Source organism: Barbus barbus (genome assembly GCF_936440315.1).
Source record: "Barbus barbus genome assembly, chromosome: 26".
Classification (NCBI taxonomy): domain Eukaryota; kingdom Metazoa; phylum Chordata; class Actinopteri; order Cypriniformes; family Cyprinidae; genus Barbus; species Barbus barbus.
The window spans coordinates 22,406,893-22,650,685 of record NC_136754.1 but is presented as its reverse complement, the minus strand read 5'-3'; the positions used below and the strand labels follow the sequence as shown (position 1 = coordinate 22,650,685).

The following is a 243,793-nucleotide window of genomic DNA, read 5'->3' as shown; positions in this document are numbered from 1 at the left end:
GTGAGAAATGGCATCGTCCGTGGATCTGTTTGGGCGATAGGCAAACTGAAGAGGGTCCAGAGTATCAGGGATGGAGGAGCAAATGTGGCTCTTTACAAGTCTCTCAAAAACCTTCATGACTATAGATGTGAGGGCAACTGGGCGATAGTCATTCAGGTAAGAGGGTTTATTGTTCTTTGGCACAGGGATAATAATGGATTTTTTGAATGAAGTGGGAACCACGGAGGTAGCAAGGGACTCATTAAAGATAGACGTGAACAAACCAGCGAGCTGATCGGCGCAGGACCTCAGAACACGGCCGGTTATCCCATCAGGTCTGGCTGCTTTCCTGACGTTCACTCTCTTTAGCGCCCTCCGAACCTCATCCTCCGACACGGTGATTACAGGATCATCGCTGCTCTGCCCGCTGCTTCCTGACGCGCTGGTCGGCAGATACGCGCCGCCGCCGTTGCCATCGAAGCGGCCATAGAAGATGTTTAACTCGTCGGCCAGCAACGGATCTGCTCTCACCTCCGCGGAGGATTTGTTTCCGAAGTCACAGATGGTCCTCAGTCCCTGCCACATCCGTCGAGAGTCGTTGAGCTGGAAATGAGACTCAATTCTCTCTCTGTTTCTGTGTTTAGCGGCTCTTACTGCACGACGGAGAGCATAGCACGATGCTTTGTACTCGCTCGTATTCCCAGACAGAAGAGCCTCATTGTAAGCAGCAGTGCGTGTGTTAACCGCGGCACGGATTGTTCTATCAACAATTTAATTCTTGATGTAAACAATTTAATTATTGATATCAACAATTTATTTCTTGATATCAACAATTTAATTGTCAATATTAATTTTTGATATCAAGAATTAAATTGCTGATATCAAGAATTCAATTTCTGCAAGTGATGGCGTCATTGTTGATATCAAGAATTAACATTGTTACTTGTGGAAATGTAATTGTTGATATCAAAAATTAACATTTTAACTAGTAAAAACTGAATTGTTCATATCAAGAATTAATATCCTGAAAATGAATTAAAAGTCAAAACGGCTTGCCATAAGAGAACTATAATTCCCATGATGCAACGACAGCGTATGATTTATAAGACCCGGAAGCAATTGGTGGTGTCATTGTTGATATCAAGAATTAACATTGTTACTTGTGGAAATGTAATTGTTGATATCAAAAATTAACATTTTAACTAGTAAAAACTGAATTGTTCATATCAAGAATTAATATCCTGAAAATGAATTAAAAGTCAAAACGGCTTGCCATAAGAGAACTATAATTCCCATGATGCAACGACAGCGTATCATTTATAAGACCCGGAAGCAATTGTTGGTGTTGTTCGGAGGTGTCGTGCGAAATTTTGCAACAGATATTCACTCTGAAAAGCAGCTATAGATGGGTGAGTTGTTATTTATGTTTATAATTGTGTTTATGCTTATTAATATAGCTTTCCATTGGTATACAGATTAATTTTATTGAAAGGTACTGCGTGTACCAGGATGAAGCTGTTAAGCTCGTTGTAAACAATTAGGCTACGTTCACACTGCGAGTCTTCGTGATCAATTCCGATTTTTTTGTCAGATCTGTTTTTTTTTTTTTTGTATAGCTGTTTACATTGTTGTTTTAAATGTGGCCAACATCAGATTTACAGTGTGAAAAACAACCCGCGGCAACAGTGGAAAAAGTAACGTTAGCGGAAGTAAACACGGAGGATATAAAGTAAGCGATTATGCGTTTATTTATGGTGTGATCTGCTGCAGAAGCCAGCTAATTTATGTGCAGGCAATGTGAAAAAATAAAGACAAGGATGTGACAAAAGACAGCAGAGTTTTTACGTTTTTATGATACCAGCCCTCATGTTTTGCTTGTGGAGTTGAGATCACTTTACTTCCACTGATTACTTTTCGCTACTATCTTGATAACTTTGGTTATGTAAAATCTTTTAAGTGTCTCTCGTCAGCGCGGAATTATGACGAATGTCGATCTAGAGAGTGACGTAAAAGCCGCATGAAATCCGACATGACCGTTCACATTGCAGGTCGCATTGCTAAACATCTGACCTGGATCGGATTTAGTACCACATGTGGAAGTGGCACAAATCGGAATAGAAAAATATCAGATTCCATGGGGTTTGTGCTATTCAGTCTGTCATGACAAAAACAGATCTGAGTCACGTGTGAGCAAAAAAAAAATCTGATTTGGCCACATTTGCTTCCAGTGTGAATGTAGCCTTAGATTGCCTCACACATTAGTAAATCCCTTCATTGATAAACCATGGATTAAACTAAACTCTAAACATGAGAAATGGGAGTTATGTAAAGGTGTTTCTTCGACTGCAAGCACTTATGTCCTAGGGTTGAATTTCACTTAAACTTTTGCATGTTTATCTATATTTTTAAACGTGATGATCTAAACCAGAGGTTAAGACCTTGGTACCCACACTGCTCTGCACATTTTGTATGTTTCTCTTATCTGACACACACAGTTCAGTTCATGGATCTCTCTCTCCTAACGAGCTTGATGATCTGAATCAGGTGCGTTAAATAAGGGACCCATACAAAATGTGCAAAGCCCGAGGACTGGAGCTGTGAACCACTGATCTAAATAAACAGTGAAATAATCAAACAATTTCAATATTATATAAATGGTTTTTTTTTTTGTCAGTTTTTACACAATATATGACTGCCTCAGAAAGTTCTGACCCCATTTCTACATCAGTCTATAATTTTACTCTTTAAGTTTTTATTATTATAGCCTATACAATTTTTTTTGTTGTTGTTTCAGCAAGTTAGTGTACTTTTTAATCAATTTCTATAGAAAAAGAAACATGCAACACTCCCTCTACATTACAAACAGACTTGATTTTCTTAATAAATAATAGCCTAATGTTTTGGCCAACTTTAAAGTCTTCATAAGGCACATCCCAAGTTGTCTCCATTTAAGATTTCAAGATTCAAGATTTTGGATTTATTCGTCACATATACAATTATACAGAGTATAACCAGCAGTGAAATGTAAGTCAAGAGAGTAAGTCATTTAAGAGCACTTTTATAAAGCAATTTATGTAAATTGCATCACAATGTTATCATTAACAAAAAATAGGTTCCAACAATGACAGATTTTCCCTGAATTAAGTGAATAAGTGTAAAAGTCCACATGGGCTAAAAAGTGTCTGTAGTTGAATAAACCCTTATAAACAGTATTTCCCTTTTTTCTAAAACATTATTTCAGTCATTAAAGATTTTTTTTTAAGACATAGTATGTCAAGATTTGATTATATGATAATTGTTGATATTCAAAACAAAAGCTGCTCTGTTCCATTAACCAGTTGTGACCACCGACATGTTAATTCTTTGCAGAGATTATGGCATCTTCCCCTAAAGTAAAGAGAACTACTAAACCTGGAGATGGTGCACACAATCTCCTCAGATCCCAGAAGGACGCCTATGCGAGACTTCTGAATCAGCATCAGAATGGCAAGTTTCGTTCTTACTTGCAAGAGTTAGCGAAGCAGCAGGTGGAGGAGAGCATGAGTACATCAGTTAGCAGGTCTGTGAATGTTGTGAGCAGGAGAAAAAAGGGCAATTCAGAGTCATCTTATTCTGTTGATAGCTTATCCTCTCAACAGAGTAGGCAGAATGCTGATGCCTCTATCTGTTTGCACACGGACAAAACCAGCTATCAGGTGACATGCACTGAAGACCAGAGCATGAAGCCTGGCATGCTGGAAAAGCATGCCAGAATGGAGCTCCATAAGGCTACTGCACCCAAAACGGTACCCTCAAAACAGCAACACAAGAGAAATGAAAAAGACATCAAAGTTAGCTCAAATCTGGTGGGATCTGAGGAATCTGACTGTCAACAGTTGAGCTGTTCGTGTGGTGAGGAACAAGCAAAGAACAAATCGAAGAAGAGATTAAAAGGAAATTTAGTGAAAAAAGACAAGGGGGCATGTGGTCCTGAAGTTGACCTTATTGCTGGGAAATCACCAAATAAAAACATCAAAGCTCCTCATACTCAAGGTACTTACTGAAATGAAGAGCCAGTGTCTCAAAACCAAGCCTTATTTATTTCATATATATATATATATATATATATATGCATGCATGCATACATGCACACATACACACACACACACACACACACACATATTTAGGCAACATCTACATTAATCCGGATACATTTGAAAATGGTGTTCTTGTTTTAAAACGCTCTCCATCCAAATTAGTATTTTCAAGTGTTTTCCCAAATTTCTCATCCACACTGTAATGTCAGAAAATGTTAAATTCTCTTTACTGCGCATGCGTAAAGCCTAAAAAAAAAAAGCTCACTGGGAATAGCTCACTGCTATTCTTCTGGCTGGAAGCGTCCAGGTCGTTCTCACTCACGATTGTATGTCTGATCTAAAACACAAATGCCCTCATGTATTGCCGCAAACAGTGTACACTCTTAATATCACGGTCCTGTAAAGATGACAAAGTAACACATCTTGCAATATAGTGTGAAAGTGAATAGCACATAACGGGTACAATACCAGTATAAACATATGCAAGGCTTAAAGTTCTCCAGCACCGTGCTGGATCTCTGGCGTCCAGCATTTGGCTGTGGAAAAAAAAATAATCCTACATTTAAAAAAACTTGTTGATATCACTGTCGAGTCCATGAGTTTGCCTACCAACGGTATGAGAGGAGCACAGGTTTCACTCACAACCAAACTAACATTACTAGCCAATCAGAATTTTTTGCTCTTATAAACACAAGATGCGCATAATAGTATCCAATTACAGAGTCGCAGCCCTGATGAATGGAGAAGCACAACAAAAAGCTGTGAGGCGCAACGGTCAAAGATGCCCATCTAGCACATATTTACATCGAAAAACTAATTAAAAAGCAGCTGAGCTTTGTAAACGGCTCAGAGTAATCATGGCATCTCCATAATAACAATATGATTGCCAGGACAAATTTACCGGGCTTTTTGAAAAGGTCTTGTTTACACATGATTTCTTAATGGTAACTTAGCGACGAGAGTTGTTTTCGTATGCAAAGAAAATAAAAATAACATTTATTCAATTAGCGTAGCGCCATTTTGGAGAGCATCCAATGGACGCAAAGTGCATACGCTATTCTCTGTCATTAGTAACGCATGGATACGCTGTTTCTGTTCAAATCAAAGCGTAAATAAACATACAATACGTATCCATGCGTTACTGATGACAAATGATTGACAATTTGCATTTTGGGGTGGAGTATCCCTTTAACCTGTTAACCTTCGCCCCCCATTTTGGGCCTCACAGTTGAAAATAACCTACCTAAATTAAAAAGGTAACAGTTCCTGACAAAGTGTGCTATAGTGTTGTCAAAAATATCGATATTTTGATAAATATCGATACTGAAATATCTGAACGGTACCAATATTAATTTCCCGAAGTATCGATACACCGATACTAGCCGAGCTGTCACTTTCACTTCTCTCCAAAGGCGCGTGGACAAGCACCACACGTGACCGCACTCGTCTCCTTCGCTCTGGTTAAATAGCAAAAGTGAAGTGAATAGAAAGATGACTGCTCTGGTTGTTAAAGAACACAGCAGGAGCGCTATCTGTAGGGATCTATGATCTCCGCGATGCAGAGAACGCATGGAATCCAGTCATAAACACGGAATTGACAGTTTAACGCGGAATGTCACAGAATTTGTCAAAGTTTGGATGAATTAATAAAAGTAGGTCATTACACTTCAATCAAATCGCGATATGGACTAGTATCTGTAAATATTAAGCTGCAAAAGTGGATTTAAATATGAAACCTGCATGTTCTGCGCGTCTCTGTGTGAATGTGCTGCACGTGCGGTTGTGTTTACTAATGTGGCGCTCGCGGTGATTTCAGCGTCTGCCGTCTCAATGAGGACATAAATACATCAACAATATCTCCAGAACTGATCTGAAAGGCACTTTACGAGCATTTTACCATTTAATTTGAGTAAAACTAGCGTCATATCATACACACACAGAACTTTAAAGGTGCCATAGAATGCATTGATACAGTATTTTAAATTGTTCTCTGATATCTACACAGAAGGTATGTGGCTTAAGTAAGGGCAAAAAATCTCCAGAAACGATTTTACATGTCCATTTACAACCCTAGGATTTCTCCCTAGAATGAAACGGTCTGTTATTGGCTTATTTGGCAGGGTCATGAATAATAAGGAGCTCTACTCTGATTGGCTGTTTCACAGTACGGCTCATCAGCAAGAAGGAAGCACAGGGAGGAAAATATATATTTAAATACTTTCTCTCGCAGTTATATCGTCGGGTAATTATACTGTATATAAAACGCGGGCATCAGGGAGCCGTTATTAATATGCGAGGCATTGAAACTGCTTTTGAACGATCCATCGATCGCGTTATAGTTTCAGTTTCAAGAGACGCGATCACACAAACTATGTTTACATTATGGAGCAACAGTAGCCTACTTACCACACATTTCACAAGATCAGATGCTTGTCAGTGGTGCTCAGGATCTGTAAGTCATTCGCCATCATCCTCATCTCTCCTTACTGAGAGTGAAATCTTATGTACTGTAACAGGCTACCGCTAGCAAGGAGCTAACCATGTCCCTTTAGTGGCTCGCGTTATTTGCTTTCTGTGCCTTTCTGAATACAGACACCAACCCATCCCTGCACTTCACACCCCCTGCACGGCCTGGAACATGAAATTTATTTTGTTATTTTCGCTGTTGTCCGTGCTTGTTTATTTACAATACCTGCAGAGCTTCTGATGGTTCGGCCGGCTTAGAACAAGGGCGGGATTATGCAAATGTTGGGGGCGTAGTGATCCCGACTGTTGCGTCACAGTCGGTGTTATGTTCTGATTCGCCTGTTTTTCAGTGGTCTTTTTTAATCACGAGATTTACATATGAAGGAGAAAACTATGGTGTTTGAGGCTCACTGTATGTCATTTCCATGTACAGAACTGTTATTATTTAAATATGCCAGGGTAAAGACAGTTTTTCATTCTATGGCACCTTTAAAAGTATTCACGGCAACCCGTCAAAATAAAAGTTCGGTTTAACTTAGCCTATTAAAGACCGTGTGCCAGAAATAGGCTATATTAATATTATTTAGTAGAATGTACATAATTTAACAGTAGTAGTAAGTAGTAGTATTTTTTTTAAAGAAATAATCACAAAATATTTTAATTTTAATAGTAAATCCCCTTCATTTGCCAAAAATGTAAATGTTTAATTTTCATTAATTCAAATATAAATGAATTAAAATTGTTTTATGCCTTCATCTGATATCCAGTAAAATTTAAATACACAACACACAATTTCTGAGGGGGAAAACACATTTCATAAGGCTACTGTAAGAATAAATAAAAATTGTTTGTATGCATTCAAATAATAGACATGCTAAAACACAGAATTTGGTAACAATAAAACATAAGGTGAGAAAAAAATAAAACATTTAATACGGCCCTAAACGTGTCATTTTTGTTACACTTTTAATAAATTAAATGTTAAATTGTATAATTTTCATGATTTTAATTAATTAGACATGCTTTTAGATTAATAGCATTTAATTTGACCATTAAAAAAAAAAAAAGAGTCCAGAACAATTCAAACAGAAAAAAACGGAATCCAGAAAAATTAAAATGGGAAAAATTTAATGTAGAAAAAAATAAAACGGAATTTGGGGAAAAATAAAACGGATTTCATAGGGCCCTATATCTGGAAATATTTTGGTTATGAAGCGAATGAGAATATCAACAAATAGAACTTTGGATTTTAATTAGTACATGTATTAGTAAACGTCAGTTTCAATTAACATTTAACTAAAATTAATAAAAGATTAATAAATAAATCAACAAATGCAGTACCTCAAGACATTTTTTGTTAATGTAAAATATACCGCATGTTCTCGACTTGTTACATTTATCTTTAAATTAAAAAAATTACCCCCTTAACATTGTGGCAGTTTTTTTCTCCGTGATATCGAAAATGGTATCGAATATCGATGTTTTTCAAGGTATCGTATCGAAGTTAGAAATTCCAGTATCGTGACAACACTAGTGTGCTACACAAACAAATTGGGTATCTTTGGAAAGAAGACACTCTAGGCTTTACTATTCATCATCCAGAGTTGATAATGCTCAAAAAGATAAAAAGTTATAGACACTGACGTGCCTTGAAAAATGTTTTTCCACACTGAGTGTTTTTTTATTTCATATACAAATACATGAAATAAGTCCTGGAGCAATCCAGAAAAGTAATGGGTTGAAAGCCACGTGTCTCATGAGTTTATATTTCAATACACACACACACACACACACACACACAAAAAATGTAGAAGAAAAAAACAAACAGTTTTTTATGTAAAAAGCAGATCGCTAATTTACGCCCCGCTCAGATGACAGCTGCGTCACAGCGTGCATCACGCTTTCAGGAGAGAGCGCCAAATTCAAATAAACTATATTCCGCTTATCTGAGACTTTTTTTTTTTTTTCCGTGAACGGTCTCATTCTGTTTGTAAAACTGTATGTTACAGCACCGTGTTGTTTTTTTACCACCAAGATTCTGTTTTTGAGTGTAATTTATTCCACGCGAACAATAACTCTCCCGAAGAAATGAAATGTAAACAAAGGAATATTCGTCCTTAATACAACGTTATTGTTTCGTTGGACTAAAAGTGCTCGCTGGGATGTTGTTCTGTGGACCCTTACCTGTCTAACTAAACTAGGATTTCAGCAGTGGACGCGTTTGTGACTCGTTATTACAATGAATCTGGTACGTACTGCTTTTTTTATTCTGCCTGTTTTGATGTGTACTGCTTACACATATGTAGCAAATACGTTCCTTATAAGCTTTCCATCGGAAAACAGCGATCTGTCGTTGATGCTTGAGGCTTAGACCTTCAGAATGATATATAGTTTGTCAAGATTAATGATATTCTTTCACGTTAAATTCATTCATAAACATTAAACTAGTGGGGGAAAAAACCGCTGTCGCTCTGGCAAACGTTAACAGGTTAATGTGTATCGGTAACTCCTCTCTCTGCTAATGTCTCCACTGCTAAAAGGGACAAACTATTATAAAATTAACCATTTGTCCAACTCTTGCATGCTCTTTAAAACATTTTACTCCCTACTTTGTCGTCGTCCTCCCCCTCTTTCATCAAGACTAACAGCTGACGATTTTGCCACATTCTTCATTAATAAAATGAAAACCATCAGTGCATAATTTTCCACACCACAAACTGTAAAACACATCGTACCAGCAAACATACACTCATTCACATCCTGCTCACTCTCTGAGGCAGAAGTCTTCAAACTCATCCTTTCTAATCATCCTACTACTTGTTTGCTTGATCCTATTTCATTTCATCTCCTTCAAGCCATTTCTCCTGCAGTTGTACCTGCACTCACTCACATCATTAACACATCCCTTCACACTGGTGTTTTTCTCTCAACATTTAGACAGGCTCGTATAACCCCACTACTTAAGAAACCCACCCTTAACCCTTCTTCCTTTCATTGCAAAACACTTGAACGAGCTGTTCTTGAACCAAGTCTCTGCCTTTCTCACACAGAACAACCTCCTTGACAGCAACCAGTCTGGTGTCAGAAGTGGACACTCAACCGAGACTGCCTTGCTCTCAGTTGTTGAAGCCCTATGACTGGCAAGAGCGGAATCCAAATCTTCAATACTTAGCTTGTTGGATCTATCCGCTGCTTTTGACACTGTTAACCACCAGATCCTCCTGTCAACCCTATTGGCAAAGGGCATCTCAGGAAACACATTCCAGTGGTTTGAGTCTTATCTCTCAGATAGGTCCTTCAAGGTGTACTGGAAAGTCGAGGTGTCCAAGTCGCAACATATAACTAGTGGGGCGCCTCAGGGCTCAGTACTTGGACCCACTTCTCTTCTCTGTCTGCATGGCATCACTAGGTTCTGTCATTGAGAAAAATGGCTTTTTATATCACTCCTATGCTGACACTCAACTCAACAAACATTTTTTGCTGGATGAAAGACCATCACCTTCAACTCTACCTTGTCAAGACCAAACTGCTTGTGGTTCCATCAAACTCGTCGTTTCATCACAATTTCACCATCCAGTTAGGCACACCAACCATAACGCCTTCAAAAACAGCCAGAAACCTTGGAGTTGTGACTGATAATCAGCTGACTTTCTCAGACCACATTGCTAAAACTGCCCAGTCCTGCATATTTGCTTTATTTAACATGCCCTTTCTTTCGGAACATGCTTCACAACTCCTTGTTCAAGCTCTTGTTCTGTCCAGGCTGGACTATTGCAATGCTCTCTTGGCAGGTCTTCCAGCCAGTTCTATCAAACCTTTACAATTAATCCAGAATGCGGCAACAAGATTTGTTTTTAATGAGCCGAAAAGAATGCACGTCACAATCTGTCAATGTTTATCAATTTGCACTGGCTACCAGTAGCTGCTCGCATACAATTCAAGGCATTAATGTTTGCCTACAAAACCACCTCTGGCTCTGCACCAGTGTTAATTGTGGCAGGCATTTTTGATTTAGTCTTAGTCTTTATCTTGAGACGAAAATGCTTAATAGTCTTAGTCACATTTTAGTCATTTGAGTCTATCATAGTTTTAGTCGACGAAAAGTCATTGCATTTTTGTCAACTTTTAGTCATTACTTTTAGTCAAACTGCAGTTACCAACATTTATTTTGGTAGCTATTTTATATGTAGTATTCTAAAAAAAATAGTCATCAATTCTTCTCTCTTTAGACCAAATCAATTAAGCTTAGTTATGAGAAATTTGAATCAAGGATTGAATTTGGAAAAACTGGAATAAATTCTTTTTTTTGGTAGAAATATAAATTAAAAAAAATTTTCAGATACAGTAGGTTTACTTAAGTATACATTTAACATCTTTTGTTGGTTAACATTTGACACAGATAATTAGGAATGCTGTCCATTTAAGACGGAAGGTATGCATGTAATAGCCTACTGACATACATTCAGTTTTCACCCACCTGTTTAAGCTCACTTAAACCATAACGGACTGTATTTCCGTGAGATACTCTACATGAGAGACATTTGGACTGCTGTGTGTGTATTTGAGCACTGAGAACTGATCGCGCGCTGTATGAGAACTGAAGAAGTGGAGCGTGCGAGAGAGAGCACTTCTGTCAGCGCGATTCTGCCTATCGCACCTTCACTAACTTTAAGTTAATCGATAATGAATTGTGACTCCCGGGAAAAACGGGATGTCTGGTCACCCACTCCCTAACCCTTCGGGTGCTGAGGCCATTGTTTCAGATCGCTAGTTTGCGTTTTGGTAGCCTATCCGTCCACTGCGGCTGCCATGCAAACGCCCCTTATCCAATGACAGAGACGCACATTTTGAAAGACAAGACAGTTAACTTAGCCTATAGGATGTATTTTGAATGTCAGGTAGTCCTCAAATAACATTTTAGTCCCGTCTTGTTAACGAAGACACGCATAAATGTCGTCATAGTTTTTATCATCAGATATTAGTTTTAGCTCGTCAACGTCTCGTTTTAGTCACAGAAAAAAGGTTAGTCGACGAATATTTTTCGTCTTCGTCAACGAAATGAACACTGCTCTGCACCCCTTTACCTAAATTCATTACTTCATACTTATGTGCCCTCTAGAAGCTTGCATTCTGCAAGTGAACGTCGCTTTATTGTGCCATCCCAAAGAGGCACAAAATCACTTTCACTGACTTTTATGGCACTTTTCCACTGCATGGTACGGCACGGGATGGTTCAGTACAGCTCACTTTTGGGGGGTTTTCCACTGTGTACAGTACCTGGTACTTAAAAAAAAAAAAAAATTTAGTACCACCTCGGCCGAGGTTCTGAGCAAACCGTACAGTTACAAAAACGTGATGTAAACTCTGCTCATCACTGATTGGCCAGAGAAAATCGTCACTGCCTGCGTCTTTGAACTTGCGGCATGAGACGCAACAGATTTAAATCAGCACAGCCAGCAACGGATCGAACGCAACTGTTTTGAATGAGCGCACATTTCTTTTAACAACCAAAAAATGGCTGTTTCGTTGTCTGTTGCGGAAATAATAATACAAATTATAATAATTTTTATTTATATAGCACCTTTCCAGAGCTCAAGGACACTTTACAATAAACATCAGAAATGTGAGTAACATCAAACAGTAATACAGAAAATAATTTGAATATCAGACACAGAGTAATATATAGATTATACAACATAATAAACGGAATAAACAGAAATCAACTTATGAAAGGTAGCATTCTGAAAACAAGTGAGTTTTAAGCAGCGATTTAAATTCAGACAGGTTATTGACAAGATGGCGTGATCTGGGAAGAGAATTCCATAATTTAGGGGCAACAACACTGAATGATCTGCCCCAACACAACACTGAAAGTACGAACTGTCCTCTCGTTGATAGCCGAGGAGCGGATCCAGCGAGAGCGTGATGGAGCGACGCGGAATTAAAAAGTTTTTCAGAAGTCACGGCAGTAGAGGTGGCGCAGCTATAACGACACGTGAATAATCCCGCCCACTCTAAAGTGGTACTAAACTGCAGTGGAAATGCAAACCGAGCCGAACTGAGCCATGCTGTTCTGCACTGTGCCAAGCTGAGTCGTACCACGTGGTGGAAAAGTGCCATTACATTTAAATGTTCTCTCCTTAATTTCTAGTGATTTATCGTCAATTTGATTTCGCAGATGCTATTTAAACTAAACTGAGCTAGACAATGACATCTCTGAATTCAATAATGAAATACCTTAACTGAAAATTGAGTGTTTAATCTTATTTTTATACATTACTGACACACAGTCCTCCAATTTGATACTGTTAAGTGCTTTGACACTTGTTAAACACGCTATATAAATAAAGGTGACTTGACTTGACTCCTTAGCCATCTTCAAGAATAAAACTAAAAACGCATCTAAAAACTAAAAACATCTCTTCCATCTTTATTTGACACTCTAGAACTCCCTATTCGAATTCTTTTTCTTTAAATAAAAAAAACTGTATCGGTTTACTTATTTATTGTATAATTTAAAAAAAAACAACCTTGCTACATGTACTGCGTTAAGCTAACTGAGACTTGTTATAGCACTTGCATATCATTGCTCTTATTAAATTTGATTGCTTCCATTGTCCTCATTTGTAAGTTGCTTTGGATAAAAGCGTCTGCTAAATTACTAAATGTAATGATAATGTAAATGTATTAGCGTGGACAAGACCTCAATGTATTTGATTTACTTTGCCAATGCTGTTTCACATTGACTTAATGATTTGTTCAAAATCAAATAATTATTTTTGTTTAGATTTAAAGCAATATTTCACCCCAAAATAAAAATGGTCAGCTACTCACCCTCATGTTGTTCCAAAACTGTATTTTGAAAAATTATTTTTCCTCTGTGAAACATTTAAAAGGTTGGTATTTTTGCCAGTATTCCTGAAACAAAGAGACTGTAATTTTTAAATGCGTGTTTTACATGTGCTAAAAGTTAGGAAAACAAATCTAATGCATAGATGGCTTCAAAGCTACTATACGTGACACAACCTTGGAAAAAAAAATATATATGATGAGTAGGGTTGGGTATCGTTCAAAAAATTTTCGATACCGATACCTTGAGTTCGATACCGGTTCCTGAACGATACTTTTTTCGATATCAGTTTTAATAAGATTACATGATCTCAAAAAACTTTTTTTTTATTTTAGCTTGTTGATATTTATACAGACTCAAAGCCTCATCTCCTGAGCCACTGCACAAAGGAACAAAATATATCCAACACAATAAATAAATAAAGAATTTTAATAAAGTTCAAATAGTTTTCAGTTTACACATGTTAGGCTACGTTTACAGTAGTGTGTGTTCATTTTAAAACACAAAACTCAGACAGAATCATCATTTCTAGGTTGTTAAAGACTTCAAGAAATTAAATCTTCATCCACTTTCAAAAGTGGGTGTTTTATTTTCTTTCACCATATGTTTTATTGTTATTAAATTCTGGTGTAGTATGTCTAATTATTTGAATGCATAAAAACAACTTAGTTTATTTAAATTTATTCTTAAAATAGCCTTATGAAATGTTTTATTTTTCCTCAGAAATTCTGTGTTCTGTATCTAGTTTTCAAATGAAGACATAAAACATTAATTTAATTTCTCTTTAAATGATTGAAAATCAAAGTTTATTTATTTTGGCAAACAAAGGGGGGTTACTATTAAAATTAAAACATGGAATAACTGTTGTGTGATCATTAAAAAAAAAAAAAAGTTTTAATAATTTTAATAGTAGCCTAGTATTAACAGTGCTGTCTGCTGAACAATATTAATATATTTCTGCCGCAGTGTCTTCCAAGTTAAACCGAACTTTTATTTTGACGGGTTGTCTGTAATACCTTTACAGTTCTGTGTGTATATGATATGATGCTAGTTTTACTCGAATCAAACGGTAAAATGCTCAAGAAGTGACTCTCAGAGCAGGTCTGGAGATGTTGTTCATGCGTTTATGTCCTCATTTAGTGAGGCGGCAGATGCTGAAATGACCACGAGCGTCACGCGAGCTCCAGTTTATGTATAATAAACAAACCGTGCGACTTAAAGAGCGGACTGCTCCGTGCGCTTTCGAAACGCTTTTGCGGATGTCAAACACTGATCAATCAGCGCCGCGCCGCTTCTAGTCAAACACACCTAGTGCTGCAGGCTTATTGGCTCACTGACGGTGATGAGATTTAACCCCTTAGGTATCGAAATTTGGTACCGAACGACAATACGTTTTTCGATACTCGGTGGTATCGAGGCAATTCGGTCGGTGCATAAAAAGTATCGAACTCGATACCCAGCCCTAATGATGAGATATACATGAACGGATGTAGTTTTATTCCAAATCTAAATGAACCCTTTTTTTTTCTCCATGTGAGGTGCAGTTTTTTTGTTTGTTTTTTAACTTTGTTTTACTTGTCTTTTCACAGCATCAAAAGAAAGCTTACCACAAAACAAAGATAAAGGCACTAAAGATAGTAGAGGGTCCCGGAAGCAACTGTTTGAGCAGTACATGTGCACAGAGGACGTTTCTGCAGCCCTGAAGAGAGGAGAACTCATAAAGGTGATATAGTACATGTAAACCTATACTTCTGGCTGGTTAACTTTACAAGTCAAGCAATTACCATGTTCTGCAGTGTGACATGCTTAGCATCTGAGCATCTAAAATGGTTTTAAACTTTTTAAAAACTTTATGTATGTATCAATTCATGATATAAAAAAACAATGCAAATTTTTTTTCTTTTTTTATATATATCTCAAGAATAATCATAACTGATCATGCCTGGAATATTTGTACTCTTTAAAATGAATTGGTCACGCCACAGGAGAGTTTACATTTTTTTTTAAGTAAAAAGTTGAAACCAATTGTGACTAGTGACTAACACCTAAAATATACAATTTACCTGAATTTTAACCCTGGGTACGGCACAGAACCCAGTTTTATTATTATTATTTTTTTTTTTTAAACTTTCCTTGGAAATCAGATGGTTAAACTTGGCTTTACAGTATACAATCAAACTTAACAAATTAATAAAATGGTCTACATGTTAAAACCCATCTCAAATTGGATTTTAACATTTGGGACAAGCACATTGGTTTGGGAAAAGCACTTTTTTTTTTTTTTTTTTTTTTTTTATTATAATTGCACAGACAGTTTCATTATCAATTATATATCTCGTACAGTCAGGTCCATAAATATTGGGACATCGACACAATTCTAACATTTTTGGCTCTATACACCACCACAATGGATTTCAAATTAAACGAACAAGATGTGCTTTAACTGCATACTGTCAGCTTTAATTTGAGGGTATTTACATCCTAATCAGGTGAACTGAGTCATTTGGGTCATTGAATATATTTAGTATATTTGTGTTACTTCTCAAACAACATTGTTTTTGTGTAACATGCTACGTTTTATCCTTTTTTTTTTTTAAATAAAAATAACAAGTGGACTTAAATTGTACATGGGCTTATTATGGTCACTTATTCTGTAGAGTAAAATCTCAAAATGGACAACTATTTAAATAGTTGGCATATTTCAAATATTTAAATGTCATTCTCTTTTTAAGGGAGTAGTGAGAATAAACCCTAAGAAGTACATGGAAGCTTTTGTCCCTTCTCCTGTGAGTATTTTTTCACCTTTGCACATACTATTGAACATATACAGTGTACCCTTAAGTTAAACATGCTATCGAACTTTGAGTTGTGAATTTTGTCAGAATTATTACTCAAACAATTCTCCTCATGCATTTTCTCTGTCCCCTGTAATTCAACCTCTTTCACCTTTTTTTTATTAAATGGCAGCTCAAAAGTGTAAACGATGCTGATTTTACTTTCACAGCCGCCTTTGCTTATGTGTACCAAGGGGGGCAAATAGTTCTGACCACAACACACATGGTTGCTAGCATTATCATGATTCTCATTCAAAAGTAACTGACCGACTCTTTTTGTTTAGCAGTGGGTGTTGCTTTGTCATTGTCCTAATTTTGATTAAGTGTAACTCTCATTTGATGCTAATTTTAATTGTGAATTGTATGTAATTGATTTTTTGGTGCAGGATGGGTCAACTGACATCTTTCTGGATGGGATTGCAGCTCGTAACAGGGCTCTCAATGGAGATATCGTTGTGGTGAAAGTCCTCCCCCCTGAACAGTGGAAGGTACTTTATCAAAATGTACTTAAATTTTGTTTTATTAAGTAATTGTGAACTTACTTGATAATTCTTTAGTGTTCTGTACCGATCTATTCATGACTTCCTGACATGGATTATAACTTCTGGAGCAGAAAAACAGGTCCCACTTTATATCAGGTGGCCTTAACTACTATGTATTGCATTAATTTAAATCTTTTGATACAATGCACTTATTGTGTACATGTTTTTACATTTGTACTTATATTTTTAAAAATACCTAAATGTAGTTACATCTGTAATTAATTTCTGTAATTACATTTATAATTACTCCCTTAACCCACCCTTAAACCTACCCATACCACCAAACCTGTCCCTAACCTTACCCATATCCCACCTCAATAGCAGCAAAAGTGTTTTGTAATACAATAAGTGCATTATACTTATTTTTTGATGCAAGTACATGGTAATTAAGGCCACTTAATATAAAGTGACCAAAAAACATACTACCTCACATAACTCATGGCTAATTGTTACCTATCAGTGATTATTTCCAGAGAAATATCAGTATGATATTTCAGTGCATGGCTTTGTAAAAGCCAGTATAGTGAAAAACTGTTTGTTTTTTTTCTTCTACATTTTTTTATATGTGTGTGTGTGGGGAATGTGGCCGTATCTGCATGATTATAATCTGTATGGACGGACATCAGCGTGTTTATTACCGACTCTATGACGGCTATCATTGTGATTCATTGATCAGCTATTATTGATTATATGGCCCATCTGTTTGATTATCATCTGAATGGAAGCACATCAGCGTGTGATTACTGACTCTATGACCATGTCTGGCAATATCACTTAATGTCTGGCAATCAGAATACTTCAGTATACATACTATATACAAAGCATTTTTTTTCTATTTTTTTTTCCTTTTTTATTACTCAAATAATTATTTTTGTATTTTTTTTTTTGTGCTCAAATAAATCTGTCTATTATTTTATAATTGAAAAACTATGCAGGAATATGTATAATGACTAAAATAGTTTGTATAATTCTGAAATCCATTTGGTGGATTTCAGTGCCTATAACTTTTTATCTTTTTGAGCATTATCAACTCTGGATGATAGATAGTAAAGCCCAGAGTCTCTTCTTTCCAAAGATACCTAATTTGTTTGTGTAAGCACACTTTGTCACAAACTGTTACCATTTTAATTTAGGTAGGTTATTTTCACCTGCGAGGCCCCAAATGGGGGTGAAGGTTAACAGGTTAATCGTCAGATTCAGTGGTACAGATGGTAAAGCATGTGCCACTCTCATTTTGACACGATTGACCGGGGTTCGAATCTGGATTTTTGGCAGACTTTTATTTCCTTAATAAAAATTAAGGAAATAATCAAAAAGTAACAAGGTGTAACAAAAAAGTAATAAGGTGGCATCCATTTAATGATTTTAACTGAAATTTAAAAATGTATTATAATTTAATTATTGCATATGGTTTTATAATAACTTAGTGTAAATAGCATATCACTAAAAATACTGCCATTTTCACTTAGTGTAAATAGCATCTATAGCAACCACCCCACCCCTGTGTATAGCACCCCAACCTAAAATATCTTACTGCGCCACTGCTCACCATTGTAAATGAAACCGTGAAAACGTTTCAGCTTTTATTTTCAGGTTTGAGTTCAGGTTTGTATAATTTTATTGTCCACCTAAGTGGAAAATTGTCTGTGGCTCACCAGCACAACAAAAATTAATAACAACAAACATAAGATTAAAAACACAATCATTGATCACATTACATGTATTACATAAAAGATTATAGAAAAATACAGTTCATGCCTTGCATACTGTTTGATTAAAGACCTCTTAAACACATTTTTATTTACTAATGGAACTCTATAACATCTACCTGACTTCAAGAGCTCAAACTGTCTGAAAAGAGGATGAGAATTATCTGCAAGGATAACTCTCTCCTCCTCCTTTGTCCTTTCAACGTAGTTGTTTTAATTGGTTCTGAGGCCTGCCAATTATTTTTTTTGCCATGGATACAATTCTGGAAAGCTTATTCTTAAGTCTACAATTTAGATGCTCATACCAGGCAGAAAGATGAAAGGTTAAAACGCTTTCAACAATAGATTTATACACCAGTTCCAAGATGTGCTTACTAACAAGAAGATTACTAAACTGTCTGAGAAGTCACTGAGAGCATCTTTTAAAAATATACTCTGCATTATCAGCAAAACTCAGCTGAGAATCCAGAATTGAATCAAGATACTTAAAATTTTCCACAATTTCAACTTGTTGACCCTCAAGTGAAATCGGCTCACATTTCACATCTCGTTTTATACACACAATTCATTCTTTAGTCTTGGCAACATTAATTTCTAACGGGCTAGAACAACACCAAGTTTCAAGGGCTGTAATATGAGTCAGGCCCGATTTTGCAAATTAACTCTTCATTTGTAACTATATGGTTGTGTAATATTTTGTGTGTGTGTGTTTGTGTGTATATATTAGTGTTAATCTCAGTGTTGGGGAAGCTACTCTGAAACTGTAGCTTGACCAGCTACAAGCTACTCGTAAATTAAAGTAGTTAAGCTACATTAAAGCTACCCTTCTGAAAAAGTAGCTAGCTACACAAGTTACTATCAAAAAGTAGCTAGCTACATTGCAGTGTTAATTTCGTTGACGACGATGACGACGAAAAATATTCATCAACGAACCTTTTTTCTGTGACTAAGACGAGACGTTGACGAGCTAAAACTAATATCTGATGATAAAAACTATGACGAAATTTATGCCACATCTTCGTTAACAAGACGAGATGGGACTAAAATGTTATTTGAGGACTACCGGACATTCAAAATGCATCCTATAGGCTAAGTTAACTGTCTTGTCTTTCAAAATGTGCGTCTCTGTCATTGGATAAGGTGCGTTTGCATGGCAGCCGCAGTGGACGGATAGGCTACCAAAACGCAAACTAGTGATCTGAAACAATGGCCTCAGCACCCGAAGGGTTAGGGAGTGGGTGACCAGACGTCCCGTTTTTCCCGGGAGTCACAATTCATTGTCGATTAACTTAAAGTCAGTGAAGGTGCGATAGGCAGAATCGCGCTGACAGAAGTGCTCTCTCTCGCACGCTCCACTTCTTCAGTTCTCATACAGCGCGCGATCAGTTCTCAGTGCTCAAATACACACACAGCAGTCCAAATGTCTCTCATGTAGAGTATCTCACGGAAATACAGTCCTTTATGGTTTAAGTGAGCTTAAACAGGTGGGTGAAAACTGAATGAATGTCAGTAGGCTATTACTTGCATACCTTCCGTCTTAAATGGACAGCATTCCTAATTATCTGTCATAAATGTTAACCAACAAAAGATGTTAAATAAATGTATACTTAAGTAAACCTACTGTATCTGAAAAATACCAGTTTTTCCAAATTCAATCCTTGATTCAAATTTCTCATAACTAAGCTTAATTGATTTGGTCTAAAGAGATTTGGTCTAAAAGTATTGATGACTATTTTAGTTTGAATAGCCTACTACATATAAAATAGCTACCAAAATAAATGTTGGTAACTGCAGTTTGACTAAAAGTAATGACTAAAAGTTGACAAAAATGCAATGACTTTTCGTCGACTAAAACTATGAAAGACTCAAATGACTAAAATGTGACTAAGACTATTAAGCTTTTTCGTCTCAAGATAAAGACTAAGACTAAATCAAAAATGCCTGCCAAAATTAACACTGCTACATTGAAACTTCTTTCAGTTTTAAATTAATATATATATTTTTTTACATTTAACTTCTATAATTCTTCATCAACAATTCAGTTATTTGTAATGAAGTTATAAGTAAAATATAATGAAGTTATAAGTAAGATATTTAATTAAAGCCACATATTGTAATGCAAACATGATTTCAAAGAGTAGGGTGAATTTCGGTTGATTGAGAGACTTTTTTTTTTCCATGTCATTTCAATGATTTTTGTAAACTATCTGATACACACAATAATAAAATATATAGTTACATAAAATCAAGCCTACTGACAAAGTGCAAAATTGCTACAAATGTAACGCCAATGCAAGAACAAAATGTATGCAACTTAAACTAGATATGGAGGAGTCGTAAAATAAGCAGGTTAAACTCACAGCACATGCAGTATTTACTGACTGTGAATGGAGCCGCTCTGAAGACGTCAATCATCAGCTGCGCGTGTGAACACTGCACTTAGTGGAATCCCGCCGCAACCATCCTTTGCCAAATGATAAGCACACTACTATTTTGCGTTTTTTTTTTTTTTTTTTTTTTTTTTTTTTTTTTTATTATTTTCTGTTTGATTATTAGTGTTCATTACAAAACTGTGGCGGGGTCACATTATGATAGATCATCATTGTAAAATAGACATTTGAGAGAGTGCAATAAAGTAGGAAAATTATTCAGTTTAAAAAGGCTATCATTCACCTCCTTTATGTGCTTTAGGTCTTTTACGTAGATCGCATTTTAATCTTTGTTTTGCATAAATTACAGTTGATTTATGTGAAATATCCACTCCTGTACATCCTTTGCAAAATCTCTTGTTGGTAGACAGACTGTAATGCTGCGAGATGCGTGATATCACCACAGATGGCGGTAATGAACAAATTTAATTTTGTGATCTAGTCATTAGAAGATGCTGCACTGCTTCAATGCATTACAGGCTCATGACTCGTCAGAACGCAAAAGCGAATGTAGCATTTGGTCCTGCTACACCGCTACTTGCTGGAAAAAGTAGTTAGCTACTGGAAAAGCTACACTGAAAAATGTAGTTCCATTTGTAGCATCGCTACGTTTTGCTAGCTACTCCCCAACACTGGTTAGTCTTATAAAATAATAAATACATGTAAAAAAAAAGATTACACATTTTCAGTGTAGTCTCAATATGAGGTAAATAGCTGAATGCGTAATTATGAAAGTAATTTGTTTAAAATTGTATTAGAAGATGTGTAGCATGTCAGCTTCTCTGTGCATGTTATTAATAGAGTGCTGTGAAAATGTATTTGCCCCAACCGGATTACTTCTGTTTTTGTGTGCGTTTCATACTAAGTAGTTTTAGATCTTCAGATGAGCATCTGTCATCCATGTGGAAAAACTAATTGACTTCTTAAATTTAAAATCTGCGTGTGCCCCTTTTAGCAGCAATAACTTCCCATCTCCTATAACTGGAGATCAGTCTTTCACAGTGCTGTGATGGAACTTCGGCCCACTCTTCTTTGCAGAACTACTTTAGTTCAGCCACACTGGAGGGTTTTCATGCTTAAACTGCCCGTTGCCACTTTATCTAAATTGTGATTAAGTCAGAAGTTTTACTAGGCCACTTCAAATATGTAATTTTCCTTTTTTTGAGCCATTTAGGGTGTTTTCACACTTGGTCTTTCAGGGGTCTGAGCGTGGTTCGTGCGATTTTTGGCCCATATGTGAGCGAACCGAACCGAGACCATCTCGGGATGTGGTCTGAGTACGGTTCGCTTTCGGTTTGCTAAAAATGTGTATTGTGAACACACATTGGCCTGGGCTCACTTGATTTTTTCCATTTGCGAATTGCAATGTAGTTTGTCCATCAGATGTCTCTGTATGAATCTGCTGGTCATAATTGCTGCATCTTCTGGCAGAGCTCTACAAATTATTCGCTCACAATGTACACATTTATTTTAAACCGCTTCCAAACTCTGTTAGAGAGACGTGGCTGTACGCCTGGCCAGTGGAAACTGATATACGAGCACGCACATCCCAGTGGGTGCTAAACTACAGTAGTCAACATTTGAAGTGGATCAAAAAAGTTAATCAAAGTTGTCCTAAGGCAAGAACGCATTTTGGCTTTAGAACAGCGTTGATGAAAGGTTTTGATCCACTTCAAATGTTGACTACTGTACACTCTCTTGAGCGTTTGTTTCAGCGGTCAAAAACACCCATGGTTCACATAAACGCAGTTGGTTTTGTCTCAATTGAATGTAAACATCTGGGAAAGAAATCACATGTGTCTTAATAAACTCATCTGTGCGTTATTGTAGTTCTCGTACAGCAGCCAAATATGAGAATCAGTAGAATCTATATTATTCATACGATTAATATGCATTCAAAAATTTTTTTCATTTGATTAGTACATTTCTTATTTAAATGCTGCATTTAAGGATACCTGTACTGTACCTGAAAAAATTAAAGCAGTTTATCATATTTCATTTAATTTTATTTGTCCAATTTAATTTTTTTCACATCTTAATGTCATCAATGCCTTGGGGCCAAGTGATTAATGACAAAATTTGCATTTTGGGGTGGAGTATCCCTTTAAATTTAATTTAATCAAATTTAAGGCCGTAAAAAGTACAATCAAGTCAAAGTCAAGTTAAAGTTTATTTCTATAGCACGTTTAAAAGCAACAGAGTTGCACCAAAGTGCTGTACAACAAATACAAATACAGCAAAAAAGCAGGCATTATTCAAAAGCCAGGGAGAACAAATAAGATTTAAGAGCAGACTTAAAACTAGTGAAGGAGCGAGTCTCACATTTACAGGCAGACTATTCCAAAGTTTCGGGGCTGCAGCTGAAAAAGCCCGGCCACCCTTGGTTTTACAGCGACAACAATGGGGATGGAAAGACAATTGCCATATCTTAAGGCACAATGTAACTTTTTGCAACTAGAGGGTACATATTCAAAACAAACGATGGTGTAGATCAATGAAGCCGGGATTGAGTGTGGAAACATGGGGGTTGTTGTTTTCATCCCCACAGCCGATGCAATCATGTCCATGGATGAGCTAATGTTTTAAAGACTTAAGGTCACTGTAGTATGAAGCAGGGTGGGACTGAAAGTCGTGGAAGTGAAACGAGGGCGCTGGAGCAATTGCTAATGAAGGACGAGGGTGAGCTTATGCCACAGTCGTCTGCTCCTGCTGCTTCTGGTCATGCGTATGTGAGGTAAAACAGTGCTGTTTTATCATACTAGATATATTTGAGTGTGTTGAAAGTTCTGTTATAATACTAATCTGTGCGTTCGTCACCTGTCTAATAAAATGCATAACATTAAGTATGGCAAGCTGTTTTAGCATTTAAAAGTTTGGTTTGACTATCCATAAAATATATTTCAGATAGTTACAATTGTAATTTGGCTAGTCATAATTATAATTTGACTAGTCAGAATGATAATTAGAGATATCTGCAATTATAATTGCACCAGTAAGAAATCTGATTGCGATATCTCTAAATACTTTGACGAGTCATGTCCATTTAAGATATCTGTAATTACGTCATAGATATCTTCAATAGACATGTCACATATACGCAAAGGTAATTAGAGATATCTCTTATTCATTTTTTCGACTAGTCACAATTATATTTTAAGATATCTGAATTGCACCGGCTCCTAGTCGAATCTGCTGTTGTGTGATGTGAGAATAAATTTACTCAGCTCCTCACTGCCTAATGCTTAGTGCTAACTGCCAACAACGTGTATAAGTTTGCTTTTGTTGTCACGGAGAGAAAAGCTACTAGATGAAGTGCTTCAGGGATTATTAAATAATATCTGAATGCAGCCATGTGTGGTAAAAGGTCTCCAGCGTGTATGTGTCTATAGCGCTGTGCATTTGGTCTGTTTTGCAACTTGATTCAATTAAAATCAGTATAATGTTCAATAAAGGCAGAAAACCGCAAACTGCGTGTCTGAATGTATTTATTATTGAGACATAATGAAGAACAATCGAATTATACAACCAAAACATGAAAAATAGTACAAATAAATGCTTGACGGACAAGAACCATGCTTAATCAGATGTAGTCTAAAAAAGGTGAAGGCTGATTTTAAAAAGATTACAATTTAAGAAAAGTTTAGCATTGACATTTATTAGGTGTATGGATTCAGGTTTACTTGTCGTTATGGCAGCATGTTCCACCATGGAATAAAAAAATAAAGGTATTTTGCAGCTTTTTGTCTTACCGTCCTGACTTTTTTTTTTTTTTTTTTTTTTTTTTTTTTTTTTAATTGCGAATTATAAATGTGGCAACAGCTAACATGAGGCTTATATATATTCATTTGTAAATAAAGGCTAACAATTTAATTCATAGCACACATGTCTCAACATTACAAGATAAAACGGGACAAACGCCTATCGGAGTCCTCTCTGTATAGCCTACCACTTTTATACATGCTCCAGCTACATTTTTATTTCCATACTTTTGTATTACTACTTTATAAACAGTTTAAAATGACCCAAAGATACAGGACCTTTATTATACAACTCTTAGACAAAATGGTGGATGATAACAATTTCCAAGCTAGGATTGGTTAATGAAATGTTAAAGATGGGGCTTAACAAAGGTGTCTTTGCATGCACATTCTTGTGTGTGTGTATATGTATGTATATATATATATATATATGTATGTATGTATATGTGTATATATATGTATATATGGAATTTTGACTAGTCAAATTGTTAATTCCCGATATCTACATTGCAGTTGACGTATCGGTAAGCCCCTCCCCTCGAACGCAGATCAACCAATGGCAGTCGAGTATTAGTTGCACAGGGAGCGGAACTCTGACCTCTTTAGGTTTCAGCGCCATAGAGAAACCTTGGAAGATCCGAAGCTCTAAGAGGATAGGCAATTTAATTTATTTGTTACATTTCCTGAATCCAAACAAAACTGAGCAAAATGTCCCTAAGCATTCAAACCCCTATCCAAATGAAGACAAAAACGATCATTTTCTGGTTGTCATGCACTCATTAAATAACAATTTTCGTCTGTTCAAGCATAACGTTAATGTTATGTTGTGGCAGCAAGATATCTCTGGCTAAACTAGCTAACGTTAAAGTTAGTGAGTCCATACTAATGTACAAACCTAAATTGTGGATTGTTCTCACGTCTTGTACAGTGTTGGTCAAAAACACATAAACAAAGGTCTACATTTCACTGTCTCTCCATATTAAACTGGTTAAATGTACATTAATTTAATCGTACCCTGCGATACATGAACAATGTTGATCCTGCATGTTGTCATCCGCGATCGTAATGACCGACCGTAATATGAGACTTCTCCCGCTTGCATTGAGATCTGTAAACCCTCGCTTCGAGTTACCCACCATATTTATTTTTTAAATATTTAAAAAAATCCCTCCATGGAATATTTAATTCCCATTTGGTGGCCTTCTGTGTCCAGAATTATGCAAAAACATCGTGGAAGAAGGTTTTCACACTGCAGCTGTCATTGTAAGACCGTGAGCAACTGTTTGTTTGTCCGAGGGAGCAACAGTAACTAAGGGGCGGCGGGGCTTACCGATAGGTCAGTTATGCCCAGTCACAAAGCTAAATGCAGATATCTCCAAATATAGATCTTCCTAGTCAAAAATCTGATTGAGAGATCCATAATTAAATTGCAGATATCTTTAAATGAGTTTTGACTAGGAGGAATTACAATTCAAGAAATCTACAACTGTAATTTTACTAGTAATAAATTAATTCCAGATATCAACAAATGTATTTTGGATGTCTTTTAAAAATGATGAATTTAAAAATATCTTAAATTTGATTGACTAGTCAAAAACCAGTTCGAGAGATCTATCGAGAATTATAATTCATACTAGTGACAATTCAGTTAGAGATCTTGAATTTAATTTTAGCTAGTAAAATTGTAATTTGAGATGTCTCTAATTAGAATTACGCCTAGTACAAAATCAATTAGAGATATCCACTAGTTAAAACCCATTTGAAGATATCTGAAAATATTTTCCAATGGAAGACATTGTAGATATCTTTAATGCATATTATGACTTCTTGTGCACATACATCTTCTGATGCCGCTGGACACATCATCAGTGACGTTCCTGGAATAATCGGGTGTTTCGGGTCTTTAAACATCATACACCCTCCTGTTCAGACCCCAGCTTGTGTCCAGCTGGCTGGCTACTTTGTACTCCATGGATCTCCTCTTTTTAACCACAGCCACCTTGAAATCTCTCTCTCTCTCTCGCTCTCTCTCAGACACACTCGCTCTCTCTCAGACACACTCGCTCTCTCTCCTCATGTTCACTTCACTTTTGTCTAGCCCGGCGCCTCATAATTGCACAATCCCTGCGTCCCAATGTGCATACTATCCACCCTGTCTGCCCTAAATATTATTGAAAATGACTAATATCACATAGAATTTAGGATGGATAGTGTGCACATTGGGACGCAGGTAATGATAGATTACTTTCCTCGCTGCAATGACGCCAAGAATTTGGGGTCAAACCTTATGAAACGATTAATATGCGTTAAAAATATTAACACATTAAAATTGTTAGAGTAATCGCATGCGTTAACGTTGACAGCCCTAATGTATATTTATATTAGTGAGAACTTGTATCTGAACTGTATATCATGCTTTTTACAGTTATTTTACAGTTTAATATGTTACCATAGACATTGCCCCACCCTACGCAGATGGCATTAATTTTATCTGTGCAGGTCTTATAAACCGTCTTAAATTTGAGGTTAATTTGAGCTTAATTGTTATTTACTAACAATGTGCAAATTAAAGAACACGGACGCAACATCTCATTTACATATCGATCAACGCAATATACCAAGCGCAGCACAAAATAGAGCAGTAGCAAATAAAGTAGCCACAGTAAAAGAAAAGAAGCGAAGGCTAAAAAATGAAGGGGTGCAAGAAGTTTTGATAGACCTGGTATTACGTAACTCCTAGTTGAGGGTTCACAGTCGTTTTTTTTATTTCCTGAAGCAAATTATGTTCGGATAATGTGTTCTTTCCAAATAAATTTAATATGTGGGTAAAAATCCTTTCCCTTCTACCACGTGCTCTGTTCTCTGTGATGCCTCCTCCTAGCAACAAATTGCATCCATTTCAAGCACAAAATGGTTTAAGACATGCTTTTTTGGGTGTTAAATAATGGCACAAGTGCCAGTAATTTGACAAGTGCAAACGTTAGTAAAACGTATTGCTTGATTCATTTGAATACTCTCCTCCCATAAATGTTTCATCTGAAAGGGAAACTCCTAGAAATGCATAGTCAATAAGATCAAGTGCAAAAATAACTGTCCACGCCTTTTCAGCACTAATTCGTCACTGCGCGTCTTTAGTAAAACCTGCCAGTACTATTTTAACACCAAAAGACGGTTTGCGCTGGCGCAAGGCTGCAAGCTTTTAGTAAAACTGGCCCTAAAAATCCTGCAGAAACCCTGTGTGCTATAAAATAAACATGATTACATAAACAAGGAAAACAATTCAATATGAATATTACAAAGGTTTATGAAACATACATTTTTGTGCAAAAGATAAAAATATTAGTTTTGGAGGCCATAATGTCAGCCATCAGACACTGAACTGGACTAGGTCCAAAAAGCAACAGTCTGAACACAAAGAAGTCTGAGACTCAATTACTGCTTAAGTGGACCCAAAAAGGATCTGAGACCTTCTTTCAGAACCTGGGATAGTGCGAACATAAAGACAACTGGGTCCTTTTTCACTTGGTCCACCTAAAGGGGTCTGGGTTCGGTTCTTTTAAAGAAGACTCAAGACACCCTTAGAGATGGACTTACCCCTGTGCTTTGAATCATTGTCTTCCCACTAGGCTTGCTGCGATAGACTGTGTTGGCGGTGATACCGTTGTTAAGCCGCAACACCGGTTATGTCATTTGTGTCAGTTCCCCACTGTAGTTTTTATTTTTTATTTTTTTTGTAATTAAAAATAATTTAGTTCAGTTAGAGAACAGACACTACAATGAAAAACTGAACGCGGCTGCTCAATGTAGCGTGCCGAACGACAGTCGCATCACAGATCAGATTTCATCTATCATGTGAGGAGTCAGTCGAGCTGACTGATAAGAAGAGTGAGGTGAGACAGACAAGACGATAGCGGATGATTTAGTTTCAAAATGAAATTGCCTGTTTGGCAATATTTTGGATTTTGTAAAACCTGTTCACGTTTGCCATTCATCTAAGGTGATATTGGAAGTTTTTTAAAAATATTAATTTCTTATTAAATTGGTTCTACAGTGTTTGCTGATTTTTACATTATTTAAACTTTGTAATTTTATTTTATTTGACAACAAGGTGTATGCTATGACTCCAAGCTTTCTTGTTCGTTTTGATAATAAACGTTTTTATTCATTTTGTTAATAAAAGTTCTATGAATTATATATAGGCTAAGTGAGTTTGACAACGTATTTTGTTGTTGATGCTGAATTGCCGCTAATTCGAAAGTGAAATGCACACGGCGCTTTTAAGCTATTTTAAGTGAGGAAAAGAGGGGAAACGCCCTCCGGTATTATGTTTTATGATTACCGGTATTATGTGACGCATCGATTAACCGGTGGGAAAATTTCCTCACCGTCACAACCCTACTTCCCTCATAATCCAGTTTTGCTTGAGCTTCAACTTACAAACTGAAGACTGAACATTCTCCTTAATGATTTTCTGGTAGAGCTCAGAATTTATGTTCCCCTTAATTATTGCCAGTTGCCCAGGCTCTGAAGCAGCAAAGTGTCCCTGCACCAGTACAATGCCACCACCATACTTGACCATAAATATGATGTTATTTTTGTGGAATTTGGCATTATTTAACAGGACCACTGTCATCCAAACAGTTCTACTCATCAAACATTCTCCCAACTTTCTCCCAAAAGATTTGCGGATCATAATTTTAACGAAACGCAATATGTGACGGTCGGTATTGATTTTATTTATTTTTTTTGGTCGGTGTTGAATCTGTGGCGGTCGGAATTTAATCTGTGGCGCACCGCCACACATTCGTCTATGTGTGGGAAACACTGGGTTTTTGCTTCACCACTTTTCCATGGATGACATTTTTGGCCAATGTCTTTCGGACAGTGGAGTATCTATGAAAATGCTTTCATAATGGGGCCCAGACTAAATGGGGCCAGCCATGTTCAACTGGGGGTTAGTAACTGTAGGGACAAATACATTTTCACACAGGCCCAGTTGGTATTAGATAACTTATTATTATTTTTTTTTTTTTTACTTTGCTTTTATAAGTAGCACTATTTAAAATCTGTTGTTTAATCTGTTTGCCTTTTGTTTTATGTTTATTTTTTGTTCATATCTGAAACCATTTTGTATGATATACACAAAAACAGGACGATATATATATATATACTCAGACATCCAGTGCTGTGAAAAAATTGTTACTAAGACTTCACTGTTTTTCCATACAGCAGAGCAAGTAGATTAATTTTTTTTTTTTAATTTTTTTTTTTTTTTTTTGTTATATAAACATTCTGTATATCAAAATTGGCAACAACATTGGAGCTTTAATAAGGGATGTTGTGTGCATGTGTGGGCTGTTGTGTGTCAGGAAATCTAAACTACTGCCAAGCAAGTTAAGTCAAGGTGAAAATAATCATCTTTGTGAATAATCTACAGCATAGGCCTGACTTCATACTGGCTTTTCATAGTGTTGGGAGAGAATGAATCAATAGAGGAAAAATAACAAGATCTCATTGCTTCATAATGGCTTATATTTAACATCCCTAATTTAAGGAATCAGTGTTTCTTTCTCTAAGCCTTACAGAGCTGTTTGTCCTGTATTTTAACTTTTCACCAGAAAACATTAACATTATTTTCAGTGGAGGGAAGGTGTAGCTACTAGGATTTCCACTTTTTAAATGAAAATAATTACAGAAATAGAAAAGAAAGAAAGAAAGAAAATGAGACCAAACCACTGATCTATAATAGAGAACTGGATTGCCCATGACATCATAAGTGAAGCCACCATGCCTCCATATTGGTATTCCCATATATTCTATTGAATTAATAGGAAATTGTTTGATTTTTAAGGTGAAAACTTAAACATTTTTATCCCTGTATATTTGTACAACACAAATGTCCTAAAATTGTAAATGGTTATTTGTTTAATGTTGGGAATTTCTCCTGCGTATTTAAGTTACATTCATATACATTACAGTAGCGTACATCAGATGAACATGATAAACATCAGATTACATATGTATCACAAATGAAAAAGTACTCATGTTGAAATCTGAATAAAGATTAATTGCTCCGTGTACTAGAGGTCGTCTGAAAGTGGATTTTGCCGATACCAATAACTAGGTTGGACCACAACTGACTGTTACAGATTAAGCAACCAATAGTTTTAAAAATGGATACTGAATGAAAACTAAAATAATGCTTTACTTAAAAAAAAAAAAAAAAAAAAAAAAAAAAAAAAAAAAAAAAAACTGAACCATACTTTGTGAATGAATAAAAATATTAACATTTAGTTGATAAACTATGAACCAACTTATATAATGTTAACAGAAAAACATTAACACTCTAAAAAGGAACAATACAGCTTGCATTAATCTTAATGTTACAAATGGGCTCTTATTGTAAAGTATTACCATTTCATTTGTCATGCTTAAAGATTTCCATCTTGAATATCTACACAGAGGCCATAGCATTGAAATTACATACATTATGGATATTGTATGTATCCTCTCTCACTTTATTTGCTTCTATTTTAGAACGTGATGATTATCTACTCAGAATAACAAAATAGGTTAGTCACAGACTGGGCAAGAGTGCAGTGCTGCATTTACATTAACAGTGATTTGGGACAAATATAAATGTAATTTAATTGAAAACTGTGTGAATCACGCTCTGTGGTGTGGCAGGATTTTCTGTCGGCTGCCTTTAAATCCGCATCTGAAGTTTCCCATTGTGCATCGCACAGCCTCACGTGTCAACATAAACAGCACAAGGTGTCAGTGATTTCTGCCTCCAGAAGCAGCTCTCGCAAACTTCTCAGCAGCTCTAGCAACGGATGCAATCTGGAAAGTTATCGCCATTGATTTTTGCTGTTAAACGGTAGTTCCAGCAATCAGCTATTGGTTCTGATCAATCGGTCGACATCTACTGTATATACAAATACATTAATTTGCCTTGTACATTCACCATTTATGCAATTTTGTTAGTTTTTATTTGTATGCTAGGTAAATGTTTCAATGATTTCGTTAACAGCATTTTGTAGCAGGTAATGATTTAAACGTTGATTAAATTAATAATTAATTCAACATATACAGTATAGATAACATTTTACTCCTATGGAAATGGTAATGCTAGTTAAACGCCATAGAATTTGTGTGATCTTAAAGTCTGAAATAGATGTTGCTCAATCATGACATTAAAATATACACACCTCTTATTCAGCTTTATTTCCAAGATGATGCATGGTAATCTTTGAATTTCTATACTGCACAGAGCAATATAGTAACGAAGGTTTGTATTGTATTATTAATTGTATAATCAAATTAATTTCACATACCAATAGCAGATATGTTTGTTTAATATTTTCTGCATAATTATGTACATAAAGAAATGTATTTTGTGTTGCATCAGTACCTGTGTTGGCAAGTATGCAGCAGACACACCCACCTTAACGATTTCAGCATATCACTTATCCTGCCAAAAATACCATAAACATGGTAGATAACATCTAAAGTAAAAATTAATTTACATACATCTTAAACTAATCCTGTGTGACCGGTATGCTTCAAATTGGGTGATATTAGATCTTAGATTTAGCAAGGTTTTTGCTGGTAGTCAATGATGCTTTCTTGCCGGTAGGGAATAGTAAGATGTATAATTGTTGTCACTACAGCTGCTTGGCAGAAATGGCAGACAGCGTACAACTGACTGAGGGTGGAAATATGCTAATACAGGATGGTCAGTGGTCGTGGGTAGGGCCTGAGAAGTATGATGTCATACTGCGCAGAAAATCAAAACGGCTTAATAATTGAGACTGTTTTTTTGGGGGGGGGGTTAAAAAAAAAAAAAAAAAAATTTGCATTGCAGGGTGGTTGTGTCCACACACTGCTAATACACATTTATATGCAAACACAATATAAAAGTGAATTTTGCATCCAATGTCTTTTTGAGAATTTTAGTCAAGCTGAGATGCTGATATGACACGCATGGGGCAAAGAACACAAGAATGTTCACTATTGTCCTCTGCTGCATTTAGCAGCCCTACCTGCATGAATTCTGAACTTGCAGAAATCCTTCACAGATATCTGCAGAATGAGGATGACCATTGTTCATAAAATTCTATAGCTCCCCTGCTCATTTTCTTCATTTGTTTCTTATTTTGGCAAATTGGCTAATGCTTTGTCTCTAGTCGTTTAGTACTCTCAATTTCATATATTTTAGGATATTTAAATCCAATCCAGCACAGATTTCTCACCATGATTAGCACAACAAAATGTGGAAAATAGTGCAGAATCTGCACTGTTTTCATACTAAGATGTATAAATGCATGCATGTTTACATGTGCTTCTAGTAGTTGTAAAGCATGTGGTTGTGTTATAATGAAAGTGATTATAAAATTATAATATCAATCTAAGACATAAATGCATCATCAACAAACTCGTATAATGAGAGTGTTTATAAAATGACAGATGATATCAATCTATGACATAAATGCATATTGACGAAACTGTATCATGTTGTGAACTATGTACACAGGCAGTCAATGGAGATCTAAACAAGAGAACTTTAGCCAATCAGATGGTGCCAAAGGCTCCTGATGTCATAGTGGAGGCCCATTACAATGAAGATGACGAGGTGATCGGTAAAATGAAGAATGTCAGTCTCCATGATAAAGGTAATGAGCTTTTACTGCAGGCATGTTACAGATAATTCTGTTCGCCCTTTACCCAAGGTTTTGCTGATAAACATACATTTTTTTTCATTTTATTTATTTATTTGTATTCTCTTTAGGTTGAATTGATAAATCATTTACTATTTATTCAATATTTTCTTAAGTGACATTTTGTAATATACTTTGGACAAGTTTGTCTCTTTATAATAAAATTTTGCGTTTTATTTTGTTAGCATTTCATTGGTTTGGTCAGTGCTGTGCCAATTTCCTTTTATTTGTTTGTGCAATTTACACACCACAGTTTAGACATTACCCCAGAAATAATTTCTTCTGTAAATATAAACGATTCTTTGATACAGGGGAGCTTTAACATGACAACTTTACCTGCCACCCTAAAAAGCATTGCCACCCCAGATTTAGGCCTATCCAATTATAAAATATAAATGCAAGTAGTGTTTTGCAAGGATATTATATTTTTTGAATTTTAAAATTTTTATTTTAATATCGTTTTAATATCGTAGTATCAAAGTTCAGTGTTGCATGGGGTAAAAGAGGGGAGGGGGGGCAAGGACGGGTGGGAGTTCAGCTTCCTGACAGCCTGATGTATGAAGCTGTCCTTCAGTCTGCTGGTCCTCACCTGGTGGTCCTCACCTGGAGACTCTGCAGTCTCCTCCCTGATGGCAGCAGACTGAAGAAGCTGTGTGTCGGGTGGGTGGGATCACCTGCTATGCGGAGGGCTTTGCGGGTGAGACGGGTGCTGTAAATGTCCTGGAGGGAGGGATATTAAAGATGTAATCTTGTTTAATATGCCGATAGTTTACAAACAACAAGCTAATCAAGGTTTTCAGAGTTACTAGACCATATCAGGCAGTTGAGTTTTTAATCAGGGTTGGAGTTAAATTCTGCAGGACAATGGCCCTCCAGTGTTGGATTTGAGGAAACATGCCCTGCGTCCCAATGTGCATACTATTCACCCTATCTACACTAAATAGTAGGCCTATTAAAAATAACTAATATCACATAGAATTTAGCATGGACAGTGTGCACATTGGGACGCAGACGTTCTTTGCAATCGTCATTGAAACTCTGTAAACTTTGTCCATCTGTGTTTTCAGTGCATTAATTTGTTGGATCTGTTGCACAGAGAGCCACTGGTGCACACTACTGTATGTCCTGTCTCTCCCTCTATGAACGTACACAATAAGAAGAAACAATCTAAAATGCTTTGAAACCTCATACTACTCAAAACTAAATGCGGTAAGGTGATTTAAATTGTTTTCACTTTACTTTGATGAGCCGCTCCAGCGCGCACGTGCTTCAGATGAACAACGTAATCAATCCCCGTTCTAAAGCCCCTTTTACACAACACGGCAAGTGGTGAAAGCACAGCGCTTTCTCTCATTTTGGATGCGTTTTGTACAGTCAAAGCGGTGCTCGTGTCATGGACTCGAGGCAGACGTTACCATAGTAATCGCAAAGCGTGACAAATGTCAGCTCATCAAAAAATGTTCATTTGTGTCTGTTAACTCACTCTCTCATGTTGTTCTCCCACGTCAAGCACACTTTTAAACGTTTGTGCGCTGTAAGGTGTGCATTATTATTTCCCATTTCATATTTTATAGTTATTTCCCATTTCATAGCCAGCGTCTTGTTTTTTAAATGCAAAAACGCATTCTCTGTGAATAGCCGCTTAGGACGCAGCTCACGTGCATGAAGCGCCATCTATTTCCCTAAACAACCACAGAATCGATTTTCTGGCACAGAATGAGAGCTTATTAAATCACGAACATGATTATTTATTTTTGCTAATTATTTTATTTTAGTTCGTTTTTCAGTTTCTGTCGTTAGTTTCGTTTAGTTTTAGTTTTTCATTTATTTAGAAATTATAATTTTATTTCAGTTTACGAAAGTGTTTTTTGACCAATAGTTTTAGTCTTAGTTTCAGTTTTCGTTTACGAAAATAACCTTGGTGTTTTGTACCACATTTTTGTGGTTAAAAACCCTAGTATTAACTAGATTGACTGGCTTTTTTCTTTTCTTTTTTCTTTCAAGAAAAAGTTTATGATGGCTTGACAAGGTCTTTTCTTAAAATAGATAAAATAGCTACACAAACAGTAGGGCTGTGTATCACCAGCAAAGTCATGATACGATACGTATCACGATACAGAGGCCACAATACGATACGTATCACGATACAGGACTGCACTGAATTTCACCTCAGAACAATTTAGTAAAACAGCGGTTTATTAAACACTGCATACTATAGTTCCATTGTTAACTATAGGCAGTTGACCTCTGCATTATGAAGGGCCTCCATAACTCTACGACAGTACAGTATAGGTAATGGCATATATATTTCATGTTTACTTTGTGCGCACTCCATCAGGTACAATATTCAGATTGTTTGCATTTTGTTTTTAAGCCCATAAATAATAATGTACTTGTTCTAATAAATTTATATTGTAATGAACTCATTCTAATATATTAAAATCATCTTAACATTGCTGGTAGGTTATCATTGCACAACTTAACACACTCTACATTTAAAAAATAAAAATTAGGAGTTCTACACTAATGTGCTGTCTTCACTGTGCCTCACGCACACATTTAGTCACACAGATCACGCTGCGTGCGCACAGACATGCTTTTTAGTGCTCCGACAAAGTTAGCGCTGTCCCGCAAGTTTATCAATAAAATAGCTTATTCGCTGAAGAGCTACATCTTTCTCCACAAGGAGGTGGTAACATCATTGTTTATAAAGCAATTAAAACCACAGCTTCACTGTTAATAGAGAAACATGGCAAAACGTAATTATATATTACACAGTAATTCATACATACACAGCCCCTCTCTCTCTCTCATAAATGAACACTTGATAAATTACACTTTTCTAAGATTAAAATATCGAAGTGGAGTTCGCTAAACTTCTAGTTTACCAGTGTTTTCAGAAATCCAGCGCTTTTATCCACATTGGAGAGAGGGCGCGTGCACATGGTTGCCAGGTTGACAAACTTGGCGGATATTTCCGTATTGCTCAAGTGGGAAGCTGTTTCGGGGATTACATCTCTTTATATCAGACAACCCTGGTTGTGTTCCTCTGCAGCCAGATTAACCTTGTTAGCCTCGTGTAGCCTATATATATTATGCTCTATTCTATTCTATTTTTTTTTTTTTTTTTGAAACCTTGCACATTTCTACTCCGTTTAAAATGGTCTTCTTGTATTCAAATTAAGTGCAGTCCACTGCAGCGCACGTGCTGTGATATCGATACAAGGCCAGCTGTATCAATACTCGTATCGACAAATCTCTGTGACGATACATCGTCGTATCGAACACCGCACTAACAAACAGATAGTTGTGTGTTCTGAGTTGTTGCTCAAGTGTTGCTAGGTGGTTGCTATGTGGTCGCTTGGGTGTTCTGAGTGATCTTCCATAATGCCCACATACAAACCTTTGTACAACATACTTCTGTTAAGAAGTCTTAAATCTCAGTGTTTTGATAGTTTAGTGGTTCTTTGTAGCAAATTTGAGAGTTTTTGCTGCTTTTAAACTTAATGCATTAAACTTGTGACTCTTGTGATCATCCAAGTAGTTTACATAAACTCTTCTTTATGTGTATGGTAGACTTCTCTAACAGGTATAGAGACATTTAGAATGTATTGAATGTTTAATTGATGTTTTGTGATTAGACGTCCAAGCACAATACATGAAATGGATCTCTAATGAATGAATGATGCTAAGCCTCTTTTTCTATCATTTGACATTTCTTTGAATGGAAATAAATGCACATTTAGTTCATTTGAATAATTATGGTGTTCTGACAGTATCGTTTTATATAAAGTGTACATCGAAATCAGTTCTTCTAAATTCAAATGTTGAAGAAAGGTCCATGCTCAAATATTAGAATCACATGCCTTATGACAGTAAACATTTTTAGAAGGGTAATTTTGACTTCTCGTTTAAACAGTAAGATTGATTTATATTGATTTCTTTTGAAAGTCATTCAGGGCTCCAAACTGCGACTAAAATTGCTGAGGTCGCCACTGGCGACTACATATAATTTGCATGAAAGGACTTTTTTCCCGATTGTTTTGCGCTCACATCTTTTGTTATGTTCACCTATTAAACTTACATAAGACGATGCGCATCAAAGTTTTACTGGAAAAGAGTTTCAAACAGTCCTCGTCTCTGCCGCACACAGTCTGCTGAACGCAGTGAGAGAGACCTGAAAGGGCCTGTTTACACCTGGTCACTTCATGCATTTTCTCTGATCGGATATCTATATGATTTGTTAAAACGTTTCCCCATTTACACTTGGCCACATAAATGTGTCTTCGCAAAACGGATATAAATCCGTTCTTCAATTCCCGCTTCATATGCAAATATAACGTTCACGTCAATGAAAGCAATGGATAATTATAATTATCATATTATTGATTAATTATCAGCTAATTTCAATATCAGAGACCGCAAGAGAGCGCGCGGCATCAGCACTGGATAGATAGGCTAGTCTCGCTACTTTTAATGAAGAAGATTGTGTGTTGAGCGTCTGCGACTTACTTTCAGGTTCATTCAGTTTGCGCGTCGCTTGCTGAAGAAATACTCCGCTACTCATCCGCGGTGATGCTTGTTGCATTGCGCTGTCATATCTGACTATAACATGCCATATAGCCTATAAAACGCTCTCACACGTCTATTATTTTAATATTATGGGAGGAGTAAAATTACCATATGTGGTTTCAACAACCAGTTGCATTTACACTTGTCCGGTTTCGCCCAGACCACCTCCTGAATTGGTTCGAGCGATTGGATTTATATCCATGCGTTTCGGACGGCATTTACACCTGGCCTTTTCAGGATCAGATAGCTATCCGATCAGGAAAAAATGCATGAAGTGACCAAGTGTAAACAGCCCCAAAGTGCAAGTGCAGAAAAGCCGTGTCTATTTCGTGCACAACTTGAACAAACTTCAACAGGTAAAGCTGTCAGCTCTGTGGATACTGGCAATATCGTCAACAATTCTCATTTATAATCATTACTAATATGGCTTTCTTATCGAGATCTTAGTCTATATGCTGTGTTCTGTTAATGCATGGACTTCCTGTTATTTGAAGCGCACTTGCCATCCAGTAATCGCAAAAAGCTTTGTGCTGTCTTACTTTTTAATAAACAAAGTATCAGCTTTAAAATGCTCCGAAATTCAAATGATGCGGTTTGGGTGCTCTTTAATGTGGACCACAAGCGCACACTTTTGGTAATATAAACACCAGTACCCCGCGTCCACACGGTCCGTGTATGCGTCCGGATCGCGCGAGCGGAGAGTATCGCACTTAATGCTCAGGCGCGATCTCTTTAGCACCTCAGTTAAAGCAGCAAGTGAACCCATTATATATTTCGATTTACTACTATAGTATGAAATGAACATGATCAAAAGGTAGGCAATAAGAAAGCCTATAGTACAACTTACTGAAATGTTTTATGTAAAAGCTCATTCAGTGTTTCAAACTGAGGAAATGTATAAAGCTTGTAAACATTGCATTGTAATACATTTACCTCAGAATAACCACTCAGTGTCCATAAACTCATCAGTCAGCTAGAAAAATAACTATAAAGCGGAGTGTTTTGCTATATTTATGCGCTGTTGCATATTAATATTTTTACTTATTCTGTTGTACATGATTCAACTCCTCCTATAAAATTGCATTTTACTAATGAAGAAAAACAGACTGAATGTGTGAAAGACGTGACAACATTTATAGGATGCACTGCACTCAGTTGCCAAGTGATGCTTATGGTCCATGATATTGGTACAGATTCTGTGTAACGAACAATTCTTTGTGACTGTATATTTCAAGTTGTAAAAGACATTTAATTCACACTTTAAGTGAACCTTAGTCCCCCGGTCGACCTGATCATCTACAAGATGGATTAAAATTAGGGATGCACGATATTATCGGACTGATATCGAAATCGGCCGATAATGACTTTAAATGTAAATATCGGCATCGGCCTGACATGCAAAATTATGCCGATATGTCTTGCCGATAAGGGGAAGGGGTTAACTCGCATGTGCTCAGGGTGTGCTAGCGATTAGATCACGTCAGCAATGTGGCTCATTCTTGAAGCAAAGTTTTGTCTGAATGATGAATAGATTGACTGTTTTGGATCGCTGCATTTAATGTGTGAAGGCATGTACAGAATGACGCGTTCGGTGTGGGATAGAGTAAACAGTTATAGCACAAGCAGGGGCAGCAGTGACAGCCTCCCCCAGGTCCTAATGCCCGTTCGGTAAGTAGTTTTAATAGTAGGGGTGCTGTTGGCCTACTTCTAATTAAATTAAAAGTAAAATAGCCTACACAAATAACATTTAGACTGTTTCTGATTAAATAAAGTAGTAATTGATGTAATAAAATAAGTATGTTTTGATTTAATGGTCAGAAGCTATAGCTTACATGGGAAAAAAAAAATCACAAACATGACACTTGTAAATTAAATAATTTTATATATACTGATTTATTCATTAATGTGTAACGTTTTATTTTTTATACAAATCATGAGCTCTAAAAGATTTTCTGAATTTTTACAACTCTTTTGTTTTAGACCATCTATAAATGTTAAATCTTAGAATAAAATATTAGGGTTAACACTGCATCTTTCTGGGGGAAAAAATGCAGCGATTGATATAGTTGATTTATATTTATTTTCAAAGCTTCAATGTACTGTTAAAAAACCTTTATTATATTTTATTTAATTCTAATAAATAAGTTCTTGTTAAAAACTAACCAAAATGAATAATATTTTGCTTATAATTTCTTCACAGGAGAGACTTGGTGTTGTTTCCAAACAAAAGGAAATATATCGGTATCGGCATCGGTATCGGCCAAAATGAGTTGAAAAATATCGGCATATCGAATATCGGCAGAATTCCAATATCGTGCATCCCTAATTAAAATGCTGATAAAGCCTAGAAAAGATAAGACATAAACACATGACAAAATGATTTAAATGTTAAAATAGGGGGGAAAAATAAAATGATAATAATAAAATAAACCACTTTTATTCTGTGGCGCCTAAGTTTTTCTTTTATAGGAGCCAATGGCTCCTTACTCGATTTTTTTTGTCTGGAGCCCTGTCATTTTTAAAAGACGCTTTTTTGTTGCTTTAACCAGTTTCATCAAACCCTAACTTGCAGTTTAGATTTAAATGGGTCTTTCCTGTAAAGACCTGTAACGTAATAAAAACTTAATATTAATATGTAATTTAAAGAAATAGTTTAATTTAGCTCAAAGGGAATCATTTATGATTTTATAAGGATTTGAACAGAATCACTGTTACTGCGATTCACTGAACGAGCCGTATAACAACCTCTGCACTGGATATTAAAATCCAAAATATAGTGAAAACACTATTTAATAGCACAGTAACAAGATCGGCAAATTAAGACATTAACTTGTGAGCACAAAACACAAGATACTTCTCTTTTCAATATGAATAAGATTTTATTTATATAAACCTAAGACATAAACTAATCTAACACATGAACACAAGCATTCACACATTCACACATTGCAGAAAGAGAGAAAGTGAGGAAAGGATGAGTTTAAGAGAATGGAAATGTGAAATCCCAAGTTTACAGCAATATGTTCAATTGCATAGACCTGAACAACCATCAATCACTTATTTAACCCTCGCTTTGAGTTTCTCAATGAGACAAAAATTTATATTAACTGCACTGATTCAGTTAGAACCTGGAGGTGTTGCTTGCTTTGCTAAGGGAATCCCTTTTGTCGTCGTCCTTGCAGGAAAGGGAGTTCCCCGAAGTGTCTGATTGGTTGAGAGTTCAGTTGTCTTTGAAGTGACGTCTTGGGCGTTGGCTGAGGATGCAGAGTTGGTCTGGTTGAAGTTTGAAGCGAGTGCAGTCGGAGCTGGACTTTGCAGCAAACTTACATTAGAACACGCAACTCCACGGAAAGAAAAGAAACTAAAGTAAAAGAATAAAAATAAAAGGATGTAACGAGACTACATGTTTACATGTGACGTCCATCTCTTTGACCATCAGTCTTGATTACTTGCCCCAAATTTGTCTCTTTCATGAATTGGAATTATCAATAAGTGTTCTTTTGTCTCAATGTTGCAAACTGTTTTGTGAAAGAGGCTTGCTGGTTAGGCTTGCTTCAGACTAGTTGGAGCCAGGAATCCGATTTATGACGTTGTCCTGTTACAGCTTTGAGGCCCCTCTTTCTGGAATCTCAGCTTCTCAGGTTTCAATGTTCTGATGCATCTTAAATTTTTCTGATTCAGTCTCTTATATCCTACAAACCATATCACGAGAGTAATTGGTTCTAGTCACATGGGCCATTGGTGTTTGGACCCCAATGATCGCTGTTTGCCATCTTTAATTATAGTATAGATGTTGTACATGTGATATACTATAGATTAAGTATAGATGATTGAATGCTTGTTTGCTTTCGTGTTGCCACCCCTCACAGTCCTCATGCTACCTCCTTGACACCATAAAAATAATTTTCTAGATCCACGCCTGAACTGTTGGATTTTGTTTACAATTGCTGTTAGTTTATGAATTTTGTCAGGGGCGTGGAAAGTAGTGTTTTCACAGGATTGTAAATTCAACTCTCATTTCAGTTCATTTATGTTTGATTTTTAGAATTCAGTCATTTATTTGTAATAACTTTAAATGTAAATTGTAGGGGTGTCCCCGACTAAGGATTTACATAGTCGAATAGGAATTTTCCAATCTTGCTGATAGTCGAATCAAATGTTTGGGGGCGGGTGCAAAATACATTACCAAGAGTCAAGACAGTCAAAATTACTGATGTGTAACGGAGGCCTTGCAGATACAAAAAAATGTTTTGTTTTGATTAAAAGATGGTTAACATTAAATGTCAGCGAAACCCTAAGAATTCACAACATTTTTTACAATAGTGCTCTCTTTATAACGTTATGTACTTGACAGTACTTATTAATGTTCTGGATTTCTGTTTTGAGCTGCAAGCGCTAAAGATGACCAGTAGAATGAAGCATTTGATAGCAGGTTTTTAATCAATCGGATTTAACTCATAATTTATCTCATATAGATACGCTTTGTTATTTAAACAACATAACGTTAATAGTACGACCTGCGTGGTTCTGAATGTGTAACTCCTGTTGACACGTTCTTCACGCAAAAATGTGCAGAAACACGGCAACTAAACTCTAAAAATTCACAGCGTTTTTTAGGTAAGTGTTCTCATTATAATGTTATGTATATGACAGTCCCAGTCATAGTTAATATTCTGCATTGTTGTTTGTTCTGTTCGTGCTGCGAACAGAGATAATCACCGTAGTACTACAATGAAGCGCTTTACTGCAGCGCAACTCAACCAAATGTGTCTTATACAAGATAAATAATATTACACAATATTTATAAACCGGTTGAAATGTTTTGAAATCACTTGTACCCTACCTGATTGAAAAAATCCAGTCTTTCACTCTGCCTATGTCAATTTAAATCTTGCTAAAGATTTAAATCCCTGCCGCCAATATGCTCCTCTGTCGGTCACGGATTATGGAAAGTGAAATTTAAATCTATAAGGGTGGTTGGATTTATTCACGCACATTTAAATATTTATTTAAAGCTTCTTTCTTTTCAGATTCTTTTTGACAGCATTATCTTAGTAGGCTGTAAATTAATGCTCTGTGACGCTTCTTTTCTCTCCGTGGTCCAGCCAAACAACTACGATCGGATTGTGACACCAAATTTATTGGTGCATGTAAAATTCTTCACAGTGTGCAGGAGTTCTTAAAAGACCAGAAGTGCACTTGGATCTTTAATCCCCCCCACTCTTCACACATGATTGGAGTGTGGGAGCGGATGATTGGAGTACCACGTCACATTTTGGACCGTATGTTGTTACAAGCTGGTAGAGCACGACTTACAAAGTGTTACCTACTCTCTTAGCTGAGGTCACAGCCATAATGAATGCACATCCTTTGATACCTGTCTCCTCTGACCCTGAGAACCCTTACATTCGAACGCCGTCTATGCTGTTAACCCAGAAAGCAGGCACACATTCCTCTCCTCTCAGTAACATCAATGCAGGAGATATGTTGAAATGCCAGTGGAAACGTGTTCAAGTGCTGGCTGATGAGTTCTGGTATAGATGGCGCAGAGAGTATCTGAGTACTCTGCAATGTCATAAAAAGAGCTGATGATCAGCATTTGATTAGCAATGCCTGACTGCTATTTACCCTCTTAGGTAAATAGCGGAGGTTCCACTTCAGGATGGAACATCCACAAAGGATGTTCCACTTATTCTCCCAAATTCTTCAAAATATTCTTCCACTACTTCTATGTGTGAACCGATCTTGTGCATAAACATGTAAACAGAACTGACCATCTCTTACTGCTTGCATGACCCCCCGACACCTCCCATGGCCCGAACATATCCATTCCAACATATGAGAAAGGAGGGTTTCCTATAAATCTCCTATAACACAGATTAAGGACTTTACTGATGAGTCTCTTTCCTCCCACTATCCATAGACCAGCTCTCACTGCTCCCTCTATAAAATGCCCTCCTTAATGTTGGATCATTTCATGGTAATGTCTTATAAGGAGAGTTTTTATATATATATATATATATATATATATATATATATATATTATATATATATGATCCCCTCTATAAATGATGACCGGGTTTGTCCCTTTCATTTTAAAACCTGCATGGCGAATCAGTCCACCAACTCTGAGTAGACCCTCACTGTCAATAATGGGATTCAGCTCAATGACTGAGCTTTGTTTGGAAATGTTGCGGTTTGCTTGGATGCACTTAAATTCCTCAAAATATACTTTCTGCTGCACACTTGTAATACTTTCCCTTTCTGCTCTTTCCAGAGAATTCACAGAAATACTGCTTTTGCAGATGTGCCAACAAGCACATTCTCCAAACTCTGTTGGGTGGGTGAAATGGTAAACAATGTGACTGAGACGAGCTACAGCCTTGACCGCAGACTTCCATATGGAAAATCATTCCCATCGTTTTGAGCTCAGGTTATTTCCAGAAACACTTGTGGACAAAGTGTTCTCCTCAGGTCGAATTTCTTTGTCATCATCTGGATGAACTAGCTCAAAACTGATTTGCTCTTCTGGTGCCCGAGACAGTTCACAATGAAGGAAAGGAGGTCCTATCAACCATGTGGTAGTGAGGAGCTTTGAAGCTGGAATAGAGCGTGAACCATGATAAACTGGGTTTTCATCTGATGGCACATAATGCCACTGCTCAGGTTTTGTGAACTGCTTAATTCGGTAACACTTTATTTTAGGGTCTCTTAACTAGTTGCTTATTAGCATGCATATTACTAGAATATTAGCCATTTATTAGTAGTAATTAAGCACATATTAATGCCTTATTCTACATGACCTTATTCTACATCTGTAATCCTACCCAATACCTAAATTTAACAACTACCTCACTAACTATTAATAAGCAGCAAATTAGGAATTTGAGGGAAATGTCATAGTTAATAGTGAATAAGTGTTCCCACGAATGTCACTGAGATTATTCAGAGAATTTTGCCAGTCCATCCATCTTCCTTTGAAACTCTCAGGGAGGTTTGAATCCCAATTAGAGGTCTGCATTCCTGCAGGAACCGTGGAACCCGACTAGATTTCTTGTGAAGCAGGATTAAATTGACGAATAAAACGCGGTAGCGGTCAGTAACTCTGGTGTAATTTTTATTGACCACCAGTACAGCCAGGACTCAGGACTGTTTTCACGCGCTGCATGCATGAACCAGTGCTAAATTTTATTTGCGGGATCTGTGCGTGTGCATAACGATGCTCAGAGCAGGCTGTACCAGTGATCAATATAGGCTACGGCACTCAGACAGAACAGGCAGGTTGTTGATGAGTGACTGAGCAGAATAAGGATGGAGCAAAGTGTGGATGCACTGTCCTTGAAGAACGTTCAACTCAGTTTTGTTTACATTTTGCTTGGCCTATAATTTTAAATGACAGATGTCATATTTATTTTATTTTTCTCTGCATGTTAAATGAATTTAGTATTCTGACAAGACAAATAAAATAGCTAAAAGGCTATTTTTGTACAACCTACCTTTTTTTGTTTTTTCTCTGACACTTTTTCCTATTGTGTTGTAAATGTTAACTTCTTTAACCTTTATTGCATTTCGTTTATTGCTCTTCTTTATTGCATTTCGTTGCCTTGTACCTACATGTGCAATGACAATAAATTGAATCCAAAATGTTAACCCTCTGGGGTCTAAGGTCCAAAACATTTTATGTTTTGGGGGCCTGGAGAAGTTTTGACATGCCCTGACATTTGTGCTTTTTTCAGTTGCTTATAAACCTATAAATGGTTAAAGTCTAATAACACTGTAAGCACAAACTGGGCTACAATAATATGTTTGTAGCATTTATGTACATGATTGTGTTTTTGAGAAAGGAAATTTTATGCGTGGTTAGTGAAACACTAAAATTTTGAAGTCACTGAAATAAGGCCATAAAAACATTTTATGTTTAAATTTTTGCTTTAAAATAATATGAAAATATGGTTTACTTGCTCACAGAAAACAATATATTGATTTATCAGTCACTTTTTGCGTAAAATGGGTCTATGCTAGAAGGCGTCAACCTTCACATTCACACCCGAGAAGACAAAGGCCTGCATAATGAGCTTCATAATGAGCCATTCAGCTAGGTTTGTGACTGAAAGGGAAGAGTTACAAGAAATAAATTTATATATTTTTTGTTTGTAGTTTTAGAATATATTTAGCTATCACACAAAATAACTGGAGATTCACTTGCAAGTGCAGTTAAACATTTTATTAGGAACAGTCAAAGCTGACTTTTTAGAATCATTACTCCAGTCACATGATCCTTCAGAAATCATTCTAATATTCTGATTTGCTGCTCAAAAAAAACATTTATTATTATGTTGAAAAGAGCTAAGAATATATATATTTTTTTATTTGTTTTATGAATAGTAAGAACAGCATCATTTGTAACATAAATGTCTTTATCATCAGTTGTGTGCTAAATAAAAGTTTTAATTCCTATATACAGTGGGTACGGAAAGTATTCAGACCCCCTTAAATTTTTCACTCTTTGTTATATTGCAGCCATTTGCTAAAATCATTTAAGTTCATTTTTTTCCTCAATGTACACACAGCACCCCATATTGACAGAATAACACAGAATTTGTTGACATTTTTGGAGATTTATTAAAAAAGAAAAACTGAAATATCACATGGTCCTAAGTATTCAGACCCTTTGCTCAGTATTTAGTAGAAGCACCCTTTTGATCTAATACAGCCATGAGTCTTTTTGGGAAAGAAAGTTTTTCACACCTGGATTTGGGGATCCTCTGCCATTCCTCCTTGCAGATCCTCTCCAGGTTGGATGGTAAACATTGGTGGACAGCCATTTTTAGGTCTCTCCGGAGATGCTCAATTGGGTTTAAGTCAGGGCTCTGGCTGGGCCATTCAAGAACAGTCACGGAGTTGTTGTGAAGCCACTCCTTCGTTATTTTAGCTGTGTGCTTAGGGTCATTGTCTTGTTGGTCCTGAGCACTCTGGAGAAAGTTTGCGTCCAGGATATCCCTGTACTTGGCCGCATTCATCTTTCCTTCGATTGCAACCAGTCGTCCTGTCCCTGCAGTTGAAAAACACCCCCACAGCATGATGCTGCCACCACCATGCTTCACTGTTGGGACTGTATTGGACAGGTGATGAGCAGTGCCTGGTTTTCTCCACACATACCGCTTAGAATTAAGGCCAAAAAGTTCTATCTTGGTCTCATCAGACCAGAGAATCTTATTTCTCACCATCTTGTGGTCCTTCAGGTGTTTTTTTGTGTCTTGCACTGAGGAGAGGCTTCCGTCGGGCCACTCTGCCATAAAGCCCCAACTGGTGGAGGGCTGCAGTGATGGTTGACTTTCTACAACTTTCTCCCATCTCCCGACTGCATCTCTGGAGGTCAGCCACAGTGATCTTTGGGTTCTTCTTTACCTCTCTCACCAAGGCTCTTCTCCCCCAATAGCTCAGTTTGGCCGGACGGCCAGCTCTAAGAAGGGTTCTGGTCGTCCCAAACGTCATCCATTTAAGGATTATGGAGGCCACTGCCACTGTGCTCTTAGGAACCTTAAGTACAGCAGAATTTTTTTTTGTAACCTTGGCCAGATCTGTGCCTTGCCACAATTCTGTCTCTGAGCTCTTCAGGCAGTTTCTTTTGACCTTATGATTCTCATTTGCTCTGACATGCACTGTGAGCTGTAAGGTCTTACATAGACAGGTGTGTGGCTTTCCTAATCAAGTCCAGTCAGTATAATCAAACACAACTGGACTCAAATGAAGGTGTAGAACCATCTCAAGAATGATCCGAAGAAATGGACAGCACCTGAGTTAAATGAGTGTCACAGCAAAGGGTCTGAATACTTAGGACCATGTGATATTTCAGTTTTTCTTTTTTAATAAATCTTCAAAAATGTCAACAATTCTGTTTTTCTGTCAATATGGGGTGCTGTGTGTACATTGAGGAAAAAAAATGAACTTAAATGATTTTAGCAAATGGCTGCAATATAACAAAGAGTGAAAAATTTAAGGGGGTCTGAATACTTTCCGTACCCACTGTATATACTCCAAGCTTTTGAACCTGGCATTTTGAAATTTTGGGTTATTTCTCTCAGCAGACCTTCTTCCAGAAATAAAAGTATCCGGGATGAACTTGTTTGTTTACGCGGAGGCAATGTGGGTGTTTACATTCATGTGCGCCTCAAGTGGATGTTTGAATGTGAACAGTGCGTGGGCGTGACTGCATTAGATATGAGTTGAGACGGGAAAACTGTTTTTGATAAAACCTGCTTAGTTTAAAGGTAGACATGTCAAGCTTTCTATAGATGTCTCTGAGTATTTGCGGAGTTTCAGTTCCAGTTAATTTTAATGATGCGTTTCTAAATGAAGATCATGCAGACCAACGCAGCAGACAGCGCAACCTGTTTATTTGATTTATTTTATAAAATCACAAAGTTTTGTTGTTGTAATGTGTGCATACAAATAAAAGTAGACCCTTTACAGATTTGATTGATTTATTGCTCTTATCTGTATGATCAAAGCTGAAAGTGTAATTAAGTTATTTTCGGCATTATTAGGAGGAGATGCTACAAAACGTGTATATGTTTGTTGACCACAGGGGTTAATCGCGATTAATCGCATCCAAAATAAAAGTTTTTGTTTACATTTTAATATAGAGGGTCAAATAAAGATGGAAGAGATGTTGTTGTTTTTTTTTGCCAGTTCTTGAAGATGACCAAGTACTCAGCTGCTCGGATTGAGTTGGGCAGGTCATTCCACTAGGAGGGAACATTTCATTTAAAAGTCAGTCAAAGTGATTTTGTGCCTCTTTGGGATGGCACAAAGCGACGTTCACTTGCAGAAAGCAAGCTTCTAGAGGGCACATAATCTGAAGTAATGAATTTAGGTAAAGGGGTGCAGAGCCAGTGGTGGTTTTGTAGGCAAACATTAATGCCTTAAATTTTATGCGAGCAGCTATTGGTAGCCAGTGCAAATTAATAAACAAGAGGTGAGACATGCATTCTTTTTGGCTCATTAAAAATTAATCCTGCTGTCATGTTCTGGATTAATTGTAAAGGTTTGCTAGAACTGGCTGGAAGACCTGCCAAGAGAGCATTGCAGTAGTCCAGCCTGGACAGAACAAGAGCTTGAACAAGGAGTTGTGAAGCATGTTCCAGAAAGAAAGGGCCTGATCTTCTTGATGTTGAATAAAGCAAATCTGCATGACTGGGCAGTTTTAGCAATGTGGTTTGAGAAAGTCAGCTGATCATCAATCATAACTCCAAGGTTTCTGGCTGTTTTTGAAGGTGTTATGGTTGATGTGCCGCACATGGCAGCTGCCGTGCTTAGCTCTTCAGTGTTTGTACTGTTTGTTTTTTTGGGGGGGTGGGGGGTTCCCTGTTTTTTTGTTTCTCAAACAAGATCAACTTTACCAGGGATAAACTGCTGAACATTTGGCAGAATACACCACAAAATATTTTACCGGATTTCGATTATTCAAACATTTTGCTGGACTTTGTAGTTGGCAGAGCAGCGGTGGTGTTCAGACGCTTCAGGACACGCAGGCGGGGGAAGCGAGCTGGCACGCTCGTGAAGTTTCGGCTTTGCCTAGCATCCATCTGGCGAATCTCCGCTCTCTACCCAACAAAACGGACAAACAACTTCTGCTCTCCCGGACAAATAAGGATTTTTCAAACTCTGCTGCTCTGTGTTTCACAGAAACCTGGCTGAATGACGCCATTCCAGACAGCGCGTTACATCTGCTGGGCTTTCAGCTGTTTAGAGCGGATCGCGACGCAGAATCAACAGGGAAATTGCGCAGCGGCGGGACGTGCTTTTACATCAACGAAAGGTAGTGTACAGATGTAACGCTGTTAAAGAAGATGTGCTGTTCCTATCTAGAAACGCTCTTCATTAACTGTAAACCTTTCTACTCGCCGGGGGAGATTTGCTCATTCATTCTCGTGAGTGTCTACATTCCACCGCAAGAGAATGTGAGCTTAGCTTTACAGAAACTAGCTGATCAAATCACACACACAGAACGACAACACCCGGACTCTGTTTTAATCATTCTCTGAGACTTTAATAAAGCAAATCTCTCCCGTGAACTGCCAAAATACAGATCATGTCCCACCAGAGACAATAATACATTGGATCACTGTTACACAGCAATAAAAGATGCATATCACTCTGTCCCACAGGCAGCATTAGGACTCCCTGATCACTGTTTGGTTCATCTTATTCCGACCTACAAGCAGAAACTGAAATCAGCTAAACCTGTTTTAAGAACTGTTAAAAAATGGATTAATGAAACCGAACAGGTTTCACAAGCCTTTTTCGACCTTACTGATTGGAGTGTTTTTGAGGCTGCTGCAAACGATCTGGATGAGCTCACAGAGACTGTAACATCTTATATCAGTTTCTGTGAGGATATGTGCATTCCTACCAGGACTCATCTAATTTACAACAACGATAAACCGTGGTTCACTGCAAAACTCAGACAGCTCCGTCAGGCCAAAGAAGATGCTTACAGGAAGGGGGACAAAGTCTTGTACAAACAGGTTTAATGAGGTTTAAAAAATCGTTAAAGAAATATTTAATGGTACAGTACTAAGTAAATTGTTGATCTTGATGTTATGAATGAATTTTGGGTTTGTATGTTCTATTGTATTGGTTTTTATTGTTATGGATTAATGTAATTTTAGCTTTTTTACTTGTTGGACCCCAGGAAGAATAGCCACTACCTTGTTAGTGGCTAATGGGGATCCAAATAAATAAATAAACAGGCCAAATACATACTGGAAAGGGAGATCAGAGTGGCAAAGAGGAATTATTATGGAAGGCTAAGTAACAAATTGTCTTCCAGTGATTCTGCTTCAGTGTGGAAAGGTCTGAAAGACATCACCAATTACAAGACACCATCCCTCAGCACTGTGGAGAATCAACAACTGTCAGACGATCTGAATGAGTTCTACTGCAGGTTTGAAAAACACCATTCACACCTCCTGCATCCCCCCTCTCCCCCACACCTACACTAAGTGAAGATGATGTGTGCCAGGTCTTCTGAAAAAAACAAGAGAAGGAAGGCACCAGGCCCAGACGGTGTGAAACCAGTCTGTCTGAAATCCTGTGCTGACCAGCTGCCCCTGATCTTCACACGGATCTTCAACAGATCACTGGAGCTATGCAAAGTCCCCTCATGCTTCAAACGCTCCACCATCATCCCTATCCCAAAGAAACCCAAAATTACTGGACTTAATGACTACAGATCTGTGGCTCTAACGTCTGTGGCCATGAAATCATTTGAAAGACTGGTTTTGGCTTATCTGAAGGACACCACTGGACCCTTACTGGACCCCCTGCAGTTTGCCTACAGAGCAAACAGGTCTGTGGATGATGCAGTCAACATGGGACTGCAGCATCTGGACAGACCAGGGACTTATGTGAGGATCCTGTTTGTAGACTTCAGCTCTGCGTTTAACACCATCAAACGCGGATCACCAGCTTCCTGACCGACAGGCACTGATCACCTACAACATAGAAACGCTTTTGGACATTGGAAACCGCTACACCAACCTGTTTCAGGACACTTTATCCAGGAATCCTTTATGGCCTCTGGAGATTCTTCGGAACGCGGAGACGAACAATATCCCCCCGAGGCGCCGGATCAAGAAACACCGCGGGAAACACGCTGGAATTCGAGAGACTCAGGAAAAGGGCTCACAGTCCTCCTCTCCCGAGCATTCTGCTAGCAAATGTCCAATCCTTGGAAAATAAGATGGACAATCTTAGAGCCAGGATTAGTTTCCAACGGGACATAAGGGACTGCAACATCCTTTGTTTGTCAGAAACGTGGCTTTCGTCCATGATCCCGGACACTGCTGTAACGCCCAGTGAGACCTTCTCTGTTTTTCGGATGGACAGAACAGCAGAGGCCGGTAAATCCAGGGGTGGAGGTGTGTTTCATGATTAACAAGAAATGGTGTGATCCCAGGAATATCTCCATTCTGTCGCATTCCTGCTCGCCTCATCTGGAACATCTTTCTATTATTTGCCACCCATTTTATCTGCCCCGGGAGTTTTCATTGATCATTGTTACTGCTGTGTACATTCCACCACAGGCGGACACCGGCTTGGCTTTGTCTAAACTTCATGATGTGCTCAGTGGCTACATTAACAAACATCCTGACGCTGCCTTCATCATCGCGGGGGACTTTAACAAAGCCAACCTCAAGCAGGTCATGCCGAACTTTCATCAACGCGTATCCTGTCCAACTAGAGGACCAAACACACTGGATCATTGCTACACTCAGTTCAAGAATGCCTACAAAGCCCGCTCACTACCGGCTTTTGGCAAATCGGACCATGCCGCCATTTTTCTAACACCGGGATACAAACAAAGGCTCGTTCAGGAACCTCCGGTGCAGAGAGTAGTGACGCGCTGGTCCTCCCACTCAGAGGCTATGCTGCAGGCGGCTCTTGATGATGTTGACTGGGACATGTTCCGGGCGAGTTCATCTGACGCCGGCGAGTTCACGGATGTAGCATTAAGCTTTGTAATCACGCTAACCGAGCAAGCTACAGAAACAATAACAATTAGGTCATTCTCCAATCAGAAACCGTGGGTGGACAGATCATAGTGTCAGAGTTCAGTGTTGTATGGGGTAAAAAGAGGGGAGCGGGGGCAGGGACGGGAGGGAGTTCAGCTTCCTGACAGCCTGATGTATGAAGCTGTCCTTCAGTCTGCTGGTCCTCGCCTGGAGACTCCGCAGTCTCCTCCCTGATGGCAGCAGACTGAAGAAGCTGTGTGTCGGGTGGGTGGGATCACCTGCAATGCGGAGGGCTTTGCGGGTGAGACGGGTGCTGTAGATGTCTTGGAGGGAGGGGAGAGAGACACCAATGATCTTCTCAGCTGCTCTCACTATTCGCTGAAGTGACTTGCGGCAGGATGCGTTGCAAGCGCCATACCACACAGTGATGCAGCTGGTTAGGATGCTCTCGATGGTGCCTCTGTAGAAGGTGCGCATGATGGGGGTCGGGGCTCTGGCTCTTCTGAGTTTGCGGAGGAAGTAGAGACGCTGCTGTGCTTTCTTGGCCAGTGCTACAGTGTTGTTAGTCCAGGAGAGGTCCTCTGTGATGTGCACACCCAGGAACTTGGTGCTGCTCACTCTCTCCACAGTCGCACCGTTGATGGTCAGAGGGGCATGCTGAGTGTGTACTCTCCTGAAGTCAACAACAATCTCCTTCGTCTTCTCCACATTCAGAGAGAGATTGTTGTCACTGCACCACCCGGCCAGGTGGCTCACCTCGCTCCTGTAGTTTGTCTCATCTCTGTTGCTGATGAGACCCACTACAGTTGTGTCATCCACAAACTAAATGATCAGGTTAGAGTTGTGTGACGGTGTGCAGTCGTGGGTCAGCAGAGTGAAGAGGAGGGGGCTCAGCACACATCCTTGGGGGGCCCCAGTGTTCAGTGTGATGGTGCTGGATGTGTTACTGCCAACCCGTACTGCTTGAGGTCTCCCGGTCAGGAAGTCCAACAGCCAGTTGCACAGAGAGGTGTTGAGCCCCAGCTGGACCAGTTTGTGTGTGAGCTGTTGAGGGATGATTGTGTTGAATGCTGAACTGAAGTCTATGAACAGCATCCTGACACATGAGTCTTTTTTGTCCAGATGTGTGAGGGCTGGGTGGAGGGCAGTGGCGATGGCATCATTGGTCGAGCGGTTGGACCTATATGCAAACTGGAAGGGGTCAAGTGAGGGGGGGAGGACAGACTTGATGTGGTGCATGACTAGCCGTTCAAAGCACTTCATGAGAATAGGAGTGAGTGCTATTGGACGGTAGTCATTGAAACAGGATGGAGATGACTTCTTCGGGACTGGAATGATGGTGGTAGCTTTGAAGCATGTGGGGACAACGGCCTGATTTAGCGAGATGTTGAAGATGTCTGTGAAGACATCAGTGAGTTCCACTGCACAGTCTCTCAGTACACGCCCAGGAATGTTGTCAGGACCCGGAGCTTTGCGTGCATTGATCCTGCTGAGGATCCTCCTCACGCTGTCCGGGGACAGCGTCATCACCTGGTCGCCGGGAGGAGGTGGAGTCTTCTGTGCAGTGGTGCTGTTTTGTGCCTCAAAGCGAGCAAAGAAGGCATTCAGCTCGTTCAGCAGGGGGATGGTGCTGTCACAGGTCTGTGGTGGGGGCTTGTAAACCGTAATGGTCTGTATCCCCTGCCACAGGCTCCGCGTGTCTCTGCTGTCGCTAAAACGATGGGCTATCCTCCTGGAGTACTGTCTCTTGGCCTCTCTGATGCCGCGGGATAGGTTGGCCCTAGCTGTCTTCAGGCCCTCCTCATCTCCAGCTCTAAAGGCAGCGTTCCGTGCCTTCAGCAGTCTGTAGACTTCCCCTGTCATTCACGGCTTCTGGTTGGCCCGGACAGTGATGGACTTTGTGACCTGTTACATCATCAATGCACTTGGAGATGTAGGCAGTGACCGTCTCCGAGTACTCTTGGAGGTCTGTAGTGTTGTTGTATGTGGCAGCCTGTTTAAACGTATTCCAGTCAGTGGTGTCAAAACAGTCCTGAAGTGCCTCTGACGACCCTTCTGGTCACACTTGAATCTGTTTGTGTATTGGTTTGATGACTTTGAGCGGTCTGTATGCAGGCATTAGCATGACAGTGATGTGGTCTGAGGCTCCGAGGTGGGGGAGGGGGAGGGCCTTGTAAGCTCCTCTCTGGGTGGTGTAAACAAAGTCCAGGGTATTTTTTCCCCTTGTTGGAAAGTCTATGTGTTGATGTATTTTTGGGAACACACTCTTTAAGTCTGCGTGGTTGAAATCCCCGGCCAAGATGAGAAAAGCATCTGGGTGGGCTGTCTACTGCTCACTGGTGTGCTGGTACAGTTCATTTAGCGCCTCACTCCTGATGTTGTTGTTGGAGCTGGGAGGGATGTATACAGCAACTAGCAGTATGGCTGAATATTCCCTCGGTAGATAGAACGGCCGGCACTTAATAATCATAAACTCCACCAGGGGTGAGCAGTGTTTGCAGACCACAACAGCGTCGCGACACTATGCATCATTGATGTAAACACAAAGCCCGCCGCCGCGGATCTTACCTCCCTCGACGAGAGCTCTGTCAGCTCGATAGCATGTTAGCTGGTCGAGCTGTATGGCGCAGTCCGGTACGCTGTTGTTAAGCCATGTTTCCGTAAACACAAAAACACAACAGTCTCTTACAGTCCTCTGAGTGGAGCGGAGTAGTCGGATGTAGTCCAGTTTATTGTCCAAAGAGCGTACGTTCGCCAGTACGATGGTGGGGATAGCTGGCTTGTGTGGGTTGGCCGCTAGCCTAGCTCGGATACCTCCGCGCTTACCCCTCTTCTGCTTCCTCTCACGCCGCTTGTAGCGCCTCCGCTGTGGGCGAGATGCAGTAGTGGGGGTCGGTGATGGAGTAGGCTTCCGGAACAGACCGAGGTCCCGCAGCTCTTCGGCGTGTGCGGAGTTTAACTCAAAAAATGTGATTCTGCCGACATCGAGCAGAAACTCACGACTGTATGCGCGCTTACAGACAGGTAGACGAGACGAAGATGTGCAAAAACATTGCGACTTACAAGACAAAAAACACGAAAACACCGTTCTGTCGGGAGAGAGAAGCCGCTGCGATTGTGTGCGCCGCCATTTTTGTATAAGACCCTGTATGATCCTGTAATCCTCCATAAGATGATCCTGTAATCACCATGTCGGAGGATCAGGTTCGGAGAGCGCTAAAGAAAGTGAACGTCAGGAAAGCAGCCGGGCCTGATGGGATAACAGGCCGTGTTCTGAGATCCTGCGCTGATCAGCTCGCTGGTTTGTTCACGTCTATCTTTAATGAGTCCCTTGCTACCTCCGTGGTTCCCACCTCATTCAAAAAAATCTGTCATTATCCCTGTGCCAAAGAACAATAGACACTCTTGCCTGAATGACTATCGCCCAGTTGCCCTCAATCAATAGTCATGAAGGTTTTTGAGAGACTTGTAAAGAGCCACATCTGCTCCTCCATACCTGATACTTTGGACCCTCTTCAGTTTGCCTATCGCTCAAACAGATCCACTGACGATGCCATCTCTCACATCCTCCACTCTTCCCTCACACACTTGGACAGCAACAATGGGAATTATGTAAGGCTGCTATTCATTGACTATAGCTCAGCTTTCAACACTATAGTCCCCATCAAGCTGGCTTCTAAACTCACAGACCTCAGCCTAAACTCCTCACTCTGTGACTGGATTCAAGACTTCCTCACCGGCAGACCTCAAGTGGTGAAAGTTGGCCAGTTCACCTCAAACTCCATCACTCTGAACGTAGGAGCTCCACAGGGCTGTGTCCTGAGTCCCCTGCTCTACTCTTTCTACACGCATGACTGCGTGTCCTCTCACAGCTCCACATCTATTATCAAATTCACTGATGATACTGTGGTTCTGGGCCTCATCTCCAACAACGATGAGACCGCTTACTTGGACGAGATAGAGAGACTCACATCATGGTGCCAGGACAACTGTCTCTCACTGAATGTGAGCAAAACTAAAGAGCTGATCATGGACTTTAGGAAGAGACCGCAGCAGCCCTACACTCCTCTTATGATCAGTGGGACCCCTGTGGAGAGGGTGAGTAGCTTCAAGTACCTCGGTGTAAACATCTCCGAGAACCTGACTTGGACTACACACATCCAAACACAGGTTAAGAAAGCCAGGCAAAGACTGTACCATCTGCGACAGCTGAGGAAATTCAGGGTCTCACCAGCAATCCTGAAAACTTTCTATTCAGGGACCATAGAAAGTGTATTGACTCAGTGGATCTCAGTGTGGTATGGAAACAACTCAAATCAGGACTGCAAAGCACTACAGAGAGTTGTGCGCTTAGCTGAGCGCATCTCAGGGTCTGCTCTCCCCTCTCTGCAGGACATCTACCTCAAACGCTGCAAAAGTAAAGCTGTCAAAATATTCAAGGACTCAAATCACCCTGGTAACCATCTATTCACTTTGCTTCCATCTGGTAAGCGCTTCCGTAGCCTGATGGCAAAAACTGAGAGACTTAGGAGGAGCTTCTTCCCCCAGGCCATCAGGCTCCTAAACTCTAACTCCGTGTCATAACATCACATGAATCCATATAAATATCACCATATCAATAAAATATTCATAATTACTTTAATAATAACTTTTTGCACATTCCTCTTATTACTATTTAAGTCAACAACATACTGACCTACACATTCATATTTATATTTTTTATTTTATTTTATTCTCTTATTTTTTCTACTTTTCTTTTCCTTAATATTTGTATACTTTATAATTGCACTGTCCTTGGAGCGGACCTGACCTACATTTCACTGCTGGTTATACTCTGTATAATTGTGTATGTGACAAGTAAAAATCTTGAAATCTTTTTATGTTGTAATTAAAGTCCGGGTGAACCGGAAGTTGCTGCTGACTTTATTTCAGTGTAGTGATGTATTTCCAGCAGAAACGGAATATTGAATAGAGGGCAGGGTTTTATTTTAGTGCTCCTCTCTATCTCTCACTCATAGAAACCTAACGGTCGGAGCGGTGTGTTTACGGATGTTCTGCCCAAGCCGTCAAACTGACGTCATCAAAAAAGGAAATCCATTCCAGAGCAGAAGTAAATGTTCAGGTTTTGATTAAAGATTACAAAGACAAACTATTTTTTTCAGCAGATTAACTTGCACGGATTAATTGTTAACCTTCGCCCCCATTGTGGGCCTCACAGGTGAAAATAACCTACCTAAATTAAAATGGTAACAGTTCGTGACAAAGTGTGCTACACAAACAAATTAGGTATCTTTGGAAAGAAGACACTCTAGGCTTTACTATCTATCATCCAGAGTTGATAATGTTCAAAAAGATAAAAAGTTATAGACACTGACGTGCCTTGAAAAATATTTTTCCACACTGAATGTCTTTTTATTTCATATACAAATACATGAAATAAGTCCTGGAGCAATCCAGAAAAGTAATGGATTGAAAGCCACATGTCTCATGAGTTCATATTTCAAATTTGAAGAAGATACCATGAAAAATGAGATTCCTGCAATATTTTTTTCTGAAACCATTTATAGTCCCCCCACCCCCGTTTGAGGAAAAATAACCACCAAATGGATTGCAGAATTATACAAGCTATTTTAGTCATTATACATGTTCCTGCATAGTTTTTCAATTATAAAATAATAGACAGATTTATTTGAGCACTAAAAAATACAAAAATAATTAGAGTAATAAAAAAGGAAAAAAAAAGAAAAAAATGCTTTGTATATAGTATGTATACTGAAGTATTCTGATTGCCAGACATGAAGTGATATTGGCAGACATGGTCATAGAGTCAGTAATCACACGCTGATGTACTTCCATTCAGATGATAATCATACAGATGGGCCATATAATCAATAATAGCTGATCATTGAATCACAATGATAGCCGTCATAGAGTCTGTAATAAACACGCTGATGTCCGTCCATACATATTATAATCATGCAGATAATTAGTGCATATAATCATGCCACATTCCCCACACAATACACACACGCATATATAAAAAATGTAGAAGAAAAAAAAACATTTTTTTATGGATAAAGCAGATCGCTCAGATGACAGCTGCGTCATAGCCTGCGTCACGGCTGGCAGGAGGGAGCGCCAAATTCAAACAAACTATATTCCGTTTTTCTGAGACTTTTTTTTTTTCCGTGGACGGTCTCATTCTGTTTGTAAAACTGTATGCTACAGTACAGTGTTGTTTTTTTTACCACCAAGACGCTGTTTTTGAGCGTAATTTATTCCATAACGGACGCGAACTATAACTCTCCCGAAGAAATGAAACGTAAACAGAGGAATATTCATCCTTATTACAACGTTATTGTTTCGCTGGACTAAAAGTGCTCGCTGGGATGTTGTTCTGTGGACCCTTACCTCTCTAACTAAACTGGGATTTCAGCAGTGGGTGCGTTTGTGGCTCGTTATTACAATGAATCTGGTACGTACAGCTTTTTTATTCTGCCTGTTTTGATGTGTACTGCTTACACAAATGTAGCAAATACATTCCTTATAAGCTTTCCATCGGAAAACAGCGATCTGTCGTCAATGCTTGAGGCTTAGACCTTCAGAATGATATATAGTTTGTCAAGATTAATGATATTCTTTCACGTTAAATTCATTCATAAACATTAAACTAGTGGGGAAAAAAACGCTTCAGTGCGCTGTCGCTCTGGTAAACGTTAACAGGTTAACATCAAGACTAGCAATGTGCGACAGTAAACTAAAAGTCCATTTTGATTTCATGCTGGCTTTAACATAATTATGAACCCAATTACATCAAATAATTTTTGTCCCTAAAATTAACAGAAAAGGAAAAGGCCTAAGGGATTTCTTAAGCTGTAAGGCAGGCAAAATCGCACGGACATAAATTAATAGACCTTTAAATCATGAAGAGTTTAAATAGTCTCTCTCTCTCTCTCTCTCTCTCTCTCACTCTCACTCTCTCTCACTCTCTCTCACTCTCTCTCACTCTCTCTCACTCTCTCTCACTCTCTCTCACTCTCTCTCACTCTCACTCTCACTCTCTCTCTCTCTCTCTCTCTCTCTCTCTCTCTCTCTCTCTCTCTCTCTCTCTCACTCTCACTCTCTCTCTCAATTAATTAAAATATTGCCAAAGCTTGAAATATAATAACAATGAAAATATTAAAATAACAGAATAAAAACATTATAACAATATAAACTTAAATAAACATTTTAACAAATAAGAACTTGTGTGAACATTTCATACCACAGTGTGAGATCAGATGCCTGATAGTTTTTTATATTTAATTTTTTTTCTGTTATCAGAGCATTGTGAATCCACAAAACTAATCATGTTTCCTCAGAATGACTTGTTCTCCATAAGTAAAACATTTTGAAGAGTTTGGATAATGCACTTTAAAGATATGTAAGTTACTAATATCTTTTTTTACTATTATTTTAATCAGTTGCAATGGCAACATCGTTCAGGATATCCAAAATCTGTTTACAATTTAGCATCTTCAGTATCTTGGTATCATGTTGACAAAGTTTGGTGTGAACCTATGTGTTTCTGCTTGGAGTATGAATTAATTTACAGCCTGATTTTTCAAAAAATCCACATTCAAATAAAAATTGCTGACATCCTGTTGGTCATAGCTAATGACTGTTAATTAGAAAGTTTTCCGGCTTTAAGAGAACAAAATATGTACTGAGTTTGGTGACTGCAGGAACAACTAACCCCCCCAAACACACAACACACACTTTTGACAAAAGGTGGCGCTATAGAGAGCCTGCAGCCATGGCAACAGTATTTAAGATATCAATAATCCTCTCCCAGTTTTGCATCTGCCGTGTTTTGAAATTATTCTGATGAAGTTTGAAGCAAATAGAGTTAAAGTAAGATGTTGAATTCAAAGCATTTTGAAAATGACACACTTCCCTGCTGCCAGTTATAACTTTCAGTCATAATAGTCTGACATGCAGTGCGAAAGTTGCTCGGCTCAATGTGTACAGAGTTTCATATGTATATGTGCAAGTATGTACAGTCATGGCCAAAAATATCGGCACCCTTGGTAAATATGATCAAAGAAGGCTGTGAAAATTCATCTTAATTGTAAATCCTTTTGATCTTTTATTTAAAACATTCACAAAAATCTAACCTTTCATTGGCTAATAAGAATTTAAAATGGGAGGAAATATCATTATGAAATAAATGTTTTTCTCTAATACACATTGGCTACAATTAACTGCACCCTTTTATTCAGTACTTTTTTAAACCTCCATTTGCCAGTTTAACAGCTCTAAATTTTCTCCTATGATGACTGATGAGGTTAGAGAACACCTGACAAGAGATCAGACCATTCCTTCATCCAGAATCACTCCAGACCCTTTAAATTGCCAGCTCCATGTTGGTGCTGCTCAGTGACCCATTTTTGTGTTGTTTTTGAGGTTTGTGTTTGGATTATTGTATGGTTGGAAGATCCAAACATGGCCATTATAAGATTTCTAACAAGTGTAACGTAATAGAAATGTAATATTAATATGTAATTTGAAGAAATAGTTTAATTTAGCTCAAAGGGAATCATTTATGATTTTATAGGGAATTTAGAACAGACTCACTGTTACGGCGATTCACTGAACGAGCCTAGCCGTATAACAAACCCTGCACTGGATATTAAAATCCGAAATATAGTGAAAACACTATTAAATAGCACAGTAACAAGATCGACAGATTAAGACATTAACTTGTGAGCACAAAACACAAGATACTTCTCTTTTCAATATAAATAAGATTTTATTGATATAAACCTAAGACATAAACTAATCTAACACATGAACACAAGCATTCACACATTGCAGGAGAGAAAGTAAGGAAAGGATGAGTTTCAGAGAATGAAAATGTGAAATCCCAAGTTTACAGCAATATGGTCAATTGCATAGACCTGAACAACCATCAATCACTTATTTAACCCTCGCTTTGAGTTTCTCAATGAGGCTAAAATTTATATTAAATAAACCAATTCAGTTAGAACCTGGAGGTGTTACTTGCTTGCATTGCCTGTGTTAAGGGGTTTCCTCTGTGTCCTAGTCGTTGCAGACGGGGTTCCCCGAAGTTGCTGATTGGCTGGAAGTTCAATAGTCTTTGAAGTGAGGTCTTGGGCATTGGCTTAAAATGTTGGTCTGGATGAAGTTTGAAGCGAGTGCAGTCGGAGCTGAACTTTGCAGCAAACTTACATTAGAACTATAAAGTAAAAGAATAAGAATAAAAGGAGGTAATGAGACTAGGTGGTTTTCTTCTCATTTTGGTAGCAGCTGGCACGTGGGCCAGAGCATGCTCAAAGAGCAGCGTCAAAACGCGGTGGCAAAAGAGAAGCAAAAAGGAGAGAGAGGAGAGAGGACCAAGAGAGAGTTTGTTGGTGTCCTGAGTTTTTAAACTCTGCTTCTGGACACATCCCCTCTGGTGTCTTGACCAATTAGATATTGGCTATTATCTTAGCTAGGGGTGTTCCTTCCATCATAAATCAGCATGTTATCAGTCACATGGTCCGAATTTTACACACTCTTGCAAAGTATAATTTTGGATGTGATTTTTATAACCAGAATGATACATTTGACAAAGAATTGATTGGAAGAAACATTTAAAGCATGATTTTTAACACTCATACATACCAAACATGCATCTGAATCCTTCAGCTATTCAATAGAGATGAAAAAAATCATGCATAAAATTTGATTAAAACATGATAATCTAATGTGTGGGTTACAAACATAATATAAAGTTGGGCAAAAAAGTATTTAGTCAGCCACCAATTGTGCAAGTTCTCCCACTTAAAAAGATGAGAGAGGCCTGTAATTTTCATCATAGGTACACTTCAACTATGAGAGATAGGACGGGGGGAAAGAATCCAGGAAATCACATTGTAGGATTTTTAATGAATTAATTGGTAAATTCCTCTGTAAAATAAGTATTTGGTCACCTACAAACAAGCAAGATTTCTGGCTCTCACAGACCTGTAACTTCTTCTTTAAGAGGCTCTTCTGTCCTCCACTCGTTATCCACCTGTATTAATGGCACCTGTTTGAACTCGTTATCAGTATAAAATAGAAAAAATCTCTCGTTTGGCTCTCAGCGAAGGCGGACACATTTTCTCTCCCTCCCTGCCCTAGCCTTCCCTGCTTTTGCTTCTTCGTCTCGTCTCACTGAGAGACTCTTTCTGCAATGCTCACCAAACTGAAAAATCATGGATTTGATCAACTGGTCTCTCAACAAAATTGACACCATCTTCTCGACGAGAAGCTCCGACATCTACCTATTCGGAACCACGATAACGGGTTTACTGCTGATTGGATTAGGCTTTGCTCTGTATTATCAAAGAATTAAGGAGACGGAAACAGCTGTCCATAGCCTCACAAGGCTGCCCGTCATGATTGAAGCAGTGGGCAGAGCGGTCAGCTCTGTCTGAGACTATTAACCGCAATATGGATACCATCACGGAGAAGCTCTCACGGCTTTTGCAAAGGAAAATTTGATTTCGAGACCAGTAATGGATAAAGAGAGAAGCCGTCAAATTGGAAAAAACAAAATTGTAGACCTGCACCTGGCTGGGAAGACTGAATCTGCAATAGGCAAGCAGCTTGGTGTGAAGAAATCAACTGTGGGAGTAATTATTAGAAAATGGAAGACATACAAGACCACTGATAATCTCCCTCGATCTGGGGCTCCACGCAAGATCTCACCCCGTGGGGTCAAAATGATCACAAGAACGGTGAGCAAAAATCCCAGAACCACACGGGGGGACCTAGTGAATGACCTGCAGAGAGCTGGGACCAAAGTAACAAAGGCTACCATCAGTAACACACTACGCCGCCAGAGACTCAAATCCTGCAGTGCCAGACGTGTCCCCCTGCTTAAGCCAGTACATGTCCGGGCCCTTCTGAAGTTTGCTAGAGAGCATTTGGATGATCCAGCAGAGGATTGGGAGAATGTCATATGGTCAGATGAAACCAAAATAGAACTTTTTGGTGAAAACTCATCGTGTTTGGAGGAGAAAGATTGCTGAGTTGCATCCAAAGAACACCATACCTACTGTGAAGCATGGGGGTGGAAACATCATGCTTTGGGGCTGTTTTTCTGCAAAGGGAACAGGACGACTGATCCGTGTAAAGGAAAGAATGAATAGGGCCATGTATCGTGAGATTTTGAGTGAAAACCTCCTTCCATCAGCAAGGGCATTGAAGATGAAACGTGGCTGGGTCTTTCAGCATGACAATGATCCCAAACACACTGCCCGGGCAACGAAGGAGTGGCTTCGTAATAAGCATTTCAAGGTCCTGGAGTGGCCTAGCCAGTCTCCAGATCTCAACCCCATAGAAAATCTTTGGAGGCAGTTGAAAGTCCGTGTTGCCCAGCGACAGCCCCAAAACATCACTGCTCTAGAGGAGATCTGCATGGAGGAATGGGCCAAAATACTTGTGAAGACTTACAGAAAACGTTTGACCTCTGTCGTTGCCAACAAAGGGTATATCAACAAAGTATTGAGATGAACTTTTGTTATTGACCAAATACTTATTTTCCACCATAATTTGCTAATAAATTCTTTAAAAATCAGACAATGTGATTTCCTGGATTCTTTCCCCCCATTCTGTCTCTCATAGTTGAAGTGTACCTATGATGAAAATTACAGGCCTCTCTCATCTTTTTAAGTGGGAGGACTTGCACAATTGGTGGGTGTCTAAATACTTTTTTGCCCAACTGTAGGTTATTTCTATGCAGAGAAATAACTCATAGGTCCTTTTAAGATGATTTTTAGTGCATATGAACATTGTTTCTAGTGTTTAGTTCTATGGAGAATAAGAGGCATGTTCTGTGACGACCAGAGAGAGGTTAAAAGGTCTCCTAAGGAATTCAAGTCTTTGTCTTGTATGGGGGAAGACCTGCCCAAGAGAGTCTGTAGCTCGTGATTTTCTATCACAGGTTTACATGTGACCATCAGTCTTGATTACTTGCAACAAATTTGACAGTCTCCTGCCTGAATTGGAATTATCAACAAGTGTTCTTTTGTCTCAAGGTTGTAAGCTGTTCTGTGAAAGAGGCTTGCTGGTTAGTTTGCTTGCTTCAGACTAGTTGGAGCTAGGAATCTGATTTACGACGTTGTCCTGTTTTTTTGGGCCTCTATGAAATTCTAGCTCCTCATGTTTCAATGTTCTGATCGCATCTTAAATTTGTCTGATTCAGTCTCTGATATTCTACACAAGTCAGTCACTTAGTGATTTTATCTGTTGGTATTTGATAGAATCCACAATTCCATCTATCACAGGCATCGAGGTAAACAAGATGTCCAGGATGTCCAGCAGAAATATAGGCCCACTACATCAAAAATACAGCAGTATATTTCATTGTACACATGGGGAACTTTTTATCCCCGTGTTCACCAAACCCATCTCGAGTGTTTGCTGTTAAAAAGCTAATTTTTTTAGTTTCATCTGACCATGTTTGACCTTTTTTTTTTTTTTTAAGGTTTTCTGACCCCAAGACTCAACTATTTTCTGCAGTTCTCCATCTGTGGTCCTTGGAGAGTCTTTAGCCACTCAAACTCTCTCACTGTGCATTAGGACGATATAGACACACGTCCTCTTCCAGGCAGTTTCGTAACATTTTATGTTGGTTAGCAATTCTTAATTATTGCCCTGATGGTGGAAATGGGAATTTTCACTGCTCTAGCTCTTTTTTTTTTAAAGCCACTTCACTAATTTGTGAAGCTCAATTTTCTTTTGCTTCATCAGAAATATATTCTTTGGTATTTGAATATACCAAATAAGGGAATTTGGGCTTTGTTTTCCCTCCTATTTATATTTCTGTGAAACAGGAAGCCATGGCTGGATAATTTCATGTCCATAATCACCCTGTAGTGCTCAAAATTGTGAATATGAATGGGAATATACTTCAGAGATATTTTACTCATAAGAATTTCTAGGGGTGCCAATAATTGTGTCCGTGTATTTGAGAAAAACATTTATTTCATGATGATCTTTTCCCCCTATTTACCAAATGTGCCGATATTTTTGGCCATGACTGTATAAGATATCCAGCAAGTCTTCATGCCCGGTTCCCAGCCTCTGTGGCGTCCTAATGGCCGCAGATTCCAACATGTGTGCCAATTTTCAAGAGTTTGAGCATGTTAAGGCCCCCCAAAATCCCCTGATAGTCGGGGGAAAAAATATCACTAGGGATCAATATGGCCCTGCGCCTTAGTGGTTGGGCCTAATAATAATAATAATAATAATAATAATCCTTAGAAGAACAATAGGGCCCTGTGTCTTAGTGGCTTGGGCCCTAATAATAATCCTAAACTAAACAGTTTATTAACTCTTAGCTACAAAAAAAAACAGAGCTAACAAACTAGTAAAATATTATAATGGCAGTGCATCAAAATTCTGTGTCATCAATTTGCCAGAAAGATCACAAACATTTTACGCACCATTTACACGTGATAGGCAGCAGGTGTAAATTTCTTTCTTACAACTAACATTTTGAAAATACAAATTTTTCATGAATTCCAAAGTTTACATCAGAACGGCTTTACAAATGATTTACACGTTCGTTCTGCTTGTGTTTCATGAATGAGGCCCAATCTCACACACACAGATTCACAAAATTAACAACAATGAATGACATGCGTCTTGGAACGTAACAGTTAATTTAATTCTGACGCCGAACGTTGTTAAACACTATGCACTCAATAAGAAATTCAAACTGGTCAAATAAATGAGGCTGCAACATCCAGCCATGTTACGATTGCATTGTCTGATGTTTTTCATCAGCCTGCACATACCTTTTTAATGTAATTTTGCCTCACATGCACTTCAGTTGAAACGCCAGTGAAAACAGCAAATGCTCTGTTCTCTAAATTAAAAATTTAGCTGACTGCAAATAAGATTGAGGCAGTAGCAAACTTTAGCATGCATCCGTGTCTTGTTGTTCATCACTTTTCATCAGTAGATCGTGTTAAACAGCCACACGCCCGAAACAAAATAAACTACAAATAAAAAAAATAAACTGCTATTAAACTGACTACTATTAAAAAAATGCAACTACATCGGAATCAGGAACTTTACGTCCCACTAAAATTAAGATAACATGTTAATGCGATATTATATTGCTTCTACATTAAATGAAATTAATATAAAAGGGTATACACCTTATTTTAAGGTCTATTAACTAGTTCCTTATTATATTACTAGAATATTAGCCATTTATTAGTAGTAATTAAGCACATATTAATGCCTTATTCATGACCATTTTCTACATCTGTAATCCTACCTAATACCTAAAATTAATCTTACTAACTATTAATAAGCAGCAAAATAGGAATTTACAGAGGGAAGGTAACACTTTATAATAACGTTCAGTTATAAGTCATTTATAAGTGGTTAGTTAATGATGAACTAATCATTTACAAAATATGAATTAAGTGATATGTTAATATTTTTATCTATGTTTTGTAGATTAAGTTATAAGGATCTGTTTGATTATTTCATGATGCTATTTTTTAAAGATAATTTATGGCAGATTTGTAAATCGTTAGCATATTACTTAATCATTTGTCATGTTTTGTAAATGATTAGTTCATCATAAACGAATTACTTGTAAATGAATTAACAAAACATACACAAATTATTAGCATATCACTTATTAATCGTTTATGAATGTTTAGTAAATGATTAGTTCATCATTAACTAATCACTTAAAAATTACTTGCAACTGAACGTTATTATAAAGTGTTACCAAAAGGTCTCTAACACTAGTTTGCTCTACAAACCCAATTCCAAAAAAGTTGGGACACTGTACAAATTGTGAATAAAAACAGAATGCAATGATGTGGAAGTTTCAAATTTCAATATTTTATTCAGAATACAACATAGATGACATATCAAATGTTTAAACTGAGAAAATTTATAATTTTAAGGGAAAAATAAGTTTATTTTAAATTTCATGGCATCAACACATCTAAAAAAAGTTGGGACAAGGCCATGTTTACCACTGTGTGGCATCCCCTCTTATTTTTATAACAGTCTGCAAACGTGTGGGGACTGAGGAGACAAGTTGCTCAAGTTTAGGGATAGGAATGTTGTCCCATTCTTGTCTAATACAGGCTTCTAGTTACTCAACTGTCTTAGGTCTTCTTTGTCGCATCTTCCTCTTTATGATGCGCCAAATGTTTTCTATGGGTGAAAGATCTGGACTGCAGGCTGGCCATTTCAGTACCCGGATCCTCCTTCTACGCAGCCATGATGTTGTAATTGATGCAGTATGTGGTCTGGCATTGTCATGTTGGAAAATGCAAGGTCTTCCCTGAAAGAGACAACGTCTGGATGGGAGCATATGTTGTTCTAGAACTTGGATATACCTTTCAGCATTGATGGTGCCTTTCCAGATGTGTAAGCTGCCCATGCCACACGCACTCACGCAACCCCATACCATCAGAGATGCAGGCTTCTGAACTGAGCGCTGATAACAACTTGGGTTGTCCTTGTCCTCTTTAGTCCGGATGACATGGCGTCCCAATTTTCCAAAAAGAACTTCAAATTTTGATTCGTCTGACCACAGAACAGTTTTCCACTTTGCCACAGTCCATTTTAAATAAGCCTTGGCCCAGAGAAAACGCCTGCGCTTCTGGATCATGTTTAGATATGGCTTCTTTTTTGACCTATAGAGTTTTAGCCGGCAACGGCGAATGGCACGGTGGATTGTGTTCACCGACAATGTTTTCTGGAAGTATTCCTGAGCCCATGTTGTGATTTCCATTACAGTAGCATTCCTGTATGTGATGCAGTGCCGTCTAAGGGCCCGAAGATCACGGGCATCCAGTATGGTTTTCCGGCCTTGACCCTTACGCACAGAGATTGTTCTAGATTTTCTGAATCTTTGGATGATATTATGCACTATAGATGATGATTACTTCAAACTCTTTGCAATTTTTCTCTGAGAAAATCCTTTCTGATATTGCTCCACTATTTTTCGCCGCAGCGTTGGGGGAATTGGTGATGCTCTTGCCATCTTGACTTCTGAGAGACATTGCCACTCTGAGAGGCTCTTTTTATACCCAATCATGTTGCCAATTGACCTAATAAGTTGCAAATTGGTCCTCCAGCTGGTCCTTATATGTACATTTAACTTTTCCGGCCTCTTATTGCTACCTGTCCCAACTTTTTTGGAATGTGTAGCTCTCATGAAATCCAAAATGAGCCAATATTTGTCATGACATTTCAAAATGTCTCACTTTCAACATTTGATATGTTATCTATATTCTATTGTGAATAAAATATAAATTTATGAGATTTGTAAATTATTGCATTCCTTTTTCATTCGTAATTTGTACAGTGTCCCAACTTTTTTGGAATCGGGTTTGTATTTTTCTATTCTATCTGTTTTCATTTATTATATAATTTATATATAAAAAAAAAAAGCCTTGTACTGCGTTAAGCTATCTGGGACTTGTCATTGCACTTGCATTGCATTGCTCTTTTAAGTCGCATTGGATAAAAGTGTCTGCTGAATGACTAAATGTAAATGTAATCTTCAATCACTGTCGTGCTAGTCAACTGGATTTTAAACTTGAAGCCTGATTTAAAAAAAAAAAAAAAAAAAAAAGGCAGATAAATGCTATAATGTAATGTGGTATGATGTCACTTTTACATTAATTGAAACAAATATAAAAGGTTATTCTAACATAAAATTAAATGAACCAACAATTATGAATGTCTTCATTTTTCAATCGTGCTACTCCACATTTCAAAGTTGAATGAAGCTCACACAATCCCATGCCCATCAACAGTAAGTTATTATAAAAAGGCATGAGCTACAGTAACAATACCTCCTTTTTGCAAGTAGTTCTATGGGCTGCCATAGACTCACAACCAGAAGAAGAAAAGTTTCTTTATCAACAAATCAACATTAGAATGATTTCTAAAGGATTATGCAACACTTTAAAACAGCTTTGCCATTACATGAATAAATTCCTTTTTAAAATATATTCAAATTAAAAAGTTGCTAATTGTATTAATGTTTCACAAGATTTCAGTTTGTATTGTATTTTGAGCATAAGAGACTTCTTTTAAAAACATTTGAAAATTATTCCATGCTTTTGAACATTCAACTAAAGGACGTGACAGAATATAAAATGGAAAATAGCTGTTAGCAATCACATTTATATGGCTGTAATTATTATTTTTTTTCCCTTAGCCCTTGTCACAACACAATCTGTCAAACATGGAAGTGCATTCAACACTTCTGGATCAAGTTCAGAGAGAGCTATGCAAAGGACTGGAAAGGTAAGTCATTTGTTTGAAAGGATATACAATAGGCTCACTTAAGACAATAAAATCAATGGTTCTTATTCATGACAGTTTCATTACAGTAAATGAAAATACTTCCACATTAATTTTACTTTTAAAGGGGTCCTATTATGCTTTTATGCTTTTTGCATTTTAGTCTACAACGTTAGAAACCCACTCCAAAGCGAGATATTTCATTTTAAAATAAATTCTTTTCAAGAACAAAGTTCTACAAACAACTACAAAGTTGTTTTCCTGTATTTGTGATGTCACAAAAAATCACGCCTACGGAAATTCGAATGGTTGGCAGGTGGGGAGAACGCTTAGTTGAGCACTGCACGTTTCAAAATTGAAACCCGGTGCGACTTTAATAGTGAGTAAACGCATCTACTCTAATAAGCTTGCGCTGTGCTGCTATTAGAATTTTGAGCCGAGTGGATAAACGGTCCACGCGGTGTGGTTCAATTGAGGCACACGGTTTCATTCCGCTTTTGCCACATAAACATTGTTGAACATTCTTCGATCCCTTATAATTTTATCAAGGAAAAATATATCACGAATAACTATCATTATCAAATTTTCATCCAGCTCTATCTATCTTTATAATTTTTTTCTTCTTGGTCTTTGAAAAAATTTGCATCACTGATGAATCATGCACAATATCATCAAGAACATGTATTATAAAAGTAAATGGGGTGAATATTAACTTCATGATTTTGATAATACATCTCACTTTGGAGAAAAATAAAATTATAGCATGACTTTATTTTGATGTGTATAATTGTACATGCATGTTGTGATTTCAGGTTGTATTCATTTTTGAGCAAAAGCACTCCAGGGCAGCATCAGGCTTCCTTAAATGTCTCCCCAACAAGAATTTTGCAATGTTCTCTCCTGTGGACCATCGGATTCCGAGAGTTAATGTGCCTCTAGCAGACTGTCCTGCAGACTTTGTCTCCAGACCTGGAGACTATGAAAACACACTCTTTATCTGCCGAATAACACATTGGCCAGCAGACAACAACTTTGCTGAAGGGTGAGATCTGGGGTACCAGTATATATAGGGTATACATTAGCAATCATCCTTCATAAAAGCATTTATCAAAGTTGTTTTCTCTGGTTCTAGGCGGCTTGCAAAAACGTTAGGGCAAGCAGGTGAAATAGAGCCAGAAACTGAAGGCATCATGACTGAATATGATGTTGACTTCTCAGAGTTTTCAGAGGAGGTCTTGAATTGTCTTCCCAAAGATCTGCCCTGGAGCATCCCTGCTCATGAGCTCTCTAGAAGAAGAGATCTCCGGTAACCTACTACCCTGTCCCAACTCTTCAGCACTCCATATTATAACTATAAATTTTTTTGTGCTTCATGACTCAGTTGAATTTTTATATATAGGTGCATCTAAAACAATTAGAATATGGTGAGTTTTTTTTTTATTATTATTTTGAGGATGAGAGCTTGAAGCTCATGAAAGTCAAAAATCTAGTATCTCAAAATATTAGAATATTCACATTTGAGTTTCATTAAATGACCATCCCTACAGTATAAATTCCGGATATCTCTTATTCTTTGAAACCACAATAATGGGGAAGACTGCTGACTTGGCAGTGGTCCAGAAGACAATCAATGACACCCTCACAAAGAGGGCAAGTCACAGAAGGTCATTACTGAAAGGGGTGGCTGTTCACAGAGTGCTGTATCAAAGCATAAGAAATTGGGTAGGATAAGGTGCACAAGCAACAGGGAAGACTGCTTGAGAATACTGTCAAGCAAAGCTGATTCAAACACTTGAGCTTCACAAGGAGTGGACTGAAGTAGGAGTCAGTGCATCAAGAGTCACCACGCTCCGAAATCTTCAGGAAAAGGGCTACCAAGCCACTTCTGAAACGGAAACAACATCAGAAGCATCTTACCTAGGCTAAGGAGAAAAATAATTGGACTGTTGCTCAGTGGTCCAAAGTCCTCTTTTCAGATAAAAGTAAATTTTACATTTCATTTGGAAATAAAGCTCTGGAGTCTGGAGGAAGACTGGAGAGGCACAGAATCCAAGCTGCTTGAAGTCCAGTGTGACGTTTCCGAAGCCATTGATGATTTGGGGTGCCATGATGTCTGCTGGTGCTGGTCCATTGTGTTTTATCAAGTCCAAAGTCAATGAAGCCGTCTACCAGGAGATTTTGGGGCACTTTATGCTTCCATCTGCTGACAAGCTTTATGGAGATGATTTCCTTTTCCAGCTGGACTTGCACCGGCCCACAGTGGCAAAACCACTTCCAAGTGGTTTGCTGACCATGAAATTAATGTGCTTGATTGGCCAGCCAACATGCCTGACCTAAACCTCATATGGAATCTATGGGATATTTTCTAGAGAAAGATGAGAAACAGGTTGATCCTGCAATACAGACGAGCTGAAGGCTCAATAGTGCCTCAGCAGTACCACAGGCTGATTGCTTCCATGCCACACCCAACTGATGCTGTAATTGGTGCTGAAGGAGCCCTGACCAAGCATTGAGTGCATAAATGAACATACTTTAAAGAACTTGAATTATTCTGTTGTGCAAATCCTTTTTTTGATTGATTTTAGGAAATATTCTAATATTTTGAGATACTGGATTCTTGACTTTCATGAGCTGTAAGCTCTAATCATCTAAATAAAAAGAATAAAAAAAAAACCTTTTGAAATCTTTTACATGTATGAATCTATAATATATGAAAGTTTCACTTTTTGAAATAAGTTACAAAAAAAAAAAAAATCATAATATTCAAATTTTTGGAGATATACCTGTATATATGAAACTTCTTTCCTGGTTTAATTTTCATTTATTTTTAAGAAAAGAATGTGTATTTACCATCGACCCAGCTACAGCCAGAGATCTGGATGATGCATTATCCTGCAAACAGCTCTCAGATGGTATGTGTGGTTCCTTTTGACATTGAAGCTCATTAAAAATTGCATTACACTTACAAAAATTCAGCTCTTTATGATACAATAAACTCTTTATTTTTTTTTTATTTATTTTTTTTTCTCTCATGTAGGCAATTTTGAAGTTGGTGTTCATATAGCTGATGTGAGTTACTTTGTGGAGGAGGGAAATGTCTTGGATCAAATCGCTGGTAAAAGAGCCACAAGTGTTTATCTGGTTCAGAAGGTACAAATCCAAGTTTGATTTTCACTTTTGCTTTTTGCACTATAAAAAATTTACCAAACAATTCCAAGTCCCTTAAAGGGCATATTCCAGGTTAGAGACTCCAGTGAGTCGATGTATAGAAAAATAATGTAGGAACTAGATTTTCTTTAAAATATACTTTAAAATACACTTAAGGCTTCTGGAGTCTTTTTTGTGAGAGAATTTTACTTCCACATCTAAAAACCGGAAGTGACGTAACGAGAGGGAGAGCGGTCCATTTTAACCATAGGAAAACAATGGATCGCAATGACAGTTCGGATGCTGAGGAAATTGTAAATGTTTATTTACACTCGTATGACGGACCACAGATAAAATTATGAGCCTGCTCTATGCAGCAAAGAGAGCAGGGACAGGCCAGAATTAGACAGAGCAACGGTCAAAGGAGACAAATTGAGTTGATGTGTGAGGAAAACAGGATAGGTGTCTTGGTGAGAGACCAGTGTTAGCTTAGAGATGTACACACGTTAGCTAATGTACTCAAGCAATAGCAAAGCTAGTATTGGTCATCTATGAGTATTGATACTTACCAGTATCAGAAACGAATAAGCTTTGATCAGGCGTGTCACACTCATTAATATCCGACACGTGATATAACTGCTTCTCATCACCGCAGGAGAGAGAGAGATAAACACGTTTTTGTTTCATTAAGTGTTTGTGTGGTAAATGCGAGGCCATGGTCACAGCTGAGGAAAGTCAGTGCTACAGGGAGTTGGATGCATACTGGGCCTTAGTGGAGAATGTGATCCCCACACTTGATGTGCAGTGTCTGACTTTGCACCCAGGGGCTTGCTGTCTGAACCCATATGTGCTACAGCTAGCCTATATGCACTTCAGACAGGAGCATAGACCTCTCCAGGCCAGCGGATTTGAGTGTGTTTAGGGCAGAGATCATTTATTACTCTGAACTAAATAGTTGTATGTATAAATACATATAGTATATTAAAGATTTGAAAACCATTTTAAAACCAGTAATTTTGTTTTTATAAGTTGCCTATATTTAGGTAGGTCACAACTACCTGTAAGTCACACTTTTTGATGCCATTGGTATAAGCCAATCAATATCGACAGCATACAGACAAGTTGTCCGCTGGGCCTATGGTGATCTGAGCAGCCCATACCTGCATGTGTTGTATCAGCCATTAGAAGACAGTGTACAGAGGAAGGAGGACTTTATAAAGGTTTTGAATGGCCCCATTTTGATTCAAAAGTTTTGCAACAGTAAAGACAAAATTGCTCTGTTGGCTGTGGAGTCAAAACATTTACAAATCTGATTAAAAGATGAATATGAGACAAAACTACAGAATGTCACATTTTACTATTGGGTGATTCAACACATAGATGTTTTACCAGCTAAAAAGTTCAGCACTTTAAGAGTTTCATCCCCCTATCTGATGTGAGCATAAGTATTGGAACAGTTGCCTCACAGGTCTTTCTAAGTGATCAGCTGTGTCCTGTTGCATTAATTCTTCAGATATTAAAAGCAGGGAATGTGTCGTATCAGTTATATCCATTACTTCTGCATTCTGAATCTTGCATTCGATGATGACACACAAACCAGGATGAAGATGAGGGAGCTGACTTTGAGAGAAAAGCAAGCAATTTGCATGCTAAAAGAAAAGAGTAAGTCAATTAGAGCTATAGCAAAAAAGAAATCAAGAGTTTGTAAACCACCAGCGACACCAGCAACTACCTGATCGGCTGAGAAAACAACAGTAGTTGATGACAGACAAATCATAATAGCTGTGAAAATGAACCATAAAAGACGTGTCTGTAAAATCACCAACAACTTCCAGAAAGCTGGGGTGATGCTCTGACAATCTACTGTCCTCAGGAGACTTTGACACAGAATTACAGATGCTACACAGCAAGATACAAACCTCTGACCAGCACCAAAAATAGAAAGGCAAGATTAGAGTTTGCGAAAAAGTACAAAGGTGAGCCAGAAGAGTTTTGGAACTGTGTTTATGGACCGATGAGACAGATGAACCTTTTATATCTAAGTGATGGGAAAGCAAAAATGTGGAGAAAAAAGGGAACTGCAAATGATCCCAAGCATACAGCCTCATCTGTAAAGCATGGTGTAGGTGGTGTCATGGCATGGGCATGCATGGCTGCCTCTAGAACAGGCCCTCTCAACTTTATTGATGACTTAATGTATGATGACAGTAGCAGAATGGATTTGGAAGGGTACAAAACCATCTTGCCTATCAATATTCAAGAAAATGCCACCAGATTCATTGGGAAGTGCTTCATATTGCATCAGGACAATGACCCAAAACACCCTGCCAGTTCAGTCAAGGAATTTATAAGGGAAATGGAAAGTCTTAGATTGCCAATCTCCAGATTTAAATCCGATTGAACATGAATTTCACCAGCTGAAGAGGAGAGTAAAGGCAGAAACTCCCCAAAACAAGCAACAATTGGAATTGGCTGCATTAAAGGCTGGGAAAAGTATTTCAAAGGATGAGACCAAGAGTCTGGTGATGTCTATGGCTCACAGACTCACTGCTGTGATTTGTGCGCAAGGGATCTGCAACTAAATAATAGCTTTTAATCTTTTATATCTGCCTTATGTTCAACTGTACCAATACTTATGCTCACATCAATGAGTGGGATGAACTCTAAAAGTGCTGTTATTTTTATTTGGTAAAACATGTATGTGTTGAAACGGCTAATAATAAAATGTGACATTCTGTAGTTTTCTCATATTCATCTTTAATGATGCGATACTGTGGCTGACAGCTGCATGGTTACAATTTTATCTCTAATAGTTTCGATTCTCATGATGTCATTTGAGTTTTACCATATTTAATTAACTCTATATGCATTTATCAGTGTTTATAAATAAATTAAACCTGTTCATCATATAAAGACATTGTGTCTCCTCTGATGGCTTTGCTTAAACAACCGTATTCATGAGGGCGAGTACAGGGTGACAGAATTTGTGTGTGTGAGTGAATTATTATTATTATTGTGAATTATATTAAGTAACTTAATTACTCCACCATAATAGTTCCAAATGAAACCAAAGCAGGATCAATTGTTCCTTATCCAAGCAATACACAGTACTGGAGTTTAATTTATCCATGTTTTTGAATGTATCAGTTCAGTGAATGATTTTTATACCTTTTATAATTATTGCATTTATTATTGTTATTGTTATTTATTTGTTTATTAAACTAAATTTTTTAATGTGCATGTCATTTTACATTGATAAAATAGTAGTACATTTGTATCTTTTTCTTTTTTTTTTGCTGCAGGTAATTCCCATGTTGCCTCGACTTCTGTGTGAGGAGCTATGCAGCTTGAATCCTCTGACTGATCGACTGACATTCTCTGTTATTTGGAAACTTTCTCCAGAGGGAAAGGTGTGCCAGATTACAGATTAGGGCCCTGTGCATTTCTGTGGGCGCCCACACTCCTTTCTTACTTTGAAAAAAGCAATAAGTAAATTTTTTTTATTTTTTTATTTTTTTGCAAGTAAAATTTAAGTATGGAATCTACTTAACTAAGTTAAGTAAAATTAGCAAAGGAAATAAGTAAATTTAACATGGCCAGTTAGAGTTTGATGAGTAATTTCTACTTAATTATTTTACGTTTACTCTGCAGTACTCAAATACATTTTACTCAATCACGGTTTGTAAAATTTACTCAAACTATGTAGCACTTAAAAAAAAAATCATGCTGTTAAAGCATGTGGTTCACTTACAAACATGTAAGCAAGCAAGTAGGCAGCTTGTTATACTTTTTAAGATAATATCTCTACTCAGTGTAGTTATTACCCACATTAACACAAAGGCCTCAATACTTGGTAAGGCAAGTTTATTTATATAGCACATTTCATACACAGTGGTAATTCAAAGTGCTTTACATAAAAGGAAGTAAAATAGTCATTAAAAAAAAAAAAATAACAACAATAAAAATAAGGGTGATAATAATAAAAACAAGGAATTTAAAAACAAATATTCTTCACCCCCTACTTACTTTGACCATCATATCTGACCTATTCGCTAAAACTCGGGGCGTGCCTCTGTCTGTAATGGTAGGAATTTAGAGTTGGTAGAGCGATTTATGACCAGAACTTCCCTTCTAGCGTCTCGCATTTTCTCTGTATTTCCTATACCTTCAAATGCACTGTTTGCCTCTACAGCTCTTAGTGCCTTAGAGAATGCATTTTGTCCCCACCCGGAGTGTGCTCATTTCTCAATCTATAGATGTGCACTCGTACACCTTTACACTTACAGGTATACCTTAATTATGACACCAGTTTTCTTCTGCTGGTTTCTTCTGCTGGTACACATAACACAATACACAGTGACAGTAAAACAGTGACACAATACACAGTAACGGTAATGAGTCATTTTGAGCAGAAAATGAACTCCAAATGTCACAAAAACAGCAAGTTACTAAAGCTCACAACATCAATTCAGAAAAGTTCAAAAAGATTTAAAGTGCATCGGATACAAGTTGGCATTTGTATCACAATGCATCGTTTCTAACAAATTTACATCAGTAAAAAAACTATTTGTGTATATAATTATTAGTAGATGGTATTATTAGTAGGTGCTATACTACTATTTAGAAAGTGACCAATAATTTGTGACCAAAGTTTCATGTAGATTGATTTCTCCTCTCTAAACTGTTTCTCAAGCGTGTTCTCTCATTACCACTGATGTGCTATGTGAATATGACGTATCACAACATTATGGAGACTGAGGCGTGTCCTGAGAGTCACATAGAAGATTAACATGGCTGTCTGTCTGAACCAAAGAAATAAAAGTGAATTGTCTGTAAAATATTGAATTGCATAGCATCATATTTTTGTGTTGAATTGAATCGAAATCGGATCACACTGCATTGCAATAGGGGTGAATCATATTGCATCGTATCGGTAGCTGCTTCGTATATATCTTTAATGTATAGTTTCGTTGGCTATGCATCGAGATTCGTATCGCATCAGCCTCAGTTATGGAGATGCACATCCCTAGTAAATACATCTCGAAAACAGTGAAAAAAATTAGCCTTATTAATTATTCATGCCCAAGTGCAAAATGAGAACAACAGGATCATAACTCTATTTAGTTAAAGGATCTTTGTAAACAAACAATTCCAAATAATGAAAAAAATGCTATATATACTTAAGTTCAAGCTTTAAATTCTACATGCTTAAATTGAGTACTAATATAGAATTTCCTTTTTTTCCCTTTTTTTAAATTCTTGCCTGAATTTAATTATTTAATGTAGAAATTAAATTTTTTTTTCTGAAGTATTTACTTTAGCACAAAATCATTTTTATTAGTGTAGAGGGCACACTACTTCTGTTCTCACAGAGCCTAGCAATATTACCATTTGTCCATCTGTGATGACAGCCCTGTCTCAGAATAATCAACCCCCCAGTTTTCTTTTTACTTATAGTATTTTTTTCTCTGTACTCTCCAGATCCTGAGGGAGTGGTTTGGCCGAACTGTTATCTGTTCCTGCATTAAGATGAGTTATGATCATGCTCAGAGTATGATTGAAGGTCCTGACAAGCACTTCAGTGCTGAAGAGCTGCCACCCTGCTCCCCGAACCACAGCATCCATGAGATACAAGAAGCTATTCTCAACTTGCACAACATTGCCAAACAACTTCGAGCCCAGCGCTTTGAGGGCGGAGCTTTACAGCTTAACCAGGTCAGACAGACCAGATTTCAGTCTGGACATTTACTGTACCATCAACGGGTTTCATTTTACTGAAATACATAATCTCATCTCTGTGGTTACACTTTGTTCTCTCATCATACTAAAATTATGCTTTGACATTAGTTCCAAAAATTTAGCTTAGCTTTTTTTTTTTTTTTTTATTATACAAGTCAGGTTTAAGTATATGTATTTTATGTTTTTATTTGCAAATAGATGTATTTTTCTTTTATTAATTTTTTTGATGGTGGATATAAAAGTTTACAGTAATGTGAGGGTGATTTCACTACTGTGGTTCAGTCTGTAGAATTGCTGAAAGACTAAATATATGAAGAGTTTATTTGCAAAAAGTGCTAAACTTAGCTTTAAAAAAATGAGCTGATTGCTGTGCATTATTCTCCACCTACAGCGCGATCTGAACACGTTTTTTTCAAAAAAGCCGGTATTTTCCACTTCCAAGGCATCGCGTGTTCACGCTTTACTGCCGAAGCTGACAAGCACCCTTGTTTTTTCTGATCAGAAGCTGATAAGTCCATTTTAGCAAATCGGCGCGCTGTATTCAAGTCAGGTGACAAAGCTACTTTCACTTTGAAAAGACGTGCTAGCTTAGAGGAGTTTTGTCAAAGCTGACTAAAAGTGATCGAGGATGGATAATTTTGACGAACTTGATGAACCTGTGATATTTTAAAAAAAAAAAGCTGAAACGTTTTCACGGAACCTTGCAAAAGCAGCGCGTTACAATGGTGAGGGAAAAGCTTGTAATCACATCCATACGGTCTATGATGTTGCTATGCGGTTACTAGGGCACTCGGGGTGGTTGCTAGGTTGGTTTGGACAGTTGCTAGACTGTTGCTATGAAGTTAGAAATAGATGACAGACAGTTTGAATGAGTTTGAATGGGTTAGAAATGGTGCATAGAAGGGAAGCTTGATTGAGCCTCAAGGGATTCTGGGAGTTTAAGTTTGAATTTTGACAGTTGGAGTTTGAATAGTCTTGGCTCATTTGAACATTCCGTCAATGTAAATCTATGGGATTTTTATAATTTTTAATCTTAATTTTTATGAAGACCGTAAGTCTGATCAGTTAGAAAAGATATAGCACACTCAGTCAGATCAGTCTGAAGATCTGGGCTGAGTTTGGAGTTAAAGCTCTTGGAGGAGTTAGACTTGATAATTTTAGTCTCAGAATAAAAATAATATGCAGTTGCTAGGGTACTCGGTGTGGTTACTAAGGTGTTGCTAGGGTACTCTGGGTGGTTGCTAGGTTAGTTTGGATGGTTGCTAGAGTGTTGCTATGAAGACAGACAGATAGATGGATAGATAGATAGTCAGATAGATAGATTACAAATATTAGATGGATGAGTTTGAATGGGTTAGAAATGGTACATAGAAGGGAAGCTTGATCAAATGCCTTGCATTTTTCCCCACTCAAAACTGTACGAGTGACACGTCTTGGGTATTCTATAGTCTTTGGCTTGATTGAGCCTCAAGGGATTCTGGGAGTTTAAGTTTGAATTTTGACAATTGGAGTTTGAATAGTCTTGGCTCATCTGAACATTCAGTGTAAGTCTATGGGATTTTTGGTGGTTTTGAAAGGCTGGTTTTCAAAAACCGTAAGCCGGATCAGTCTGAAAAGATATAACACACAGAGTCAGACCAGTCTGAAGGTCTGGACCGAGTTTGGTGGTTCTAGCTTTCAAGCTCTAGGAGGAGATAGGTGTCGAAATTTGGCTCAGAAAGAAGAACAACTATATTGTAAAGTTTGGATACAAACTTTAATTTGTCTTGATAAAGCCTAGCCAGAAAGTTTGTAAAAGTTTTAAAAGCTTGAAGTTTGAAGGTTTTCAGTTTGAAATACGTTAAATAGTTTTAAAGATTAAAGTTTGAATGTTTTAAAGGCAATACAGTCTATCAGAAGAACAGACACAGAAAAACAGATCGCTGGGGTACCTGGGGTGGCTTCTAGGGTGGTTGCTAGGGTGTTGCTATGCGGTTGCTAGGGTCCTTGGGGTGGTTGCTAAGGAGTTGCTATGCGGTTGCTAGGGTGTTACTATGCGGTTGCTAAGGTACACAGGGTGGTTGCTAAGCAGTTGCTAGGGTACTTGGGGTGGTTGCTAAGCAGTTGCTAGGGTACTTGGGGTGGTTGCTAGGGTGTTGCCATGCAGTTGCTAGGGTACACAGGGTTGTTGCTAAGGTGTTGCTATGCGTTTGCTAAGGCACCCGGGGTGGTTGCTATGGTGTTGCTAGGCGGTTGCTATGGTACTCAGGGTGGTTGCTATGGTGTTGCTATGTTACCCAAGGTGGTTTCTAAGGAGTTGCTAGGTGGTTGCTAAGGTATCCGGGGTGGTTGCTAAGGTGTTGCTATGCAGTTGCTAGGGTACTATGGTTGGTTGCTATGCGGTTGCTAAGGTAATATTAGTGTGTTGTTAGGTTGTTGCTATGGTACCCAGGTAGGTTGCTAAGATTTTACTAGCATGATTAGCAAAGTTACCAGCATGTCTTTAACACGTTACTAACATGTTGTTAGCATGATTAAGAAGTCACTAGCATGATTCTAACTTGATTAGCATGTTACTAGCATGATGCTAGCATGATTAGGAAGTTGCTAGCATGTTTCTAGCATGATTTGCATGTTACTAGCATGTTCTTAGCATGATTAGCAAGTTACCAGCAGGTCTTTAGCATGATTGGCATTTTGTTAGCATGATTAGCAAGTTACTAGCATGATGTTAGCATGATTAGCAAGTTACTAGCATGTTGTTAGCATGATGTTAACATGTTTCAAGCATGATTAGCATGTTGCTAGCATGATTAGCCAGTTTACTAGCATGTTGTAAGCATTGTTAGCTAGTTACTAGCATGTTGCTAGCATGATTAGTGTTTCTCAAATATGTGTGTGTGTGTGTGTGTGTGTGTGTGTGTGTGTGTGTGTGTGTGTGTGTGTGTGTATGTATGGTGTTTCTAGCATGATTAGTGTAGCAATTTATATAGCACAAAAGGGAATTGTATATAAATAATTGCAATTAATTATTATTAATTACAGTTATTTATATCGACTGACAGTAATAACTGTAGCATAATTAAATTGCCATCAACTGATCTGTCTGTCCGTCCTGCGAACATTCAGTGCAAGTTCATATCAACTCTAAGAAAGGATATTTTCTTGGCCACAGAAAACACTTTAAGTATTAATACATTAGAGCATGTAGTAAGGGTCAAAATCGTAAAGGGACATTAATTTGCAAGGCAGAACCAGAAACTCCTGTAATTTGTGCACACAACTTTTATTAACTAAACACTAACGCAAACTAGTCTAACAAACAAACATACATACGTACAATCACTCATACATGGGGAAAGGGCAAATGAGAGTTGATGGATGAAACCATCAGGAAAACCAGAGAATGCAATTATGGAAAAAGTCGTTTAACCACCTGAGTAAAACCATCAGCGCCGTTTATAACGGGGTCTATAACTTGTACTAATAACCTCTGTTTTGTTTAGTTAAATTGTACAATACTTGCACTGCATTTGGTCGTGACGAGTGTCTGGAATGCAGTCTCAGATGAAAGTCTTAATGGTTTCAAGGTTTTGGATTCCTGATCATGTATTTCCAGGTTGAAGAGTGATGAACTCCAAAGATGTTCTGAGATAGAAATGTTCTTTCCAGGTAGAGAGTGGAAAAGAGCTAAGAAAAGAGATCTGCTGAGGTCCTTTGTTGAATGGAAAGTGAAGTCCCCAAGGCCTGGCACAAAAACTTAGAGGGTCCAGAAAAAGTTCTAGCTCACATCCTCTTAGGATCTAACAAAACCACAGACTGCCAGGGCATCACTTACGTGAGAGCTTTATCTGCTATAAAGGTCACACCTCTGGGAGTTAAAGGGCCTATGGTGACTTGAACTTTTGGAGGGAAAGTTTACAACTCTGTCTCCATGCATGGTAATTTGCATATGAACCGGATTGGACGTTGATATACAAACTATTAAAGATTCTTAGAACACTTTTATGTTGCATAGGTATCGACATATAATATACACTCTCAATTAGATCATCCGAAGATGAATTGATATAGTTAATATTACCTCATGATATACATGAGGTAATATTAACTCGTGTTCTATCATAATCATGCATAAAACAGGATAAAATATGCAAAAACATATACAAGAACAGTAATAATATACACAATGACTTGAAGATATGTGTGTTCATTCAAAGAAAGGTTTTTCTATGAATTAATTAGAGAAGAGTCAATGTCTCTTTCAGTATGTGTATTTTGGGGGGGGGGGGGGGGGGGGGGGGGGTCTGTGACCATTTGTTAATCTAATAACTAATTGATTTGTTAAAGCAAATGCAAAATGTGTGTCTGATCTGTCCAAATGCTACATTAGCATGTTACTAGCATGTTGCTAGCATGATTTAGATAAATTAGAAATAGTATTAGATGGTGGAAGCTTAAATGAGTTTATATTGGTTAGAAATAGTACATAGAAGGGAAGTCTGAGTCTAATGGGCTTCAGTGCGTTTACATTTCAGAATCAGAATTAGAATGAGCTTTATTGGCCAAGTATGTTTACACATACGAGGAATTTGTTTTAGTGACAGAAGAAGCTCCACAGTGCAACAGAAAGACAGCAACAGGAGAGGACAGATAATAAAAGAATAATATCCAAATAGTCAATGTACAAAACAGCAAAAACACAATATATAATATAGACAATTGTGTGTACAGGTCTGATATGTGCAAATTTGAAATGGAAAAAAAAAAGAAAATATAAGTGTGGTGAATAAATAATGTATAATAGAGTTGTGTGTTCTGCGTTAATTGTCAAGTGTTCATGAGATGGATTGCCTGGGGGAAGAAACTGTTCCTGTGTCTGATCGTTCTGGTGCTTCGAGCTCTGTAGCGTCGACCAGACGGTAACAGTTCAAAGAGGAAGTGTGCTGGGTGTGAGGGGTCCAGAGTGATTTTACCAGCCCTTTTGCTCACTCTGGATGAGTAGTTCTTGGAAAGTGGGGAGGGTTGTACCAATGATTCGCTCAGCAGTCCGGACTACCCTCCGTAGTCTTCTGAGGTCAGATTTGGTAGCTGAGCTGAACCAGACAGTTATTGAAGTGAAGAGGATGGATTCAATGATGGCAGAGTAGAACAGTTTCAGCAGCTCCTGTGGCAGGTTGAACTTCCTCAGCTGGCGAAGGAAGTATAACCTCTGCTGGGCATTTTTAACAATCAGTGTGAGTGTCCCACTTCAAGTCCTGAGAGATGAATAAAAAGACATCTCTTGCTTCATCCGATTCAACCCCAAGTAGTCTTTGATGGCATTTTGTTGATTTTTACTGTCCATCTGGAGTAAGGCAGGCCCTTTCTCCCCACAGAATAACTCAACAGTGACTCTGTATCCAGCACTGGGCCAGTGTCTCTTACAAACTTCCACTTTATGTCCTCTTGGCACTCATGTTAAAAATACAGAGTACGTGTGTGTTGGTCCACTAAATATTTGTCATACTAAATAGCATTTTCCTCATCATTTTGCATACAAGAATATTTATGATTTTAAACCACAAAAATCAATCACTACAGTAATCTAGAGAAATGCTCCCACCATACCTCCATACCTTTCTTTACTGTTGAAACTGCAGCAGGAACCCCTCATCACAGCAGAACTGCTCTGCATCAGGCTTGGACCAAAAATGCGTAGAATGCTGTAAAACATTACAAACAAACATTGACAATCATTGTGATCTTTCCATTCATATAGAATAACACAAAGATAATTTGTCACGAACACAGAGTTATGTTGAAGGGATGAGGTGTTTGTGTATGAGTCGGTGAGATGAGTGTTATAAAAAAAAATTGTACATTGTCAAAATTAATTTTATATTGTAAGAATCAGTGCACTAATAAATATATAGTGCACTGACTTTTATGACATAAAATGAACTGAATGTGCATTTTTTTAATAACCATTTGTTTTTAATAATAAACCTTACCTACTCGTATACACCCTCTATCCCTCTCACATGTGTTTGCCTCTCCCCACACACATGATATTTTTAATGACATTGATAACAGAACCCTTGCACAGTATCTTGGTTGAGGAACCACATCATTTCACTGTCTTGCTGGATAACACACAAACATGCATACATATTTATGTTACTGATATCTAGGTAATAACGTGCCTGTGTACAGTTCAAAACACATGAGCATGCTGAACTGTTGTTTACACATGCACATAAACAACGCACACATTCAAGTTGTCAACGTTTTAAGTCTTCATAAAGACCAAAGATAAGTACTACTTTTTTGTACTTACTAACACAGCAAACTTCTTTTTAGCGGTTTGAAAACAACTCGATTTATCGATGCTTCTTCCTGTTTCAAAATAATAAGTATGTGACGTATTTGGACACAGGCGTGGCTTGTGAGGTCACGCTTGGATGTGGGCGGGGTTGGATGTCCACCGCAGGCTGCAGCGAGACGCTCCTCGCTTCAGCGACTATTTATAGTATAGTGTGCTTTGGATTCTAGAGAGTATTTGATTGGTCAGATTTAATGAGAAGCTGAAGTACGAGGTGACGTCAAAAAAGTTGTTGATGCATTTTGGCGGAAGTGACGAACTGCAAGCTTTGAATGCTTATATCTTCTAAATCCGAATTTTGTCACTCTTTTGGAGCACACTGGCTTATAGATAACCTTAAGACTATTGATACTAACACCCAAAAAACTTTAATTTTGATTTCATGGGGAATTTAAAGCCTTTAAATTCCCCATGAAAAATAAATAATCAAAGAATCATGTAGAACTTGAACCTTGAGATTATTATTATTTGTGACATTAAAACAAAATATATGGATATATATTTTAACATAACATATGTATAAAAATAATTTGAAGAACAATATCTAAAATTTTTCAATATCTCAAATTAATTTAACGTTAATTTCATTGACAGTTTTAGTAAATATGGACCTTTGCTTTTATTAAAAAGGCTAATTTCTGCTGTTTTAGGCTCATTTTGCGCAAATTGGGTGCTTAATGTAAATGTAATTGGTCACTTTTACAAAGTGAGGCACTTATGCTTTATGATGCTGCTCAGTGTCCCAAATAGAACCTTTTGAATATCATTTGAATATGGTCACAGACTTGCAAATTTTATCAAACCCATCAATTAGATCTCATTGGACCTCATTCACTAGTAGGCTATTACATACCCTTGGATTAATACAAGTGAATCTGGATTATTCTAAATGACAATAATGCCTACAGTAATTTTCATGAAGCACTCTGCTAACTCCTTCTATATGTTTGGTGATCTGTTTTAATGACAGTATCAGTAAAGTTTGCCTAATCAGTTTGTTATTTTCTGGTTATAGCTGAAGTTATCTTTCACCCTGGATAAGGAGTCCAGCATGCCTCAGGGCTGTTACGTCTATCAGTATCAGGACAGCAACAAGTAAGAATGCACACGAAAGCTGTTGCTATGACTCTGACTGTGGGTTTTGTAAAATGTTCACACTGAACTGTGTAAGAGGGCACACATGTTTCTTATCTAAAGCCTGTTTTGTTCAGGTCCATAATTGTTCTGTTTGTAATTTCTTAATGCTATTGAAGTGGTCAAATCTGGTCTATATTGCACAACATGTGCCCTGAACACCTTCATACTAAACTTTTAAAAAATGAATCCCATGCCATATAATCAGGGTTGCAAAAAGGTGGATAATTTCCAGTAAATTTCAGAAATATTACAGAAATTTTGTAAACTTTCCAGGATTTTTGGAATCTTCTGGGTATTTTTGGAAAGTTTCTGGAAATTTACCAGAAATTTTCCACCCCTTTGCAACCCTACTTATAATATAGACTGGTGGAGGAGTTCATGTTGCTGGCAAATATAGCGGCTGCCCATCAGATCTACCGCACATACCCAGAACTGGCCATCCTGCGTAGACACCCGCCACCCCAGAGCAAGATGGTAGATGACCTCCAGGAGCTCTGTGACCAGATGGGCCTTGACATTGACTTCAACTCATCTGGAGACCTCCATGTGGGTATTAAACTTTTTATAAACTTTTTTTGATGTTACAACGTAAACAAACAACATAGGCAAATTGACATCTGACTCAACTCACCTTTATTTATAGTGCTTTATACAATACAATGTGTTTCAAAGTGGCTTCAAGGGATAAATAGGAAATAACAGAATCGATGATTCATACTACTTTAAATATGAAACAAATAAAATTTTTGCTATAGAGAAGCTCTTATTCAGCTCAAGTCTGTCCATTGTTGATTCAGTTCTGTTCTACTCTGTAAAGTTCCTCATATATGAGGAACAGGTTTAATTCAGCTAAGCTGCTCCACAGAATGCAATAATTATTGAGCTTGTCAGTTTTATTTTGATTAAATTCAGTTTAATAACAGTGTTGATATTGCAAATTGCTCAATAGCAGCTCGATAGACGATATTAGTTTCTTCATTCAGCTCAATTCAATTCAAGTTTTGTTCTCATCTGATAGTGACAGTGTAGTCAACCTGACACAATGTGACAAACATCCAAATAATGTCAAATAATGGTTTTGTCCTTACTGGAAGTGAAAGTTTTCTTTCTTAGTTCACATTGTTTTGTCCCAAATCGGAAAAAAGGGTGTTTGTCTTTTATACAATTTTTCATCTAATGTCAGAACTTGCACCACATGTGAAACAGTGCTTTTGACTGATGTAACTTAGAATGCATGGGCCAAAATGTTAACCAGTAGCCAAATTGCTATTTAGATTGTTTTAGAATACTGTTATAGGTTATGTGTCCTTTCTAAAAATCTTTGTAATATCATACAGAAAGTGTTACTTTTGGGATATATCAAATTGCTATTAAAGAACAAAACCATGCCTTTCGATTTTCAATTTACAATCACAAAGCCTCCTTAAAAGTGTATGCCAAAATGTAAAAAAAAAAATAAACAAATTTGAGTTTTTACTTCTAGAACCAGATTGTTGCATTCTTAACCAAAAACTAGGCTTGTTGTTCATCGTTAGTCATTGTTGCAGGACAGAATTTGTGCGTGTGGTCCTGGTATTCCCTATGTTGTGTGTTTGGGATCACTAATGTGTGTCTATTGTTATGACAGAGGAGTCTGAATGAAAATCTTGGTAATGAGTATGCAGCTGCCAGGAAGGAAGTTCTCACTCACATGTGCTCCAGGGCAATGCAGGTGAAGTTGCACCTGTTATCAATATTTTAAATATACATTCTGTTCTTCCATTCTGCTATTTTACTGTATGTTTCCACCAGATGTAGAGCAAGATATTCTTTCAGATTTTTAGAAATGAAGCAGTAGTGACCTCTGCTGAACATCTTGTGATCTAATAAAAATTATTTGATGTTGTGGTTCTGTTTAGATGGCGTCGTATTTCTGTACTGGAGCTCTGAAGGACGAGAATTCCTTCCGTCATTATGCTCTGAATGTTCCTCTCTACACACACTTCACTTCACCTATACGACGCTATGTTGATGTCATAGTGCACCGTCTACTGGCTGCCTCCCTTAGTGAGTTACTCTACTGTTAAGCGATTGCATGTGGCTAGTAGTTGACACTGCTCGAGCTCCACTATGGGTTTTCAATGTCCTGCTGCCTGTTCTTTAGTGAGAGCCATACTACACTTCCACTATGCAACACTTCCACACTCTGGACTGGAATGCGGTGAATGGAGTCAACACTGTGAACACAGTTTAGCATGTGCAGGATGATGATAATGAGGATGTGACTTTTGTTGACTTAAGTTTGTGTTTTAGATTATTTTTGTGCTGAAAGATGAAATTCCTTAATGGAGGTCTCCAGATTTTGTGCGAGAATAGTCTGGTATTTGGCACGATGCATGATTCCTTCTATCTTGAATACTTCCCTAGTCCCAGCTGAAGAGAAGCAGCCCTTTGGAATGTCATTATGGTGCCCCATTGGCTCCACTTGTTGATGATGGCCCTCATAGTATTCCATGGCACATCTAATGTTTTGGAAATACCTTTATTCCCTTCTCCTATTTAGTACCACTTCACAATGAGATCCCAACACATCTTTGTGGGCCATGGTTTCAGCAATAAACAAAACAAGATAGCTTGATTTTACATGAACATGAAATGAAGAGGCGGTGAGGAGGTGTGCTGAAATCAAGCTCCGCCCTCTATTTTTATTTTTATTGTTTTGTTTATTATTCAATATTCGATTTAGTTCATAAAAGCATTACAACTGGTTGCAACTTACAGTTCATACATGAAGTTCATTGCTTGGTAATGGTTCTATTTGAAGCCTCATATTAATTATATCTGTGCCGTTACAGACTGTGGACCACCATTGAGTCTCTCATTAGAGGAAGTATGCAAACTGGCGTCCCACTGCAACGACAGGAAGACTGCTTCAAAGAGAGTCCAGGAGATGAGCTCTGAACTTTTCTTTGCTGTCTTTGTTAAGGTACGTGTTATAGAAAAAGATCAGGTTTTATTTATCATTTGAACAGCTTGCACATAGGGTAAAAATCTTCTGTATGTGTAAATATTAATAACACATACATTTTGCCCTTGATCATGTGAGCATAGTTGTTGTTGATCTGCCAAATGTTGTTAATCTGCCAAGGCAAAAATGATGTTGGTAAACACAGCTGAACCATTTATTCATGAATGTGCTGATGCTGGTAGGAGTGTGGTCCTTTGGATTCAGAAGCTATGGTCATGGGAGTTCTAGACCAGTCCTTTGATGTGCTTGTGCTTCGCTACGGAGTGCAGAAACGAATCTACTGTAATGTATGTATGACTTTATTCAACTTCTGTTTGTTTTTTCATAGCTTATCATTATTTATTATTTAGAAATGGTAAAACGTATTTTAAAATAGAAATAAAAATGCATTTGCGCCATTCATATTTTCCCCTTATTTGACCATAAGTCAAAAATGGGTACTTTTTAATACTGAAAATTTTAATCACCAACTTTTCTTGCAGTACATATAGGTGCATCTCAAGAAATTTGAATATCGTGAAAAAGTAATTTTTTTGTAACTTATTTCAAAAAGTGAACCTTTCATATTTGTTTTAATTTTGATGATTAGAGATTACAGCTCATGAAAGTAAAACATGGAGTATCTCAAAATATTTGAATATTTCCAAAGATCAATGAAAAAAAGGATTTGCAAAACAGAAAAGTTCAAGTTCTTTAAAGTATGTTCATTTATGCACTCAATACTTGGTTTGGGCACCTTCAGCACAAATTACAGCATCAGTGAGGTGTGGCATGGAAGCGATCAGACTGTGGCATTGCTGAGGCACTATTGAGCCTTCAGCTCGTCTCTATTGTTGGATCGACTGTTTCTCATCTTTCTCTTGAAAATATCCCATAGATTCCATATGGAGTTGAGGTCAGGCATGTTGGCTGGCCAATCAAGCACAGTAATTTCATGGTCAGCAAACCACTTGGAAGTTGTTTTGTCACTGTGGGCAATGTGCTAAAGTCCTGCTGGAAAAGGAAATCAGCATCACCATAAAGCTTGTCAGCAGATGGAAGCATAAAGTTCTCATTAGTTTGTTCTCATTCGTTTAGTTTAACACTGTTGTCATTGCTAGGAAACATTGTTTTGTTTACTGTGTCTACCGTTGTAAACGTGTGCTCAAGTTTCGGTTTGCTTAGTAGTAAGCGTGGCCAGCTGACTTCAATAACGAGTAATCAGCCAAGTATAAAATTGGTTAGTTTACCAAGGTAGCCCTCGCGTGAAGCCCTCCTCATGTGAAGACCGACGAGTGTAAAGACCATTGACTCTACCTGCGCAACTCCACCGAGCAAGGACACCAACAAGGCACTTGAGTATTGCTTTTCTCCCTTTTCTTTACTTTTTGTACAGCTTGTTCTCATATACTTGTTTAGTCAATTTTACTCACTATGTGCTTTCAAATCTCTACTATTACAACTAACACTCGGAAAGCACGCTCTGCACGTTGGAGCCAGGCCAATCCTAATGATCCCAAGCCTTTCCCTATGTCCTCTACTACTTTACTCTCTATTCCAATTGGTCTCTGGAACTGCCAGTCTCCTGTAAACAAAGCAGAATTTATTTCTTCTGTTGCTACTCATTCTGGTCTCAACCTCATGGCCCTAACTGAGACTTGGATCAAATCCGAGGACACTGCCACTCCTGCAGCCCTCTCCACTAATTTCACTTTTTCCCACACCCCTCGTGCGATTGGGAGGGGTGGAGGTACTTGTCTACTTATCTCAAATTAATGGAAATTTGATCTTCTACATCTCTAACAGGCAACAGTTCATTTAAATCATATGCAATTACCAGTGGGGATTTCTTTAAGACTGCAAGGGAAGCTCGGCTTCCCCTATAATGTTAAAAAATTAATGGTCAAACATGTACTATTGTGTTAACATTTTATTGATTAAAACTGCGTTAGAACACGTTCATCTCGAAGACGAGTTCGTTCAGAATCAGCTACATATAGCAGGTGACTCGATTACCTTCTCATATATTCCCGAAGCATCAGTGTATTTGCCTGTTGAAGCCCAGCGTCCATTGACTTCAATGGGGCTGCTTTGAACAGTTTTTTTCAGTGCTTCAAAACTAGACGGTCATTGGATAAATGCTGCGACTATGTCCCGCCCCCGGACGCTCAGCGTCTCTGGGGGTGAATGGAGGAGTGGGCGGGGCTGGACTCCGGGCTTCTGCGTGATAATTGAAGGATTTGTCGAAAGACTGCATCTCCTTTTGATTGACAGCGATCCTATAAGAAGTCGCTGATGCTGAAGCTATTCGAGCCAGTGTTGCCAATTTAGCGACTTTTCAGACCACCCTAGTGACTTTTCAGACCACCCTAGCGATCTTTTCCCCAAAAGTGACTAGCGACAAATCTAGCGACAAACCTTATCGAGTCTCTGTGATCGCTGGTACTGCCGCAACGGCGCGAGGTCAGCGCGCACGCACCTCTTTCTCTGTTCAGTGAGCGGCTGAGATATTCAGTTCAGTTCAAATAGATATTATGTTGCTTCTCTAATTTTACATGCAAATATAGCCGAAATCACAGCACAGGAATTGTCTTGTCTTATCTTGTGTGTATTATTTGATTTCATCAGACGACGGCTCGATTATAAATTAGGATTTTTGTGCAGACTAACTTCTTGGAAGGGAGAGCTGGTTATGTATTCTTAAAGGGCTGCGTTTCATTCACTATTTCATATTTATCCCGTTGACTGACAACATAAACAGTAAAATATATAAAGGAGAACAGTTTTATTGAGAATTTGGCTGCATTAAAATACAGTATGAGCACAGAGAGACAAACAAATGTAAAAGGCAATATGACGCGATGACGTAATGAATATGCTAATTAGCGCATGACGTCATCTGGCGACATTTAGCGACTTTTCAAACTGGCTTTAGCTACTTTCCATCGAAAGAAGTTGGCAACACTGATTCGAGCTCAGTCCCATAGTGGACTTTGCAAGTGTAGTCAAAAGACAAACTGCTGCAACCTATTTCTTGATATTTGCTTGGCGAAATTGCTGGCCAATTTTCATTATACATTTCACACAATTATACACCACATTCCTTGTTTCAGTTTAACCTAATTCCCACATTTCCTCCGTCGAGTTTAATGTTTTTTTAGATCGTTTGTTCATTCATTCATTCATACAGTAGGCCAAGCGGTGAACTAGCCAGCTAGCAAACTGCACACGATGGCAGAATTTACGTATAAATAAATGGACAATTTTTATGATGTAGGCCGAAAATGAGCTTCCCCTCTTTGAAAGACCAGCAACCGCCACTGGCAATTACTATTACCCACCCTGTTAAAATCCACTTTGTAGTTTATCATCCCCCAGGTCAACTCGGTAACTTCTTGGAGGAGTTGGATGTGTTACTATCAAACTTTCTTGAGGACAGTACTCCTCTAGTACTGCTCGGTGACTTCAACATCCACCTAGAAAAACTCCAGCTCAGGGCTCGCAAAATTGCTATAGAGCTGATGTCACGACAGAGTTAGAACTGTTTCGGTTTACAGAATGCGGTTTACAGGTTTCATAGAAATAGAACGATGTGCACCAAATGAGTCGCTGTAGAAACTGAATACTTCAATGGTTGCGGTGCGTTCAACACGAGAGACAACGCAAACGCAATGACGTGAAATAAAACGTCCTCATGTATTAAAGAAGAGTGGCTTGATTAAGTGTTGGAAATAGCGGAGGATGGGCAAAGTACGGTAACAGAACTCTGAAACATGTATAGTCACACACAAGTGTATTGTACAAACTGTACTTCATATCGATGTTTAGATAGCTATAGAAGAATTCATATGTTCACGTTTTTTTATATATTTAATTTACAGATCTCAGCTTAAGTTTTGCTTCAGTTTGTATTCTATTCTATTCTATCAATTTAAATAGTTTGTTTTTATAATATATTATGTTAGGGCTATATTATAAACCTGATAAATAATTGACCTTGTTTTTGAGTCTTTGACTTTGAGTCTCTTGCTCATCAAGGCTGTATTAATTTCAAAAATACAGAAAAAACAGTGATATAGTGAAATATTATTGCAATTTCTAATATTGGTTTCCTATTTTAACACCTATACTTTAAAATAGCATTTATTCCTGTGATCAAAGCTGATCAAAAATTTCCAAAAATTTTTTGGAACCTGTTACTTTTTTCTTTGATTAATAAAAAGTTTAAAAGTACAGCATTTATTCAAAATATAAATATTTTCTAACAAGTTTTTACTATCAATTTTATCCATTTAACACATCCTTGCTGAATAAAGTTTAACTTTCTTTAAACTTTTTAAAAGTATATTTAAAAATGAAAGAAAACACTAAACACTGTTCTTTTTAACTTTTTTTTTTTTTAAATACCACTGGTCCCAAAAAATACAGTATATATAAAATAAAATAAAAAAGCAGTACAACTGTTTCCAACACTGATTAAAAATCAGCGTATTAGAATGATTTCTAAAGGATCATGTGACACTGAAAATACTGCTTTGCTTCACAGGAATTAATACAATTTTAAAGTATATTAAAATAGAAAACATTTTAAATTGAAATAATATTTCACAATATTATTTTGTGAAATAATCAGTATTTTTTTATCAAATAGATACAGCCTTGATGAGCATAAGAAATTTCTTTAAAAACTTTATTTATCCAAACTTTTGAACTGCAGTGTATTGTACAGTAAAAATGTTTTCTCAGGTAACCTAAAATCTGCATCATTTAGTTGCATCAAGGGTCAAATCAAATATAAATAGCACATTAAAATTAAAATTTACACACTTTTTTGTGTGCATGCTGTACAGGTCTGGTATAAAGAATGTTTTTGCTCAGGTGCCCAAAATGTCCGCCCAATAAAGAAAAGTATTGCTCAGCAAGAAAAAATAATTAGAGGGAACATTACTCCCACAGGTCCTTAAATTTGATACAACTAAATTGAAGAGTTTTTAAGGCCTTAGACAGCATTAAATACATTAAATGGTATAAGAAATAATTTTTCAAATTGCCTTAAATAGATTTTTAAGAATTCTGCAGATACCTTGTAAATAGTAAAATAAAACTCTTTCCTTGATATTCGTTGATATTTGTGTATTGAAAATGTTTTTGATTGACATTTATGGTCTTTATTTGGGCTAGTTAAATTAATTTTTCGGGCTACCAAAATATGAAGAGTACCTGCCCGGGATTTTGAAATTTTGCGAGCCCTGCAGCTGACTACGGCAATTCATAAATCAGGTAACCAACTGAACCTCATCTACACTCCACTGACAACACTTTAGTTTCTCGATTACACACCTCAGACCACTTCCTCATCACTTCTAACCTCACACTAACTCCTGACACAGCACACACTCCTCCACAGGTCACCTTTCGACGTAGCCTACGCTCACTACCTCCCTCTCGCCTATCCTCTATGGTTTCATCCTCACTTCCTTCACCCTCTCAGTTTTCAGTACTGGAAACAAACAGTGCTACCGAAACTCTGCTCCACTCCAACATCTTGCTTAGACAACTTTTGCCCCCTTTCATCCAGACCAGCACGCACTACCCCTCAGGGCTGCAGAGAGGAAATGGCGCAAATAAAAAAATCTCTACCGACCTTAGTGTGTATCAGTCACTCCTCTCTTCCTTCTCTGCAAATGTCTCCACTGCTAAAACGATACTACCACAACAAAATTAACAACTGTTCTGACTCTCGCACACTTTTCAAAACTTTCTCTTCTCTTCTCTGTCCTCCTCCCCCTCCTCCATCAACTCTTACAGCTGATGACTTTACAAAATTCTTCATAAATAAAACAAGAAACATTAGTGACCAATTCCCCACACCACAAACCGATGATAACGTCGTAACAATAAATACACACTCTATCTCCACTCTCGGAGACGGACGTTTCTAAACTTATCCTTTCCAATCATCCTACTACCTTTCCACTTGATCCTATCCCCACTCACCTCCTTCAGGCCATTTCTTCTTCAGTCATACCTGCGCTTACGCACATTATCAACACCTATCTTCACACTGGTACATTTCCCACAAGCATTTAAGCAGGCTCGAGTAACCCCACTGCTTAAGAAACCCTCTCTAAATCCAGCACTTTTAGAAAGCTACATCCCTACTTCCATTCATTGCAAAGACACTTGAGCGAGTTGTTCAACCAACTCTCTATTTTCATTGCACAGAACAACCTCCTGGACAACAACCAATCTGGCTTCAAAAGCAGCCACTCAACTGAGACTGCCCTGCTCTCGGTTACTGAAGCCCTGAGACTGGCAAGGGCAGCTTCCAAATCCTCAGTACTCATCTTGCTGGATCTGTCTGCTGTTTTTGACACAGTTAACCACCAGATCCTCCTGTCCACCCTCAAAGATGGGCATCTCAGGAACCGCACTCCTGTGGTTCAAGTCTTACCTCTCAGGGGTAGGTCTTTCAGGGTGTCTTGGAGGGGTGAGGTTTCTAAATCACAACTTCTTACTACTGGGGTTCCTCAAGGCTCAGTGCTTGGACCTCTTCTCTTCTCCATGTACATGTCATCATTAGGATCTGTCAATCAGAAGCATGGCTTTTCTTATCACTGCTATGCTGATGACTCAACTCTACTTCTCATTCCAACCAGATGATCCGATGGTAGCTGTTCGCATTGCATCCTGTCTGAGAGACTTTTTTAGCTGGATGAAGGACCATCACCTTCAACTCAACCTTCCTAAGACAGAACTCCTCGTGGTATTGGCCAACCCAGCACTTCATCACAACTTCTCTATACAGCTGAGTTCTTCAACCATTACTCCTTCCAGGACAGCCAGGACCCTTGGAGTTGTGATGGAGGAGCACTTAAGCTTCACAGACCATATTGCTACAACGGCCCGGTCCTGCAGATTTGCCTTATACAACATTAGGAAGATTATACTCTTCCTATCAGAGCAAGCTGCACAACTCCTTGTCCAAGCTCTTGTTCTCTCCAGACTGGACTATTGTGATGCTGTCTTGGCGGGCCTTCCCGCATGTACTATCAAGCCTCTGCAACTGATCCAGAATGCAGCAGCGAGAGTGGTATTTAACGAGCCAAAAAAAAAAGCTCACGTTACACCTCTCTTCATCAGTTTACACTGGCTACCAGTAGCTGTTCACATCAAATTCAAGGTACTGATGTTTGCCTACAAGACAACTGGCGTTGCACCAGTGTACCTAAACTCGCTAGTTCAAATTTATGCGCCCTCCAGAAGCTTGCGTTCTGCAAGTGCATGACGTCTTGTGGTGCCATCCCAAATTGGCACAAAATCACTCACAGACCTTTTCCTGGACTGTTTCCAGGTGGTGGAATCTCAATACTGGTCTTTGACCATTTTCAAAAAAATACACCTGACAAACAAATACTAGCACTTACCTATTCAATTCTATTGTTCTATTCTTTTCCATTCTAAAATAAAAAAACCTAGCTACCTTGTATGTGTACTGTGCTAGACTGAGACTTGTCACAGCACTGGTATACCGTTGCTCTCTCGTTGGTCTGATTGCTTCTATTGTTCTCCTCATTTGTAAGTCGCTTTGGATAAAAGCATTTGCAAAATGATTAAATGTAAATGTAAAGTGCTCCCAAATCTCCTGGTAGACAGCTGAATTGACTTTGGACTTGATAAAACACAATGGACCAACACCAGCAGACATCATGGCACCCCAAATCATCACTGACTTAGGAAACTTCACACTGGACTTCAAGCATCTTGGATTCTGTGCCTCTTCTGTCTTCCTTCAGACTCCAGACCTTGATTTTCAAATGAAATACAAAATTTACTCTTATCTGAAAAGCGGACTTTGGACCACTGAGCAACAGTCCAGTTCTTTTTCTTCTTAGCCCAGGTAAGATGCTTCTGAGAAGTCAAGTCAAGTCACCTTTATTTATATAGCGCTTTTTACAATGTAAATTGTGTCAAAGCAACTGCACAATATCAAAAAAAAGGAAAATAGTGTGTCAATAATGTAAAATGAAAAGAGAAAAGAAAAAAAAAAAGATTTTTCGTTAAAGGCATTTCATTATTGAATTCAATGATGTCATCATCCAGCTCAGTTCAGTTTAAATAGTGTCTTTGCAATCAGGTCGACGATATCGCTGGAAATGAAGTGTCCCCAAATAAGCAACCCAGAGGCGATAGCTTGGTAGCAGAGTTGGTGGCTTGGTAGCCCTTTTCAGAAGATTTCTGAGCGTGGTGACTCTTGATGCGCTGACTCCAGCTTCAGTCCACTCCTTGTGAAGCTCTCCCAAGTGTTTGAATCAGCTTTGCTTGACAGTATTCTCAAGCTTGCGGTCATCCCTGTTGTTTTTGCACCTTTTCCTACCCAAGTTCTTCCTTCTAGTCAACTTTGCATTTAATATGCTTTGATACAGTGCTCTGTGAACAGCCACCCCTTTCAGTAATCAGAAATTACCTTCTGTGACTTACCCTCTTTGTGGAGGGTTTCAATGATTGTCTTCTGGACCATTGCCAAGTCAGCAGTCTTCCCCATTATTGTGGTCATTTAATGAACCTCAAATGTAAATATTCTAATATTTTGAGACACTGGACAGTGATTCCCATGGACTTGCACTCTAATTGTGGCAGCATATATATGCAAATTCATTCTCTGCCAGCAGGAGGCACTGTTGGAATGGTAGAGATCGAGGTTTCCCCGATAACAGCCGTAAACAAAGCAGTGCTCCACTCACAAACGCTGCTTTATCAGACATTGCATGCAAGATGAAATGAAAATGACATCCAAAATTTTCTGAAGACAGTTGGTTTCCTTCAGAAATACAGTGATATAAAAACACCCACACTGGGTTTTGATTTTGGAGCGTTTGTTTATTCATCAAAGTTAAAGCCTTTTGGTAAATCTATTTGTGGCGGTCAGTTTTGATATTGTGGCTGGCGCCACAAATAAATCAGTGTATGGGAAACACTGCTGGATTTTTGAATTTCATGGGCTGTAAGCTCTAATCATCAAAATTAAAACAAACTTTTAAAATTTTTTTACTTGTAAATTTTTCACGATATTCACATTTTTTGAGATGCACCTGTAGAAGCGGTTCTTTGCGTATCTATTGCAACATGCTAAAGCATGCTAAAACAGGCTAGCAATGTGCTAAAATATGCTATGAACATGTTAGACACGATAAAACATGCTAGCAACTAGGGATGCTCATTTTTGTTTTTTGGGGGTTTTTTTCCCTTATCGACAACTGACGCTTGTTAACAGATAACTAACTGACAAGATTGGAGTGCTAAATTAATGTCTTGATGTTTCAATTATTTTCTAACATAGAACTCATTACAGTGTTTTTATTAGTGCTGTCTCTGATTAAAGGTATGTCAGAAAAAAATAGCAAGGAGATATTATAATTATTTATTAAACTAGTGTTTTTTGAGACAGTGTCGACTACAAAGATGAAGCTGACCATGCTGACTTATCAGTATAGTATCTCTGCAGTATAGTGGATGAACTTTCAGAAATTCACCTTTAATACAAATTACATAATGAAAGAGTTTTGTTTTGAATTTGTTCGTTTAAAAGTACACATTTTTAACTTTCTGTAGATATGTTTCTCATTTCTGTGAGTCAAGTAGTTTATAGGCTGTATGCTGAGTTTCAGTTCATTTTTGTGAAATGCTCCAGTTCACAGAGACCGAGACGACAGAAAGTGCATCCTGTTCTTTATTTTACAATATTATTATTTTATTGACATTGTGAGTGTACACAAACACTTTAATGTTTCTAATGTATTATTCTTCATCTGCATGTGCAAAAATAACAGCGTATTTTGTTTCCACTGATATCAGGAGAAAATGCCAGTGAATGTCAGCCTCCATGTCATTCAGTAAACACGCTTAATAGCTTCCACACTCCACACAAACACTTGGCATTGTGGGATTACAAATTTAAGAATCTGTCTTAGATCTACTGATCCTATATCCTGACATACGGTTACCTCAAAAACTAAGGTGAAATGCATTGTATTTAGCGTTTATGGTAAAGATGACATCAGATGAACGATCAGATGACATCAGATGACAAAGTTTGTTTTATCACACAGTTATTTATATCTTTATCTGTATTCGGATAAAACTGAAAGTAGGCAGGCTTAAACCGGAAGTTTGTACAGTTACTGATCGTTATGTCTATGGTTATATAGCCTATCTTTTTTTCTAGTTATCACTGAGCAAATATGCCGTGTTTAACTAAATATTTTTTTTTTTTATGATTATAACATTTATTTTAATATCTTCTAACAGTCGGATCCGATACCCTTGTATAGATCCTTTTAGGGCCAACGTCACAATTATGTCACAGCGCTAGCTGGAGGAAAAACAAAGCGAAAACTGGAGGTGGCCAATTCAAATCAGCGCTGATTCGGCTATACAGGGAGCTTAAAATATCATCTTGTTGTGATGTTGGGTGCCTGAATCGATGTTGTAGAGGCTCCAATTAAGGCATACCTGATGCCACTGCCAGACAAAAAAACGACGACAGCTGTGGTTAAACGAGATAAAACGAGCGGGCTGGACAGAAATGATAGTCAAAAATGCTCGCATTTGCAGTTGCACTTCTTATCAGAAAAGGTTAAATAAAGTATTGTCTTTTATAGTTATGGGTGTGTCTAAAGATTTATTATGCATCTCTCTATGTCGTGTATGAAATTTCAGTTTGCATGTGTGTAAAACAACAAACTGACTGATTTATATGCTTAATCATATGCAATTGTATATACATTGTTGTGATTAATTGTGGCTGGAATAATAATGTAGCTGTAAATATAGTTGCCTGCTGAAATTTAAATATACATACATCTTCATAACTAGATAGACACAGTGAGTTTGTCTTAACTATATACGTTAAATGTGAGTCACTCAACCGGAGGTAATCCTGTCAGATCGTCCATCCTTTGAGTGAAAGTGTGTGCAGGTCGGCCAATCTGGTTTCGTCCGTTAAAGTTAACCTTTTCAAATAACAATCGCGGTCCCGGACAGTGAGTAGGGTGACACCAGACTATTGCTCTGTTGCAGGAAAGCCAATGTGATTTTGCGGGACACAAGGGAAAGATAATAGACCTTATAAAAAGTTAATGATGGCACTATGTTAACAGACGTACATATGTCACTCAGTTTGGCACAGGTTTTATGGTACTAGACCTATTCAATCTAAATATAAAGTGAAAATAATAATCCAAGCCTTAAACAGAACATTTCCAAATAAGCACATAAAATTCATTAAAAAGATGGGCGATTAAATATGTTCTTACCGGATTCAGTGCGTCTTGAATTTATATTTTCTGTCTGATCTGGCAGCTTCGAGTAGGGTCTTCTCATTCATTACATGTCTGTAGAATTCCTGGCAGGTGTAGCTGTAGTTCACTTTCACAAGGAGTTCACCTTTTATGAGGTCCACAGTTGCGCGGTTCCTTGTCTCTGTCCACGCAGCCGTCATCAGAGAAAACACCCTTTCCACAAACGCGTTGGTGACAGGAATGCTCAAAGCCAAAAATGCCAGAGCTGTCATGTTTGGGGCACTAACGTGCTTCAGCAGAGCTGTCCACTTTGATGCAACAGGATTTGTTGTTGCTGCTATTTCCTTTTACGTGTGGAAAAAGAACACCGAATTCATCATACAACTGGTTCATGTCCAGTTTTAAAGCTCATTTTTAATGCTTCAGCTGCTCCACGGAGGTCTTGGAAGCTAAATGGACAACGCTTTTCTCCAAGAGATAAAAAATAGATTTTGACAGCTGGCCAGGAATCGTGTAGGCGCTTGACAGCAGGCCACAAGCTTAGCCACCTTGTCGGCACATTCTTGTAAAGAGTATGGTGTACTCCTGTTGCACAAACTCAAACACATCTTTTAATTCTTGCACACGTTTAGCTGAAGATGAAAAGTGATTGTATACTTTTGTGATTTACGTTCTCAATGTCAATTCTCAGCTTATCACTTGTATGCCTCCCACAGTTGTGCAGAATATGGGCCACGCAATTGGCCTTAATAATTGATGCATTTTTGTCCATCAGTTTTTTTTTTTTTGTACACACACGGCACATTTTTTTCAATCTAAATTTTTTTTGTCATTGCTCCATGAATACAAGCTGTAGATAGTTCCATAGAAACAATGTCCAGCAAATATAAGCCCCATACACATCTGGTCATCGAATGGGGAGGAACCCAGCGACTGACTAACATTTTCTTTGCAGCAGTGAGAGCAGCTAAAAGTAAGTTTCTCTGTTGCGGAGACGGAGCCAATTCAGAAAAATCATTTAAAAAGAAAAGTAAAAGTTTATCAGAAAATAAAGTTTGTAAGTCACCACTGATATCCACCACTGATAACACCAGATAGTTGTTATGGATAATGGTTTGTATGATTGTTTGAGGAGAAAGAGTAAATAACTGAAGCAGAAATGACAGAATTATCAGTGGGGAGAATTACTTTCTGCTGGGCATGTACAGGTAATTGTACATCCCAAGGAACTCCATATGCGCGAAGCGCTGACCTAATACAAAGATGCATGAAAAATTAGGTTTCTGGTAGATTAACCTGTTAACGTTCACCAGAGCGACGTCGCACTGAACGCTCTTTGTTTGCATGTGTCATTGTTTTCTAATAGAATAAATGAAACGGGACAAAGTTAATCTTGACAAACTATATATCCTTCTGAAGGTCTAAGCCTCAAGCATCGACGACAGATCGTTGTTTTTCGATGGACAGCTTATAAGGAATGTATTTGCTACATTTGTTTAAGCAGTACACATCCAAACACACAGAGTAAAAAAGCCGTACGTACCTTTATCATTGTAATAACGAGCCACAAACGCGTCCACTGCTGAAATCCCAGTTTAGTTAGAGAGGTAAGGGTCCACAGAACAACATCCCATCCCTTTTAGTCCAGCGAAACAATAACGTTGTAATAAGGATGAATATTCCTTTGTTTACGTTTCATTTCTTCAGAGAGTTATTGTTCGCGTCTGTTATGGAATAATTTACGCTCAAAAACAGCGTCTTGGTAGCAAAAAAACAACACTGTGTTGTAGCATACAGTTTTACAAACAGAATGAGACCGTCCACGGAAAAAAAAGTCTCAGAAAAGCGGAATATAGATTATTTGAATTTGGCGCTCCCTCCTGCCAGCTCTGTCGCAGCCTATGACGCTGTCATCTGAGCGGGGCGTAACTTAGCGATCTGCTTTTTACATAAAAAAACTTTTTTTTTTTTCTTCTACATTTATGTGTGTGTGTGTATTGTGTGGGGAATGTGGCCGTATCTGCATGATTATAATATGTATGGACGGACATCAGCGTGTTTATTACCGACTCTGACGGCTATCATTGTGATTCATTGATCAGCTATTATTGATTAAATGGCCCATCTGTATGATTATCATCTGAATGGAAGCACATCAGCGTGTGATTACTGACTGTATGACCATGTCTGCCAATATCACTTCATGTCTGGAAATCAGAATACTTCAGTATACATACTATATACGAAGCATTTTTTTTCTATTTTTTTCCTTTTTTATTACTCAAATAATTATTTTTGTATTTTTTTTGTGCTCAAATAAATCTGTCTATTATTTTATAGTTGAAAAACTATGCAGGAACATGTATAATGATTAAAATAGTTTGTATAATTCTGCAATCAATTTGCTGGTTATTTTTCCTCAAACAGGGGGGTGGGGGGACTATAAATGGTTTCAGAAAAAATATTGCAGGAATCTCATTTTTCGTGGAATCTTCTTCAAATTTGAAATATGAACTCATGAGACACATGGCTTTCAACCCATTACTTTTATGGATTGCTCCAGGACTTATTTCATGTATTTGTATATGAAATAAAAAAAAACATTCAGTGTGGAAAAATATTTTTCAAGGCACGTCAGTGTCTATAACTTTTGATTATTATCAAAAGTTATGCTGAAACTTTTTATTATTATTTGAGCATTATCAACTCTGGATAATAGATAGTAAAGCCCAGAGTGTCTTCTTTCCAAAGATACCTAATTTGTTTGTGTAAGCACACTTTGTCAGGAACTGTTACCATTTTAATTTAGGTAGGTTATTTTCACCTGCGAGGCCCCAAATGGGGGCGAAGGTTAAAGAGAGCCTTAATATCTTGAAATGATTTCAGGCCTTTATCATCATAAATGTTACCAAAGGGATTTACATTTAACCCATTGTGAACAGTAAAATGGATTTTTACCCGATTTTTAGGTAAAATTATTGGTAGACCTTTTTTGGTCAATTTTGCAGTGTGCGGACAAATTCAGCAACCTATTGGACTTTTTACCCGATAAAAAATTATTATTATGGAACAAAGGTGAATGACGATGCCACCTCAAGTTTGGCTCTATCTTCCTGGTCACCGTTCTCCAAGTAGAAATAAAATGTGTTATGATGGGGCCGAAACGAAGTTTACATTGTCTAAGTGAGACACCAGCAAAAACCAAATGCTCTATATTGTGTGGAGAAATTAATAAAACCATTAGGTTGACACATTTGTTTTAAACCAGGTTGACAGTGCATGAAGAGTAAAGGAGTCGGTGTATAATTTAAAATTGGGAAAAGACCAGCCACCATCTGATCTGTTGTGCTGTAAAGTAGATAATTTAATTTGGGGGTGTTTACCCTTCCAAATATATTGAGAGATTACTGAATCAAGTTTTTTCCAATAGCCAGCAGGTGGGGGTAAAGGAATCATAGAGGAATAGAAATTAATGCGAGGATGTTCATTTTAACAACAGATATTGTTGCATAGAAAGAAGATGATGCGTCCAATTTGCCAGATCTGAGGTGACTTTAGCCAAGTTTTTGTTCAAATGTATTGAGACAATATCCTGCAAGGACGGATAGATATCTACACCCAAGTATGTGAAAGAATGCACCACTGGAATAAAACCAGGGAGCAGATATGACTTCGTCCAATTAATTTTATACCCTGATAGTTTACTAAACTGATTGAATAAATTTAAAACGTAGGGGACTGATAGAACTGGATTGTCTAAAAATAGCAATATGTCATCTGCAAATAAAGATATGTGATGTTAAGTGTTCTTAATGGATATAGGTAGTATAAGTTCTGACTGACGTACAGCTTGAGCAAGAGGTTCTAGAGATAAAGCAAATAGTAAAGGTGACAGAGGATAACCCTGGTGAGTGCCTCTTCCAATTAGAAATGATTATGAACTTATCTGGCCAGTAAGAATGGTGGCTGAGGGATTAGCATATAGGATTTTAATCATATTTGTAAAGTTAGAGCTAAAATCTAGGTGATCTAGCACTGGCCACAGATGGTTCCACTCCAAGTGGTGGAATGCTTTCATTGCATCTAAAGAAAGTATAGCAGCGGGAGAAATCAATTGTTTAGATGAGGAGATTATGTGAAGTAGTCTTGATCATGATTAACAAGTTTAGTCATAAAGCCTTCTAGGTGGCAGGCTAAAACTTGCATAAATTTTAACATCTGTATCAATTAGAGAATGTGGGCGGTAACTAGAACATAAAGTGGAGTCTTTATCTTTTTTAATAGGAGAGATATAATGGCCATGTTCATATTTTGTGGAAAGGATCCTTGATCAATTGAATATTGCATCATATCTAACATAAGTGGCCCCAAATCGGACCAGAAGGTCAAGTAGAACTCAACTGGTATGCCATCTAGGTCTGGGGATTTCCCCTTGCTCATAATTTAATCGATTATTCTAATTCAATAAGTGATAAAGGCCTATCCAAAGACTCAGAGTCTGATTCTGACAGATGTGGAAGATTAAGATTAGATGATAAGTGTAAGATGTGAGTTCACATTTAGAGTTGGAACTATATAGATCACAATAGAAGGAACGAAAAGTGTCATTTATGCTCTTCTGGTCAGTCAGAACCTCACCGGTTTGAGATTTCACCACTGTAATATTAGCTAATTTTTCACTATTGCGCACTCTTAGAGCCAGTAAATGCTCGGTCTGTTACCTTGAAAATAATTTTGTCTGGATCTTTGAATAAGAAATTCATCTCTCTCTCTATAGAACAAATTAAGTTCTTTCCTAACAGTTTAAATTTTAGCTGCCGTACGATCAGAAAAAGTGTGTTGGTTTGCCTGTTCTAATGATCGTAGATTGGATTCCAGGTCAGAGATTTTCTTACGGTGAATTTTCTGGCGAAAGGAAGCAAATTATATTGAAAAATTCCTTATGAAGCCCACAATATCCGTGGGTCATTTACCAAGCCTTTATTGATGTCAATAAATTCATGTAGTTTACTTCTGAATTGATCACAAAAAAACTCATCTTTTAATAAATTAGAATTAAAGCACCATCTGGGGCTCGTGAAGGTCGCTGGGTAATTGAAAGCTTCAAAATATTACTACTATGGTCTGAAAGAGAAAGGGGAAAGATGAAGAGGAAGCAAAAATTTAGTCAATCCGTGAATATGATTTGTGTCTAGCTGAGAAAACTGTTTTTTGGAAGGGGTTAAATAATCGCCATGCATCTACTAATGAAAAAGAGGCTATGCATTGATTGCTCATTAGAAACAGTCTGGGAGTAAGAAAAATTGTCACCAGATCTATCAAGTTCATTGGACATTACAGCGTTCATATCTGTTCCCATTACTATCTCAAAGCCTGTTAGATCAGTGAGATGGGTAGATAATTGAGAAAAAAAGTTGGACCTGGCCTGCATAGTGTGTAAACTGATAGAAATGCTGTCTTTCTATTCCCAACCATAGTCTTCATACAAGCTATTCTGCCAGCATTATCACCATTTCTGTCTAAAATGGAAATATTTAAATTTCTTCTAACAATTATCAAAACACCTTTAGTTTTATTGTCAGTCACAGCAATAAGAGACCACTCCCTCACTGAAAAACCTATTAACATAAAGAAAACCCACCCCTTAGAACTTTTACAGACTGGGGTGACAACAAACCCCAGCCTGCCGCCCTCCCCTGTCTTAGTGAGTGACATTAACATGACAGCCAAAGCAATTCTCTAGAACACCACTATTAGCCCTATTGTAAGAAAATAGAGTAATTTCAAATTCACGAGTAATAAAGTGGGGTAAAAAAGGGGGGGATATGTTTACTTCCTATAAAGAGGAAGCAAACGCAAACAATTGCATCATGTGCCCCGAAGACTGCACATCAGTGACACAAAGCTTCCTAGGCCACATGAAGAACTGCCAGTAGCCGATCGTCACATGAAGTTCCAGACCAGAAAATCAGAAGTCGAGTCACTTGGTATTATCAAACCCTTATGCCACGTCCATCCCAGGAGAACGAGGAGCAGGAATGGAGCTCAGGAATTGATGCGCTTTGTCCGGTGAGTGCATTAGTTTGGTCTCGCCATGTTTCATGACGATCTTCAGAGTAGCTGGATACTGAAGAAAGGTCTGCAGGCCTGCCTCTTTCAATTTTTTCCGTATTGTACTGAAGGAGCTCTACTTCTTTGCCATCGCGGGAGAGAAGTCGGGGGAGAAAAGCTCAACATCTCACGGTCACCCGTTTTCAATTCGCTTGACATTTTGTTTCTCACTGAAATTTGGCAAGTTCCAGACAACTTCCTGCAGTTAAACATCCTCACGCTGCATGGATATAAGTATTTGTCCAGGCCAAGACTGCATGGCAGAGGGGGTGGTCTCGCTGTCATCTACGGTGATAATTTCCGAATCACACAACTAGACTTCCATGACACCGATACATTTGAATACATGGTTCTGAAGGTTGACTCTCTTATTATCGTCCTCCTAAACCATTTAAAAAAAAATTATCTCGACTTAGTGAACTGTTAACCCTCGGCTGCTCCATGTCTTCTCCTGTTCTCCTGCTTGGTGACTTTTATATACATGTTGATGTTGTTTTTTCTGACACTACTCAGTTACTGTCTGTTTTTGATTGTTTTAATCTGTCTCAGAATGCTCTTTTTCCCACCCATTCTCATGGTCATATCCTCGATTTGATCTGTACCTCAGGGATTGGTATTTGCTCCATCTCTTCCTCTGATACGGGTATCTCTGATCATAAACTCATTGACTTTAATTTTAGTTTGCCTATACATGTGAAATCTGTAAAGCCTGTTATATCCTACCGTAATTGTAATTATGTTGACATCACATCATTTTGTTACTCTATTGTTTCCTCTAATCTTTCTGATGTATTTGATTTATCTTCTCCTTCACTGATTCTTTCAAAATTTTACTGTATTATCTGATATTTTGTCTGAGCATGCTCCTGTTAAAACTAGAATTGTTCCTTCTCTTACTAATCCGTCTTCTGTCTCTGAGCTTTTCATAAATACTTCTGTAAAGGATTAGCCCTTATTTTAATTTTAATTTCGGGGAATCTATTCTTAAGATTCAATATTGATATTTACATGATTAATCGATATTAATCAAAACGTCCAATTTATACCTTAACGATACCTCATTAACGACTTGTCCAGCAAGCATTAAAATCAGTACGTTATCTTTTAACAATTCAGTTTTATTTTATGTGTGGCCAACAATAAAACAAACCAAATAGTACTCTATCAAAATTCATGAGCATAGGTAAATTTTTGGCAAATAGTTTAAGACTTGGGAATTACACAGCACCAGACAAAGATTTCTTAATAAATTCAAAGTTTATTTACTACTCTACACACTACTAAGCTAAATAAGACAAACAGAATACGTAACACACAAACACGCATGTTGCAATTAATTGTTTTGATCTGAAGAGGGTTTAAGGTTCTAATGCTCGTTTTCAAGAATGCTCTAACCTCAACCTGAGGGAGTCACAAGCATGGAACTTTACTATCTTTACACTTAAAGATGAATACAACCAGTTTCCAGCAGCATTAAGAAGAATTGTTTGAGTTTACTTGCTTTACTGAAGTCGCTGCTGTGTGATGTCACTGGAGATACCCTTCGTTGGTTGGTTGGTTGGTTGGCTTCTTTCTGACGTGATGACGCTCTCAGGAAGTTTGTTTCAGTTCTTAAGGCTTCAGATGTTATTTTCTTTAGAAGTTTGACTAAGTCTTGATAGTTGTTCACTTGCTCGGCCAGATGTTAATGGCTGGAAGCGCTTAGCAGCGCGATCAGAGCAGGAGCCGAACTTTCAAACAGCGCGCGAGCAAGCAAAGAGAGCGAAAGAGCGCAGACAAAGGTGGGCGTCTATCTTTTAACGGGCTGACTTCAGTCCGCCTCTTTTGCTGTTTGATCCAATCCCATGTGTCCCTGTAGGGCAGAGCCCCGCCCCGCATGGCTCAGTTTTTTCCGTGCATAAATTATCTGCCCAGTTATTTTATCGCATGAAGAAACTATTGAAAGCAGATTTCTAAATGTGTTGTAATCATACATTGATGATAAAAGACAATTTTTTTATCTACACCAGATTATTGCTGATGAACTCAGCTTTCATTCGAAATCAAACACCAAGTATTTTGCATACCCAAAGTACATATATCAATTTTATTTATTGCACTGTTAAGCCATAGATGAAACGATCCTTAATTCTAAATAATCACACAAAGCATGTGAAACTAAACAATAGTGATCGGGAAAAATTTGACATCAAAAGATTACAACAATAACATAGGTACAACCTGAATATATATTGTAAATATATTGTACATATTGCTTCTGAGTATATTGCTTTAATAGCAGGAACAATTATACTTTGTTCTTTTTGCAATCCTTAAGCAAGATTTGAGTCTCTTTGTCTGTTACTAAGAAGAAAATGATTGTTCAAAGGTGAGAGAGAGAGGGGTTGTCCGGGGATCACGAGTGTCCCGTTGGACATGCATCTGGAGATTTTCTTAGCTCGGACGTCGGTTGTAAACCGTCTTCCTGATCATTGAATTACATGGTAAGCAGTCAGGAGGTCGTGTCCAGATCCAGAGGTCTTTGTCCTGTTTCTGGTTAAATTACCTTAAGTGATAAGAAACAACCGTGAAGTCCTGTTTTAAATACATTCCAGATTTTTCCACACATATGCCCCTTTGTTTTAGGGGTCTCGTGAGACGTTAAGGAGAGCAGAGCAGGATGCTTGAGCGCGGTGCTGGTTGTTAATTAACTTTTATGGCCACAGATAGTGAAAGTAGTATTTCCCCCGGAATGTTGCCGTTCTGTTAATAGACCTGTGTATGTGTTCTTGTTTTCGACCAAGATCTATATTTCTCTTGTCACTGCTTCTTTTCCCCAGTCACTTAAAATCGTTGCAGTTACCCCAGTTCTCAAGAACCCCAATCTCGATACTTCAGTTTTATCCAATTATCGTCATTATATTATTTCAAATTTACCATTTATTGCTAAATTATTGGAAAGTACTGTAGCATCCCAGCTTCGGTCCTTCCTAGTAGTTAATAATTTCTTTGACCCATTTCAGTCTGGCTTCCGTCCACAACATAGTACTGAAACTGCCCTTGTAAAGGTAGTTAATGATTTATTACTCTCTTGCGACACTGGTTCTCTGTCTTTACTTCTGTTACTAGACCTCAGTTCTGCCTTTGACACTATCTCTCATGATTTACTCATCACTCGACTTTCGGCTGTGGGTATATCTTGTACTGCTCTTTCCTGGCTCTCTTCATACCTAAATGACAGACAGTTTTACCTTTCTGCTCGGGATTTTAGATCCCCTACTGCCCCCCTGAAACAAGGTGTCCCCCAAGGTTCCGTTCTTGGGCCTTTGTTGTTTATTACTTATATTTTACCACTGGGTCAGATACTACAGAGTCATGGCTTTAGCTATCATTTTTATGCGGATGATATAAAAAATTTACATGTCATGCAGGCCTTCCCTATCCACTCAAATTGACCATTTCTGTTTGCATGCAGGACATAAAAACATGGCTTAACTCTAATTTTCTGAAACTAAATATGGATAAAACTGAGATTATCATTATTGGTACTCCATCACTTACCACCAAAGTTCCCGCTGACTTTACTTGTGATTATTGCTGGCACTTTAACTGCTCCATCTAGTATAGTTAGAAATCTTGGTGTTATGTTTGACCCCTCTCTTTCATTTTAGTCTCATATTAACTCTCTCTCTAAATTAGTATTATTTCACTTACGACGAATTGTCCAGCTCCATCTTTTCATTAGTACTAATGATGCAGAAGCTCTCATTCATGCTTTTGTTTCATCCCGTCTCGATTACTGTAATGCCTTTTTCATTGGCTTGCCAGCTACCTCTATTGCTAGATTACAATATATTCAAAACTCAGCTGCTCGTATTCTCACTCGCACTAAGCATTCAGCCCACATCACCCCTATTCTAGCTGATCTGCATTGGCTACCAGTGGCCTATCGTATCAAGTTTAAAATTCTCCTGCTTGCTTTTAAAGCTTTGAATGGTCTGTTTCCTTACTATCTTTGTAATCTGCTCCTCCCCTATCGCCACCTCGTTCATTGCGTTCCTCTGATTCTCGCCGCCTCGCCATCCCTCAGTATCGCCTCTCTTCCATGGGGGGCAGATCATTCAGTGTTGTTGCCCCTAAATTATGGAACTCTCTACCAAGATCACTCTGACTTGCCAATAGCCTGTCGGAATTCAAATCGATGCTCAAAACTCGCTTGTTTTTAGAATGTTATCTTTCTTAGTTAACTTCTGTTTATTTAGTCTTATGTTGTATATTACTTGATGTTTTTTTTTTCTTTTTTTTCCCCTGTATTACTGTTGAATGATGTTTTCCTCACATTTCTGATGTTTATTGTAAAGTGTCCTTGAGCTCTTTAAAGGCGCTATATAAATAAAACGTATTATTATTATTATTTCACAGGACCATGGAGTCTTGCTTCATTTAGAATCAAATTTCTGTCGTTGTAGCATAACAGTTTGAAGAGAAACACTCACGGTTTGGAGTGATCCGTTGAAGCTCTGGAGTAAACTCGATGTGCACGTTCAATCTCTATATCTTTGCCCCAAAGTGATGGGATCCAGATCGGCAGTGACCGCTTCACAAATCGTTCTGTAAATCAGTCACTTGTCCAAATCAAACTCATCCAAATGCACAGTGTGTTCGTTGATCACCTTTTTCTGCTCTCTCTGTTCCCCGATTAAAAAGTCAACTTTAGAGCATATATTCTGGATTGTAGTCATGCGAGGGACGAATTCAGTGCGCATTGCTATTAATTCAGTTTTCAAAATGTCCTCAAATCGCTTTATATTGATTGCCACATTGTCCTCCAACAACCGTAAAAAACGGGCTACATACGCGGAGCTCAGCTAATGTGCGTCTCGGCTAGGGCTGTGCAATTAATCAAAATCGAATGGCAATCGCAATTTGAGACGTTGCGATTTGCTAATCGCAAAGCCTGCTATGTGGACGCGATACTACTCTGATCCAGAGCATTTGCATGACTGCCAGCCTTGAGTGACGGTCTTATTAACCAATAGAGTGAGCGCACCTCCGTTCTCCCCGATCAGCACTGCTCTAGCCAACTGCGTAAACAGCCACCATTTAAAAAGGGTCAGATCGAAAGTTAGGCAAATTAAAACTAAAGAAAAACGGATGTAACTTCAGCTTCGAACAAAAAAGGTAATTTGCATCACAACGCATATCAAGAGCTCCCTTATCTGTTCTGCTTTCAGTACTGGAGAATAAAAGCTAAATTTTTAGATATTTTTATTAGTAGGCTACATGAACATTATCTTACACATTTTATCTCCCCAACAGATTAATTTGAAATAAGTTTATAATGCATGTTCGCTAATTCCTCGCTCCGCTTTGCGTCTCACGGACGAGCCATTTACACTTGCTGCACACACGCAGCCTGTCTCATATTGCTCTTTAATACTTTTATACTCACGGTCTCGCACCCGGTTCTGCTCCGCAAGTCTCTCACGAGCGCATCTGGTAATATGGACGAGGCCTGACGAACGCGCACAACCTGTCCACTCGCGCCTGGATCCGCGTTTAAAATGAATGTAAATTAAGTCTAACTGCTTGTTAATTTCACTTGGATGAAATGAAACATTCAGCACATTTTCCACTTGTTCTTAAAATCCCAAATACTTAAAAATGAATAAATCAGCCCGTGTAGCATACTAATACTTTAATAATTGACTAAAGAAATAGTTATTTATTTATAAAAAATAAACAAATCTTTCCTGTGAAATTCAGTAATTTTGTAAAATTAGTAATACCATTATAATCTTCCCTGCAGAAAAAAACAAAACAAACAAAAAAACCGTAGAACCGCTCCCAAAACACAATAGAAAATGTAATGGATTTAAGGGTTATAATGGGAATTGCATTGGTTTTAATGTGAACTATAATGGTGTCTACTGGTATTTGATGCATTCTATTGGTGGGATGTAATCTAGCAGATGGCAACCGATAGAACAACAGTAATTCCTATTGGAATAATGCCCAAAACAAAAAGGAATTTTGTAATGGTTTTTATGGAAACTGTAAAAATTTGTGATGGTTTCTATTGTTTTTATGTTTTGTTTTGTTTTTTCAGCAGGGTAACGATACTCATACTGTGCCGCACATTATTGACAATATTGAGCTGAAGCTTGACTTTGCAAATTTAAAATCGCAAATCAAATCGCAATCACAATATTTGTTAAAAATATTGCAATTAGATATTTTCCCCAAATCGCACAGCCCTAGTCTCGGCTCATGAAAATGTCACGTGATCTCATTATAGCCTACTCTTGACAGAGAGCCGATTTGGTTTTTGAGAGACCGAGATTAGCAGAGATGGCAATGCGGCTGTTTGATTGGCGTTTACTCTTTGCTCATTCCTTTTATTCATGTATACATCATATCATACAAGATTTAAGTAATTTACATTTAAATATACACAAATAGTAGAATGTGTGTGATGTAGTATTTTAGTTGATATTACTCTTCCCAAGGTCTGATTTCTGAGAGATGCATGTAGAGGTAACAGCAACGCGGTTGTTTGATTTGCGTTCATTTCATTCATACAAAGTTCTGGCATGAAACTCTAGATGGCGCAGTCAGATAGGTCTAACTCAATCTGACTTAATGACATCATTATTACGTGGCACAGCTGATTGGTTCCCTCCTGTATCGGTAGCCAATGAGCTCGCTGCTCAACATTCAAGTATATGACTAGTGCTTGCTGTAGCAGTTGCAGGGTCCTTCAGAAACTGCTGAAATCAACATCTAAGATAAGTGAACACTCTTTTAATGTAGGGATGCACGATATTATCGGACTGACATCGGAATCGGCCGATAATGGCTTTAAATGTAAATATCGGCATCGGCCCGATATGAAAAATTATGCCAATGTGTCCTGCCGATGGAATACATGTGCCCTGCCGATGGAATACAGTGTGTGCTAGTGATTACATCACGTCAGCAGTGTTCTTGAAGCAAAGTATTGTCTGAATGATGATTAGATTCACTGTTTTGGATCGCTGCATTTAATCTGTGAAAGCACATACAGGATAACGCATTCGGTATGTGATGGAGTGAACAATAATAGCACGTGCATCGGCAGCAGTGACAGCCTCCCCCAGGTCCGAATGCCTGTTTGATAAAGTTTTAATCTGTAGGGGGCGCTGTTGGCCTACTTCTAATTAAATTAAAAGCAAAATAGCCTTCACAATTAACATTTAGATTGTTTCTGATTAAATAAAGCAGTAATTGGTGTCAATAATGAGTATGTTTTGATTTAAAGGTCAGAAGCTATAGCTTGCATAAAAAAAAAAATCACAAACATGACTCTTGTAAATTAAATAATTTTATAGTCAAGTCACCTTTATTTATATAGATTAAACACTCAATTTTTAGTTAAAGGCATTTCATTATTGAATTCAATGATGGCATCATCCAGCTCAGTTCAGTTTAAATAGTATCTGTGCAATCAAGTCGACGATATCGCTGGAAATTAAGTGTCCCCAACTAAGCAAGCCAGAGGCGACAGCAGCAAGGAACCAAAACTCCATAGGTGACAGGAAAAAAAAGTGGACGTGGAGGACTACAATGCAATAAGACCTCGCTCAAGTACTGAGGAGCTAAACCATTCAATGCTTAAGTAATTAACAAGATTTTAAAATCTATACAATGTTTAATAGTGAGCCAGTGCAGTGTTGACAGAACCGGGCTAATGTGGTCATACTTCCTGGTTCCAGGAAGAACTCTAGCTACTGCATTTTGTACCATGTGGAATTTGTTTTAAGCATGCAGAACAACCACCCAATAAAGCATTACAATAATCTAACTTTAAGGTCATAAATGCATTAATTAATATTTTTGCATTTGACTTTGAGAGCATAGGTCCCAATGTAAATATATTTTTAAGATGGAAAAAAATGCAGTTTTACAAATGCTAGAAACGTGGCTGTAAAAGGAAAGTTTGCTATCAAATAGCACACCTAGGTTCCTAACTGATGACGAAGAATTTACAGAGCAGCCATCAAGTGTCAGACAGTGTTATATTTACTGATTTATCCATTAATGTGTAATATGTTTTATTCTTTAAACAAATCATAAGCTCTAAAAGATTTTCAGAATTTTACAACTCTCTTACTTTAGATCATCTACAAATGTTAAATCTTATAAAATAAAATGTTAGGGTTAACGCTGCATCTTTCGGGTGCAAAAAATGCAGCGACTGATAAATATAAAGGAAATATTTCGGTATCAGACAAAATTATTTGAAAAATATCGGCATATCTGATATCGGCAAAAATCCAAAATCGTGCATCCCTATTTTAATCCATATTGCTGTGTATATTGCGTGGTCTGCATAAGTGAATTCAAAATGAACAAAACATAAACAGTACACACTAAGTGTTATGTTAGCAGTTTGCATCATATGCAGGAGCAAAATATTAAGCATATTAGCAGCAGCATTTACGAATCTGTTTATACACCTGAAGCAAAATGCAGTCTAGAGCATGTAGCAGACATGAAACGGGTTAAATGAAATAAGCATTCTTATGTATGCATTTCAACCAGGGTTCGCCATATCCAGCGGCGTAATCTGTCACGTTTGTTTACATCTAAGGTTGAAGTTTTATTAGCTCTGCTGAGTGTGCGGTCGATTCCAGCTGCACACAGTGTCAGAAGCACGTACTTATTGCAGTCATATCAATGACAGTGTTGCGGGAGAAGGGAAATAAGTTATCGCTTAAGATTACTACGATTGTTGTAGTCCCGAGTGAAATGCATTATGGGTAGTGTAGTTCGGAGAAATGTGTTCGTGTGACGTGTGCTCTCGCTGTGCTATGTAGTTGAGAAATGGAGGAAGAACGTTTATATTCTGCTTTATTTCAGTTCATTCGAGTCAGTTCACCCAGGGGTTTTATGCACTGTAACCCTGACACTTTTGTCTGCGCAAGAGAGTAAAATGGCATGCATCGGCTGACTTTGTCCGTCTCATCATTGCACAAACATGAATTTACGAGCTGTTAAGGACTTTCCACACTGAGCGCGATGCGAAAAAGCAAGGTGAATTGCAGATGAACGATGCTTTCACACAGAGCGGGAAATGATTGTTCGCCTTCTGCTAATTCACGCCTGCACACTAGGTGGTGCTGACCAACAATGCATTTTTCCTCCAATATGCATCTAGTATATGGATTTAACATCGTCAGCTGCTCTATATACAGCATTAAATTAAGATAAACAAAGTTTGGTTCTACACCAGAAACATAAACTATATAAAATGCTTGCAAGAATAGGCTACATCCTAAAATATATTTAGAAGTACAATTACCATCAAGCTACACTTGAAAATGTATGTAATTATTAATGTATTTGCTTACCCACTTTAAACCATCATCGAGTACATGTAATATCTTCCGCTTGTGATCTATAGTTGATTTTGATTCTATAATAAGCAGACACATGCACTCTTTGTATGTTTAATAACGCTACACTGCTAATATTTGTCATAAACATCCTTTATTGCTATAAAAAATACCATGAGCTGCGTACAAAACACATACAGAAAATATATAGTCAATCATATGTCTATTTGCTTTAATATTTCATGTGTAGAAAAATGTTTCACTCTTCTTTTTTTTCTTTTTTTTTATATGGAAGATCTAGACTAGAGAGTGAATGCGCTCTGACTCATAACACTCATAACAAATATTACATTTGGGTTATGTCACAATTTATGCGCCCACATGGAAAACGCAATTGAAAATATAATTTGCAATTCCCTTTGAAAAAAGTCCTGAATATTATTCCATATTTACACACAGCGCATGTCAAATTAGAGTTAAGCCGGTCGGCATGGTAGCCAAGGCTCACACAGTCAGATGCCACTATTGTTAAGCTAGTTGGCGTGGTAGCCAAGGCTCACATATTCATAGGCCACTAGCGTTAAGCCGGTCGGGCCGGTGGCCATTTTGTCTTGTTTTTGGCTTGTATTGTACATTCTACGTCTCCAAACAACAAATCACTCACAGTTCTCAGACCTAATCAAATGCCAAAGGCTTGATTAAATAAATAAGTCTTCAATTCCTTTTTAAAAATATCCATACCTGATGAGGTTTTTAAGGATAGTGGCAACACATTCCAAAGTGAAGGAGCCGCAACAGAAAAAGCGCGATCTCCACTACGCCTCAAACGGGACGGTGGGACAGTTGGGAGCATGTTCTGAAAGGAGCGAAGATGGCGTTGAGACTGATAGGGAATTAACATGTCTTTTATGTACTCAGGAGCCTGACCATGTAGTGCTTTAAAAACAAACATCAACACCTTGTATTAGGGCTGGGCGATAAAACGATAACGATATGTATCGCGATAGACACGTGAACGATATCAATAAAAAATATGTTCGATAAAACGTTCGATATTTTTTATTCTTCGTCGGAAGAAAACAAAGGTTGCGAAGCAAGTTTGGTTGCATTAACAAAGGCACTCGCTCTCTGGTAACCTAGCAACGTAGGGAGTGACACGCTAACAGCCAATCATGTAACAGAAAACCAGTGTGGTTGCGCCATATCGTTGTCTCGTGTCTGAGTGCGCACGCGCGCCTGAGAGTGCACGTCTGTAGCCAGACCTGGCTGGTCTGCTGGATTCCTCTTCATAAGCAGAAAATGAGTGCCGCAGCGAGCGAGGAAATCGTAAATAAAAGAGAAAGTCAGCTTGCCAGTAGGGCTGGGTATCGAGTTCGATACTTTTTAGGCACCGACCGAATTGCCTCGATACCACCGAGTATCGAAAAACGTCTTGTCGTTCGGTACCAAATTTCGATACCTAAGGGGTTAATCTCATCACCATCAGTGAGCCAATAAGCCTGCAGCACTAGATGTGTTTGACTAGAAACGGCGACGTGCAGATTGATCAGTGTTTGACCTCCACGAGAGCGTTTTGAAAGCGGACGGAGCAGTCTGCTCTTTACATCGCGCGGTTTGTTTACAACACACAGACTGAAGCTCGCGTGACGCTCGCGGTCATTTCAACGTCTGCCGCCTAAGTTAACTAAATGAGGACATAAACAGCATCTCCAGACCTGCTCTGAAAGTCACTTCATGAGCATTTTACCTTTTGATTCGAGTAAAACTAACTCATATCATATACACACAGAACTGTAAAGGTATTCCAGGCAACCCGTCAAAATAAAAGTTCGGGTTCAATATTAACGGTATTAATATTGTTCAGCAGACAGTACATACTGCTACTACTAGGCTACTATTAAAATTAAAACTTTTTTTTTTAGTAATGATCACACAACAGTTATTCCATGTTTTAATTTTAATAGTAACCCCCCTTTGTTTGCCAAAATAATTAAACTTTGATTTTCAATAATTTAAAGATAAATTAAATTAATGTTTTATGTCTTCATTTGAAAACCAGATACAGAACACAGAATTTGAGGAAAAATAAAACATTTCATAAGGCTATTTTAAGAATAAATTTAAATAAACTAAGTTGTTTTTATGCATTCAAATAATTAGACATACTACACCAGAATTTAATAACAATAAAACATATGGTGAAAGAAAATAAAACACCCACTTATGAAAGTGGATGAAGATTTTAAACGTCTTGAAGTCTTTAACAACCTAGAAATGATGATTCTGTCTGAGCTATGTGTATTAAAATGAACATGCACTAATGTAAACGTAGCCTAACAGATGTGTAAACTGAAAACAATTTGAACTTTATTGAAATTATTTATTTATTTATTGTGTTGGATATATTTTGTTCATTTGTGCAGTGGCTCAGGAGATGAGGCTTTGAGTCTGTATAAATATCAACAAGCTAAAAAAAATAGTTTTTTCAGATAATGTAATCTTATTAAAACTGATTTTATAAAACTGGTATCGAAAAAAGTACCGTTCAGGAACCGGTATCGAACTCAAGGTATCGATATCGAAAATTTTTGAACGATACCCAGTCCTACTTGCCAGTATGGCAGTTTTTTGGATATTATAAGTCTGACCGTAGTCAGACCAAATGTCGTCTGCAAATTATGCAAGACCGTCATCCCCGCCAAGACTGGTAATACCACGAACTTGATGTACCACCTTAAAAGCAATATCAATAATTATCGATATCGACCGATATGAAACACTGATATCGTGATATAGTTTTCAGCCATATCGCCCAGCCCTACCTTGTATTGTATTCTGTATCTAACTGGTAACCAGTGAAGGGATATCAATAAAGGTGTTATGTGATCCCATTTCTGGTATTTGTTAAAAATCTCGCTGCAGCATTCTGGACACGCTGAAGACGAGTAACCAGTATCTACTGATATCGATCTGATACCAGGACATTATTTTTTTTAAGTGTTGAAAATTTATACCTCAATGTGTGTTGACCTGATCATGACTTTCGTGCTGAAAAATGAAATCTTCATCTCCATAAAGCTTTTCAGCAGATGGAAGCATGAAGTGCTCCAAAATCTCCTGATAGCTAGCTGCATTGACCCTGCCCTTGATAAAACACAGTGGACCAACACCAGCAGCTGACATGGCACCCCAGACCATCACTGACTGTGGGTACTTGACACTGGACTTCAGGCATTTTGGCATTTCCCTCTCCCCAGTCTTCCTCCAGACTCTGGCACCTTGATTTCCGAATGACATGTAAAATTTGCTTTCATCCGAAAAAAGTACTTTGGACCACTGAGCAACAGTCCAGTGCTGCTTCTCTGTTCAAAAGTGGCTTGACCTGGGGAATGCGGCACCTGTAGCCCATTTCCTGCACACGCCTGTACACGGTGGCTCTGGATGTTTCTACTCCAGACTCAGTCCACTGCTTCCGCAGGTCCCCCAAGGTCTGGAATCGGTCCTTCTCCACAATCTTCCTCAGGGTCCGGTCACCTCTTCTCGTTGTGCTGCGTTTTCTGCCACACTTTTTCCTTCCCACAGACTTCCCACTGAGGTGCCTTGATACAGCACTCTGGGAACAGCCTATTCGTTCAGAAATTTATTTCTGTGTCTTACCCTCTTGCTTGAGGGTGTCAATGATGGCCTTCTGGACAGCAGTCAGGTCGGCAGTCTTACCCATGATTGCGGTTTTGAGTAATGAACCAGGCTGGGAGTTTTTAAAAGCCTCAGGAATCTTTTGCAGGTGTTTAGAGTTAATTAGTTGATTCAGATGATTAGGTTAATAGCTCGTTTAGAGAACCTTTTCATGATATGCTAATTTTTTGAGATAGGAATTTGGGGTTTTCATGAGCTGTATGCCAAAATCATCAATATTAAAACAATAAAAGGCTTGAACTACTTCAGTTGTGTTGTAATGAATCTAAAATATATGAAAGTCTAATGTTTATCAGTACATTACAGAAAATAATGAACTTTATCACAATTTGCAAATTTTTTGAAAAGGACCTGTATATATGCATTGTGTGTGTGTATATATATATATATATACTGTAAAATTAAAATTATTCTTTTATAGCACAGTAATGAAGCAGAAACATACAGTTGGGCAAAAAAGTATTTAGTCAGCCACCAATTGTGCAAGTTCTCCCACTTAAAAAGATGAGAGAGGCCTGTAATTTTCATCATAGGTACACTTCAACTATGAGAGACAGAATGGGGGGAAAGAATCCAGGAAGTCACATTGTCTGATTTTTAAAGAATTTATTTGCAAATTATGGTGGAAAATAAGTATTTGGTCAATAACAAAAGTTCATCTCAATACTTTGTTAATATACCCTACACACTGTTGCTGGTATTTTGGCCCATTCCTCCATGCAGATCTCCTCTAGAGCAGTGATGTTTTGGGGCTGTCGCTGGGCAACACGGACTTTCAACTCCCTCCAAAGATTTTCTATGGGGTTGAGATCTGGAGACTGGCTAGGCCACTCCAGGACCTTGAAATGCTTCTTACGAAGCCACTCCTTTGTTGCCCGGGCTGTGTGTTTGGGATCATTGTCATGCAGAAAGACCAAGCCAAGTTTCATAGTCAATGCCTATGTCTTGCTGATGGAAGGAGGTTTTCACTCAAAATCTCACGATACATTGCCCCATTAATTCTTTCCTTTACACGGATCAGTCGTCCTGGTCCCTTTGCAGAAACACAGCCCCAAAGCATGATGTTTCCACCCCCATGCTTCACAGTAGGTATGGTGTTCTTTGGATGCAACTCAGCATTCTTTCTCCTCCAAACACGACGTGTTGAGTTTTTACCAAAAAGTTCTATTTTGGTTTCATCTGACCATATGACATTCTCCCAATCCTCTTCTGGATCATCCAAATGCTCTCTAGCAAACTTCAGATGGGCCCGGACATGTACTGGCTTAAGCAGGGGGACACGTCTGGCACTGCAGGATTTGAGTCCCTAGCGGCGTAGTGTGTTACTGATGGTAGCCTTTTCTACTTTGGTCCCAGCTCTCTGCAGATCATTCACTAGGTCCCCCCGTGTGGTTCTGGGATTTTTGCTCACCGTTCTTGTGATCATTTTGACCCCACGGGGTGAGATCTTGCGTGGTGCCCCAGATCGAGGGAGATTATCAGTGGTCTTGTATGTCTTCCATTTTCTAATAATTGCTCCCACAGTTGATTTCTTCACACCAAGCTGCTTGCCTATTGCAGATTCAGTCTTCCCAGCCTGGTGCAGGTCTACAATTTTGTTTCTGGTGTGCTTCGACAGCTCTTTGGTCTTGGCCATAGTGGAGTTTGGAGTGTGACTGTTTGAGGTTGTGGACAGGTGTCTTTTATACTGATAACGAGTTCAAACAGGTGCCTTTAATACAGGTAACGAGTGGAGGACAGAGGAGCCTCTTAAAGAAGTTGTTACAGGTCTGTGAGCCAGAAATCTTGCTTGTTTGTAGGTGACCAAATATTTATTTTACTGAGGAATTTACCAATTCATTAAAAATCCTACAATGTGATTTCCTGGATTCTTTCCCCCCATTCTGTCTCTCATAGTTGAAGTGTACCTATGATGAAAATTACAGGCCTCTCTCATCTTTTTAAGTGGGAGAACTTGCACAATTGGTGGCTGACTAAATACTTTTTTGCCCAACTGTATGATAGATAAGACGAACAAGAAAGCTTATTAATAGGCTTTCATTGTGCAAAAGTATTAAGTATTATGATAAGAGAGGCTCCAAATACAGAGCGGCACAAAGCGCTTATGCTTATCCCGTGTGCAGAATGATGTGCTTGAAGCAACACTGAGTCAAAGCGCACAGCGCTCCGCATAGAAAAGTTCAAAGCACAAAGTGAAGAGTTTAATAGTTTATTGAGCCTTTTCTTTTAACAGTTGTAAATTTCAGTTACTATGCTCGTAAGAACATATTGCTCTCTAGTCCAGTGTTGTGATCTAACAGACATCCGATAGAAAGTAACACGATGTTGAAAACAGAACGAAGATAAAGTCCATTTATGCAAAAACCATTTATCTTTATATACAGATCTAGTGTAATATTAGGAACATTTAATAATCTTGCAGAGAGTTTTATTGTCTTGACTCTAGTAACTGAATGCGACACGCAGTTTGAATGCTGAATGGAGGATGACAGACAACCGCAGCGGAGAGAAAACTTGACATAAATATTCATCTGTAACTCACATTAAACTATGGAAAGGCTTCCGAACACTTGATATAATATATACACTTGATTTAATATAGTGCACAAAAACTTTATGGTGTTTTATAATGTGTTTGTGGCTTTTGTGGGGCTTAACAATAACACAATAGTATACGGAGAATATCGGATTTGGATCGTCTGACTGATACCCGACAAAGTTCTGGCATGAAACTCTAGATGGTGCAGTCCAATAGGTCTAACTCAATCTGACATAATGACATAATTACACGGCACAGCTGATTGGTTCTCTCCTGTATAGGTAGACAATGAGCTCGCTTCTCAATATTCAAATATGACTAGTGCTTGCTGTATCAGTTGCAGTGCGCTTCAAAAGTCCTCCACCTTCCCCAGCTCCACCTGTATAGATCTGCTACGAGGTGATCATGTATGCTATATGGGGGTTATTTCATGTACGTCATATGTGCAGCAGCAGTATTTCTTACATGCTCACTGCAGCATGTCATGGATGTATTGGCAGTAGCAAGTCTCAGTACTCGCTCTGCCGCAGCAGCAGCATAGCAGATCTATTCCACCAAGACCAAATACATTAACATTGTCATGTACTGATGACAATGTTAATCGTACCCCATGCAAATCACTCCAAGAGTTGTCATGACAGAAATAAAGTTTACATGAATTCACTTTACACGCTCATTATTGTGTAGTGACTTTAGAGGTTTATGTATAATATCGCACTGATCCCCTGGCTCACCTGTTACCTAGCAAACATGAGGAGTGACTGAGCCAGCCTCAGCCGAATATTATTTGCCAAAATTATTTATCCATTATTCGTTTTGAAGCCATTATCCATGCCTTTCCGAATAAGGTATTCGGCTTCGGTCACACCCCTAGTCGTCACCCATGTGCATTGCTCCATTCCTAAGCACTGCCCCCTAAATATAGAAAGTAAATAGTACTATAGAAAATACGATGTATCACTGCCTTAGTTAGACTTTTGATGACTGCAGTGCCACATAGTGTGTTCTCAATAATGAACTCTGTTGAAGATACCCAAGAGTCTCCTGGTCTGCGCTTCTGAGTTTCTAACAGCATTTAGATTAATATCATTCCTTATACCAAGTAGTTTGAACTGTATGCCCTAGGTTATGAAGACCATTTTAACTCATTTGAATATAATGAGGCGTTAAACTGAGCTCAGAAAAGGAAACCAGCACAATATAAATGGCAACAAAAGATGAAACATTCATTGCTTTTTAATAATGCATGTCATAATAAATAATAAATGTTGTCTTTCTCCTAAAGTCATTAGAGGGACTAAAGGCATTCAACTTCCGTAAAGTGGGAAAGAGACCAGAGATGACGCTTGTTTGGGAAAAAGGTGACCCGAGCAAAGAGTCAACACAACAGGTGAACTATTCCAAGCTGCTCTCTGTTTGCTAAAAACATGTTTTCTCAATTTCTGATACATTGAAATTCTAACTACACTCATTATAAACCAGTGTTTTCAGTTTCTAAATGTTTAAACAATTGAATCCTGATTATGTTTTTACATTTATAACTAAAACAGTACATTTGTGGATCAGCAAACCACATAACAATGTTCTTGAACCACTCCAAAGATATGTACCACTAAGCCACAACTAGTAACCACATACTAATGCATTAAAACACAGAGTGCCCTATTAATAGCAACATCCAAGCAAATGTCTGGGACACCCTTCCAGCTGCATACAAACATGCTTAAAGCCCAGGGTTTGAACTTAACTTAACAATTTTTAAGTTACAGGTTATTCATAACTTCTACTAGCCAAAAGAAAAATGACTGAAATAAACTAACAGCTTTCGGCTGTCCACACTGGATGTGACCAAGCAGGCATTGCAATTTGCAAATCACAGTCCTAATCATTGCGCCGCATAAAGTGTAGATGGCATCACTGATCATAATGGGTTTTTATTGTTCTATTTTGTCGCACTGGTCGCGACAGTGTGTCTTCAGTAATTTTTCAACTCCTGTTACTGCTTAAATGCAAAGGATGGGTATGTTCAAGTAAGCTAGATATGCACAGATGCTGTGCAATTAGGCTGTATTTAATATATTATGATGACTCACAAGTTCAGTATTTGCGCTAAATCAACACAGATTTGACTTAAATGAACTTGCCCAAGAAATTAATGAGTAAACATAATTTACGAAAAGCAACCTGCCAAATTGGCTAGGGATTTGACAGCATTACCTGCCACAGCTGATTTTTTTTACCCTGCTTAAAACCAATCAGAACATAGCAACACTGACAAGTGGTTAGACCAGCCCAGTAGTGACTATATTTGCAGCGATTTTCTGTAAACTGTAATTTTTTTTTTCTTTCTGTTTCTTTTATGAGGGAAGGGGAATTGTTCTCACAACGTTCAATATATACAGTATGCATGCATAAATGCATAATTTTTCTCTTGCTACAATGGTCATAATTATTCATTTCTTACTGTTATGTTAAGACATTTACTCTTAATTTCACTGTGTACTGGGATTTACCAATGGATTATTTTACTTTTGACTTTTTTTTTTCTTAGCTCATGTGTTCATTTCTTTTTCTTTTCTTTCTTTTTTTTTAACAATTAGAAGCCAATTTGGAACAGGTTATTTGACAGATTTATTATTCATTGTTACAAATTATTTACTTAATATGAATTAAAATGTTTTTTTAGTTTTTTTTTTTTACTATAAATTTGAATCCAATTTAGTATTACCAGTGTTGGCAGTGGTTCATGGGCTTGAGGCACCAATCTAAAATCTTGCTTAGGGGACCAACAAAATTTGGGCCCATCCTAGAACAACATCCTAGAAACTGCATATCAAATTTTTACCTACTTTTTGGAACATCCTAGAAACCACATACATTGTTATTTCTGCAGTGGATAATGGTGTGTTGTCCTCTTCTGCAGGAGATTTCCATCTTCACCCTGTTGAATGTTCAGCTGAAGGCAGATGGAGCTCCTATGAAATACAGTGCTGTGCTCAAGAGACCCTCAGCACTCGTATGAATTTTATTATTATTATCATTATTATTTTTGCTTGCAGATTTCTTCTTAACCAAACAGAGGTATCAATAGTAAGGCTGCTCCTTTGCAATGTAACATACCAATATAATATGAACTTGATTTTGTATAATTTTATTTTTGATTTTGTCCTGAAATCTTTCAGTTGCAGACTACTTTTAAGTTAGGAATGTTAAGAGTTCAAGCTTTTACTTATACATACACACACACACACACACACACACACATATATATATATATATATATATATATATATATATATATATATATATATATATATATATATATATATATATATATATATATGTATGTATTAGCTTTAGCCTCAGAAAAAAAGGTTTTACATTTTATGCTGTATTGTATTTCAAACTTTCATCTTCATGTGCTTTGTAATATTTGGACATTGTGTTCTGCCTTATTCTGCCTTATACTAGTAAATGCAGTCTTTGTATGAGAGAAAATTGGCAAGATAAATGACATTTTGTCAACTTCAGAAGTTGCAGATATGTGAATGATTATTTAGTTTTTTCAGTGGGAAGAATTGCGCTCTTAAAGTTACAATGTTAATGAGTGGTTTTTGGACTATATATTAGCTTGGCTGAGTGATTGCATGGTTTTGTTGCAAATATTGGATCTGTTAGGTTTTTAAGTGGGACCTTTGGATAAATATTTAGTTAACTATTGATAGATACATTTAAATTGATGTTTTCAAGAATTAGTTGTCTAGCATCATTTTTTCTGGGACTGCTTCTTACAATGAAAACTGGCAGACAGTTTTAGTTAATCACTTCACTGGTGGCTTGTAGTGTTTGTAAAGGTGATACATCAGCTATTTACTCAAACTATTGATCCAGCAAACATTGTTTAATTTACTGTATGGTGTGATATATCATATGTCTGTATAAAACTCAGAAACACCAAATAATTTCAATTGAAAAAGTTGCCCAGTTTTTGTTTTATAGGTTGGAAAACACCATGCATCCATGCATAAATTGTCAAAGTTTTAAATCTGCATGTGATGTTTTATTAGAGACTTGTGTACTGCTGTAGGTGCTCAATTTTATGTAAGGGTATATTTGTTGTAACATGGGTCTAAAATGTAGTCCTTAAATACATGTATTTATAATCAATGTGACTAATTGGGGAAACCTGTGGTGTTTGGCAGAAGAATGTTTGTGTGATATTGACTGCAAAACTAATAAAACCACCAAACTGCCAAAACATTAAAATTATTCAGTTTTTCCTGATTTGCATAAAGGCTATATCTAAAATTGTTTCGTTAACGAAGTTAAGGCCCTGTCCACACAAACAGGTATTTTCAAAAAAGCAGCTTTTTCTATACAGTTTGGCCATTCGTCCACATGCAAATGCAGTCACTCAAACTGAACCTTTTTGAAAACTCCTGCTAGCATGAAGATTTTCAGAAACTCCGGTTGCAGTGTTGTTGTGTTGCTGGTGAAAGCAGACATTTTAGCTTGTGATGCCGGAGAGTGATGCTGCTAATAACTGTGCTAACATGGCTTATAACATGTTTACAGATACATGCAGAGTTTTCCTATTATATTCGATTACCCGGTAATATATAATAATAACCTTTTATTCTGGCTTCTGATTGGCCAATATGGCTTTACGGTTAGGGTTATATCACCACCTGTTGGTTTGGCATGCTCTTGACGGCGCTTCATAGACTGTTTTTGCATTGTCATGTGGACAGAGATATTTTTTGAACCATGACTGTCTTTTTTAAATGAAAGAAGAAAAACTCAGTTTATAGTTAAAACTGCAAGCAGCGTCAAAAGGGCCCTCGCACCCAGATCCACCTCCACCCAGTGGCCTTAGAAAAATAGTGAACGATGGGCAATATGCGTTTAAAGTGGTAAATATAGGAGGGATGTGTGAAATTTATATGTGCATTTATATGTGCAAATCTTCCTGCTGCCAGCTGGTGGTGCTGTGATGTAACTGAATATTGACATATAGATGTCTTCAGGTCAAGTCACTCTTATAAAATGTGTGAAGTTTGGTGCAGATTGGACATTGCATTTTTAAATCAGTGTAAAACATAGTGCATATCCTGTTGCCAGCAGGTGGCGCTATGACTGTAACTGAATATTTAGATTTCTTCAGACCAGGACCCTTATCAAACAAGAAATTCAGGGAGCTTATTGCATGTTATTAGGGATGTAACGATTAACCGTTCAAAATCGATTCGAAGTGGTGTGTGGCCAAGTATGGTGACCCATACTCAGAATTTGTGCTCTGCATTTAATCCATCCAAGTGTACACACAGTAGTGAACCCGGAGCAGTGGGCAGCCGCTGCTGCAGCGCCCGGGGAGCAGTTGGGGGTTCGGTGCCTTGCTCAAGGGTCTCACCTCAGTCGTGGTATTGAGGGTGGAGAGAGGGTTGGTTATTCACTCCCCCACCTACAATCCCTGCCGGACCTGAGACTCGAACCCACGATCTTCGGGTTACAAGTCCAACTCTCTATCCATTAGGCCACGACTGCCCTTAAAAAATGAATCAATGTAATGTTACTTGAATGTATCTCTGAGGGGAACCAATTGTCTTTATAAAAGTTTACATGGTATTTTCTTTTCATCTTGCCTCTGAACAATGCAAATTAAAGTAGTGTTCATAAGCACAGCTCTGCTTTGTTTACAGCAGTAACCCAGGAAACACTACATCATTGCTGTTCATAGCTCCACCTTCTGGCAGAGAGTGAATTTGCATCTCATTCAGCTCCTTCAGATATATTTTATGTACGTAGTATAATTTCGCAAAACTAAAGTCAGACAATTCTGTTTTTGCTTCAAATTTCGAAATTATACAGTCTAATTTAGATTAAAAACTGCTCATGCTGCATCTTTGTTTGTATGATGATTAAAATGCGGTGGTTGCCTTTTATTTTAAATGGAAAGCGCACAGACGTTTAGTTTTGTTATTTCAATTTAACAAAACGTGCAGCAATAGCCTAATAAAAGGACACCTTCTCACTTACTGTATAATGTCTTCAATCTCATTTTTGTTAATTTTTTTTTTGAAAATTCATTCATGAAATCAAAATCGTGAATCAAATCGTGAGTTGAGTGAATCATTACATCCCTGCATGTTATAACATGTTTTAATTTTTAAAACATGACATTTCCTGTTGCCATGTGTCTAATGAATTTCGTACACATACGTGAAACGTAGCTCGAGCGGCACTTCATTGAAAGTGGTTAGGTGGCGCTATCAAAGCATTTTGCCACTCCCACTTCTGAAAACCCATATCAGACGTAAATTTTTGCCACTTCAAATCAAATCAAAATCAAATCACTTTTATTGTCACATCACCACAGCACATGTGCCTTCGTGAGTGAAATTCTTGAGAGCGTGCTCCAGACAATTTACATATAGACATTACCATACATACGTACAGACTTATACAGATGACAATGTGTAATATACACATACATATACTCAGTACACACAGTGTACTATTTGACAGACATACAGTTACCGATACACATTATACACAGTATGTAGTACACATTCTACGTTATATACACACAGTAATATGCGAAGATGCAGCAGATTATATATAAACCGGATGTGCAAATGTCATGGATGTGCATTGGATGGTATCCAGTGCTGGCAAAAAGATTGTTGTATTTGTGCAGTAGTGTACTGGTAGTCCAGTTTGAACTGTATGGAATTAAAGTGCAGTGCGTGGTATATTGTAAAGTGGGAGTGTGCTGTAGGGTGTATTAGTTTTGACTGTTCATTAGCCTGATAGCCTGAGGAAAAAAGCTATCCCTCAGTCGGCTAGTGCGGGATCGGATGCTGCGGAGACGTCTTCCTGAGGGAAGCAGAGAGAGCAGTCTGTGGGACGGGTGGCTGGAGTCATTGATGATCCTCCGGGCTTTCTTTATACACCGCCTGGTGTAGATGTCCTGGAGGGAGGGAAGCTCACCTCCAACAATGTGACGGGCAGTTCGCACGACCCTTTGCAGAGCTTTGCGGTTGCCAGCAGTGCTGTTTCCAAACCAGGCGGTGATGCAGCCGGTCAGGATGCTCTCCACAGTGCAGGTGTAGAATGATCTGAGGATGCTGGGGCTCATTCCAAACTTCCTCAGCCGTCTCAGGAAGAAGAGGCGTTGGTGTGTCTTCTTCAGCACTGCATCTGTGTGAGCGGACCATGTGAGATCCTCAGTGATGTGAACACCGAGGAATTTGAAGCTGTTTACTCGCTCCACAGGTGTCATGTCGATGGTGATGGGTGTGTGTTCTCTGCTCTGTCTCTTGAAATCCACCACCAGCTCCTTGGTCTTGTCGATGTTGAGTGAGAGGTGGTTCTCTTGACACCATTTAGTCAGGGTTCTCACCTCCTCTCTGTAGGCCGTCTCATCGTTGTCAGTGATCAGGCCTATCACCGTTGTGTCGTCAGCAAATTTGACTATGACGTTGGAGCTGTGTGTTGCTGTACAGTCATGTGTGTACAGGGAGTACAGGAGTGGGCTGAGGACGCAGCCCTGAGGAGCACCAGTGTTGAGGGTCAGCGGGGATGAAGTGTTGTTGCCCATTCTGACCACCTGACATCTGCCTGTCAGGAAGTCCAGGATCCAGCTGCACGGAGATCCGTTTAGTCCCAGAGTCTGGAGCTTCTCAACCAGTGTGGCAGGCACTATGGTATTGAATGCTGAGCTGTAGTCCACAAACCGCATTCTCACATAGGTGTTCTTATTTTCCAGGTGGGAGAGAGCAGTGTGCAGGGTGAAGGCAATAGCATCGTCTGTGGAACGGTTTCTGCGATATGCAAATTGTAGGGGATCCAGTGAGTCAGGCAGCACAGAGCAGATGTAGTCTCTGATGAGTTTCTCAAAGCACTTGCTGAAGATGGGTGTCAGAGCAATGGGCCTCCAGTCATTCAAGCATGTGATTTTTATTTTTCTTTGGTATGGGCACAATGGTGGATTTTTTGAAGCATGAGGGAACCACAGACAGAGAGAGGGAAAGGTTAAAAATGTCTGTGAAAACCCCGGCCAGTTGGAATGCGCATGCTCGGAGCACACGGCCTGGGATGCCATCGGGACCCACAGCCTTGCGGATGTTCACCCGTCGGAAGGATTGGGTTACATCTGCGACAGAAAAGGAAAGTGCGCTCGCCTCTTCTGCTACAGCCGCGGGAGCGCGCTCTGTGTGGGCGGTGTTGTGAGCCTCGAAACGAGCATAAAAGTGATTAAGTTCGTCCGGTACAGAGGCGGCAATGTTCACAGTAGCTGGTTTATTCCCTCTGAAATCTGTGATGTTATTGATACCCTGCCACATGCTTCTTGCGTTGTTGGTTTTGAATTGTTCTTCAACTTTGTTTTTATATTGTCGTTTGGCAGCTTTGATTGATTTCCTGAGATCGTAACTGGCTTGTTTGTGATCGTCAGAGTTTCCGGATTTAAAGGCAGATGTCCGCGCTGACAAGGCTGCTCGAACATCGCTGTTAATCCATGGTTTTTGGTTGGGGTAGATGCGGATTGTTTTTGTCGGTACTACATCCTCTACACACTTCCTGATGAAACACGTTACAGTATCTGAGTACGCCTCTATGTCGTCATCAGACGCTGCCCGGAACATGTCCCCGTCCACGTGATCAAAACAGTCCTGTAGTATAGCGTCTGATTGGTCCGACCAGCATTGAATTGTCCTGAGGGCGGGTGCTTCTCGTTTCAGTTTCTGCCTATAAGCAGGCAGGAGCAGAACGGAAGTGTGATCCGATTTGCCGAAAGGTGGGCGGGGGAGCGATTTGTAGGCGTCCTGGAATGGAGAGTAGCAGTGGTCAAGTACACGATCACCACGCGTGTTGATGGTGATGTGTTGAAAGTATTTGGGAATGTAAACAGCTGTGATTATGATCGCTGTAAATTCCCTCGGTAGCCAGAATGGTCAACACAGAAGCATATGAAATTCCAGATCAGGGGAGCAGGAGGATTTAATAGAGTGTAGGTTCCTTTCATCACACCACGAGTTGTTGATAAAGAAACAGACGCCCCCACCTCTGCTTTTCCCTGTGAGCTCTTTCGTTCTGTCCGAGCGGTGCACGGAGAACCCCGTAAGCTCGATGGCCGAGTCTGGAACCACTGCAGACATCCAGGTTTCTGTGAGGCAAATAATGAAGCAGTCCCTTGTTTCCCGTTGGTATGAGATGCGTGCCCGCAGTTTACAGAGTTTGTTGTCCAGTGACTGAACGTTAGCCAGCAGAATAGTTGGGAGAGGAGGTCGGAGGGGACGGCGTCTGAGTCTGACAAGGACGCCGGCTCTCTTCCCCCTTTTCCGGCGGCGTGTCCTCGGTCGCGATCGTGCAGCCCAGACAAAGGGCTCTGCGCCATCTTGGTTAAGTCATGGGCATATGGGCACTTCTGGCGTATGCAAAGTTTCAAGCAAGTTTAGACCATCAAAAATGCAATTTATTTTGGAGAGTAATAATAAATATAGCTGCAAGCAACAATTACTAAGGTTCAAATGTTTTAAGACCTTTTGAGTGTATATAGACATTTTAAGATGATTTTACCCAAAAAGGCTAAAATAAAAGACAATTGCAAGAAATATTATTTAATGATTTATCACTTTTAGGTTGTACTGATCCCAAATTAATGTGGTGTAGTTAACTAGGGGGGTGTTGATACACACAGTTTGGTGCAAATATGCCCATGAATTGCAGAGAAACAGCTTTAGATACATTTTGCATTTTTCATATCTCCTGAACACTAGATGGCACTGTGCTGAAATTGCATGGTTGTCATAAAAAACTTTAAGTTTGCCCTGAATATGATAGTGTTGAAGAGATATAGCCTCATGTCCACTTTGGCAAGGTCTTCATCAAATTCATTCGGGTGTTGTTCGAGAAGGGTTGGGTCGATCAAAAATCTTTTGACAACTTTTTGTTAGGACCATCTAACATATGATATGAATATTGTATGTGTGGAAAAAAAGTGTGATATACGAGGTGTAAAACCTGATAACGCTACCCAGAGTCCGATTTTTTTTTCAAATTTCTCATAGACCTCTAAAGCCAAAAGTCAAACCGGCCCATTGAGTTTCACCCAGCATTTGTTAGCCTCGTCTAATAGGTGCTCAGTTGATTGGCTGATGGCGGCCATGTTTTTCAAGATACACCAATAATAGATATGGATGGCACCTTGGACAAAGACAATGCCAGTGCTGCATTAAGCCTTTGCGTGGTCCTGGAAAGACCAGAATTGTGATATGGCTGAATGTGACAATTAAACTTCAAAATGATTTCATTACATAAACATGAGCGCTGCACATTCAAAATCCTGCATTACAGGGGAAACAGTTATATTTCTACCAAATCGATGTGGATTTTCAATAAGCCTGTTGTTTTGATCAGAGTTCAGACCAATGTGAAAATGGACCCATGTTTTTACCCTGCAAACACTCTAAATGTAAACTGGTGGATCGATAAGAAGACAATGCATTATACAAATCTAAACAGTAGGGTGTGCAATATATATGGTCTGCGATAATATCGTAATTGTTGTTTTAACGATGTGCGATTCAACATTATCGAGTATATCGCAAAAAGCAAAAAACACCTCCAGAGTGCACACATACATTAGGTGAAGTCAGTTAACTTGGGTTAAACTAGTGCGCGCATTTAGAGTGAGTTCTTTCACTGCATGATTCGGTCTGTTAAAATGCATTTAGAATTATCACATAATTCAAGAAATGGGGGCAGAAAATGTATATATTTATATAATTTCATATAGTTAATATCACACAAAGAGTTTGACTTTCTCCAAAAGTCAGCATGATCGTAAAAGTTATATTGATTTTATACAACAGTTCATTAAACAAGAAGTTAATATTAAGAAACTTACGTTTTAGACACCATATTTCCTGCTTTTGCTCTATTTCGCCAACAAAAATAATTATAAACACAGCCACAGCACTGTTTTGCGTCTCTGAGCAACATGACAGTGTTTCGTTCCCGAATGAATCAATCGTTTAAATGATTCAGTACAATCGCAATGACTCACTTAAGACTTGCTGAAACCTAATGGCGGCTTTAATTTCACATTTAAAGTATCTCTTTCATTTTTAAAATAATTTCAAACATCAGTTTTCAATGTTTTATTTTTAAAATATCAAACCATTATGCATTTCTAACTGCAGATTAAAGTATTCCATGTCCCTTTGAGCTGCATTAAACAGTGTGTAAATATATCTAAATGGCACTTTAAGGGAAAGGTAAGTGGTGTGTGGCCAAGTATGGTGACCCATACTCGGAATTTGTGCTCTGCATTTAACCCATCCAAGTGTACACACAGTAGTGAATATACCCCTGGAGCAGTGGTCAGCCATTGCTGCGGTGCCCAGGGAGCAGTTGGGGGTTCGGTGCCTTGCTCAAGGGTCTCACCTCAGTCGTGGTATTGAGGGTGGAGAGAGTGTTATTCACTCCCCCACCTACAGTTCCTGCCGTACCTGAGACTCGAACCCACGACCTTCGAACCCATGACCTTCTCTATCCATTAGGCCACGACTGCCCTATTTTAGATGCATCTTCTGTGTTTCCTCTGCATTGCAAAAATAAATTTTGTTGATACTGATGTAATTTGCTTGGTAACAGCCCAAATGCAAGAATTTGACTCAAAAGAGGATGCACACTTTTAGAAAAAATGGCTTTAAGGGGTCATTAGATGCCCATTTTCCACAAGTTGATAAGATCCTTTAGGGTCTTAATGAAAAGTGTATAACATACTTTGGTTAAAATTTCTGGTAAAAGTTTACGGTAAGGGTACACGAATTACCATGAATTCATGCATGAATTATGCGTTACTTCATGCATTAATATCTCATGAATTATCAGGAACTAACAAGAATTCAAAGTATTTCTATCATGACTTCATGGATGAACAACACATTAAGACATTAACTAAGATGGGTACATCACCATGATTTATTACGCATGATCATGATGTTTTCTTTGTTCACAAAAAAAAAGGCCATTACTGTGGATAAATCTATACTTTTGGTACATGAATCATCATGAATTCATGCTGAAGGAGTGGATGGAGTGGATGCCGATCTACCATACCCTTCACAATAATATTATTTGTGTGTTTATTAATCAAGTTATTGATCAGTATTTAACCTCCTAGATTATTTGATGATTGACTTGGTTCCATAATGAAGTCTATTCTGTTCATAGGGTCACAGTGCCATGATTAGGTAAGGGTGACCTCCCATCTACATGAGCGACAGTGATTGGCACTGACATTTGTGTTCTGCTGTTTTGTGATGTTGTTTGCCACTTGCTGAGCAATTTAACTGGTATTTGTATAATCCTGCGTTATTCTGTGTTTTTACACTCTAAAAAGAGACAAGCATAGTGTGTGTGTAATGAACCATGCTGAATGCTGATAAGATTCTTGCCAGAACTAGGCCACCTTGAACAGAAGATATGTGTTGTTATTAATGATGGCATAATGGTGAAATGACATGAATATGAACATGAAAGTTTAAGCTTTTGCACACGCTGCACTGTGGACACAAAAAGACTTTGATCTTAACTTTCTGCTTTATTCTTAAACAACAACCCAGTTAACCCAATTCTTAACACCGTTAAATCAACAGCAATGCCTGGGAAGAGCTGAGAAGAAATTCAGTATATATACCATGAACTTTTAGTGCCTTTATCTGAAAACACTTAACAAAACCATAAAGCTATTAAAAGGATTTACAAAAAAAAGATGAAAAAAGATTTCACAAACAGCTTGGTCTTTTTTTAAGGTACCTTTTAATGTAACAAGATACTAATGTGGACTCCTCATGAAATATTGAATGCTGAACTAACATAAAATAAACAAATAAATGGCACAAACACATGGCAAACAGAACATATACAAACTAATTGACTAAAATGACTAATTCAGTGAGCAAATTGTGGGTGCTGCCATTACTGCGGTGGCAAGTCATAGGGGAGAAACCTTAGTTGTAACACATTTTTGAAAGGTCTCTGTTCTAATTTTGTTTAGGCAAAAATTACAAGGCTTAAAAGCAGTGACAAATGGGAAAAAAGGAATCATACATAGCTACTTTCAGGAGAGGGATCACCACTGCCACAGAACATAGTATAGGCAGTGGTCGAATTGTTAAAAAAAAAATCAAGGGGGATGGTAGGGCAGGGGTCGTTTAGCTAACTTTACACAATTACAAAATGTGTCTAAATTTTAAGCATTTTTATAAAAATAAAAAAAATAGCTTTATTAAATGTACTATGATTTATAAGCTGTTTTCTTTCTGGGACCTGAAATAAGGGATTTTTGTTGATAATATTTTGCTGTATGTGTTTTTGTGCTGGTACATGTGGCTGATTTAGGGCTCTCATGACACTAAAATTGCCAGCCAGTAAGTAAGTCAGCAAGTCCCTGTTTTAATAAATGATTCACTAAATCATTGTGTCAAGAGATTAGTTCAAAACGGCTCATTCAGTTAGAAACAAAGCAAGTGAATGGATTATTAATTAGTGGCTCACTCGATTCATTCAAAAAAACATTAATTTAGAAACTAAACAGTGCAGTGTTGCTCTGCATGTTTTTAAGAACATCAAAAGTCTCGTTTGAACCATTTTTGAGCTTGTGTGCAGCTTGTTGCAATATTAAGTTCTGATTTATCAATCGCTGTTATTTAGTTCATACAAAGAGAATTTTAACATTTCATTTGCATTACGAGTTTTAAACAATATTATTAATCTAAAGGGGATGGTAAGGGGGATGGTGGTTTTACAGAGGGGATGCTGTTTCTTTTTTTTGCCTTTATTGGCTGGGACTTCTTAGGTTTCTTGGTCTCTGAGGACTCTGAATCGGGCTCCGAATCAGGCTCAGATGATGAATCAGAGGATGAGGAGTCAGATATATCTGACTCCTGTTTCCTATGTTCAGGTGCCTGCTCTATAGGTGGGATATTACTTCTAACTGTAAGAGATGTCAAAATCAAATGGTGAAGGAATTGTTTGACAATATTTGCCAATGGTGTTATGACAATCAATATTTTTGATGTTCTCAAATCAGTTTCACGGAGGAAATGTCAAGTGTATCTACCCATTCTTTTAGGGTAGCAATCTCCCTTTTTTGACCTTCAATGGTCTGCTTTGCCTCCTGCACAGCTGTTTGCAGAGTAGGGGCTCATGTAATTAAAAAAGACCTCATAATGAGATATTGTTATGCGGATTTATACATTAAGACTTTACATCTATTAACATCAGATTTAAATAGGGATAAAGTGATCAAAGAAGCATTCAAGCACATGAAGAGCAATACTGAGATTAAAAATCACATACTGTATTGACCCGAATATAATACGACCCTGATTATAAGACGACCCCCCTCCCCTTTTTTCCAGATGTAAAAAAGACTTTTTGAAAACCAAATCTTGTTGTTTTTTTCTCTCTCTCTCTGCAAAACATTTTTTCTTAAATTATTTTCATATTGCATACTTTTCCTATTTTAAGTTTTGTTTTGAAAGTATGGTAAATACTGGTCAAATGTACCAGCAATGACATTTAAAAATATACACTTTTGATATACCATAAAAATAGCAGTGTAGGATATCAGAGACTGAATCAGACAAATTTAAGATATGATCAGAACATTGAAACATGAGGAGCTGGAATCCCATAGAGAGGCCCAAGGAAACAGGACGTCGTAAATCAGATTCCTAGCTCCAACTAGTCTGAAGCAAGCAAACTAACCAGCAAACCTCTTTCACAGAATAGCTTACAACCTTGAGACAAAATAACACATTGATAATTCCAATTCAGGAAGGAGACTGTCAAATTTGTTGCAAGTAATCAAGACTGATGGTCACATGTAAACCTGTGATATAAAATCACGAGCAACAGACTCTCTTGGGCAGGTCTTCCCCCATACAAGACAAAGACTTGAATTCCTTGGGAGACCTTTTAACCTCTCTCTGGTCGTCACAGAACATGCCTCTTATTATCCTTAGAACTACACACTAGAGACAATCTGTTCATATGCAACTAAAATCATCTTAAAAGACTTTCATTTTCAATTTTTTATGAAACTAATCATTTCTATGCATAACTGCAAATTATGTATGTAACCCACACATTTGACTATCCTTGTTTTAATCACTCATTGTGTATGTCTTGCTTTTAATAAGTATTGAATAGCTTAAGCCTTAAAGGGTAATATTCATGTTTGGTATGTATGAGTTTGAAAATTCATGCTTTAAATGTTTCTTCCAATTATTTGTCAATTGCATCATAGTCTTGGTATAGAAATCATGTTCAAAAGTATACTTTGCAAGAGCCTGTAAAGTTCGGACCTCTGACTGAACAGATAACATGTTGATTTATTTGTGGGGTGTAGAAACAAAGCAATACCCCAAGCAAGGACAGTATCTAATTGGTCAAGACGTCCAGATGGGTCGGTCTGAAAGCCGAGTTTAAAAACTCAGGACACCATCAAACTCTCTCTTAGTCACTCTTCTCTCTCCTTTTTGCTTCTATTTTGCCACTGCGTTTTGACGCTGCTCTTTGAGCATGCTCTGGCCCACGTGCCAGCTGCTACCATAATGAAAAGAAAACCAACCTAGTCTCGTTACATCCTTTTATTCTTTTACTTTAGTTTCTTTTCTGAGTTTCGTGGAGTTTCGTGTTCTAATGTAAGTTTGCTGCAAAGTCCAGCTCCGACTGCACTCGCTTCAAACTTCAACCAGACCAACTCCGCATCCTCAGGCAACGCCCAAGACGTCACTTCACGGCTACTGAACTCTCAACCAATCAGACACTTCGGGGAACCCCCTTTCCTGCAAGGATGATGACAAAAGGGATTCCCTTAGCAAAGCAAACAAGTAAAACCTCCAGGTTCTAACTGAATCAGGTGTAGTTAATATAAATTTTTGCCTCATTGAGAAACTCAAAGCGAGGGTTAAATAAGTGATTGATGGTTGTTCAGGTCTATGCCTTACTTTCTCTCTTTCTGCAACGTGTGAATGTGTGAATGCTTGTGTTCATGTGTTAGATTAGTTTATGTCTTAGGTTTATATAAATAAAATCTTATTTATATTGAAAAGAGAAGTATCTTGTTTTTGTGCTCACAAGTTAATGTCTTAATCTGCCGATCTTGTTACTGTGCTGTTTAATAGTGTTTTCACTATATTTTGGATTTTAATATCCAGTGCAGAGTTGATGTTATATGGCTTGGTCAATGAATCGCTGCCACCTCAGTGATGAGCCGTGAAACAGTGATTCTGTTGAAATTCCTTACAAAATCATAAATGATTCCCTTTGAGCTAAATTAAACTATTTCTTTAAATTACATATTAATATTACGTTTTTTTTATTACGTTACAACAGGTAGCCCATCTGAATTATATAACATTTAGGCTATCAATCTCATAGTAGCCTACCAACATTTTATTAACGGTAGAAGTGAAATCTTGTAGTCTTCAACTCTGGGTACTGTCTTATGTTTTAAAATCACTTACAGAGGAAGTTTGTTCCCATCAGCCTAACATGACAGTCACGATTCATGTCGCTGTAAGCTTTTCTTTTTCTTTTGTTTTCACTAGCGATCTTTACACACATTACATTACGTATTTCATGGCACACTCGTTTTACGCGTGTTTGGCGCCGCCTATTGTTCTGGGTGTTTTATTGACATGTCAAAGCCTAGACCCTGAATATAAGACGACCACGTTTTTTCAGATGTATTTCCAAGAAAAAAACATTCTTATATTTGGGTCAATACGGTACTTCAAAGTTCTGTAAAATGTAGTTGACTGTGAAATATGCTCACCAGTTTCTTTAGCCTTTTCTGCTGCAGAGGACTGTGGATGATCCCGCAGAGGTGAAAGCACTGTAAAGTTTCAATGACAGATGAAACATGAAATGTAGCTACAGATGTCAGTGTTCATTTGATGTGTGTGATGTATGCTAATGTCTGGGCAGGTCAACAGCTTGACACTCAACTAGACACACAATAGCTGTATTTTTACATTTATATTTAAATCTCCAACAATACTTAAGACTGAGGCACTGGAAATTTTGAATGCAGTACAAAACTAGCGACCGTTACTCCTGCTGTATGTTGGGGATAAACTGATGATACAACCACCATCATGTAAACTGTTCACTACAAGCCAAATAATATGGAGGCAGGAACATTACATTCAGCTATTACAATGAGGGTTGGAGCCCTTCATAGCCAAATTTCTCTTCCTAAAAGGGACCATTTTTATATCACTTCTTTGAATATATAATAACAGGAGGCAATAAAGTAAAATTAACCTACCCTTCTCACTACTCTTGTCACTACTCTTGGTCCTTGAAGATATCTTTTGATGATTTTGTGGAGGCTGAACCACAAACAGGCCTGGGTAAAAGATAAGAGAGGGCAATATATTTACACAGGATATGACTTTTACTTAAACACAATGTGTAGATGGCACTGTGAGACAGGGGTGAAAATTACAACCATTACAACCATTTCTTTGTACATAAATTATTTAATTATTATTTAATATTTGACATACCTGAACATGGCTGAAGCTTATCAATTTCAATAAAAAAAATACATGTAAAATTTAGAATGGTAATGAAAGTGAGCTACTAGAATTTAAAAATACTAATGTACAGGCTATTTTAATATTGAGAAACCACCTATGACTGATTTTATTTTATTTTTTACTTTATTTTTATACATTAAAGCAAATTACAAACAATGAACCAAACATTCCTTGACAGCAGCAGCGGTTCAAAGAAAAATAAATAATACAAATAAATAAGAAGAATAGAAAGAAGACACATACAACATTGAATAAATCAAGGTTCCTTACTGATCAGTTCGTTTTCAATGCGTCCAGATACATAGTAACAGGTGTCCACCTTTGTATAAAATTGTCCAGTTTCCAGGATTTGGGCAGTCATACATTGCATTCTATAAATAGATTCAAGTTTTTCTATCCACTGGGCCATTGTTGGAGGGTGTGGCTTCATCCAATTAATTGTTATGGTTTTTCTTGCACTTAATAAGCGTGTGTAATATATATCTCTGGTTTTTACTACATATATCCTGGGGTATCCCTTCAAGGCAAAAAAAAAAAAAAAAACAGGGGAGTAAAAGGATTATATGCAGGATTTTCATGCATGCCAAAATGTAAATATATTTGGACATTCACAAAATATATGTGTATGATCTCCTACCTTCCCACACCCCTCCAAAATTCCTCTGCTTCTGGACTGTTAACAAATTTTGATCTCACCAATGTGTTCTAAAAAAACCTAGTTTTTGTTTTCCAGTCAAACTCTTTGCAGTTATGACTATTGATGCCCTTATGACATTCTGTACATATGGTTTCCCAAGTCTCGTACTCAATACTTTTAAGTTCAGACTCCCACTTTGCCTTTATGTTAAGTGTGTTATCTGTTGAATCAAGCATTAGTCTGCTGTATATGTGTGACAGATGTCTTTTATATAATGGGTGTTGTTTCTTTATATCAATGAAGTACTGTTCCACATTAGTTGGAACTTTTAAGTATTTCCCTTTCCTTCTGATTTGTAATATAATTTCTTATTTGTAAGTATCGGAAGAAATCACTTGATGATAACAAATTTTTCTTTAAGATTAGAGAATGAGTGCAATGTACTTACATTAAATAACTGATCAATTATTATAAGACCCTTGTCAGACCATATTTTGAAAGTAGCATCCCACCTAGAGGGTAAAAACTCAGGGTTATCTGCTATGGACATAGCTCTTGATAAGGTTGCCACTCCTCGGTTTTTTTTTAACTGTTGTCCAAACTCTCAGAGTTTGCTTTACCCAGATATTTTTTTATTTTTATATTTTTCTAAGATTGGGGTGTCATAAAGGCTAATGATGACAAAGGGGCATTTCATACAGAGCCCTGTTCCATGCTAACCCATACTTTTTCAGCATCATTGTTAATCCAAGCCACTATTGCTGTGAGCTGAGTGGCCCAGTAATACTATCTTAACTTAGGGAGATGTCTCTTATCTTTTCCTAGAGTTAACATCTTTAGTTTTATTCTGGGTCGTCTGTTCTGCCAAAGGAACTTTGATATGAGTTTATCTAGCACATTAAATGTAGATGCCGGAATCCATACAGGGAGGGGCTGAAATAAAAAGAGCAATCTAGGTAGAATATTCATTCTCACTGTCTCAATCCTGCCAAAGAATGAAAGTGGTAACACCTCCCACCTTAGTATATCCTTTTTAATTGTGTGGATTAACTTCTCATAGTTTGCCAGATACAACTGTGAAACTTTAGGTGTAATGGCAACTCCTAAATATTTGAATCCCTGTTTAGACCATCTAAATGATGCTCTATGATTTAGTTCTTCCGGCCAGACTCCAGTAATCATAAGTGCTTCTGATTTAGTTTAATTGATTTTATATCCAGAGATGGATTCATATACTTCTAGACAATCCAGAACAGCTGGTATTGAAGAAATTGGATTTTCACATTTACATTTATTCATTTAGCTGACGCTTTTATCCAAAGCGACTTACAATTGCTATATATGTCAGAGGTCGCACACCTCTGGAGCAACTAGGGGTTAAGTGTCTTGCTCAGGGACACATTGGTGTCTCACAGAGATTCGAACCCGGGTCTCTCACACCAAAGGCATGTGTCTTATCCACTGCGCCATCACCACCCCATTTTCAATAAATAATATTCATTTTCAATAAATAATAATATGTCATCTGCCACCTATGACTGTTAAACTTGTAAGTTAATAAACATCACTTTCCACATCAGATAAGTAAATGAGTAACCTAAGTCACACAACAGTAAATGTTCATTTCAACAGTTAGCCTAATGATAGTTGAAGCCCCTTTTTGGCAAGAAATGTTTTCATATTAGCACTGGTTCTGAATCCTATGCATATAGGTATTACTGTTGTCACGATTTACTTGTCACTCAATTACAATCTATAATCTATAATTACAATCTATTCTAAGTAATTACATTGCTGATATATTAATTTGTATAACATCCAACATGGTTGCTGTTGATTTAACTGTGTTAAGAACTGGGTTGCTGTCAAAGAATAAAGCAGAAAGTTCAAATCAAAGTACTTTTGTGTCCACAGTGCATTGTGTGCAAAAGCTTAAACTTTCATATTCATATTAATGTCATTTCACAATTATGCCATCATTAATAACACACCGTTTATCCATATTTAAAAGGACCAAGTCACCACTTTAGTTGAGGGGCCACACACATGATGAAGTCATGAGAAGCTAATGCTTAGTTAATGAAGAGTACTGTATTTGGATGTAAACAGAATTTACAAGCTATGTGCAGTGATTGGCCAATGTTGGGGTCTGTCCATTTACTGCAGGCTATATGAGGATGACATGAACGTGCTTGAAAACTCATAATTAATGAAAAACATTAGTTCTCACATTAATTGACATACTGTTCTAGCCTGTATGCATGCATGAGGTTAGTAGTCTTACATGCACAAAATAATGCTATTTTTCTATGCATTGTAAGGGAATTGACAGTTAAAACCCGAGGACCAGGTGTTGAATGAAGACCAGGGCCAGTATTCATGAAAAATTTTAGTGCAAAGAGTTGCTCCTAGTAACAAAATTCTAAGAAAATTCTTAGAAATGTGGGTGTTTCCTTTTAAAATTAAAGAAAAGATCCTAGTAAAGAAAAAAGTAATTCAGAAAGCATCTTAACCCTTAAAAGAGGTCTTAAGGTCCAAAATTGTTAGGAGTACGGACGAAGAGGGAGAAGAAATGGATGTAATCACTACATTAACATATTTGGCAACTGGAAAAATGCAACTATGCAGCAGTGATGATTTGGGTCTGTTACAGCACTTATGTTGCTGTTCATTTCCTATAAAATACATTATGACAGCATGGTAAATAAAAAAATAAAGAATATATATATATATATATATATATATAATGTGTGAGAGAGAGAGAGAGAGAGAGAGAGAGAGAGAGAGAGAATGCCTCAATGCCTTGAGTAAATGCCAAACTGGCTTTCTCCCAAAATGTCGCACATCCGATCACATTTTTACATTACAAACACTAATTGACAAATATGTACATCAAAACAAAGGAAAATTTTTTGCTTGTTTCGTTGATTTCAAGAAAGCATTCGATTCAATCTGGCATGAAGGACTATACCTAAAACTTATCGACAGTGGAATAGGGGGAAAATTCTATGATTTGATCAAATCAATGTACACAGCCAGCCATTGTGCGGTTAAAATTGGGAACCAAAGAACCGAATTCTTCCCCCAGGGGCGTGGAGTGAGACAGGGATGCAGTTTAAGCCCCACCCTCTTCAACATCTACATCAACCAATTGGCCAACATATTAGAACACGCTCCCTTTCAAGGTCTCACTCTACACGACACAGAGATAAAGTGCCTTCTCTACGCAGATGACCTGGTCCTCCTGTCGCCCACTGAAGAGGCGCTTCAGGACAGCCTGAATCTGCTGGAGGATTACTGTCAGACCTGGGCCCTGACGGTCAACCTCCAAAAAACTAGAGTAATGATGTTCCAGAAACGCTCCAGATCTCAGGGACCAACACACACATTCACACTATCACACAGAACCATTGAAACCACAAAAACATACCCTTACCTCGGCCTGAAAATAACTCCAACCGGTAACTTTGCTTTGGCTGTGAATGAACTCAAAGAGAAAGCTCAAAGGGCTTTCTATGCCATAAAAAGATCCATTAAAATCGACATCCCAATCCAAATCTGGCTCAAACTTTTCAAATCTATAATTGAACCAATTGTTTTATATGGCAGTGAAGTGTGGGGTCCTTCTATAAAATTTGACTTCTTAAATTGGGAAAAGCACCCGATCGAAACTCTACATTTAGATTTCTGTAAAAGAATACTTAAAGTTCAAAGAAAAACTCCAAACAACGGATGCAGAGCAGAATTAGGCCAAGACCCTCTGCTTCTAAACATTCAAAAAAGAGCCCTGAAATTCTGGAAACACCTAAAAACAAGCGACCCCAACACATACCATTACAAAGCCCTAAAACACCAAGAGCTGAGCGTAAGTAAGAGTCCCCTCCTTCAGCTGGTGCTGAGACTGACTGAGCTCACACACACAGAGATCAGCCAGCCTCAGGACACACACACACTCACACACATTCGGCCCACACACATTATAAACACAGAAAAACACAAGTACATCACCCATTGGATAAACAGCATTAAAAACCAGCACAAACTGGAATGTTATTCGGCCCTAAATCGAGAATACACTGTTGCGATCTACCTGAGCGCCGTGAGTGATGTGAGACTCAGGAAAACACTGACGATGTACAGACTCAGTGAACACAGTCTGGCTGTAGAGACGGGCCGGCGCAGACAGACCTGGCTCTCTCGTGAGGACAGACTCTGCTCGCACTGCATCCTGGGAGTGACGGAGACGGAGCTGCACTTCCTCACAGAATGCACAAAATATACAGATATCAGAGACCACTACTACCCCAAAATTAATCAAATATTCCCCCAATTTAGCACATATAATCCAACTCAAAAACTCGGTTTCATTCTTGGTGAAGAAGCCAGATGTTGTAATATAGCTGCAAGATTTGTAGCATCTTGTCATCTCCTGAGAGACAGCCAGAGAGAAACAAACAGCCAATAAACACACACTCACAACACAAACACACACACATTACAGCTACACACATCTATATCATCTATACAATGTTCAGTTTCCTATGTTCAGTTGTTACATGATGTCTGTAGTATAATCTTTTATTTATTATTATAATTCATTCTTTATTTTATTAACAGTTAGCATTGTCATTTATTTATTTTTTTGCTATATCTAGCCATGTGTTTATATAATAATGCTTTTATTTAGTTTCATTATTACTATTATTTTCTCTAATTCTAAATCATTTTCTATGTTGTTTTAATGCTTTGGCAATACAGAATGTATGTTTTTGTCATGCCAATAAAGCTTTCTGAATTGAATTGAATTGAGAGAGAGAGAGAGAGAGAGAGAGATAAAGTACGGAAAAAGTATGCCTGTAACTTCAAAGTGAAGGCTAATAATAAACTCTACTCTTAAAAGCGCTCATTTATTTCCTTCTTGGACAACCAACCAATCACAGTCTTCATAAGACTGTGTCATAGCTAGCAACGTGGTCAGCCCCGCTTTCTCGCTAAGATAAAAGTTTTTGTCTTTTCCTCTCTCTGAGTTGCTCTCAGATTGGTCCTTTTAAGCTATGACTCCTTGTTAGACATTTTAAAGCTAAATTAGGAGCTCTCTAAAAGGATTCTTAGAATCTTTAGGAATATGGGCCCAGGAGTCAGAAATGCGATTAAAAAGCATCCGATGACGAACTTCTCCACTTACTCAGGAAAAGATGCCGACACACACATACACAGACAACATATATCTTATGTTCAAGGTGGCCTAGCTCTGACAAGAATCCTATCAGCATTCAGCATGGTTCATTACATACACACTATGCTTGTCTCTTTTTAGAGTGTAAAAATACAGAATAACGCAGGATTATTTAATATCTATTATGCAAATACCAGTTAAATTGCTCAGTAAGCAAGTTGCAAACAACATCATAAAAGAGCAGAACACATAAATGTCACAGTTGTCCCAATCACTGCCGCTCATGTAGATGGGAGGCCACCATGACCTAATCATGGCACTGTGACCATATGAACAGAATAGACTTCATTATGGAACCAAGTCAATCATCAAATAATCTAGGAGGTTAAATATTGATCAATAACTTGATTAATAATATTATTGTGAAGGGTATGGTAGATCGGCATCCACTCCTTCAGCGTGAATTCAGGATGATTCATGTACCAAAAGTATAGATTTATCCACAGTGGATAGTAAAGGCCTTTTTTTTGTGAACAAAGAAAACATCATGTTCATGCGTAATAAATCATAAATCATGGTGATGTACCCATCTTAGTTAATGTCTTAGTTAATGTGTTGTTCATGCATGAAGTCATGATAGAAATACTTTAATATCTCATGAATTATCAAGAACTAACAAGAATTCAATGCATGAAGTAACGCATAATTCAATGCATGAAGTAACGCATAATTCATGCATGAATTTATGCATGAATTCATTGTAATTTGTGTACCCTTACCGTAAAGTGTTACCAAATTTCTCAATGGTAGTTATGTTTTTGCACTTACACAACAGTAAGGAAGACAATCAGATTATCTGGAACACGTCTTTACTGCACAACTGCAATTATCACACTTAAGACTAGAGTGCGCAAAAACAGAATACTCTTTTAGTTATTGACTCAATATGCAACAGTTCCTCCCCTCCAGCCTTGATGTACTCACTTTAAGCTGCACAAATTTAACATTACTATGAAAAACACTGGCAATCATAACAGTGTTTTTATTTTTATTTATTTATTTTTAACAAACATGGCAATACATAACTTATCCAGTTGTGTATATGCAAACAATTACAAGTCCAGTCTGTCAGGTGGTTTCCGAACATGCTCAGGATAACGTTTCACTTGAGGCTGTACATTTTGATGAAGAGACTGAGCTGAGCGATTCAACAGTCTCTGGTCCTGTCACATCAGTGGCTGTCGAAGAAGCCTCAGGTGTCATGAGTGCATATTCGTCCGAGCATTGTGAAGTTTCCACGCTCTCTGCAATGTTTTGAGAAGAATTAACCTGTGTCGCTGTTGCATCCAAAAGATGATCAATGTGTCTGCGCCAAACCACATTGGTACCAACTTTTACAGTATAAGTGAGGGGCCCAGTCTTAGACAATATTTTACCTGGTTGCCACTTTTGGTATGATTGTCGATAGTCTCTGGCAAGCACATTTTGTCCAACTTGCAAGGTCCTGAGTACTGTCATTTTGGATTTTGTTTACACAGCTTGGTTTGCACATGCCGGCGTAAATCAGGTTTAAGTAAGTCTAGCCGTGAACGAAGACTTCTTCCCATGAAGAGTGTGGCTGGAGATTGACCTGTGGTTCCATGCGCTGAGTTCCTATAGGCCAGAAGAAAGTTTGCAATCTTTTCTTGCAGAGGCACTTTCTCTTCTCCCATGGCCTTCACTGACTGTTTCAAGGACTGAATAAAGCATTCAGCCAGGCCGTTCGTTGCAGGATGGTAAGGAACAGATTTAGTGTGCTTAATTCCATTTCTCTTGACAAATGACTGGAATTCCTATGTACCATTATCGCTGACCAACTGCTCTGGCAAGCCGGTGTGGGAGAACAATGTGCGGAGCAGTTACACAGTCATCGTTTTGACAGGAAATACCTCTGGCCATTATAAAATATGCGTCCACTACTACCAGGAACATTTTGCCAAGAAAGGATCCTGCGGAGTCAATGTAGACTCGCAATATAGGTACTGGTGGGAAATTCTCACACATGTAAAGGTGCTGCTCATGGCTATCACTGAATCTGTTGACACCCAGAACATGTCTTAGCTAGATCGTCAATTTGGCAATCTAGTCTAGGCCACCAAACATAACTTTTGGCCAGGCTTTTCATTTTAACAACACCTAAATGTCCTTTAAGGCAGTGAGTACCTTGGCTTGTAGCTTGTGTGGCACAATTACTCAGGTACCCTACATGAAACATCCTTGTGTTACAGAAAGTTGCTCACGGTGGTTTGAGTAGTCAAGAAGTTGAGGATCTCCTCTAGCTGGCCATCCTTTCATGGTCAGGTCAAACACCTTGGCCAGTACAGGACCTCGACGAGTCCCCCTTTGAGTTTGAGCACTTGTGACAGGTAAAGGTTCCATTTGCACGGTGAAATATGTCAGTGTCGTCTTTGATATCATCTGAGTTCTCCTGAGGATGACGCGACAATCCATCTGCATTGCCATGGTACCTTGTGCCTTTGAACTCAATTGAATAGTGGTGACCACCAAGGAATAACGACCAATGTTGTAGTCGTGCTGCAGCCATCACTGGAACACTTTTGCTAGGGCTGAAAATAGCTACTAAAGGTTGATGATCAGTGATCAAAGTGAAGTGTTTTCCATACAAATACTGATTAAACTTCTTCACTCCCCATACCAAGCTTAAGCCCTCACAATCAATCTATCCATATTTGCGTTCTGAAGCAGTCAAAGACCTGGATGCAAATCCAATTGACCTATCAGTAAGCCCTTCCCCTCGAACGCAGACTAGCCAATGGCAGTCGAGTATCAGTAGCACGGGGAGCGGAACTCAGACATCTATAGGTTTCAGCGCCATAGAGAAACATTGGAAGATCTGAAGCTTACATCGGTTTTATGGGGTTTATGCTTCAAAAATGGAAAAACGATGTGCCTGGGGGTACTTGTAACACTGATTCCAGGTATCCTGAGAGGATGGGCAATATAATTTATTTTATTACATTTCCTGAATGCAAACAAAACAGAGCAAAATGTCCCTAAGTATTCAACCCCAATACAAATGAAGACAAAAATTATCATTTTCTGGTTATCATACACTCATTAAGTTACAATTTTCATCTGCTCAAGCAGAACATTAATCTTAATCCTAAATAGCGGACTGTTCACGTCATGTACAGTGTTGGTCAAAAACACATAAACGAAGGTCTACATTTCAGTGCCTCTCCATATTAAACTGGTTAAATGTACATTAATTTAATCGTACCCTGTGATGCATGAACAGTGTTGATCCTGCATGTTGTCATCCGCGATTGTGATGACCGACCGTAATATGAGACTACCCGCTGGCATTGTGATCTGTAAACCCTCGCTTCGAGTTACCCACCGTATTTATTTTTAAATATTTTTTAAATCACTCCATGGAATATTTCATTTCCATTTGGTGGCCTTCTGTGTCCAAAATTGTGCAAAAACATTGTGGGAGAAGGTTTTCACACTGCAGCTGTCTTTGTAAGACAGTGAGCAACTCCGTTTGTTTGTCCGAGGGAGCAACAGTAACTAAGGGGGGCAGGGTTTACCGATAGGTCCATTGGCCTCTCAGATCCATCAGTCATTTTGTGAGACAATACGGCACCTATTCCGTATGGTGAAGCGTCGCATGCTACACGCAAGGGGAGACTGGGGTCATAATGTGTTAACACGGTCTCTTACGTGATCAGTTGTTTGTTTAGCTGTCTTGAAAGCCTTGTCACACTCTTTAGACCACATCCATTTACTTTTCCGTTGCAGCAATGCATCTAATGGATGTATTACTGTGGAAAGATTTGGTAAGAATTTGAGATAATAATTCACAAGTCCAAGAAATTAACAAAGCTGGTTCACATTTTTCCGGTCTTGGTGCCTTGACACAGCATTGATTTTGTCTGGAGATTTGTGAAGGCCATCCTTGTCAATTTGGTGTCCAGAGTATTCAATTGAATCTTTGAAAAATTCCCATTTGCTCCTGTTTGCGCTCAGACCATACTCAGCAAGTCTTTCAAGGACAGCGTTCAAGTTTGCCAGATGAGTATCATCGTCATGGCCAGTGACTATAATATCTAAATAGCACTGTGTTCCGGTGACACCTTGCAAAACTTGATCCATGGCTCTTTGCCACATAGCTGGCGCTGATGACACCCCAAAAAAACCTTTATGCGTATTTATTGTCAGGTACTTTTTCGAAGATTTTTCCATTTTCATCTGCAAGTATGCCTGGGCAAGATCGATTTTTGAAAAATGCTGCCCACCTGATAGTGATGCAAAGATGTCCTCAATGCGAGGCAATGGATACTGGTCTGCCTGTAAGACTGGGTTAATTGTGACCTTGAAGTCACCACAGATTCTTACTATTGTCTTATTATTGTACTATTGCCTATTGTCTGCTCCAGGAAGCAGATGGAGATGCAGCCAATAGAAGGTAAACAATGATGATGATGTAGGAAATATATGGAACTCGCCGTAAAGAAAATACTATTTAAAAGAGTATATAGACACAGACTCGGGAGAAGATCTGCAGAATTTTCTCAGGTTCATTGTCTCTGATAATAAAGTCTAATTCTGGCATCAAAACCTCAAGACTTTGAGAGTGATTTTTCACAGCAACGGCCGAAGCCACCTGTCACGGTTCATAGAATCACTGTCTCAGCCTGCTTGTCTCTTTTGGTGTGTGTGTGTGGTTGAGTGGGTGTGGTCAGCTCGTGATTATGGGCTGAGCGGCTCCAGCTGTTACTCATCACTGGGGACTATTTAAGATCAGCTAACGCATCTCTCACTGTCAGATCCTCAGAGTTTCACTGTGATCCTGTGTTGCTTCTCGTTGTTCCTGGAGTGTTCCTGTTTCTGTCCTGTCTTCGGAGGAGTCTACAGCCAGACTGGCTGCCCGTTGCGTCCCTGTGTCAGTTCCCAATCTACGCTGTGCACGAGCTTCGTGGCTACTTGTGACTCTGTTCTTCCCTATAATGAACTGTGATTATCAGCTATTGAATCCTTCTCTTGATTTCATGATGGAAGGATCTGACCATTAATGGATTCAGTGGAAGCTCTGACCTTTCAAGGATGTCTCGAAGAAAGCAACGCACGGATGAATCGTCAGGATGAGCAGTTGTTCGCGACTGGACGAGCCATGCAAGCGTTAGTGACGCAGGTGTCCGAGCTTACCACTCAAATTCAATTACTGAGAATGCCCGCTGTGCCACCCCCACCGCCTGTTTCCCCGGCTCCTCTTAACATCACGACTCAACGTGAGCCGCGGCTGCCGACACCAGGGACATACAACGGTGAGCCCAATCTATATCGAGCTTTTCTTGTAAAATGCTCTATGTTTTTTTCTCTGCAACCACAGACTATCGCCACGGAGGAGTCCAAGGTGGCGTTAGTTCTCACCTTGCTGTCCGGGAAAGCAGCTTTATGGGGAACAGCGGTGTGCTAGAATCATCATTCTTGCTGTTCCTTGTTCTTCGCACTATCTGGAGAGATGAAGAGGGGTCTTCGATCGCGCGATAGTTGGACGTGAGGCAGCGTGCAGACTGGCCAATCTCCGTCAGGGTGAAAGATCTGTCTCGGACTTCTCCATCGAGTTCCGAACCCTGGCGGCCGAGTGCAAGTGGAACGAGGATGCGCAGTGGGACATGTTCCTGCATGGGTTGGATGACGAGTTCAGAGGGAGATATCCGTGGTGGAGTTGCCCACGGGCTTGGATGAACTGATTGACTTAGCTCTTCGTGTAGATTCGCGGTTACAACAACGTAACCAGCGAGCTCTTCGTCATCTGTTACCAATATTTCCCGATTATTCTCCTGTTGAATCTGGACGCATGGTCAACCAATTGTCCGGCAGCGAACCCATGCAGGTTGGCAGAGCTCGGCTTTCCCGGGAGGAGAGAGAGCGTCGACGAGTTAGAGGGTTGTGTTTATACCGTGGTGCGTCGGGGCACTTCTTGGCAGGGTGCCCAGTAAAAGCACAAGCCCGACAGTAGGACTGAGGTTACTGTCGGGTGGAGTATCATTCAACCAATCCTCAACCACCACGCTTCTCCCGGTAAGACTGCAATGGGCGGCCGGAAGACATGACGGTTCGGCTTTGCTGGACTCGGGAGCAGAAGGGAACTTAATGGATCGTACTCTGGCTCATCGGCTTCATATTCCCATTACACTACTCCATCACAAGATCTCTGTCAGTGCACTTAACGGACAGTCACTTCCGGACATCACTCTCTCCACGATACCTGTCCCACTCATCACGTCAGGTAATCACACCGAGACTATTGAGTTTTTACTAACTGACTCTCCCATGGCCCAGGTGGTGCTAGGCCATCCTTGGCTCATCAGACACAACCCTCGAATTAATTGGGGTCAGAGTTCAGTCTCGGCGTGGAGTGAAAACTGTTATGCTTCTTGTCTTGTGTCTGCTGGTTCGCCTGTGTTATGTGTTTCGTTGCAGGATGAGGTGGTGAATCTGTCTAACGTGCCCAAGGAGTATCTCGACCTGAAGGAAGTGTTCAGTAGGTCCAGAGCTGCTTCTCTTCCTCCTCATCATCCCTATGACTGTGCCATAGATCTAGTTCCAGGTACTTCTCCGCCTAAGGGCAGGTTATACTTGCTTTCGGTTCCTGAAAGGGAGGCCATGGAGCAATATATTTCTGATTCTCTAGCGGCCGGGTTCATTCGCCCTTCTTCTTCTCCAGCGGGGGCAGGTTTTTTATTTGTCGCAAAGAAGGATGGCTCTCTGCGACCTTGTATTGATTACCGGGGCTTGAACAACATCACGGTAAAGAATACATATCCTTTGCCGTTGATGTCTTCTGCGTTCGAGAGGTTGCAGGGAGCATCCATCTTCACCAAATTAGATTTACGTAACGCCTATCATTTGGTTTGTATAACGGAGGGAGATGAGTGGAAAACTGCCTTTAATACCCCCAGGGGGCACTTTGAGTATTGGGTCATGCCGTTTGGGTTATCCAACTGTCCCGCAGTTTTCCAAGCACTCGTCAATGACGTGCTGAGAGACATGGTAGATCAGTTCATATATGTTTACCTGGATGACATATTGATTTTTTCTTCGTCTCTCAAGGAACACGTGCAGCACGTCAGGCGAGTGCTCCAGCGGCTGCTTGAGAATGGGCTTTTTGTCAAGACGGATAAATGCGTGTTTCATGCACATTCTGTTCTCTTTTTAGGGTACATTGTCTCGGTTGAGGGGGTTTGCATGGACCCCGATAAGGTTAAGGCTGTGGTGGATTGGCCAACCCCTGACTCTCGTAAGGCCCTGCAGAGGTTTCTGGGGTTCGCCAATTTCTACCGATGTTTCATTCATAATTTCAGCCAACTAGCCGCTCCTCTGACGATCTTGACCTCCCCCAAGACGACGTTCAGGTGGTCCAGTGCAGCTGAGGCTGCATTTGCCAGACTGAAACGCCGCTTCGTTTCGGCGCCCATTCTTATCGCTCCTGATCCCACACGTCAGTTTGTGGTGGAGGTCGACGCATCAGAGGTGGGGGTAGGCGCGGTGCTGTCACAGCGAGCTTCCTCAGATGATAAAGTGCATCCCTGCGCGTTTTTCTCTCATCGATTGTCCTCTGCCGAACGTAACTATGACATTGGTAACAGAGAGTTGTTGGCGGTGAAGTTAGCGTTGGAGGAATGGCGCCACTGGTTAGAGGGGTCGGGGGTACCTTTTGTCGTTTGGACCAATCATAAGAACTTGGAATACATCAGATCCGCTAAACATCTCAACTCCAGACAGGCTCGGTGGGCACTTTGTTTCGGTCGTTTTGATTTTTCACTGTTCTGATTTTTTTACTTGAAAATGCTCCTCCAAATTTTAAAGAACTATATAGGACAAAAAGAAAACGGACAATGCTTTGGCAATACTGTGCAAGTCATGCCAATAAAGCTCATTTGAATTGAATTGATAACGTGTGTAGGGCAATGTTGAATGAGAGCATGATTGGGTGACCAAGTTCATTGAAATTTTGATTCAAAAGCTATAGGACATTTTACAATAATAATGGAACTTGTTGATTAAATAATTAAATAGAATATAATGATTGTTTTAATGTTGGTTGGGAAATCAGACACAATTTGGTCAGAGTTTACAAAGATTCAATTTGATTAATGCAGTCTCTGAGTGTTAAAATTTCAGATGGCTTCTGGAACAGTGCCTTGACAAAGGGAAGCAATGAACTGGAGCAATGAACAAAGTGGTGAAGAAGCAAAGATGCTGATGCAGAGAGAAGAAGAGGGAGGGGCTAATTGATTTTTCAACTACCCTCCGGAAAGAGGAGTGCACACTTCTGCATGGAGAAAGGCTGACTTAAAGCAGGAAAAGGTGAATCTTTCTCTTGAGACTTTTCCTGAGGGTGAAGAGAACATCCTGAAATGCAAAACTCTGGCAGGAACAATCAAAAGCCAGACTGAGGAGAGGCAGAGAAACAACGGAATTCATACACCACAATATCAGGCCTTTGAGTGCCACCACAGACTGATGACCCAGTGCAACAGCCAAACAGCTTCAACATGCTGATGATCTAACCAGAAGGACTTCCATCCCTTCCCATTGTGTGCACAGGCGTATATAGGTTACCTCCCCTTTCTCTGCTTTGCCCGCCCATGAGAAAATGAGCTACGACCGTGCGAGGCGAGCGAGAGACATCATGGCTGGTAAACGAGCTAAGCACTGTTTTGCGTCTGAGTAATAAACTGCGCATATTAACAGACAAATTATGTTCATATTTAAAAGTCCAAACAGTCAGTAAGCGACAAGTGCTTGGAAACGCTGTTTTGTAAATGATTTATTGATGAGTCTGCTGCTTTAAGGCAAAAATTAATCAGAATCATTATTCTAATTTTAGCTTTTAGGGAATCACTCTTAAGATTCGATATTTATATGATTAACCTGTTAACCTTCACCTCCATTTGTGGCCTCGCAGGTGAAAATAACCTACCTAAATTAAAATGGTAACAGTTTGTGACAAAGTGTGCTTACACAAACAAATTAGGTATCTTTGGAAAGACGAGACTCTGGGCTTTACTATCTATCATCCAGAGTTGATAATGCTCAAAAAGATAAAAAGTTATAGGCACTGACGTGCCTTGAAAAATATTTTTCCACACTGAATGTTTTTTTATTTCATATACAAATACATGAAATAAGTCCTGGAGCAATCCAGAAAAGTAATGGATCGAAAGCCATGTGTCTCATAAGTTCATATTTCAAATTTGAAGAAGATACCATGAAAAATGAGATTCCTGCAATATTTTTTCTGAAACTATTTATAGTCCCCCCACCCCCCTGTTTGAGGAAAAATAACTACCAAATGGATTGCAGAATTATACAAGCTATTTTAGTCATTATACATGTTCCTGCATAGTTTTTCAATTATAAAATAATAGACATTTATTTGAGCACTAAAAAATACAAAAATAATTATTTGAGTTATAAAAAAGGAAAAAAAATAGAAAAAAAATGCTTTGTATATAGTATGTATACTGAAGTATTCTTCGTTATTCGTTATTACAATGATAAATATCACTGCCAGACGTGAAGTGATATTGCCAGACATGGTCATAGAGTCAGTAAACACACGCTGATGTGCTTCCATTCAGATTATAATCAAACAGATGGGCCATATAATCAATAATAGCTGATCAATGAATCACAATGATAGCCGTCATAGAGTCGCTAATAAACACGCTGATGTCCGTCCATACATATTATAATCATGCAGACACGGCCACATTCCCCACACAATACACACACACACATATAAAAAATGTAGAAGAAAAAAAAAACAGTTTTTTATGGATAAAGCAGATTGCTAAGTTACGCCCCGCTCAGATGACAGAAGCGTCATAGCCCGCGTCAGAGCTGGCAGGAGGGAGCGCCAAATTCAAATAATCTATATTCCGCTTTTCTGAGACTTTTTTTTCCGTAGACGGTCTCATTATTTTTGTAAAACCGTATGCTGCAACATCGTTTTGTTTTTTTACCACCAAGACGCTGTTTTTGAGCGTAATTTATTCCATAACGGACGCGAACAATAACTCTCTGAAGAAATGAAACGTAAACAAAGGGATATTCATCCTTATTACAACGTTATTGTTTCGCTGGACTAAAAGTGCTCGCTGGGATGTTGTTCTGTGGACCCTTACCTCTCTAACTAAACTGGGATTTCAGCAGTGGACGCGTTTGTGGCTCGTTATTACAATGATAAAGGTACGTACTGCTTTTTTATTCTGCGTGTTTGGATGTGTACTGCTTACACAAATGTAGCAAATTTGTGCCACTCATTCCTTATAAGCTTTCCATCGAAAAACAGCGATCTGTCGTCGATGCTTAAGGCTTAGACCCTCAGAATGATATATAGTTTGACAAGATTAACTTTGTCCCGTTTCATTTATTCTATTAGAAAACAATGACACATGCAAACAAAGAGCGTTCAGTGCGAGGTCGCTCTGGTGAACGTTAACAGGTTAATTGAGATTAATCAGAATGTCCAACTTATACCTGTAACAGACACTTCTCAACACGGAGGTAGGTGTAAAACAGGTTATGGTTATTTTTACAGGATGAGTGGGGTCTGTGAATGGTGAGGTGAGTCGTGAACTTGAGAAGTCTTGCAGGTGATGATTCGTGCTTCTTAAAGTGTCTTATCGTGTCTTCAGGTGCTGGCCGAGGCGGTGATGTGAAACACAGGAGAGCGGGGTAATCCGAGGACACACAGGACGATCTGGAGACGGGGAAGACAACGAGGAAGAGAACAGGAGGTAAGTTTCAACAGGTAAGGATTGCAGAGGTAATAGTCAACGTCTTGGAGATTGTCTGGGAAGAGTCCACGTTGCAGTAACGAGATCGGACACTGAGTGACTGGTGATGGGGTGCAGGTGCGTGTGATCAGAACTCAGGTTACGTGGATCGTGGTAATTGACTGGCGGGAGAGCCTGGCCGTTCTGTGACAATACCTTGTTAACGGTACCTTATTAACGACTTGTCCAGCAAGTATTAAAATCAGCACGTTTATCTTTTAACCATTGTGTTTATCTCATTTGCGGCCAACGATAAAACAAACCAAATAGTTAACATTAGTTATCAAGCTCATGAGCGTAAGTAACGCGATCTTTTGGCAAGTAATTAAGATTTGACAAATCACATAGCAGCAGACATGAGATTTCTTAATAGAATCAAAGTTTATTTCACTACTCTAACACAATACTAAGCTAAGCAACACAAAACAAAAGACAAACACACACATTCGTTGCAATGGATTGTTTTGATCTGAAGAGAGTCTTAGGTTCTAATGCTCGTTTTCAACCTGAGGGAAATCACACACGGAGGGAACTCTTGTATCTTTACTCTTAAAAGATAAATACAACCAGTTTCAGCAGATTTTGGAGATTTTGCCTTACGTTTGCCTTCAGTTGAATTCAGCTCTCTTTTCAGTTCGAGATGGACCGTGCGCGGATTGGCGGCTTGGGAGGTCGTGTCACGAGGGTACTCTTCAGTGGTTGGTTGGCTTCGTGCTGACTTGATGACACTCTCAGGAAGTCGTTTCAGTTCCTTAGCTTCAGGTGTTAATTTCTCTCAAAGTTTAACTGAGTCTTGGTCTCAGTTGCAATGCTCGGCCGTGATGTTAGTGGCAAGAAGCGCTTTGCAGCACATGAGCAAACAAGAGACGACCGAGTTGAGCTTAAGCTTCTCTTTCTAGTTTCCAACAACAACCTCGTTTTCAGTTGTTGCATCTGTTTTAACGGGCCGATTTGGGATCTGATTTGGGATTTGGGTGCCTGACCCAATCGGATTCTTCCTGTGGGGCGTTTGATCCAATCGCAAGTGTTTCTGTAGGGCGGAGCTCCGCCCTGCACAGCCTCTCTCTGTGCATACATTATCTGTTCAGTCATTTATCACATGAAAACTTATTAACAGCAGATTTCTATTCATATTATGATCATACCTTGCAGAGAAAAGATCATTTTCATTCACACCATATTATTACTCATGAAATCAGCTTTTATCTGAAACCAAACACCTACGTTTTTGATATGCACAAAAATACATATATCCTTTGTATTCATTACGCGGTTAAAGCCATAGATGAAACAATGCTTAATTCTCAATAACCACATCAATCATGTGAAAATGAACAACTAGTGATCAGGAATATTATGCCTCAAAAGATTACAACAATATCATAAGTTCAATAACACAACAAGTCTTTTAAACCTGAGAACATTTTGACCTGAGAACAACCTTAATATATATTATGAATATATTGTAGATATTGTCTGGAATATATTGCTTTAATAGCAGAAACAATAATAATAATCGTCCTCTTTAAAATCCTTGAGCAAAGCATTTTGCTCTGTGTCTATTAGGAAGCAAAAACAGCGCGATCCTGGAATGTGCTAATAACGCAAGGTCATAGGAAGGTCACTTTCGTGGAGATCTGGAGGTTTGTCTTAGTCCTGAGTCGGCTGTGAAAACTTCTTCTTCCAGATACTTTTCATGAATTACTGCGTTAAATGGAAAGAGATTAGGGAGGGTTTTGGGTGAAGTTTAATAAATCCAGCCAAGCACTTAAAGTTGCTCTTCCCTAAAGAAATCCAGATGTTCTTCCCAAAGATATTCTGGGTCTTTTGCAGAAATGACTGCTTCAATGCGGCGTGGCATGGAGGCAATCAGCCTGTGGCACTGCTGAGGTGTTATGGAGGCCGAGGATGCTTCGATAGCGGCCTTAAGCTCATCCAGAGTGTTGGGTCTTGCGTCTCTCAACTTTCTCTTCACAATATCCCACAGGTTCTCTATGGGGTTCAGGTCAGGAGAGTTGGCAGGCCAATTGAGCACAGTAATACCATGGTCAGTAAACCATTTACCAGTGGTTTTGGCACTGTGAGCAGGTGCCAGGTCGTGCTGAAAAATGAAATCATCTCCACAAAGCTTTTCAGCAGATGGAAGCATGAAGTGCTCCAAAATCTCCTGATAGCTAGCTGCATTGACCCTGCCCTTGATAAAACACAGTGGACCAACACCAGCAGCTGACATGGCACCCCAGACCATCACTGACTGTGGGTACTTGACACTGGACTTCAGGCATTTTGGCATTTTCCTCTCCCCAGTCTTCCTCCAGACTCTGGCACCTTGATTTCCGAATGACATGCAAAATTTGCTTTCATCCGAAAAAAGTACTTTGGACCACTGAGCAACAGTCCAGTGCTGCTTCTCTGTTCAAAAGTGGCTTGACCTGGGGAATGCGGCACCTGTAGCCCATTTCCTGCACACGCCTGTACACGGTGGCTCTGGATGTTTCTACTCCAGACTCAGTCCACTGCTTCCGCAGGTCCCCCAAGGTCTGGAATCGGTCCTTCTCCACAATCTTCCTCAGGGTCCGGTCACCTCTTCTCGTTGTGCTGCGTTTTCTGCCACACTTTTTCCTTCCCACAGACTTCCCACTGAGGTGCCTTGATACAGCACTCTGGGAACAGCCTATTCGTCCCTCTTGCTTGAGGGTGTCAATGATGGCCTTCTGGACAGCAGTCAGGTCGGCAGTCTTACCCATGATTGCGGTTTTGAGTAATGAACCAGGCTGGGAGTTTTTAAAAGCCTCAGGAATCTTTTGCAGGTGTTTAGAGTTAATTAGTTGATTCAGATGATTAGGTTAATGGCTCGTTTTAGAGAACCTTTTCGTGATATGCTAATTTTTTGAGATAGGAATTTTGGGTTTTCATGAGCTGTATGCCAAAATCATCAATATTAAAACAATAAAAGGCTTGAACTACTTCAGTTGTGTTGTAATGAATCTAAAATATATGAAAGTCTAATGTTTATCAGTACATTACAGAAAATAATGAACTTTATCACAATATGCTAATTTTTTGAAAAGGACCTGTATATGTTCAGTCTTGACTCAAGCACTACACATTCCCCCTTTGCTTGGTGAGGTTCCCGTTGTGAACGTCGGCGGGCACTGGAACAAGAAGCAGGGAGAACAGGCACACACAAGGCACAAACCACAAATCTCCATTGCTGACTGAATCCTGGTGCAGGGTAATTTGGGAATGAACAGGTTAGAAATTTGAGAAGACAACTGGGTTATTGGAAGTGGGGTCATTTTGATTGGTTTAGTTGTCAGGGGTTCGACGAGGCAGTATAGGCGTAATCTCAATCAGGTTGGTTGAGTTCTCCGGTTCGGGTTCTTGGTCAGTTTTATCACGTCGGAAAATGCGCAGGACGCCTGACGTGCATTTGTTGAAAGTTTCTTGAACGGCGTTCACTCGCTTGTGTAGGAGGAAGGCCAGGGTCAAAGTCACAACATATCCTACAATAGTAGAGATGCACAGCGCTGTGTCAGCGGCAGACCAAGACCGAATAATTGGCGCGCCAGCAGGCGGGAGGTGAGCGATAGCTTCTAAAGCTGTATCAACAGGAGTTAAATCAATCAATTGCGTTCCTTCCTCCCTGATCCTTTCTTCCAATTCTGGATCAAGGGCGAAGGAGTGCTGTTTGAAGAAGGGTGAGATTTCGATTCAGCCTGATACTCTTCATCGGTAAGGTGATACAACGCCAAATCGTCAATATGGAGGATCGAGTCCTTAGGGACCGTGATCCATAGAGTTTGGTTAGGTAGGACAATGCGTGTGGCGGTGTCGTGTTGATCATATGTGAGGGTAGCCGTTCGCGCTGGGGTGTTGACCAGCCATCGGTTTCCGATAATTTCGGCTTGCGTTACCTCAACTTGAGAACGTAGTGTCGCTTCGGCGGGGCAGCTAGTGTCGGGCCTAATGGATTCTAGGCCGCAGATGCCTTCAATATTATCGCGGACAAACGGTTTTACTCAGGCAAAGGAAATTAGTCTTTCATGAGCGTACACATCTTTAGGTTTGGGGCCAGATACAACTGTTCGTTGTTATCGTGATACGCAATGACTTCAGGAGTGTGGATTTTGACACAGGTGTTTCCCTGGCAAAATCCCACCTTCATAACATCTTTGAGCCGGTAAATGTTATTAGCGTCGATAATGGGCATTAAGGAGCAAGGCCCGGGCGCCTGGATCGGTTGACCACGGTTCTCACAACGAGTTACAACGACTTTATTGAAGGGAGTCAATCTCAATTTCGGGACCTGAATGTAAGGAATTGGTAAAGAGAGTTCTCTGATGAGGGGACTAGAGGGAAAAAGAAATTATAGTGAGAGAGGGAAAAGGAAAAACACAAGAGAGACACAACGAAAAACAAAGAGATATACAAAGAGACACAAGGACACCGAATGAGGTGAGGCCGCAAACGAGTGTCACATGTCTCTACTAGAGGTTGGCCCTAGTAGTGCAGCTGAGGAGAGAGTGTATGTGTTGTATTTAAGCGAGGTCGCTATATGTTTCCTAAACAACAGAGGTTGTGTTAGTGTGGTGTAGAGCGTATGGGTGTCGGTCTGTGTCAGTGGGTTTGATCTTCCCCCTTTTCCAGTCGGCTGGAGCTCTGGTGCCTCTTTATCTGGTTCCGATGGACCCATCGAAGGACTGGCTCGCTGCGCCCTTGTCTGATTTTGATTCGGTAGGCGACAGATGAGAGCTTGTCTACTATCTCGTGGGGTCCTGTCCAGTGAGGTAAGAACTTCTTTGACAGGCGATGGGGAGTGTTCTGCTTTGGTTGGGCAAAGCTGTAATACCACACTTTGTCTCTGACACTAAGCTCATGATGAGAGGCCTTTTGGTCGTAGTAGGCTTTACGACTTTCCGCGCTTCATTGCAGTTGCTGTTGCGCAAAGGCGAAAGTCGCTCTCAGGTGCTGATGCAACTCTTCCAGGCACTGGTGAGTGGTATAGGCGGTGACGAGGTTCAAGTCACCAGGTTGGTACAGCAGATGTAGCGGTAGCGTCATGCCTCTCCCTGTCATCATTGTGGTGGACCGGTGAGGGGTGGCTCGAGCGGCCATCATTACCAGCGGAAGTTTGACGTCATTTTTCATTGGGTTTTAGGACTGGCCATATCGGGGCAGAGTATGTGCTGTTACAGGGCCGGATGACCCCCTTTTCCAGCATGGAGTCAACAATTTCTTGCACTGGCTCCTATGACACTATTGGAATCTTGTACTGTCGCACAAATGTGGGTGGCGCATTTTGATTTGTCGGGATGCGCACCGTGTGGATGTTGGTCAGTCCACAATCCAAGGAATCCTTTGCGAAGGAGTCCTTGTACTTATGCAGAACCTCTTTGAGTCCTTGGCGATCCACTTCGTCGTGGAGGGCATCCGCCTCACTCAAGATCTGCTGAATCTGTGCGTTGAACCCAGCGTAGGGTCCTTCTGCAGTTAAGTCATTTGAGGGGCTTTGGGCCCCGGTGTTCACCTGTGTAGGTGCTTCTATTGCAGGCTGTGTTGAGACAGCGTAGACAGCGAGGTGAGTGTTATCGGTTAGTTCTGAGTGGCAGACGCTTTCTCTGGACACCGGCTGGATGGAAGTGATGGCGATGAGTTCATGAAGTTTTGTGAACGCTACGGTGTCGTCGTACTCGTCGCTCCAGGGTGAGTTTGTCGTTTTCCCCGGGGCGTTTCCGTTGGATTCCCATGAGTTTTTTCCCCTTGAGTTTCCAAATGAGCTTGGCTGGTTCCACGATCTTTCCCATTGACTCTCATGAGGCCTTGGCTGGTCCCATGTCTTTTCCCAATGCCGTCCAGGTGAGCGTTGACGTCCACGAGGTCCATCCCATCGTTCATACCTCTGTTTAGATCTGGTACCAGCGTGGGAGTCTCGTTCTTTGTTGGACGAGGGTGCATTCCACTCTCTGGGTAGCGGCTTGGCATTATCTTGGCGTTGGGCGCCCTCTAGAGCCAGCCCTTGACTTTGAGTGTTGAAGTCGACAACTGCTGGGCTTTTGCCGCTCTTTTCTGAGGCCATCTTTTGTTTGCCGTAGGCTTTCTGCACCAAGTCTCGCAACTGCTGAGCATTCATTGTTCGTGGGCATGCGAGAACACCAAGATGGTGGCTTACGCCGAGGTGAAGATTCCTTAGGAAGAGAGTTTTGAAGTTTAGTTCGTCTTCCATGTCGGGTTGGTTACGAGTTCCAAAGTATGCTCGTCTGAGTCGGCTGTAGTAGGCTTGAGGAGGTTCGTGACGTCCTTGTCTTGTCTCCAGGGCAGCCACTAGGCCTTGTTCGGACTCAGGGTCGGAGAACTCTTTAATGAGGGCTTCTCGGAGCAGTTGGTAGTCAGTCTTTGTGTAAGCAGGCTGCCTGTCCAGGAAGCTGCGAACTTCAGAACTGGATGTCGTTCGGAGTAAATAGAGTCTATCTTTGTCCGTAACGTTAGGCTATTTGGCTATTTGGCATGCTCGGGGTGAATTTGCCAATGTTCCTGGCGAGCTTGTTGAGGTCTTTTTGGTCCAAGCCGTGTGGTGATCTGTGGCTGTTTGCCGCAGATTCTTTTGGCTGAGGTAGAGTGAGGTAAAGTTCTTTAGAGGGAGGTGGTGAATGTTTCAGTACCACGCCCTCCACCCTTTTCTCACGTGTCAGACAAAGAACAGGTGACCCAGTCCTGCTTGGCAGGGGTGAGGTCGGTGCGTCTCGTGTCCTTGATGGCTCACGGCGCAGTTCATAAGCGTGCTTGAATTCCTCCTGGAAACTATCAGCTTCTTCTTTGACATAGTCTAGCTGTAGTGTTAGACGGCTAATCTCGTTTCTTGACTTGTGCAAGTGAGCTTCAAGGGCTTTGATTCTGCCGTTCTTATCTCTGAAGTCGGCCTTTGCTTTTTCCAGCAGCTGTTCTGCATACTGTAGCTTGTCGGACCGATCAGCGTAGTCTGCTTTGACTTGTCGCATTTCTTGGTTAGTAGCTACTAGGGTTTCTTGAAGCCTTTTGATCTCCTCTTCAGCGCCTTGGTTCACCTCATCGGGTCTTTCCCGTCGTTCTTGAGCTTCCAGTTCCAGCTGCTCGATGCACCGTTGTGCGCGTGTCAACTCCTGCTGGAGCTGTGCAGCGTGCTTGTCGCTCAACTTGAGGGTCGCGATGAGTGTGTGGCTTAACCTGTTAACCTTCGCCCCCATTGTGGGCCTCACAGATGAAAATAACCTACCTAAATTAAAATGGTAACAGTTCCTGACAAAGTGTGCTTGCACAAACAAATTAGGTATCTTTGGAAAGAAGACACTCTGGGCTTTATTATCTATCATCCAGAGTTGATAATGCTCAAAAAGATCAAAAGTTATAGACACTGACGTGCCTAGAAAAATATTTTTCCACACTGAATGTTTTTTTATTTCATATACAAATACATGAAATAAGTCCTGGAGCAATCCAGAAAATTAGTGGATTGAAGGCCATGTGTCTAATGAGTTTATATTTCAAATTTGAAGACGATACCATGACAAATGAGATTCCTGCAGTATTTTTTCTGAAAATATTTATAGTCCCCCAGGCCCCCTGTTTGAGGAAAAATAAACACCAAATGTATTGCAGAATTATACAAACTATTTTAGTCATTATACATATTCCTGCATAGTTTTTCAATTATAGAATAATAAGACAGAATTCTAGACATCATATAAGTGATTTATTTGAGCACTAAAAAATACAAACAGTTATTTGAGTAATAAAAAAAGAAAACAATTGCTTTGTATATAGTATGTCTACTGAAGTATATATTCTGATTGCCAGACATGAAGTGATATTGGCAGACATGGTCATAGAGTCAGTAATCACACGCTGATGTGCTTCCATTCAGATGATAATCATACAGATGGGTCATATAGTTAAGTCAAGTCAAGTCACCTTTATTTATATAGCGCTTTTTACAATGCAAATTGTGTCAAAGCACTGCACAATATCAAAAAAAGGAAAATAATGTGTCAATAAGTTTAAATAGTGTCTTTGCAATAAGGTCGGCGATATCGCTGGAAATGAAGCGTCCCCAACTAAGCAAGCCAGAGGCGACAGCAGCAAGGAACCAAAACTCCATCGGTGACAGAATGGAGAAAAAACCTTGGGAGAAACCAGACTCAGTCGGGGGGCCAATTCTCCTCTGGCCAAACAAACCAGCAGTTCAGTTCCAAACTGCAGCAAGTCAGATTGAATGGGCTCAGCTGGTTCCAGTGGTCTTTTCCGATGGCTGTCTAAGTGGCGGGGTCCTCAATGGGGATCTGACTCTGGCGTTCATCCAGGTGTTTGGCCTCTGCCTACGATCAGGGACACATACGTCATCTCCCGGCGCTGATCCTCCATCTCAGGTGTTCGGTCATCTCAGATCATGTAATGGTTGGATCCAGACTGAAGTTCTGTAATTCCTGGCAGAAATGTAGAGACAAGCAGAGACATGATTAGCGTAGCTGCTGTTCCATCTAAGCAAAAATAAATTGTTCAACCCAAGCTAAAGAATAATAATAATGTACATTTGATCAGATATAACTGCAGTACAAGATTATAAAATGCATTATGTGTATGCTTGGCTAAAGAGATGTGTCTTTAATCTAGGTTTAAACAGAGAGAGTGTGTCTGAACCCCGAATGTTATCAGGAAGGCTATTCCAGAGTTTGGGAGCCAAATGTGAAAAAGCTCTACCTCCTTTAGTGGACTTTGCTATCCTAGGTACTACCAAAAGTCCAGAATTTTGCGACTTTAGGGAGCGGGTTGGATTATAGCGTGGTAGAAGACAAGTTAGGTAAGCAGGAGCTAAACCATTTAGGGCCTTATAGGCAAGTAATAATAATTTGTAAATGATACGGAACTTAATAGGTAGCCAGTGCAGAGACTGTAAAATTGGAGTAATATGATCATATTTTCTTGATCTGGTAAGAACTCTAGCCGCTGCATTTTGGACTATCTGTAGCTTGTTTATTGAAGATGCAGGACAACCAGCTAGCAGTGCATTACAATAGTCCAGTCTAGAGGTCATGAATGCATGAACTAGCTTTTCTGCATCAGAAACAGGTAGCATGCTTCGAAGCTTAGCAATGTTCCTGAGATGGAAGAATGCTGTTTTTGTAACATGGGAAATATGATTTTCAAAGGACAAGTTGCTGTCTAAAATAACACCCAGATTTTTGACTTTAGAGGACGTAACAGTACATCCGTCTAGTTGCAAATTATAATCCACGAGATTCTGTGTACTGTTTTTTGGTCCAATAAGTAATATCTCTGTCTTATCTGAATTTAGTAGGAGGAAATTATTGGTCATCCAATCTTTTACACTTTTTACACAATCTATTAGCTTAGATAGTTGAGAAGTTTCATCTGGTCTTGTTGAGATATATAATTGAGTATCATCAGCATAGCAATGAAAACTTATCCCGTGTTTTCTAATAATATTTCCAAGGGGCAACATGTAAATTGAAAATAGCAGAGGACCTAGGACAGATCCTTGTGGTACTCCATACTTTACTGGTGATAATTGAGATGACTCCCCATTTAAATGAACAAAGTGGTAGCGATCGGACAGGTAGGATCTAAACCATCTTAAAGCCTGTCCTTGAATACTAATATAGTTTTGTAATCGATCTATGAGTATATTATGGTCTATAGTGTCAAACGCAGCACTAAGATCAAGTAATACTAGCAATGAGGTGCAGCCTTGATCTGAAGCAAGTAGTAAGTCATTCGTAATTTTAACAAGTGCAGTTTCTGTACTATGATTGGGCCTGAAACCTGATTGAAATTCTTCATTGAGATAATTTTTTTGCAAAAAGGAGCATAATTGAGTAGACACAACTTTTTCAAAAATTTTTGACATAAACGGAAGATTTGAAATGGGTCTGTAATTTGCCAGTTCATTTGAATCTAGTTGTGGCTTCTTAATAAGAGGCTTAATAACCGCCACCTTGAATGGTTTTGGGACGTGACCTAAATATAACGATGAGTTAATAATATCGAGAAGCGGTTTTTCTGCTACGGTAACAACTCTTTCAGTAATTTAGTAGGTACAGGATCTAATAAACACGTTGTTGGTTTAGATGCACTGATAAGTTTATTTAGCTCTTCCTGTCTTATAGTTGTAAAGCACGGCAGTTTTTCTTTGGGTGCGATGAATGAAGCTGAAATACTAGACGCAGTAGAATCTACATTTGATATTGTATTTCTGATGTTATCTATTTTATCAGAAAAGAAATTCATAAAATCATTACTATTAAACTGTGAGGGAATATTTAGATCGGGTGGTGTCTATTTATTTGTTAGTCTAGCCACTGTGCTACATAAGAACCTTGGATTGTTTTGGTTATTATCTATGAGTTTGCGGATATGCTCTACCCTGGCAGCTTTTAGAGCCTGTCTATAGCTGGACATACTGTTTTTCCACGCAATTCTAAAAACTTCTAATTTAGTTTTTCTCCATTTGTGCTCAAGATTACGAGTTTCTTTCTTGAGAGAATGGGTATAACTGTTGTACCATGGCGCAGTACGTTTTTCTCTAACCTTTTTCAATTTGAGGGGGGCAACAGCTTCTAATATATTAGAGAAGATAGTGCCCATGTTGCTAGTCATTTCGTCTAGTTCATGCGTATTTATGGGTACACAGAGCAGTTGAGATAAATCAGGCAGGTTATTTGTGAATCTGTCTTTGGTGGCTGGAACAATAGTTCTGCCCAGACGATAACGCGGAGCCATATAACTAATATCAGTAATAGGCAGCATGCACGATACAAGGAAATGATCAGTAACATCGTCACTTTGAGGTACGATATCTATATCAGTAAGATCAAGTCCATGCGATATAATTAAATCTAACGTATGATTAAAACGATTGGTGGGCCCGGTGACGTTTTGCTTTACTCCAAGAGAGTTTATTAGGTCAGTAAACGCAAGTCCTAACGCATCATTTGTATTATCAACGTGAATGTTAAAATCTCAGACAATTAGCAGTTTATCAATATTAACTAGTAGATCTGAGAGGAAATCTGCAAATTCTTTTAGGAAATCTGTATATGGCCCTGGCGGTCTATACACAGTAGCCAGAGCAAGAGATAGGAGAGATTTCTTTTGCATATCTAACAGTGTAACATTAAGCAGAAGTATTTCGAATGAGTTAAACCTCCTGTATCCTGTTTTCTGAGTAACATTGAGAATATCACTATATATTGTTGCAACACCGCCACCACGACCAGTCTGACGGGCTCATGTTTATAACAGTAGCTTGGTGGAGTAGACTCATTTAGACCAAAATATTCATTTGGTTTAAGCCAGGTTTCAGTCAGGCAGAGTACATCAAAATGATTATCTGTGATCATTTCATTTACAATAACTGCTTTGGGTGCGAGTGATCTAATATTTAAGAGCCCAAGTTTTAAAAATTGTTTTTGTTCATTTATTTTGCGTTTTTCTGGTTTAATCACGGTCAGATTTTTTCTAGATCCTGCATTGAATTTATATTTTGATCTCGCTATTCGGGGAACAGACACAGTCTGTATAGATTGGATAATGCAATTACTTCTATTTTTTAAGTGGGTAGAACAAAAGTCGTCATAGCAGTTATTTGAGGATTGGCTTACTAGTCAGATGGAGCGTAGCGTCCTGGAGATGTTGTCCGACAGGAGTTCTGCTCCGACTCTGCTGGGGTGCAGGCCATCAGCACGGAAAAGCCTAGGACGCTCCCAGAAAAGATTCCAATTATTAACAAAGAGCAGTTTCTGTTCTTTACACCATGACGATAACCATTCGTTTAAAGCAAACAGTCTACTGAACCTTTCGTTTCCTTGTCGATACGTGGGAAGCGGTCCTGACACGCTGATTGTCGCCACGGGCGATGTGCTGCGTACCGTCTCGATCAGGCTCCTGTAGTCCCTCTTCAGTGTCTCCGTCTGCCGCAGCTTGATGTCGTTGGCCCCCGCGTGCAGCACGACAGCACCGATGTTCTCGTTGCCCTTCAGGATCGCAGGTATCTGCGCAGAAACATCGAGAACACGTGCACCGGGGAAACGGTGAGTGTGCACTTTACCTTCAGCTGACGTAGCACGGACGTGCCGGACGATGGAGCTTCCCACGACCACAGCATCACGTTCCGTCTCGCGGAGGGGGGCGAAGCGGTTCCGGGTGGAGATGAAGGACATCTGGGAAGATCGCGTTCTGGGTGCACAGGGTCTGTGCAAAGAAACACACGGAGTAGAGGTGGTGGGGATGTTAGAAGCGTGTACTTTACCTTCAGCTAGCGTAGCACGGACGTGCCGGACAATGGAGTCTCCAATGATAACAACGTCGCGTTCTGTCTCGCGGAGGGGGGCGAATTTGTTCCTTGTGGAGATCTCGAAGACAGGGGGGGGAGAAGTCGTCACCCGAGGCCTTGCTCGCGTCCTCCGCTGCTGCAGCACCCAGGGTCCGTGGTGTCCCGGCGCCGGAGTGAAGGACATCTGGGAAGATCGAGTCCTGGATGCACAGGGTCTGTGCAGAGAAACACACGGAGTAGAGGTGGTGGGAGTGTTAGCAGCGTGCTGTATACTTACCCCGGACTTGTGAGCGTCAGCCCGGGATGTTTCCAGCGCAGCTCTCCGTTCCTTCAGCTGGGCCTTTTTCTCCAGCAGGTCGTGGATCTGTTTCTCCACGGCCTCCAGCTCCAGCTGCACCGAATGCAGCTCGAACGTGTCCTCACCTGCACTCAGAGGTAGACACAAATCCGCCATTTAAGCAAGTAACAGTGAAACGATAGTAATGTGTGTGAATAGAGGATTTGCAATGTAAGCGAGATTAGCGGCTGCCACGCTGCCGATGCTAACGGGCTATAAGCTAATAGCAGACTCGAGAATCAGAATAAAACTAGTGATAAACAGGCGCTCTGATCGGATTTGTTATAGAACGCTATAGTGGATATATTCACATGTTATAGAAAAGCCGTTTGAATAAGGCAGTCGAAGCCCCACTGTCGTCGTTAAAGCAGGTTCAGTGGCAAACGGTTCCGTATAGCGCACTAACTAACAACCCGACCAAACGCGCCAACCCGTTTGACTAAGGCTGTCAAAGCCCCACTGTCGTCGTTAAAGCAGGTTCAGTGGCAAACGGGATCACGGAGAAAAAAACAAAACAAAAAAGGCGAAAAGGGCAAGGCCCTGTGTGTGTGTGTGTGTGTGTGTGTGCGTGTGATTTCAGTCTGGGTGTGTGCCGGAAGCAGAAGCGTTCTCTGGTGGCAAGCGTCCTCTGGTGGCCGGGGATAATCAATATAATCATATAATCAATAATAGCTGATCAATGAATCACAATGATAGCCGTCATAGAGTCCGTAAACACGCTGCTGTCCGTCCATACAGATTATAATCATGCAGATACGGCCACATTCCCTACACAATACACACACATACACAATACACACACATATAAAAAAATGTTTAAAAAAAAAAAAAAAGGTTTTTTATGGATAAAGCAGATCGCTAAGTTACGCCTCGCTCAGATGACAGATGCGTCACCGAAGCGTCACGCGCTGTCTGGAGAGAGTGCCATATTCAAATAATCTATATTCCGCTTTTCGGAGACTTTTTTTCCGTGGATGATCTCATTCTGTTTGTAAAACTGTATGCTACAGCACCGTGTTGTTTTTTTTACTACCAAGACGCTGTTTTTGAGTGTAATTTACTCCATAACGGACGCGAACAGTAACTCCCGAAGAAATGAAACGTAAACAAAGGAATATTCATCCTTATTACAACGTTATTGTTTCACTGGACTAAAAGTGCTCGCTGGGATGTTGTTCTGTGGACCCTTACCTCTCTAACTAAACTGGGATTTCAGCAGTGGACGCGTTTGTGACTAGTTATTACAATGAATTTGGTACGTACTGCTTTTTTAATCTGCTTGTTTTGATGTGTACTGCTTGCACAAATGTAGCAAATACATTCCTTATAAGCTTTCCATCGGAAAACAGCTATCTGTCATCGATGCTTGAGGCTTAGACCTTCAGAAGGATATATAGTTTGTCAAGATTAACTTTGTCCCGTTTCATTTATTCTATTAGAAAACAATGACACATGCAAACAAAGAGCGTTCAGTGCGACGTCGCTCTGGTGAACGTTAACAGGTTAAGGAGCCGGTGATCTTGGCTAATTCTTTGTGACTGTAGCTTTGACTTGGGTCTTGTGCCATGAGACTTGTGATGTTTTCATCAAGCTGGTCCTGTGTCTGGTGTTTCAGTGCTTCAGCGGCTTTAGGAAGGAGGCTGTCTGTAGCAACACTTAGCCATGTTTCCAGATCCTCCCAGTGACCGACATGTTCTGTCATGCGAGACATGTTCTGACGGGTGAGGGAGGTCTCCAACCGCAACTGACACAGACCTTGAAGGGAAAAACAAAACAAAACAAAACAAACCAAACAAAACAAGGAGTGTAAATATGCACTGTTGAGTGTGTACTAGTGTTGAGTGTGTATTAGAACAGGTGAGTGTGGTTCTCTGTGACCGTGGTCCTCTGTGGGGGGGGATGGGGTGCTTCTAATTCGTGGCCTCAGTGGGGAGAAATTGAGCACACACACAGGTAACACAGCTAGAGAACAGATAAAGAAAGGAAAAACACCAACAGAGCAAGGAACAGGGTAATAACTAGATGCTTCACCTTTTTCCTGTAAGATTAGATGCTTCACCTTTTTTTTTTTCAAGGGCAAAGGTTAGGCTAAGCCAAAATGAGGGAGAGGGACACAAACAAAATATATCTTTCTGATATTAGATTTCCTTTTTTTTTTTTTTTTGTTGTTAAGTCTGATATCAGAAGGTTGCTTCTTAGTCAGAGGATTGTAAAAGGAAAATGTTTTGTAAGTCTGTGATTGCTAATATTTTTCTCCGGGGTGAAGGAAAATAATAACAATGACAGTACTGGTCCCGTAATGACAAGATTGACACCACAACGCCTGTTAGCGTGTTCCTCGTGCGTGTTGGAAATCTCGCTGACGCCTACCTTTTCGTTGACCTGCTTCAGCTGGTGGGGTAGGATTTCACAAAGAAGAAGGTAAATGGAAAACAATTTTGAAACGTCGTTCTCAAGTTTCACAAATACCTGTTCAATAGCTAAAGTTCTCTGCTTATGCTTTCCCTCAGGCAAAATCCCAGCAACCAGTAGCAGTAGTCAAATTAGAAGATAGTGGCAGGGAGAAAAGAGAAGAAGAAGAGTGAGGATTTCCTCCCAATGTCAGGATTAGTATTAAGTATGACAGTGCGGTGGCGCTGTTGAGTCGATACCCCTAGGGGTTTGGCTTTGCTAATTTTAGTGGGGTAAAAAGCACTGGTCTAAGTTTTGAGAAAACCTAATTTTCTTTTGAAGTTTGGCTAATTAGGAGTTCAAGTTCTTATGCCCTATTGACTATTAGGCCTAAGCAAAAGTATACTTTAATTAACTTCTGTGGTAACTAACAGATTTAAAATAAGGCAGATGGAGCCAACTTAATTGCCAATGGAATCTAGAATTTCAAATTATAAATTGTGATTCCTAATTAAATTTTTCATGATGTCATCATTAAAATTGATAGGATCGATTCAGATTAACTTTTCAGAGGGATATAATTTTATTCTAATATTATAATATTATAATGGTCTTCCTAGTTGCAGAGTTTTATTGGCAGTTAAGTATTAAGATCTTAATGAGGTTTGTCATTAAAATTACAAGCACAATTGCAACTGGACCCAGTATGAAACAGGAACTGTAATTAATTATTAAATTGAATTTGAATTTTCAAATTCGTAATTATGAAATTAAATTACCAATTCCACATCCCTAAATCTCACAGGTTACTAATTCCTTGTGTCATTAGAACCTTCAGAACAAATTAATCTTTACTATCTCAATTTGTAAAAGAAATTCTAAAATTTTCCCGGACCGACAATCAAACACATTGATAGTTGATAATTAAGATCTTAATGTTATTGTTAAATTATCAAAGTACGCATAATTATCTCAATCAGTCTATATGGAATCTGGAGCTGAAATTATTTTAATGAAATAAGTTTAATTTCACATCTGGGATGAGTTATGAAATTAAATTATCAGTTTCAAATATGTTGTAGCGATTCACCCGCTGATATCCTTAAAAATCATGAGCGCAATTATAATTAAATTAATTATCTTCCTAACATTAACTGTCTAACTCAAAGGGGAAAGGACCAATCCTGACTAACGTTAAATGCCTTTATTCCTATCAAAATTAGCTGCCTTGCTTAACAATGGTTCATCTAAGTCTGCATTTGTTAAAGTCCTTTCAAATGGGAGGAGAGTTATAGCATGAATAAATGCAAAGGAGAGAGAGAGAAATGATGTGAACACTCTTAGTGTGAGTTAAAATTCAGCGGTGAAAGAGTTAACCGTTTAACACACACACACATACACACTGCACAGCACACTGCATTCAAAACCCACAGGCTACAAAATACTAGGTGCTAATCGCTAGCCTTCAATGCTACCAGCTTTGGCTAAGCTTCGATGCTACCTACTAGCTTCAGTTAGCTATGTGCTATGCTATTTGTTTACAAACAGCTTCAAAATGGCTGCGCGTACGCACTAGAAAATTTCCGTGGGCCGTTACCATGGTGACACACCTAGTTTCAGGGTATCTCAGGTTTCACAACCACAAAGCACTTTTTAGATTCGTTTCTTTCTTATAGCGCTAACAATCTCAACTCATTCAGACCGAATTAAACTAACCCACAGATTAATTTTCAATCTAACACTTTGGCCACGGCGGGCCTTAATTCTCTGTGTAACTACACAGACAAAACAGTGGATTCTCTATCACACTATTTATTTTCAACAAGATCAATACTCCCTTACAGACGCGTTTCGGCCACTCCATCTGAGTGCCGCGCGCTGAGTTTACTCTTTAGTGAATCAAAAATGGCAGAAAAATTAATTAAGTAGTTAAGTTAATGTTTTCGCCAGGGAGATTTATTAACCATAGGTGAATAGAAAGTGGGACACGCACAAACTATCACTCTATGAAGGCCTTATGAAAGAGAACAAAGGAACACGCTTAAATTCTCTCCTTTTATTTTTTTCTCTGCGCTTGGAGCGACTTACGCCTCAACGGACGTCTCAACGGACACTTTAATTTTACTGCAGTTTTACTCTATTCTTAAACAACAACAACACACATTGCACTTTCATTCAAAACACATTGCCACAAGTACGTGTACAGTATAGTGAAAATAACTTTGACTTTCTGTGTATCCACTATTTCTTTCTGGTTAAAAATAGAAAAACACACAACTTTATTATTTATGAATGTGCTATGAATTTTCAAATCCAACTAATGCCAGCTTAAATTCTCCACCAAAATGTAATTAATCAGAATCATTATTCTAATTTTAGCTTTTAGGGAATCACTCTTAAGATTCGATATTTATATGATTAATTGAGATTAATCAGAATGTCCAACTTATACCTTGTTAACGGTACCTTATTAACGACTTGTCCAGCAAGTATTAAAATCAGCACGTTTATCTTTTAACCATTGTGTTTATCTCATTCGCGGCCAACGATAAAACAAACCAAATAGTTAACTTTAGTTATCAAGCTCATGAGCGTAGGTAACGCGATCTTTTCAGAATCAGAATCAGAATGAGCTTTATTGGCCAAGTATGTTTACACATACAAGGAATTTGTTATAGTGACAGAAGCTCCACAGTGCAACAGAAAGACAGTAACAGGACAGGACACAGGTAATAAAACAAAATAACAAGAAATAGCCAATAACCAATGTACAAAGCAGCAAAAAAATAAAAAATACACAATATATAATATATAATATAGGCGACTATGTATGTACAGGTCAAGTATGTGCAAATTAGAAATGAGAAAATAAAAATAAAATAAGTGAGTGTGGTGAATGGATAATGAATTAGTTGTGTGTTCTACGTTTATTTATTGAGTGTTCATGAGATGTATTGACTGAGGGAAGAAACTGTTCCTGTGTCTGGTCGTTCTGGTGCTCAGAGCTCTGTAGCGTCGACCAGATGGTAACAGTTCAAAGAGGTTGTGTGCTGGATGTGAGGGGTCCAGAGTGATTTTACCAGCCTTTTTGCTCACTCTGGATAAGTACAGTTCTTGGAGAGTGGGGAGGGTTGTACCAATGATTCGCTCAGCAGTCCGGACTACCCTCCGTAGTCTTCTGAGGTCAGATTTGGTAGCTGAGCTGAACCAGACAGTTATTGAGGTGCAGAGGATGGATTCAATGATGGCAGAGTAGAACTGTTTCAGTAAGTCCTGTGGCAGGTTGAACTTCCTCAGCTGGCGAAGAAAGTACAACCTCTGCTGGGCCTTCCTGACAATGGAGTCAATGTGAATATCCCACTTCAGGTCCTGAGAGATGGTGGTGCCCAGGAATCTGAATGACTCCACTGCAGTCACAGTGCTGTTCATAATGGTGAGTGGGGGGAGAGCAGGGGGGTTTCTCCTGAAGTCCACGATCATCTCCACAGTTTTGAGCGTGTTAAGCTCCAGGTTGTTGAGACTGCACCAGACAGCCAGCTCCTTAACCTCCTGTCTGTAAGCAGACTCGTCACCGTCCTGGATGAGGCCGATCAGTGTGGTGTCGTCTGCGAACTTCAGGAGCTTGACAGAGGGGTCTTTAGATGTGCAGTCGTTGGTGTAGAGGGAGAAGAGCAGTGGGGAGAGGACACAGCCCTGAGGAGCTCCAGTGCTGATGGTTCGAGTGCTGGATGTGAATTTGCCAAGCTTTACTAACTGCTGTCTGTCTGTCAGGAAGCTGTTGATCCACTGGCAGACGGAGGTGGGGACGGAGAGCTGAGTTAGTTTATTTTGAAGGGTTTCCGGGATAATGGTGTTAAAAGCGGAGCTGAAATCCACAAACAGGATCCTCACATAAGTCCCTGGTCTGTCCAGATGCTGCAGGATGAAGTGCAGTCCCATGTTGACTGCATCATCCACAGACCTGTTTGCTCTGTAGGCAAACTGCAGGGGGTCCAGTAAGGGTCCAGTGATGTCCTTCAGATGAGCCAAAACCAGTCTTTCGAATGATTTCATGGCTACAGACGTTAGGGCCACAGGTCTGTAGTCATTAAGTCCAGTAATTTTGTGTTTCTTTGGGACCGGGATGATGGTGGAGCGTTTGAAGCATGAGGGGACTTCACACAGCTCCAGTGATCTATTGAAGATCTGTGTGAAGATGGGGGCCAGCTGCTCAGCACAGATTTTTAGGCAGGCTGGTGACACACCATCTGGACAAGGTGCTTTCCCTCTTTTGTTCTTCCTGAAGACCTGGCACACATCATCTTCGCTGATCTGAATTGTAGGTGTGGGGGAGAGAGGGGTTGCTGGAGGTGTGAATGGTTGTGTGGAGGGGTGTTCTGGGCGGGTGTGGGGTGATCGTTCAAAACGACAAAAGAACTCGTTTAAGTCGTCTGCCAGGTGTTGATTCTCCAGAGTGCTGGGGGGTGGTGTTTTGTAGCTGGTGATGTCCTTCAATCCTAACCACACTGAAGCCGGATCACTGGAAGAGAATTTGTTCCTGAGCTTGTCAGAATAATTCCTCTTTGCCACTCTGATCTCCTTTTCCAGTGTGTATTTGGCCTGTTTGTACAATACTTTATCCCCCTTTCTGTGAGCATCTTCTTTGGCCTGACGGAGCTGTCTGAGTTTGGCAGTGAACCATGGTTTGTCATTGTTGTAGAATAGATGAGTCCTGGTAGGAATGCACATGTCCTCACAGAAACTGATATAAGATGTTACAGTCTCTGTGAGCTCGTCCAGGTCATTTGCCGCAGCTTCAAAAACAGTCCAATCAGTCAGGTCGAAACAGGCTTGTAAATCCCGCTCTGTTTCGTTAGTCCATCTTTTAACAGATCTTAATACAGGCTTTGCAGACTTAAGTTTCTGCCTGTAGGATGGAATAAGATGAACCAAACAGTGATCAGAGAGTCCTAAAGCTGCTCGTGGAACAGAGTGATATGCGTCCTTTATCGTTGTGTAACAGTGATCCAATATATTACTGTCTCTGGTGGAACATGTGATGTGCTGTCTGTATTTTGGCTGTTCACGGGAGAGATTTGCTTTATTAAAGTCCCCGAGAATGATGGCAAGTAATTAAGATTTGACAAATCACATAGCAGCAGACATGAGATTTCTTAATAGAATCAAAATTTTATTTCACTACTCTTAACACAATACTAAGCTAAGCAACACAAAACAAAAGACAAACACACACATTCGTTGCAATGGATTGTTCTGATCTGAAGAGAGTCTCAGGTTCTAATGCTCGTTTTCAACCTGAGGGAAATCACACACGGAGGGAACTCTTGTATCTTTACTCTTAAAAGATAAATACAACCAGTTTCAGCAGATTTAGGATATTTTGTTCAGTTGAATTCAGCTCTCTTTTCAGTTCGAGACGGACCGTGCGCGGATTGGCGGCTTGGGAGGTCGTGTAACGAGGGTACTCTTCAGTGGTTGGTTGGCTTGATGACGCTCTCAGGAAGTCGTTTCCGTTCCTTAGCTTCAGGTGTTAGTTTCTCTCAAAGTTTAACTGAGTCTTGGTCTCAGTTGCAATGCTCAGCCGTGATGTTAGTGGCAAGAAGCGCTTTGCAGCGCGTGAGCGTGAGAGACGACCGAGTTGAGCTTAAGCTTCTCTTTCTAGTTTCCAACAACAACCTCGTTTTCAGTTGTTGCATCTGTTTTAACGGGCCGATTTGGGATCTGCCCACGGGCGCCTGACCCAATCGGATTCTTCCTGTGGGGCGTTTGATCCAATCGCAAGTGTTTCTGTAGGGCGGAGCTCCGCCCTGCACAGCCTCTCTCCGTGCATACATTATCTGTTCAGTCATTTATCACATGAAAACTTATTAACAGCAGATTTCTATTCATATTATGATCATACCTTGCAGAGAAAAGATCATTTTCATTCACACCATATTATTACTCATGAAATCAGCTTTTATGTGAAACCAAACACCTACGTTTTTGATATGCACAAAAATACATATATCCTTTGTATTCATTACGCGGTTAAAGCCATAGATGAAACAATCCTTAATTCTCAATAACCACATCAATCATGTGAAAATGAACAACTAGTGATCAGGAATATTATGCCTCAAAAGATTACAACAATATCATAAGTTCAATAACACAAGTCTTTTTAAATGACCTGAGAACAACCTTAATATATTATGAATATATTGTAGATATTGTCTGGAATATATTGCTTTAATAGCAGAAACAATAATAATAATCGTCCTCTTTAAAATCCTTGAGCAAAGCATTTTGCTCTGTGTCTATTAGGAAGCAAAAACGGCGTGATCCTGGAATGTGCTAATAACGCAAGGTCATAGAAAGGTCACTTTCGTGGAGATCTGGAGGTTTGTCTTAGTCCTGAGTCGGCTGTGAAAACTTCTTCTTCCAGATACTTTTCATGAATTACTGCGTTAAATGGAACGAGATTAGGAAGGGTTTTGGGTGAAGTTTAATAAATCCAGCCAAGCACTTAAAGTTGCTCTTCCCTAAAGAAATCCAGATGTTCTTCCCAAATATATTCTGGGTTTTAGGGGTCTCCTGGGACCCGAGGATTTATGGCAGGAGAGTGGGAGAGTTGAAAATGTGTGTGTGTATATGTTCAGTCTTGACTCAAGCACTACACCGTTATGGGAAAAAAGCTGCCAAAGGCTCTGAAAGTTACTAAATATTGTTGTAAAGTCACGCTCGTGTGTGTGAGACGCGGGAGCTGATGGCAGCGGGCGGTGGATATTGTTGCGGTCCGCACAGGTAAAGTCTATGTGTGGGAAACACTGACCGTATCCAGACACAATATTTTAAACTAACCATTCGGAGACGTCCTGCTGTAGCCGCTGAGTTGCAACTTCTTCATCCGGTGCTTCTCCATCTGGATCAGATTCTGGGTCAAACTGAAAAGCTTGAACGACTGCGTGTCTACGAGCCATTGTGATACATCCACTGTCAACATTAGCGCACGGTACCATGGCCGCAAGCTGCAGGCCACACCCACCCTCCACCTTGCCCCGCCTCTCTCCTCATCACTAGCATTTAAAGCTACAGACACAGAAATGGCTTGTCCTAAGGAGGTTATTAAAGGTATCCGAACTACACCGTTTCACCCTCAAACTGATGGGTTAGTTGAGCGTTTTAATGGCACACTGAAAAGCATGCTCAAAAAATTTGTGGCTGAGACTGGTAGAGATTGGGATAAATGGATTCCTTTTCTTTTATTTGCATATAGAGAGGTGCTCCAATGTTCAACTGGTTTCTCTCCTTTTGAGCTTTTGTATGGCAGGCAAGTTCGAGGTCCCCTGGACATGCTCAAAGAGGAGTGGACGGCAGAGAAACCAGCCCAGTGCAGTGTCATCTCTTATGTATTGCAGATGAGGGACAAGTTGGAGACATTCCGGACTTTGGCCAAAGAAAATCTACAAGATGCCCAGAAGAGACAGAAGGTATGGTACGATAATCATGCCAGAGAGAAAAACTTAAAACCTGGACAGAATGTTCTTGTATTGTTACCTTCAGGTGCATGCAAACTGTTGGCCAAGTGGCAGGGGCCGTATGTCATAACTCGAAAACTTTGTCCTGTAACATATGAGATTCTGTGTCCTGAAAGAAAGCGTCCTAGACAGATCCTTCATGTTAACCTGTTGAGGGAGTTTAAGGAGAGGGGGCTTGAACCTAAAGATCAAGTGGTACTGATGGTGCGGGCAGTCGTGGAGGAAGAAGAGGAATTAGAGATGGAACCAATCCGACTTTCAGCGGAGGATCCTGGCCTTAATTCACATTTAAGTGAACAACAACAACTCGCAGAGGTACGTCAATCTTTTCCATCTCTCTTCCAGGAAAGACCGGGGCGTACCAAAGTAGTCACCCATAACATTATCTTGAAAGAGGAAGTTCCAATTCGACAGAAGCCTTATCGAGTTCCTGAGAGGATGGTAGGGAAATTGAAGGAGGAGATTGAAACAATGTTGGAGATGGGAATAATCGAACCTTCCCAAAGTGAGTGGTCAAGTCCTATACTTCTGGTTCCCAAGAAAGAAGGTGGACTGAGGTTCTGTACAGATTTTAGAAAACTGAACAGCGTATCCTGCTTTGATTCCTACCCAATGCCTCGAATAGATGAACTGATTGAAAGGCTGGGAAAAGCACATTACATGACTACACTAGACCTATGTAAAGGATACTGGCAAGTGCCGCTTGACCACTCTTGTAAACCATATACTGCTTTCCGTGCCCCCACAGGACTATATCAGTATAGGGTTATGCCGTTCGGGTTACACGGAGCACCAGCAATTTTCCAGAGACTTATGGACAATGTACTTGCTGGGTGTGACCAATATGCAGCCGCATATTTAGATGATTTAGTGATTTATAGTGGAACATGGCGGGAACGTTTAGATCACCTTAGTGATATCCTACGAAGGCTTCAGAAAGCTGGACTCACAATTAACATCACCAAATGCTCATGGGCACAAACAGAGGTGAAGTATTTGGGATACCTCATTGGCCATGGTCAGATTAAACCACAGGTGGAGAAGCTTAAGTGTATTCAAAACATTCAAAGGCCACAGACAAAGAAACAAGTGAGATCATTCCTTGGTTTAATTGGGTGGTACCGTCGTTTTATTCCCCATTTCGCATCTCTGGCTACCCCATTGACTGATCTAACCAAAAAGAGTCCTTCTAAGTTTCATTGGACAGTGGAGTGCGAAGGAGCCTTCACAGCACTTAAAGATATGTTATGTCAAGAAGCCGTTTTGCAGGGCCCTGATTTCTCGAAGAGGTTTCTTGTACAGGTGGATGCCTCGGATGTCGGACTGGGAGCAGTCTTGGCCCAAGGAGAGTCTGGGAGAGAGAGGCCAGTACTGTTCTTGAGCAGAAAACTCTTTGACAGAGAGAGAAGATATTCAACGGTTGAAAAGGAAGGCCTTGCGATCAAGTGGGCTATTGACTCTCTCCGGTACTATCTACTTGGGCGGGAATTCACCCTGCAAACTGACCACCGAGCCTTGAAATGGATGCAAACAATGCAGAATAGTAATTTGAGGATACTGCGCTGGTGTCTGGCTCTGCAACCATATAAATTTACTATTGAGCATTGTCCAGGTAAGAAAAATCTTATTGCTGATTACTTATCACGGTTACCAGACTAGTCCCATTCGGGGGGGGGGTGATGAAGTGAGGTATGTAACTTTCAATCCAAAGAACCAAACAATGGGTTTTGTGTTCAAGATAATTTTATTCACTGTTTCGTCTCACATGTGTAGAATGGAAGGTGCACATTCCATTGCGACTCATGTTTGTCGGTCCTAGCCTTTTGTGCCTGTAAATAAGAAAAAGGTGAATGTAAATTATGCCAATAATGATTTGTTTGTTAATAGTGAATCTCTTGTCTTACCTTCTTCCTGGAACTTCCTAATAGGAGGGGCTCGCGAACAGGAAGCCTGACTTATACCTTCCCAAAGGAGGAGGAGTTCAAGTATTGAGAATGTTGAATATTATTACATTGATTGCATGTCTTTTAAGATTCTCGTTGGTTTTCATGATGAAAATGTAGCTTGATAAAGAAGATGCTAAGATTCATGTTTGAATGTTGAGATGTGTCGATTGTATTGGAGATAGCCTTGCCATTGGTACATTTGAATTTGAGGGGAGGAGCCTCAACTATAAAGAGTCTAATTGTTTCGACAAAAAGGGGGGGAGGGAGAACAAAGGGTGACTGTTGGGCCAGTAGCCAACGTGGTTGATGTTCTCATGTAATTATTATTTTGTTATGTTTTTTCCTCCTTTATTTTTGTTTGTACTTTATTTTCCTGCATTGAATTTTGGTGATGGAACTCTGTTACACTGTTTGGAGCATGCCCTGACAAGAAAATTAAATCCCCTTTAAGAAACTGGAGAGTTTTACTTTTTTGCTGCCTGCCTAGCCACAGCTAAGACGGTCTTTACCACACTCTTAAAACTGCATAAACGAACTTTCATGAAAAAAAATATCTTTCATGTACTTAAGCTTTACTCTTAAAACTGCATAAACCAACTTTCTTTCACTGAGAAAGAAGATTTTCAGCATCTGTGCCCTTGCATTCTCTTCATTTGCTTAGTTGCAATAAACACAGCATTATTGTTCTTAGCAGCTCTAAACTAGTGATTTTGTGCATTTAACCTCTAATATGACTTGCTCTGCAAAAAAGCTCTAATACATGAAAATCTGCCTTCTGCATTGCAAATAACATTTCATTTCATGAGAAAGAAACATCTTTCATGTACTTGAGCTTTACTCTTAAAATTGCATAAAAGAACTTTCTCTCACTGAGAAAGATTCTTTTCAGCATCTGTGGCTTTGATTTCTCTACATTTGCTTAGTTGCACTAAACACAGCATGAGTGTTCTTAGCAGCTCTAAACTAGTGATTTTGTGCATTAAAGGTCTAATATGACTTTTTAAGCAAAAATAGCTCTAATACATGAAAATCTGCCTTCTGCATTGCAAATAACATTTCATTTCATGAGAAAGAAACATCTTTCATGTACTTGAGCTTTACTCTTAAAATTGCATAAAACAACTTTCTCTCACTGCGAAAGATTCTTTTCAGCATCTGTGGCCTTGATTTCTCTACATTTCCTTAGTTGCACTAAACACAGCATTAGTGTTCTTAGCAGCTCTAAACTAGTGATTTTGTGCATTTAACCTCTAATATGACTTGCTCTGCAAAAAAGCTCTAATACATGAAAATCTGCCTTCTGCATTGCAAATAACATTTCATTTCATGAGAAAGAAACATCTTTCATGTACTTGAGCTTTACTCTTAAAATTGCATAAAACAACTTTCTCTCACTGAGAAAGATTCTTTTCAGCATCGTTGGCTTTGATTTCTCTACATTTGCTTAGTTGCACTAAACACAGCATTAGTGTTCTTAGCAGCTCTAAACTAGTGATTTTGTGCATAGAAGGTCTAATATGACCTTTTAAGCAAAACTAGCTCTAATACATGAAAATCTGTCTTCTGCATTGCAAATAACATTTCATTTCATGAGAAAGAAACATCTATAATTTACTTGAGCTTTACTTTTAAAATTGCATATAACAACTTTCTCTCACTGAGAAAGATTCTTTTCAGCATCTGTGGCTTTGATTTCTCTAAATTTGCTTAGTTGCACTAAACTAAACACAGCATTAGTGTTCTTAGCAGCTCTAAACTAGTGATTTTGTGCATTGAAGCTCTAATTTGACTTGAGCTGCAAACAAGCTCTGATACATGAAAATCTGCCTTCTGCATTGCAAAAAACATTTAATTTCATGAGAAAGAAACATCTTTCATGTACTTGAGCTTTACTCTTAAAATTGCATAAAACAACTTTCTCTCACTCAGAAAGATTATTTTCAGCATCTGTGGCTTTGATTTCTCTACATTTGCTTAGTTGCACTAAACACAGCATGAGTGTTCTTAGCAGCTCTAAACTAGTGATTTTGTGCATTGAAGCTCTAATATGACTTGCTCTGCAAAAAAGCTCTAATACATGAAAATCTGCCTTCTGCATTGCAAATAACATTTCATTTCATGAGAAAGAAACATCTTTCATGTACTTGAGTTTTACTCTTAAAATTGCACAAAACAACTTTCTCTCACTGAGAAAGATTCTTTTCAGCATCTGTGGCTTTGATTTCTCTACATTTGCTTAGTTGCACTAAACACAGCATTAGTGCTCTTAGCAGCTCTAAACTAGTGATTTTGTGCATTGAAGGTCTAATATGACCTTTTAAGCAAAAATAGCTCTAATACATGAAAATCTGCCTTCTGCATTGCAAAAAACTTTCCATTTTATGAGAAAGAAACATCTATAATTTGCTTGAGCTTTACTCTTAAAATTGCATAAAACAACTTTCTCTCACTGAGAAAGATTATTTTCAGCATCTGTGGCTTTGATTTCTCTAGATTTGCTTAGTTGCACTAAACACAGCATTAGTGTTCTTAGCAGCTCTAAACTAGTGATTTTGTGCATTGAAGGTCTAATATGACCTTTTAAGCAAAAATAGCTCTAATACATGAAAATCTGCCTCCTGCATTGCAAAAAACTTTTCATTTTATGAGAAAGAAACATCTATAATTTGCTTGAGCTTTACTCTTAAAATTGCATTAAACAACTTTCTCTCACTGAGAAAGATTCTTTTCAGCATCTGTGGCTTTGATTTCTCTACATTTGCTTAGTTGCACTAAACACAGCATTAGTGTTCTTAGCAGCTCTAAACTAGTGATTTTGTGCATAGAAGGTCTAATATGACCTTTTAAGCAAAACTAGCTCTAATACATGAAAATCTGTCTTCTGCATTGCAAATAACATTTCATTTCATGAGAAAGAAACATCTATAATTTACTTGAGCTTTACTTTTAAAATTGCATATAACAACTTTCTCTCACTGAGAAAGATTCTTTTCAGCATCTGTGGCCTTGTTTTCTCTAAATTTGCTTAGTTGCAATAAACACAGCGTTATTGTTCTTAGCAGCTCTAAACTAGTGATTTTGTGCATTGAAGCTCTAATTTCACTTGAGCTGCAAACAAGCTCTGATACATGAAAATCTGCCTTCTGCATTGCAAAAAACATTTCATTTCATGAGAAAGAAACATCTTTCATGTACTTGAGATTTACTCTTAAAATTGCATAAAACAACTTTCTCTCACTGAGAAAAATTATTTTCAGCATCTGTGGCCTTGATTTCTCTACATTTGCTTAGTTGCACTAAACACAGCATGAGTGTTCTTAGCAGCTCTAAACTAGTGATTTTGTGCATTGAAGGTCTAATATGACTTTTTAAGCAAAAATAGCTCTAATACATGAAAATCTGCCTTCTGCATTGCAAATAACATTTCATTTCATGAGAAAGAAACATCTTTCATGTACTTGAGTTTTACTCTTAAAATTGCATAAAACAACTTTCTCTCACTGAGAAAGATTCTTTTCAGCATCTGTGGCTTTGTTTTCTCTAAATTTGCTTAGTTGCAATAAACATAGCATTATTGTTCTTAGCAGCCCTAAACTAGTGATTTTGTGCATTGAAGCTCTAATTTGACTTGAGCTGCAAAAAAGCTCTGATACATGAAAATCTGCCTTCTGCATTGCAAAAAACATTTCATTTCATGAGAAAGAAACATCTTTCATGTACTTGAGCTTTACTCTTAAAATTGCATAAAACAACGTTCTCTCACTGAGAAAGATTCTTTTCAGCATCTGTGGCTTTGATTTCTCTACATTTGCTTAGTTGCACTAAACACAGCATTAGTGCTCTTAGCAGCTCTAAACTAGTGATTTTTTGCATTGAAGGTCTAATATGACCTTTTAAGCAAAAATAGCTCTAATACATGAAAATCTGCCTTCTGCATTGCAAAAAACTTTCCATTTTATGAGAAAGAAACATCTATAATTTGCTTGAGCTTTACTTTTAAAATTGCATTAATCAACTTTCTCTCACTGAGAAAGATTATTTTCAGCATCTGTGGCTTTGATTTCTCTACATTTGCTTAGTTGCACTAAACACAGCATTAGTGTTCTTAGCAGCTCTAAACTAGTGATTTTGTGCATAGAAGGTCTAATATGACCTTTTAAGCAAAACTAGCTCTAATACATGAAAATCTGTCTTCTGCATTGCAAATAACATTTCATATCATGAGAAAGAAACATCTATAATTTACTTGAGCTTTACTTTTAAAATTGCATATAACAACTTTCTCTCACTGAGAAAGATTCTTTTCAGCATCTGTGGCTTTGATTTCTCTAAATTTGCTTAGTTGCACTAAACTAAACACAGCATTAGTGTTCTTAGCAGCTCTAAACTAGTGATTTTGTGCATTGAAGCTCTAATTTGACTTGAGCTGCAAACAAGCTCTAATACATGAAAATCTGCCTTCTGCATTGCAAATAACATTTCATTTCATGAGAAAGAAACATCTTTCATGTACTTGAGTTTTACTCTTAAAATTGCACAAAACAACTTTCTCTCACTGAGAGACATTCTTTTCAGCATCTGTGGCTTTGTTTTCTCTAAATTTGCTTAGTTGCAATAAACATAGCATTATTGTTCTTAGCAGCCCTAAACTAGTGATTTTGTGCATTGAAGCTCTAATTTGACTTGAGCTGCAAAAAAGCTCTGATACATGAAAACCTGCCTTCTGCATTGCAAAAAACATTTCATTTCATGAGAAAAAAACATCTTTCATGTACTTGAGCTTTACTCTTAAAATTGCATAAAACAACTTTCTCTCACTGAGAAAGATTATTTTCAGCATCTGTGGTTTTGATTTCTCTACATTTGCTTAGTTGCACTAAACACAGCATTAGTGCTCTTAGCAGCTCTAAACTAGTGATTTTGTGCATTGAAGGTCTAATATGACCTTTTAAGCAAAAATAGCTCTAATACATGAAAATCTGCCTTCTGCATTGCAAAAGACTTTCCATTTTATGAGAAAGAAACATCTATAATTTGCTTGAGCTTTACTTTTAAAATTGCATAAAACAACTTTCTCTCACTGAGAAAGCTTATTTTCAGCATCTGTGGCTTTGATTTCTCTACATTTGCTTAGTTGCACTAAACACAGCATTAGTGCTCTTAGCAGCTCTAAACTAGTGATTTTTTGCATTGAAGGTCTAATATGACCTTTTAAGCAAAAATAGCTCTAATACATGAAAATCTGCCTTCTGCATTGCAAAAAACTTTCCATTTTATGAGAAAGAAACATCTATAATTTGTATGAGCTTTACTTTTAAAATTGCATTAAACAACTTTCTCTCACTGAGAAAGATTCTTTTCAGCATCTGTGGCCTTGTTTTCTCTAAATTTGCTTAGTTGCAATAAACACAGCATTATTGTTCTTAGCAGCTCTAAACTAGTGATTTTGTGCATTGAAGCTCTAATTTCACTTGAGCTGCAAACAAGCTCTGATACATGAAAATCTGCCTTCTGCATTGCAAAAAACATTTCATTTCATGAGAAAGAAACATCTTTCATGTACTTGAGCTTTACTCTTAAAATTGCATTAAACAACTTTCTCTCACTGAGAAAGATTCTTTTCAGCATCTGTGGCTTTGATTTCTCTACATTTGCTTAGTTGCACTAAACACAGCATTAGTGCTCTTAGCAGCTCTAAACTAGTGATTTTGTGCATTGAAGGTCTAATATGACCTTTTAAGCAAAAATAGCTCTAATACATGAAAATCTGCCTCCTGCATTGCAAAAAACTTTTCATTTTATGAGAAAGAAACATCTATAATTTGCTTGAGCTTTACTCTTAAAATTGCATTAAACAACTTTCTCTCACTGAGAAAGATTCTTTTCAGCATCTGTGGCTTTGATTTCTCTACATTTGCTTAGTTGCACTAAACACAGCATTAGTGTTCTTAGCAGCTCTAAAGTAGTGATTTTGTGCATAGAAGGTCTAATATGACCTTTTAAGCAAAACTAGCTCTAATACATGAAAATCTGTCTTCTGCATTGCAAATAACATTTCATTTCATGAGAAAGAAACATCTATAATTTACTTGAGCTTTACTTTTAAAATTGCATATAACAACTTTCTCTCACTGAGAAAGATTATTTTCAGCATCTGTGGCTTTGATTTCTCTACATTTGCTTAGTTGCACTAAACACAGCATTAGTGTTCTTAGCAGCTCTAAACTAGTGATTTTGTGCATAGAAGGTCTAATATGACCTTTTAAGCAAAACTAGCTCTAATACATGAAAATCTGTCTTCTGCATTGCAAATAACATTTCATATCATGAGAAAGAAACATCTATAATTTACTTGAGCTTTACTTTTAAAATTGCATATAACAACTTTCTCTCACTGAGAAAGATTCTTTTCAGCATCTGTGGCTTTGATTTCTCTAAATTTGCTTAGTTGCACTAAACTAAACACAGCATTAGTGTTCTTAGCAGCTCTAAACTAGTGATTTTGTGCATTGAAGCTCTAATTTGACTTGAGCTGCAAACAAGCTCTAATACATGAAAATCTGCCTTCTGCATTGCAAATAACATTTCATTTCATGAGAAAGAAACATCTTTCATGTACTTGAGTTTTACTCTTAAAATTGCACAAAACAACTTTCTCTCACTGAGAGACATTCTTTTCAGCATCTGTGGCTTTGTTTTCTCTAAATTTGCTTAGTTGCAATAAACATAGCATTATTGTTCTTAGCAGCCCTAAACTAGTGATTTTGTGCATTGAAGCTCTAATTTGACTTGAGCTGCAAAAAAGCTCTGATACATGAAAACCTGCCTTCGGCATTGCAAAAAACATTTCATTTCATGAGAAAAAAACATCTTTCATGTACTTGAGCTTTACTCTTAAAATTGCATAAAACAACTTTCTCTCACTCAGAAAGATTCTTTTCAGCATCTGTGGTTTTGATTTCTCTACATTTGCTTAGTTGCACTAAACACAGCATTAGTGCTCTTAGCAGCTCTAAACTAGTGATTTTGTGCATTGAAGGTCTAATATGACCTTTTAAGCAAAAATAGCTCTAATACATGAAAATCTGCCTTCTGCATTGCAAAAGACTTTCCATTTTATGAGAAAGAAACATCTATAATTTGCTTGAGCTTTACTTTTAAAATTGCATAAAACAACTTTCTCTCACTGAGAAAGCTTATTTTCAGCATCTGTGGCTTTGATTTCTCTACATTTGCTTAGTTGCACTAAACACAGCATTAGTGCTCTTAGCAGCTCTAAACTAGTGATTTTTTGCATTGAAGGTCTAATATGACCTTTTAAGCAAAAATAGCTCTAATACATGAAAATCTGCCTTCTGCATTGCAAAAAACTTTCCATTTTATGAGAAAGAAACATCTATAATTTGTATGAGCTTTACTTTTAAAATTGCATTAAACAACTTTCTCTCACTGAGAAAGATTCTTTTCAGCATCTGTGGCCTTGTTTTCTCTAAATTTGCTTAGTTGCAATAAACACAGCATTATTGTTCTTAGCAGCTCTAAACTAGTGATTTTGTGCATTGAAGCTCTAATTTCACTTGAGCTGCAAACAAGCTCTGATACATGAAAATCTGCCTTCTGCATTGCAAAAAACATTTCATTTCATGAGAAAGAAACATCTTTCATGTACTTGAGCTTTACTCTTAAAATTGCATTAAACAACTTTCTCTCACTGAGAAAGATTCTTTTCAGCATCTGTGGCTTTGATTTCTCTACATTTGCTTAGTTGCACTAAACACAGCATTAGTGCTCTTAGCAGCTCTAAACTAGTGATTTTGTGCATTGAAGGTCTAATATGACCTTTTAAGCAAAAATAGCTCTAATACATGAAAATCTGCCTCCTGCATTGCAAAAAACTTTTCATTTTATGAGAAAGAAACATCTATAATTTGCTTGAGCTTTACTCTTAAAATTGCATTAAACAACTTTCTCTCACTGAGAAAGATTCTTTTCAGCATCTGTGGCTTTGATTTCTCTACATTTGCTTAGTTGCACTAAACACAGCATTAGTGTTCTTAGCAGCTCTAAAGTAGTGATTTTGTGCATAGAAGGTCTAATATGACCTTTTAAGCAAAACTAGCTCTAATACATGAAAATCTGTCTTCTGCATTGCAAATAACATTTCATTTCATGAGAAAGAAACATCTATAATTTACTTGAGCTTTACTTTTAAAATTGCATATAACAACTTTCTCTCACTGAGAAAGATTCTTTTCAGCATCTGTGGCCTTGTTTTCTCTAAATTTGCTTAGTTGCAATAAACACAGCATTATTGTTCTTAGCAGCTCTAAACTAGTGATTTTGTGCATTGAAGCTCTAATTTCACTTGAGCTGCAAACAAGCTCTGATACATGAAAATCTGCCTTCTGCATTGCAAAAAACATTTCATTTCATGAGAAAGAAACATCTTTCATGTACTTGAGCTTTACTCTTAAAATTGCATTAAACAACTTTCTCTCACTGAGAAAGATTCTTTTCAGCATCTGTGGCTTTGATTTCTCTACATTTGCTTAGTTGCACTAAACACAGCATTAGTGTTCTTAGCAGCTCTAAACTAGTGATTTTGTGCATTGAAGGTCTAATATGACTTTTTAAGCAAAAGTAGCTCTAATACATGAAAATCTGTCTTCTGCATTGCAAATAACATTTTATTTCATGAGAAAGAAACATCTATAATTTACTTGAGCTTTACTCTTAAAATTGCATTAAACAACTTTCTCTCACTGAGAAAGATTCTTTTCAGCATCTGTGGCTTTGATTTCTCTACATTTGCTTAGTTGCACTAAACACAGCATTAGTGTTCTTAGCAGCTCTAAACTAGTGATTTTGTGCATTGAAGCTCTAATTTGACTTGAGCTGCAAACAAGCTCTGATACATGAAAATCTGCCTTCTGCATTGCAAAAAACATTTCATTTCATGAGAAAGAAACATCTTTCATGTACTTGAGCTTTACTCTTAAAATTGCATAAAACAACTTTCTCTCACTCAGAAAGATTATTTTCAGCATCTGTGGCTTTGATTTCTCTACATTTGCTTAGTTGCACTAAACACAGCATTAGTGTTCTTAGCAGCTCTAAACTAGTGATTTTGTGCATTGAAGGTCTAATATGACTTTTTAAGCAAAAATAGCTCTAATACATGAAAATCTGTCTTCTGCATTGCAAATAACATTTCATTTCATGAGAAAGAAACATCTATAATTTACTTGAGCTTTACTCTTAAAATTGCATAAAACAACTTTCTCTCACTGAGAAAGATTATTTTCAGCATCTGTGGCTTTGATTTCTCTAGATTTGCTTAGTTGCACTAAACACAGCATTAGTGTTCTTAGCAGCTCTAAACTAGTGATTTTGTGCATTGAAGGTCTAATATGACCTTTTAAGCAAAAATAGCTCTAATACATGAAAATCTGCCTCCTGCATTGCAAAAAACTTTTCATTTTATGAGAAAGAAACATCTATAATTTGCTTGAGCTTTACTCTTAAAATTGCATTAAACAACTTTCTCTCACTGAGAAAGATTCTTTTCAGCATCTGTGGTTTTGATTTCTCTACATTTGCTTAGTTGCACTAAACACAGCATTAGTGTTCTTAGCAGCTCTAAACTAGTGATTTTGTGCATTGAAGCTCTAATTTGACTTGAGCTGCAAACAAGCTCTGATACATGAAAATCTGCCTTCTGCATTGCAAAAAACATTTCATTTCATGAGAAAGAAACATCTTTCATGTACTTGAGCTTTACTCTTAAAATTGCATAAAACAACTTTCTCTCACTCAGAAAGATTATTTTCAGCATCTGTGGCTTTGATTTCTCTACATTTGCTTAGTTGCACTAAACACAGCATTAGTGTTCTTAGCAGCTCTAAACTAGTGATTTTGTGCATTGAAGGTCTAATATGACTTTTTAAGCAAAAATAGCTCTAATACATGAAAATCTGTCTTCTGCATTGCAAATAACATTTCATTTCATGAGAAAGAAACATCTTTCATGTACTTGAGCTTTACTCTAAAAATGGCATAAAACAACTTTCTCTCACTCAGAAAGATTATTTTCAGCATCTGTGGCCTTGATTTCTCTACATTTGCTTAGCAGCACTAAACACAGCATGAGTGTTCTTAGCAGCTCTAAACTAGTGATTTTGTGCATTGAAGCTCTAATTTGACTTGAGCTGCAAACAAGCTCTGATACATGAAAATCTGCCTTCTGCATTGCAAAAACATTTCATTTCATGAGAAAGAAACATCTTTCATGTACTTGAGCTTTACTCTTAAAATTGCATAAAACAACTTTCTCTCACTCAGAAAGATTATTTTCAGCATCTGTGGCTTTGATTTCTCTACATTTGCTTAGTTGCACTAAACACAGCATTAGTGTTCTTAGCAGCTCTAAACTAGTGATTTTGTGCATTGAAGGTCTAATATGACTTTTTAAGCAAAAATAGCTCTAATACATGAAAATCTGTCTTCTGCATTGCAAAAAACATTTCATTTCATGAGAAAGAAACATCTTTCATGTACTTGAACTTTACTCTTAAAATTGCATAAAACAACTTTCTCTCACTCAAGATAGTGTTCTTAGCAGCTCTAAACTAGTGATTTTGTGCATTGAAGCTCTAATTTGACTTGAGCTGCAAACAAGCTCTGATACATGAAAATCTGCCTTCTGCATTGCAAAAAACATTTCACTTCATGAGAAAGAAACATCTTTCATGTACTTGAACTTTACTCTTAAAATTGCATAAAACAACTTTCTCTCACTCAGAAAGATTATTTTCAGCATCTGTGGCTTTGATTTCTCTACATTTGCTTAGTTGCACTAAACACAGCATTAGTGTTCTTAGCAGCTCTAAACTAGTGATTTTGTGCATTGAAGGTCTAATATGACTTTTTAAGCAAAAATAGCTCTAATACATGAAAATCTGTCTTCTGCATTGCAAATAACATTTCATTTCATGAGAAAGAAACATCTATAATTTACTTGAGCTTTACTCTTAAAATTGCATTAAACAACTTTCTCTCACTGAGAAAGTTTATTTTCAGCATCTGTGGCTTTGATTTCTCTAGATTTGCTTAGTTGCACTAAACACAGCATTAGTGTTCTTAGCAGCTCTAAACTAGTGATTTTGTGCATTGAAGGTCTAATATGACCTTTTAAGCAAAAATAGCTCTAATACATGAAAATCTGCCTCCTGCATTGCAAAAAACTTTTCATTTTATGAGAAAGAAACATCTATAATTTGCTTGAGCTTTACTCTTAAAATTGCATTAAACAACTTTCTCTCACTGAGAAAGATTCTTTTCAGCATCTGTGGCTTTGATTTCTCTACATTTGCTTAGTTGCACTAAACACAGCATTAGTGTTCTTAGCAGCTCTAAACTAGTGATTTTGTGCATTGAAGCTCTAATTTGACTTGAGCTGCAAACAAGCTCTGATACATGAAAATCTGCCTTCTGCATTGCAAAAAACATTTCATTTCATGAGAAAGAAACATCTATAATTTACTTGAGCTTTACTTTTAAAATTGCATATAACAACTTTCTCTCACTGAGAAAGATTCTTTTCAGCATCTGTGGCTTTGATTTCTCTAAATTTGCTTAGTTGCACTAAACACAGCATTAGTGTTCTTAGCAGCTCTAAACTAGTGATTTTTTGCATTGAAGGTCTAATATGACCTTTTAAGCAAAAATAGCTCTAATACATGAAAATCTGCCTTCTGCATTGCAAAAAACTTTCCATTTTATGAGAAAGAAACATCTATAATTTGTATGAGCTTTACTTTTAAAATTGCATTAAACAACTTTCTCTCACTGAGAAAGATTCTTTTCAGCATCTGTGGCTTTGATTTCTCTACATTTGCTTAGTTGCACTAAACACAGCATGAGTGTTCTTAGCAGCTCTAAACTAGTGATTTTGTGCATTGAAGCTCTAATATGACTTGCTCTGCAAAAAAGCTCTAATACATGAAAATCTGCCTTCTGCATTGCAAATAACATTTCATTTCATGAGAAAGAAACATCTTTCATGTACTTGAGCTTTACTCTTAAAATTGCATAAAACAACTTTCTCTCACTGAGAAAAATTATTTTCAGCATCTGTGGCCTTGATTTCTCTACATTTGCTTAGTTGCACTAAACACAGCATGAGTGTTCTTAGCAGCTCTAAACTAGTGATTTTGTGCATTGAAGCTCTAATTTCACTTGAGCTGCAAACAAGTTCTGATACATGAAAATCTGCCTTCTGCATTGCAAAAAACATTTCATTTCATGAGAAAGAAACATCTTTCATGTACTTGAGCTTTACTCTTAAAATTGCATAAAACAACTTTCTCTCACTGAGAAAAATTATTTTCAGCATCTGTGGCCTTGATTTCTCTACATTTGCTTAGTTGCACTAAACACAGCATGAGTGTTCTTAGCAGCTCTAAACTAGTGATTTTGTGCATTGAAGCTCTAATATGACTTGCTCTGCAAAAAAGCTCTAATACATGAAAATCTGCCTTCTGCATTGCAAATAACATTTCATTTCATGAGAAAGAAACATCTTTCATGTACTTGAGTTTTACTCTTAAAATTGCACAAAACAACTTTCTCTCACTGAGAAACATTCTTTTCAGCATCTGTGGCTTTGTTTTCTCTAAATTTGCTTAGTTGCAATAAACATAGCATTATTGTTCTTAGCAGCCCTAAACTAGTGATTTTGTGCATTGAAGTTCTAACTTGACTTGAGCTGCAAAAAAGCTCTGATACATGAAAATCTGCCTTCTACATTGCAAAAAACATTTCATTTCATGAGAAAGAAACATCTTTCATGTACTTGAGCTTTACTCTTAAAATTGCATAAAACAACTTTCTCTCACTGAGAAAGATTCTTTTCAGCATCTGTGGCTTTGATTTCTCTACATTTGCTTAGTTGCACTAAACACAGCATTAGTGCTCTTAGCAGCTCTAAACTAGTGATTTTGTGCATTGAAGGTCTAATATGACCTTTTAAGCAGAAATAGCTCTAATACATGAAAATCTGCCTCCTGCATTGCAAAAAACTTTTCATTTTATGAGAAAGAAACATCTATAATTTGCTTGAGCTTTACTTTTAAAATTGCATAAAACAACTTTCTCTCACTGAGAAAGCTTATTTTCAGCATCTGTGGCTTTGATTTCTCTACATTTGCTTAGTTGCACTAAACACAGCATTAGTGCTCTTAGCAGCTCTAAACTAGTGATTTTTTGCATTGAAGGTCTAATATGACCTTTTAAGCAAAAATAGCTCTAATACATGAAAATCTGCCTTCTGCATTGCAAAAAACTTTCCATTTTATGAGAAAGAAACATCTATAATTTGTATGAGCTTTACTTTTAAAATGGCATTAAACAACTTTCTCTCACTGAGAAAGATTCTTTTCAGCATCTGTGGCCTTGTTTTCTCTAAATTTGCTTAGTTGCAATAAACACAGCATTATTGTTCTTAGCAGCTCTAAACTAGTGATTTTGTGCATTGAAGCTCTAATTTCACTTGAGCTGCAAACAAGCTCTGATACATGAAAATCTGCCTTCTGCATTGCAAAAAACATTTCATTTCATGAGAAAGAAACATCTTTCATGTACTTGAGCTTTACTCTTAAAATTGCATTAAACAACTTTCTCTCACTGAGAAAGATTCTTTTCAGCATCTGTGGCTTTGATTTCTCTACATTTGCTTAGTTGCACTAAACACAGCATTAGTGTTCTTAGCAGCTCTAAACTAGTGATTTTGTGCATTGAAGCTCTAATTTGACTTGAGCTGCAAACAAGCTCTGATACATGAAAATCTGCCTTCTGCATTGCAAAAAACATTTCATTTCATGAGAAAGAAACATCTTTCATGTACTTGAGCTTTACTCTTAAAATTGCATAAAACAACTTTCTCTCACTCAGAAAGATTATTTTCAGCATCTGTGGCTTTGATTTCTCTACATTTGCTTAGTTGCACTAAACACAGCATTAGTGTTCTTAGCAGCTCTAAACTAGTGATTTTGTGCATTGAAGGTCTAATATGACTTTTTAAGCAAAAATAGCTCTAATACATGAAAATCTGTCTTCTGCATTGCAAATAACATTTCATTTCATGAGAAAGAAACATCTATAATTTACTTGAGCTTTACTCTTAAAATTGCATAAAACAACTTTCTCTCACCGAGAAAGATTATTTTCAGCATCTGTGGCTTTGATTTCTCTAGATTTGCTTAGTTGCACTAAACACAGCATTAGTGTTCTTAGCAGCTCTAAACTAGTGATTTTGTGCATTGAAGGTCTAATATGACCTTTTAAGCAAAAATAGCTCTAATACATGAAAATCTGCCTCCTGCATTGCAAAAAACTTTTCATTTTATGAGAAAGAAACATCTATAATTTGCTTGAGCTTTACTCTTAAAATTGCATTAAACAACTTTCTCTCACTGAGAAAGATTCTTTTCAGCATCTGTGGTTTTGATTTCTCTAGATTTGCTTAGTTGCACTAAACACAGCATTAGTGTTCTTAGCAGCTCTAAACTAGTGATTTTGTGCATTGAAGCTCTAATTTGACTTGAGCTGCAAACAAGCTCTGATACATCAAAATCTGCCTTCTGCATTGCAAAAAACATTTCATTTCATGAGAAAGAAACATCTTTCATGTACTTGAGCTTTACTCTTAAAATTGCATAAAACAACTTTCTCTCACTCAGAAAGATTATTTTCAGCATCTGTGGCTTTGATTTCTCTACATTTGCTTAGTTGCACTAAACACAGCATTAGTGTTCTTAGCAGCTCTAAACTAGTGATTTTGTGCATTGAAGGTCTAATATGACTTTTTAAGCAAAAATAGCTCTAATACATGAAAATCTGTCTTCTGCATTGCAAATAACATTTCATTTCATGAGAAAGAAACATCGTTCATGTACTTGAGCTTTACTCTAAAAATGGCATAAAACAACTTTCTCTCACTGAGAAAAATTATTTTCAGCATCTGTGGCCTTGATTTCTCTACATTTGCTTAGCAGCACTAAACACAGCATGAGTGTTCTTAGCAGCTCTAAACTAGTGATTTTGTGCATTGAAGCTCTAATTTGACTTGAGCTGCAAACAAGCTCTGATACATGAAAATCTGCCTTCTGCATTGCAAAAACATTTCATTTCATGAGAAAGAAACATCTTTCATGTACTTGAGCTTTACTCTTAAAATTGCATAAAACAACTTTCTCTCACTGAGAAAAATTATTTTCAGCATCTGTGGCCTTGATTTCTCTACATTTGCTTAGTTGCACTAAACACAGCATGAGTGTTCTTAGCAGCTCTAAACTAGTGATTTTGTGCATTGAAGCTCTAATATGACTTGCTCTGCAAAAAAGCTCTAATACATGAAAATCTGCCTTCTGCATTGCAAATAACATTTCATTTCATGAGAAAGAAACATCTTTCATGTACTTGAGTTTTACTCTTAAAATTGCACAAAACAACTTTCTCTCACTGAGAAACATTCTTTTCAGCATCTGTGGCTTTGTTTTCTCTAAATTTGCTTAGTTGCAATAAACATAGCATTATTGTTCTTAGCAGCCCTAAACTAGTGATTTTGTGCATTGAAGCTCTAACTTGACTTGAGCTGCAAAAAAGCTCTGATACATGAAAATCTGCCTTCTACATTGCAAAAAACATTTCATTTCATGAGAAAGAAACATCTTTCATGTACTTGAGCTTTACTCTTAAAATTGCATAAAACAACTTTCTCTCACTGAGAAAGATTCTTTTCAGCATCTGTGGCTTTGATTTCTCTACATTTGCTTAGTTGCACTAAACACAGCATTAGTGCTCTTAGCAGCTCTAAACTAGTGATTTTGTGCATTGAAGGTCTAATATGACCTTTTAAGCAGAAATAGCTCTAATACATGAAAATCTGCCTCATGCATTGCAAAAAACTTTTCATTTTATGAGAAAGAAACATCTATAATTTGTATGAGCTTTACTTTTAAAATGGCATTAAACAACTTTCTCTCACTGAGAAAGATTCTTTTCAGCATCTGTGGCCTTGTTTTCTCTAAATTTGCTTAGTTGCAATAAACACAGCATTATTGTTCTTAGCAGCTCTAAACTAGTGATTTTGTGCATTGAAGCTCTAATTTCACTTGAGCTGCAAACAAGCTCTGATACATGAAAATCTGCCTTCTGCATTGCAAAAAACATTTCATTTCATGAGAAAGAAACATCTTTCATGTACTTGAGCTTTACTCTTAAAATTGCATTAAACAACTTTCTCTCACTGAGAAAGATTCTTTTCAGCATCTGTGGCTTTGATTTCTCTACATTTGCTTAGTTGCACTAAACACAGCATTAGTGTTCTTAGCAGCTCTAAACTAGTGATTTTGTGCATTGAAGCTCTAATTTGACTTGAGCTGCAAACAAGCTCTGATACATGAAAATCTGCCTTCTGCATTGCAAAAAACATTTCATTTCATGAGAAAGAAACATCTTTCATGTACTTGAGCTTTACTCTTAAAATTGCATTAAACAACTTTCTCTCACTGAGAAAGATTCTTTTCAGCATCTGTGGCTTTGATTTCTCTACATTTGCTTAGTTGCACTAAACACAGCATTAGTGTTCTTAGCAGCTCTAAACTAGTGATTTTGTGCATTGAAGCTCTAATTTGACTTGAGCTGCAAACAAGCTCTGATACATGAAAATCTGCCTTCTGCATTGCAAAAAACATTTCATTTCATGAGAAAGAAACATCTTTCATGTACTTGAGCTTTACTCTTAAAATTGCATAAAACAACTTTCTCTCACTCAGAAAGATTATTTTCAGCATCTGTGGCTTTGATTTCTCTACATTTGCTTAGTTGCACTAAACACAGCATTAGTGTTCTTAGCAGCTCTAAACTAGTGATTTTGTGCATTGAAGGTCTAATATGACTTTTTAAGCAAAACTAGCTCTAATACATGAAAATCTGTCTTCTGCATTGCAAATAACATTTCATTTCATGAGAAAGAAACATCTATAATTTACTTGAGCTTTACTCTTAAAATTGCATAAAACAACTTTCTCTCACCGAGAAAGATTATTTTCAGCATCTGTGGCTTTGATTTCTCTAGATTTGCTTAGTTGCACTAAACACAGCATTAGTGTTCTTAGCAGCTCTAAACTAGTGATTTTGTGCATTGAAGGTCTAATATGACCTTTTAAGCAAAAATAGCTCTAATACATGAAAATCTGCCTCCTGCATTGCAAAAAACTTTTCATTTTATGAGAAAGAAACATCTATAATTTGCTTGAGCTTTACTCTTAAAATTGCATTAAACAACTTTCTCTCACTGAGAAAGATTCTTTTCAGCATCTGTGGTTTTGATTTCTCTAGATTTGCTTAGTTGCACTAAACACAGCATTAGTGTTCTTAGCAGCTCTAAACTAGTGATTTTGTGCATTGAAGCTCTAATTTGACTTGAGCTGCAAACAAGCTCTGATACATCAAAATCTGCCTTCTGCATTGCAAAAAACATTTCATTTCATGAGAAAGAAAATCTTTCATGTACTTGAGCTTTACTCTTAAAATTGCATAAAACAACTTTCTCTCACTCAGAAAGATTATTTTCAGCATCTGTGGCTTTGATTTCTCTACATTTGCTTAGTTGCACTAAACACAGCATTAGTGTTCTTAGCAGCTCTAAACTAGTGATTTTGTGCATTGAAGGTCTAATATGACTTTTTAAGCAAAAATAGCTCTAATACATGAAAATCTGTCTTCTGCATTGCAAATAACATTTCATTTCATGAGAAAGAAACATCGTTCATGTACTTGAGCTTTACTCTAAAAATGGCATAAAACAACTTTCTCTCACTGAGAAAAATTATTTTCAGCATCTGTGGCCTTGATTTCTCTACATTTGCTTAGCAGCACTAAACACAGCATAAGTGTTCTTAGCAGCTCTAAACTAGTGATTTTGTGCATTGAAGCTCTAATTTGACTTGAGCTGCAAACAAGCTCTGATACATGAAAATCTGCCTTCTGCATTGCAAAAACATTTCATTTCATGAGAAAGAAACATCTTTCATGTACTTGAGCTTTACTCTTAAAATTGCATAAAACAACTTTCTCTCACTCAGAAAGATTATTTTCAGCATCTGTGGCTTTGATTTCTCTACATTTGCTTAGTTGCACTAAACACAGCATTAGTGCTCTTAGCAGCTCTAAACTAGTGATTTTGTGCATTGAAGGTCTAATATGACCTTTTAAGCAAAAATAGCTCTAATACATGAAAATCTGCCTTCTGCATTGCAAAAGACTTTCCATTTTATGAGAAAGAAACATCTATAATTTGCTTGAGCTTTACTTTTAAAATTGCATAAAACAACTTTCTCTCACTGAGAAAGCTTATTTTCAGCATCTGTGGCTTTGATCTCTACATTTGCTTAGTTGCACTAAACACAGCATTAGTGCTCTTAGCAGCTCTAAACTAGTGATTTTTTGCATTGAAGGTCTAATATGACCTTTTAAGCAAAAATAGCTCTAATACATGAAAATCTGCCTTCTGCATTGCAAAAAACTTTCCATTTTATGAGAAAGAAACATCTATAATTTGTATGAGCTTTACTTTTAAAATTGCATTAAACAACTTTCTCTCACTGAGAAAGATTCTTTTCAGCATCTGTGGCCTTGTTTTCTCTAAATTTGCTTAGTTGCAATAAACACAGCATTACTGTTCTTAGCAGCTCTAAACTAGTGATTTTGTGCATTGAAGCTCTAATTTCACTTGAGCTGCAAACAAGCTCTGATACATGAAAATCTGCCTTCTGCATTGCAAAAAACATTTCATTTCATGAGAAAGAAACATCTTTCATGTACTTGAGCTTTACTCTTAAAATTGCATTAAACAACTTTCTCTCACTGAGAAAGATTCTTTTCAGCATCTGTGGCTTTGATTTCTCTACATTTGCTTAGTTGCACTAAACACAGCATTCGTGTTCTTAGCAGCTCTAAACTAGTGATTTTGTGCATTGAAGCTCTAATTTGACTTGAGCTGCAAACAAGCTCTGATACATGAAAATCTGCCTTCTGCATTGCAAAAAACATTTCATTTCATGAGAAAGAAACATCTTTCATGTACTTGAGCTTTACTCTTAAAATTGCATAAAACAACTTTCTCTCACTCAGAAAGATTATTTTCAGCATCTGTGGCTTTGATTTCTCTACATTTGCTTAGTTGCACTAAACACAGCATTAGTGTTCTTAGCAGCTCTAAACTAGTGATTTTGTGCATTGAAGGTCTAATATGACTTTTTAAGCAAAAATAGCTCTAATACATGAAAATCTGTCTTCTGCATTGCAAATAACATTTCATTTCATGAGAAAGAAACATCTATAATTTACTTGAGCTTTACTCTTAAAATTGCATAAAACAACTTTCTCTCACTGAGAAAGATTATTTTCAGCATCTGTGGCTTTGATTTCTCTAGATTTGCTTAGTTGCACTAAACACAGCATTAGTGTTCTTAGCAGCTCTAAACTAGTGATTTTGTGCATTGAAGGTCTAATATGACCTTTTAAGCAAAAATAGCTCTAATACATGAAAATCTGCCTCCTGCATTGCAAAAAACTTTTCATTTTATGAGAAAGAAACATCTATAATTTGCTTGAGCTTTACTCTTAAAATTGCATTAAACAACTTTCTCTCACTGAGAAAGATTCTTTTCAGCATCTGTGGTTTTGATTTCTCTACATTTGCTTAGTTGCACTAAACACAGCATTAGTGTTCTTAGCAGCTCTAAACTAGTGATTTTGTGCATTGAAGCTCTAATTTGACTTGAGCTGCAAACAAGCTCTGATACATGAAAATCTGCCTTCTGCATTGCAAAAAACATTTCATTTCATGAGAAAGAAACATCTTTCATGTACTTGAGCTTTACTCTTAAAATTGCATAAAACAACTTTCTCTCACTCAGAAAGATTATTTTCAGCATCTGTGGCTTTGATTTCTCTACATTTGCTTAGTTGCACTAAACACAGCATTAGTGTTCTTAGCAGCTCTAAACTAGTGATTTTGTGCATTGAAGGTCTAATATGACTTTTTAAGCAAAAATAGCTCTAATACATGAAAATCTGTCTTCTGCATTGCAAATAACATTTCATTTCATGAGAAAGAAACATCTTTCATGTACTTGAGCTTTACTCTAAAAATGGCATAAAACAACTTTCTCTCACTGAGAAAAATTATTTTCAGCATCTGTGGCTTTGATTTCTCTACATTTGCTTAGCAGCACTAAACACAGCATGAGTGTTCTTAGCAGCTCTAAACTAGTGATTTTGTGCATTGAAGCTCTAATTTGACTTGAGCTGCAAACAAGCTCTGATACATGAAAATCTGCCTTCTGCATTGCAAAAAACTTTTCATTTTATGAGAAAGAAACATCTATAATTTGCTTGAGCTTTACTCTTAAAATTGCATTAAACAACTTTCTCTCACTGAGAAAGATTCTTTTCAGCATCTGTGGCTTTGATTTCTCTACATTTGCTTAGTTGCACTAAACACAGCATTAGTGTTCTTAGCAGCTCTAAACTAGTGATTTTGTGCATTGAAGCTCTAATTTGACTTGAGCTGCAAACAAGCTCTGATACATGAAAATCTGTCTTCTGCATTGCAAATAACATTTCATTTCATGAGAAAGAAACATCTATAATTTACTTGAGCTTTACTTTTAAAATTGCATTAAACAACTTTCTCTCACTGAGAAAGATTATTTTCAGCATCTGTGGCTTTGATTTCTCTACATTTGCTTAGTTGCACTAAACACAGCATTAGTGTTCTTAGCAGCTCTAAACTAGTGATTTTGTGCATTGAAGGTCTAATATGACTTTTTAAGCAAAAATAGCTCTAATACATGAAAATCTGTCTTCTTCATTGCAAATAACATTTCATTTCATGAGAAAGAAACATCTATAATTTACTTGAGCTTTACTCTTAAAATTGCATAAAACAACTTTCTCTCACTGAGAAAGATTATTTTCAGCATTTGTGGCTTTGATTTCTCTAGATTTACTTAGTTGCACTAAACACAGCATTAGTGTTCTTAGCAGCTCTAAACTAGTGATTTTGTGCATTGAAGGTCTAATATGACCTTTTAAGCAAAAATAGCTCTAATACATGAAAATCTGCCTCCTGCATTGCAAAAAACTTTTCATTTTATGAGAAAGAAACATCTATAATTTACTTTAGCTTTACTCTTAAAATTGCATTAAACAACTTTCTCTCACTGAGAAAGATTATTTTCAGCATCTGTGGCTTTGATTTCTCTAGATTTGCTTAGTTGCACTAAACACAGCATTAGTGTTCTTAGCAGCTCTAAACTAGTGATTTTGTGCATTGAAGCTCTAATTTGACTTGAGCTGCAAACAAGCTCTGATACATGAAAATCTGCCTTCTGCATTGCAAAAAACATTTCATTTCATGAGAAAGAAACATCTTTCATGTACTTGAGCTTTACTCTTAAAATTGCATAAAACAACTTTCTCTCACTCAGAAAGATTATTTTCAGCATCTGTGGCTTTGATTTCTCTACATTTGCTTAGTTGCACTAAACACAGCATTAGTGTTCTTAGCAGCTCTAAACTAGTGATTTTGTGCATAGAAGGTCTAATATGACCTTTTAAGCAAAACTAGCGCTAATACATGAAAATCTGTCTTCTGCATTGCAAATAACATTTCATATCATGAGAAAGAAACATCTATAATTTACTTGAGCTTTACTTTTAAAATTGCATATAACAACTTTCTCTCACTGAGAAAGATTCTTTTCAGCATCTGTGGCTTTGATTTCTCTAAATTTGCTTAGTTGCACTAAACTAAACACAGCATTAGTGTTCTTAGCAGCTCTAAACTAGTGATTTTGTGCATTGAAGCTCTAATTTGACTTGAGCTGCAAACAAGCTCTGATACATGAAAATCTGCCTTCTGCATTGCAAAAAACATTTCATTTCATGAGAAAGAAACATCTTTCATGTACTTGAGCTTTACTCTTAAAATTGCATAAAACAACTTTCTCTCACTCAGAAAGATTATTTTCAGCATCTGTGGCTTTGATTTCTCTACATTTGCTTAGTTGCACTAAACACAGCATGAGTGTTCTTAGCAGCTCTAAACTAGTGATTTTGTGCATTGAAGCTCTAATATGACTTGCTCTGCAAAAAAGCTCTAATACATGAAAATCTGCCTTCTGCATTGCAAATAACATTTCATTTCATGAGAAAGAAACATCTTTCATGTACTTGAGTTTTACTCTTAAAATTGCACAAAACAACTTTCTCTCACTGAGAGACATTCTTTTCAGCATCTGTGGTTTTGATTTCTCTACATTTGCTTAGTTGCACTAAACACAGCATTAGTGCTCTTAGCAGCTCTAAACTAGTGATTTTGTGCATTGAAGGTCTAATATGACCTTTTAAGCAAAAATAGCTCTAATACATGAAAATCTGCCTTCTGCATTGCAAAAAACTTTCCATTTTATGAGAAAGAAACATCTATAATTTGTATGAGCTTTACTTTTAAAATTGCATAAAACAACTTTCTCTCACTGAGAAAGCTTATTTTCAGCATCTGTGGCTTTGATTTCTCTACATTTGCTTAGTTGCACTAAACACAGCATTAGTGCTCTTAGCAGCTCTAAACTAGTGATTTTTTGCATTGAAGGTCTAATATGACCTTTTAAGCAAAAATAGCTCTAATACATGAAAATCTGCCTTCTGCATTGCAAAAAACTTTCCATTTTATGAGAAAGAAACATCTATAATTTGTATGAGCTTTACTTTTAAAATTGCATTAAACAACTTTCTCTCACTGAGAAAGATTCTTTTCAGCATCTGTGGCCTTGTTTTCTCTAAATTTGCTTAGTTGCAATAAACACAGCATTATTGTTCTTAGCAGCTCTAAACTAGTGATTTTGTGCATTGAAGCTCTAATTTCACTTGAGCTGCAAACAAGCTCTGATACATGAAAATCTGCCTTCTGCATTGCAAAAACATTTCATTTCATGAGAAAGAAACATCTTTCATGTACTTGAGCTTTACTCTTAAAATTGCATAAAACAACTTTCTCTCACTCAGAAAGATTATTTTCAGCATCTGTGGCTTTGATTTCTCTACATTTGCTTAGTTGCACTAAACACAGCATTAGTGTTCTTAGCAGCTCTAAACTAGTGATTTTGTGCATTGAAGGTCTAATATGACTTTTTAAGCAAAAATAGCTCTAATACATGAAAATCTGTCTTCTGCATTGCAAATAACATTTCATTTCATGAGAAAGAAACATCGTTCATGTACTTGAGCTTTACTCTAAAAATGGCATAAAACAACTTTCTCTCACTGAGAAAAATTATTTTCAGCATCTGTGGCCTTGATTTCTCTACATTTGCTTAGCAGCACTAAACACAGCATGAGTGTTCTTAGCAGCTCTAAACTAGTGATTTTGTGCATTGAAGCTCTAATTTGACTTGAGCTGCAAACAAGCTCTGATACATGAAAATCTGCCTTCTGCATTGCAAAAACATTTCATTTCATGAGAAAGAAACATCTTTCATGTACTTGAGCTTTACTCTTAAAATTGCATAAAACAACTTTCTCTCACTCAGAAAGATTATTTTCAGCATCTGTGGCTTTGATTTCTCTATATTTGCTTAGTTGCACTAAACACAGCATTCGTGTTCTTAGCAGCTCTAAACTAGTGATTTTGTGCATTGAAGGTCTAATATGACTTTTTAAGCAAAAATAGCTCTAATACATGAAAATCTGTCTTCTGCATTGCAAATAACATTTCATTTCATGAGAAAGAAACATCTATAATTTACTTGAGCTTTACTCTTAAAATTGAATAAAACAACTTTCTCTCACTGAGAAAGATTATTTTCAGCATTTGTGGCTTTGATTTCTCTAGATTTACTTAGTTGCACTAAACACAGCATTAGTGTTCTTAGCAGCTCTAAACTAGTGATTTTGTGCATTGAAGGTCTAATATGACCTTTTAAGCAAAAATAGCTCTAATACATGAAAATCTGCCTCCTGCATTGCAAAAAACTTTTCATTTTATGAGAAAGAAACATCTATAATTTGCTTGAGCTTTACTCTTAAAATTGCATTAAACAACTTTCTCTCACTGAGAAAGATTCTTTTCAGCATCTGTGGCTTTGATTTCTCTACATTTGCTTAGTTGCACTAAACACAGCATTAGTGTTCTTAGCAGCTCTAAACTAGTGATTTTGTGCATTGAAGCTCTAATTTGACTTGAGCTGCAAACAAGCTCTGATACATGAAAATCTGTCTTCTGCATTGCAAATAACATTTCATTTCATGAGAAAGAACCATCTATAATTTACTTGAGCTTTACTTTTAAAATTGCATTAAACAACTTTCTCTCACTGAGAAAGATTATTTTCAGCATCTGTGGCTTTGATTTCTCTACATTTGCTTAGTTGCACTAAACACAGCATTAGTGTTCTTAGCAGCTCTAAACTAGTGATTTTGTGCATTGAAGGTCTAATATGACTTTTTAAGCAAAAATAGCTCTAATACATGAAAATCTGTCTTCTGCATTGCAAATAACATTTCATTTCATGAGAAAGAAACATCTATAATTTACTTGAGCTTTACTCTTAAAATTGCATAAAACAACTTTCTCTCACTGAGAAAGATTATTTTCAGCATTTGTGGCTTTGATTTCTCTAGATTTACTTAGTTGCACTAAACACAGCATTAGTGTTCTTAGCAGCTCTAAACTAGTGATTTTGTGCATTGAAGGTCTAATATGACCTTTTAAGCAAAAATAGCTCTAATACATGAAAATCTGCCTCCTGCATTGCAAAAAACTTTTCATTTTATGAGAAAGAAACATCTATAATTTACTTTAGCTTTACTCTTAAAATTGCATTAAACAACTTTCTCTCACTGAGAAAGATTATTTTCAGCATCTGTGGCTTTGATTTCTCTAGATTTGCTTAGTTGCACTAAACACAGCATTAGTGTTCTTAGCAGCTCTAAACTAGTGATTTTGTGCATTGAAGCTCTAATTTGACTTGAGCTGCAAACAAGCTCTGATACATGAAAATCTGCCTTCTGCATTGCAAAAAACATTTCATTTCATGAGAAAGAAACATCTTTCATGTACTTGAGCTTTACTCTTAAAATTGCATAAAACAACTTTCTCTCACTCAGAAAGATTATTTTCAGCATCTGTGGCTTTGATTTCTCTACATTTGCTTAGTTGCACTAAACACAGCATTAGTGTTCTTAGCAGCTCTAAACTAGTGATTTTGTGCATAGAAGGTCTAATATGACCTTTTAAGCAAAACTAGCGCTAATACATGAAAATCTGTCTTCTGCATTGCAAATAACATTTCATATCATGAGAAAGAAACATCTATAATTTACTTGAGCTTTACTTTTAAAATTGCATATAACAACTTTCTCTCACTGAGAAAGATTCTTTTCAGCATCTGTGGCTTTGATTTCTCTAAATTTGCTTAGTTGCACTAAACTAAACACAGCATTAGTGTTCTTAGCAGCTCTAAACTAGTGATTTTGTGCATTGAAGCTCTAATTTGACTTGAGCTGCAAACAAGCTCTGATACATGAAAATCTGCCTTCTGCATTGCAAAAAACATTTCATTTCATGAGAAAGAAACATCTTTCATGTACTTGAGCTTTACTCTTAAAATTGCATAAAACAACTTTCTCTCACTCAGAAAGATTATTTTCAGCATCTGTGGCTTTGATTTCTCTACATTTGCTTAGTTGCACTAAACACAGCATGAGTGTTCTTAGCAGCTCTAAACTAGTGATTTTGTGCATTGAATCTCTAATATGACTTGCTCTGCAAAAAAGCTCTAATACATGAAAATCTGCCTTCTGCATTGCAAATAACATTTCATTTCATGAGAAAGAAACATCTTTCATGTACTTGAGTTTTACTCTTAAAATTGCACAAAACAACTTTCTCTCACTGAGAGACATTCTTTTCAGCATCTGTGGTTTTGATTTCTCTACATTTGCTTAGTTGCACTAAACACAGCATTAGTGCTCTTAGCAGCTCTAAACTAGTGATTTTGTGCATTGAAGGTCTAATATGACCTTTTAAGCAAAAATAGCTCTAATACATGAAAATCTGCCTTCTGCATTGCAAAAGACTTTCCATTTTATGAGAAAGAAACATCTATAATTTGCTTGAGCTTTACTTTTAAAATTGCATAAAACAACTTTCTCTCACTGAGAAAGCTTATTTTCAGCATCTGTGGCTTTGATTTCTCTACATTTGCTTAGTTGCACTAAACACAGCATTAGTGCTCTTAGCAGCTCTAAACTAGTGATTTTTTGCATTGAAGGTCTAATATGACCTTTTAAGCAAAAATAGCTCTAATACATGAAAATCTGCCTTCTGCATTGCAAAAAACTTTCCATTTTATGAGAAAGAAACATCTATAATTTGTATGAGCTTTACTTTTAAAATTGCATTAAACAACTTTCTCTCACTGAGAAAGATTCTTTTCAGCATCTGTGGCCTTGTTTTCTCTAAATTTGCTTAGTTGCAATAAACACAGCATTATTGTTCTTAGCAGCTCTAAACTAGTGATTTTGTGCATTGAAGCTCTAATTTCACTTGAGCTGCAAACAAGCTCTGATACATGAAAATCTGCCTTCTGCATTGCAAAAAACATTTCATTTCATGAGAAAGAAACATCTTTCATGTACTTGAGCTTTACTCTTAAAATTGCATTAAACAACTTTCTCTCACTGAGAAAGATTCTTTTCAGCATCTGTGGCTTTGATTTCTCTACATTTGCTTAGTTGCACTAAACACAGCATTAGTGTTCTTAGCAGCTCTAAACTAGTGATTTTGTGCATTGAAGCTCTAATTTGACTTGAGCTGCAAACAAGCTCTGATACATGAAAATCTGCCTTCTGCATTGCAAAACACATTTCATTTCATGAGAAAGAAACATCTTTCATGTACTTGAGCTTTACTCTTAAAATTGCATAAAACAACTTTCTCTCACTCAGAAAGATTATTTTCAGCATCTGTGGCTTTGATTTCTCTACATTTGCTTAGTTGCACTAAACACAGCATTAGTGTTCTTAGCAGCTCTAAACTAGTGATTTTGTGCATTGAAGGTCTAATATGACTTTTTAAGCAAAAATAGCTCTAATACATGAAAATCTGTCTTCTGCATTGCAAATAACATTTCATTTCATGAGAAAGAAACATCTATAATTTACTTGAGCTTTACTCTTAAAATTGCATAAAACAACTTTCTCTCACTCAGAAAGATTATTTTCAGCATCTGTGGCTTTGATTTCTCTACATTTGCTTAGTTGCACTAAACACAGCATTAGTGTTCTTAGCAGCTCTAAACTAGTGATTTTGTGCATTGAAGGTCTAATATGACTTTTTAAGCAAAAATAGCTCTAATACATGAAAATCTGTCTTCTGCATTGCAAATAACATTTCATTTCATGAGAAAGAAACATCGTTCATGTACTTGAGCTTTACTCTAAAAATGGCATAAAACAACTTTCTCTCACTGAGAAAAATTATTTTCAGCATCTGTGGTTTTGATTTCTCTAGATTTGCTTAGTTGCACTAAACACAGCATTAGTGTTCTTAGCAGCTCTAAACTAGTGATTTTGTGCATTGAAGCTCTAATTTGACTTGAGCTGCAAACAAGCTCTGATACATGAAAATCTGCCTTCTGCATTGCAAAAAACATTTCATTTCATGAGAAAGAAACATCTTTCATGTACTTGAGCTTTACTCTTAAAATTGCATAAAACAACTTTCTCTCACTCAGAAAGATTATTTTCAGCATCTGTGGCTTTGATTTCTCTACATTTGCTTAGTTGCACTAAACACAGCATTAGTGTTCTTAGCAGCTCTAAACTAGTGATTTTGTGCATTGAAGGTCTAATATGACTTTTTAAGCAAAAATAGCTCTAATACATGAAAATCTGTCTTCTGCATTGCAAATAACATTTCATTTCATGAGAAAGAAACATCGTTCATGTACTTGAGCTTTACTCTAAAAATGGCATAAAACAACTTTCTCTCACTGAGAAAAATTATTTTCAGCATCTGTGGCCTTGATTTCTCTACATTTGCTTAGCAGCACTAAACACAGCATGAGTGTTCTTAGCAGCTCTAAACTAGTGATTTTGTGCATTGAAGCTCTAATTTGACTTGAGCTGCAAACACGCTCTGATACATGAAAATCTGCCTTCTGCATTGCAAAAACATTTCATTTCATGAGAAAGAAACATCTTTCATGTACTTGAGCTTTACTCTTAAAATTGCATAAAACAACTTTCTCTCACTCAGAAAGATTATTTTCAGCATCTGTGGCTTTGATTTCTCTATATTTGCTTAGTTGCACTAAACACAGCATTCGTGTTCTTAGCAGCTCTAAACTAGTGATTTTGTGCATTGAAGGTCTAATATGACTTTTTAAGCAAAAATAGCTCTAATACATGAAAATCTGTCTTCTGCATTGCAAATAACATTTCATTTCATGAGAAAGAAACATCTATAATTTACTTGAGCTTTACTCTTAAAATTGAATAAAACAACTTTCTCTCACTGAGAAAGATTATTTTCAGCATTTGTGGCTTTGATTTCTCTAGATTTACTTAGTTGCACTAAACACAGCATTAGTGTTCTTAGCAGCTCTAAACTAGTGATTTTGTGCATTGTACGTCTAATATGACCTTTTAAGCAAAAATAGCTCTAATACATGAAAATCTGCCTCCTGCATTGCAAAAAACTTTTCATTTTATGAGAAAGAAACATCTATAATTTACTTTAGCTTTACTCTTAAAATTGCATTAAACAACTTTCTCTCACTGAGAAAGATTATTTTCAGCATCTGTGGCTTTGATTTCTCTAGATTTGCTTAGTTGCACTAAACACAGCATTAGTGTTCTTAGCAGCTCTAAACTAGTGATTTTGTGCATTGAAGTTCTAATTTGACTTGAGCTGCAAACAAGCTCTGATACATGAAAATCTGCCTTCTGCATTACAAAAAACTTTTCATTTTATGAGAAAGAAACATCTATAATTTACTTGAGCTTTACTCTTAAAATTGCATAAAACAACTTTCTCTCACACAGAAAGATTATTTTCAGCATCTGTGGCTTTGATTTCTCTACATTTGCTTAGTTGCACTAAACACAGCATTAGTGTTCTTAGCAGCTCTAAACTAGTGATTTTGTGCATAGAAGGTCTAATATGACCTTTTAAGCAAAACTAGCTCTAATACATGAAAATCTGTCTTCTGCATTGCAAATAACATTTCATATCATGAGAAAGAAACATCTATAATTTACTTGAGCTTTACTTTTAAAATTGCATATAACAACTTTCTCTCACTGAGAAAGATTCTTTTCAGCATCTGTGGCTTTGATTTCTCTAAATTTGCTTAGTTGCACTAAACTAAACACAGCATTAGTGTTCTTAGCAGCTCTAAACTAGTGATTTTGTGCATTGAAGCTCTAATTTGACTTGAGCTGCCAACAAGCTCTGATACATGAAAATCTGCCTTCTGCATTGCAAAAAACATTTCATTTCATGAGAAAGAAACATCTTTCATGTACTTGAGCTTTACTCTTAAAATTGCATAAAACAACTTTCTCTCACTCAGAAAGATTATTTTCAGCATCTGTGGCTTTGATTTCTCTACATTTGCTTAGTTGCACTAAACACAGCATGAGTGTTCTTAGCAGCTCTAAACTAGTGATTTTGTGCATTGAAGCTCTAATATGACTTGCTCTGCAAAAAAGCTCTGATACATGAAAACCTGCCTTCTGCATTGCAAAAAACATTTCATTTCATGAGAAAGAAACATCTTTCATGTACTTGAGCTTTAATCTTAAAATTGCATAAAACAACTTTCTCTCACTCAGAAAGATTATTTTCAGCATCTGTGGCTTTGATTTCTCTACATTTGCTTAGTTGCACTAAACACAGCATTAGTGTTCTTAGCAGCTCTAAACTAGTGATTTTGTGCATTGAAGGTCTAATATGACTTTTTAAGCAAAAATAGCTCTAATACATGAAAATCTGTCTTCTGCATTGCAAATAACATTTCATTTCATGAGAAAGAAACATCTATAATTTACTTGAGCTTTACTTTTAAAATTGCATATAACAACTTTCTCTCACTGAGAAAGATTATTTTCAGCATCTGTGGCCTTGTTTTCTCTAAATTTGCTTAGTTGCAATAAACACAGCATTATTGTTCTTAGCAGCTCTAAACTAGTGATTTTGTGCATTGAAGCTCTAATTTCACTTGAGCTGCAAACAAGCTCTGATACATGAAAATCTGCCTTCTGCATTGCAAAAAACATTTAATTTCATGAGAAAGAAACATCTTTCATGTACTTGAGCTTTAATCTTAAAATTGCATAAAACAACTTTCTCTCACTCAGAAAGATTATTTTCAGCATCTGTGGCTTTGATTTCTCTACATTTGCTTAGTTGCACTAAACACAGCATGAGTGTTCTTAGCAGCTCTAAACTAGTGATTTTGTGCATTGAAGGTCTAATATGACTTTTTAAGCAAAAATAGCTCTAATACATGAAAATCTGCCTTCTGCATTGCAAATAACATTTCATTTCATGAGAAAGAAACATCTTTCATGTACTTGAGTTTTACTCTTAAAATTGCATAAAACAACTTTCTCTCACTGAGAAAGATTCTTTTCAGCATCTGTGGCTTTGTTTTCTCTAAATTTGCTTAGTCGCAATAAACATAGCATTATTGTTCTTAGCAGCCCTAAACTAGTGATTTTGTGCATTGAAGCTCTAATTTGACTTGAGCTGCAAAAAAACTCTGATACATGAAAATCTGCCTTCTGCATTGCAAAAAACATTTCATTTCATGAGAAAGAAACATCTTTCATGTACTTGAGCTTTACTCTTAAAATTGCATAAAACAACGTTCTCTCACTGAGAAAGATTATTTTCAGCATCTGTGGCTTTGATTTCTCTACATTTGCTTAGTTGCACTAAACACAGCATTAGTGTTCTTAGCAGCTCTAAACTAGTGATTTTTTGCATTGAAGGTCTAATATGACCTTTTAAGCAAAAATAGCTCTAATACATGAAAATCTGCCTTCTGCATTGCAAAAAACTTTCCATTTTATGAGAAAGAAACATCTATAATTTGTATGAGCTTTACTTTTAAAATTGCATTAAACAACTTTCTCTCACTGAGAAAGATTCTTTTCAGCATCTGTGGCTTTGATTTCTCTACATTTGCTTAGTTGCACTAAACACAGCATGAGTGTTCTTAGCAGCTCTAAACTAGTGATTTTGTGCATTGAAGCTCTAATATGACTTGCTCTGCAAAAAAGCTCTAATACATGAAAATCTGCCTTCTGCATTGCAAATAACATTTCATTTCATGAGAAAGAAACATCTTTCATGTACTTGAGCTTTACTCTTAAAATTGCATAAAACAACTTTCTCTCACTGAGAAAAATTATTTTCAGCATCTGTGGCCTTGATTTCTCTACATTTGCTTAGTTGCACTAAACACAGCATGAGTGTTCTTAGCAGCTCTAAACTAGTGATTTTGTGCATTGAAGCTCTAATTTCACTTGAGCTGCAAACAAGCTCTGATACATGAAAATCTGCCTTCTGCATTGCAAAAAACATTTCATTTCATGAGAAAGAAACATCTTTCATGTACTTGAGCTTTACTCTTAAAATTGCATAAAACAACTTTCTCTCACTGAGAAAAATTATTTTCAGCATCTGTGGCCTTGATTTCTCTACATTTGCTTAGTTGCACTAAACACAGCATGAGTGTTCTTAGCAGCTCTAAACTAGTGATTTTGTGCATTGAAGCTCTAATATGACTTGCTCTGCAAAAAAGCTCTAATACATGAAAATCTGCCTTCTGCATTGCAAATAACATTTCATTTCATGAGAAAGAAACATCTTTCATGTACTTGAGTTTTACTCTTAAAATTGCACAAAACAACTTTCTCTCACTGAGAAACATTCTTTTCAGCATCTGTGGCTTTGTTTTCTCTAAATTTGCTTAGTTGCAATAAACATAGCATTATTGTTCTTAGCAGCCCTAAACTAGTGATTTTGTGCATTGAAGCTCTAACTTGACTTGAGCTGCAAAAAAGCTCTGATACATGAAAATCTGCCTTCTACATTGCAAAAAACATTTCATTTCATGAGAAAGAAACATCTTTCATGTACTTGAGCTTTACTCTTAAAATTGCATAAAACAACTTTCTCTCACTGAGAAAGATTCTTTTCAGCATCTGTGGCTTTGATTTCTCTACATTTGCTTAGTTGCACTAAACACAGCATTAGTGCTCTTAGCAGCTCTAAACTAGTGATTTTGTGCATTGAAGGTCTAATATGACCTTTTAAGCAAAAATAGCTCTAATACATGAAAATCTGCCTCCTGCATTGCAAAAAACTTTTCATTTTATGAGAAAGAAACATCTATAATTTGCTTGAGCTTTACTCTTAAAATTGCATTAAACAACTTTCTCTCACTGAGAAAGCTTATTTTCAGCATCTGTGGCTTTGATTTCTCTACATTTGCTTAGTTGCACTAAACACAGCATTAGTGCTCTTAGCAGCTCTAAACTAGTGATTTTTTGCATTGAAGGTCTAATATGACCTTTTAAGCAAAAATAGCTCTAATACATGAAAATCTGCCTTCTGCATTGCAAAAAACTTTCCATTTTATGAGAAAGAAACATCTATAATTTGTATGAGCTTTACTTTTAAAATGGCATTAAACAACTTTCTCTCACTGAGAAAGATTCTTTTCAGCATCTGTGGCCTTGTTTTCTCTAAATTTGCTTAGTTGCAATAAACACAGCATTATTGTTCTTAGCAGCTCTAAACTAGTGATTTTGTGCATTGAAGCTCTAATTTCACTTGAGCTGCAAACAAGCTCTGATACATGAAAATCTGCCTTCTGCATTGCAAAAAACATTTCATTTCATGAGAAAGAAACATCTTTCATGTACTTGAGCTTTACTCTTAAAATTGCATTAAACAACTTTCTCTCACTGAGAAAGATTCTTTTCAGCATCTGTGGCTTTGATTTCTCTACATTTGCTTAGTTGCACTAAACACAGCATTAGTGTTCTTAGCAGCTCTAAACTAGTGATTTTGTGCATTGAAGCTCTAATTTGACTTGAGCTGCAAACAAGCTCTGATACATGAAAATCTGCCTTCTGCATTGCAAAAAACATTTCATTTCATGAGAAAGAAACATCTTTCATGTACTTGAGCTTTACTCTTAAAATTGCATAAAACAACTTTCTCTCACTCAGAAAGATTATTTTCAGCATCTGTGGCTTTGATTTCTCTACATTTGCTTAGTTGCACTAAACACAGCATTAGTGTTCTTAGCAGCTCTAAACTAGTGATTTTGTGCATTGAAGGTCTAATATGACTTTTTAAGCAAAAATAGCTCTAATACATGAAAATCTGTCTTCTGCATTGCAAATAACATTTCATTTCATGAGAAAGAAACATCTATAATTTACTTGAGCTTTACTCTTAAAATTGCATAAAACAACTTTCTCTCACCGAGAAAGATTATTTTCAGCATCTGTGGCTTTGATTTCTCTAGATTTGCTTAGTTGCACTAAACACAGCATTAGTGTTCTTAGCAGCTCTAAACTAGTGATTTTGTGCATTGAAGGTCTAATATGACCTTTTAAGCAAAAATAGCTCTAATACATGAAAATCTGCCTCCTGCATTGCAAAAAACTTTTCATTTTATGAGAAAGAAACATCTATAATTTGCTTGAGCTTTACTCTTAAAATTGCATTAAACAACTTTCTCTCACTGAGAAAGATTCTTTTCAGCATCTGTGGTTTTGATTTCTCTAGATTTGCTTAGTTGCACTAAACACAGCATTAGTGTTCTTAGCAGCTCTAAACTAGTGATTTTGTGCATTGAAGCTCTAATTTGACTTGAGCTGCAAACAAGCTCTGATACATCAAAATCTGCCTTCTGCATTGCAAAAAACATTTCATTTCATGAGAAAGAAACATCTTTCATGTACTTGAGCTTTACTCTTAAAATTGCATAAAACAACTTTCTCTCACTCAGAAAGATTATTTTCAGCATCTGTGGCTTTGATTTCTCTACATTTGCTTAGTTGCACTAAACACAGCATTAGTGTTCTTAGCAGCTCTAAACTAGTGATTTTGTGCATTGAAGGTCTAATATGACTTTTTAAGCAAAAATAGCTCTAATACATGAAAATCTGTCTTCTGCATTGCAAATAACATTTCATTTCATGAGAAAGAAACATCGTTCATGTACTTGAGCTTTACTCTAAAAATGGCATAAAACAACTTTCTCTCACTGAGAAAAATTATTTTCAGCATCTGTGGCCTTGATTTCTCTACATTTGCTGTCTAATATGACTTTTTAAGCAAAAATAGCTCTAATACATGAAAATCTGTCTTCTGCATTGCAAATAACATTTCATTTCATGAGAAAGAAACATCTATAATTTACTTGAGCTTTACTCTTAAAATTGCATAAAACAACTTTCTCTCACTGAGAAAGATTATTTTCAGCATTTGTGGCTTTGATTTCTCTAGATTTACTTAGTTGCACTAAACACAGCATTAGTGTTCTTAGCAGCTCTAAACTAGTGATTTTGTGCATTGAAGGTCTAATATGACCTTTTAAGCAAAAATAGCTCTAATACATGAAAATCTGCCTCCTGCATTGCAAAAAACTTTTCATTTTATGAGAAAGAAACATCTATAATTTACTTTAGCTTTACTCTTAAAATTGCATTAAACAACTTTCTCTCACTGAGAAAGATTATTTTCAGCATCTGTGGCTTTGATTTTTCTAGATTTGCTTAGTTGCACTAAACACAGCATTAGTGTTCTTAGCAGCTCTAAACTAGTGATTTTGTGCATTGAAGCTCTAATTTGACTTGAGCTGCAAACAAGCTCTGATACATGAAAATCTGCCTTCTGCATTGCAAAAAACATTTCATTTCATGAGAAAGAAACATCTTTCATGTACTTGAGCTTTACTCTTAAAATTGCATAAAACAACTTTCTCTCACTCAGAAAGATTATTTTCAGCATCTGTGGCTTTGATTTCTCTACATTTGCTTAGTTGCACTAAACACAGCATTAGTGTTCTTAGCAGCTCTAAACTAGTGATTTTGTGCATAGAAGGTCTAATATGACCTTTTAAGCAAAACTAGCTCTAATACATGAAAATCTGTCTTCTGCATTGCAAATAACATTTCATATCATGAGAAAGAAACATCTATAATTTACTTGAGCTTTACTTTTAAAATTGCATATAACAACTTTCTCTCACTGAGAAAGATTCTTTTCAGCATCTGTGGCTTTGATTTCTCTAAATTTGCTTAGTTGCACTAAACTAAACACAGCATTAGTGTTCTTAGCAGCTCTAAACTAGTGATTTTGTGCATTGAAGCTCTAATTTGACTTGAGCTGCAAACAAGCTCTGATACATGAAAATCTGCCTTCTGCATTGCAAAAAACATTTCATTTCATGAGAAAGAAACATCTTTCATGTACTTGAGCTTTACTCTTAAAATTGCATAAAACAACTTTCTCTCACTCAGAAAGATTATTTTCAGCATCTGTGGCTTTGATTTCTCTACATTTGCTTAGTTGCAATAAACATAGCATTATTGTTCTTAGCAGCCCTAAACTAGTGATTTTGTGCATTGAAGCTCTAATTTGACTTGAGCTGCAAAAAAGCTCTGATACATGAAAACCTGCCTTCTGCATTGCAAAAAACATTTCATTTCATGAGAAAGAAACATCTTTCATGTACTTGAGCTTTAATCTTAAAATTGCATAAAACAACTTTCTCTCACTCAGAAAGATTATTTTCAGCATCTGTGGCCTTGTTTTCTCTAAATTTGCTTAGTTGCAATAAACACAGCATTATTGTTCTTAGCAGCTCTAAACTAGTGATTTTGTGCATTGAAGCTCTAATTTCACTTGAGCTGCAAACAAGCTCTGATACATGAAAATCTGCCTTCTGCATTGCAAAAAACATTTAATTTCATGAGAAAGAAACATCTTTCATGTACTTGAGCTTTAATCTTAAAATTGCATAAAACAACTTTCTCTCACTCAGAAAGATTATTTTCAGCATCTGTGGCTTTGATTTCTCTACATTTGCTTAGTTGCACTAAACACAGCATGAGTGTTCTTAGCAGCTCTAAACTAGTGATTTTGTGCATTGAAGGTCTAATATGACTTTTTAAGCAAAAATAGCTCTAATACATGAAAATCTGCCTTCTGCATTGCAAATAACATTTCATTTCATGAGAAAGAAACATCTTTCATGTACTTGAGTTTTACTCTTAAAATTGCATAAAACAACTTTCTCTCACTGAGAAAGATTCTTTTCAGCATCTGTGGCTTTGTTTTCTCTAAATTTGCTTAGTTGCAATAAACATAGCATTATTGTTCTTAGCAGCCCTAAACTAGTGATTTTGTGCATTGAAGCTCTAATTTGACTTGAGCTGCAAAAAAACTCTGATACATGAAAATCTGCCTTCTGCATTGCAAAAAACATTTCATTTCATGAGAAAGAAACATCTTTCATGTACTTGAGCTTTACTCTTAAAATTGCATAAAACAACGTTCTCTCACTGAGAAAGATTATTTTCAGCATCTGTGGCTTTGATTTCTCTACATTTGCTTAGTTGCACTAAACACAGCATTAGTGTTCTTAGCAGCTCTAAACTAGTGATTTTTTGCATTGAAGGTCTAATATGACCTTTTAAGCAAAAATAGCTCTAATACATGAAAATCTGCCTTCTGCATTGCAAAAAACTTTCCATTTTATGAGAAAGAAACATCTATAATTTGTATGAGCTTTACTTTTAAAATTGCATTAAACAACTTTCTCTCACTGAGAAAGATTCTTTTCAGCATCTGTGGCTTTGATTTCTCTACATTTGCTTAGTTGCACTAAACACAGCATGAGTGTTCTTAGCAGCTCTAAACTAGTGATTTTGTGCATTGAAGCTCTAATATGACTTGCTCTGCAAAAAAGCTCTAATACATGAAAATCTGCCTTCTGCATTGCAAATAACATTTCATTTCATGAGAAAGAAACATCTTTCATGTACTTGAGTTTTACTCTTAAAATTGCACAAAACAACTTTCTCTCACTGAGAAACATTCTTTTCAGCATCTGTGGCTTTGTTTTCTCTAAATTTGCTTAGTTGCAATAAACATAGCATTATTGTTCTTAGCAGCCCTAAACTAGTGATTTTGTGCATTGAAGCTCTAACTTGACTTGAGCTGCAAAAAAGCTCTGATACATGAAAATCTGCCTTCTACATTGCAAAAAACATTTCATTTCATGAGAAAGAAACATCTTTCATGTACTTGAGCTTTACTCTTAAAATTGCATAAAACAACTTTCTCTCACTGAGAAAGATTCTTTTCAGCATCTGTGGCTTTGATTTCTCTACATTTGCTTAGTTGCACTAAACACAGCATGAGTGTTCTTAGCAGCCCTAAACTAGTGATTTTGTGCATTGAAGCTCTAATTTGACTTGAGCTGCAAAAAAGCTCTGATACATGAAAACCTGCCTTCTGCATTGCAAAAAACATTTCATTTCATGAGAAAAAAACATCTTTCATGTACTTGAGCTTTACTCTTAAAATTGCATAAAACAACTTTCTCTCACTGAGAAAGATTCTTTTCAGCATCTGTGGTTTTGATTTCTCTACATTTGCTTAGTTGCACTAAACACAGCATTAGTGCTCTTAGCAGCTCTAAACTAGTGATTTTGTGCATTGAAGGTCTAATATGACCTTTTAAGCAAAAATAGCTCTAATACATGAAAATCTGCCTTCTGCATTGCAAAAGACTTTCCATTTTATGAGAAAGAAACATCTATAATTTGCTTGAGCTTTACTTTTAAAATTGCATAAAACAACTTTCTCTCACTGAGAAAGCTTATTTTCAGCATCTGTGGCTTTGATTTCTCTACATTTGCTTAGTTGCACTAAACACAGCATTAGTGCTCTTAGCAGCTCTAAACTAGTGATTTTTTGCATTGAAGGTCTAATATGACCTTTTAAGCAAAAATAGCTCTAATACATGAAAATCTGCCTTCTGCATTGCAAAAAACTTTCCATTTTATGAGAAAGAAACATCTATAATTTGTATGAGCTTTACTTTTAAAATGGCATTAAACAACTTTCTCTCACTGAGAAAGATTCTTTTCAGCATCTGTGGCCTTGTTTTCTCTAAATTTGCTTAGTTGCAATAAACACAGCATTATTGTTCTTAGCAGCTCTAAACTAGTGATTTTGTGCATTGAAGCTCTAATTTCACTTGAGCTGCAAACAAGCTCTGATACATGAAAATCTGCCTTCTGCATTGCAAAAAACATTTCATTTCATGAGAAAGAAACATCTTTCATGTACTTGAGCTTTACTCTTAAAATTGCATTAAACAACTTTCTCTCACTGAGAAAGATTCTTTTCAGCATCTGTTGCTTTGATTTCTCTACATTTGCTTAGTTGCACTAAACACAGCATTAGTGTTCTTAGCAGCTCTAAACTAGTGATTTTGTGCATTGAAGCTCTAATTTGACTTGAGCTGCAAACAAGCTCTGATACATGAAAATCTGCCTTCTGCATTGCAAAAAACATTTCATTTCATGAGAAAGAAACATCTTTCATGTACTTGAGCTTTACTCTTAAAATTGCATAAAACAACTTTCTCTCACTCAGAAAGATTATTTTCAGCATCTGTGGCTTTGATTTCTCTACATTTGCTTAGTTGCACTAAACACAGCATTAGTGTTCTTAGCAGCTCTAAACTAGTGATTTTGTGCATTGAAGGTCTAATATGACTTTTTAAGCAAAAATAGCTCTAATACATGAAAATCTGTCTTCTGCATTGCAAATAACATTTCATTTCATGAGAAAGAAACATCTATAATTTACTTGAGCTTTACTCTTAAAATTGCATAAAACAACTTTCTCTCACCGAGAAAGATTATTTTCAGCATCTGTGGCTTTGATTTCTCTAGATTTGCTTAGTTGCACTAAACACAGCATTAGTGTTCTTAGCAGCTCTAAACTAGTGATTTTGTGCATTGAAGGTCTAATATGACCTTTTAAGCAAAAATAGCTCTAATACATGAAAATCTGCCTCCTGCATTGCAAAAAACTTTTCATTTTATGAGAAAGAAACATCTATAATTTGCTTGAGCTTTACTCTTAAAATTGCATTAAACAACTTTCTCTCACTGAGAAAGATTCTTTTCAGCATCTGTGGTTTTGATTTCTCTAGATTTGCTTAGTTGCACTAAACACAGCATTAGTGTTCTTAGCAGCTCTAAACTAGTGATTTTGTGCATTGAAGGTCTAATATGACTTTTTAAGCAAAAATAGCTCTAATACATGAAAATCTGTCTTCTGCATTGCAAATAACATTTCATTTCATGAGAAAGAAACATCGTTCATGTACTTGAGCTTTACTCTAAAAATGGCATAAAACAACTTTCTCTCACTCAGAAAGATTATTTTCAGCATCTGTGGCTTTGATTTCTCTACATTTGCTTAGCAGCACTAAACACAGCATGAGTGTTCTTAGCAGCTCTAAACTAGTGATTTTGTGCATTGAAGCTCTAATTTGACTTGAGCTGCAAACAAGCTCTGATACATGAAAATCTGCCTTCTGCATTGCAAAAACATTTCATTTCATGAGAAAGAAACATCTTTCATGTACTTGAGCTTTACTCTTAAAATTGCATAAAACAACTTTCTCTCACTCAGAAAGATTATTTTCAGCATCTGTGGCTTTGATTTCTCTACATTTGCTTAGTTGCACTAAACACAGCATTCGTGTTCTTAGCAGCTCTAAACTAGTGATTTTGTGCATTGAAGGTCTAATATGACTTTTTAAGCAAAAATAGCTCTAATACATGAAAATCTGTCTTCTGCATTGCAAATAACATTTCATTTCATGAGAAAGAAACATCTATAATTTACTTGAGCTTTACTCTTAAAATTGCATAAAACAACTTTCTCTCACTGAGAAAGATTATTTTCAGCATTTGTGGCTTTGATTTCTCTAGATTTACTTAGTTGCACTAAACACAGCATTAGTGTTCTTAGCAGCTCTAAACTAGTGATTTTGTGCATTGAAGGTCTAATATGACCTTTTAAGCAAAAATAGCTCTAATACATGAAAATCTGCCTCCTGCATTGCAAAAAACTTTTCATTTTATGAGAAAGAAACATCTATAATTTACTTTAGCTTTACTCTTAAAATTGCATTAAACAACTTTCTCTCACTGAGAAAGATTATTTTCAGCATCTGTGGCTTTGATTTCTCTAGATTTGCTTAGTTGCACTAAACACAGCATTAGTGTTCTTAGCAGCACTAAACTAGTGATTTTGTGCATTGAAGCTCTAATTTGACTTGAGCTGCAAACAAGCTCTGATACATGAAAATCTGCCTTCTGCATTGCAAAAAACATTTCATTTCATGAGAAAGAAACATCTTTCATGTACTTGAGCTTTACTCTTAAAATTGCATAAAACAACTTTCTCTCACTCAGAAAGATTATTTTCAGCATCTGTGGCTTTGATTTCTCTACATTTGCTTAGTTGCACTAAACACAGCATTAGTGTTCTTAGCAGCTCTAAACTAGTGATTTTGTGCATAGAAGGTCTAATATGACCTTTTAAGCAAAACTAGCTCTAATACATGAAAATCTGTCTTCTGCATTGCAAATAACATTTCATATCATGAGAAAGAAACATCTATAATTTACTTGAGCTTTACTTTTAAAATTGCATATAACAACTTTCTCTCACTGAGAAAGATTCTTTTCAGCATCTGTGGCTTTGATTTCTCTAAATTTGCTTAGTTGCACTAAACTAAACACAGCATTAGTGTTCTTAGCAGCTCTAAACTAGTGATTTTGTGCATTGAAGCTCTAATTTGACTTGAGCTGCAAACAAGCTCTGATACATGAAAATCTGCCTTCTGCATTGCAAAAAACATTTCATTTCATGAGAAAGAAACATCTTTCATGTACTTGAGCTTTACTCTTAAAATTGCATAAAACAACTTTCTCTCACTCAGAAAGATTATTTTCAGCATCTGTGGCTTTGATTTCTCTACATTTGCTTAGTTGCAATAAACATAGCATTATTGTTCTTAGCAGCCCTAAACTAGTGATTTTGTGCATTGAAGCTCTAATTTGACTTGAGCTGCAAAAAAGCTCTGATACATGAAAACCTGCCTTCTGCATTGCAAAAAACATTTCATTTCATGAGAAAGAAACATCTTTCATGTACTTGAGCTTTAATCTTAAAATTGCATAAAACAACTTTCTCTCACTCAGAAAGATTATTTTCAGCATCTGTGGCTTTGATTTCTCTACATTTGCTTAGTTGCACTAAACACAGCATTAGTGTTCTTAGCAGCTCTAAACTAGTGATTTTGTGCATTGAAGGTCTAATATGACTTTTTAAGCAAAAATAGCTCTAATACATGAAAATCTGTCTTCTGCATTGCAAATAACATTTAATTTCATGAGAAAGAAACATCTATAATTTACTTGAGCTTTACTTTTAAAATTGCATATAACAACTTTCTCTCACTGAGAAAGATTCTTTTCAGCATCTGTGGCCTTGTTTTCTCTAAATTTGCTTAGTTGCAATAAACACAGCATTATTGTTCTTAGCAGCTCTAAACTAGTGATTTTGTGCATTGAAGGTCTAATTTCACTTGAGCTGCAAACAAGCTCTGATACATGAAAATCTGCCTTCTGCATTGCAAAAAACATTTCATTTCATGAGAAAGAAACATCTTTCATGTACTTGAGCTTTACTCTTAAAATTGCATAAAACAACTTTCTCTCACTGAGAAAAATTATTTTCAGCATCTGTGGCCTTGATTTCTCTACATTTGCTTAGTTGCACTAAACACAGCATGAGTGTTCTTAGCAGCTCTAAACTAGTGATTTTGTGCATTGAAGCTCTAATATGACTTGCTCTGCAAAAAAGCTCTGATACATGAAAATCTGCCTTCTGCATTGCAAAAAACATTTCATTTCATGAGAAAGAAACATCTTTCATGTACTTGAGCTTTACTCTTAAAATTGCATAATACAACGTTCTCTCACTGAGAAAGATTCTTTTCAGCATCTGTGGCTTTGATTTCTCTACATTTGCTTAGTTGCACTAAACACAGCATTAGTGCTCTTAGCAGCTCTAAACTAGTGATTTTTTGCATTGAAGGTCTAATATGACCTTTTAAGCAAAAATAGCTCTAATACATGAAAATCTGCCTTCTGCATTGCAAAAAACTTTCCATTTTATGAGAAAGAAACATCTATAATTTGTATGAGCTTTACTTTTAAAATTGCATTAAACAACTTTCTCTCACTGAGAAAGATTATTTTCAGCATCTGTGGCCTTGTTTTCTCTAAATTTGCTTAGTTGCAATAAACACAGCATTATTGTTCTTAGCAGCTCTAAACTAGTGATTTTGTGCATTGAAGCTCTAATTTCACTTGAGCTGCAAACAAGCTCTGATACATGAAAATCTGCCTTCTGCATTGCAAAAAACATTTAATTTCATGAGAAAGAAACATCTTTCATGTACTTGAGCTTTAATCTTAAAATTGCATAAAACAACTTTCTCTCACTCAGAAAGATTATTTTCAGCATCTGTGGCTTTGATTTCTCTACATTTGCTTAGTTGCACTAAACACAGCATGAGTGTTCTTAGCAGCTCTAAACTAGTGATTTTGTGCATTGAAGGTCTAATATGACTTTTTAAGCAAAAATAGCTCTAATACATGAAAATCTGCCTTCTGCATTGCAAATAACATTTCATTTCATGAGAAAGAAACATCTTTCATGTACTTGAGTTTTACTCTTAAAATTGCATAAAACAACTTTCTCTCACTGAGAAAGATTCTTTTCAGCATCTGTGGCTTTGTTTTCTCTAAATTTGCTTAGTTGCAATAAACATAGCATTATTGTTCTTAGCAGCCCTAAACTAGTGATTTTGTGCATTGAAGCTCTAATTTGACTTGAGCTGCAAAAAAACTCTGATACATGAAAATCTGCCTTCTGCATTGCAAAAAACATTTCATTTCATGAGAAAGAAACATCTTTCATGTACTTGAGCTTTACTCTTAAAATTGCATAAAACAACGTTCTCTCACTGAGAAAGATTATTTTCAGCATCTGTGGCTTTGATTTCTCTACATTTGCTTAGTTGCACTAAACACAGCATTAGTGTTCTTAGCAGCTCTAAACTAGTGATTTTTTGCATTGAAGGTCTAATATGACCTTTTAAGCAAAAATAGCTCTAATACATGAAAATCTGCCTTCTGCATTGCAAAAAACTTTCCATTTTATGAGAAAGAAACATCTATAATTTGTATGAGCTTTACTTTTAAAATTGCATTAAACAACTTTCTCTCACTGAGAAAGATTCTTTTCAGCATCTGTGGCTTTGATTTCTCTACATTTGCTTAGTTGCACTAAACACAGCATGAGTGTTCTTAGCAGCTCTAAACTAGTGATTTTGTGCATTGAAGCTCTAATATGACTTGCTCTGCAAAAAAGCTCTAATACATGAAAATCTGCCTTCTGCATTGCAAATAACATTTCATTTCATGAGAAAGAAACATCTTTCATGTACTTGAGTTTTACTCTTAAAATTGCACAAAACAACTTTCTCTCACTGAGAAACATTCTTTTCAGCATCTGTGGCTTTGTTTTCTCTAAATTTGCTTAGTTGCAATAAACATAGCATTATTGTTCTTAGCAGCCCTAAACTAGTGATTTTGTGCATTGAAGCTCTAACTTGACTTGAGCTGCAAAAAAGCTCTGATACATGAAAATCTGCCTTCTACATTGCAAAAAACATTTCATTTCATGAGAAAGAAACATCTTTCATGTACTTGAGCTTTACTCTTAAAATTGCATAAAACAACTTTCTCTCACTGAGAAAGATTCTTTTCAGCATCTGTGGCTTTGATTTCTCTACATTTGCTTAGTTGCACTAAACACAGCATTAGTGCTCTTAGCAGCTCTAAACTAGTGATTTTGTGCATTGAAGGTCTAATATGACCTTTTAAGCAAAAATAGCTCTAATACATGAAAATCTGCCTTCTGCATTGCAAAAGACTTTCCATTTTATGAGAAAGAAACATCTATAATTTGCTTGAGCTTTACTTTTAAAATTGCATAAAACAACTTTCTCTCACTGAGAAAGCTTATTTTCAGCATCTGTGGCTTTGATTTCTCTACATTTGCTTAGTTGCACTAAACACAGCATTAGTGCTCTTAGCAGCTCTAAACTAGTGATTTTTTGCATTGAAGGTCTAATATGACCTTTTAAGCAAAAATAGCTCTAATACATGAAAATCTGCCTTCTGCATTGCAAAAAACTTTCCATTTTATGAGAAAGAAACATCTATAATTTGTATGAGCTTTACTTTTAAAATGGCATTAAACAACTTTCTCTCACTGAGAAAGATTCTTTTCAGCATCTGTGGCCTTGTTTTCTCTAAATTTGCTTAGTTGCAATAAACACAGCATTATTGTTCTTAGCAGCTCTAAACTAGTGATTTTGTGCATTGAAGCTCTAATTTCACTTGAGCTGCAAACAAGCTCTGATACATGAAAATCTGCCTTCTGCATTGCAAAAAACATTTCATTTCATGAGAAAGAAACATCTTTCATGTACTTGAGCTTTACTCTTAAAATTGCATTAAACAACTTTCTCTCACTGAGAAAGATTCTTTTCAGCATCTGTGGCTTTGATTTCTCTACATTTGCTTAGTTGCACTAAACACAGCATTAGTGTTCTTAGCAGCTCTAAACTAGTGATTTTGTGCATTGAAGCTCTAATTTGACTTGAGCTGCAAACAAGCTCTGATACATGAAAATCTGCCTTCTGCATTGCAAAAAACATTTCATTTCATGAGAAAGAAACATCTTTCATGTACTTGAGCTTTACTCTTAAAATTGCATAAAACAACTTTCTCTCACTCAGAAAGATTATTTTCAGCATCTGTGGCTTTGATTTCTCTACATTTGCTTAGTTGCACTAAACACAGCATTAGTGTTCTTAGCAGCTCTAAACTAGTGATTTTGTGCATTGAAGGTCTAATATGACTTTTTAAGCAAAAATAGCTCTAATACATGAAAATCTGTCTTCTGCATTGCAAATAACATTTCATTTCATGAGAAAGAAACATCTATAATTTACTTGAGCTTTACTCTTAAAATTGCATAAAACAACTTTCTCTCACCGAGAAAGATTATTTTCAGCATCTGTGGCTTTGATTTCTCTAGATTTGCTTAGTTGCACTAAACACAGCATTAGTGTTCTTAGCAGCTCTAAACTAGTGATTTTGTGCATTGAAGGTCTAATATGACCTTTTAAGCAAAAATAGCTCTAATACATGAAAATCTGCCTCCTGCATTGCAAAAAACTTTTCATTTTATGAGAAAGAAACATCTATAATTTGCTTGAGCTTTACTCTTAAAATTGCATTAAACAACTTTCTCTCACTGAGAAAGATTCTTTTCAGCATCTGTGGTTTTGATTTCTCTAGATTTGCTTAGTTGCACTAAACACAGCATTAGTGTTCTTAGCAGCTCTAAACTAGTGATTTTGTGCATTGAAGGTCTAATATGACTTTTTAAGCAAAAATAGCTCTAATACATGAAAATCTGTCTTCTGCATTGCAAATAACATTTCATTTCATGAGAAAGAAACATCGTTCATGTACTTGAGCTTTACTCTAAAAATGGCATAAAACAACTTTCTCTCACTGAGAAAAATTATTTTCAGCATCTGTGGCCTTGATTTCTCTACATTTGCTTAGCAGCACTGAACACAGCATGAGTGTTCTTAGCAGCTCTAAACTAGTGATTTTGTGCATTGAAGGTCTAATTTGACTTGAGCTGCAAACAAGCTCTGATACATGAAAATCTGCCTTCTGCATTGCAAAAACATTTCATTTCATGAGAAAGAAACATCTTTCATGTACTTGAGCTTTACTCTTAAAATTGCATAAAACAACTTTCTCTCACTCAGAAAGATTATTTTCAGCATCTGTGGCTTTGATTTCTCTACATTTGCTTAGTTGCACTAAACACAGCATTCGTGTTCTTAGCAGCTCTAAACTAGTGATTTTGTGCATTGAAGGTCTAATATGACTTTTTAAGCAAAAATAGCTCTAATACATGAAAATCTGTCTTCTGCATTGCAAATAACATTTCATTTCATGAGAAAGAAACATCTATAATTTACTTGAGCTTTACTCTTAAAATTGCATAAAACAACTTTCTCTCACTGAGAAAGATTATTTTCAGCATTTGTGGCTTTGATTTCTCTAGATTTACTTAGTTGCACTAAACACAGCATTAGTGTTCTTAGCAGCTCTAAACTAGTGATTTTGTGCATTGAAGGTCTAATATGACCTTTTAAGCAAAAATAGCTCTAATACATGAAAATCTGCCTCCTGCATTGCAAAAAACTTTTCATTTTATGAGAAAGAAACATCTATAATTTAGTTTAGCTTTACTCTTAAAATTGCATTAAACAACTTTCTCTCACTGAGAAAGATTATTTTCAGCATCTGTGGCTTTGATTTCTCTAGATTTGCTTAGTTGCACTAAACACAGCATTAGTGTTCTTAGCAGCTCTAAACTAGTGATTTTGTGCATTGAAGCTCTAATTTGACTTGAGCTGCAAACAAGCTCTGATACATGAAAATCTGTCTTCTGCATTGCAAATAACATTTCATATCATGAGAAAGAAACATCTATAATTTACTTGAGCTTTACTTTTAAAATTGCATATAACAACTTTCTCTCACTGAGAAAGATTCTTTTCAGCATCTGTGGCTTTGATTTCTCTAAATTTGCTTAGTTGCACTAAACTAAACACAGCATTAGTGTTCTTAGCAGCTCTAAACTAGTGATTTTGTGCATTGAAGCTCTAATTTGACTTGAGCTGCAAACAAGCTCTGATACATGAAAATCTGCCTTCTGCATTGCAAAAAACATTTCATTTCATGAGAAAGAAACATCTTTCATGTACTTGAGCTTTACTCTTAAAATTGCATAAAACAACTTTCTCTCACTCAGAAAGATTATTTTCAGCATCTGTGGCTTTGATTTCTCTACATTTGCTTAGTTGCAATAAACATAGCATTATTGTTCTTAGCAGCCCTAAACTAGTGATTTTGTGCATTGAAGCTCTAATTTGACTTGAGCTGCAAAAAAGCTCTGATACATGAAAACCTGCCTTCTGCATTGCAAAAAACATTTCATTTCATGAGAAAGAAACATCTTTCATGTACTTGAGCTTTAATCTTAAAATTGCATAAAACAACTTTCTCTCACTCAGAAAGATTATTTTCAGCATCTGTGGCTTTGATTTCTCTACATTTGCTTAGTTGCACTAAACACAGCATTAGTGTTCTTAGCAGCTCTAAACTAGTGATTTTGTGCATTGAAGGTCTAATATGACTTTTTAAGCAAAAATAGCTCTAATACATGAAAATCTGTCTTCTGCATTGCAAATAACATTTCATTTCATGAGAAAGAAACATCTATAATTTACTTGAGCTTTACTTTTAAAATTGCATATAACAACTTTCTCTCACTGAGAAAGATTCTTTTCAGCATCTGTGGCCTTGTTTTCTCTAAATTTGCTTAGTTGCAATAAACACAGCATTATTGTTCTTAGCAGCTCTAAACTAGTGATTTTGTGCATTGAAGGTCTAATTTCACTTGAGCTGCAAACAAGCTCTGATACATGAAAATCTGCCTTCTGCATTGCAAAAAACATTTCATTTCATGAGAAAGAAACATCTTTCATGTACTTGAGCTTTACTCTTAAAATTGCATAAAACAACTTTCTCTCACTGAGAAAAATTATTTTCAGCATCTGTGGCCTTGATTTCTCTACATTTGCTTAGTTGCACTAAACACAGCATGAGTGTTCTTAGCAGCTCTAAACTAGTGATTTTGTGCATTGAAGCTCTACTATGACTTGCTCTGCAAAAAAGCTCTGATACATGAAAATCTGCCTTCTGCATTGAAAAAAACATTTCATTTCATGAGAAAGAAACATCTTTCATGTACTTGAGCTTTACTCTTAAAATTGCATAATACAACGTTCTCTCACTGAGAAAGATTCTTTTCAGCATCTGTGGCTTTGATTTCTCTACATTTGCTTAGTTGCACTAAACACAGCATTAGTGCTCTTAGCAGCTCTAAACTAGTGATTTTTTGCATTGAAGGTCTAATATGACCTTTTAAGCAAAAATAGCTCTAATACATGAAAATCTGCCTTCTGCATTGCAAAAAACTTTCCATTTTATGAGAAAGAAACATCTATAATTTGTATGAGCTTTACTTTTAAAATTGCATTAAACAACTTTCTCTCACTGAGAAAGATTATTTTCAGCATCTGTGGCCTTGTTTTCTCTAAATTTGCTTAGTTGCAATAAACACAGCATTATTGTTCTTAGCAGCTCTAAACTAGTGATTTTGTGCATTGAAGCTCTAATTTCACTTGAGCTGCAAACAAGCTCTGATACATGAAAATCTGCCTTCTGCATTGCAAAAAACATTTCATTTCATGAGAAAGAAACATCTTTCATGTACTTGAGCTTTAATCTTAAAATTGCATAAAACAACTTTCTCTCACTCAGAAAGATTATTTTCAGCATCTGTGGCTTTGATTTCTCTACATTTGCTTAGTTGCACTAAACACAGCATGAGTGTTCTTAGCAGCTCTAAACTAGTGATTTTGTGCATTGAAGGTCTAATATGACTTTTTAAGCAAAAATAGCTCTAATACATGAAAATCTGCCTTCTGCATTGCAAATAACATTTCATTTCATGAGAAAGAAACATCTTTCATGTACTTGAGTTTTACTCTTAAAATTGCATAAAACAACTTTCTCTCACTGAGAAAGATTCTTTTCAGCATCTGTGGCTTTGTTTTCTCTAAATTTGCTTAGTTGCAATAAACATAGCATTATTGTTCTTAGCAGCCCTAAACTAGTGATTTTGTGCATTGAAGCTCTAATTTGACTTGAGCTGCAAAAAAGCTCTGATACATGAAAATCTGCCTTCTGCATTGCAAAAAACATTTCATTTCATGAGAAAGAAACATCTTTCATGTACTTGAGCTTTAATCTTAAAATTGCATAAAACAACGTTCTCTCACTGAGAAAGATTATTTTCAGCATCTGTGGCTTTGATTTCTCTACATTTGCTTAGTTGCACTAAACACAGCATTAGTGTTCTTAGCAGCTCTAAACTAGTGATTTTTTGCATTGAAGGTCTAATATGACCTTTTAAGCAAAAATAGCTCTAATACATGAAAATCTGCCTTCTGCATTGCAAAAAACTTTCCATTTTATGAGAAAGAAACATCTATAATTTGTATGAGCTTTACTTTTAAAATTGCATTAAACAACTTTCTCTCACTGAGAAAGATTCTTTTCAGCATCTGTGGCTTTGATTTCTCTACATTTGCTTAGTTGCACTAAACACAGCATGAGTGTTCTTAGCAGCTCTAAACTAGTGATTTTGTGCATTGAAGCTCTAATATGACTTGCTCTGCAAAAAAGCTCTAATACATGAAAATCTGCCTTCTGCATTGCAAATAACATTTCATTTCATGAGAAAGAAACATCTTTCATGTACTTGAGCTTTACTCTTAAAATTGCATAAAACAACTTTCTCTCACTGAGAAAAATTATTTTCAGCATCTGTGGCCTTGATTTCTCTACATTTGCTTAGTTGCACTAAACACAGCATGAGTGTTCTTAGCAGCTCTAAACTAGTGATTTTGTGCATTGAAGCTCTAATTTCACTTGAGCTGCAAACAAGCTCCGATACATGAAAATCTGCCTTCTGCATTGCAAAAAACATTTCATTTCATGAGAAAGAAACATCTTTCATGTACTTGAGCTTTACTCTTAAAATTGCATAAAACAACTTTCTCTCACTGAGAAAAATTATTTTCAGCATCTGTGGCCTTGATTTCTCTACATTTGCTTAGTTGCACTAAACACAGCATGAGTGTTCTTAGCAGCTCTAAACTAGTGATTTTGTGCATTGAAGCTCTAATATGACTTGCTCTGCAAAAAAGCTCTAATACATGAAAATCTGCCTTCTGCATTGCAAATAACATTTCATTTCATGAGAAAGAAACATCTTTCATGTACTTGAGTTTTACTCTTAAAATTGCACAAAACAACTTTCTCTCACTGAGAAACATTCTTTTCAGCATCTGTGGCTTTGTTTTCTCTAAATTTGCTTAGTTGCAATAAACATAGCATTATTGTTCTTAGCAGCCCTAAACTAGTGATTTTGTGCATTGAAGGTCTAATATGACTTTTTAAGCAAAAATAGCTCTAATACATGAAAATCTGCCTTCTGCATTGCAAATAACATTTCATTTCATGAGAAAGAAACATCTTTCATGTACTTGAGCTTTACTCTTAAAATTGCATAAAACAACTTTCTCTCACTGAGAAAGATTCTTTTCAGCATCTGTGGCTTTGATTTCTCTACATTTGCTTAGTTGCACTAAACACAGCATGAGTGTTCTTAGCAGCTCTAAACTAGTGATTTTGTGCATTGAAGCTCTAATTTCACTTGAGCTGCAAACAAGCTCTGATACATGAAAATCTGCCTTCTGCATTGCAAAAAACATTTCATTTCATGAGAAAGAAACATCTTTCATGTACTTGAGCTTTACTCTTAAAATTGCATAAAACAACTTTCTCTCACTGAGAAAGATTCTTTTCAGCATCTGTGGCTTTGATTTCTCTACATTTGCTTAGTTGCACTAAACACAGCATTAGTGCTCTTAGCAGCTCTAAACTAGTGATTTTGTGCATTGAAGGTCTAATATGACCTTTTAAGCAAAAATAGCTCTAATACATGAAAATCTGCCTTCTGCATTGCAAAAAACTTTCCATTTTATGAGAAAGAAACATCTATAATTTGCTTGAGCTTTACTCTTAAAATTGCATAAAACAACTTTCTCTCACTGAGAAAGATTATTTTCAGCATCTGTGGCTTTGATTTCTCTACATTTGCTTAGTTGCACTAAACACAGCATTAGTGTTCTTAGCAGCTCTAAACTAGTGATTTTGTGCATTGAAGGTCTAATATGACCTTTTAAGCAAAAACAGCTCTAATACATGAAAATCTGCCTCCTGCATTGCAAAAAACTTTTCATTTTATGAGAAAGAAACATCTATAATTTGCTTGAGCTTTACTCTTAAAATTGCATTAAACAACTTTCTCTCACTGAGAAAGATTCTTTTCAGCATCTGTGGCTTTGATTTCTCTACATTTGCTTAGTTGCACTAAACACAGCATTAGTGTTCTTAGCAGCTCTAAACTAGTGATTTTGTGCATAGAAGGTCTAATATGACCTTTTAAGCAAAACTAGCTCTAATACATGAAAATCTGTCTTCTGCATTGCAAATAACATTTCATTTCATGAGAAAGAAACATCTATAATTTGTATGAGCTTTACTTTTAAAATTGCATTAAACAACTTTCTCTCACTGAGAAAGATTATTTTCAGCATCTGTGGCCTTGTTTTCTCTAAATTTGCTTAGTTGCAATAAACACAGCATTATTGTTCTTAGCAGCTCTAAACTAGTGATTTTGTGCATTGAAGCTCTAATTTCACTTGAGCTGCAAACAAGCTCTGATACATGAAAATCTGCCTTCTGCATTGCAAAAAACATTTCATTTCATGAGAAAGAAACATCTTTCATGTACTTGAGCTTTAATCTTAAAATTGCATAAAACAACTTTCTCTCACTCAGAAAGATTATTTTCAGCATCTGTGGCTTTGATTTCTCTACATTTGCTTAGTTGCACTAAACACAGCATGAGTGTTCTTAGCAGCTCTAAACTAGTGATTTTGTGCATTGAAGGTCTAATATGACTTTTTAAGCAAAAATAGCTCTAATACATGAAAATCTGCCTTCTGCATTGCAAATAACATTTCATTTCATGAGAAAGAAACATCTTTCATGTACTTGAGTTTTACTCTTAAAATTGCATAAAACAACTTTCTCTCACTGAGAAAGATTCTTTTCAGCATCTGTGGCTTTGTTTTCTCTAAATTTGCTTAGTTGCAATAAACATAGCATTATTGTTCTTAGCAGCCCTAAACTAGTGATTTTGTGCATTGAAGCTCTAATTTGACTTGAGCTGCAAAAAAGCTCTGATACATGAAAATCTGCCTTCTGCATTGCAAAAAACATTTCATTTCATGAGAAAGAAACATCTTTCATGTACTTGAGCTTTAATCTTAAAATTGCATAAAACAACGTTCTCTCACTGAGAAAGATTATTTTCAGCATCTGTGGCTTTGATTTCTCTACATTTGCTTAGTTGCACTAAACACAGCATTAGTGTTCTTAGCAGCTCTAAACTAGTGATTTTTTGCATTGAAGGTCTAATATGACCTTTTAAGCAAAAATAGCTCTAATACATGAAAATCTGCCTTCTGCATTGCAAAAAACTTTCCATTTTATGAGAAAGAAACATCTATAATTTGTATGAGCTTTACTTTTAAAATTGCATTAAACAACTTTCTCTCACTGAGAAAGATTCTTTTCAGCATCTGTGGCTTTGATTTCTCTACATTTGCTTAGTTGCACTAAACACAGCATGAGTGTTCTTAGCAGCTCTAAACTAGTGATTTTGTGCATTGAAGCTCTAATATGACTTGCTCTGCAAAAAAGCTCTAATACATGAAAATCTGCCTTCTGCATTGCAAATAACATTTCATTTCATGAGAAAGAAACATCTTTCATGTACTTGAGCTTTACTCTTAAAATTGCATAAAACAACTTTCTCTCACTGAGAAAAATTATTTTCAGCATCTGTGGCCTTGATTTCTCTACATTTGCTTAGTTGCACTAAACACAGCATGAGTGTTCTTAGCAGCTCTAAACTAGTGATTTTGTGCATTGAAGCTCTAATTTCACTTGAGCTGCAAACAAGCTCCGATACATGAAAATCTGCCTTCTGCATTGCAAAAAACATTTCATTTCATGAGAAAGAAACATCTTTCATGTACTTGAGCTTTACTCTTAAAATTGCATAAAACAACTTTCTCTCACTGAGAAAAATTATTTTCAGCATCTGTGGCCTTGATTTCTCTACATTTGCTTAGTTGCACTAAACACAGCATGAGTGTTCTTAGCAGCTCTAAACTAGTGATTTTGTGCATTGAAGCTCTAATATGACTTGCTCTGCAAAAAAGCTCTAATACATGAAAATCTGCCTTCTGCATTGCAAATAACATTTCATTTCATGAGAAAGAAACATCTTTCATGTACTTGAGTTTTACTCTTAAAATTGCACAAAACAACTTTCTCTCACTGAGAAACATTCTTTTCAGCATCTGTGGCTTTGTTTTCTCTAAATTTGCTTAGTTGCAATAAACATAGCATTATTGTTCTTAGCAGCCCTAAACTAGTGATTTTGTGCATTGAAGGTCTAATATGACTTTTTAAGCAAAAATAGCTCTAATACATGAAAATCTGCCTTCTGCATTGCAAATAACATTTCATTTCATGAGAAAGAAACATCTTTCATGTACTTGAGCTTTACTCTTAAAATTGCATAAAACAACTTTCTCTCACTGAGAAAGATTCTTTTCAGCATCTGTGGCTTTGATTTCTCTACATTTGCTTAGTTGCACTAAACACAGCATGAGTGTTCTTAGCAGCTCTAAACTAGTGATTTTGTGCATTGAAGCTCTAATTTCACTTGAGCTGCAAACAAGCTCTGATACATGAAAATCTGCCTTCTGCATTGCAAAAAACATTTCATTTCATGAGAAAGAAACATCTTTCATGTACTTGAGCTTTACTCTTAAAATTGCATAAAACAACTTTCTCTCACTGAGAAAGATTCTTTTCAGCATCTGTGGCTTTGATTTCTCTACATTTGCTTAGTTGCACTAAACACAGCATTAGTGCTCTTAGCAGCTCTAAACTAGTGATTTTGTGCATTGAAGGTCTAATATGACCTTTTAAGCAAAAATAGCTCTAATACATGAAAATCTGCCTTCTGCATTGCAAAAAACTTTCCATTTTATGAGAAAGAAACATCTATAATTTGCTTGAGCTTTACTCTTAAAATTGCATAAAACAACTTTCTCTCACTGAGAAAGATTATTTTCAGCATCTGTGGCTTTGATTTCTCTACATTTGCTTAGTTGCACTAAACACAGCATTAGTGTTCTTAGCAGCTCTAAACTAGTGATTTTGTGCATTGAAGGTCTAATATGACCTTTTAAGCAAAAACAGCTCTAATACATGAAAATCTGCCTCCTGCATTGCAAAAAACTTTTCATTTTATGAGAAAGAAACATCTATAATTTGCTTGAGCTTTACTCTTAAAATTGCATTAAACAACTTTCTCTCACTGAGAAAGATTCTTTTCAGCATCTGTGGCTTTGATTTCTCTACATTTGCTTAGTTGCACTAAACACAGCATTAGTGTTCTTAGCAGCTCTAAACTAGTGATTTTGTGCATAGAAGGTCTAATATGACCTTTTAAGCAAAACTAGCTCTAATACATGAAAATCTGTCTTCTGCATTGCAAATAACATTTCATTTCATGAGAAAGAAACATCTATAATTTACTTGAGCTTTACTTTTAAAATTGCATATAACAACTTTCTCTCACTGAGAAAGATTCTTTTCAGCATCTGTGGCCTTGTTTTCTCTAAATTTGCTTATTTGCAATAAACACAGCATTATTGTTCTTAGCAGCGCTAAACTAGTGATTTTGTGCATTGAAGCTCTAATTTCACTTGAGCTGCAAACAAGCTCTGATACATGAAAATCTGCCTTCTGCATTGCAAAAAACATTTCATTTCATGAGAAAGAAACATCTTTCATGTACTTGAGCTTTACTCTTAAAATTGCATAAAACAACTTTCTCTCACTGAGAAAAATTATTTTCAGCATCTGTGGCCTTGATTTCTCTACATTTGCTTAGTTGCACTAAACACAGCATGAGTGTTCTTAGCAGCTCTAAACTAGTGATTTTGTGCATTGAAGGTCTAATATGACTTTTTAAGCAAAAATAGCTCTAATACATGAAAATCTGCCTTCTGCATTGCAAATAACATTTCATTTCATGAGAAAGAAACATCTTTCATGTACTTGAGTTTTACTCTTAAAATTGCATAAAACAACTTTCTCTCACTGAGAAAGATTCTTTTCAGCATCTGTGGCTTTGTTTTCTCTAAATTTGCTTAGTTGCAATAAACATAGCATTATTGTTCTTAGCAGCCCTAAACTAGTGATTTTGTGCATTGAAGCTCTAATTTGACTTGAGCTGCAAAAAAGCTCTGATACATGAAAATCTGCCTTCTGCATTGCAAAAAACATTTCATTTCATGAGAAAGAAACATCTTTCATGTACTTGAGCTTTACTCTTAAAATTGCATAAAACAACGTTCTCTCACTGAGAAAGATTCTTTTCAGCATCTGTGGCTTTGATTTCTCTACATTTGCTTAGTTGCACTAAACACAGCATTAGTGCTCTTAGCAGCTCTAAACTAGTGATTTTTTGCATTGAAGGTCTAATATGACCTTTTAAGCAAAAATAGCTCTAATACATGAAAATCTGCCTTCTGCATTGCAAAAAACTTTCCATTTTATGAGAAAGAAACATCTATAATTTGTATGAGCTTTACTTTTAAAATTGCATTAAACAACTTTCTCTCACTGAGAAAGATTCTTTTCAGCATCTGTGGCTTTGATTTCTCTACATTTGCTTAGTTGCACTAAACACAGCATGAGTGTTCTTAGCAGCTCTAAACTAGTGATTTTGTGCATTGAAGCTCTAATATGACTTGCTCTGCAAAAAAGCTCTAATACATGAAAATCTGCCTTCTGCATTGCAAATAACATTTCATTTCATGAGAAAGAAACATCTATAATTTACTTGAGCTTTACTTTTAAAATTGCATATAACAACTTTCTCTCACTGAGAAAGATTATTTTCAGCATCTGTGGCCTTGTTTTCTCTAAATTTGCTTAGTTGCAATAAACACAGCATTATTGTTCTTAGCAGCTCTAAACTAGTGATTTTGTGCATTGAAGCTCTAATTTCACTTGAGCTGCAAACAAGCTCCGATACATGAAAATCTGCCTTCTGCATTGCAAAAAACATTTCATTTCATGAGAAAGAAACATCTTTCATGTACTTGAGCTTTACTCTTAAAATTGCATAAAACAACTTTCTCTCACTGAGAAAAATTATTTTCAGCATCTGTGGCCTTGATTTCTCTACATTTGCTTAGTTGCACTAAACACAGCATGAGTGTTCTTAGCAGCTCTAAACTAGTGATTTTGTGCATTGAAGCTCTAATATGACTTGCTCTGCAAAAAAGCTCTAATACATGAAAATCTGCCTTCTGCATTGCAAATAACATTTCATTTCATGAGAAAGAAACATCTTTCATGTACTTGAGTTTTACTCTTAAAATTGCACAAAACAACTTTCTCTCACTGAGAAACATTCTTTTCAGCATCTGTGGCTTTGTTTTCTCTAAATTTGCTTAGTTGCAATAAACATAGCATTATTGTTCTTAGCAGCCCTAAACTAGTGATTTTGTGCATTGAAGGTCTAATATGACTTTTTAAGCAAAAATAGCTCTAATACATGAAAATCTGCCTTCTGCATTGCAAATAACATTTCATTTCATGAGAAAGAAACATCTTTCATGTACTTGAGCTTTACTCTTAAAATTGCATAAAACAACTTTCTCTCACTGAGAAAGATTCTTTTCAGCATCTGTGGCTTTGATTTCTCTACATTTGCTTAGTTGCACTAAACACAGCATGAGTGTTCTTAGCAGCTCTAAACTAGTGATTTTGTGCATTGAAGCTCTAATTTCACTTGAGCTGCAAACAAGCTCTGATACATGAAAATCTGCCTTCTGCATTGCAAAAAACATTTCATTTCATGAGAAAGAAACATCTTTCATGTACTTGAGCTTTACTCTTAAAATTGCATAAAACAACTTTCTCTCACTGAGAAAGATTCTTTTCAGCATCTGTGGCTTTGATTTCTCTACATTTGCTTAGTTGCACTAAACACAGCATTAGTGCTCTTAGCAGCTCTAAACTAGTGATTTTGTGCATTGAAGGTCTAATATGACCTTTTAAGCAAAAATAGCTCTAATACATGAAAATCTGCCTTCTGCATTGCAAAAAACTTTCCATTTTATGAGAAAGAAACATCTATAATTTGCTTGAGCTTTACTCTTAAAATTGCATAAAACAACTTTCTCTCACTGAGAAAGATTATTTTCAGCATCTGTGGCTTTGATTTCTCTACATTTGCTTAGTTGCACTAAACACAGCATTAGTGTTCTTAGCAGCTCTAAACTAGTGATTTTGTGCATTGAAGGTCTAATATGACCTTTTAAGCAAAAACAGCTCTAATACATGAAAATCTGCCTCCTGCATTGCAAAAAACTTTTCATTTTATGAGAAAGAAACATCTATAATTTGCTTGAGCTTTACTCTTAAAATTGCATTAAACAACTTTCTCTCACTGAGAAAGATTCTTTTCAGCATCTGTGGCTTTGATTTCTCTACATTTGCTTAGTTGCACTAAACACAGCATTAGTGTTCTTAGCAGCTCTAAACTAGTGATTTTGTGCATAGAAGGTCTAATATGACCTTTTAAGCAAAACTAGCTCTAATACATGAAAATCTGTCTTCTGCATTGCAAATAACATTTCATTTCATGAGAAAGAAACATCTATAATTTACTTGAGCTTTACTTTTAAAATTGCATATAACAACTTTCTCTCACTGAGAAAGATTCTTTTCAGCATCTGTGGCCTTGTTTTCTCTAAATTTGCTTATTTGCAATAAACACAGCATTATTGTTCTTAGCAGCGCTAAACTAGTGATTTTGTGCATTGAAGCTCTAATTTCACTTGAGCTGCAAACAAGCTCTGATACATGAAAATCTGCCTTCTGCATTGCAAAAAACATTTCATTTCATGAGAAAGAAACATCTTTCATGTACTTGAGCTTTACTCTTAAAATTGCATAAAACAACTTTCTCTCACTGAGAAAAATTATTTTCAGCATCTGTGGCCTTGATTTCTCTACATTTGCTTAGTTGCACTAAACACAGCATGAGTGTTCTTAGCAGCTCTAAACTAGTGATTTTGTGCATTGAAGGTCTAATATGACTTTTTAAGCAAAAATAGCTCTAATACATGAAAATCTGCCTTCTGCATTGCAAATAACATTTCATTTCATGAGAAAGAAACATCTTTCATGTACTTGAGTTTTACTCTTAAAATTGCATAAAACAACTTTCTCTCACTGAGAAAGATTCTTTTCAGCATCTGTGGCTTTGTTTTCTCTAAATTTGCTTAGTTGCAATAAACATAGCATTATTGTTCTTAGCAGCCCTAAACTAGTGATTTTGTGCATTGAAGCTCTAATTTGACTTGAGCTGCAAAAAAGCTCTGATACATGAAAATCTGCCTTCTGCATTGCAAAAAACATTTCCTTTCATGAGAAAGAAACATCTTTCATGTACTTGAGCTTTACTCTTAAAATTGCATAAAACAACGTTCTCTCACTGAGAAAGATTCTTTTCAGCATCTGTGGCTTTGATTTCTCTACATTTGCTTAGTTGCACTAAACACAGCATTAGTGCTCTTAGCAGCTCTAAACTAGTGATTTTTTGCATTGAAGGTCTAATATGACCTTTTAAGCAAAAATAGCTCTAATACATGAAAATCTGCCTTCTGCATTGCAAAAAACTTTCCATTTTATGAGAAAGAAACATCTATAATTTGTATGAGCTTTACTTTTAAAATTGCATTAAACAACTTTCTCTCACTGAGAAAGATTCTTTTCAGCATCTGTGGCTTTGATTTCTCTACATTTGCTTAGTTGCACTAAACACAGCATGAGTGTTCTTAGCAGCTCTAAACTAGTGATTTTGTGCATTGAAGCTCTAATATGACTTGCTCTGCAAAAAAGCTCTAATACATGAAAATCTGCCTTCTGCATTGCAAATAACATTTCATTTCATGAGAAAGAAACATCTTTCATGTACTTGAGTTTTACTCTTAAAATTGCACAAAACAACTTTCTCTCACTGAGAAACATTCTTTTCAGCATCTGTGGCTTTGTTTTCTCTAAATTTGCTTAGTTGCAATAAACATAGCATTATTGTTCTTAGCAGCCCTAAACTAGTGATTTTGTGCATTGAAGCTCTAACTTGACTTGAGCTGCAAAAAAGCTCTGATACATGAAAATCTGCCTTCTACATTGCAAAAAACATTTCATTTCATGAGAAAGAAACATCTTTCATGTACTTGAGCTTTACTCTTAAAATTGCATAAAACAACTTTCTCTCACTGAGAAAGATTCTTTTCAGCATCTGTGGCTTTGATTTCTCTACATTTGCTTAGTTGCACTAAACACAGCATTAGTGCTCTTAGCAGCTCTAAACTAGTGATTTTGTGCATTGAAGGTCTAATATGACCTTTTAAGCAAAAATAGCTCTAATACATGAAAATCTGCCTTCTGCATTGCAAAAAACTTTCCATTTTATGAGAAAGAAACATCTATAATTTGCTTGAGCTTTACTCTTAAAATTGCATAAAACAATTTTCTCTCACTGAGAAAGATTATTTTCAGCATCTGTGGCTTTGATTTCTCTACATTTGCTTAGTTGCACTAAACACAGCATTAGTGTTCTTAGCAGCTCTAAACTAGTGATTTTGTGCATTGAAGGTCTAATATGACCTTTTAAGCAAAAATAGCTCTAATACATGAAAATCTGCCTCCTGCATTGCAAAAAACTTTTCATTTTATGAGAAAGAAACATCTATAATTTGCTTGAGCTTTACTCTTAAAATTGCATTAAACAACTTTCTCTCACTGAGAAAGATTCTTTTCAGCATCTGTGGCTTTGATTTCTCTACATTTGCTTAGATGCACTAAACACAGCATTAGTGTTCTTAGCAGCTCTAAACTAGTGATTTTGTGCATAGAAGGTCTAATATGACCTTTTAAGCAAAACTAGCTCTAATACATGAAAATCTGTCTTCTGCATTGCAAATAACATTTCATTTCATGAGAAAGAAACATCTATAATTTACTTGAGCTTTACTTTTAAAATTGCATATAACAACTTTCTCTCACTGAGAAAGATTCTTTTCAGCATCTGTGGCCTTGTTTTCTCTAAATTTGCTTATTTGCAATAAACACAGCATTATTGTTCTTAGCAGCGCTAAACTAGTGATTTTGTGCATTCAAGCTCTAATTTCACTTGAGCTGCAAACAAGCTCTGATACATGAAAATCTGCCTTCTGCATTGCAAAAAACATTTCATTTCATGAGAAAGAAACATCTTTCATGTACTTGAGTTTTACTCTTAAAATTGCACAAAACAACTTTCTCTCACTGAGAAACATTCTTTTCAGCATCTGTGGCTTTGTTTTCTCTAAATTTGCTTAGTTGCAATACACATAGCATTATTGTTCTTAGCAGCCCTAAACTAGTGATTTTGTGCATTGAAGCTCTAACTTGACTTGAGCTGCAAAAAAGCTCTGATACATGAAAATCTGCCTTCTACATTGCAAAAAACAATTCATTTCATGAGAAAGAAACATCTTTCATGTACTTGAGCTTTACTCTTAAAATTGCATAAAACAACTTTCTCTCACTGAGAAAGATTCTTTTCAGCATCTGTGGCTTTGATTTCTCTACATTTGCTTAGTTGCACTAAACACAGCATTAGTGCTCTTAGCAGCTCTAAACTAGTGATTTTGTGCATTGAATGTCTAATATGACCTTTTAAGCAAAAATAGCTCTAATACATGAAAATCTGCCTTCTGCATTGCAAAAAACTTTCCATTTTATGAGAAAGAAACATCTATAATTTGTATGAGCTTTACTTTTAAAATTGCATTAAACAACTTTCTCTCACTGAGAAAGATTCTTTTCAGCATCTGTGGCTTTGTTTTCTCTAAATTTGCTTAGTTGCAATAAACATAGCATTATTGTTCTTAGCAGCCCTAAACTAGTGATTTTGTGCATTGAAGCTCTAATTTGACTTGAGCTGCAAAAAAGCTCTGATACATGAAAATCTGCCTTCTGCATTGCAAAAAACATTTCATTTCATGAGAAAGAAACATCTTTCATGTACTTGAGCTTTACTCTTAAAATTGCATAAAACAACGTTCTCTCACTGAGAAAGATTCTTTTCAGCATCTGTGGCTTTGATTTCTCTACATTTGCTTAGTTGCACTAAACACAGCATTAGTGCTCTTAGCAGCTCTAAACTAGTGATTTTTTGCATTGAAGGTCTAATATGACCTTTTAAGCAAAAATAGCTCTAATACATGAAAATCTGCCTTCTGCATTGCAAAAAACTTTCCATTTTATGAGAAAGAACCATCTATAATTTGTATGAGCTTTACTTTTAAAATTGCATTAAACAACTTTCTCTCACTGAGAAAGATTCTTTTCAGCATCTGTGGCTTTGATTTCTCTACATTTGCTTAGTTGCACTAAACACAGCATGAGTGTTCTTAGCAGCTCTAAACTAGTGATTTTGTGCATTGAAGCTCTAATATGACTTGCTCTGCAAAAAAGCTCTAATACATGAAAATCTGCCTTCTGCATTGCAAATAACATTTCATTTCATGAGAAAGAAACATCTATAATTTACTTGAGCTTTACTTTTAAAATTGCATATAACAACTTTCTCTCACTGAGAAAGATTATTTTCAGCATCTGTGGCCTTGTTTTCTCTAAATTTGCTTAGTTGCAATAAACACAGCATTATTGTTCTTAGCAGCTCTAAACTAGTGATTTTGTGCATTGAAGCTCTAATTTCACTTGAGCTGCAAACAAGCTCTGATACATGAAAATCTGCCTTCTGCATTGCAAATAACATTTCATTTCATGAGAAAGAAACATCTTTCATGTACTTGAGCTTTACTCTTAAAATTGCATAAAACAACTTTCTCTCACTGAGAAAAATTATTTTCAGCATCTGTGGCCTTGATTTCTCTACATTTGCTTAGTTGCACTAAACACAGCATGAGTGTTCTTAGCAGCTCTAAACTAGTGATTTTGTGCATTGAAGCTCTAATTTCACTTGAGCTGCAAACAAGCTCTGATACATGAAAATCTGCCTTCTGCATTGCAAAAAACATTTCATTTCATGAGAAAGAAACATCTTTCATGTACTTGAGCTTTACTCTTAAAATTGCATAAAACAACTTTCTCTCACTGAGAAAGATTCTTTTCAGCATCTGTGGCTTTGATTTCTCTACATTTGCTTAGTTGCACTAAACACAGCATTAGTGCTCTTAGCAGCTCTAAACTAGTGATTTTGTGCATTGAAGGTCTAATATGACCTTTTAAGCAAAAATAGCTCTAATACATGAAAATCTGCCTTCTGCATTGCAAAAAACTTTCCATTTTATGAGAAAGAAACATCTATAATTTGCTTGAGCTTTACTCTTAAAATTGCATAAAACAACTTTCTCTCACTGAGAAAGATTATTTTCAGCATCTGTGGCTTTGATTTCTCTACATTTGCTTAGTTGCACTAAACACAGCATTAGTGTTCTTAGCAGCTCTAAACTAGTGATTTTGTGCATTGAAGGTCTAATAT

At 37.5% G+C, this 243,793-nt stretch overlaps 1 protein-coding gene across 3 annotated transcripts; it reads left to right on the top strand.

Moving 5' to 3' along the window:
• Window positions 1–1,294: 1,294 nt before the first annotated feature.
• dis3l2 (DIS3 like 3'-5' exoribonuclease 2) lies at window positions 1,295–125,267 on the top strand. Of its 3 annotated transcripts, none has more exons than XM_079379731.1 (21): window positions 1,295–1,388; window positions 3,349–4,011; window positions 14,961–15,094; window positions 16,104–16,157; window positions 16,592–16,693; window positions 33,180–33,318; window positions 69,694–69,782; window positions 70,592–70,821; window positions 70,912–71,085; window positions 72,612–72,691; window positions 72,817–72,929; window positions 76,229–76,336; window positions 78,408–78,641; window positions 86,024–86,103; window positions 86,508–86,691; window positions 87,773–87,856; window positions 88,044–88,191; window positions 88,980–89,110; window positions 89,335–89,439; window positions 123,419–123,523; window positions 125,057–125,267. In XM_079379731.1, exons 1-21 carry the CDS (start codon window positions 1,385–1,387, stop codon window positions 125,153–125,155), a joined length of 3,060 nt encoding a protein of 1,019 aa, XP_079235857.1. In that variant the 5' UTR covers window positions 1,295–1,384; the 3' UTR covers window positions 125,156–125,267. The 3 variants fall into 3 exon arrangements, with proteins under 3 accessions (XP_079235857.1, XP_079235856.1, XP_079235858.1); XM_079379730.1 differs by having other exon boundaries at window positions 16,592–16,708; XM_079379732.1 differs by lacking the exons at window positions 123,419–123,523; window positions 125,057–125,267 and adding an exon at window positions 106,345–106,364 and having other exon boundaries at window positions 16,592–16,708.
• The last annotated feature ends 118,526 nt before the right edge of the window (window positions 125,268–243,793 follow it).

What these genes read in the sequence shown, in the direction of transcription:
- dis3l2 (XM_079379730.1), top strand. An exon ending in CTGCAAACAGCTCTCAGATG is followed by an intron (nt 72,692 to 72,816) that starts GTATGTGTGGTT and finishes TCTCTCATGTAG; the next exon opens with GCAATTTTGAAGTTGGTGTT. An exon ending in GTGTTTATCTGGTTCAGAAG is followed by an intron (nt 72,930 to 76,228) that starts GTACAAATCCAA and finishes TTTTTGCTGCAG; the next exon opens with GTAATTCCCATGTTGCCTCG.